General features: G+C 41.6%; 3 protein-coding genes, 1 non-coding gene and 1 pseudogene across 16 annotated transcripts in view; 4 read left to right on the top strand and 1 right to left on the bottom strand.

Moving 5' to 3' along the window:
* OSBPL9 (oxysterol binding protein like 9) overlaps window positions 1-38,690 on the bottom strand; it is a 128,417-nt gene extending 89,727 nt beyond the window's left edge. For 5 of the 9 annotated variants that reach the window (XM_053920568.2, XM_053920575.2, XM_053920571.2 and 2 more), the window contains exons 1-3: window positions 38,460-38,578; window positions 27,822-27,872; window positions 9,582-9,660 (exon numbers count right to left, since the gene is read on the bottom strand). In XM_053920568.2, the coding sequence (XP_053776543.1) occupies window positions 9,582-9,660; window positions 27,822-27,872; window positions 38,460-38,570 (241 nt within the window). In that variant the 5' untranslated portion in view covers window positions 38,571-38,578. Of the gene's footprint in view, window positions 1-9,581; window positions 9,661-27,821; window positions 27,873-38,459 lie in introns of all 9 variants that reach the window. The other 4 variants (XM_053920574.2, XM_053920572.2, XM_053920573.2 and 1 more) reach the window with 4 other exon arrangements.
* Window positions 38,691-52,444: 13,754 nt separating this feature from the next.
* On the top strand, window positions 52,445-77,805 carry LOC112314501 (calreticulin-like; annotated as a pseudogene).
* A 22,033-nt stretch (window positions 77,806-99,838) lies between these two features.
* On the top strand, window positions 99,839-223,640 carry EPS15 (epidermal growth factor receptor pathway substrate 15). 2 transcript variants are annotated; one of them, XM_024571212.4, is made up of 25 exons: window positions 99,839-99,990; window positions 133,476-133,517; window positions 137,606-137,695; window positions 138,831-138,878; window positions 142,132-142,227; window positions 143,880-143,945; window positions 145,099-145,224; window positions 147,251-147,310; window positions 153,090-153,179; window positions 154,096-154,241; window positions 155,769-155,925; window positions 159,243-159,328; window positions 171,176-171,248; window positions 186,221-186,382; window positions 186,771-186,968; window positions 192,009-192,212; window positions 193,164-193,280; window positions 193,510-193,600; window positions 195,792-195,827; window positions 196,853-196,989; window positions 201,696-201,765; window positions 214,559-214,635; window positions 216,272-216,434; window positions 218,629-218,816; window positions 221,326-223,640. In XM_024571212.4, exons 1-25 carry the CDS (start codon window positions 99,958-99,960, stop codon window positions 221,470-221,472), a joined length of 2,703 nt encoding a protein of 900 aa, XP_024426980.1. In that variant the 5' UTR covers window positions 99,839-99,957; the 3' UTR covers window positions 221,473-223,640. The 2 variants fall into 2 exon arrangements, with proteins under 2 accessions (XP_024426980.1, XP_045060070.1); XM_045204135.3 differs by lacking the exon at window positions 218,629-218,816 and having other exon boundaries at window positions 221,326-221,468.
* Window positions 223,641-234,576: 10,936 nt separating this feature from the next.
* TTC39A (tetratricopeptide repeat domain 39A) lies at window positions 234,577-288,022 on the top strand. 4 transcript variants are annotated; one of them, XM_024571188.3, is made up of 18 exons: window positions 234,577-234,680; window positions 256,505-256,609; window positions 264,152-264,283; window positions 265,156-265,232; window positions 266,487-266,554; window positions 268,247-268,311; window positions 270,303-270,402; window positions 271,833-271,898; window positions 273,776-273,884; window positions 274,358-274,425; window positions 274,506-274,565; window positions 275,414-275,575; window positions 279,999-280,090; window positions 282,043-282,163; window positions 283,685-283,796; window positions 284,195-284,309; window positions 285,421-285,537; window positions 286,061-288,022. In XM_024571188.3, the coding sequence occupies exons 1-18, from the start codon at window positions 234,628-234,630 to the stop codon at window positions 286,182-286,184; spliced, it is 1,746 nt and encodes a 581-aa protein (XP_024426956.2). In that variant the 5' UTR covers window positions 234,577-234,627; the 3' UTR covers window positions 286,185-288,022. The 4 variants fall into 4 exon arrangements, with proteins under 4 accessions (XP_024426956.2, XP_045060302.3, XP_053777770.1 ...); XM_053921795.2 differs by lacking the exon at window positions 234,577-234,680 and adding an exon at window positions 245,147-245,501; XM_045204366.3 differs by lacking the exon at window positions 234,577-234,680 and adding an exon at window positions 246,290-246,495.
* Window positions 250,707-250,868, top strand: LOC112314681 (U1 spliceosomal RNA). The gene has a single exon (XR_002975816.2). It is a non-coding gene; the product is annotated as a U1 spliceosomal RNA (small nuclear RNA).
* Window positions 288,023-288,358: the final 336 nt, after the last annotated feature.

Raw genomic sequence — 288,358 nt, 5'->3', positions numbered from 1 at the left:
AAGGAAAATAATAAAATGTATAAATATATCTTATGGACAAATATTATGTCTAAAAGGCACACAGTCTATTTCATGCGTATTTTCAGGTACATATTATATACTAAATTAAAGAAATACTTTTCTTTATATATCTTAATTTACTCTTCACACTAACACCTACTAAGCAATGTGTTTCCAAATTGGGTAAAAAGATTACTTAACAATATATACTAGCAATTTCTCAAATGATAGGGTAAATGAGTGAGTCTAAAACTATTCCCTACTCCTTTTCAAAAAGGACATATTTTTAAAGACATGAGCATACCAACAATAACAAAAATAGACAAAGAAATGCACATGCCATCAAACAAGAAATAAGCACATTAAATACACTGGGGGGGGGCATTGGGTCAGCATTCTTTTAAAATTATAATACTAAGTACCTAGGAGGAACGTGAAGCAGAGGGGATGATAAATCGATAATCTCTCTTGAAAGCAATTGGGAGGATTGTTTCAGGAATATTAAAAATAGGTCTTTTGTTCCAACAAATTTTTTTATTAATCTATCTACCCTAAGGTAAACAGAGATTTGGTTAATGATTTATATATAAGGATTTCAGCACAGTATTACTCAAAATAGGGGAAAAAAGCCTTTGTAACACAGATGAACAGTTAAGTATAATTATTTATCAAATGGAATGTTATATAACTATTCAAAATCTTAGAACTTAGAACATTTAGTGTTATGAGGAAATATTCATGACAATATTTGAAGTTGAAAATATGGAAACTTTACACAAAATGACTCAATTTTTAAAAATACACACACATCTAAAGCATCAGAAAGAAATCCAAAGCATGTTACTAATAATTATCTTCAGGTTGTAGATTTATGGGTGATTATTAGTATTATCTTTATACTGCTCCATATTTTCCCAAATTTCAACAGTGGGCAAACATTAATTTTACTACTTAGAAATTATGGAGAAGGGAATGGTAGGATAAAAACATAAATGATTAAAAACATAAAACTAAATATTCACTCTAATATTCACTCTAATATCTAATCCTAGATATTCATAGTCCACACTCGTTTAAACTTGGGAAAACTATAATTTTAAATATTCGGGGATGATTTTGAACAGAATGCAAATTAGGAAGAAGAAAGGTAAAGCAGTGAGATCCAACCTCCTACTGCAAATCCCCAATGTCTGAATTCAGAGGCATTTCCCCATTTAACACCTACTGAAATGATAACATCTAATTAGAGAATTAGTTATAGCTCCTTATACTTCCCTTACATGAAGTCCTAATGGTTACTTACTTTGCTTCTATTTGAAGAGAAGTTACCATATAAAAATAAAAAATAGAAAACTGCAGAGGGAAATTTTTTAAGTCAATAATCAACAGAAGATAATGGAATCTTTTTACTAATAATAATGCTGAAATGGTTGTGTTGTTTTTTTAATTCCTCACCAAAGGATATGTTTATTGATTTAGAGAGGGAAGAGAGAGAGAGAAACATCAACGTGAGAGAGAAACATCGATTGGTTGCCTCCTGCACACACCGTGACTGGGGATCAAACCTGTAATATCTAGATATGAGCCTGTCAGGGAACTGAACCGGCAACCTTTTGGTGTACGGGAGAACATTCCAACCAGCCAGGGCTGAAATGGTTGTTTCTAAAGCAGAAAACACAGGCCAGCAACCATGGGATAGTCTAATGATGTGCTTTCTATTCTGCTAAGTGATTAATGATGCAGATGTGCCATGCTGAGCTGACTGATGTTAATGCAGTAGGGGCAAAGCTGCCCTAAGATACTTGATCAATATAACTTTTCTGAATTAAACACTTTCCTTCACCACCAGGCTGATTTGTAGTAAGTCTACATTTTAATAAATGAGGGAGCTCTAATGGACTGAGTTGAAAGGGTCAGCTATCAGACCAATGAGAGAGGATTTCCACTAAGACACAATTCCAGAAGATTCTTTTAATTTAAACATTTTTAATGTTTAAAAATGTTGTATTTTATCTTATGCAACTTGCATTGCTTCAAAAGTATATCCAAATAAATCTGCAAACAAATTTCATACTGTAAATCATTTTGGAGAACATACTGCTTAAATGATGTGTTCAGTAAAATCCTTTGAAAGTGAAGGATTATTTTATGAAGAACTGATCACATACATATCCTTAATTTTCATCCTTAAAAATCTTTGATTTTCACACAACAGGTTTGTTGAAGGAAAGACACCCCTTCTCTGTAGGTTAGGACATAGTAAGAGACAATCTCAGATCAAGGCAGGGTCACTTGACTCTCTGCGCCTCATTCTCATATAAACTGGGAGTAATTCCATCTGATGTATTAGGCTGTTATGAAAGTGAACTACAGGAACATGCGCTGAGACCTCGGGGTGCAGACCAATGGTTCCCAAACGTTAGAGTGCATCAAAAACATTAAAGAGGGCCCATTCCTGGAGTTTCTGAATCATCAAGTCTGGGGCCAGGCTGGAGATTGTTTCCAGCAAACTCCCAGGTGATGCTGATCCTGCTGGGTTGGGCCCACACTTCAAGACTACTGATCTAGACAGACCTGGGCAATAACCCAGTAATCCTGGGTGCTTAGCTTCTCTGAAACTCAGTTTCTCTAACTCTAAAACTAGAAATAAAACCACCTCATCGTTGTGGAGTTTAGGAATTATGAAACTAATGTAAAGGGTCTGTTGAGCACAATGCCTGGTTCATAACGAATACTCAGTAGTAATAATAGTAGTAGTTGTTACCACCACCAGTACTGCTGCTGTTACTAGCAAGTAATAAAGCATGTATACCATTAACATGGCAAAAATTTTTAATTGCATTAAACTGCATTGTAATTTAACGTTCCTTATATTTTACAGTCTTTTTCTGATAAAACTATAAAAGTTAATTACAAACTTGTTGACAAATCTCTACAATAACTTTTTGAGGCAGTTAAGAAAATTGCCCAGAGCACAACTGTGTTCATAGTCCATGAGACCTATGTGACCGCGGCCCACAGTTTCTTTCCTATGAAATAAAAACAGAGTGCTTACTTCGTAAGGCTATGAGGATTGAATGAGTTAACAACTTAAGTAAAACTCTGAATGGAGCCTAGCATAAAAAAACATTCGATAAATATATCAATATTATTAAGCCAATATGCTATCAGTAACATTATAAATCATTATGTATATTAAATTATTAAACAGATTCAATTTTATTTGAAGGTAAAATTCAAATAACTGGATATTTTCTAATTATTAGTGTGAACTATAGACTAGTCTTCTATTAGGTTGAGCCATATGAACTGCTGATATGAAACTACTTTTGACCTATAAAAACAGTACTTGAATCTTTTAAATATTTTCATTCCACCCTTTCTGGTCCTTCCTTTCATCCTGTTGATGGGTGGTCTCACCCTAGTGTGCCCTGAGGTTTGGTCCTCCTCTCTCTTCTCACTGGAATCTCCCAGAAGGTTCATACCTGCTACTACCATGGTTTAACCAGCAACTGAAGATCCAGAGGGTTTACCTATCCCATAGATGCGTTTTGTTGGCCTACATATATTTTATGTTTTTTAATCTGGAGGTTTAACACACACATTCTCAAATTCCCACACACACAAAAATAGGGATTTTTGGCTTCATTTGAAAAACTTGACAATCTAGCAACTTTGAACAAGCATTACTCAAAGCCTGAACTGTCTGGAACTAAATAACAACTGCTTCTTCAAACAGGGCATTAGCTCTGCAAATTGCTGGAGTTTTCATTCAGCTTTAATCTCCACTCATTTACTAGCCCTTAGGCTTTGAAATTTTCAACTTCTGGTTCCACCTACCGACACTACCCTGACAACCACAAATCTCCATCCCCAGCCCAGTCTCAGATCCCACCACCACTGCCTTCTACAGATGCCACAAACAGAAGAGGTTCCTCACCACTTCTGTTCTCCTGGGTTTTCTATTTCAGATGCCAACGACATTCAAATGGTGCACCAAAACAAAAATGTCATCTTTACTACTCATTCTCTCACCTCCAATTTCCAAGCAATCACCAGCCCCTATAGACTACCTCCTAGAAATCTCAAGTCTCTGTCCTCTTCTGCCCCATTACCACTGCTTTCATCCATTCAGGGCCTTAGGAACAATCACAGCTATTTATCTAAAACCTATGTCTTACTGTCTCTTCTCTGCTTCAAGTCCTGCTTCTTGGGCTTCTAACTAACCTCAAGATAAAGCTTTTTATATTAGATACATCTGCCACTGTGTATGTCTACGGCCTCATTTCCCCCTCACTGTTCTAACAGTACCCAACATCCGTAGTTTGTGAACACACTGGCAGTGCCGTATTTCCATCCATTCGCTACGACGGCCCTCCACCTGACCAACTTCTGTCCAAACTTCAGAGCTGCATCAGATAGAAGAGGTAATGAGGGGAGAAGGGAGACAGCGCCTGGGGACGGGAACTTTTAATTTTTACCTTATATATTTTAGAACAACTTGAAATTTTAAGAGCTCGTGTGATTTTTAATTTTATCATAAAAAGAATTACTTGGAAACATGAAAAATTCTTTCTTTTGTGAAGCACTGACTGCCTCTCCATTGTGTTTCAGTGCCCTACATATAACTACTACAGTGTATCTCACATTACAATTACTTCCTTACACCATGGCCCATGTCTCACACCTGTACACCCCCAGTTGGGAGCACAAGGAGTCACACATAGGACACACACAATGAAGGTTTGAATTCAACAGCCCGTATAATACCAAAGCTGTCCACCCAATGTCTAGTCCAGAATCCCACATATGCAAACAACTTTGGCTGCTGATAGGAAAAGGATCTTTTTTGCCCTTGCTAAAAAAAATAATAATAATTTTTAAAAACACCAGTTCATTAACATAAATTGGCAAGTATTTCCTCTTTAATATTTCTAAAAAAGGATATAACAAAGTTGTAGTTTTCAAATCTTTTTAAACCTCTAACATACTAGAATTGTAATTTCAATTATTGCCTTTTCAAAACTGAAGTTTATTTAAATTAACATTGTTTTGAGAATTCCGTGGCATCTCTTTAAAATCGTAGATATTCTGAAATATCAAGTTACCAGAAAACTGGGAATCACTGTAATGACAAATTATCCATTGTTTCAGGGAAGTCTGTTATCTTCCTGGCATCAATCCTCTTTATTACAAATGATGTTTCAGGATACAGCTAGAGATTTGAATCATAATGGAAATGAAGTGGATGGGTAACAACCGACCTACACATGCTTCCACACACTCGACCTTCTTTCTCCTTACTAAGGATGAACTGTCCCTGCTCCTAGTCAAAGGCAATGCCCACCATGTATTACATCCCATCCTCTCTTGCCTCCTCAAGGACACTGATCCAACAATGCTCCCCTCTCTTGCATCAATTTTCTCTTTATTGAATCACTGTCAGTAGCATAAAAACATGCTATTATTTCTCTTATCTTAAAAAAAAACCTCCTTGTTCTCATACCTCCTCCAGCTACTACAGAGTTTCCCACCATGCCTTTACAGCAGAACCTGGAAGCACTGTCTACAGGGCCCGGCAGAAATAAGGCCCTCCCAGTGCAGTTGCTAGGGTAATAACAAGGGTGTAATAATTTAGTTTTAATTTGAACATTTCACCTAAAATGTCACATGGTGTGCTTGAGTGTGATATTGTTATGTCACGGAATTACATGCTTATGATCTTGTAAGAAAAGATTTTGTAATAAAAAAGGGACATTATTTGTACCTGACCCACCTTCAAACTGCTCTTCTCAATGTTACCAGTGGACTCTTAATTGTTAAATCCTGTGATCATTTTTCAGCCCTCCATTTACTTGATCTATTAGGAACACGCGGCACAGTTGCTGATGCTTCTTTCTTCCTTGGCTTTCTCTCTTGGCTTCTAGGGCACCACATCACCTGGTTTTCCTCCTCCATTTGGTTGCTTCTTTTCAATCTCTTTTGCTAGCTCTGCCCCATCTCTGTGCCCTCTAAACAAATGTTAGAGTGCTCCAGTGCTCATTACTTGGAACTTTTTTCTCTCTGCCCTAACCCTCAAATTCTCATGACTTTAAATACCATCTATATGCCAAGGACTTCCAAATTTATTTCTCCAGCATGAACTTCTCTCCTGAACCCTGCACTTCAAATGCCTACTTGACATCCCCATTTGGAAGTTTGATAGGCATCTAAATTTCTTTACAAGCATGTCCAAGGCTAAGATCTTGGTGCCCACATCCCCCATCAACATCTCCCCCCGCGCCCCCCCCCAACAAACTACTTCCTCTTGCAATCTTTCCCACCTCAGTCAATGACAACTCCATTCTTGTTGCTCTAGTAAAAATTTTGGTGTCATCCCACACTCTTGTCTTCCTCTCACATGCTACAGTTCAACCTTCATATTAAATATAACATGCAACAAACTATCACTTAGCAATATAAAAGGAACAAACTACCAATACGTACAACATAAAGGAATCTTAAAAGCATTATGCTGAGCTAAAATAAAGCCAGACAAGAGAGTACATACTGAGTGATTCTTTATACGTGAAACTCTCCAAAAGAAAATTCTAGTCTTCAGTTAAAGTAGATCAGTGGTTGCCTGGGGCCAGGGGCTGGGAACAGGGACTGACTGAAAGAAGGATAAAGGAATCTTCTGGGTAATAAAAATGTTCTGTATCTTGATTGTGCTGGCAGTTATAAGAGTATATAAATTTGTCAATACTCATTGAACTTTAGAATGTGTACATTGTATTGTATGTTAATACCTCAATAAAGTTGATTAAACACACATACATAATTTGACCTTTTCTCACTATCTCCTTTCCCACAGCTAGCATGGAGCCACTTCATCTCTCTTCTGGATTACAACAGCTTCCTATTTAGTTTCTCTGCTTCTGTCCATGCCTCCTGCATTTTATTCTCAACACAGTGGCCAGAGTGATTCTGTTAAAAAAAATCACATCCAGTCACTCCTCTGCTCAAAACCCTCTAATGGTGTCTTATCGAAACAAAATTCAACATCCTTACTGTGGCCTGTAAGGCCTCACATGACCAGGGTCCCTGTTGCCCCTTAAGCCTCATCTCCCACTACCCTCCCCCATGGTTACTCACACTTCAGCCAGAGTGGGCCCCCTTGCTGTTCTTCAATTACGGCAGGCACAATCTCTGGCACTTACTGTTCCCTCTGCCTGGAACGATGTATTCCCTGCCACCATCCCTAACAAAGCCATACAGTTCATTTCTCACTGCCTTTAGACCCTTCACTGAGAGGCACCACCCCAGTGAGTCACTTCCTGGCCACTCTAAAATTCCCACACTCCCCCCACAACGCATGCACACACATATACAACCTCACTGCTATTTCATTTCCTCCCTTTCTGCTTTATTTTTCTCTCCCCAGGACTCAGCACTCTGGTATTTGCTTGTTTATTGGCTTTCTCCTCTACCAGAATGGATGACCCAAGAGGGCATCTGTTTTGTTTATTACTGTATCCTCAGAACTTAGAAAAATATCTAAAACAGATGTTGAATAAATGAATGTATCTGAATCCTAGCTTTCCCTTTAATAGTTGACAGTAAGTAGAATTTGCTTTAAAAAATTCTGACATTAAATAAAAACTTCAACACATTTAAGCATATGCTAATGCACATCTGGTAAACTTGGTTTCAGTTCTAATCAAGAATATAAGATGCATTAGACAATAAAACCTTTTTTCAACTTTCAAAGAATTTCTTATGAGCAAGGACTTATAAATGTGAAATAATCATTATTGCCAAGAATACATACAGAGGGAGTCTTACCAAGTTTTTTAAAGAGCTAAAGAGTCTCATGTTGCCTAAGACTCCCATAACTGTCACACTAGAAAATAATCAATCTGACAGTCTCAGAACTAAGAATCCATTTAAAAAATACATATAACTCGTATTTATCCTTGTCATTTAAATAATTCATTAAAGGAATTGTCTTACAAACAAGCCACATAAATCTGGGAGTGTTAAAGGGAAGATCAGCTTAACATGAATAATTTAAAAGTAAATCAGATGATAGAGGTGACTTTGCTCTTAGAGGTCTGAGTCTCCTCTCCTTTAAACGGGCAAACAATACAGCTTCTGGATGTCCAAAGAAGGCGTCTCCTTAGCAACTGCAGAGGAGAGAACTCCATACTGCAGCCTTCACCTGCATCCAGCAGCTATTACTGGAAATGCATTAAAGTATTCAACTTCATTCAAGAAAAGAGTTCCAGTGTGTGGGCATTACCTGCTTTAGTTTATAAGCAGCATTATATATTTAACCTAAAAATAAAAGCCTTGCCCTTTTATAATAAGATTTTAAATGTGTTATAAATTTTATTAAAATTTCAGGAAAGCATCATTAATTAAGCAGCTCTGAATAAAGAATATTACCAAACACAGTAAATATTTTTAAGGATGCTTTTCCTAAAAGCATTAGAGATATCACTTTTGAATACAACGGTTTGTCTTTATTGTGTATAAGCAGCATCTTTCATTTCTAAATGTCAGTTTCCTAAACAAGACAATATAGAAAAATAATTGCAACTACTACCCTAACACAGAAGGACAATAGCTGTCTAAACATCTTGTAGAACATACCTGGTCACTGTGAGACTTCATAAGCAAAATATTTTTAAGCTATAAATTTCTTTAATATTTATCAGTCTTGGTATACCTAACATCTACTGCAGTGCATTGCCACTTGCAGTTCAGAGAAAGTGCTAAATCTTCTCGTTTCTAAAGTTTCTCAGACTGCTTTAAACATAAAATAGATTACTCTGGATAGGCAAAATAACAAAAATACTAGTAACAAAGCCAACAGACACTCCTATCCTATGAGAGGTACATTAGGGCAGGATCATTAAAATTGACTTTTATTTTGCTAGTTTAGTTTTTTCAATGCAAGATGAAATAAGAATGATCATACAGTACCTTACCCTTTCTACCGGTGAACCATAGCATGCAATGCCGAAACATAGCAGTAGCAGATGGCATTGGCGTTATTAACTACAAAAAGGATAATAGCAGAGAAATGACGGCTGGTAGACAAGACACAGAAATGCAGATGAAATGAATGCAAACTTGCAGTTCTTGAAGCAAAGCAAAACCTTCAAACCAAAGGTTGCCACTAGCTTCAATTTAATTTACATTTTGAGTTTTGCACGAACAAACACTGCAACCTTCACAGTCAGTCTTTTGACTCTTCATGCAGAAGCAGAAACATACTCCTCGATAAAGAATATCAGCAACCTTCTGTAAACACAAGCCAGCAGCAGCAGCAGCAGCCCATTATTCTCTCCCTTCACTGATTTTTATCCTTTAAAATCTTAATCTCCAATTGCAGCCAGATCCAGTCATTTCAAATAGATCTGTATCCACTGCAGATACAAATCCCGCCCTAACCTGCAGTACCACTTCATCCAGAACGTTCCTGTGCGCTCGTTCATTCAGGATCAGTTGCAAAACCTCATTCAGCAAACAACCCAAAAGAAAATGAAAGAAGCAGTTGGGACTAGGAAGAGAAAGAATCTCTTCTTTCAGCTCACCCTGGAAATGGAAGGTTTTCTGATCAACAGTTATTGTGAAGGTGCTGTCGTCCTCATCGTCTATACCAATCACAGCTCCCTGTGAAACAAAGAGCAAAATCCCAATAAGGCAAACAATGACATCAGCAATATTCACCACGGCTACAGCCCTGAACGCTCAATGCACCACCGACGACACTGGACGCAAACTAGACTCAGAAGCGGGGAATCTGCGGCCCTAGATTTGCTCAGGGAGGAAGAACTAACTAACGGGGAGGGTAGCAGGGTACTGCAGTAGTACTCTGCATGCATACTTTCTATCCTTGCTGTAAAGGGCATGGATGTGGTGGGAGCGAGCGGGGACAACCACAGAATCTGAGTCAGGATTTGTGTTTAAGAACCACTCGCTGAGCCTTTCTGAGCCTTAAATCACTCTCTAAAATGGGAGTCAAAAACCTCCTCCTCACCAGGCTGTTGTGAGGCTCACAGAGCGCAGATGGCTCTTCATCAGGCTACTTCGGTGTCATGCTTGTTAGTACAGAAACGCCAGGTGACACTTGCTTCAAAACACTGTCCCAATCACTTCTTCCAGGTGTGCTCCCATAACCACTCATACATGGCTGTGCTGCTCCACATTTCACATAATATAATGTGATTATCTGTTTATAAGGCATCTGTCCCTCCCACTGAACTGCTATGAGATCTTAGAAGTCAAAAACTATTTTACTTATTTTGATGCATAAAACTCAAATACACACTCAGCATATGTCTTCTAAATAAAAGCATGAATAACTCTCCAAAAGAGGGAGGAGGGGATTATATTTATAAACTGTTTCAGGAAGGGTGGGTTTTACGCTTTAATTTTTTTGTATTCAACTATATGCATCCTATTAAGAAAACAGAGATTAAGAGAAGTGACAGGAAGCTATGCAAAATAAAGAGTCTATTGGTTGGTGTCATAAAGAAATAGGTGTGTTAAGTACCCCAGAGAAAAAAAGCTAGAGAACATGGAATGGGTAAAAATGCTCCCAGGTGGTAACCAAAGAAACAATTTACCAGAGACAAAACCAGGACCTTAAAATGGGGATTGAAAAGACTCAAGGGGCCAAAATAACCTAATCCCTTGGAAAAAGGCTACTCCTCTCCCACAAGGATTAGGTAACAGAGAGAAACATTTATTCACCTTCTCGGAGGCTGTCTAGATGAACTCCAACTCTATCCAAATCCCATCAACTTGAATTATCTTAGTTACTCTTCAGTTTCAGATTGAGTAGGGATTTTCTTCCCCATTGTCAGATAAAGAAAGTGCCTCCAGTGAGCACAGTGACTACACAAGGTCACACAAAGTTCATGGCAGAACCGCACCCACTGGCATGGTCCCTATTCACTTACTCCAGGACAGAAAATACAGACACACCTCGGTGGGGAAGCGTGTGTGGGAGCAGCTCACTCTGGTCAACCTAATTTTGTGGTCAACCGAGTTAACCTTTGAATTTATGATGTATCAAATATTTTCTGAGTCACAACAAAATATGAAAATATGTGCTAGATACAGCTCTTGAATATGTAACAATACTCCCTGTCCCTCAAAATGCACTTATATGCCAGTGGAGGAGGTAAAACCTGCAAAGAGGTGACTATATTACATGGCAAAAAGGAATCTCTACATGAATGATCTTCGAAAGCATGCTAAGTGAAAGAAGCTAGTCACATGGCAGTGCATGTATGATTCCATTTACATGAAATATCCAGAACAGGCAAATTCATAGCAACCAAGAGTAGATTAGTGGTTGCCTAGTGCTGGGGGGATGAGAAAAGTTACGGTAAATTGGGAAGTGACAGCTAATGGGTATGGGCTTCTTTCCAGGGTGATGGAAAACATTCTAATATCTATTGTGGTATAGGTTAGATAACTCTGTGACTACACTAAAAACATTGATTGTATACTTTAAATGGGTCAGTTGTATGGTATATGAATTATATCTGAACAAAGCTGTTACAATTCACCCCAATCTAGGTCACTCAACATAAGCTCACTAGCTATCTAGTCAACTCAAGCAGAAACCTGTAGGTTCTATATTTGTTCTCCCTCATTCCAGTACCACAAATTATGCTCACCCCACCTCTGAGCTATAATCTCAGATTCACCAACTCTTCTCCAGACCATGAACTGCCATTGCCCTAATTCAGGCTCTCATCACTTCTGGCTTGATAAGGCAATGTCTGCCTTCAGTCTGGCCACATTGTAGCCCACAGCCTGGCTATTGCCAGAGTAATATTCCTAAAGCACAGACCGTTATAGGAGATCCAGAGGTTTAAAACCTTCCTTGACTCTCCATGATCTATTAAATAAAGACAACATTTCTTCATAATGCCACTTAGACTGTTCAAGGTTGGCCCAACTAAACTTGGTGCTGTCATACCGCGCCCGAAGCTTCCCGCTTCGTCACAGAGACCCCGTGTGTACTCAGCCTCAACATTTCCTCTGCATGCTAAAAAACAAACAAACAAAACAACCCACCAAGCAGTTTCATTTTTGTACGTCTTTCCTTAGCTCAATTCCCCACCACTTGCTAAACAAAAGCACAACCCTGAGCTACCACTTAATTTCTCACTGTTTTTCCAGAGGAGCTTTCAGAAAAGTGACCACGCCTTAACCTTGCATCCACTACTGCAATCCATTTCCTTCCCACTCGTGAACAAGCTGCCCTCGCGGGTCTCCAATGACCACTTGACTGCTCTAGCTTTGTCACACGGCACGGCCCTGAAGAGTGACTGCTGCTGCTAAACACTTCTTTCTTAAAACTCTTCTTCCATGGCTCTTAATACCTAAGCTGTGCTTCAAACATGTCTACTTAAGTACCTTTGACAGCCTATTTGGGAGAAAGCATCTTTTCTGGCCCATTGTGCTTTTCCCTTCCTATATCCAAATGCTTCTTTGAAGACGTTGGAACTGAGTTAACAATCCCGCACTCCAGTCAGGTCTTGCCATTACCCTGAGCTGTCTTCAATGTACAGATGCACAATTCATCCTACATTCTGGCCTCTCTACTTCTTGATTTGTTCAACTCAAATGAATTTCACTGTCATTCTCCTTCAGTCACCGATCCCTCACATCGCTTCCTAGACCTATAACAGCCATTAGTCACATGTGGGTATTTAAATTTTCATAATAATTTATTAAAATTAGTAAAATTTTAATAAGTTCCTCAGTCCTACTAGTCATACTTCAAATGCTCAATAGCCTGTGGCTATGGGACCAGACAGGGCAGATATAGAACATTTTGATAACTGCAGAAAGTTGTACTAAACAGCACTGCCCTGACCTTGTTGTCATCAGAGAGAACTAAATTCCAGTTAAGAGTTAATACTGCCGGTTACCAAACATTTTCAATGAACAGGCACCACCATATAGGGAACCTATCTGTGTGGCATGGCAAATGCAGCCCAGCCCCTGACTCGGAAAACCAGTGAGGAGCAAGTCAGCACACAGGACCTAAGCCCACAGATCGGTTTTCCCGTGGGGAATCAGGCTTGCATTGTACCTAGGCGGCTTTGAGGCTTGCTTTTTGCTAAAACTCCCTCACCCTGAATTGAGGCAGCAAATGTTTACTGCGTATCTTTAAAGTAACTTCCTAAAATCTGTGCTAAACCTCCCAAGTATGGAGTATAACCAGTTCAACCACCTTTACCCTTGCATTTGCAAATATCCTTTTTCTTTTAAGTAATTAGCAACATTCTTTCCTTTGTTATCTATAAAAGGTAACCACCTAAAGCAAAACTATGCATAGTAAATGAGGACCATCCTTGATGTAATATACCCAGAAAAGCAATAAAAGCCTGTTCAGGAGGGGTCAGGGCACTCTCTTACTTAGAGAGCGGCCAAGCTCTCTTTTTTCTCCATAGGACTTCTGTAGTCCTTGTGAGTTTGTTCGTCACAGCCACAACACACGGACCCCACTGGCCGGAGTCTGCATCACTACGATAAGCATCACTGCCAGTTACCAAAGATTTTCAATGAACAGGCACTAGAATAAGCATCTTATACACTATATCATTAGAAAACAACAACTTTATATTAAAAAGTATCATATACAAAAATCGTAACTGTACAAGCTCAATGAAGAGAAGCTACCCTAGTAACCTTTCCTAATCATTAGGCCTACCCTCCATCCCAAAGACAAATACTGTCCTTACTTCAACCATTACAAATTAGTTTTATCTGCCTTTGAACTTTATACAAATGGACTCATACTATGTATTTTCTTTTGTGCCTGGCTTCTTTCACTCAATATGATGTTTGTAAAATTAATCGAGGTGTTGCAAATAGCAGTAGTTTGTTCACTTTGTTGTTACAAATAGTATTCCTTTGTATGGACATTTGCAATTTATTTATCATCTCCATTGTAGATGGACATGTATGTTGTCTCTAGTTCTAAGTTATCAGAATCACACTGCTCTGACATTCTCCTCATATATTTTGTTACACATATGCTTGTATATCTATATATAAATCCAAGAGTGAATCTGGTAGGTCATAGGGTATTCACACGCCAATTTTATTAGATACTGTCAAACAGTTCTCAAAAGTGGTTGTGTCAATTATACTCCAACCAGTGGTGTACAAAAGCTTCAACTCCCTCACATCTTCGCTAACACTTACTTTTTTTAATATTTTATTTATTTATTTTTAGAGAGAGGGGAAGGGAAGGAGAAAGAGAGGGAGAGAAACATCGATGTGTGGTTGCCTCTCACACACCCCCTACTGCAGACCTGGCCCACAACCTAGGCAAGTGCCCTGACTGGGATTCAAACTGGCAACCCTTTGGTTCACAGGACAGCGCTCAATCCACCGAGCTACACCAGCCAGGTCTTCACTAACACTTTTTTACTTTAGTCATTCTAACAACTGAGTAGTGGTATCAAAATGGTTTTAATTTACATTTCCCTGATAACTAATGAGCTTAAGTGTCTTTAGTGTTTTTGGCCATTTGAAAAGCCTCTTGTGAAATAGTTGAAGTTTCTTTTTTAGTGATAAGACTGGACTATCATTTTCTAATTATTTGTAGTAGCTTTTTCTATATCCTGAATATGAGTCCTTCACTGGTTATGAATTGGGCAACTATCTTCTCCCACCTTGTTGCCAGCCTTTGTACTCTCGCAATGGTGTCTTTTCACGGAGAGTTCTTTAACACTGTACAGTGTATTGATTTTTGTACTTTATGGTTGTGCTTTCTGTGTCTTCTTTAAGAAGTCTTCCTAATTCTAAGACCATAAAAATATTTCCCCATGTTATCTTTTGGAAGTCTTTACATTTGGATATCAGGTACAGTAAGTCCTCCAACTCTTTCTTCTTGGCCTTTATAAATTACACATCAATATCACCAACATAGTCATCACTAGTTCTCCCTAGAACAGCGGGTGAAACTACGTCACCACTTCCACTGGGGTCAGTTGACTGAGAATGCAGAAATCGGAAGTGCGTATTCATGGTTCTTTATAAATGTTAGTCAGCTGAAAAGTTACACTCACACACACACACTATAATACTAACTGGGAACAAACTGGGATTACCACTTATTTAGGTAATTTTTCATTTTAATATTGTTTATAGTTTACTGAGTAGAGGTCTTGCTCACCTTTTGTTAATACTTATTCCTCAGTAATTAATGTTTGGGTGCTATGGTAAATGTACTCTATTTTTAAAAATTCATTTTCTAATTGCTAGCTGCTGGTATATGGAAATACAATTTATTTTTGTATATTGACCTTGTTTGTATTCAGTAATCTTGCTAAATTCACTTATCAATTCTAATAGTATATCTGTAGATTTTTTGGATTTTCTATATGCTCAATTATGATGCTGTGAATAATAATAGTTTTATTTCTTCTACTCCAATCCTTATAGCTTATATTTCTTTTTCTTGCTTTATTCACTGGCTGGGACTGCCTGGTTTAAAACTGCCACTAGAGTGGCAGACAACGTTGAATGTAAGTGGCGATAGGGGGCATCGTTGCCCTGTTGTTGGTCTCTCTCCCGTTGTCCACTGTAGCTATTTAAAAGCTTCTCTACTTTCCTTGGACCCCCGAGAGTCACCTGGTAAGAATCTAAACTTGCTATGCCCTCCCACCTAAAGACTCATCTGCATCTAGACCCATTCTTGCTTCCTTTCCATCTGTCATAATGGGAAAAGGCTCCACTTCCTATCACCTTTCCTCAGGTCTCTTACTTTAGCAATTTTCAACTTTCCTGTCTCTCCACTGCATTTACACAGGCTCGAGTTTTTATCCTCTTTCCAACAACAACCACTGTCACACCACCACCATGATGATCCTTTTCAATTACATATCTTCACCTAGCAACTGCCCCACCTCTCATTCCTTTCCAGTCAAGATTATTCAGACTTGTCCAAGCCTCCTACCTAAAATGTATTTTTACTTCCCATTCCTCACAGGGGTGTCCAACCTTTTGGCATCTCTGAGCCACACTGGAAGAAGAGTTGTCTTGGGTCACACATTAAATACATTGTGACATGTAATCACAAAAAAAATCTCATAATGTTTTAAGTAAATTTATGATTTTGTGTTGGTCTGCACTCATAGCCATCCTGGGCTGCATGCGGCCCATGGGCTGCAGGTTGGACACCCCTGGATATGTAACCAAATCAATGGCTCTTGTTCACCTTCAAATAAGGTGATCATATAACCTGGTTTGCCTGGGACAGTGCCAGACTATGCCTGTTGTCCTGCCATAATAATGAATAGAACCCCATTCTTGTCTAAAGAATGTTCTGGTTTAGGGGACATGGTCACTCCATTGCCTAACTTACAAAAGGCCCTCAGGATTTGCTCCATTCCTACCTCTCACCTCTAGAGCCCCAAGCCATCTTCCAAGCCCTCTTCCCCAAACAGCCTTCCTCTCCTTTTATGAGTTTATACTACTTATTTTCCACATCTGGAAAGCAAAACTCCCTTTGCTAATCCATATATGGAATAGTATTCAATTGTTAAACGAAGTTGTTTGTATGGTAACCCATCAAAATATCAAAGTTTTTATCTCAGCCCTGCTTTTATGATCCAGCGTGCTAACATACACTCTCTAGGCCCCAGACAGAAAGTAAGGCGCGGCAGCCTGGTGCAACCAGATCAGTGTCCTGACTCTCCCTCTTCTCCTCTCTAGTGTACCACAAACACACTACAGACCTGAAGCATGGTTCTGGTGCCAAATTCAGAAAAACCTTTGCCCTCATGAGTTGGGGAAGGGGGTGGTGAACAGAGAAGTCTGGTTTTTTCTTCTTGCAGGGCTCATCTCCTTCTGCAAGAAAAGTGGACTGCCAACCTAGCTCCAAAAATGATTTAAAAGGAATGATGATTCCTCTGGACGTAAGACTGCTGACTCAGCCCCGAATAGGAACAGTCAGAGGATATGAGGAGGAAGCTATGTCTCTGTCCTGGAAAAGCACAGAGTCTAGAGAGAAGGGATAGGAGTCCACAATACAGAAGGAAGCAGGAAAGCTCAAGGTCCAGCCTGCTCACCGAAGATGCTGCTGCGTGGAAGGCCTGCTTAAGAGTCAATCATTGATTCAACAAGTATTTACTGAATTATCTAGGCCAGCAATTTTCAATCTTTTTCATCTCGTGGCACACATAAAGTAATTACTAAAATTCTGCGGCACACCAAAATACATGTATTTTTTTGCCAATCTAACAAAAAAAGTAGGTATATTTTTGGTTCGTTCACACCACAGTACATCAGTTGACAATCACTGGTCTAGGCATTGTTTTAGGTGATATTAAGAGGGTGGTGAACAATCTGCTTTGTTTTGCTGATTTGCATGCAGTCACTTAGGTTTTCTTTTTATTTTTCAATTTATTTGTAGTTTTTATATATTCTGGATGTTAATCCTTTGTCAATTGTATGCATTGTAAATATTTTATCTCCTGGCCAAGGGTTGTCTTTCTCTTTGATTGTGGTACTTTTTTGTTGTTGTTCAAAGGATTTAAAATTTGAGTGTTGTCAAATCTATGAATCTTTTCTTTTTTTTTAAGATTTTATTTATTTTTAGAGAGAGGGGAAAGGAAGGAGAGCAACATCAATGTGTGGTTGCCTCTTGCTCACCCTGCACCCCAGGCATGTGCCCTGACTGGGAACCTAACTGGTGACCCGCTGGTTGGCAGGCCAGCACTCAATCCCCTGAGCCACACCAGCCAGGGCCAACCTTTTCTATCATGGTTTGTTCTTTAAGATATCCTTCTCTGTCCTGATATTATAAAGATATTCTCCTATATGTTCTTATAGGTGTAAATTTTCATTTTATTCCTTTAATACTTCTGGAAACTTTTTTATAGCTCGTTGAAGCAGTTGTTTTTGTTTTTTTTTTAAGGATTTTATTTATTTACTTTTTTAGAGTAAAGGGAAGGGAGGGAGAGAAACATTGATCAGTTGTCTCTCATGTACACCCCCAACTGGGGACCTGGCCCACAACCCAGGCACGTGCCTTGACTGGGAATCGAACCTACAACCTCTCGGTTTGCAGGCAGGTGCTCAATCCACTGAGCCACACCCACCAGGGCTGGAATTTATTTTTGTGTACACCATGAAATAAGGAATAATTTTATTTTTTCCATATGGGCAGCCAATTGATTCAGCTCCATTTACTGAGTGATACCCTCTTCCCTCTTTCTTTCTTCCTTTCCCTTCCTTTCCTTTTCCTTCCTTCCCCCATCTTTCAATGATGTTTTACAGTTTTCTCCACCAAAGGAATATATTTATCTTATAAAATATATTCCTAAGTAATTTAGAGATCCTGTTACTATTATAAATAGAATTCCTTTTTAAAATAGTTGTTTATTCTAATTGTTTGTGGGTCACATACAGGAGCACATATTGAGTTCATACCCAAAAATATTTTTCTGTAGACTCTTGTGGATTGTGGGTTGTTTTATGTAGACAATCATATCTGCAAATATCAACAATGCTTCTTCTTCCCTTCCAATCCTTTCTCTTTGAATTCTTTTGTTTCTAATTGTGATACATGTTTACCAGGACCTTTAGCACAGTCACAGAAACATCATCTGCAAATACTAATTTTGTTCTTCCTTCTAGTCCTTATATATTTTGTATCTTTTCTTGCCTTAATAGCATTCACTAGTACCTCTATGAGCACAATATTTAAAGAAGCAGCAAAAGCAGGCACCCCTGTCTTGCTGCTGATTTTAAAGAGAATACTTCTAGGATTTCACTCTTAAGCACATTATAGCATTTTAGTAAATATCCCTTATCAGGTTAAGAATATTCTCTTCTATTCCTAGTCTGCTTAATCTTGAATGCATGTTTCATTTTACTCACTGCTTCTTATGTATTTATTCAGATGATCATGTAGTTTTCCTCTTTTAATGTTAATATAGTAAATTAGTTAATTTAAAAGTTAGTATCCTAGTATTCACAAAACAAATTCTATTTGGTCCTAATACTTTTTACTTATACAGTACCGGGTATGGATCACTGTATTTTGTTCAGGGTTTTGATATCTACATTAATGAGTGACCCTGTCCTAAAATTTTCCTTTGTTATTTTCTTTGTACTTCATCAATACTTTTTTTTCCTAATTTTTTTGAATGAATTTTCATCTCTATTTTATAATACATTCACTCAAGATTACAAATCACAGACTGCTTTAGATGCAGTTTTAATATGTGGTCCCTTCATTATCATTCAAGTTTGAATATTTCATAATTTCCATTATGATTTCTATTTTCACCTATGAATTATTCAGAAGTATTCATGTGAAGCAGTGAGTGGGTACTGTTTTATGAAGGGATTTCTAATTTATTCCACTGTTGTTGAAGAATGTTATCTATGTAATACTAGGGTTTTGGTATTCTCTTTTTCCATAACAATTTTAATTTTTTTCCTTAAACTCCATTGTGTCTGATAGTAATACTGTTTCTTAGCTTTCATTTGGTTAACATTTTCATGAAATCTTTTATTTAACCTTTAATTTGTAATTATGAAATATTATAAACATTCAGAAAATGTAACCCTAATGACATCTCTGCACCAATCATAGGGACTGAACACATGATTACATCTTACCCAAGAGAGGACATTTTTAGTGTCAAATTGATATGGAAGAGATGACACTTGCATAAAAACTACTGAATTAACAAAAAGGGCAGAAATCAATAGAGTGATTTTTCATAATGAAATGAGAAGACAATTGGCAAAAGCAAATCTAAGGGGATGTGGAGGAAGGACAGTCTTAAGGCCATACATTAACCTAAAATAATACTTTGTTGCATCCATTCTAAGAAATAAATGATTGTAAGATACGTCCCAAAGCCAGAGATGGTAACATATGAAAACATGGAGAAGAACCAATGAAATAAAGCACCAGCATTAGAAGTCAGTACTAAAACCATTAATAACCCATCATGGTACACTGCTAGCTTCTCTTGTGATGAACTAAACGAAAAGAGAACAGATGACACATCCCTCATGCAATCAGTCAACTCTGATGATCAACACAGCTGGAAAATGGAGTACTCAGTTTCACAGGACCCGGTCAAAAAGTATTACTTTAGGTCACATATGGGTTAATAGTTTTTGAAAACTCACAATACATTTAGCATTAAAACTATGTTGAGTATAATTCACCTCGTTTGGGTGATTCCTAAGGCCCTGCAGAGTTCTTCAGAATCTGAGATTCATCTTATCAACAGTAATTATTAATTATAACAGTAACTCCCATAAATTAAGAACCAAGTCTCAGGCATTCTATTTGGATACTGTTTAATATATCAATTAATTTGCTATTCACAATTCCATGAGTGAATGACATGCTGCCTGTTCCAGAGAGAAGAAAACACAGAGCTGAACAGATGAGTTGCCTGAAGTCACAGAGCTAATAGTGGCAAAATCCAGATTGGAATTCCCTCTCATCTATGGCCCATTCTTGCCTCTACCCCACACTACTTCTTCAATGGTACTACATCTCATTTCTCAAATTGTATCTGGAAATGTGAATATTTTGCTTTTAGCTAGTATGCTGGGGAGGAGGAAAAATCAGACAGCAGAACTTAACCAACATTTTACTTTTCCAACAAGGGCAAGGACACCATCTAGTGGCACACACTTTGCCACCAATACAGTCAAAGAAAGTAGGTGGGAAGGAAACGGTTTTTCACTCTTCTGCTTTCCTCCACTGGTTTTACACTCCCCTGCAACCAGCTGGGTGTCTCTACATTAACTCTTCTAGCCAAGTGGTAACATTAAGGACTGAACAGGGTTTTGAATGAAACAGATCCAAGTACAATCCCAGATTCACCATTTCTTAACTGTGTAACTTTGGAAAGTTCCTAAAAGTAGCTTCAGTCTCAGCCTCCTCACATGTAAAATAAAGTAACACCATTTATGTGACAGGACTATCATGGGAATACATGTGAAAATCATCCAGCACAATGCCTAATCATAAGACCTTCCTCAATAACTATTGGTTCCTTTTTCTACCATCTTTTTATTTTTATGTAGCCTAAAACCACATGGGTGTTTGGCTTTTTTTTTTTTTTAGAAAACATATCATACAACTAGCTGATGTTGTGTTGAAGATAATTTTCATAGTTCCTTTGTATGTAAACTACAGTAAAGGCCAATTCTCCAACATTTATTCATTATTTTATAAATACGTAACATCAACAATAAGCTTATTTTTAAGTAACTACTTATTATATACTAGGCACTTGTGACGGTGGAAGGGAACTCACTAACAAGTAGGGAAACCAGACAAGTTCAAATGTAACAAGTATTTTCAAGGCTGTAAGTGCCAAAGGCTGTGATAAGGCAGAAGAGGGGGATGTGGGTCAGGAATGCGCCACAGAAGAAGCAAACTCGGAAAAGTCCCTTAGAAGATGAGCTCACCAGATGAGGGCACAGAAAATTCTTGACAGAGAAAAAAATGTCAACTAGAAATATGGACTGGAACACTATGTATGTGATTGTCTAACCATTATTCTGTACACCTGAAACTAATACAAATATTAAATGTGAACTGTGATTAAAAAATAAAAACATCTCAAGAGCAATGAGGAATGATGAAACACAATAAAGGAGCATGGAGGAGTTGGAATATAGGATGGGATGGATGGAGAGGCAGGAAGAGATCTGTGGTGGGGGGTCAATGACAGCTCTTTGGACTCTAGATGACAGATGCTTATCAATCACCACCCCTGTGATCATCACCACCCATGGCAGTCCTAGATTAGTTGTGTACTATGCACTAAACCCTATGCATACATAACTGCTAAGCCTTACAAAACCCTGTGCGGAGAACAGACTATTCCTGACGTGGACTCTCAAGTTAGATGCAGCTAGATCCCGGCCAGGAGAGATTGCTTCCCATAAATATCCCTGGAGACTGTCTGAGCAGCTCCTCCCCTATATTGCGTGGCATGCTAGCTCATGCTGGTTCCTGGAACAGGCCACTGCATCTAAGCATGTCCGCCTACCTGGGTGGATCACACCCCAGTACCTATATCCGTTTGCCCTATTCTATACAATTCTTTAGCACCTGCCATACAGAATGGAGGGTATCCATGCTGTCTTGTGGGGGGCCCAAGACACGCCTCCTATCTAAGTTCCTTTAATAAAATTTTGATGTAATGCTGGAGTTGTAAGCCTCTTTCTTTGGTCTCTCAGGAAATTTTTGCCAACACACTGCAAGTTATATAATGTTATCTTCATAAGGGTTAAGAAATTTGCCCATAGGCACAGAGTCAGCAATGGGTAGAGCTGAACGAGATTGAGCCCCAGGTCTTTTCTACCTGATGTGTTGGTCAAAACATTTCTTTAGTTTATTCCCTACAATGGCTCTAGTAGTGCTTAGCTGTCTTTACTTCAAAACAATTTTGTTAGATTGTATGGTGACAGCTGTCATATCAGTGTGTATTTTTAAAAAAAAATAAAAATTGGTGAATTTTTTCACCAATTTGAAGCCATTAGAATATTGAAGATGGAAGAAAATAACATTTTCAGCACATTATGCTTTATCATTTCAAGAAAGGTAAAAACACAACTGAAAGGCAAAAAAATTGTGCAGTGTATGGAGAAGGTGCTGTGACTGATCAAACGTGTCAAAAGCGGTTTGCAAAGTTTCTTGGTACTACTTACATTTTGACCAAATAATTCTTTGCTGTGGGGCTGTGTTATGCATTGGCAGATGTTTAGCAGCACCCCTGGCCTCTACCCACTAGAAGGCAATAGCAGGAGATAGCCAATATACTCAATATCCAAATCAATAAAGGTATTGGTGAAAATAAAATATGTGTCTTTTATTTTACAGAAAAAACTAAACAGACTTTTTGGCCAACCCCATACTATGCCAGTGGTCCCAAACTTGGCTGCACAATGTGAACTGGACAATCTGTTAAAAATAAAAGTTCCAGACCCTGTTCTAAAACAGTATGTCTAGCGGATGGTATTTGGAAACCTATATTATAAACAAATTCTCCAGATGTTTCTTAAGTAGAAAGCCAAATGGCAGTCCAGCTTTTTTGAAAATACAGTTGACCCTTGAATAACAAGGGTTTGAACTGCAGGGGTCCACTTACACACAAATTTTTTTCAATAAATACTACAAGTGTGTATTTTCTCTTATGATTTTCTCAATAACATTTTCTTTTCTCTAGCTTTCTTTAATATAAGAATGAAGTATATAATACATATGCAAAGTATGTGTTAATGGACTATTTATGTTATGGGTAAGGCTTCTGGTCAACAGTAGCTAAGTTTTGAGGAAGTCAAAAATAATATGCAGATTTTCAACAGCGTAGAATGCAGGGATCGGCACCCCTAACCCCTGCATTATTCCAAGGCCAACTGTACCTCAGAAGCTCTTCACACACACACACACACCCCACACACTACTGATTAATAGCTTCCATCTATGTACCAGGTGTCCAATCCTTAAAAAAAATTCTACGAGGGTATTATACTACTTGCTTTAAAGAAAACTCAAGCTCAGGAAGCGTACAGATTAACTTTCCTCTTCCAGTCAACAAAGCAAAAGCTAAAAATAAGATTCAAACACAAGTATGCCTGTTTCTTCTCTGACATGCTGCGTGGCAGGAAGAACTCTACCCCTTCTCCCATGACCGTTGCCCTGTATAATCTCCTCCCCTTTGTGTGTGGATAGATACTGTGAATGGTAAGATCTCACTGAAGTGATTATGTTACAGGATGAGTTATCAGTGGATTTATTATATGGCAAAAGGGAGATTGCCTGGTGGGTAAAATCTAATCTAATCACATGAGTCCTTTTATTTATTTCCTCTTTTTTTATCATGAATTTAAATTTTATTTTAAATTACAGTTTATATTCAATATTATTTATGTTAGCTTCAGGTATACAGCATAGTAGTTAGACAATCATATACTTTACAAGGTGTTCCTTCCCCTGATATTTCCAGTACCCAACTGGCACCATCCATAGTTATTACAATATTACTAACTATACTCCCTATACTGTACTTTACATCCCTCTATTTTGTAACTACCAATTTGTACTTCTTAATCTTTTCACCTTTTCACCCAGTCCCTCAAATCCCCTCCCCTCTGGCAGCCACCAGTCTGCTCTCTGTGTCTATGAGTCTGTTTCAAGTTAGTCTGTTCATTTATTTTGTTCTTTAGATTCCACATATAAGGGAAGTCATATGGTATTTGTACTTTTCTGACTGTTCATCCATACCATCACAAATGGCCAAGTAATATTCCACTGTATATGTACCACAGCTTTTTTTTATCCACTCGTCTATTAATGGGCACTTGGGCTGCTTCCATATCTTGGCTATTGTACATAATGCTGCAATGAACATAGGGGTGCACATATTCTTTCAAATTAGTGTTTTAGGTTTCTTCGATATATATCCAGAAGTGGAGTTGCTGGGTCATGAGGTAGTTCCATTATAAATTTTTTGAGGAACCTCTATACTGTTTTCCATAGTAGCTATGCCAATCTGCATTTCCACCAACAGTGCACATGGATTCCCTTTTCTCCACATCACATGCGGCCTTTTAAATAAAAGATGTTTTCTGCAGCTGGTAGTAGAATGGGAAGTCAGAGATTCAAAACACTAGAAGGACTCGATGTGGCATGCTGACTTGAAGATAGAGGGGCTGCATGACAAGGAGTATGCGCAGCCTCTAGAAGTGGAGAGCCGATCTCAGCTGACAGCCAGCAAGAAAACAAGGACCTCAGACCTCAACAAGGAACTGAACTGTACCAACAACCTGAACGACCTTGGAAGTGGATTCTCCCTTGGATTCTTCCTCAGAGCCTCCGGATGAGAGCCCAGGCTGGTTGATACTTTGATTTCAGCTTTGTGAGCCCTTAAATAGAAAACCCTTCATAGGTGGCTAATCTATAGAACTGTAAGATAATAAATGAGTGTGGGTTTTTAAATTGTGGTAAAATACACATAACATAAAATTTACTAAATAAATATGTTTAAGTGTTCAGTTTAGTAGCATTACGTACATTCACATTGTGTACGACCACCCTCTCCAGAACTTTTAATCTTCTCCAACTGAACCTCTGTAACCATTAAACAAGAACTCCCCAAATCCCCTGCCCTCAACCACTGGAAACCACCATTATACTTTCTGTCTCCATGATTTGACTACTCTAGGCACGTCATGTAAGTAGAATCATGCAGTATTTGTCTTTTAGTGATGGGCTTATTTTACTCCTATGTCAGCATTCTCTTCCTTTTTAAGAGTAAATAATATTCCATTATATGCATTACATATACTAGATTTTGTTTATCTATTCACCCATCAAATGGACACTAAGCGCTTCCACGTCTAGGCTATTGTGAGTAATGCTTCTATGAATGTGGATGTGCAAATACCTATTTGAGTCTCTACTTTCAATTCTTTTGGATATATACAGAATAGGGCAAAGTAGTTTACAGTTGTTTGTATGGAAAATAATACAATAATTAATAAATAATAACTGCCCTGGCTGGTGTGGCTCAGTGGATTCCCAGTTGGTCGCCAGTTGGATTCCCAGTTAGGGCACATGCCTGGGTTGTGGTCCAGGTACCCAGTAGGGGGTGCACGAGAGGCAACCACATATTGATACCACTCTCCCTCTCTTTCTCCCTCCCTTCCCCTCTGTCTAAAAATAAGTAAAATCTTAAAAATAAAAATAATAATAAACTCTATGTTTTGTGTACTCACATCTGTAAACCTATTTTTGTCCCACCCTGTATATATAAATGAATGTTAAGTCAATTCATTATCTTGAAAGTTGAGTAAATAAAAAGAAATAATCAAGCTTGCATTCTATCTGTCTGAACTATACCACTGGGCAACCAAATAATAGATGAAGTGTCTCCTTATATATTATCTCTGATATAAAATATCATAATTTTGCAACCCCCAAATAAGTTAATCTAGGTGCTGAGCACCAACAGCTGCTAATATCAACAAAGAGCAAAAACCAGACACTGTGTGCCTCCTGATAAAAGAACACACCACCACCTATATAGCCTTGCCAAAAGGATCAAATCTGAGTCAAATCCAGTATCTGGACCCGCTGCCAATTTGCAGAAAAAGCAGAGACAGAGGAACATGATAAATTATAATCAGTAAAATCTAAACTACAAAAAACTCCTACAGGTCAAAGGGCCTGGATTCTTCAATAGATAAATTACAAACAAAAGATAGGAAGTTTTTTTTAATGGGCAAGATAAAAACATAGAATTTAGGAATTCAAATCCAAGGCATCATTACTAGAATAGAAGAGTGGCGACTTTACGGAGGGTGCTATAATTAGAATGGGGCACCTACAGAGGCTTCCAGGGTAGGTGGCAAAACTGTAGTTCTTAACTAGTCACAGGGGTTAGTAATTAATTAAGCTAGATTTAAAGGGAAAAATATTGCATTAAATGTAACAATGAGAGGGTGGCCCAAATCTAGGTTTAAGTCAACTGAAGAACTGTCTCAATACAGCTTTGCCAAAATCTCACTATTGAGCTTACCTCAAGCCAAGAGAGCAGTTAATACCAGACTGAGTGGTGACTGAAGTCAATAGCAAGTGCTTAGAAAAGCAATTAAATCAAGAAACCAAAAGGAACAAAAAGAAAAAAACAGTAAACATTTTTTTTAATCTTTATGCTATCATATATACACCATCATCTGCTCAAAACAAGTCAGTCACTTTCCCACCTGCAACCCCCCAATACTTACTCCTATATCTCAGTGCCAAAATTTGTCTGTTAGAATTTGGTTTCTTTCTGAGTTATTCAGTATTGCTAATAAAGGCAATTATAGTCACATCTTCAAAAGGGTGCAGAGAAAGATGGCAGAAAGAAAGCAACAGGAGCCTAAAGAAGAAGAGGATACAAGAAGCTGATTTACCTAGTTATGACAGAGCTGGCCCTTCTTTAGATACAGTGGAGTACTAGACACTATATTCCCAACCCTGCACTCTTTCTTGCCTTTAGCTATTTGGACAGTGGTGGAAAGTGAACAAAACAATTAAAAGCAGCACTGTCCAATAAGGTAGCCACTAGCTACTAACTAACGCGCAGCTAGTCTGAACTGAGATATGCCATACGTGTAAAGACACACTGGATTTGGAAGACTTAGTATTTAAAAAAGAATGTAAACAGCTCATTAATAATTTTTTTTTCACTGATTACATGTTGAAATAATATTCTGGATATATTGGCTTAAATGAAATATTAAAATTAATTCCACCTATTTCTTTCTACTTTCTAAATGTGGCTACTGTAAAAATTTTTAAGCATTATACTTGGCTCACATTGTATTTCTACTGGACATCACAACTACATCGACCATTATTAAGTAGTGTTGAACAGAAAGAAAAAAGGTAGAACTGGGAATTTTTCAGAGCTTTTTTCCTACTGTTTGCTCTACCACCAACACTTCAACTCACTTTCCAGCCCCTATCTCTCATAAAACAGAGGTTATAAAAAAAAAAAAAAAATCAGTAGTTACGTTAAGTCATGGTACAACATTAAATCACGGGCCAAAAGAACTGAGTTCTAGCCCTGGTTCTGGTACTAACTAGTAGTTACCCTGAAGAAGTAATTATTTTCTCTATGAAAAAAAAGACCTAGTAGGCAGACCTAGTTGTCTGCCTAACAAAAGCTTAACTAAATTCACACTTCCATGATTCTGTCGAAATATTTTTTTCTTTCTGACAAAATTGGTTTTCATAAAAACGAGTAAATACTCACTCTGAGTCTAACACATCCTCGGCGAGAGCCTCTCATCATTTTGTCCTTGGACTAAAAGAAAAACAAAAACATTCAATAAATAAACGATTAACTGTTTTTAGAATCACTTGGGAATTAAGAGACAAAATTTACGCATATAGTAATAACCCTTATTTGTCCCCATCCCCCTTTCCCCTAAATCACTTACAGATAGGAATTAGCAGGTTTAAAATGAAAATGTTTTACAGTCTACACAAATAAACCTAATCATATAATGTTATGTATACCTCTAATGTAGCATATATTACACTGTAATTTTCATTCCTCCATCATGCCCCTTAACTCTAGACCAGTGTTCTCATATTTTAGTACATTTGAGAATCACCTGCAAGACTAAGAATCACCTGGGGGTTTAAGAATCACTGCCAGGTGATTCAGACCCAGGCAGACAGAGGACCACATTTTGAGAACCCTGCGTTAGCTTTACCTCTTTGCAATTCCCCAAATGGGTCACATTTTTTTGCCACTGAAATTTCTCACCCAATATTCCTCAGCTTGCAATACTTTTGACCCTGACTTTCGCCTTGCTGTCACTGATCATATTCGTGCCTTACCTCTGTCTAGTTTGGATTCTCATCCCCGAGCCCCCAGAGTCTTCTGTGGGTTCCCCTGCTGCGGCCTGCCCCACCCTGTGCTATAACGGCTAGTTAACCTGTCTCTCACACCCATTAAGATGGCACATTCCTTAGGGGGTAGAAATTGTATCTGACTTATGCTTCAGAACAGTGTCTGCAACACATTAGGGGCTCAAAAAATATTTACTGATGAAATGTTGCTTACCCTTTATGTCTCTGCTACTAGACAGAGTCAAGTGACAGCTGTGTTCTGCATAATAAGCCCTATGTTAATATTCAGTAAATATTCCTAAAAACAAATTAGTTCTGTGCAATAAAATCAAATGAAACCTTAAATAACCAAAGATTTCAAAATATTTAATACCTAATCAAGTGGTATTTTTCTGTACTCCCCTAGGTGAGAAAGAAGTAAAAGAAGTCAGTATCACGGAGTTATATTTTTGAAAAATTGTCCCATTTTACCATTTTAAACCATAGATGTCCTACGTGCAAAGTACTTAACCACAGGCAAACTTCCAGCTGTGAGATAACTAAGTTCTAGGGATTTAATGCACCGTGGTGACTATAGCTAACAACACTGTATTGTATACTTGGAAAGCTGCTGAGAGAGTAGATCTTAAAAGTTCTTACCACAAAAAAAAGAACTGTGAAGTGATGGATGTGTTAGCTAATATTTGGTAATCATTTCACAATATATGCACATGTACCGTATTTTGCTGTGTATATTGCACACTTTTTTGCCCACATTTTTGAGGGAAAAATAAGGACGTGCATTACACATGGGTATATTGTTTACATACCACGTGTACAGTAATCCTATGTGCAACGCACACAAAGCCGTGGGTGCACACTACACACAGGAGTGCATTATGCACGACAGAATACGGTATATGAAATCATTGTGTTGTATACCTTAAACTTACACAATGTTACATGTCAGTTATATCTCCATAAAGCTGGAAAGAATAAAACAGTATTTCTTGGGGATATTTGCAGGTCTGTACATAAAGTGTACCTGAACATCTGTCTCATCCGTCTTGTTGACTGCAGTACATTCTATGAACGCAGACAAGCGGTTTCATCTGCTGTGCCACAAGAATTTTTAAAACATGCCATACCTGACTATTTCGTCAGAGGCACTGACCTCTTTTCCCTAAAGAGTGTCAAATAAAAAAATGACGACAGCCAACACAACAATAGCCATCCAGTGTGCTAGAATAACTGAATATCCACATGTAAAAGAGTAAAAATAATAAAGAACATAAAATGTAAAAAAATAAATATGACCCTTACCTCACACCATATATCAAAATTAACTCAAAATGGATCAAAGACCTAAATGTAAGAGCTAAAACTATAAAACCCTTACAAGAAAACACAGGTATAAAACTTTGGGACCATAGATTAAGCAATGGTTTACCAGATATGTCACCAATAGCAGAAGCAATAAAGGAAAAAGGTAAATCAGACATAATCTGATTTGAAATTTTTGTGCTTCACGGGACACCATAAGAAAAAGACAACCCACAAAAAAGAGATAAAATATTTGCAAGTCATGTATCTAATAAAGGACTTGTATCTAGAATATATTAAAAAATTCTTCCAACTCAACAATAAAAAAACACAACACAATTTTAAAATGCACAACGGGTCTGAACAGATATTTCTCCAAAGAAGATATGAAAATGGCCAATAAGCACATAAAAATGTGCTTAACATCAACAGCCATGAGGGAAACACAAATCAAAATCAAGTTTTACTATTTCACATCTAGGATGCCTAAATCAAAAGAACAGACAATAGCAAATACCGGCAAGCAGGCAGAGAAATTGGAACCCTTATACCTCTAGTAGGAATGTAAAATAGTGCAGCTGCTTTGGAAAACAGTCTAGCAATTTCTCAAAAGGTTAAAGAGTTACCAAATGACTCAGCAATTCTACTCCTAGACATACATCCAAGAGTAATGAAAACATACGTCCACACCAAAACTTAGGTACATACATGTAAACAGGGGCATCAGTCACAAAAGCCAAAAAGTGGAAACAAGTCAAATGTCTAAGGATTGAATGCTTTTTACTGCTTAACCTAAATCACATGTGCATGTCTAGCTTTGACTGGGAATATGTAACGACTAGAAAATCTAGCCCTGGCTGGGTGTCTCAGTTGGTTAGAGCATACCTCAAGGTTGCAGATTCAACCCCTAGTCAGGGTGCAGATGAGAAACAACAAAGAACACATAAATAAAGTGGAACAACAAATCAGTATTTCTCTCTCCCTTCCTTTCTCTCTCTTTCTAACAAGAAGAAAGAAAATATAACCCTATGACAACTGCTATTTATAGTAGTGGCATATTTAAGAACTCTAGCCCTAGCTGGTGTGGCTCACTGGATTGAGCACCAGCCTGTGAACCAAAGGGTTGCCAGTTCAACTCCTAGTCAGGGCACATGACTGGGTTGCGGGCCAGGTCCCCATTAGGGGGAGCGCAAGAGACAACCACACAATGATGTTTTACTCCCTCTCTTTCTCCCTCCGTTCCCCTCTAAAAATAAATAAATAAAATCTTTGAAAAAAAGAACAACTCTACTTTCTGTCCTTTCACAAATTATTACCATCAACAAAACTGCTAGCAAGAGAAATAAGAACTAACTGCTTAACTGATTAACACACTAAGCAAAAGATTGCACACAAGGGATGTGTTCAACAGGCTCTGGATGATTAAACAAAAGCCACTGTTGCTAATATAAGCTCCAACAAGTTTTACATAAATCATGGAAATGTACGTATTTGCCATTAATTTATTCTGCAAAACTTACAAAGCTGTGTAAGCGACAATTCCAAAACAGCCTTCTACATCTCATCCCTAAGCCTTGTTTGAAGGACCTTGGACATTCTTCCATTCACTGAGAACAATGTGCCACATTGTAGGGCTTGAGGATTTTAATGCTCAGTACTGCCATCAAAGAGTTCACAAGCTTGCTGTACAGATGAAAAATGTACTAGAGATACGGCTAGTTAATCATAACAGAGGTAAAATTATCAAATGCCCAAAAGAGTTATATAAGCAAGCTCAAAAGTATTAGAACAGGGAAAAATCAAGTCTGAATAGAGTATTCAAGGAAAACAAAAGATATAAAATTCACACATTCTTCTTCCCACTGATACTAGTTACCATTTTAGGAGACTTTTGTTTTCAGGGCATTTAGATTAGTAATAAAGTAGCTCTTCTAAATGTAATAGAATAACTCTTCTAAAGCTACGCTATTACATTTAGACTATGAATATGTAGCATGTCAACTTAATAAGAATCACATTTGACATATTCATGAACAGTTTATTTAGAAAAGTATAAATTTACTTTTAATTGTTTTATGGGAGTAGTGCTGTTATCTTTCTAGTAGAATCAGAAACTACTTCTTTTACATCTTTGCAAGAGAAATACGTATACTTAAGCTCTTCAAAAACCTAAAGTGCAAAAATTAGATGGCAGATTTTTGGTCATCTTGTAGACATTGCTAAGGACTGCCAAATAACACTTAAATGTGTTTTGAATATTAGTGGTTTTAAAATGCAAAGTCATTATGAGCCTTCCAGTCAGCATGTAATTGCGAAGAACACATGACTTCTCTAATGATTCTTTTTATGAAGAGTACCTTGAGTAGTCCTGGTAACTTACTAATTCACTGTTTCTAACTTTCTCTTTAAAACGTTACAAAAACAATACAAATCAAGAAAGGGAGTTAAACACTAATGGGTAATGACTAAACAAACCATATTTTGTAATCTCAATTAGTTCTTCATGCAACGTGATTAACCTTTAAAACTTCCCTAGTTACATCTTTTCCCATTCCCAAGGCCACTGATATAACTCTTTCCTGCATTCCTTAAATCCTGACTCTACCCTCATTTTGAACTCAGGCCTTGCTTCCCATCCCTACATTTAAGCATACTCGTATTTTAAAAGCCCTTTCCTTCAATTCCATATCCCTCTTGAATCATCTACAAATGTCTAGAATTTCTCCATTTCTTACCTCCTATTTACTCTTCGAGCTACGCCAACCTGCCTTCCACACCCGCTGCTCCACAGAAACCACTCTTACTAAGGGCACCAAAGGTGTGCAAACTGACCAACCCAATGGATATTTTTAAGACTTTATCTAGTCAATCCTCTCAATGGTATTCAAGCCAACTCATTATTCCCACTTGATTGCCACATTCTTCTGTTTAAAAAAAAAATTTTTTTTTCTTATATCTCTGGTGTCCCCTTTCACTCTTCTGATCAGGCATTTTTCTCTGACAATCCCTTCGATGTGTTTGTGGTGATCTAAAATCTGTCCACGACGTCTTTCACACTCCTCTCAAAAAGCAGAGTCTGATTCCCCTCCCCATGAGCCTGAGCTGAACTTAATAATTCATTTCTAATGAACAGAATAAGGCGTAAGTGATGTTCTCAGACAAGGTCTTAAAAGGCACCCAGGTTTCCTCCTTGCTCTGACTTGGACTGCCCCACTCCCTCTGGGTGAGGCCCGTGCCCCGTCACCATGACGCTAGAGTAGCCCAAAGGAGCGGCTAGCCGGTGGCTTAGTAAAGGAACCAGGCCACCTTCCAACAGCCAGCAATGAACTGAGGCTCTCTGCCAGCAGCTGTGAGACTGAGTCATCTTGAAAGCAGAACCTCCAGCTCCAGTCAAGCCTTTCAGACCCTAGCAATGTCTTCCGACTGCAACTTCCTGAGAGACCCTGAGGCAGAGCCACTTAAGTCACTCCCAAGCTCTGAGCCACTGAACCTAAGAGACAGTAAATGTGTGCTGTTTTAAGTTGCTAGGTTTTCAGGTAGTGATTTGTTACAAAGCAACAGATAACTAATCCAATGATGTTTCTTAGGTCTCTATTATCCTCATGCTCAACTCTCTGTGTATGTAAAACTAGCATTACCTATAACCCAGATATTTTCCTAACTTCCAGACAAATGACATCTTTACATCAATTCCAACATGACCCAAAGCAATCACCTTTCTCCCCCAACCTGTTCTTCCTATCTTCCTATCAGCATTCATCCAGGTAAAACCCAAAACCTGGACTTCATCAGACTCTTCTTCCCCTTTCCCTCACATCCAATCAATCACTAAGTCCTATAAAAGTGATCTCCTGATTATTTCTCTGTAACAACAGCATTTAAAGAATATAAATTTTATCCTAACCTATTAATCGATTTTAGAATCAGAGAAACAACAATCAGACAGAATATGCCACTTGATGTGTTATAATGTATTCCACCTATGAAGTATCCTTTCCCAAAAGAACATGTTTACACATACCACAAAGATATTACCAGCAAAATTCAAAACATATCATCTGGTTTCTTCAGCAAATAAGTGGCAAAGAAAAAAAGAGGGAAGAAAACCTACACATTAAAAGAGACCAAATTTACGTGTGGCTCCTGTTTGGAAACCTGACTTAAATAAACCAACTGATGAGGGAGAGATGTTTGAAACAATCAATGAAATTGAACACTGACTGGATATTTGACAATATTAATTATTAGTAGTAGTATTTAGTTGTTAATAGTGGCATCATAATAACATTTTTAAGAGAGACCTTCACTTTTAGTAATACATACTGAAATATTCACAAAGGAAATGATATGGAGTCTGGGATCTGCTTTAAAATAATCCACTAGGGAATGAAGGAATTGACAGGAGTATTAATAAAACAAAGACTGGCCATATGTTGATAATTATATAAGCTAGATAACAGGAATTCACTTTAGTATCCTCTTTTATGTATGAGATTTTCTATAATAAGTTTTTCCTATTAAAAAGTGTTTACAGCATTTAAGTGACTATTCTGAAGGTAAAGTCCAAATTACTTAGCATGGTTTACCCAGAAAGCCTTTCATTATATGGCCCCCGTTTACCCCTCCAGCTCATTCCACAACTGCCTACACAGTCCAAGTTCCAGGATGGACAAGTCCTGACTCTTGCCTCCTCCAAAAACATTACCTCTACCCCAAGCAGTCTGAACGTCTCTCTCTGCTCATATGGCTAACCCCTGCTCATCATTAAGGCCACAGCAAACCTGCTTCTTTTAGAAAACCTTTCCTGACTCTTCAAGACGGAGTCGAGAAACCCATCTACACATTCCCCCAAACATACTGTGCTTCCCCTACCACTGCTCTTACTTACTGCATCCGCTCGTAGTATGTGTCATGAGGGCACAGACAATTTTAATCCCTATTCCTAGCACAGAACCTGGCACACAGTAGGTACTCAATAAACATTTGATAAATTTACAAAAGGCATGCCCCCACCACTTTCCAACTCCTCCATATCTAGACCTCCCTCCATTTTTCTTCTTGTCCCATCTTCCTTCGTGATCGTGACTCACATAAATGGTTGGCTGTTCACATAGCATTCCCAAATTTATACCTGCAACCCTCCTTGGGCATCTTATCTAATAAAAATTTAACTAACAAAATCGTGGTATAATCTAACAGACCTTTATCTCCAGGCCTGATCTACAGCTCCAAATGTCTTCTGGACTCAATCTCCTGTTATCTCCCAAACGCACTTTTACACTAGAGCTACTCAGAAATTCTCAATATCCTCTTAATAACCCTTATGTTTTCAAGCTTCCCGATTTGTGCACACTTCCCATTGCCTGCAATGCCCTTCTCCTCTACCTCTTATCCATTAAGTCTAGGCTCAAATGTCTCTCTGGCCTTTTCCAGGCAATGTTTCCATAGCAGTCTAGTCTTATTTCTATTATTGAATTTATCATATTATTTTGAAATTATGGGTAGGTGTCTGCTCTGCTGGATTGTAAGTTCCTAGACAAAAGGGACTCTCTCCTTCATGCCTGCACCTCCAGCACGTAAAGTGCAATGCCTATTACAAAGTTGCCCCAAATAAACATTTGCTGAATGAATTAAGTCATATTGTTTCCAGTAATTAAGAGGCTGAACTAGAGCTCAAAAAAAAAAAAAAAAATCTACTTCCCTAAAGGAGGTAATGAGTTTCTCTGTTCCTGTATTGGGCAGAGTAATAGTATATTAAGCTCTTTTTCAAAAACTGAAAATGCACATATTAAGGAAACAAAAGAAATATAAAGTAAAAAGGTCATCCGTTCCCAGAGGATAGGCTTGGGTTTGGATCTAGGCCCAGGTGCATAGAATAAGATCCAGACTGTGGTAAGCTTTAGGTGAATCTATTCTTATCTAATAAAAATTTAACTAACAAAATTTCAGTGATCCTAAGCCAACCCTGAGATTATCCCAATATCAATTTTCAGTACAGGTTGACGCTAAAGCAAGACCAATCTAGTTTAGTTGAAGGTTTTCATGGCCACCCTAGAACACACCTGCAACGACAGAGCCGGACCAGAGCCCAAGTGATTTTTGAAACTACAGTGACTTGCTATTTACTGCTCTGCTAAAAGGTTGTGCAACTAATTCTGATACTCTTCCTGGAAGATGTGGTTCCAAGTTGTCAGCCACAGGCAAATCATTAAGATGTACCTTCAAATCTTTCAGAATCTTAATGCACTGAAACAATGTCCAAGTGTACAGAACTCACTGCCAACATTCAATGTGTCTCCTACTTTTTTTTTTTTAAGATTTTATTTATTTATTTTTAGACAAAGGGGAAGGGAGGGAGAAAGAGAGGGAAACATCAATGTGTGGTTGCCTCTCGCACACCCCCTACTGGGGACCTAGCCCACAACCCAGGCATGTGCCCTGACCTGGAATCAAACTGGCGACCGTTTGGTTTGCAGGCTAGCACTCAATCCACTGAGCCACACCAACCAGGGCTCCTACTTTCTTTTTAAGTGAATATTTATCTTTATACTTGACCTCCTCTAATCAGAGATTGGGTATTATTTTATTTTTACAAGAATATTTTTATTTTACAATATTTCTCCGCTGTTTCTCTGGAAGCAAATACTTTAACATCAAAAAAAAAAAAACCAAACTAGAAAAGGAAAAAAAAACTTCTAAATAGCCGTTAGTGAGAAACATGATACCTCCTTCCGCTGGCAAGGATGATGTTTTATAGAATCCAAACTCAGAATGGAAACTAAATATTTGGGGCAGAACAGGGAGAGAGATCTATAAAAAACCTGTATGTAGCCAATAAGACAAGAAGAAATGTGTCAAGGTATTCAGAAACTATGGCAAAGAGGCAGAAAAAGACTACACTAATGGAAGAAAAAAAACAGGAAAAAAGAATATTCTGTTGGGGCTAAGAGCTCCCAAGAACCCCAGTTAGAGGCCTCTATAGCATGGCCCTATAAGCAGACCCACACGAATTTAGGATTTGTAGAGTAACTTAATTCCATAGTGACAGTCACTGAAATTACTCTACCTTGAATAGGCTGTAAAGGTTCCATAGGATTTTCTGAGTATCACATCTACTAAAACTCTTCACTTACCTGAGCCATGGGATTTTATAACCCCAAAGTTTTCAGAGTATAATGTTCAGTTGCCTCTCTTTCATGGCTACCTAAAGATAATCTTAAACAATATGTTTAAATCTTATTCAGGTTTGGTCTTTTTTCCCCTTTAAAAATTATGGAGAAAAGAAGTTGATAGCTGAAGGATGTTTAAAGTTACACTTTCTATTCCAGCAGGCTTGACTTTAATAACTCACAGCTTGTACTTTTCTCCTTCCTTAAGTGAAAGTGGAGGTTACTGGAAAAGGTCAGAAATCTAGGAATGTGGAATCCTGGTTACACCACTTATTGCTAGCTCTTGGACCTTAAGCAAATTACTTAAAAGCCTAGAGGTTCAGATTCCAAAACTGTAAATCGAGGAAATAAATTGGGGAAAAAATACCTACTTGTAGATTTATTGTTAGTAAAATGAAGGGAATCACTAGACTAGAATATAAACTCCAGAGAAGAGGAATGAAGGAATGGTATCTTGAACTCTGCTGATTCTTGCTCACATGCACAAGAGCATGCACACTCACTCACACACACCTATCCTAAAGCAGTATTGACAGGTCGTGGAAGGGAGCTCAATAAATACTTTTTAAATGAACGAATAAATAAATACAGTGTCCCCATTTATCTCATCAACATTTACCCTTCTTCCATAATCACATTTTTCCCCCTTGTTTTCCATTATTTTCTAAAGCCTTCAGGGCATTCTTTTTGTCTTAAGTGGTTTCCTCCCTCTCATTAGCTATTATTAACTGCACACCATTCAGAGAATACCTTTGGAATTTCTCACAACCACCCACCTTCCACTTCTACTGCGATGGGGGTGGAGGGGGTAGTCAGAACATCAGAGTCACAGTAATGGACTTGCACAAGGCCACAGATTCGTATCTAAGGGCAGTCAAGCCTGAACGCAGTCCTCCCCAGAACACAACTTTCAGAAGACCCCACCCCATCCATTCTCTTCGCTAACAAGAGACTGCTGTGTAAGGACACCCTCGGCTCTCAAAAGTTAAGGCGTCCGTTACACTCGCCTCCAGCTGAATAGAGGAGTGCGCCCTGTGAACGAAACACCCAACTTGGGCAGACACGAGGGATTTCAGACCCCTTCTCGCTGCTCGAGGGCCGGGCACCTATGCACCTGATCAAGCAACACTTCTCAATCCCTGGAGGGAAGTTGAGGGGTGCGGCCGTCTACAGGGAGTGGGGGGGAGGGGGGACGGTGTCAAGTTTATGACTACGTGGGGAAGCGGCACGCACCACGCCGCCAGACCCTATAAGCCACGACCACCGCCCAACCGCAACCCCGCTGGACCCGACCACCGCGTAATAACCCACCGAAAACCGAACGCGGCTCGCCCCTAACCCATAAATCACAGACAGCCAGTGCTTGTCCATTGGCTGCACCGGCATCTCCTCCACCCCCATTGGCTATCCCGGACGTAAAACCCTCCTCTCCGAGGGAACCCTCCTCTACGGCGGCACCCCCAGCCTAGCAACCTCAACCCCGCTACAAAAAAGCCCGGCCCCCCTCCACCCAGGGACGGCGATCCACGAGGAGCGAGGAGCTCCGCGCCTGAGGGACTCACCGTGTAGTAGGAGAGCAGCCCTGCATTGTAGTCCAGCACGAACCAACGGTACTGCCAGCCCTTCATCACGTTAGTCCATTTGCTCAGCGGCCCCTCCATGATGGACGCCATCTTGGGAGCCGCCAATGACAACAAACGGCCTGACGTCACTCGCCTATAAGGCATTCAGCTCGCGGGGGGCGGGGCCGCGGAGGGGAGGGGCCGGCCCGGCAGGGGCGCGGCTAGCAGCTGCTGCTTCAAGTGGATCGCCAGCGCACGCCCCCAGCTATCACCCTCGAACACGCTTGCTATGGGCGCCTATTGCGTGTAGAACTCAGTGCCTGGGTTTGACAAATACAAGCATGAGTACTGCTATTAAGATTATTTATTACAAAAATTAATTTTTCTAGCCATGACAATACCTTAAACTTCTGTTAGGTAGCCGAAGTGGCTAAGAAAGGACCGGGAGGCAAAAAAGTCCAATTAAGGGCTTTCATTCGAGACCGGACACTGCGATCCCTCTGGCTGAGTCTGAGCAGGCTACAGCAGCAAGGGAAAGAGTAGGAGCGTTTATAAGGGTGTGTAGCAGACCCCCGGGGAGGGTGGGTCACCTTGCTAATCTACCCCAGGTGTCCTGGTTATAGGTGTTTGCAAAACAATGTTCTCTGACCAGTGATGACTGATTCGGCCAAGGAAAGTCCCCGGGATTTATGGCCCTTGTTTCTGGGGAAAGCTCAACGGAGAGAGGAGAGGGGCAGTGAGAAGGATTCAACCAGCTTCCAGCAGGATGCCGGCCAATTTTTAATTCCCAAATAGGGAAGGCCTGAGTAAGAAGGTAACTTTTGAGCAAAGACCTGAAGAAAGTGAAGAAGGGAGCCTGGAGAAATCGTTTCCAAGAGGAAGGAAAAACAAGTGCAAAGACCGTGAGCCTGGCATTTTAAAGGAACAGCAAGGAGTTCAGTGTCTGGAGTGGCAGGGAGAAAGTAGTAGGAGGTAAGGTCTGAGAAATAAGGGCAGATCACTTAGAGTCTCTGAGGAGTATGGAAGTGTTGTCCTACTCCAACCAGGCACTGATAGACGTTCTGAGAATGAAGCAGTGAAGGAGTCAAACAGGTTCCTTGTTTTTTAAGAGCTTAAATTCTGTGATGGAAAGCAAACACTAAACAAATAAAACAAGAAAAATATACTGATAAAGGCCTTGCAGAGAACTTAAGTTGATGTAATAGGAAACCAATGGGGGGGCTACTTTATATTGGGTGGTCAGGGCAGGGCTCCTCAGGAAATGGCATTTAAATTGAGATGTGAAAGATAAGAAAGAGCCCATCATGCAAGTATCAAGGGAAAGAGTTAAAAAGGAAACTGAGAAGTTGGGCATTAGCTATAAGTGGCAGTGAGGTCAAGGGACAGGATTTCTTTGCATTTTACTTTGTATTCTATTTTATTTTGGACTTAAAAAGTATTTTGTTTATTTAGGTACTGTGTTGTGAATCCCTTCTCTTAGCTGATAAGAGAAATGCTGGAAAATATCACTGAGGGAGCTAATCAGGGAATGCTAGTTAATCCATTAGGTAAAGATCTAAAGTAAATTAAAATTTCTCATGCTCGATCTGTTGGATATATTTTCCCCCAGTTATTGAGTATAATTCCCATATTGCATTATATAAGTTTTAGGTGTACAACATAATGATTTGATATATGTATATATTGCAAAATGATTAACACATTAAGTTTAGTTAACATCCATCACCTCACCTCACAGTTTTTTTCTTGTAATGAGAACTTTTAAAGTCTACTCTCTTATCAACTTTCAAATACACTAAGCAGTATTGTTAACTATAGTCACCATACTTTATATTACATCCCCAAAACTTTTTTTTATCCTCACCTGAAGACGTGTTTATTGATTTTAGAAGGACCAGGGACTGAACCCACAACCTAGGCACGTGCCCCAACTGCACCCAACTGCAAATCAAACCCTTCAGTTTATGGGCTGACACTCCAACCAAGTGAGCCACACCAACTAGGGCTCCCCCTCAATTTTTTTATCTTATAACTGGCAGTTTTTTACTTTCTGACCACCTTTAACTTTGATGTAGTCACACATTTTTATTTTTGCTTTTATCATTGCTGAGACCAATATGAAGAGGTTTTTTCTTTGTTTTCATCTAGAATTTTTATGGCTTCAGGTCTTTCATTTGTCTTTAATCCACTTTTGAGTTACTTTGTGCTGAGTAGTGTAAGATAAGAGGTGTAGTTTCATTCTTTTGCATGTGAAGATCCAGTTTTTCCCAGTACCATTTATTGAAGAGATTGTCTTCTCCAGTGAGTATTTTTGACTCCTTTGTCAAATATTAGTTGATTGTGTATGTATGGAGTTTTTTTCCTAGGCCCTCAACTCTATTCTGTTGGTCTAGATGTCTGTTTTTATGCCAGTACCATACTGTTTTAATTACTGTAGCTTTGGAATTAGGACATGTGATGCCTCCACATTTCTTCTTCTCAGGATTGCTTTGGATGGATGTCCACATCTTTTGTGGTTCCAACAAGTTTAAGGATTGTTTCTTGTTTATTGTAAAAAAAAAAAAAAGCCATTGGAATCTTGATAGGGATTGCATTGAAACTATAGATGGCTTTGGGTCGTATGGACATTTTCACAACGATAATTATTCCAAACCATTAGCACAGGATATCTTTCTATTTATTTGCACAGGTACCTAATAGTATTAATTGGTGAGTATATGCGTCCGTATAAACACATCTATGTTTTCATTATGCTATATTAGCTTCTTAAGAGTTGAAACCAAGTCTTGCTCCTCTTTTTAGCCCTAGAAACTATCCCAGGGCCTGGCATACAGAAGGTGATCTGAATTATGTGTTCCCTTGAAACTGACGTACCAAGTTCCAAGGACTGTGCTAGGCACCATCACCTATACTTTCTCCTTTAATCCCCACAATAATCCTTCAAGATTTATGTTATTATACCCATTTTACAGATGAGGACAGTAGGACACAGAGTTGAGTGGCTTGCTCAAGGTCACACAACTAGTAAACAGCAGAAAGAGAATTAGAATCTAGACTTTTTCTCCCCGGATCCATTTCACCCCTGCTGTAAGCTATATTTACATTGTCTGTGTGTAAATAAATGTCTTGGACATGACACAGGCAGTGTCATCAATTTCTAAATCAGTTTTAACTTTTAGCAGGGTCACAGGCATGAGCAGGCTCTACTTAGCTTCAAATGTCATAACATAGGTCATCAGGGAGAGCTGAGGGCAAAGGCAGTTCTTGACTCCTAAGGCCACGTCCAGTTGCACAGTACTATGTCCCCATTCTACACTAAGTGTCAAACTACATGCTTTAGATCATCAGCTAAAATTAAACATGGAAAGGACATATCAGCTCTCATTCCCACACTCCTTAGTGACTGGCCTTTCGTGGAATGAGGTAGCAGCTGAAACAGAGCAGAAAATAAGGATTAGGATTCAGAATAAGAAAGAATAGATGAAGTTATCCGTTAAACAGTGTAAGTTCATCAAGGACAGGAACTGGGCTAATTCATCCTGCCACTTAGAATATCAATAAATGCTGCACAGGTAGGATTCTTAAAAGATTATTCTGGCAGCAAATTGAGAACGAATCAAACAGCGATGAGACTAGAGAAAAGAAGACAAACTAAGAGACTTTTAAAGCCAAGCAAACAGTAAAGAGAGTATAAACTTAGACAATGACAGCAGGGATGGAGAGTGGGAAAGATACTGTACGTATATTTATCGGGTAACATTTTAGAGTTAAGATTTTAAAACTCACTAAACAATGGAATTAAATAAGGAGGGAGTAAGCGGAGGCAGAGATGATACCAATAACTTATGTAACTGAATGATTATTTCAGTAGTCAAGTCTTTTTCTTTTTTTTTTTTAAAGGAAGAACAAAACCAGCTTGTATTTCTCAGTATTAAGTTTCCTTCCTTTACACAGGTGTTGAGAAATGTGATGTTATGTTTTTTAGTTTTGAGCAAAAATTATTTCCAATTTTTTCGCAGCTGAGATTTTAGGTGCAAATTGCTTCAAAATGCATTCTGCTGTCGCTGGCGTCCTGTCTGTTTTTGTTATTGCTATTATCGTGTCCATGTTTCTTAATTGGCAGTTGTTGGGCATCAAATAAAACAACATTTATACAGTACTGCCTTCTTAAGGGAAAACACAGACACATACAAAAAACGTGACTGTCCTTTACTGGCTGTAGAGAAAAGAGGAGATCAAGCTTAAATACGGGAAAAGTAAAATAAGACACAGCCTATTTTGTCCATAAACCCTTTCCTCTAGCTAGAGAACAAGAAAGTGAAACGTCAACTATAGGAAAATTCGGCTAGGATTTTGAGGCAGAAGGGAGCTGGGGAAGGAAGAGAAAATATTTCAGGAGATCTAGACTCAGTAGGGAAGTGTTGTAAGGAGGGAAAGGAGGAATGTACTTGTCTTTTGCTTCTTCTTTGGGCCCCTTGGAGACCCACTTCCCAGCTACCCTGGGCTTTATACATTCCACAAACATCCTCCCTTCAGGCGGGATGGACAGGTCATTCCTTCATGCCCCACCTGTACTCTGAGCAACTTCTAACAGAGTCTGGGATATCTATTGCATTTACTAGTTCAGAGAGTCAGAGCGGCCGCCCTTGACAGTGGGTTCTTTGAGGACTTGATCACGTATGCATCCTCAAACTTAGCACAGTGCCTGATAGGGACAGTATGAAACAGTGGGAACAGCATAGGCAATCTGGATAAAAGGGTGAGGGGAAGCTGCTTTGCTGAAACTACAGTTTTTACGTGTATTGTGTGTATATTTGAGTTGGCTTAGAGGAGCTAACAGACTATTATCAGAGATTGAAGAAAGTTTTTGGTTTCAGATGTAGAATAGTTCAGGTGATGGGAGGCTGAGGGTATAGGCACAGGAGAGGAGAGCTGAAGTGTGTGTGGGGGGGGTATAGATTACAGGAGGCCTGGAAGTCAAGAGATTGTGAGGCCACCATGCTAGATACTCATTTACATGGAATTGAAAACTTGTTTGATACAACTATAATTAAATAACAATAAAAAAAAGAAAACTTGTTTGAATAAATGAAAAAATTATGATGCAACATCTTTATATATAATAGGTATTAAATGGTTTTAAACTATATAGGTATGATTTTGATTTTATAAAATATGTGCATATCTTTCCAGAAGACTATAAAGATATACAGGAAAATATTTGTAATCAGTTTGTGGGGTTGTAGTTAATTTTATTTTTTTCTTTATACTCCTTTTCTATTATCCAAATTTTTAATAAGTCACAGACATTGTATTTATAATTAGGGAAAATACCACTTTATGAAGGAATAAAAAAGAATATAATAAAAAATACCACTAGATAATTATATCAGCTCTGAATTTGACAGGCATATGCCATTTATATAATCATAATGCACTGGCCTTCTTCCGGAGCTGGAATAAACAAGCAGCAGAGCTCAAACAGTGACATACTGTCAGACCCTCCTGTCTCCATCAGAAGCCCCGCTGAATGCGTATGCCCTCTTCCTCATTCTGTATCTGTCCAAGTCTCCATTGTGAGCTGACATTGCAAACTTAGAGATAAGCCACCCTTGCCATGAATTTACAACGAATTTATTCACCCCTTTCTTCAGGGAAGTTGCCTTTGCTGAGCCACAGTTGTGTGTCTAGCCCTCGATCAGGTGGTGAGGATAGAGGTCAGTCCCGCATGGTTCCCGTTTGCAAGCTGCTCAGACTGTCAGGAAACACAATGTGTTGCGACACAGAGTGGTTCATGCTAGACCAGAGGTGGGCAAGGTCCTGTGGGAGCACAGAGGAAGTACCTAAGCCAGCCTAGGGACAGGGTAGAGCGTTTCAGTCTGCACAGAAAACGTCTCCCCTTGCCACGTCCACTGTTACCAGCTTGGCTCAAGCCCACTCCACTTCATGCTTGGATTGCTACAGTAGTTCGGAGTTATCAACTCCAGTAATGATGCCCCCCCCCCCCCCCCCGTCAACCTGGCCTTCATACTCACTGTGAGAGCCATTCATATTTCCAAAGAAAAGATAAAATGTAACTCCTTACTTTCCAGTCTTTTTGTGTTGCTCCTCTCCCTACCTCCGAATATGACACTAGTTTCCTAAATTCATCTTATTGTTGATCTGTGTTACATCTTTGCTATTTTTTGCCCATTCTATGTTGAATGTCTTGCCTTCTCTGTGTTCGTCTAAAAAATACCTACCTACTCATCTTTCCAGATTCCCCTGAAGCATCTGTTATGTCTCCTATGAAAATTTTCTTGTTTTCTCGCCCAACTAGTTAGAAATCACCATTCCCTCATTTGAATGGCTACTTGTAACATTTTCTTGCATTTATTAGATTGCATTTCCGTCTTTTTCATTAGATTATAAACTCTTTAAGGACAAGAGAATGATTTTATTCATCTCAGTATCCTGAGTATTGACACCTAGCATAGGAGTTGGCAGACATTGTCTGTAAAGTGTAAATATTTTCGGCTTTTCAGTCCAGACACTCTTTATCACAACTATTTAACTCCGCCATTGTAGAGCAAAAGTATGGATGAATGGACATGACTGTGTTCCAATAAAACTTCATTTATAGAACAAGCAGCAGGCCAGATTTGCCTTCAAACTATAGTTTACTGAACCTGACCTGGGGTATAATGTACAATAAATACCTAATGAGTTTCTTTTGAATGTAGAATGAAGTGATAGAGGCAGGATTTGTATCCTATTACATTCTGTAGCAGATGCTAATGGTTTCTTGTCCATATCTTCTTGGCATTCACAGCTACACACAGAAGGCCACTTACAGGGAATACCTACAGTTCTTTTCCTGATGGGTTTTTTGCTTTTTTTTTTTTCTCCTTCTGGCCAGAGAACACACTTGGCCTATGTGCAGAGCGAGGTGGGAGTTTCAGAGATTTAATGTCACCAGAAGTAGCCCTGAACTCAATGATGGATGGTAAGTTGCTGCACAGTACCCCAGTTCCTCACCCTTCCATTGGGATATCCTGAATGTGTCCTCTACTGTCTCCCAGAGTTTCCCAGTATAAATGAGTTCCAGTTGGCTACCATGGTAACTAGCCTGATGATGTATACATTTTTGGCTTTCTTCACTCCCGTCTCACTACTGTACTCCCACCCAGGTTTCCTGATATGACATCCTAAATAAGTTACATTCCAACTCAAACCAAGATACATACTCATTCTACCACACCACAGTGTTTAGCCAGAAGGCCCCTGCTAAAATGTTATTATTGCTTGTAAAGAGCAAAATATAAATTATTAGTACCCCTAAAATACTGGCACAGAATAATCCAGCTATCATTTTAAAAAGAAGAGTGCTCTTAGAGACTGGAACAGAGAATTGGCTCTGCTGTAAACCAGCTGTGTACCCTTGGGCGAAACACTTAACCTCTCAAACAAAGAGACTTTGTTCCTTCTCTGAGACATAGAGGCAATATCACTCACTGGCTTTTTGTGAAGGTGAAATAAGGTGTTAAAAAAGGTCCTACCAAGTCCTCTAAATGGAGCTCTAAGATGATTTTCTCTTCAGGTCTAAAAATCTTTTTCTCAGTCCTCATTCTCATTGGCCTCATAATTTATTTCATTATATCTGTATATAATGTTGTTATTCCTACTACTATTTTGTTCACTATCTCTGTCACTGCATATAGCTCGTTTTTTCATGTATACTGCTAGCTTCCAAGGGTATGGACTTTGTTTCATGCTTACTTACAATTAAGTAAAAATCATGTATTTGAAAATGGCTTGAAGACTGCAAAGTGCTTGGTGTCATTCACCTCATTCCCTCAACATGTTCTGAGCTCGCAGTATAAACAGTCCCTGTGCCAGGCGTCAGAGACACACTGAGAAGTAAGATTTGGCCTCTGGTTTAAGAGTTTAGTGAAGGAGACAGGTTATGATGGTGTGTAAGTAAACTACCATTCGGGGAGACACGGGTCAGGGTAAGAGTATGGTGGAAAGACTTTGAGAGCTCCAACAGCGGGACTGATTTGGCCGAGAAAGACAGAGGTTTCAAAACTGGATCCCAGTTCCACCTCCTAGCAGGGTTTCCTAGCAGGGAACCCTGGCCAAGATAAACACTTATTAACGTTTTAGACCTCGAGTCCTTAACCTGGGCACTGAGAATACGGATACTTTCCACACAAAATCACCCCGAGGGCTAAATAAGATAATAAATACATGGTTCTGCTACATAATTGTTGTCCAACACAGGTGCATTCCTTTTCTTTCCTTCTTCCTAGGGAAAATAGGAAAGGCTTCCAAAGGGAATAGCATTTGAGCTGAAACGTGAAACCTTTGCTTTCTTCCTCAGGGAAGAGAAACTAACACTTGTAAAGTAGCTACTAGGAATAGATGCTCTTTCTGGGGTTTCCAGAATGAAGAAGGGTAGAATATTCCAAAGAAAACAGTGTAGTAAAGACACGGTGGCTTGAGGCTATGTGTCGTGCATTTGGGAAATGGCGTGTCCTTCAGATGCAGTGGGCAGAGAGGAACCAGAGACCCCCTGGTGGGAGGTGAGGCTAGGGAAGGCTGGATTAGATAGCTGTTTGCAAAATTCTCCTCCTTCTGATATCTACTGTTTGGATTTTAAATGTCCAGCTAGCCTACGGAACTGCAGATACACTGTCTTTAGGCAGAAAAAAATTCTCACAGATCCACAGGGTTTTAATCCTTAAGTGGGAGCATATCAATTACAAAGATCTAACTGCCTATCTAATTCCCAAGACTACACAGTGATTTCCAAAACATGGCCTGGTGCATAATTTATGGACTCACTTTGTAGCTTTGTAATTAAATCCGCAGAGGATTTGGAGACACATGGCAATGCTGGTACAACTCCTTGCATATGTATCTATATAAATACCCCATGCAGGAGTATAAAATTGATGGTTTTCAATCCTCCCTTGTCCTATCTATACAGCTAATGATAGATTGTGTTATGATACAGTTAAGTGGACCCAGGGGGTGGGTGCAATGACAAGTAAAAAATTAAGAAGCATGTGACCTTATTGACCCAAACAGTTCTTCCTGACCCGAATGCCTATCACGGTCAGGATCTGTACTATACACTTCGGCTTTCTGCATCTAATGTCCTCAACTGTTCCCTGGGAGATCTGGGGAAAGAAATCCAATAGTTACCAAGTGTTAACTGTGTCCTAGCACTGTGTGGATAATTTCACATTGATCTTCTCGAGTGCTTACTATATGTTAAGGGCTGTAAGTACATAGTAGATAACAAATCAGACTTGATTGACCCTCATGTAGCTTCTAAGCATTTCAAATAATCCTTTTAACAATGCTTCAAGACTGAAATTTTAAAGGGGAGCAAATGAGAATTAGGTGATGTTAGTAATTGGCCCAAGAGCCAACTTATCCATTAGGCACAGTAGGCATGGTGCTTAGTGCCCAAGAAAATGTTATGCATATAATAATGAACCCAGCTGTATTACATTTGTCTTTATGCCTATGCAGTCATAAATATGTCTTTAAATACATTTTATGGAGGGAGGGTTCCATGTAGGCAAAATTGCCTAGGGCCTATAAAAGTCATAATATGGCCCTGTTTGGCCAAAGATTACACTGCTGGTGAGGGACAGAACAAACAAGGTCAGGCAGGCCTTGGTAAGCCTGACATCGCTTTTGATTAGATGCATCTACAGGATGGAAACTCTGCCTTTTTCCTCTCCTAGTGCCTCGTTCATAGGGGTCGCTCAGTAAAGGCTGCATGAACATGCTTCATTCAGAGAATAATTGACAGTACATTGTTACAGATGGAAGAAACCCCTGCAGATGCTGCAAAAATCATGTGGGCCTTTCCCACCTGGAAAATAAACCTCTAAATGAAGTCTATGCATTTTATCAACTCATAGAATTTTTGGATCAAAAAGTTAAAACAGACATCTTTCTTTGCTTACAAAGATACACGTTTTATACTATAAATCAGACTTCTGACAAATTTCTGATATCAGCATGATATGAAAAAACAAATACAACTACATTTAAAAGAAAATTAAAAAATGCATCCATTTATTTACCTTTCACTCTGCTAGGAGATGAGAATATAAAAACAAAGAAGCCACAGTGGTCACTGCCCTTGAGGGACGCATGGCCAACTTAATCTACTTGATTCACGGAAAATGAACAGACAGTAGGAATGTTACCCCAGTGGCACGGTGATTCCGGCTTATCAGAATGAAGCATAGTAAAACCTCTCACACTATGAGCATGACAATGGAAGAGGTTATTAGAGCCACCAGAGCACTCCTACTGCTCAGCATGTCACACTCCTTTCAAAACCCTAAACCCCACCAGTGCCTAGAGCTGGGGTTCTCAACTGGGGAACAAATTTGCATACATAGATTTGAGTCACCCCATAGGTGCCCAGGGTGGGTATTTGGCAATGTCTGGAGACTTTTTTACTTGTCACAACTGGGGAGGGGAAGTGCCATTGGCATCTAATGAGTAAAAGCCAGGTGTGCTGCTAAACACCCTGCGATGCAGAGGACAGCACCGCCCCCGCCCCCAAACAAAGCATTATCTGTCCCAAAATGTCAATAGTGCTGAGGCTGAAGAACGCTGGCTGGAAGAACCAAATCCAGATTCCCTCCACTGGCAGGATATTTGCCAGCCTTATTCCCTACCGTATCTTCAGCACTTAGCCCAGTGCCTGGCACGACTGGGACCTCAATAACTGGATATTGAATAGATCAATGGTGGAATGAAGGCACTGTGAAGGCGGAAATGAGAAAGCCCGAGTTCTAGTCCTTATTCCATCTCTGTGTGACCTTTCAAGTCACGTTTTCTCTCAGAGCCTTGGTTTGTTCATCTGTAACGTGAGCATAATAGGACTGAACTCATAATATTGTTGTGAGGATTAAATGATATGAGGCATGTTAAGTGCCTGGTGCAGTGCTTAGCACACAGTATAATAATGAAAACGAATAGTTGGTGCCTTTTTTCCCTCTCAGAGCCTGTTTCCACACAATAGGAGAAATAATGCTGGTTGCATAGTTTTGGGTTGTTGTAGAAGTGATAGTCTTTTTCTCCTCTGGTCCTTTGCCCATAGTATTTCTTTTGCTCCTCTCCCATCTTGCCCATTTCTTCCCTGCTTGGCTAATCTCAGTGTCACCTCCTCCAGGAAGCCCTTCCCGAGATCCCATTCTGGAACAGTGCTTCTCCTGGGCCCCCTCAGGCCTTAGGTGTTTTTGTTAAAATAAACAGACATGAAACTGTTATTGTTCTGCATAGGCCCAGTGGATGGAAGGAAGGAAGGATAGAAGGTTACAGGGAAAGCAGGGATGAAGGGACAGAAAGATGGTGGAAGGGAGCATGTGAGAGTACTTTGAAACTGGCTACGCCAACACTGAGCAGGCTCACAGTGACCCCAGAGGCCAACCTCAGCTAGCCTGCCACTCCCCTACTCCCTGGGGACCCTACCCTGTAGCTCCCTCAACCCCTAGTGGGGCCCTCCCACCTCCATCCTCCAGCACTCTTAGCACATGGTTGCCAACCATTGGCTGGGTCCTTGTTAGGCCCAAGGCCTTAAATGAGAGGCAGTCAGGTGCAGAATACAGATGATCTCAGCCCCTACCCCAGGGTCCAGGCAGAGGTGTTTGCAGTAAGACGAAACACCTGGCCAGGCTTGTGGCTCTCTGAGGCTGTGCTTAGGGACACAGGGCTCCTCCACAGGATGAAGGGGCTGCTGTCGCTGCTGCTGGCCACCTGCACCCTGGGCATGCAGGTGCAGCGCCAGGTCTATTTGCACGAGGAGCTTGAAGATGGGGGTAAGAGGCCAGGCTAGGGGTAGGGAGTCCCTGGGTGGAGGGAGGGGGTTGTGGAGGGTCAAGGGAGTGGGTGAGGAAGGACCAGGTCCTACCTGCTCCTTGTCAATCACCTGCCTCAGTGGTCTGTAGTTCAAATTTCTGCCCCTTCCTAGCTGTGTTACCCTGTCTGCGTTTCACTTTCCTTTTCTATAAAATCAGAACAACAACAAGGACCTTGCAAACCTGTTCTGAGAATCAAATGAGATAAGGTGTGGAAAGCATTGTCCCTAGAGTATAGTAGACGGGCAATAAGTGCTCGTTCCCTTCATTCTAAAACAAGTGAACTGTAGAGGGAAAATGTGAGCACTAATTGTGATCATGAAATTTTTAGTGTTTCATAAAATATTAGAGCTCAGAGGATTTTGGAGGGCACCTTGACCAGCCCCCTCCCCGGAATGCCACAGGGAGCATCAGAGAACTGTGTCCTTACCTAAAGACAGACGTTCAATGGTGCCATTTCAGACTGCCAAATACTGTGTGTGTGAATTCTGGCTTTTCCCAAAACTAAAATCACCTTTGAAAGTGAAGAGATTTTAGACAATTGATGAGACTCAGGAAAATACAATAGGGCAGCTGATGGCAATTGGGAGAATTGTGTGAGGTCCCAAGCTGCCTACTTTGAAGGGGACATAGGTCATTGTCCTATGTACAATGCTTCTTGTATTTTGTATCTCCTTCAATAAATGTCTCTATTTTTCATATCACATGGTTGGATACCTCCTGGAAAGACCTCTTAGACCAAAATGAAAACGGTAAGTAGTGGAACTTCAGATAACTTTAATTTTTTCTTTATTTTTTCTTTTATTTGCTACAATGAGCTTATGTTACTTTTATTTTTTTTAACTGTTAATAATTAAGAAAACCATTCTGTCTTTTCATTTCTTCTTGGAACTGAATTTTCTCCTGTTGAACTCTAGTTTCTACACCTAAGCTGTATCTGATGCCTTACATAACCTTTTTAAAGCATAGTATTGCTCACTACGCATGATGCTTTACACACTTTAATCTTCACCCCAACTCTTCAAAGCAGTTACTATTTTTCCAGTCTGCAGACATAACTGAGCTCAGAGAAGATGAAAAATTTGCCTGAGGTCAAGCAACTATTAAATGGCAAAGCTAGGGCCTGAATTGGTATGGCTCAGTGGGTTGGGGGTTGTCCTGCAGACCAAAGAGTTACTGGTTCAATTCATGCCTGGGTTGTGGGCCAGATCCCTGTTTGGGGGCGTGTGGGAGGCAGCTGATTGATGTTTTTCTCTCACATCAATGTTTCCCTCTCTTTCTCTCTTCCCCCCTCTCCAAAAATAAATAAATATCTTTAAATTAAAAAAAAAAAGGCAAAGCTAGGGTTTGAACCCAGGACTGTGTGAGGTTATACTGATTTTTCTTGCATTTTTCTTGCTGCCCACCCCACTACCTCCCATGAGTCCAGTAAGTTGAAGGCCTCCAAGCTTACATTTTAAGTATTTAGTAACCTCCAGGAAGGTAAATCTTAATATTCTATGAATGTCAGAACTGAAAGGGCACTGAGAACTTAACTAGCCCTAAAGGGCCTCCTTCTCCCTATTTACGGGTGAGAAAACTGAGGTCCAGAGAGAGGATTTGATATGATAGAGTCATTTATTGGGGTTTGTGGCAGAATGTGATTCGGGTTCCTTTCTTTGTGCTGTTTTCCCAGTCTATTCTAGGCCACAGAGCAGCTCAGCAACCACAGGGTGTGCCAGGGCTGTAGAACCCAACCTTCTTGTATGGATGGGGAAACTGAGACCCAGAGAGGAAAGGTGGTTTCCCAAAATCACATAGTGAGTCAGTGGCAGAGAGGTTTGTTGAACCCAGGTCTCCAATCTCCATAAAGAATACACTGACCACTGCTGCAAGCTGTAGTCACGTGGCCACCAGGTACTACTACCAGTGGCCTCAGGGACAACATGAGCTTTTGGATTCCCAGGCCTTGCATAGGTTACTAATTTTCATTGAAAATGGTAGACAAAATGTTGGCACCTGAAAAGATAAGCTTGAGTTATCTTCAACCTACATTAAACTAAGCAGGAATGTTGGTTGATTGGAGAATCGTTGAATCAGTGATTTTAATTCAATTGGGGAGGGCTAAGGGTGATGGCAATGGCCATGGTAAACGTACAAAATCAGGCAGAAAGAAACTGGAATTCAGGCAAGGGCCTGAATGATACAGAAGTCACAAGGTATGTGTGTGAATTTTAATTCTGTCAGCTCTCAGACTTGACCATGAAAACTTGGCCACAGAGACCTTCTGAGACAAAGGGCCTCTATGCACAGTTGGCTCAGTCCGACTGAGGACAGCCCAGCAGGGCTGAAAAAACAGCCTGCTGTTCAGGCCTCAGACTGATAGCAGTTGGGACCATCTGTGGGTCGTGGATACTTGGACGTGCTGGCCCTAGAGAAGAATCACCCTGGACAGATGCCCACACCAGAGAGGCCTGATCCAGCTGGCCTTTCCACGTCTCAAGTACAAACTGATGGCAAGGAACTCTCCAGAGGCTGCAGGGATGTGGAGACAAGAGGGGCCATCGTTAACATACAGAAAAAAAGAAAAAATTAGGCTGGAGGGATATATAAGAACCTGTTGACAATGGTCATCTCTGGGAGGTAGATTATGGATGTTTTTATTGTGTATTTGCTTCCTTTGGGCTTTCTACATTTTCTATAATACATTATTTTACTTAAAAAATTAAGAAATACAAAACAAGAAATATAAAATAAGAAAAGCAGACACTGTATTCACCAGTCTCTCTCAGACTTGAATTCCTTGAGGGCGTGAGGGCTCAAGGAACTGTGTTTTGTGCCCTGTTCGTCCTCCGGCGTGCAGCACCCACACTAGCACAATATGGCTGCTCTGTAAACATTTGAGTAGATGGCTTCTATTCTCTTCCGCTTCTCGTGCGGTGGCTCTTATTAATGCCTACTTTGTAAGCAAACTTGGATGTCTGCCTGCTAGAGTGCAGTTGATTAGATGTGACGACCTACAAAATGAATGGAGGGTCATCCCCCACCCACTAGAGGTACCCCCTCAGTGGCAGCAAAAATAATTAATGTTATCATCTTAATTAATTTGGTTCTCACGATAATCTATCATTCAACAAACATGTATTGAGCACCTGTTATGTACAATGCACAGTGTTTATTTCTTTAAAGAGTGTAAAAATAATTCTCATTCACAGATTCAGAAAAGTAATTGGCTCAAGTCACTCGCGGAAATAGGCAGGAAGGCTCAGAGTCTTATCCAGTGCTGTGCATCACCTCACAATGCTTTTTAACTGGCTAATAAATATTTGAGTGACTGTGTTCTATGTGGCAGACATCAGATAGACTGACAAGCAGCAAAAAACCAGTACGTGTTCAGGTAAGCTGGGGGGCAGATAAGGAAGCAGGGGAACCGCCCCCTGGCCTCACGAGAGGTTGCTGGATGGCTAGAGAAGCACACGGACCTCAGGGGGACGTGAGTGCTCACAGCAGATCAGGGGCAGTGGAGACAGAAAACTTTCAAAGCAAACCCACACTCTGCTGTACATTGCAGACTGATACAGAGCTTGAGTCTTCAAGAAATTTAATTTTTGTTTAGGATACTCTATATAAGAGGTCAAGTGCTTTTATAATATCTACAAACATTTTCCATTGACTGGGTGTAAAAGGTGAAAGGATTAAAAAAAAAACACGTTTTTTCCATTGAAAATGGTAGAGAAAATATTGGCACCTGAAGAGATAAGCTTTAGTTTATCTGGCAAGTTCTCTTTTGTAGTATACAATCTGATGATGTCAAATAAATGCAACAAACGTGTTTTCATCTACACACGCATTTTCTGAAGGACCTATCCTGTTCCAGGCTCAGGACTAGGTTGAGGGGGAAGGCACAGCTTTTACCTTCAATGCTAAAAATATTTCTCTCCCTTTACCTTTGACGTTATATATCTTTGTATACATATCTACAGATTCAGCTTCAGGCAGTCTTGAGCACTTATAGTGTGCCTGACACTGTGTTGCACGCGATTTCATTTAATTCTCCCAGAAACTCTATAAGTTAGGAAACCCCTTTGTATAGATGAGGAGAGATTAAAGATACTACTGAAGCTAGTGGCAGAGGGCTGTCCCTAGCCCAGTCTTTTGATTTGAGCTATATTACAAGCCAGACACACTGGAAGGTAAGTTCTTTTGACAGAGGAATCTTGGTTATGTGGGCTCCGTGGTTCTACAGGGTGGGGCAAAGTAGATTTACAGCTGTTCGAATGGCAAATAATACAGTAGTTAATAAATAACAATACAAGAATAAACTCTGTTTCACATACAAATGTAAACCTACTGCATCTTTACAGACTTGGGTGTGATTATGTACATTTATGAGCTAAATAGGGCAGCTCCCAAATACCAGTTACTTTTTGGTGGATGGATCTCTGATTTCAGGGGCATACAGTATTTGGCCAATTTGAGGGAAAGATTTAGCAGAGGAAAACAGTAACATCCAACCTTGTTTGGCAGACTGCTCTCCTGCTCTCAATTAATAAGAGCTCTCCATGAGCTGGCCCCTGTCCCCTGTACTCTGCTCTTCCCTGTAAAACCATGTAGGACTGCTTACATTTCCCTTGAAACACCATGCGGTTTCATGCCTTTGCATGTTCAAGTCGTTCTGTTTGAAACACCCACTCCTCACCTGTTCTGCCTTTTTAATTCTTACTTCTTCAGGAATGCCCTCTCTGAACTCTACCTGACTGGGGCGGGGCAGGGGGCTGTCGGTGAGACTCTGAATTGCACTGCCCTGTGCTTCCTCCTACAGCTGCCCTTGCCTGTATTGTAATTGTTTACCCGCGTGAGTTTTCCACCAGACTCTGAGCTTCCTGAAGCTTATAAGTCCCTGAACTTTGTTAGATTCTTGTTTCTGTGCCTGGTGCCTGGCACAAAGTGAATGCTCAAGAAATGTTTGTTAAATGAAGGAATAATGAACCCAGAGCCTGGATGCAGAAGAACTGGGTTCTAGTCTTAGCTCTGCAACTGACAACTATGTGTCTGTGCGCAAGTCACTTCCTTCTCTGGGCTCCAGTTTCCATATCTGTTATATGAGGAGGTTGGATCAAATGAGCACTAAGGGTCATTCTGGCTTGAGCCTTTCATGATGTTAAGATGTTATGATATTAAGAGGAGAAGTATGAACCATTAAAGTGGGGCTTTATTGACCTGTGACATTATCCTAACAAGAAAAACTCCTTATTTTGAGACACCTTAAATTGTGTCAGGTTTGATTTGTGTCAATACTGTTCAACCAGAAAAATAATTAGCTATAAGAATTTCTAAGTTCTGTTCTAATCTTTCCTGTAAAGTGAATGGCCAACGTTGTACTACCTTTTCTTCATGCTTGTTCAGCTCAATTAACATTTGTTAGATGGATCAATAAATGAATCAATCCCTTTGTAAGCCTGAGAATCTTACAGTGCAGGCAAAAGGCAGGATCATGCAACCATTCAGTCACTTGACAAATACTTTGGTGATTGGCTCTGTGCTGGATCCCAGAACACGTGGCGGGATGAAGAAGACAAACGTCACTCAAATGACACACCAATAACTTTATCAATTACAAATTGAAGCACCATGACTTACATTTGTTGCACACTCTTTAGGTTATAAAGGGCTTTTCTACACGCATGGCCTTATGAGAAGCCATGTATGGATAGTATAGGAATTAAAAGTACAGATTTTGATCTTGCCTGGGCCTGGGTCTGGGTCTGGGTCTGAACCTGGCTTACCCACTTAGATACAAACTGGGCTCTGGGACAAGTTTCTGAGCTTCACTTTCCTCATCTTTGAATGGAGAAAAAAATGAGACATTCATTACAGAGCTATTACGAGAATGCAGTGAGATAATGCATGTCAGGAACTCAATGCCTGACCTACGGCTGCTAAGCAGTAGCTATTATTATGACTGTGCAACATTTTGTTCCTCATAGCACTTATTCCTGTGTCTTCCTCTTCTCCAGAGGAAAGACAGTGTTTGATATCAGACAGATTTGGGTTCACAGCTTAGGCCCACCACTTCCTAGATGCAAAATGGAACTAATAACCCCTATCATAGCACTGTCCTTGGGAGTAAATGAGGTGACATTTTTAGGGAGCCACACAAAAATCTAACACATATTAACAACTCTTTTGACTTTGGCATCAATCCTTATCCTTCATTGGGTCAACTGTGTTCAGGGAATTGGTATCCCCTTCATGCGAACCTTAGCAACTCCAGGTAGGAAGAACCTCCTGGGGCCCTGCCGTCAGGAGTGGTGAGTGAAGTGGTCACTGAGACTGCCTGACTTGTCCAACATGGATCTTGGGAGAGACAGGGGAAGACCAGAGAAAGCAGGCCCACCCCCTGGGCCTCATGAGGAAAGGTAGTTGAGTCATCAGACTTGAGTAGGACGAAATGACAGAGCCAGCTCAGGGTAGTTTAATTAAATGTGCATTGATGTGGGGTTTTCATAGGTATAGTTAAGGTAATAGCCTTTGATATTGGGTAGTGGGATTTGAGAAATAGCTATTCAGCTGCAGGGAGGAGATGAAGTAAGGGCTACCCCAAGGCCTCTTGATCTCAAGCTGCCAAATTGCCCTGTAACTGCGGGACCATGGTGGGCCCAGGAAGTTGGAGTCAGCAACTCTGAAGCATAAAATCAGAAAGACTCTGAATGTTTGGATGGAGTGCCAGGTCCCAAAAAGAATGCCTCTTTGTCTACATGCCGTCTTTGCCAAAGCAAAACAAGTTTATCAGCATCTCCTTGAAACTGCAAGGGAGAGTCTAAAAAGTTTAAGCAAAATCGAGGATAAATGGACCTTGATTGCTCAATATTTTCATTACTAATTCAAGAAGTATAAAATGGTGTTGCTAAACTCTTGGTGAGCTGATTTTATTATTTTATTTTACTAAACATAAGTATGTAAAAGGGCTTAGTCCCCCTAACCATATTTTTCCATCTACTTTTAATGAGAATGCCCCATGACTTTCAACTGTACACACCCCTAGTGGTTTTCAGGACTTAACTCTCATAGAGGAGGGTAGGGTGCAGCATTAATGTATTAGTGGCTCAGCTATCAAATAGTTGAGCCACACCACTGGCAGTACACAAATGGCAGGAATTAGGCATCAGACGGAGGGGGGTGTTTCAGGAATATTGAAGTTATCCCTTGATATTCCCTTACTGTTCCCATAAGTCTTGCTCAGCCTTAGCTGCATCTTGTTGTCTCTAAACACACACACACACCCACACACAATTTTTATATGTTACGTTTTTTCTTCTTAACCCCTAGATGGGTGGAATCTTAACATAGGCCAGATTATGGCAAATTTCAGCTCACTGCAGGAAAAATTTATGGAGACAAAGAAAAGGATAAAAGTAAATACTGGAATTCAGGAATGTACTAACTGACTGGGAAAAGTCTGACTTCTATACAATTGTTTTTATCCATGATTACCAAGTCATCTCTCTTTCTTCAATTAAAAAAAAAGTAGTAAATGGAGAATGAACTCCACGAAAATAACAATGTTCATTTATTGACATAGGTATTTAAAACCAAGCATGAATCTTCCTAACGACTTCATGCGATGGTTACTATTATGTTCTCAGCTTTGCAGAGAGGTCTTAGAGAAGTGGGGTAATTTGCCTGAGGATAGATACACAGCTAGCACGAATCGGAGTTGAGATCTGAATCTAGGTCTAACTCCAGGACTGTGTTCATTACTGCTGGACAGTACTGCTTTCCTCAACCCTAGATTTTTTTAATATAACACTGCACTTGAAACACTAACAACCTCCAAATGTTGCCCTCCCCTAGGGCGGCTTGGTACAACAGAGAGTGGAGCAGACTCCCATGACTTAGTAGCTGCGCCATTCCGACAGGTCTTTTCACTTCTCTGAGCCTTAATGGAGATAATAATTATCACCTGCCATGCTCATTGGACCAGGCTGCTGTAAGAGCCAAATGATATTAAGGGGTGAGGAGGAGCCCTGGGGCAAGGTCTGCAGGCAAGGATTTTTTTGTCTGAGAAAGCTTTTGTCCTATAAATAGAATTATTTGATTGTCTCCTGGAGTGCTTTCCCATCTTCTCTCTCCTGGCTACTGTTATGAATCTCAATTTCATGTTTATTAAAAGGGAGAATTATGAACTAGCTTGAGCATTTCAAATCTCATTTAAATCCACTCTGGAAAATTGCTTCCAGAGGAGAGAGAATTGGAGCCTGAGTAACCCATGGGATGTCTGCTGCTTAAGTGATTCTGAAGGCAGTCTGCACAGCCGCCCATGCCCTCTCAGTTTGATTTCTTGGTGGTTGCTTCTCACATCTCATCCCGTTCAGGTTCATTAGGTCCCCCCTGGTTTTCTAGAAGGGCTCTTGGGAACAAATGCAGCTCAGAGAGAGTGGGGGTTGCATTGGACTACATGTCAAGGTTTGATAGAGAGGAGACTCAGAGCTTGGTCGTCTGCCTACAGTGGTCTCTCCCTTGTGCCCACTCCCTCCTACAGAGAAGTCTTCTGGCTACTTCAGCCTCATCAGAGGTCTTTGGAGGAAGTAAGTGTTCTCTTTGAAACACAGACAGCTCCTAACACAATATTAGACCCGAAAGTGCTAAGCCAGGGTCTGGTGTGCAATAAACGCTCAAGAGACATCTGAGTCAGGACGCGTGGTCCTTTTGTGCAATTCAACACATATTTATTGGGTATTTCTTCTAAGGCCTTGTCTTAGATGTTAGGAATGTAAAGATGCCTCTGCTCTTCAGGAACTTAAAACTTATTCAAAGAGTCTGAAATAAACCTACTTGCAGCCTAGTGTGATTCAGGGAATTACAGAGAGTTTCATGAAGGAAAGACCCTCACCAAGCATGAATAACGATAGCCCCTTGCATTTTATGTTGACAGTTACAAAGTACTTCTCACATATCTTGCCCATTTACTTTCACAGGAAACCTATGAGGTAGGAATAATTATCCACATTTTGCTGTTGAGGAAACTGAGGCTGAGAGTTAAAGTCACAGAGTTATAACCAGTTAGATGGACAACAGCAGGGAACAATGGAAAGACCATTGGCCTGGAAATCAGGTGACTTGGCTTATATGTCCGTCATTTGTGATTGTATGATCTTGGCTAAGTAACTTCCCTTCTCTGGGGCTTGGTTTCCTCGCCTTTAAAGTAATGTAGTTAGTCTAGAAAGGCCCTGAGATCCCTTACAGCTCTGATATGCTCTGGAAGAAGAGGTAAAGCCTTAGTGTGGGGGCTCTGGGATTGGATAGACTGGTTGTGCGATCCTGGGCAAGAGAAATTGCCTCAGTGACTTCATGATTAAGTGCAGATATTAGTAGAGCCCACCTCATGGGGTTATCGTGAGGATTAAGAACAGTAATGCATGTGAATGAAAAGAGAAAGTGTTGAATAAATGTGAGCAATGGTTATTATTTGTCCTAAGAGGCAGTGCTGGGCCTCTTTCCACCGCAGCAGTTGCACATGGCAGAGCCTGATTCTGGCCACCCAGGGCGCCTCAGAAGAGACAGGGCCTTGCTTTGCGAAGCTGCAAAACCATAGTCAACTATCTCTTGAAGATCAGAGGCAGTGTGGTATAGGAGAAAGAAAAATCAAACAGGGCTTAAAATCCCATTTTAGTTCGTTGTTAGCCATGTGGCCCCAGGCAGGTCACTTCACCTCCGCATGACTCAGACTCCTAATTTGTAAAGTGGAGATAATACCCAGTTTGTAGGGTTGCTCTGAGGCTTGAAAAAGATAATGTGTGCAAACTATCCAGCACAGCCCCTGGCACACAGTAGGTGTATAAAAAAAGTGCCAGAGATTGGTGAGGCCAAGTGCTGGGTCTCTCTGGCTGCTCTTTGTGTATATAAGCTGCAGGATTCTGTGCTCTCTGCCACCAGGTCTCCAGACCAGTGAAGATGCCAAATTGTATGCCCTCTCAACCAGGTGGAAGCCGTTCAGCAACGAGAACGAGACCTTGGTGGTTCAGTTTTCGGTGAAACACGAGCAAGGCATTGACTGTGGTGGCGGGTATGTGAAACTGTTTCCCAACACTCTGAACCAGGAAGACATGCATTCAGAATCTGAGTATTACATCACGTTTGGTAAGCCCTCTGCTAGCAGTCCCTGGCAGCCTGGGAGGCTTAAAGAGAGCAGCTGCAGATGTCAAAAAGGCTCAAGATGACCTGAAACAGGAAATTTCTAATGTGATAGCTCTACCCCTCTATGTTGGAGAACTCTTCAAAGGCCGGAAAAAAAGCGACTCTAAATTTAAATGTTAATATAAATAGACCAAAGAGGTGGAGAGGCACAGGATATAAAGAAGGCTCCAGTTTTCAGAAAAGGAGAAAGGGGTCATTAACTGTAGACACTTTCCAATGTAACTATTACAACCCTTTGTGCTCTGAAGGAGGTTCCTGCCCTCAGAGAGAGAAAAGCACAGGAGGTCAGGGATCACCTTTATCAAGCATCTGGAAAATGTCCAGTGTTGCATATGTAACCTCGATGTGTCTCTAGGCTTCCTTGAGGCAATCCAGCTCTGACTGAGCTCCAAACTTGAATCCAGTCTTAATGTGGTTGCTATTAAATACGAACAAACAACAACTAATCCAACTCCCAAAGCACAAATGAAGAATGTTGATTTTACTGAACATTTTTGAACAGGGTCAGAGGGAAGGGTTATACTACATGTCATACAGCAACATTTTCTTAAAATTCTCTCTAAACATTTCTTTCTTTGCTCATGGAGCTTCCGATCTATCTCTTCCAGGCCTTGTCCAGATCCTTCTCTTCAGCCCCTTTGCTCTTTTTCTGCCTGCATCTCCTTTCCCCCCAACTCCCTCCCTCCCTTCCTTCCTCCCTCCCCTCCTCCCTTCCTTCCTTCCTTCCTCTCTCTCTCTCTCTCTCTCTCTTTCAACTTTCTATTTCTTTGATATTCAGAGCAATTGAGCACTCTGGCATCTAAAATGTGTGGCTTTGCCCATCTCTCTTTTCTTCCAAATCCACTGGTCTCACAAGGCATTTATAAGTATGTGCATGGTAGTTGTAGTAGAAAAATTAGAAATAATTTTTTAAATGTGATTTTTTTTTCATGTGAATGCTATGTATTCAATGCTAAACAACCCAACAAGTTTGGGCTGTTATCATTTCCATTTTACAGATGATGAAACGAAGGCAAGAGATTTGACCAAGGTGAGTCAGTGGGAAGCCAGGATTTGAACCCGGTCTGTCTGGCTTTAAAGCCTGTGATTTTTCTGTTCCACCCTTTCACTGTCTTTTTGGTGGGGATACAGGCATGTGAGTAATTTTTTAAAAGGCAAAAAGAAAGACATACTTTGAAAAAAGGTGTTGCTGAGTTGCTTTGAGATCACAAGAGATGGCATGACTCAGTTCATCTGGGGCTTCCGGGAGGAGGAATTAATTGTTCTTTGAAGAATGAGTTAGATTTTAATAAGTAGGAGATGAAGGAAATGTAATGAGGGCAAAGGAAACGATGTGCAAAAAGGCTCAGAAGCGTGAAATTCAAAGGCAAGCTGAAGAACAGTACTGACTAGTGTGGCTAGAGCACATCTGTGTGTGAGTCTTTAAGTTAGAGAGAGCAATAACATCAGAGGCGGGGTTGAAAAACTAGGTTAAAACCTATTCTTGGACCTTTGTCAAGTTAAGCTCTGTAGGCTGAGAGCCACTGATCAACATCTCTCTCTAAAGTTTTCACAAAGCAAAAAGAATCTCAGGCTCTTCCTAGGTAAGCTTGAATTTTAATCTCGGCAATGATTCTTTTTTTTAATTTTTATTGTTATTCAATTACAGTTGTAAGCCTTTTCTCCCTATCCCTCCATCGACAGTGGTTCTTATTAGTTGTTTGAATTTGGGCAAGGTGCTTAACTTTTCTGAGCCGCAATTTTCCCAGCTAAACACGGAGATAGTAGTGCCTACTTGTGGGAATTAAAATATCTGCCCCAGGAGGGGCTTCCAGCTGGGTGTGGTCCGCGGGAACCCTGGTAGATCAGAGGGAGGGAAGAGAGATGTGTCCCTCAACTGTTTCTCTTCTGCTGCCCTCTCCACAGGGCTCTTTTTCTTCCGGGCTCTGGTAACTACTCCTCCTCACCTGCTCAGGCTTCGAGGAAGCCCTACTGTTGCTAGCCCAGAGCACAGACCCATTCCTTAAGTTTTCTCATGCCCTGCCCCCACCTTTGTAAATAGATCTTTTATTAAATTCTCCTCAAATAATCCTAAATTTGAGCATGCTATTTCCTATTGGAACCCTGATTAATACACAGGCTGTCTGTTTTGGCCTCAGACCAGGCAAACTGCCTAAAAGTGATGTAAAATCATGCATTGGGATTTAATTTCCAGGCCCTGACATCTGTGGCTTTGGCAACAACAGAGTACAGGCCATCCTTCGTTACCAAGGGAAATACCATGAGAACAACAAGACCATCAAGTGCAGGGTGAGTATGTGGCCTGGTTCTCAGCTTGGGGGAAGAAGGAGCATTTTAATATACGTTATTTAAACCTTACAAAACCCCTATAAATGAAATACTATTATCTCCATTTTACAGATTAGAAAATAGACCTAGAAAAGTGCTGTCAATTATAGAAGTTCGCATAGGAGCACTTGATCCAAAAGTCTAGGAAGACATACAAGGTTGTTTCTTGGAACAATGGTTGGCATGGCCTAGGTCCCACTGCTAGATTTTGGAAAGGAAGAGGCAAGTGGGAAATGCTAGGCTTAAAAATGGGGGTGAGAAATAATGAAGTCTTACCATTGGAGGCAGTATGGATGGACCTAGGCAGTATTATGCCAGGTAAAATAAGTCAGAGAAACACAAATGCCAGATGATTTCACTTATATGTGGAATCTAAAGAACAATACAAACAAACAGAATAGAAACAGACTCATAGACACAGAAAACAGACTCCAGGTTGCCAGAGGTGACTGTGTGAAAAAGGTGAAGGGTTGGGAAGTACAGATTTATAGTTGTAAACTAGCCATGATGTGAAGTACAGTATATGGAGTATGGCCAATAATATTGTAGTAACTATGTGTGGTGCCAGGTGGGTACTGGAAACATCAGGGGGAGCACTTTGTAAACTATATGATTGTCTAACCCCTATACTGCACACCTGAAACTAATAAAAAATAATATTGAATGTCAACTGTAATTGAAAAAGTTTTTAAAAATTTCTTAGGGGTGGGTTTACCTTAGTAACGTCAGGATAGAAAGACCTAAGCTGGCTGGAGGATAGTAGCTGGATTTCATCAATAACTCAATAAGCATTCACCGAATGCCAACCCCTTGGGCTGGGAATGGAGTGAGCGAGGCATGGCCCTAACTTCACAGAACTCACAGTCCAGTGAAGTGAAGAGTCAAGCAAAGGAGAGTGACAACCTAGTGTGATCAGGGTCCATGGAAACACATAGGAAGCCAATCTGGAGAATTAGGAAATGCGTCCCAGAGGATATTTCCCCTGTGCTGAAGTTTGGAAGAAGGACGTGAGCTGGTCTTGTAAAGGAGTGTGATGATTTTAGGGATGGTTGATTTCCTGGGAGAGGCAATCGCATGAGGAAGGTCACGAAGACCTAAGAAAGAGTGGCACTGCAAAAAGTTTGGTGCAGGCCGAGTGCGGGGCTGAGGAGGGAACTAAGTCTAGAGAAGCCCACAGGGCCTGGGTCATTGGAGATCTTGTGCCCTGGCTCGCGGCCTTCCGCAACAAGACTGTATGGGGGTTGTACATTCTTCCTCTTCTCTACTCTCTCCACAGAGGCTCCCTGAGGTCCTCCTCTAGGGTAGGGTAGGCCTTGTCCTAGAAGCTGCAGGCACGACAGATAAATCAGACATGGGCCCTACCACTGAGAAGCTCACAGTCTAGTGAGACAGAAAGAAAAGCAGACAAGATGAGAGAATGACCAGAGCCGTGATTTAGAGAAGGATGGGAGCTAGGGGAAGCCAGAGGAGTATGTACTCAGGAGAATGCTACTCAGAGTCTCTACTGGGTTAACCAGAGAAATGGGATAAGGGGTGTGGTGAAGCGTGTTTGTGTTTGTGAATGTGTGGGGGGTGCCTTTCAGGAACTGAGGGTCTATGTTAGGTGGTGCATTTAATGCTTGAGATCTAAAGATGTCCAACATGGAACTAAAATACTCCCTATTCCCTTTCCAGATCAATAAAGACACTCACCTATACACCCTGATCATCCGTCCCAATGCGACTTATGAGGACAAAATTGACAACAAGCAAGTAGCAGCTGGGGATCTGGAGGAAGACTGGAACTTCTTGCCTCCAAGGAAGATAAAAGACCCCTATGCCCGGAAACCAAGGAAATGGGATGAACTTCTGCAAATAGAGGATCCTGAAGATAAGAAACCTGAGGTCAGAGGGTATTTGACTGGGAAGCAGGTGGGGATTCAGATGTGGGGATGGGAACAATCGAGTGGAGACTGGAGGCACCATTCTCTCAAGGAGGTATCCGGGTAAATATTGTTACCCAACAAGGCATGGAGAGAAGAGGGAAGCAACTCACATTTGGTAAAGACCTATTTGACCTTCTGGTATCCTCTGTGAACAGTGTGCTATGTTCCCTATTTTATGGGTAAGGAAAGTGACACTTAGAAAATGAAGTGACTTGCCCAAGCACACATACAGTAGAACCAAGATTTAAACCAAGTAGAACCAAGACTCCAAAAGTATTGATAGGTTGTATGTGTGGAGTATATCACTGATTCATAATCATCCACTAGAAAGATGTACTGGATATGGATAGGAATAGGACAATCCAATGACTGAGAATGCTCCTGGGATTCAGAATCTATTAGGGAATGCAGGTAAGTACACAGAGGAAGTTCACACTGCATAATTAGTGCTGAGAGTCAGGGAAGCCAAATCCTGTGGGAGCCCCTAAAAAGGCTCTAACAACCTAAGTTGGGGTACAGGTGATGGTCTGGGAAGGAGGAGGCAATGCCTGAGTGTCTGGGTTAAGCTTGGATTTGAAAACAGACTCTGGGGTCAAATAGATATAGGTGTGAATCTGAACTCCACTATTTACTAATTGTGAGACTGCAACTTTAACAGTTAGACCTTGGGCAAGGAACACATTGCTGTGAAAGTCAATTTCACAAGCAGGGGTTATCATAACACTTGTGTGCAAAGGGTTCTGTGAAGATTAAATGAGTTATTCATATACATAGTATAGTGCCAGATATGTAGGAAGTCCTTAATATACAGCATTTAAATGTTAATTTACTGAATTTCAAATGTGAATTCACAAGAAGGAAGTGGGAAATTGGATTACAGGGAAGATATTCCACACCCAGGGAATAGCAAGAGCAAAGGCTCAACAGTTCGTGGAAAGTAACAGGACTTTGTGAAGAACTGAAACCAGCAGTTTAGTATTTCATGAGCATAAAGGTCAAGGTGGGGAGTGGTGGGAGATGAGGTTGTAATGGTCTGCTGGAGCCAGGCCATGAAGGGTCTCGCCTACAGCATTGCTACTTCACAGGTCAGAGCAGAAGCAGCCTCATGCAGAGTAGAAGTAGCCTCATGCTCAGGGTTCAGCAAGGGGTGGCATGGGGCCCTGAAGCTGAAATACAGTTCCTAAGGAGAGACCTGCAGAGAGGCGGGCAGTGGACCAACTACATATCAGGGATTCAGCAAAGGGCTCCAATTTCAGGGGGAAGGAATTGTGACTAGGTAATTAAGGCAGATGACCAAGTGAAGTGACTAGGGGTTGAGCACCATGGGAAAATTAAGGGCTAGGTTTCTTCCAGGCCCAGAAAGCAGGCTCAGGGCATCAAGACTAACCTACTGTCCTGGCTGGTGTGACTTAGTGGATTGAGTGTTGGCCTACAAACCGAAAGGTCGCTTGTTTGATTCCCAGTCAGTGCACATGCCTGGGTTACCAGCTGGGTCAGTTGGGGACATACAAGAAGCAACCAGTTGATGACACATCAATGTTTCTTTCTCTCTCTTTCTCCCTCCCTCCCCTCTCTCTAAAAATAAATAAACAAATAAATAAATAAAATCTTTAAAAAGAAAGACTAACGTCCTGGTGAGGACCATGCACCTGCTGTCAGGGTTGGCGGAAGGCCTAGGGGAGAGGAGAGATGTTGCAGGTCTCTATGCTCCCTGTTGACTGAACCTGGAGAGGATGGAAAATATTCAATAGTTAGATAGGCAGGGCTCTGTCAAGACAATAGCCTCCAGCATAGGTGCTGACTATTATGTCTCAAGAATCACCAAGGGATTGAGAGAGCCCAGCAACCAGGGAACTTTCCAAGTTGTAATGCTGCTGAATCTATTGGACTGGGCGTTGAAGCCTTCAGTCAATCTGGGCAAATGGTCAGCACCAAGGAGAACGTCCAGGTAGAACAAAACTTTGGAGGCTTCACAGTGGAAGAAATATGGAAGTTGGGGTAGGCTCTTTGTGACTGTCTTGGGAAATAGAAGGGACCTGGGGTACAAGGAAGGGCTGATACACGCCTGGGAGCAGGCTGCAGTGCAAGATAGATCACCGAGCGAGGCCTTCAGGAAGAGGGACCCTGGCTAGAAGACCTGTTCTGACAATAGGGCACATGATTGGGGGACAAGGAGGGTCAGAAACAAGGGAAATTCCCATCTTATCTGAGCTTAAAGCACTCAAGGTCAGTGTGATAGTGAACTTGAGAAAGGGCTGGAGTTGCTTAAAGGCTTTTCTCTCCTGTATTGGGTTTGTTTGCAGAATTCTGAACTGGGATTTCATAGAGGTGAGGACAGGAGGGTGGCAGGGGTGGGGGACAGGTCCAGCCTGACTATATTCTGAATCCCAGTTTCATCCCAGCTTACCCATCTGTCCTCATGGAGAAACATTTCACTTTAGGACTGGGAGTGATAGGGGACTTCAGAGTTGCAAAATTTTATTTTAAGTAACGGCTAATAAGCTTAGTAATCAATGCATGTAAAAGCTTTGTTCCAGGAACTGAAGGTGTGACCCACCCTGACTCCAGGAGACCATAAGCAGTTCCACCTTTGTTCCTCAGGAGGACTACAAGCAACTCAAGATGGTACCTGAGCCATTGTGCTCCAGGGTGAGATGACCACCACCCAAGACACAGCTAAAGACCACTGCCTGGGGCACAGCTTAAGACCACTGCTCAGGGTGAGAGTGCTGAAGTTGGGTTTTTTTAATCCAATTAACTTTTCCATGAATTCCAAACCCCTTACCTACCCTTTGTTCTGCTTATTAAAAGAGCCATTTTAAAATGGAATTTAAGATGGTCTGTTAGGGTATGAACCCACCATCTTCTCAGATCGCCGACCATCTGAGTAAAGCGCCATAAAGATTCAATCCCTGTCTCTGCTTAATGGGTTCAGTAGTGACAGGTAGCCTGAACTCCAGGGTCTTTTCTGGTTTCAGGAGGACTTTGAGTACATTCCAGTCCCAGACGCCAAGAAGCCAGATGCCTGGAATGAGGTGATGGATGGAGAGTGGGGAGGACCTTTGATACCAAACCTGCAGTATAAGGTGAGAGGGGTCTCTCTCTCCAATAGGTATGAGAAATAAAACAGAAGAGATGGAAATTTTGACTTATAAAACAGAAACTCTGATCCTGTGGTTGTGCCCCCCACCGCCCCAGCTCAAGGCTGGGCCTACTTGGGAGAGGGTTGGCTGCTGAAGGTCAACACTGGGAGGCAGAGGTTCAGGCAGCCCTAGGCTGTCGTCCAGGGTGGCAAAAAGCTGCCAAAGGAACACGGTCAAAAAAGGAAATGGCCTGGGGTCAGAAATCAGAAGTCTCAGAAATGGCCCAGAAAGGAAAAGCACAGCACATGCGTGAGCCTAAGGTGTTGGGGCATGAGGGTGCTTATTTTTAAGTTCTAACTCCTGAACTCATGTCAGACAGAAGTGAGGAGGAACTAAAGGAATCACCTATCAAGTGGTCCAGAGGTAAAACTGACGGAAGCAGCGTGATTTTTTCTGGCCACAGTTTCCTGTGCTGCACACCAGGAAGAGACTGGCCCCAAGTGCCGGAGTCCTTAGATGGTATTCCCTGTGAAGCTGCGTTTTCTTAACTTCATGGACAAACTTACGCAGAGAAGTGGGCCTGGGCTCAGAGTGGGCCTCTGCCACCTTGTTGGTTCCCTCTGGATAGACAGGGTAACTTGGAAAAGTCTTGCGCATTAGCTCGAAGAAAGGGAAGGAAGTTCCAGGAATCCTGCTCTGAATCCTTGTTTCTAATACACAATTGTCCTTATAAATTAATTGGTCTTTTTGATTGCCTGAGAAGGACAAAAAAAAATCACTAATGCCATGTTCGTTCTTGTTTCTTTGCTTAGGGACAATGGAAATCTCGAATCATTGACAATCCGTTACCAGGGGGAGTGAATTCATCCAGAAATGGACAACCCTGAATATAAGCCTGACCTACCATTTGTCACTATTATAACATCAGTGTTCTTGGCCTGGACCTTTGGCAGGTAAAGCTCTCTGGGCTCAAACTCACTGATCAACAGTCCCTCTAAAGTTTCCATAAAGTGGAAAGAGCTCCAGTCTGGAAATCATAAGCCTTGAATGAGTTCTTGATTTTTCTAAGCCTCAAACCACTTATCTTTAAGATGGGGTTAATTACCGTATTTTTTGGACTATAAGAGTCACCGGACCATAAGACGCACCTAGGTTTTAGAAGAGGAAAATAGGAAAAAAATCCCCATTCCACCTCAGCCCCCCACCCCAGAGAGCCAGGTAAGCTACATTCGGACTATAAGATGCACCCCCATTTCCCCCCAAATTTGGGGGAAAGTGTGTCTTATAGTCCAAAAAGTATGGTATATTCATCCTAATAATTATAATAGTTAAAATGCATTGAGTCTCTATCATGTACCAAGTATTATATTAGAGAATTTGCAAATGCCATTTAATTCTCACTATGAGATCTCTTATTTTCTAAATTTGAAAACTGAATTTCAGAAAAGTTCAGTCACTTGCCCGAAGACATATTTGGTAAGCAGAAAAGCTGGGATCTGAATGCAGGCCTTTCCAAGGCCAGTTTCAGGGGTCCAATACTTTACACTGCTCTGCTGATCCCATATGATTCTTGGGGGTGTGTCTGGAGGTAGAATAGAACCAGAGATGTCATAAAACTTTGAAATATTAAAGATCCACAGACAGATATTGGGGGAGATTGTCCCAGCCATGATGACAAATCCTGACCTAGCCTCCCTCTCTTTGCCATTGCTCTTTCCTAGCTCTGATTGGAAGGGAAAGGGGAAGGCTCATATGCTCAAGATTTCTAGAGTTCTCTCTATCCCTCTCTTTCCTGAGATCTGTTATTGAAGACGCGGAGGATTCTTCCCTAACTCAGGAGAAAAGAGAACACCTCAAACACAGGCCCCAGCATGAAGGCCTTAGCTCAGGAGGCCTCTTAGAAACTGCAATCTACCTAGTCTTAGAATTGCCTTGGAGAGGCAGGGAACTCACTTTTGTTAAATACTGGCCTGGGGTCAGTGCTTGACCTCTATTACATCCTTTAATTCTCACAATTCTGTAAAGTAAGTATTGCTGTTCCTTATTGTTATTCCATTTTACATTTGAGAGAATTGAGACTCAGCAATGCCAAGTGACATTCCCAAGAGCATGTTCTCTAGAAACTGCAGCCACTTGTCCTTGGGTGTGTCCTGGATGGTTCTGTGGCCAGGGAAGTCTCCGTCCCTGACCAGTGCTTTCTACAGTTCAGGGTCACCGAGGGTGTCTTAGACAGACACCTCCTATTTGAAGCTTTCTTGGTTTATCCACTTCTACCTTATTTATTTCTACTTTCTTAGTTTCCTGGCTCAGTGAGACCAGCATGGGAGTGCAAGGAGACGGTGTACATAAATTGCCACATGCACAGGAAGGTTCATGAGAGAAGGAAGGAAAGGGAGAAAGGAAGGAAGGAAAACACTGTACTTTACATATATTATTTCTAACTTACATGACAATACTGCTACAGGGTGATTATTTCCAATACTTTTCTTATGACAACATAGGCTCAGAGATGTTGAGTCACTTGCCCAAAGTCACACAGCTAGTATGTGGTTGAGCTGGTCTGTATGACTCCATGACTTGTGCTCTTTCTATTCTCTTCCTTTATCATTAAATCATCTCTTTTGTTATCTGAAGAATGTGGATAGAGTTTGCACAAGTTTCCATTGTTATCTCTTTTCAGTTATCTCTTCTTAAATAATAGGGACTTTCTACATCTTGTAAAAATATGTGGTCATGTTAATATGCCTAATCTGATTGTTTCCTTACGATGCACTGGGGTTTTCTTTTTCACTGAAATCATCAAGGTACACATTTTAAACTGTTTCTTTATTTATCTACAAAAGTTTAAAATCATTTGGTGCTAATTGCTCTGAGTTCTATCGATCTCTCTAAGCAGGCATACCTTCCTATTTGAGAATTTACATCATGCAGAAGGAATGTTTCTCAAAGTACATACCATTCACTCAGAGATTTTATTAAAATGTAAATTCTGACCCAGCAAGTCTGGGTTGAAGCCTGAGAGACCGCATTTCTGAAACTCCAGCATTATCTCTTTACCATTTTTTTCTCTGATGACATAGTTCTGCACAATGGGGTCATCACCCTTGCAAGCATCTTTTTCGTCTGAGTTCTAATTGGATCTGGCACTCACAGGTCCTACCCAACCCCACACACTCAGCCAACCAGGCACATCCAGTTTACCACAGGATCTCGATACCTTGTTGGAAAAGCCTAGTGACTCTCAGTGTGGAAATGGGCAGGAATTCCCTTAGCTGCCCTGTCCCAACCCAGGTTTCCAGCCTTCAGATGCTCTGTAAGCACAGTTGCCCACATGGTCTGTCTTAGCCTATTAATCTGGTTAACTTTCTGGCCTAGTCCCTGACCCTTCCTGCTCTGTTTTGACCTTCCTTCCTTCCTTCCTTCCTTCCTTCCTTCCTTCCTTCCTTCCTTCCTTCCTTCCTTCCTTCCTTCCTTCCTTTTGCTCAGAAGTAATTGCATTCTTTCATCAAGACAGAGACTGGGAGGAGATGGCAACAAACAAAGAAAATTCTTTCTCTTACCTTTGGGGCTCCATAATGCAGTGAGCATAGCCTAGCCACAGTGCAAAGCATGTTGACATCCCTTACGTCATATGGTCTGTGTCAAGCCCTGTGAGGCTGGGAGAGTTCGAAAAGGGGACTTGATTTGCCAAGATCCCAGAGGTGATAAGCACCCAGACCTATACACTTTTCATTTTATGGTCCTAGCGGGGTAGCACAGGACACCAGATAACTTTCAGTGAATGAACAGTTTAGGTTTTACAGTCTAAAAAAGCTCTTTCCCACATGTCCTTTTCTGAGAACTGTATAAGAAAGCAAGGAAGCTGTATTTTCTTCCATTTTCCGGATGAAAACATGGAGGCACAGAGAGGATGTGAGAACACCAAGGTCCCTCCTCTATAAGTTTTAGGAAGTTTCAGGACGGACCCTCAGGTCCTGATTCTTAGTTGGGGGCAGAGCCATGAGTTTCGTGTAACAGGCACGGAGCTAAGGGGGCACTGCAGAGAGCAGGGGCAATTAGGAGCATTTCTTATAAGAGCACGGAAAGGCGAAGAGGCAACAAATAAGCTCAAAAGAGAAAAAAATCAGAAAGATTTACAAAAAATCTTGAAGTTACACAAAGAATTATTGAACCCTTCTTTAAAATGGCTCAGAGCAAAATAAGAATTTGTATTCAAAATGGCTATTTTGTTATTTATTTTTATGTTCGAGGCAGGGTTGGTAGGATGATGTAAGCCAAATAAAGTCTTTCTTATTTAAAAACAAAACAAAAACATCTTTTCAAATCCTGGAGGAGGGACATACGATAACTCATGCTGCAAACTATCTCTTGGCCACACAACTGCTCCCATACAATTCACTTGCTGATTTGCTTGACATACTGCTAATACAAAACACGCACACACAGAATGACGCCCCACTTGCTCCTTCTGAAACACCCAGATACTGAAAGTACATGATAGTAACTATTACCATTTATTGACTATTATTGTCAGACACTATGCTTTACATTTATTATTTCTAACTTACATGACAATACTGTTACAGGGTGATTATTTTCAATACTTTTCTTATGACAAAAATAGGCTCAGAGGAGTTGAGTGACTTGCCCAAAATCACACAGCTGGTATGTGGTTGAGCTAGTCTGTATGACTCCGTGACGTTGTGCTCTTTTGATTCTGTTCCTTTATATCCTTAAATCAGACTGAAATGATTATATACCACATATATGAATGCATCTTTTCCTTTAATTGTAAATACTAAATATGTTATTTTATGAAAATAGAGAAATATGGTAGAGAATCTAAATTCTGCTAGCACTCCTTTTCTGTTCCTTGTGTTCTTTTAGTTTTTCTGATTACATTAGGAGAGAACCTTAAAAAAGGGCATTTGTCAGTGGCATCAGCAGTCAGCACTACCAATCTGAGCTGAGACAAGAGCCTCTGGGTTGCAATTTGGGGCCCAGTAGAGTGTTGAAAAGTTCTTCCCAACCCTCTAAAAAGAGGTCAGAAGCTTGAGGAGCACAGACCCTCAGGAAACAGTAAGTTAACTTCCTTCTAGAGTGGATCAGCCAAGGTGGTACAGCATCCTGAACCCTCTGTATTATTAATCACTGTTGTACTTCCTCATCCACCTTAACTATTGAGTAAAAGCTCCCGTGGCCTGGGAATCTACATTTAGCAAGGCCCCAGGTGATTTTTTAAACCCTATGACCTGGTTCTAATAATCCCATTGCTTTCATTTCAACAGGTGAAGTCAGGCAGCATCTTTGACAATTTCCTTCTTACGAACGATGAAAAAGTTGCTGAAGAGGTTGGAAATAAGACCTGGGGAATAAGAAAAGTAAGACATTTCCCCGCCCTGAATTCCAGGTGTCTGACTCCTCATTGGTACAACGTGCTTTGCATTTGAAAAATCAGCCTCACAGTCATTGTCTTATTTGCTGACCACATGGCCGTGAGGTGGGGAAAGGAACTCACATTCATTGGACAGCCACAGCTTTGTACTTAACTCTGTGAGCACTTTCCAAAAGTTATCCCACTTAGCCCTTAAAACAACCCAGCAAGACAGATATTATTCCCATTTTTCACATGTAGGCACTGAGATTCAGAGAGTATATGTAAACTGTCCGAGGTCACACACAGCTTTTACCTTGTTGCTTTTGAACTCACTCTCCTTCTGCGTCACTGTCCCTGCTCAGTGTGGTGAGTTGGAAGGGAGCCACTGAACCCATGTCTGATGGATGACTTGGAGGAAGAAGGGAGGTGCTCGTGGTGTCTACCAGGTTCCTGCCCTCCTGGGACTATTTTATGGGTGGAGTGATATTTGGGACAATGGCTCCATGATGGTGACACCCTCCATCCTGACTTCCTGGTTCTGCAGGAAGGTCCATCCAAACAGGTTTTGACCAGCGCTGGATTACCCAACAGGCAGCCTAAGCTCATGCTTAGGGTGCCAGGAAAGCACAGGCATACACACACAAAACTTTTAGAGAACTTTGATACTTAACACTTAGAAAGAAGCATTGAAGTACTCACCATGGGAAAAAATTATTAGACTTTTGTGTACTTTTTAGTCTGGTTTTGTTTTGCTTTTACTTTGGGCTATCATTTGATATTGTTTTGTTGAGGCAATATTACATATTGGTTAAGAGAATGAATTTTAGAGCTAGATTTGCTTAGGGTCAAATCTAGGCCTTATCACTTATTAGCTGTATGATATTGGAAAGGTTATTTAACCTCTCTGGTCTTTGGTTTCCTCATCTTTAAATTGGGAATGATGGTAACAACTATCTTATAAGTTCCTCTCATATAGTAAGTGCTCAACATGGGTACCTATTATTATTAAGCCATACATTCCCTTGACAAATACTTGTTGAGTGCTTGTTCACAGCACTGTTATAATTACTGGGGATGTATCAGTGAAATAAAACAGAAGTTTCTGCCTTCAGGGGGCTTACCTTCAGTTAAGGGAGACCAACAAGAAACATACGAAGAAGTAAATATATATTAGTGAGATGGTGAGGTAAATGATGCAGAACAATAAAGCAATAATAGAGTGGACTGTGATCATGAAGACTTCGTTCTTTTAATAGAGGTGGTCAAGGCAGACTTCAATGAGTAAGTGAGATTTAAGAGACTTGGAGGAAGTAAGGAGCAAGCCATGCAGATATCTGGAGAAGAAAAGCCTTCTAGGTAGTGAGAACAGCAAATGCAAAGTTCCTGAAGTAGGAGCATAACTTGCTTATTCAAGAGGCAGTAAGGCCAGTGTGACTAGAACTGAGTGAGAGAGAACAAGAGTAGTTGGGACCATATGCCTGAGTAAAATGCCCATGGAGCCATGTTTAATAGAGGAGTGATATGCTCACAGTTTAAGATATTACACTGGCTGCAGTGTTGCAAAAGACTATGGGAATAAAAAAAAGACCATAGTGGAACACAGCAGAAGCAGGTGGTAGTGGTCGAGGTAAAGGGAAGTGCTCAAGTTCTAGATTCACTCTGAAAGCAAAACTCACAGGAATGACTAGGTAAGAAATATGGGATTATAGCAAAAATGGGTTCAAGGAAGAATGGAAGAACAAGAAATGGGAGGTATAGACCAGTCTTTTGAGATCGTTTGCTGTAAAAAAGGTAGAGAGAAGGGGGTGGTACGTAAAGGGAAATGTATGTTGGTCAAATTTTTTTATATAGAGAGCTTCCTGCCTACTCGTATGCTAATGGGAATGCTCCAATAAAGAGTGAAATAATATAGGAAAGAAAGAGAAGAATTTCTGGAGCAATGTTCTTGAGAATGTGAGAGTGGTTGAGATTTGTTGCCCAAGAAGATAGGTTAGCTTTCCACAGGAGTGCAGACATTTCATTCGCTATCACAGGTGTAAAGGATGACTACATGAGAATAGATACAAGCAGGTGGTAGCTGTGGTGGTAGGAGCATGTGTCCGTTGGAGTCTCTGGAAGCAGACATCAAGATGGAGCTAGAAATGTAGATTTATTGGGGATAATGCCTGGGCAAGAAGAAGGGTAGAGAGTACAGGAATAGGCAGAAGAGTCTAACATCTGTGAAAGATGGAGGACTGTGTAGGAATTGCTGCCAAGTGCAGTGCAGCTCTGAGAAAGTCTCGCCAGCTCAGCAGGGCTCCAGTGGGAAGACTGAGTGTGGGGGAGTTCCATTTTGGAAATGGCCAGATGGCCACACTCAGCCACTGGCAGGGGGCTGCTTTGGAACAGCATGTCCTGGGTTCAAATGCTTCAATGGATCCCCAGGTGCTGCAGCTGCAAGCTATCAACTCACTGCATTCCTCACAACTGACCGACAAGTTCTTCTTCAAGAACAATCCAAGTGGCATATCTCCATGGCTGCCGCAGAGTAAATGGAAAATTTCTAATGATTATGAAGTAGGAAGTAAGGCCAACAACTTAGCATGAGATTGGGAAAGATGTGTTGAAAGTTTGAGGAGAAGAAGCAGGTGAGAAATAGTTATCTAAGCTGGAGAGTGAGGCAACCACAGAAAAATAGTGGGCTCACCGACTAGGACTTAAGGGCTCTCACTTCAGTTTAGTCATAATGAGTTTAAAATGAGAACAATCATCTCGGTTTTATTGTTTTCTCTAGCTACTTTCTCTGCTTCGGTGCAGGAATGGGGATTGGATTTAACCAGAGTTGAGGGTTTTCCCAATCAAGGGAGGGAAGGGCAAGGAATGGAGGATGTCTGCAAAAGATTGATCACACAAAAATAAGGAAAGGAGAAAAGTGAGGACATGAGTTGGTGGAGGTGTAATGAAGAGGAGATAGGTTCAGTGGATTGTTGTAGGTCCAGGTGGAGTTGAGGAGTTGGTGGAGTTGGTTAGAGCAGTTTTGGCAAACACTGGAGGGTGGAAACAGATACGTGAATAGAGCAGTGAGAGGGAAGTAAAGAAATAGAGACATTACTGGTGATGAGTGCTTTCCAGGCAGAAGAAAATGAAAGAGAGATCTTTTCCCCCTAATAATGTGGGGAACACAACAAGATGTCAAGCACTTGCCCCCAGAAGGATTGTAACTGGCCCCAGCCTTCATGGTTCTCAGTCTAGCTTTGTCCTCCAAGACGGGGTAAAAGACCTCTTGTCCCAGATGCTCTAGGTGAGGATTAGAGACCTGAAGGAGTTTCTACTGTGTGTCCTTTCTTTAAGGCCCCTCTGAATAGGAACATCTATGAAGAAGGTCCTAGGGATCAAATTCTTGGGCCTGGATGAACACATCAGAGAACTCAGAAGGGGTCCCATTTCTGACTTAATGCAAGGTTTTACTGGTCACAGCTGAAAAGCAAATTCAAAGAGTTCCTTGTGTTACTGTGATGTAACAGAAAGAGGGCCAGACTAAGAGCCAGAAAAGCTGGTTTCTAATTCTAGTTCTGCCACTCACAAGCTATACAGCTTGGGCAAATTATTTAATCAGTCTGGACCTCATATTCCTTCTAGAAAGTGAGACTAGTAACACCTCACACATTGCTGTTTGTCCCACACCAAGTTTAGCAAAGCAGTAGGCATTCAGTAAATGTTTGTTGAATCTGAACCAATTTTATTTATGAACAAATGACATACACACTTCACTCCACACATAATTTGTATGAATAATTTGTACAAATTTGAAAATTTGTATGTAAATAAACATTGTCCCAGAAATCATTAAGAGTGTGGGAAGATGCTAGACATTTCTAAAGTGGGTTAGCTTTGTTTATAGCATCTGTAAATTATTTTGAAATTGCACATTCTAAACAGGATGTAGAGGAGCAATGGAGAGAGCTGTTTGAAGAGATGGAAAAAAGAACACAGGAAGAAGAAGCCAAGAAGAAAAGGGGAAAGGAGGAGGAGAGGGAGGATGACCTCTGGGAAATTGAAGAAGAGGGAAATGAAGAGGATTTTTCTGAGGAACTAGGAAATGACAGGCAGATGAAGGAAGTTGATGCTGAAAGAGCATTTCTGGGTAGAAAGAAAAAAGTTTATGTTGACCGGAAGGATGAACTGTAACTGGGTCAAATGCTTACATTCAGAGGCACATGACGTTGCTTAGAAGAAGAAATGTTCGCAAGGTTGGCGAAATCTGGGGAGCAAAATTACTTGCCCTTTTTGAGTAAACTTTGGGTTTGTACTTCACGTCCTTTGCTGTGTATGCCCTTGGGAAAGCCTCTTGCTTTTATTTCCTTGTTGATGGAAAAGGTGTGATGATTCCTGTTTCATAAGGCTGTTGTAGGGATTAAATGAGATATGTGTGTAAAGTGCTTGATATAAATGTACAGTCAACAAATAGTAGCTATGACTACTGTCATTGTCATGGTGTTTATGAGATTAATTGTTGGTAAATAAGCTCCTGTATAAAACCGATCCCCGCTTTCAATTTATCTGGTATAGCCGGGAATTTTGTTTACATATCTGTATTTCTCAGTATTTACCATGCAGTTCTGATGGCTGTACTTGTGGTTTATGATGTTTTCTTCTTGAAGATGTATCAAACACTTAAAAACAAAATCAGATTTCTTAACATAAAGATACTCGATGAAAGTTCTTTCGCTTCTTTGCTGTTGTGTGCCCTAACGTTTAATTATTACTTGTTTGCAGGTTTTGCTGGTTTTACTTTTATCTTTTCTGTACCACCTGCTCACAACGTCTTTATCATATGCATTCCTGTAGCTCTTTACAGATTGCAAAGCAACCTAAATTTGAGGAGCTTCTGCTCATTTAGCCCTCATAGCTGCCATTGTACAGGACACCATTATTATCTTCCTTCTACAGATGCAGAAACTGCTCAGAGCAAGCAAGTCATTTGCTTGGGGTCAAACAGCTGGTAAGGGGCAGGGCCAGTGTCTAAACTCAAGTTTGTCTGGTTCCAAAGCTTATCCTTTCCTTGCATTAGCCTGTTGAATGAGTGAATGTATATCTATTACTATTGAATACAGATAGTAGGCAATGTTCCATGTGGAAGAACTACCTTTTACAGGAAAATAAGCACAAAGAGATTTTCCTCTTGTAAACATTTCTCAAAAACAAAACAAAACAAAACAAACCCCAACCGTACAAACAACCAATTAAGTGTGGCAGCGTTTACATACAAAGAAGTGATACAGCTAGTGTAGTTGTGAGCTGTTCAAGGCCACCCTGGTTGGTTCCTGGCTCTACCTTGTTACCCGCTCTATTATCTTGGACAAATAACCTAGCTTTCCTGTGCCTCATTTTTTACATTTGTGAAAGTGGGTTAATACAGGGACCTACTGCAAACTTAGCTGTAAGGAAATGCTGTCTCCATCCTTCCTTTGTTTTACCAGCAGTACGCCAAAGACTAACCCAAGTCTAGCTGGTGAGTCAGGTCAAGACATAGCTGTCATTCGATAGCACAGGGCTAAAAATATGGCTCTGGAACTTAAAAGGTGCTCAACAACTATTAGTTGAAAGAGTGAACAAAACTCTGGCTAACAGCTTCAGGGACGATTTTATGAAGGAAGTGACTTTTGAGCCAGATCTTGTAGAACAGCTAAGAACCTGTCTGATGAAGAAGAGGATGTGTGGACTGAATTTCAGAGTCGAAATGGGGACAGGTGGACAGCAAGTGGGTGGTGAGGTCAGAGAGGAGCAGTGAGAACTCTTTCTTCCTTCTTTCTAGTAGGTTGATGCCTGGCCTAGTTTCTGGGCCTTACAATCTTTAGAGTATTCTGGTTTGGGAAGTTCGCCTTTGTAGGAGAGGCAAGATTTTACCCTCTTAGTGTCTTTGGTTGGGCCTGAAAATTTAATTAACATCAGACAGATTAACAGGAGAAAAGCATACAAATTTATTTAATAGAAGTTTTATGTGACACAGGAGCCCTCATAAGGAAATAAAGACCCAAAGAAGTGGCAAAACCTAAATGCTTTAATACCAGGTTGAACAAGGAGAAGCATTTGTGGAAAATAACAAAAATATACAGGGAGGCTAAAGGAAGATAAGAATTATATTAAGAAGGCCTGTTTGTGCAGAATTCTGTCTCAGCTTTCCGTCCTTGGCGATAAGAATGTTTCTTTCCTGATATGTGGAAGGCAGCTCTCATGTGGGAGTTTTCTGTTTTCAGCAGAAAAGGGGAGATCAGAGTGTCCCTTTTGTATCTGCTATTCTTCAAGTTAGCTGAAAATAATCCTTATGCCAAGGTGGCATTTTGGGGGGGTGGCACATTTTGGCACCCTTCACCTTTATGCTTGTTTCTATAACACGAGTCTTCCCATTGTGAAAAGGAGCAAGGCTACCTTCAGGTGCTGAGTTTGAACATTGTAATGGAGCTGGAGGGCTGGTGTGAGGGGTAATCTACACTTTAGGGATGCCAGTCTGTTAGGAGCTCAGGGATGGAGAAAGAGGGGGAGAGAAACATCAATGTGTGGTGTTAGGAGCAGTGTTTACTACCAATGTCTGCTCTGTTTGGTCAGGCTTATATACTAATTGTTACATATTTTCAAATATCACCAGATAAAATATGAATTTTCATGCAGAGTAAGGATACATTTTAATTTTTTTAATTGTTGCTTTTGCCTTGGTTAAATTGATGGTACCACTTTATTTCAGAAATTAAGGTATTTTAACAAGAAAAAAATTCATACCTAGCTCCACCCATTCTGCACTTTGAAATTTTGTGTGTTTCTTTCCAGGACTTGTCTTTGGGACACCACATTCTGCCACTGAAACATACTCCTCCAAATGAGGTGGTTTTTTTAAAAAAAAATTCTGATTATATGTTTAATTTTCAAAAGTAACAGGTGTTCTATGTAAAAAATTTAGAGTCTACTAACATATCGAGAAGAATGTAAACATTTCTCATTATCTCCAAATCCAGAGGTAACTGTGCAATATTTTTGTTGTCTTTCCTTCCAGTTTTGTGTTCATTGATTCACTGGTTGGTTTGACTTCAAGTTGAGAGGGTTTAGTTAATAATACTCCACAGTACATGGCACTTTACTATCTGTGGTGGGTGATCATCACTTTAAAATTTTGTTGTTTTTTTCCCTTTTCTTTTCTTTTCCTTCCTTACACAGGCAACTAAGTTCTATTTGATATATATCTTTTTGTTTGTGTATGTTCTTACAAAATGTGAATTTTTGTTTATTGATTTTTTTTAGAGAGAGAGGAAGGGAGAGAAAGAGATAGTGATATGAGAATCACCTATTGGCTGCCTCCTACATGCACTCCAACCAGGGATTGAACAGGCAACCTAGGTATGTGCCATAACCAGGAATCGAACCCCCAACCTTTCAGTGTATAGGACGATGCTCCAACCAATTGAGATGGCCAGGGCTGCATGGATATATATTTTTTAAATATTTTTTAAATTTATTTTTAGAGAGAGGGGAAGGGATGGGGAAAGAAAGGGAGAGAAACATCAACGTGTGGTTGCCTCTCACATGCCCCCTCCTGGGGACCTGGCCCTCAACCCAGGCATGTGCCCTGACTGGGAACTGAACCAGCGTCCCTTTAGTTCGCAGGCTGGCCCTCAATTTACTGAGCCACACCAGCCAGAGCGGTTGTATTTTTATGTAAATGGTGTAGTGTTTAAATCTCATTTTGTTTCTTCATATTTTTCACTGACTACTGTTTTTAAAATGAATTCATTTTGCTGTGTATACATATAATCTATTGCTTCTGATTGCTGGACAATATTTCATGATATAACATTTATCATATTTTAGCTATCAACTCTCTCAGTGATAGACAGCCAGGTTGTCTTCAAGTTCCCATCATCATAAATAATACAGCAATGGGTGTTTTAATGCATAACCCTTTCTGCATAAGACTTTCTTTGTAATATATCCCAGGAGTAGAATTGCGGGCTCATAGAATATGAGTTCTCAACTTGCACAACTTATGTCAGATAGCTTTCCACAATGGCTCTACCAGTCCATACGCCCATCACCACCCATAAGGGTTCCCGCCTCCCCACAACTAACCACATCGTGCATTATCAATTTTTTATAGTTTAATAGATATATGAGGATAGCCCATTGCTAATATTTTTGAACATCTCTTTACACGCCTTTTGAATTTTGGCTTTCCTCTTTCATATTTTTTTCCCAGAGGTTGCTGCCCTCTTGTTTATTTGCAAGAGTTTCATGTGTTAAGTATTTAAAATATCCTCTCTCATCTACTTACTTTGTCCACATTGTCTTTTGTTGAATAGAGTCCTTATTATTCATCAATATTATTGTCTTATAGTTTGTGTGTTTTAAGTTTTGCCTTTCCTTTTCCTTAGTCACAAACCATAATAGTCTCCTATGTATTTTTCTCTTGTATTTTTATTTTTCACATTTATTATGTCTTTACTACTCCTAGAGTTCAACCTTGTATAAGGTGTGGAATTGTTAAAATATGGTAATTAGACTTCAAACCTTGATATACAAGTTTCTGAAAGCGAGGTATTAAAAGCTCCAGCTACAAGCATGCATCTGTCTATGTCTCCCTACAGTTCTGTATGTTTTAATACTGTGTAATTAGGTGCATCTGTGTGTTTTGCTGATGCATTTATGTGCTGGCCTAATGTTTCTTTTATGAATATATACTGCCTTTTCATCACAGGGTTGCTGGAGGTACAAATGCAGTGAATGCAAACACTCTTTACAGTTTTAGAAATGCTGTGTAAATCTGAGGCTTTTGAATTCGTGTTTACTATTCTCTTCAGAGGGAAAGTAAACAGGACTCAAGATAACCTGAGACCTGCCTCCCAGACAGCAAGTGTTGGGGAAACCCATCCGTTAGTGAGGCCTGATTGACTGTTTGCTGCTGCTGCAGGTGCAGCTTGTACTCAGATATCAGTTATGGCGCCTGCTGAATCCTGTGGGAAGGCAGCACTGTGCAGACAGGCCATCCCTGCCCACACTCTGCCCCGCGCAGCTGTTTGGACCAGGATCGAGAAGCTGACCCAAGGCAAGAAACCCATGAGCTTGCCAATGACCTACAAACACGGTGTGACTCCTAAAAAATCATCTGGACAAATCAATACTTCTCTCAGGAATTCCAGTTAGGAAACATAAATGAGGTAATTGAGGCGATTAGTAGCTATAAAAACTAAGACTGAAAGGATGTAAAGAAAAAGGCCATGAGGTTGAGTAGGGGTATTTGTGGAGGGAAATGGAGTGATGAGGAAGCAGAAATTATGAGTAAACAGAAGCTATGAAGTAGAAAAAGATAATATACATTTATTCAACAAATATTTTTAGAGTTCTTTCTATGTACTAGGCTCATGTTAGGCTCTGAATATGCAAAGTGACTAAGAGACAGCCTCTGCCTTCACAGTACTTAATCTTAGCGGGGATGACGGATAAAACAAGTAAACAAACAAATAAATAATTATAAATTGTTTTAAAGGCTAAAAAGGAAATAAATATGGGGCTGAGATAGTACATACCAGGAAGGGAGCTACTTAAGAAATAGCAAGATGAGGGCATTTCTCTCAAAACAGATAATTAAGTGAGACCCAAAGAATGAGAAGGAGCCAGTGAGAAGTGTAATTAGGGAAAGGCTGTGTAATGCCTGATGACAGGAAAGGCAGTTGGAAAACAAGAACAAAACAAACCAGGTGGCTGGAGGAGAGGAAAGCAGCAGGAAATGAGAAAGGAGGGTAAGCAGGAGGCAGTTACAGGTCTCAGCAGGCTTTGGTATGGAGTTGGGAATTTATTCCCAGTAGAGTGAGAAGCTGTGGAGGTATCTGAGGCTGGGTAGTAACATGATCCAGTGTAATGTGGTAGGTAAACTCGAAGGTGAAGGGAGAGTCTGGGTCCAAACCTAAATGCTACCATTTGCCAGCTGTGTGACCTTGGGCAAATTGCTTAATCTTTCTGTGCCGCAGTTTTCTTTTCTATAAAATTGAGGTGAAATTGGGTTTCACCTCATGGAGTCGTTGTGACGGTTAAATATGTATGAAGTGCTTATAGCAGTTCCTCACACATAAGAAACATCCAGTGTATGTAAGTTTGCATTCTTCGTTAGGTTTTTAAAAGGTCGTTATAGCTACTGCATGGAGAGTGAATGCGTGTGGGATAAAAGGGAGGCCAGCTATGTGGCTGATGAATAGTCTAGGTGAGAGATGATGAGTGAGGTCATGGTAGTGGAAACAGAGAGAAATGGACTAATTTGACCTATTTTTTGGAGGTAAAATTTTCCTATTTTGCAGATGGATTGAACATTGTGGTGGAGGAAAATAGAGGAATCTAGAATGATTCCTGGGTTTCTAGCTAGAGCTGCTAGGTGGATAGAGGTGACATTTCCTGAGAGGCAGGAGCCTGGAGAAAGCAGATTTGACAGACATGCTAAATGTAAGATGTCAGTGAGATAGCCAAGCTGATAGATGTCAATCAGGCAGTTGGTTATAATTTTGGGTCCAGAAGAGAGGTCTGGGATGAACATAGCATTTGGAGACACAGAAATACTTAAGATCATGCAGGGAGAGAGTATACAAAGAGAGGAGAAAGGAGCCAAAAAGAGTCCTGAGGAGCAACATATTTGATGACAGTTGAATAGACAAGGAGAATGCGGGTAGAGGCCTGTGAAGAGAGAGCAAAACCAGAAGAGGAAAGTGTTTCAAGAAAATTGAAGAGGTCAGCTGAGTGTAGAAGGGTCAAATAAGATAAGGATATAAAAATTTTGGGCCACTGGTGATATGACAAGAGTAGTTTGAGTGAAATAGGGGCTGATTACAGCCTGATTAGTTTAACAGCTGATCAGTTTAATGATTGATTAGTTTAGCTACTAGAGTGGAAAATACAAAGAAGCAGCCAAAGTGAGAAAACAAAGAAACGGACACCAAATGAAAGAACATGAGAATTTTCCAGAAGGAGAACTTGATGAAATGGAGGCAAGCAATTTATCAATAGAGAATTTAGAGTAATGATTATGAGGATACTCAAAAACATGAAAAAAGACATAGAAACCATAAAAAAGGACCAGTGAGAAAAAGAAGAATGCAATATCTGAAATAAATAATACACTGGAAGGAATAAACAGTAGGTTAGATGAAGCAGAGGATCACATCAGTGATTTGGAAGACAAGATAGAAAAAAACACTGAAACAGAGTAGCATAAAAAAAAATTTTTTTAAATGAGGAGAGCTTCAGAAACATTTTGGACAACATGAAGCAGAATAACATCCACATCATGGGAATATCAGAAGAAGAAGAGAGAGAGCAAGTGATCGAGGACAATTTGAAGAAATAATGGTTGAAAACTTCCTTAATCTGGTGAAGGAAAAAGACACACATGTCCAGGAAGCTCAGAGAATGACAAACGAGTTGGATCCAAAGACACCTACACTGAGACATATCATGATTAAAATGACAAGGCTTAAAGACAAGGAGAGAATCCTAAAAGTCGCAAGAGAAAAGCAAGGGAATACCAATTAGACTAGCATCTGATTGCTCAACTTAAACAATTCAGGCCAGAAGGGAATGGCAGGGAATATTCAAGGTGATGAAAAGCAGGGACCTACAACCAAGGCTATTTTACCCAGCAGGGCTATCATTTAAAACTGAAGGAGAAATAAGGAGCTTCCCAGACAAGAAAAAGCTAAAGGAGTTTGTTAACATCAAACCAGTACTGCAACAAAAGTTAAAGTGTTTGCTTTGAGAAGAACAAAAAGAGAAAGGAAAACAACAGAGGAAAACAGTCTAACAATAAAATGGCACTAAATACATATCCATCAATAATCACCTTATATGTAAATGGTTTAAATACTCCAACCAAAAGACACAGGGTAGCTGAATGTATAAGAAAACAAGACCCACATGTACACTGCTTCCTAAAGACCCATCTCAGATTGAAAGATACACACAGACTAAAAATAAAGGATGGAAAAAGATATTTCATGCAAATGGAAAGGGAAAAATAGCTGGGGTGGCAGTACTTCTATCCGACAAAATAGACTTTAAAACCAAGGTTAATAAGAGATAAAGGAGGACACAACATGATGATAAAGGGTACAATCCAACAAGAGGATATAATCCTGGTAAACATTTATACACCCCACAAAGGAGCACCTAAATATGTGAAGCAAATCCTGATGGACATAAAGGGAGAGATTGACAGAAATACAGTCATAGTCAGGGATTTTAACACCCCATTGACTTCAGTGGACAGATCTTCCGGGCAGAAAATTAACAAGGAGACAGTGGCCTTAAATCACACACTAGATCAAATGGATTTAATTGATGTCTTCAGAGCATTTCACCCCAAAAAGCTGAATATACATGCTTTTCAAGTGCACATGTAACATTTTCTAGGACAGACCACATGTTAGTACACAAAACAATTCTCAATACATTTAAGAAGATTAGAATCATATCAAGCATCTTCTCTGACCACAATGCTATAAAACTAGAAACTTCTAGAAACTAGAAATTTCCAGAAACTTCTAGAAACCAGAAATTTCTAGAAGCTAGAAATGCTATGACTTCTAGAAACTAGAATTCAGTGTTCTTTGTTCAAGAAGGACACTGAAAAACATGCAAAGACATGGAAGCTAAATGACATAATATTAAACAAGGAATGGGTCAACAACAAGATCAAGGAAGAAATCAAGATACCCTGAAACAAATGAAAATGAGGACAACAATCCAAAATCTGCGGAACACTGAGAAAGCAATCCTAAGAGGGAAATTCATAACATTACAGGCTTATCTCAAAAAACAAGAAAAAGCTCAAATAAACACTCTAACTTCACACGTAAAGGAACTTGAAAAAGAAAAACAAACAAAGCCCAAAGTAAGTAGAAGAAAGGAAATAATAAAGATCAGAGCAGAAATATAAGAAATAGAGTCTTAAAAAAATAGAAAAGATCAATGAATCCAAGAGCTGGTTCTTTGAAAAGATAAACAAAATTGAGAAACCTTTAACCAGACTCACCAAGAAAAAAAGAGAAAGGACCCAAATAAATAAAATCAGAAACGAAAGAGGAGAAATAACAACTGATATAATTAACAACTATAATAACAGCCATTCATAGCCACATGCGGCCTGTGGGTTGCATGTTGGACACCCCTGAATTAGAGGAATCAGTAGTGAATTTGTGACTGAAGATAGTTGAACTAGATAAAGTTGTCATCCCCCCCCCACCCCCACAGGCTCTGTTTACTTAAAGGGCCTACAAGCAATTGTACCTCAGTGGCAATGAGCAATCTGGTGCCTAGATCTTGGTTTCCAACTAAAAAGGGAGCTCTCTAGAGAAATGGGTGATTTCCAAGGGAGGCAGGGAAGGTATCATGATAAACCTGGAACATTATATTATAGCACAAAGCAAGAAAGTGCTCAAAATAAATATGTGCTTAAAAAAAGTGCTAAATAAAATAAATAATGGAATGTTCAAAAGGAATCCAGTCCAGCTTGACAGGACTCTCACTGGCCAAATCTGGGACAAACTGAACATTAAAATGAATAATGATAGTGATGGATTATAAACTATTAAATAAAATAATCCATGAGTCTATACTGATAATAATAAATATATAAATAAATAAGAAAGAAGGGAAAGTCTTGCTTATGGTAGTGTGCCAATTAAAAAATGTAGACAAAGTAATAGAGTTATAAAATCACCATTTTGCAACCATCATAGTAATTGATTCAGGTAAGAATTATCAGTAAATATTGAAAGCTTTGGCAAAAGTTTTGAAGAGGACCAGGGTATTTACATAGTTTCAAAGTAGCTCTCCCCAGATTACTCATTATTTACAGAGGAAAAAAAATGCTAACTTTACAGTGAAGAAACCTGGCAGATGCCGCCTTAACCAACCACTCAAAGTGAACACCATCAATAAGGGGACCAAGTGACACCACGTTTCTCTTCATCTGATGAATCCTCTAGTGTTCCTGCCCCCTGCCCCCCAAATCTAATTATAAGGAAAAATGAGACAAAACCAAATAGAGGGAAATTTTGCAAAACACTGGCCTGTACTTTACAAAACTGTCGATATCACCATAACAATAAAAGACTAGGGAACTGTTCTAGATGGAAGGAGGCTGAAGAGTCGTGATAGTTAAATGTAGAGCGTGATTAGGGACCAGGCGCTGGATCAGACGCTGCACTGGAGGGAAACTGCTATACAGGACATTATCAGGCCAGTCAATGGACTTTGAATATGAGCTCTGTAAATGTTTCATCAGTGTTAAATATCCTGAATTTGATCATCATACTGGGCCAGGGGTGTGTATATAGTTATAGAAAAGAATGTCCTTGCTCTTATAAAATACACACTGAAGTATTTTGAATATCAGGGGGAAATACAATTCAAATGGTTCAGGAAAAAACACCCATATACATACATATACCCATATGTGTACATAACGTAGCACACACAGAAATAGAGATTGGAGCAAAATGTTAACTTCTGGTACATCTGGGTGAAGAGTATATAGAAATTCTTTGTAATAGTCTTGCAAATCTTCTGGAGAAGTAATTTAAAAGTAAAACATTTAAAAAAATAAATTGGAGCCCTGGCTGGTGTGGCTCAGTGAACTGAGCACCAGCCTATGAACCAAAAGGTCTCCAGTTTGATTCCCAGTCAGGGCACATGCAGGGGTTGCAGGCCAGGTCCCCAGTTGAGGGCATGCAAGAGGCAACTGATCGATATATCTCTGTACACCAATGTTTCTCTCCCTCTCTTTCTCCTTCCCTTCCCCCGTCTCTAAATGTAAATAAATAACATCCTAATATTTTTTTTAAATTAAAAATAAAGTGGAGTTGGAGAAGTAAAAACAGTATGTAGATGACTTTGGAGCAATTTGACCATGAAGAAGAGCAGAGAAATAGGACTGGAGAGAGTCATGGTTATAAAATAGCAGCTCTTTAAAGAGAAACAAGAGGAAGTTTGTACCATAGAGATTCAAACAATGATGGGCTTCAGCCCTTCCTTTTCAGGAAGAGAGATTCGATCAGATGCCCATTCCTCAGGCCCTGTAAGACTCTCCTACTTTTAGACACCGTGAACTGTTCTGAAAACACATTTTATTTCCTAAACTGCAACTAGGAGAAGACACGTGGGCCGCCACTTGAGGGCAGTACCAAGTGCTGCGTGTCGTTCTGGTGGTTTTATTGTTTCAGCTGCTGGAACAAAACAAAGCCCTTTCCATGATTTTCTTTCAAATGAATGGGGTGAAATCAACCTTCTAACACTTTTTCAAATGTTTAAACAAGAAAAGCCCAACGTAATTTATAACAGGAGTTTGGAGAAAGGAAAGAGGGGTGAGAGAGAGGGTCTTCTGCTTGGAAAAATGCCTGGCACATGTTATGAGCTTAATGAAGAATAAATGATAACAGAAGAAGTAGAGCAGGCACCCCAAAGAAGGGTGAATCCAGCCCTCTCATTTTGTAGACAAGGCCTTGGGGCCAGAGGAGGGAAGGGGCTCGGCCAAAGCCACAGACTTGGTAGAGAAGGGAATGGTTTCAGCATTTACCTGGTTAGTCGTGAAGACAGAGGTTATGATATTTTCAAATGACATCATAAATACAGCTTGCAAAGAGATTGACCCCTTCATTGGTACTGATACTGAGTTCCTAGAAAAACTGTGACACCTCCGTTGTGAGACTGTGCCCTTTGTGTCTTCCTCTACCCCGGGAGGATGTAACTATTCACCTTCAACTCTTACACACTTCAGTTGGTCCTAATGCTCTGGACAGCACAGTTATGATCACATTCAACCTATTCCCCACCCCCTTCTGGCAGGACCCTAAGGGGTCACATATTAGACTTTCCTACCAACACTGGGGAGTGGATTTGAAGGCCACTGGAAGGAAAGTGAATGGGCATGTTTAACTACATTGCTTGGAGAAGGTTAACAGTGCCAGTGCAGGAGAGTGCAGATGATCTTAAAAGGACACACAGAAAATCCTAGTGAAATGTAAAAACTCTAAATATGACCTAAGCACATAATAAAGAAGAAAGTAACTTTAGACTGGTCAGAATACAGAAATCAGTATGACTTCATATTGTGCTAACGAATGGACTCACTTCCGTAGAAGGGCCCCTGACCTCGTTGTTACCCACAGAAAAGTGCTCAGGCATTAGCTTGGTATCTCAAACATCTCCTAACCGGGCCCCAGCCCACTCTCTAGTTTCAGGTCCTGCCGTAGCTCCCATTTCATGCTCCAGTTGATGCTTTCTGAACTCTGGCTGCCATGGTTTAACTGCTATGTTGGGCCAGGCTCTACACTTGTTCCATTTTGAGATTCACTTAAAATGCCATGTTCTTTGGATGCTTTCCTTGACCCGAGCCCCGTGTTTACTTGAGGATTTCTTTTGGCTTCCTCAGGTGTTGTCTGTATTAGTCTTTTACATTCATTTCTTCCTTGGCTTCCCCACTACATAGTGAACACTTCGAGGGCGTGAGCTGGTCTTAATGCTACTATTATTATTTTTAAAATTTATTGATGAGAGGCAGAGAGAAAGGAAATGTTGATTTGTTGTTCCACTTATTTGTGTATTTATTGGTTCCTTCTTGTCTGTGCCCTGACCAGAGATCAAACCTGTAATCTTTGTGTATGGGGATGATGCTCTAACCAACTGAGCTACCTGGCCAGGGTCTGCTACTATTATTTTAGGAATTGTTTTTATTTATTAACAATCTACCAATAATCTGTCTTATCTTCCCACCTCTCCTTTCTTCCCAGCTCACTCCTTCCAACAGCTCAACTCCAACAGTTCTCTAATACCCCCCTGGTCCTGCAAGCCAGTGATCCCAACACCCCTTCACCATCCCCATCCCTCTCATGTCCTCACGTCTCTCCACCCACTTAAATTCCAAGGTTCCATTTTATAATAATTCCATTAGCATGTCCCTTCTCTCTTCCCTGCTCTTGTTTTGTTATTTTGTCTCACAAAACCCCTACCCTGGACAATCTAACTCTCCTCCGTTGGCAAAGTGGATGAGGGAAAATCCCACAGCTGTGTCAGCTGGACTCTTCAAATCCATCACCACTGACCTCAAGTGGGTCTTTAGTGCTATCTACTAACCATTTTATTTTAAAAGTCTGTAAACTTTCTCTAAATGATTATTTCATCCCTTTTCTTTTCTTAAGCTTCGAATGCCTTCTCTTTCTTTTCCATCTCATCGGATACCCCACCCACCTGCGTGCATGCCTGCACACTCAGCCCTCTCTTTGGTACTCCAAACGCCAGTCCTTTCCCCTATGCTCCAACAAGTCTCTCTCTTGCCTACATCATCAGTATTTCTCTTTCTGAATGATCATGCTATTAACTTAAAAAAATGCTATCGTATTTCTCATCTTAAAAAAAAGAAACCCTTCGAATCCATATTCCCTCCTGCCCACCACACTAGTTCTCTGCTCTTCATTTCAGCTAAACAAATTTAAAGAATTACCTATGTTCCTTGACTCCAAATCCTTTCCTTTAAATGTCTCTTGAGCCCACTTTAATCAGGTTTTACCCCCTTCCTTAACTGAAACTGTTCTTACCAAGGTCACCAATGACCTCCATATTGATAAAGCTGGAGTTCGACTCTTAGTCCTCATCTAACTAGCCCTATGATCGTATTTGACATATTTGCTCACTCCTTCCTTCCTGAAACAATTTCCTTCTTTGGCTTCAAGAGAGACACCATACTCTCCTGATTTCACTCTAAACTCACGGTTGGTCCTTCTCAGTCTCCTTTGCTAGTTCTTCATTTTCCACATCTCTCATGTTGGAGTGGCCCAGAGCTCAGGGGTTCAACTTCTTGGACCTTTTGACATTCACCGTACAGATGTTCTCACCCAGTCATCAATAACAGACATTTGGGTTTTCATTTTTCGTTATTATGAATAATGCTGCTATGCATTTTATATATAAAATTATATGTGGACATATGTTTTCAATTCTTTTGGCCATATACCTAGGAAGACAATTGTTAGGGCACATGGTAACTCTATGTTTTTCTCTGAGGAACTGCCAAATTGTTTCCCAAGTAGCTGTTCCATTTTACACTTTCACCAGCAATGTGTGAGGGGTCCAGCTTCTCCACATCCTTGCTAACACTGGATATTGCAACAATTCCAACAATTTCATTGTTTAACATGTGGATATGCAGTTGCTATTGTCCATTTAAAAAAATTACAACCATTTTAGTGGCTGTGGAAAGTGTTTTCCTATGATTTTGATGTGCATTTCTCTAATGATTAATGATGTTGGGCATCTTCTTGTGAACTTTTTGGCCATTTGTATATATTCTTTGAAAAAATATCAATTCAAATCATTTATTCATTTTTAATTGGGTTTAATTGCCTTTTATTGTTGAGTTATAAAATTTCTTTACATACTCTGGAAAATTTGCTCATCAAATGTGAGATCTGCAAATATTTTTCTCCCATTCACTGGATTGCCTTCATTGTCTTGATGGTGTCCTTCGAAGCACAACCATTTTTAACTTTGACAAAGTTCAATTTATCTACTTTTCCTTTTGTTACTCATGCTTTGGGTGTTATGTCTAAGACATCATTGCCTAATCCAAGGTCATGAAGATTTATATCTTAGACTTTTATAGTTTCATGATTAAGAACTTATTTCTTCTAAGAGTTTTATTTATTTATTTCTTAAGATTTTATTTATTTATTTTTAGAGAGAGGGGAAGGGAGGGAAAGAGGGAGAGAAACATCAATGTGTGGTTGCCTCTAGCGCACCCCATACTGGGGACATGGCCTGCAATCCAGGAATGTGCCCTGACTGGGAATTGAACCAGCAACACTTTGGTTTGCAGGTCTGCACTCAATCCACTGAGCTACACCAGCCAGGGCCTTAAGAGTTTTATATCAATGATCTATTCTGAGTTGTTTTTTGTATAAGGAATGAGGTAGGAGCTCAACTTCATTCTTTAGCATGTGGAAATCCGCTTGTCCCAATGCCATTTGTTGAAAAGACTATTCTTTCCCCCAGTGAACTGTCTTGGCACTCCTGTTGAAAGTCAATTGACCGTAAATATATGGGCTTATTTTTGAAGTCTCAATTCTATTCCGTTGATTTATATGTCTCTCCTTATGCCAGTGCCACACTGTCTTGGGTACTGTGCCTTGGTGATGAGTTGAAGTTAGGAAGTGTGAGTGTTTCATTTCTGCTTTTCATTTTTAAGATTGGCTATTCTGAGCCTCTTGCAATTCCATATGAATTGTAGAATCAGCTTGTGAATTTCTGCAGAGAAGTTAGCTGGGCTTCTGACAGGGATTGAGCTGAGTCTGTAGATCAAATTGGGGAGTGTAGCCATCTTAACAACTTCAAGCCTTCTAATCTATGAACATGAGAAATCTTTCCATTTATTTACATGTTCTCTAATTTCTTTCAATGATGCTTTGGAGTTTTTAGTTACAAGATATATTTCTTTTGTTAAATTTATTCTTAGTATTTTTTCTTTTTGATGTGGTTGTGAATAAAATTATTTCCCTAATTTCATTTTCATATTATTCATTGCTAGTATATAGAAATACAACTGATCATATCAGATCTTGCATCTTGCCGAACTTATTAATTTAATAGGTTTTTGTTGTTGTTTCTTTAGGATTTTCTACATACAATCTATCATCTCACTTGTGGATAAAAAAAGTTTTACATCTTCCTTTCCTACTTTGATGCCTTTTATTTCTTTTATTTGCTATTTTCCCCACTCACAAAAGTTTTAGTAACTTTTCTAAAACATAATTCTGGATTTTTATTTTTCACCTTTGGAACACTTCAATTATTCAATATTGCCCTTAGAATAAAGACTTCATTTCTTTTTTGCTCACAAGGCATCTCACCTTAACCTTGCACCCTAACAAAATCCAGCCCAACTGAATTACAATACTTTTCCCAGTTCCTTGTTCTTTTTACTTTCTGAGCCTTCAGGCACATTATTCCCTCTGCCTGTTAGACTTCCTTTTTCATCCTTACCTTGCTACACCAAGGTAATACTTGCTCTTTTGTGCTTTGCCAGCATATACTTCACCTGGAAAGATCTGGCCCCTTTTCAGGCAGTTGTCAGGAGTTGATGGGAAGGCCCAGAGGGTTTTAAACAGGGAAATGACAAGATCTGACATGTTTTAAGACAATCACTCTATGATAAGGAGAACTGACATAGGTGGAAACACGGAATTGGGGAGATTAGTTCAAAAGCTTTAGCCAGAGTCTGGGAGAGAGGCAATGGTGGCAGTGAAGATAATGAGAAATGGCCAGATTTAGAATATATTTTGAAAATAGAATTGGAATTTCAGATTATATAGGAGGTTGAGCCAACAAACTTGCTAATAGGTTGGATTTGGACTATGAAAGAAAACACAGCACTGACCAGTGTGCTCAGTTGGTTGGGCATCATCCCACAAAGCAAAAGGTCGCCTGCTCAATTCCTGGTGAGGGCACATACCTAGGTCATGGGTTCAGCCCTTGGTTGGGGTGCATTTGAGAGTCAACCAATCCATGTTTCTCTCCCTGTTTCTCCCTCCTTTCCCCTCTCTCTGGAAATAAATAAATAAATAAAATCTTTTTTTTTTTTTTTTTTTAAAGCACAGTATCAAGGAAGAAAAGCACTGAAGGCCAGAACAAGGCATCCTCTATTTGTGTTATGAGATGTTTGAGACACAGCCATCGTTTTAGACTGAGACACAACTGTGATTATGGCTTCGAAAATATTTGACTGAAAGAATTGTTTGTCTTTATATCTATATGTGGATTGTCTTAGTTTTTTCCAACTATGTGAACCTGCTAAGTTCAGGACACTGTGCTAGGCTCTCTCACAAAACTTGCGTCATTTAACTTTCCCCGAACTTGGAGAAGTAAGAATTTCCGCATTTTACAGAATAGGAAACTAAGCTGTAATTTGTAATTTGACTGAGGTTATGCAACCAGAAGTGCCTGAGCTGAGATTTGAAGTCAAATTGGACTCCAAAGCCCATGCTCCTATCATACGATGATTCAAAGGTTCAGAATCAGAATTCCCCAAACTTTTCTCCACATTATTTGAAGACTGTTGACTCTCATGTGTCCTACTTTAGAGCCCAAGGCTGGCAAACAGGACAGCTTTGTTCTGTCTGTAGCCCATCCGCTGACTTGCCTTGTGATTTAGGGCAAGCTTCTTAATTTGATGGTGCCTTAGCACTCCCACATGTTAAGCAGGGCTAGTAATTAGTGATGGAGACAATGCTTTGAAATCTGCAGATGAAAGGACCTGCAGCCTCCAGTGCAAATATTTTTTCCCATGGTGTTTCTTTTCTTTCTTTTTTTTTTTTTAAATTTGGCTTCTTAGAGCTTCCAGGGCCCTTCATAAGAAAAGCAAAAGAAAAGAGAAAGGAAGTAAATAGGGCAAGGATAAAACTGCATTTGCTTGTTCACAGAAGCCAGAGGAACTTTGGGGACGTAAACGTAAATAATCTCCCTTACTGTATATACTTAAAAATGTTTACTAATGGATGAATAAATTTTATTTAAAAACTCATTGAGGTAGGCTTTGCAAAAAACCACTGAAGCTCTTTAAAAAGGATTTCTATTTTGTTTCTAGTTTCTTAAACCCTAATTATTCTCCAGGAGGAAGAAAAGGAGCTAACAGTTATCTAGTGACTGCTGTATGCCAGGTATCTGGCTAACTGCTTTCACATGAAACCTCATTTAGTCATCATAATAGCACTATCAGGCAGGCGCTATTACTACCTTCAGCTTAGAGGAGGAAGATATGGCTCGGTATCGTTCATTGACTCGTCCAAGACCACGAAACTAGAAAGTTGCAGAGTAGACACTAGATCGAGTTGGGCCTTCCCAGTGCTAAATTTAGGCTTTTCCCAGGACACCTGATGCCCTGAAAAATTTGCAGTGATGACAGTTTTGAACTCTCCTGTCATCCCTGGGTCTGTGTGGCATTTAAAAATCTCTTACTGCTTGTTCTTCTCAGTACTTGGCACGGGTACAGTTATTTGTGTAGCACAATAACTGTTATTGTGCAGCCTCACATCTTCTCTCTGCCCTGGGCAAACACGAACAATAACGGGCTATCTTTATGAAACCAGCGTCTTGGAAGCGTGAGCTCCAGATTACCATTACAATTGTAGTATAATTTTTTTTTTTTGTAGCTTAGCACCATTTATATGGAAGTCCTTTTTCAGCCTCATGCAAGTAAATTGGTTCTTTGTATATTCAGAGAGCTCCTTCCTCGTAGTTGTTTTTTTTCACAGTGTCAATCAATCTTTCTGCATTTTTAAATGGTGACATCACAGATGTGCTGTGTTTATGAAGAGCTGATATCATAGTCACCTCCAAAAGTTGGACAATAAAGAAATAAAAAAAGTAGCTGTGGTTTCCTTTAAGGGTGAGTGGGGGAGGGGGAAGGGGAGGAGGAGAGGGAAGGGGGAAGGGGAGAGGGAGGGGGAAGGGGAAGGGGAAGGGGAGGGGGAGGGGGAAGGGGAGTATAGAGTAGGATGGAAAGATGGAATGACAGGCTAACGAAAAAACTGTTCATTATCTAAGTCTTCTCTTTAGATCATCTTGGATTTAGGGTTATTATAAATCCAGAGTCTCATCTCCAGCTTTTAATGGTCAGAAGCATCATTTTATCCATTCTTCTTGGGGATGATCAATGTCTGCAGGAAATCAGCAACGTGCCCTAGTAAAAAGCACATTTAAGTCAGAAGACCTGTATATAATTCCTAGTCTTGTCACTGTGAATTTGGACAAATACCTCTTATGGAAAATAAAATTAATAATAATCCCTATAGGGTCGTTGTGAGGATTAAATAAAAATAATGTGTATAAAAGCAGTAATTGTTGGTTATCAGTATCCAGATTTAAGTCATCAGACACAACTTTGTTTACCTAGAGAACATCCTTCCCTATGAGAGAGATATGTATGTCAGCTGTTCAAGGCACTCCTTTCTCATGGCCAACGTATCTGCAAAACTGACTTAGCAATTGGAGGGTTGTCTGAGGGATAGAGAGTTAAATGATGAAGTGACATTGGAGAATGGTATCCTTATAGCTACCACTTACTGAGTATCTATTCCAGGTCAGGCTCTTTGATAGGACATTTATGCATGATTTCTAATCCTTACACCATTCCTACAAGGTAGATATTATCATCTCCCATGTACACATGAGAAATTTAAGGTGTAGAGACCCAGAGACATTTAAGTCCTTCTTGTCTGCTCCAAAAAGCTCATTCTTGTTACAATGAATTAAATCATAACATATCTTCCATCATCTGCATTTTACTCTCCTAAAATAGATTTGAGATATGACCCAGTGCTTTGATGAGATCTGGGACATGCATTCACAAACTGTCATTAGTGTGTCATTTACAAAAATCCAGTCCCAGAAATTCTAGGCATTTTGGGGAGTTTGGACTATCATTCCCATCCCCTACTACATGTCAGGATTTTAAACCAGAACCAATGAACAGGAGAGGAAGCTAGTACAAATTACTGGTGGTCTGAAAGGGGGCCTCGGGCAATTCCCATTTAATGATTTTTACCTATAGTCTTCCCTGGCTGAGGAGTCTAATTATCATTTTTATTATTTTAACCAAGGCCCAAACATGCTCCAAGTGACACTTACTTTAACTAGTCATTTATAAAATATTTGTTCCTCGATTCTCTTAACTTTGAAATGGGGATAAAATAAGCATCCAAATAATAACTACACAGGAGATTATGCATTCAGTTCAGTTCAACAAACTTTTATTATGTATCCATTTGACTTCAGGAGTTGTGCTAGATGCTATATGTAAAAACATTTATAAACTGTGAAAAGCAATGCTGGATAAATATGTGTTGTTTTTGACTTAACACCAGTCACAAAATAAGTAGAGCAATAACTCATTGTATTTCCTCAACATTTTTTCACATTGTTTTGCTTATTATTATTTTTTTTTGTTTTGCTTATTTTTATACGTGAGAAACCGAGGCTCAAAACAGGTTAGATGGTTTTCCTGAGGTCACATAGTGAGTGACTCCAATATTCTCCTTACTACCCCACATTGCTTTTCTAGGAGACTCTATGCCCCTGCGACTCCAATCTATTCATTCAAGAGTAATACCTTGTATTTCATTTGATTTGGAGGAGTCTTCTTGACTAGCAAGTGAATTTGTACTCCTGATATCAATTTATTCCATAACTTTCAGATTTCTTAACTAAATTTGTGTATTTACATCTTTATATGTTATTTTATTCATCTTGACAACCACCCTAAGGTTGTACAGCTAGAAAGTGGTAGAGCTAACACTGGAACCTGGGTGCTTCTGATGTCCCAGCCCTGTTTATTCTGCTATGCTCTACTGTTGTGGTTGTGAGCTGTGTAACCTTGGGCAAATGACTTAACCTCTAGGACAGGGGTGTCCAACTCATTTTCACCGAGGGCCACATGAGCCTCGCGGTTGCCCTCAAAGGGCCGAAATAATTTTAGGACTGTATAAATGTAACTACTCCCTAACTGTTAAGGAGTTGAAATTACATTGGACACCCCTGCTCTAGGACTTTCAGTTACCTCATATATAAAGTAGATATGGGGGTTACTATCCTGCAGAGCTCTTGCAAAGCTCAAATGTGATAATGGAAAATAGAAAATTCAAGTAGAAACATCAGCTGTGGTAATAGCTGATAGAGGTATGAGGGTGGAGTAATTTAAAACAGTATCTCCCCTTCTCTCTTGAGTTAAAAAGAATAACAGCAAAAAGAGGTTAAGGGAGACCTTTTAGTAAGTGGTTGGTCAACATACCTGCAGACTCACTCTTCATGGCTGGACCTTGTGAAAAGTCTGAATCAAGTCAGGAGTCTCTGAGGGCATGTCTGGGGTGGTTTGTCTGTGGTGGCAAACATCTACAAATTTCAGTGGGGCTAAGTCAGTCCTGGGTCTTCTCATTCAGCTGGCCTTCCTGGTGGGCCTAAAGAAACTGCTATGATAATGGTAACAGGGGTGTGGGCCTGACAGAGTTGTGGTTTATTGTTGTGGGAAGCCTCCATGACTGAGAAAGGTTGACCAATTCTGGGTAAAAACATTTATTGATTTTATTAAGTTTAGTCTAGCTTACTCTGTGCTAGACTAAACTGTGAGGGGGATGTAGTCATGAATTAGCACGCTGTCCTCAAGGATTTTACAGGCTAGTGGGGGTGCAAAAAAGCCCTCAACTAACTAAAAGGACAAGGCAGAGTATAATAAGGAATATATCAGAGCAACTAAGAGGTAGGGTAGGAGTTCCTAAAAGGCTCCTTCAAATAAGTAGCATATAAGCCAAGCCTTTAAATATGAGGGCTTCAAGTAACTGGTTGGTTATTCTAATTGAAGATGGCATCAGGAGAAAATGTTGGTTGTGTTATATTTAATACAATAGGAACTAAGATCTTTATTGAGTATATACTATGTGCTAGGGTATAGGGTCTGAGGGCATAGAATTATATCAGAAACAGTCCTTGTCATTGAGGAGCTCTGTCTAGAGGGGCAGACATGTAAACAGTCACTAGGGTGACTTCATAAGGTAAAGGAAAAAAACGTTGAAAAGAAGAGGAGAGTGTGTAATTCTGACTTGGTGAAGCCAGCTTTGCAAAGGAGGTGATACTGGTGTCTTGAGAAAGTAGGAGGAGTTTGCCAGGTGGACTATGGGAGGAGTTAGAAGGCAACTGAAGTGGTTTCAGGGCTCTTTTTAAATTTTTATTTATATTTATTTTTAACTTTTTAAAATTGATGAGAGAGGGAAAAAAAAGAAAAAGTGGTGAGAAACATGGAGTAGTTGTCCCATTTATTTATTTATGCATTCACCGGTGGGATGGAATCCACAGCCTTGGTGTATCCAGACGAAGCTCTAACCAGCTGAGCTACATGGCCAGGGCCCAGTGCTCTTTTATGGAACAATCTACAGTGGCAGCAGCGAGCAGGCAAGGAAACTCCTCCTTCCTACGTGTTGGCTCCTAGAGGGTCTGACTTAAGTCTTCTTTTCAATATCACGCCCTAAAGGAGATGGTTAGATGAAAGGTTTTAGAGTCAGATCTGGATCCTATTTAAGCTATTTAATTAGCTGTATGACCTTAGCTATGGCATTTTTTTTTAAATGTTTTGGTTTCCTCATTTATACAGCTCATGTCTGTTCCTTTGTTTATACAATTAAAAAATAAAGCATCTAGCACAGATTTTGATTTGTATATAAAGTACTGTTATTATTTTATATCATTATACGAGTATCATGTAGTCCTCACAAGAAGCTGGATTTGGGGTATAATTTCCCCCATTAAATTTTTAAAAATATATTTATTTTATTTTATAGAGGCAGAAGAGCTGACTAAAGTTCACAGGAAAATCTGCAGTTGTCAGTGCCTTCAAGGCCCATTATCCTTAATTTCATATATGCTCTGGTTTTTCCCAAGTGGCCCCTCCCTCGGTGACAGGCTCCAGTCCGGCGGCGCAAACTCCGGCGCCAGGATTTGGGTGCCGCCCCGGCCTGCGAGGGGCGGGCGGGGCCCGGCGGGGCGGGGCGGGCGAGAGGAGGGAAGTTGTCGAAGTTAGGGGAGACGCCCGCTTGCCCGCCCCGGCCTTGCCTCTGGCCGCTCCCTCCGCCTTCTCCCCGCCCCAGCCCCCGTCCGCCAGTCCTTCCTTCCCCTCCCGTGCATGATGGAAACACCATGGCTGCGGCGGCCCAGCTCTCCCTGACACAGGTAACGCCGCCAGCCCATCCGCTGGGCTCGGTCGGCCGGTATTCCCGACCGGCCCCCTCCCCCACCGCCCTCTGTGGTTCACCGACCCGTGCCGTTTCTCCCGGCCCCGGGCGGGGCGGCGGAGAGCAAGAGCGTGCGCGTGTGTGCTGGAGGGAGGGCGCCATCCCGAACCGGCAGCTCCGCTGCGAGTGCCCGGACCCCACCTGGGATCGGTGGGAGCCCCCGGCCCCGCCCCACGCGGCGCCCCCTCCTCTCTACCCCTCCCCACCCCAGCAGAGTTGACCGTGCTCCCAGCCCCGCTCAGCCGGTGCCCAGCCCCTCTCCCTCCACTCAGCTTTCACTCTCGCAAGAAGTTTCCTCCTTCCTAGCCAGTCTGTCCCAGGTGAGCGCCTGTTGAGCTCCTGCTGATCAGCCTCACACCCGGGTCAGCCCTCGGCCAGGCAAAGCGCTTACCCTAGGTGGAGTCACCTTCCCGAGCCGGACGTTCACGGCATCTTTCCTCCCTAAACCGGCCTGTTTCCACTGGAGTCCAAGGAAAGGCCACCCTTCCCCAACAGTTTCCTCCAGGTTTCTCTATTCCAAATAAGTCTCATTCTCCCCAAGTACTTACCCAGCTAGCCCTCCCTGAATTCAGCCTCCTCCCCTCCTGATCAGGTTTCCTTCGGGGGCAGCTCTCGATTAGTCTTTACCTGCTCACGTTTGTTTCTATTCCTTCCCGGTGGGATTGCATTTAATCGCTGTCCAAGCGGATAACAGGAAACCATCCTTCAACAGATGTGGTGGTTCCATCAATCTTGGGGCTGGGAACCGACCCTGAGATTACTCATTCTGGGGGAATCTTCACCCAAAGCGGTTCTCGGGGTCTTTTTCCGTTTCTGTTTCCTTCAGAACCCTGTCTTTGTGCTTCCCAGAAAACCTCTCAACATCACTCACTCTAGGATCCTTGTTCCTCCCTCTTTGTGAAAGGAAAGCCAGTTACAATCCTCCTGTGATGTCCAGGATGATGAGGTTATGTGCACCTGTCAATCCCTTCCCACTCCTCTGACCAAAACTTACCCAGTTTCAACTTCTCACCCTGTTCTCTCCAGAGCTGGTGGCCAGGTACTTTCCCCTCGGGGCCCACCCCAGCCTTCCTGTTTGCCTTGTAGTGTCTTCCGGCCACCTTGTAGTCTCCTTGACCTGATTTTGTCAGTGCTCCCAAGATCTTAACATTGAGATAGGGTATACATTTGGGGCCAGAGAGTTTTGGGGTGTTCCGCCTAGCACTCTAGGATAGACTGAGTGAAAAATGTCCTCGCCAGAAACCAGGAATCACATACAAACATGCATTTTAGGTAAAATAGCTTCAGCTTGCAGGAATTACCAGTCTTTTAAGAAGTCTTTATTTCCCAATTTCTTTGGTGTTGCTTACCCTATTTTGACAAGCAGGTAATGGGGAAGAATCTTTGGACTGTGGTGATTTAGTCTTGGCGGTGAATCTCTTTGAAGGGTCCTCCTGAAACTCAAATTTGAGGGATGGCAACATTGACTTTGGGTGTTCACTTCTTATGAGTCTAGTTAGTGAGTTGCATTAATAAACAAGGTCCTGTTGGCAGGCTGTTACTCTCTGGCTCTTTTGGCCAATTCTGAGCAGGAGTTTTTCCCCTCCTGAAGATTCTGGTGTCCTGAAGACTTCTATAGATTTACTTCTTAGCTGTGTGCCTAGTTTATTCTCTCCCTGGATAATACTTTGTTTTTAGTTTCTATTTACTATCATTTCTGGAGGTTTTCTTCAGGCCTGTCAGTTTTATAGACAGTTAAATAATTAATAATTGTTCTTGTGTTTTTTTATATATTTAAATATTAACACATACACAGAGTGAATACTGAATTAGGAGTATTATCCTTCAGAGTCTCACGTATGAGAGGACATAGATGGTTCATTTGTATGGACAATTCAGATAAGTCAATTTAGAGTGTTTTGATTTTAAGACGTTAAGAGGCAATAAGATATTTTGTAAAGGCACAAGAAAAAATATTCTCAAGTGTTCAAGTGTTAATATACGCTAATGTGCCTCCTTGTTAATCTAAAACTTCACTAATATGTGCTTTTTTAATTTAATTTAACTGCTTGAGGCAATAAACTGAGATAACAGTGCAACCTGGTTGCATATTCATTATTGATGTTTTGTCAACCCCTTCCCCCAACACACACACACACACACACACACACGCACACACGCGCACACAGGCAGAGTCAGAGACGGACAGATGCAGACAGACTTAGGTAACCTCAAGAGAAAGAGATCCTCCAGGGCAGGGATGTCCTTGAATTCATCTCTTCTCCCTCAGTGCCCATCTGGATGAAAGTGATTAATAACTTTGTCTTCCCTATGGCTGAAAATTCTAAAGGGCTCTATGACTGTTACAAAGATTAAACAGATGCTAGAGTTAGTTTCCACCTCTGGTCATGAGAAAATAATGGTTTTGGAGTAGGTTTATTCATTCAACAAATATTTGTTAAGTACTTATGTAGTAGGCACTGTGTTGGGATTGTCTTGTTTATAATTTCTTTTTGCCTTTATCAATTAAGCAAAACTGACAGAGGAAAATGTGAAAAAATGTTTTAATTTGCTCCTTCCTTCCTCTTCCCCTGCCTGCCAACCAACCCTTCAACTCCCCAACCACCAAATAAATTATCTAAATTATCATACCCCAGCTACTTAGAGAAGATGGACTATTAGAGTAATGAAAAGTTAGCTCCAGCCCCAGCTCTGCCACGCTTAGTTCAGTGTATGGCATTGGGTTAAGTCTCCAGGCCTCAGTTTTCTTAATTTTACTATTTATTCAGTGAATATTTGTTGAGCATTCATTGTGCTAGTAATTATTCTAGGTACTGAGGATATACTAATGAACAAAATAGATAACAATCTTGGAGCTTGGAGACAAAACTTGGAGCTTACATTTTAGTAGGAGAGTTTGAATTAGCTGATCTAAGGACCTTTCCAACTAACATTCTTTTTTATAGGTCATATTCTACGGTTTGGAGATTTAGTGGTGAATTCTCCAGGGTACTTAGTGCTGTGTACATTAATGTTTTCTAATTGTAGTAGTTTTCATTAGATGTTTAGTTTTTTTCTTGTCAATGCGAAGTAGAACTTGAGAAAGATCTTGTGATTTTTGCTTATGGTGATAGATTACAAAAAAGATATTAATACTTCTCTTCAAACATTTTTCCAGTTGCCTATTTCTTCCTCAAGACTGTATCCCTAATAATAACAGTACTATTAGCTTCCCTGTGGGTGTTACTATATGACAGGAATTTTACATCACTTAATTTAACATTTTACAAATGAGGGAAGTAATTTATGTAAATAGTAAATGGAAGGGCTAAGATTCGAACCAACGTCTGTAGGACTCCAACAAAAGCTGTTTATTTCACTACCCCTCTCTGTGTACTAGATGCTTCTCATCTCCCCTTGTATTTTTGATTCTCTTTTTCAGTATATGCCCTGTTGTCCTAATTAGGTAGTAAACTTGAAAATGGAAGTCATGTCTTGTGCCTCTGAATCTCCAGTGTCTTTCACACTATCTTGACAATACAATTATGGGTGTGTAGTAGTGCTCTTGATGATGATAAAGGTTTTATTTTATTGAAATAGGCATGATATGAGTATTTGAAGTAATCTTCCAGCAGTAGCTTTATGCTGAAGTTTTCTTGTTTTAATTTAGCAAGGATTTTTTTTTAAAGAGTTGATCCTGAATCTAAGTCTTTTTAAGCAAATATTTATTTATTTATTTTAGAGAAAGGGGAAGGGAGGGAGGGAAATATTAATTGGTTGTCTCTCACATGCACCCTGACCTGGGACCTGGCCTCAACCCAGGCAATTGCTCTGACCAGGAATCAAGCCTGTGAGCCTTCACTGTGCAGGCTGATGCCCAACCAACTGAGCCACGCTGGCCAGGGCAAGGATTTTTTTTTAAATAATAAAAGGTACTTAGAATGGGACTTAGAATAATCTTAGTATGTGGTTTAAAACAATAAATTCTATAAGAATAATTTTCCTTTCAATGCTTTTTTTTTTATTTGCAAGAGTGATATAACAGCATTATAGAAAATTTGAAAATTGGAGGGAAAAATCTCCCATAATTTTCAGTTTCTGGTATTTATTTTCAATTTATAAAAATCATGCAGTCGTGTTAATAAATGTATCACCTTAATTGGCTGGTTTAACAATTATGACAATAAATACAGGACAGAATATGTGACAATCCAGTATTCTCAGGAAGTCCTTTCTTTCTTGAACCATACTAACTATTCTCAAAAATGGCTTGGAATGTTCAGCATTTGGGAGGAGTTGTCATAGTTAAAATTAATTAGGAACAGTTGGGTTTGTCCAATAGGAGTCTCCTCGGAATAACCTAAGAGTGTATTTCTTTGTTTTCACTCTCTTTGCAGACAGAATGATAACAGACTAACACATAGTAGAAAAAGATTAAGCATCTTTATTTAACAACAAATCATAGTTGTAATTTCCTTTCTCACTAATAGTCTGATTTAGAGCTCAGTATAAGGTGTTGTACTTGCTTTTCAAGGAATTATAAATGCACATTATATGTGAGTTTTGGACGTAATAAAATTGGAACTCTGGGAAACCAGAAACTGAAAAATGGCTTTGTGAGGGTCCTAGGTAGGGGGTTGGACAGAAAGAAAAAGATACATATGTAATCTGGTTACTTGCAGAAATAAGTGAAAAATTAATCCAGGCAGAGTTCACATCCTGGAATTTTATTTTAAAGTGGTTGAACTCTGATCAAGAAGATAAAAGATTGTGCCTTCATTAAAAGTTATGTTTATTAGAAGCTTCTAATAATCTGAGAATGTAATTTGAATGCTGTATTACAGTAAAGTGGAAACATTAAAAATATTTAGATAAATGATCTAATCTAGTTAAACATTCATAGAAAAAAAAAACTAGAAGGGAAAAGCCCAAGATTTTTTAATAGTATGGGTATAGTCTTTATTTACCTTCTTTTCAGTGGTGAGCATGTATTCCTTCTGTAATCAGCTGATTTAGCATTTCTGTGATAACTTTTTGAAAATTTACTTTTTTAAATTGAAGTCAGTAACTACAGATAAAGTAAAAAGTGTGTGTTCTAACATTGCATCTGCACTCACATTTCATCTTAAACATCTTCAGGTTTAGAGAAATTGGTCAGAAGGTTGATAAAAATAATTATAATTGGTTTGGAGAATTCATTCAGAGGACTAATTTGTAATTTTGTGTTCTGCTTTATAATTTATAAAGCATTTTATGCTTTTTCATTTGATCTTATAATAACCAATGAGCTAGGCTATTATCATCATTTCAAATTGGAGAATACTAAGGCTCAGAATTTGAATTATTTAAATTTTACAGTCAGTAAGTAAAAGCTAGTATAAACCCATGTTAAAAAAAATTCAAACAATGCCAGAGAAAGTCTCCTTCCTGTTCTGGGCCCTCAGTCTCCTTAGAGGCAGTCATTTTTGCCATTTTCTTGTGTGTATTTCCAGCAACAGTCTGTGATGTATATGCAAATACATATATTTATATATACATATATATATGGTGTATGTATTTTTATTTTTCCTTTGAGTGAGCTGCATATTGTTTTGTGGCTCATTAATGTTACTGCTTTTTCTTAAGCTTAATTGATCTCGATTGTTCTATACCAACACAATAGCTGTCCCTCAGTATTTTCAGAACTTCAGCACTTTCCCTCATCTGAATATAATTTATTTTATTATAATTTATTTAACTAGCCGTCTAATGGTAGACATTTATGTTGTTTCCATTCTTCTGTTACTACCAACAATGAGCATTACTTTTAACATCTGTGCACATGTGTGAGTATGCATATTAGTTTTAAATGGGTTATAATTTGGGGGCCAAAACATATTTTTAATTTGAATAGATACTGCTAATTTTAACTCAGCAACAGTGTTTGTGCCTTTTTCTCCAGTTTCATCAACATAGTGTATTATCAGACTTGATCATTATGAACCTGATATATAAAAATAATATTAGTTAAAAGTTGGTCTCATGTTGTGCTTTGCTATTAATAAATGTGAACTTTTTAATATTTTGTATAAAAGTAAGGTAGAAGTAAAGTATAAGAAACTTATCTTGGTGATATAAGTAATGTTTTCATGAATTGGAGGTGCAATTAAAAAATAAAGGTTGGAGCTCTTTTAAAACTTGTTTTTAGCCCTGGCTGGTGTGGCTCAGTGGATTGAGCACGGGCCTGCGAACCAAAGGGTCGCTGGTTTGATTCCCAGTCAGGATGCATGCCTGGGTTTCAGGCCAGGTCCCCAGCAGGGAGCATGTGAGAGGCAACCACACATTGATGTTTCTCTCCGACTCTTTCTCCCTCCCTTTCTCTAACCATAAATAAGTAAAACCTTAAAAAAAAATACCTTGTTTTTATGTGGTACAAGTACACAGAGAAAAATCAGCCTCACTTCCTCCCCCTTTGGATTGGGGATTTTGTAATGGGAATTTAATAGTACCAGGAGTTTCCCATCTGAAATAAACAAGCCGCTTATTTCTTGTTATGTTTTCAATAAATATAACTGAGACAAGAACATACTTTTTAGGGAAAACTTCTATATTATAATAGGAAATTTTTAGATCGTGGTTTCTCAACCTTGGCACACTGACATTTTGGGCTAGATAATTATTTGGTGTGGGGGGCTGTCTTGTGCATTGTGGGATGTACTGCACTGTCCTTACCCACGAGATGCGAGTAGCACTGTCCTCAGTCGGGGCAATCAGAAATATCTCCATACACTGCCAGAAGTTTCCTGAGAGACAAAATGGGCCCTAGTTGAGAATCACTGATTTAAACTTCGTGATCCATTAAGGCTAATACGGGATACAGGGGTATATGCTTTCTTGGGATAGGGATGGGGGAATAGTTTGTTTTCATATTTTTACTCCTAAACCTGCCATGAGCCATGAATGACTGTGTGTAGATATTGATGTTAAAACGCTTAAATGGTGAGACAACTGGAAATTGTGAACTTAATTTTATGTGTGATTTGTCTGCCTTTCTTAGTGGTCTTATTTTAGTTGTGGAACAACTCTATCCAGTGGGCTAAATATTTATTTTTATTTTTTATCGATTATGCTATTACAGTTGTCCTGATTTTTTCCCCTTTGCCCCCCTCCAGCCAGCGCCCCCATCTCTCTCAAGGCCGTCCCCCACCATTTTTCATGTTCATGGGCCATGCATATAAGTTCTTTAGCTACTCTATTTCCTGCACTGTGCTTTACATCCACATGGCTTATTCTGTAACTGCCTATTTGTACTTAATCCTCCGTCATCTTCACCCATTCTCCCCCTCCCGCCTCCCATCTGGCAGCATTCCAGTAACTTCTTTTCTCTTGCTTTTAAGAGGCTCTCTTTATCTTTAACCTTTGGTCTTTTAATAAGGATGTGTCTTGGTGTGGGTCTCTTTGCTTCCATCATAATTGGGATTCTATGCTCTTCCTGGACTTGTATGTCTACTTCCTTCACCAAATTAGGGAAGTTTTCTTTCACTATTGTTTCAGATAGATTTCCAATTTCTTGCTCTTTTTTCTTCTTCTGGAACCCCTATGATGTGAATGTTGGACCTCTTGAGGTTGTCCCAGAGGCTGCTTATACTGTCTTCATTTATTTTATTTTATTTTATTTTTTAAAAATATATTTTACTGATTATGCTGATTATTACAATTGTCCCATTTTTTTCTCCCCTTTATTCCCATCCACCCTGCACCCTTCCTCCCACCTATATTCCCCCACCTTAGTTCATGTCCATGGGTCATACATGTAAGTTCTTTGGCTTCTACATTTCCCATACTATTTTTAACCTCCTCTTATCTACTTTGTACCTACCATTTTTGCTTCTTATTCCCTGTACCTTGTCCCGCATTCTCCCGCTCTACCTCCCCGCTGATAACCCTCCATGTGATCTATGTGATTTTGTTCCTGTTCTAATTGTTTGCTTAGTTTGTTTTTGTTTTTTAGGTTCAGTTGTTGATAGTTGTGAGTTTGTTGTCATTTTACCATTCATAGTTTTGATCATCTTCTTTTTCTTAGATAAGTCCCTATAACATTTCATTTAACAAGGGCTTGGTGATGACGAACTCCTTTAACTTGACCTTATCTGGGAAGCACTTTATCTGCCCTCCAATTCTAAATGATAGCTTTGCTGGATAGAGTAATCTTGCTTGTAGGTCTTTGCTTTTCATGACTTGGAATACTTCTTGCCAGTCCCTTCTTGCCTGTAAGGTTTCTTTTGAGAAATCTGATAGTCTCATGAGAACTCCTTTGTGGGTAACCATCTCCTTTTCTCCTGCTGCTTTTAAGAATCTCTCCTTATCTTTAATCTTGGGTAATGTAATTATGATGTGCCTTGGTGTGTGCTCCCTTGGGTCCAGCTTCTTTGGGACTCTGAGCTTCCTGGACTTTCTGGAAGTCTATTTCCTTTGCCAGATTAGGGAAGTTCTCCTTCACTATATTTTCAGATAAGTTTTCAATTTCTTGCTCTTTCTCTTCTCCTTCTGGCGCTGAGTTCCCTGAGCATCCTTATAAATAGTGCTTTGAACTCTGTTGTTTAGCTCTTTTTCTGGAGTTTTGATCTGTTCTTTCATTTGGGCCATGTTTCTTTGTGTCGTCGTTTTGGCAGCCTCCCTGTGTGTTTTTTTGTTTTTTTTAAATAGGTAGAGCTGGTTTGACTCCCTTTCTTGGAGGCATGGCCTAATGTAGTCGGTGTCCTGTAGGGTCCACTGATACAGCCTCCCCTATCACCCAAGCTGGATATTCAAGGTGCGCCCTTAAAGTGGGCTGAGTACACCCTCCTCTTGTAGCTGAGCCTTGGTTGCCGTTGGCAGGTGAATGGGAGGGATTTACCCAGGCCAGTCAGCTGCAAGGACTGGCAGTGACTACTTACCACCAATCTCCATCCTCCGTGGAGGATCAGCTGTGCAGAGGCAGCGTGGTGGCGCTCGGAAGTGGTCTGTAGCTGTCCACCAGGTGCTCTGGCCCTGGGGTTTCCTGGATGGTGCAGGCCAAGGTCAGCCCCTATCTGTGTTTTGCCTGGACACCCTTCCTGAGCTATAAAGCAATCTGAGAAGGCTGCTACTTGTGCTGGGCTTAGAGATCCCCAGGTGAAGACTAGCTGTGACTCTAATCTGGCTGCCACTAGGACTCACTGAAGCCAGCTGTTGTTTGTTTGATGGGGTTTAGAAGCCTAGAGGAGCCATTCTTATGGAAAAGCAGCTTGGGTGGTCCAGTAAGGAGGGTCACACAGTGATAGCCAGGTTGATAGTGTCTCAGATAGAACACCAGTCTGTAGGCTCTGTGTGGGGGAAGGCTCAGCAAAGGGACTGCTCGCCCTGATAGCAGACACTTCATTCTCTCCCTGTGTACCACTGATGCCCTTCAAGCTGCCACCCCAATGCTGGAGATTGGAGGCAGCAATTCTGAGTAGGTGATCCATTTGTGGGTTCCACAAGAGGAACTGCTTAGGGCTTCAGCAGCCTCTTCCACCCACTCAATCCCCACTGGTTTTTGCACCTGGAAGTTGTGGGACTTATCTTCCTGGCACTGGAATCCTGGGCTAGGGGGTCTGATGTGGGTCTGGGACTCCTCACTCTTGAGATAGCCCTTCTGAAGTTTTATCCGTGTGGGTGTGGGGCCAGCCTGTTCCGCATCTGTGCCCCACCTACCAGTCTGGATGGATGTGGTTTCTTCAATTCTGTAGTTGTCAGATTTCCATTCAACTCGATTTCTGACATTCTTGAGTGTTCTGTTCTATATTTTAGTTGTAATTTCGATGTGGTTGTGCAAAGAGGCGACCATGTCTGCCTACGTCACCAACTTGTAGTGGGCTAGATATGAATGCAAAGGTCCTGGAAGGATAATACTCTTATGCCACTGTTGAGAAGGAAAGAGACTGATATTAAATTCCTGATAAGCAATAGATACCTTTAGATGATTTACATATATTTTAATCTTCACAGTTTTTCTACAAGTAGGAGTTAATCTTCTTTATTACTTACTCAGGGTTGTTTTAAGTGGTAGATTTGAGATTTGAACCCATTTACATCTATTCTCAAGCTCATTTGCTTATGCCACTTCCTATGAACATTCATTGAAGATATTTCAGACAAATACAGGGATGAAAATGAACATTCGCATAGTACACTTCTCTATTGTTATGTAAAAGTAACATTACTCACAGTGGGGTTTGCATGTATGTACACCTGTGTGAGTGTCTGTGTGAGTGTGTGAAAGGGGAGAGAGACAGAAGTGGTCAATATTGGGATAAAGTAACAATAGTTATTACTATTCATTGAGCGTTTATGATGTGTCAGTCACTGCTTTCAGTAATGCTTACAACCTGATGAACTTTTCAACAATCCTTACAACTTGATAACTGGATCATCCTTATTTTTGTTTTACCAAAAGAGAAGACTTAGGCACAGAGGTGAAGTAATTTGTTCAAGGTCGAGCTGCTGCTAAGTAGTAGAGGCAGGATTATAACTCAGGTAGTATAAATGACTCATAAATTGAATGTCTCTATTTAAGGGCAAAATAGTTCTGATAGAACCAATTACGGTGCCGTCCTTGGTTATAACTGAACATATGTTCTAGGCTGCAACTTATTATTATGTGAAAATCAATCTATTGCATAGACCATATCCCTAGTAAGTGATTGTTGTACCGAATTATAGTGGAGGGTTTTGTAAACATGATAGGAAGGTAGACTTTTGTAAACAGAAGGTAGATTACATTTTGCAATCTCTAGGAATTTCTAACTCATGAAAACCTAAGCCTGTTTAAGTTAGTGCTCATCATGCCAGGATTTACTTTCAAACTGATACTCTCTTGGATATGGTGACTTGGACTTGGAGTTCCTTCAATATTCTGTTGCTAAAGATGGTACCATGTATCAGAGAAAAATTCCCTGAGGAACAAGCTATTTTGTTAAATAGAACCTGGAACCACTAGGTCTGAGGATTTCCGATGCTCTGGATATGAACATTGTGGAGAGGATGAAACGGTGGGAGATCTTGGGCTTTGCAGTCAGAATCTTAGGTATAATTCCTTTATTTGATTGTAATATAACAAATTTCTTAACCTCTTTTTTTTTTAAATCTGTAAAATGGGGAATAAACCCGTATTTGAGGTGAAGACTATATGCAGTAATGACTATAAATGTTTGGGATCAGTTTAAGTGGTAGCAGCTATTAATAGTAATAATAATAACTACCACCAGTAGACAAATATTTGTAATTTATGGATATTAGCTATTTATAGGGCTGTTTTCCTTGATATGTTGCACTTTTTTCATAGATCACTAATACTAAGGGTTACTGGCAACCTCATTCAATCTTGTATAGGTACAACGCAGGTACAACGCAGGCATGTCATTATGCATGTACTTAAAGATATGAAACTTATATGTATTAAAGGTGCTTCCATTGTTGCTTGTTGACCCTCTTATTTCAGAAAGTATTTACAGAATGCCTCCTGTGTGTTACCATGTGTGTTAGGCCTTGGACATACAGAGAGAATAAGACCTAAACTCATGTGCCTTTTAGTCTTTTAGGGAGGTAAACACTGACTCTAGAGCGATAAGTGCTATGATAAAGGATGATAGAAGTCAGACACTATAAATGGTGGGTAGAAAATAGACAGGGGGAAGGTAAGAATAGTCTAGGAAATGTAGAAGCCGAAGAACTTATATGTATGACCCATGGACATGAACTATAGGGGGGGAATGTGGGAGGGAGGGGTGTGCAGGGTGGAGTGGAGTGAAGGGGGGGAAATGGGACAACTGTAATAGCATGATCAATAAAATATATTAAAAAAAGCAGTCAGGCACTGGAGTGCCGTGGAATATCCTGTGATTATGTTGGAACTTTGTAATAAAGCAAGAATTTTAACCTAGAGCATAGGACATTAGGAAGGGGTTTCAAGGATAGGCTTTAACTGTGACTCTTAAATAGTATGTAAAATATTCATAGTATCAAGATTTCTATCCCAGGGACACTGAGAGGAGTTTTACTTAGTGGGGAGAGCACTAGACTTAGTACAGAACAAAGCTAGACTTGAATTCTCCCTCGGCCACTTGCACTCTCTCTGGTTGACTATGGCAAGTTACTTAGACTCTCAGCTTCCTTTTCCTTACATATGAAGTATATACATTGGCGGAATGTAGGAGACATTTAGTAAATACAAGGGCTGTTGTTATTGATACTTATAGGTAGAACTTGTAAGTGTTATTTAAAATTTCTTTTCATTTAGAAAATTCTTCACTCATTCAAAGAAAAGTTGATGTGCAGTAAAATAGCAAGAAAAAGCATGGATCATCATTCAACACATTTTTTAAATTTTAGGTTTTTTACTTTAAAAAATGTTATTTATTTTTTAAATTTTGATTTATTGGTTGATTTTAGAGAGAGAGAGACAGATGGAGAGAGAAACAGTGATTTGTTGTTCCACGTATTCATGCATTAATTGGTTGACTCTTACATGTGCCTTTCCCTGAGATCAAACCCGCACCTTGGCGCATTGGGAGGATGCTCTAACCAACTGAGCTATCTGGCCAGTGTTGCTTTTATTATTTTTTTTTAATGTGGTTGTAACCTCTCTCTCCCGCTCTCTGTCTCTTTCTTTTCCCCTCCCTCTTACACACACGTGCATAAATTTGTACTGTTTTCTTTAACTTAATAGTATAGGTATTTTCCAATGTGGTCTTAATAGCATTTTTAAGTGTCTTTAGGATATATTTATTGAAAGGATACTTTATAGTTTACTTAAGCCCTTATGTATACAGATAATTTATGTATCAATTAATGCTGTTGTAAATAACCTTTGATATACTGTTCACTGAATTCCTTTTTGTAGAGTTACATGTGGTAGTACATGAATGAGTTGCCTTTGTATGTCTTTGAGTTTTGAAATTAAACTTGAATTGATTTTTGTATAGTTTGAGATTTCGAATGACAAAGCAGACAGTAGTAATTTTCCCAGGAGCAATAATGTCTAAAACACTATTGTGAAGGAACTAAGTTGAGCATATTTAGTTTGACTGCAAAGGCCATTTATAATTTGTAAAGTTCACTTAATATATTAAGTTGGCATTAAAGTTGTAAGCTTCGAGAAGATTGGGTAGTTTCAGTTTGCCTACAGTTTTCATCCTTTGGCCGGAATGCTTTCATTCTTAGTCTGTTCCTACATTCTGCTCTGTGTATTTTTTCCTGGCACACTTTCACGCAGGGCTTTGTAAGATTTGGAGGGTGGATTCTGCACCATCTGGCTCTCTAGCACAGTTCAGAACCTCCACTCTGTTGACTGCTTGGAGCCAGACTTGCCTGAAATGTCCTGATTTGTCTCTGTGCTTGGCAGATTTTTTTCTTTTATACTAATTTCCTCCTTATTTTAGTACAGACATTTTTACCAGTATCAGTGTTCTTAGATTAAGGTGGGCGAGACTTCTTTTTCCTATAACCTCACCAGAAAAACCCTTATAATGAAAACTTCACAAAGCATTTTATTTTTAAAAATAGTGTATAAGTGACATGACTTGTATATTTACACATGTTTAATAAATATTTAAAATATTTTAAAATTGAATATTTTAGGTACTTATTATAGTTTTCATCTTGAGGCTAGGAAAGGAAAAGCATATTCTGAAAATTGCAACTTTAATGATTTAATTTCTAGTACTAGTTTAAAAATACTCCATGTGTCAACATTAGTGATAATTTTTGAACTATGTCTACATTTAGAAATATGAGCCATCCAGTAATTTTAAGAACTGCTAGAGGTACTGAATTTATAAAATGTTTTAAAATTGTTTCGATGTTGAGAGACTTACTTTGAACTTCCTGCCCTGTTGTTCCTCTAGCAAATTAAAAAGTAATAATTAAAAAAAAATTTTGAGAGTATGTTTATTAAAGCTGGGGATGGTGAAACAAGGAGGGCTTAGGATAGAAGAAGCAGTAGGACAGAGCCTAGGCGGGGCTGCTTTGGCTCTCTAGAAACATTATAGGAAAGAAATGAGCCTTGATGGGGTTGCTTTAGCTCACTGTGAAGTCAGAGAAAAGGGGGCCTTGGAGACAGGGTCAGGGGGTTCGCCCAGGAGGAGCTGCTGTTACCCATTGCTCCCTGGCTGCAAGCCTTCTGGGGTCCCTTAGGGTTTAGGTCCACACCTTGGGGGTAAGAAAGGGGAGAAAGGAAAGTCCTGTGAGGGACAGCACACACAATTACACTTTTTAAACAGCCTTATGACATATAATCCACATATAATACAGTTTATCCATTTAAAATGTACAGGTCTGTGATCTCTTCATAGATGTGTGCAATCATCAGCACATTCAATTTTAGAGCATTTATCACCTCAGAAAGGAATCTTTTCCCCCCATTTATATATATATATGCATATCTATAATTTTGCTCAACAGTGTCTTGTAATGTATAGAGTATATGTTTTATACTTTTGTTAAATTTATTAAGGTTTTAAAATTTTACTCTTAAGCTTTTCAAATGGAATTTAGTTTCATTTTCATATTCATTGCAAGTGTATAACAATACAATTAATTTTTGTATATTGACCTTGTATCCTGCAACTTTGCTGAACTCATTTATTCTAATAGTTTTTTTTTTAGTGGATTTCTGGAATTTTCTGTATATGAGATCATGTCATCTGAGATAGTTTTACATCCTTCTTTCCCATCTGGATGCCTTTTGTTTCTTGTTCTTGTTTAATTTTCTTGGCTAGAACCTCTGGTACAGTGTGGAATAGCAGAGTCCAGAGTGGACACTTGTTCCTAATCTTTGGGGGAAAACATGTATATATTTTCAGTACTCAGAGGGTATCTAGTTCAGCCATGGATGTTTGGGAAACCTAGTATTATTTGAAAGAGGTTTAATTCACATTTTGGTTATGTAGCCCAAGGATTCTTGAGCATGGTTTTGTACCATCAGCATCACCTGACAACTTTTTAGAAATGTAAATTCTTTTTTTTTTAAGATTTTATTTATTTTTTAGAGAGGAGAAGGGAGGGAGGAAGAGGGAGAGAAACATCAAATGTGTGGTTGCTTCTCACAGGCCCCCATTGGGGACCTGGCCTGCAACCCAGGTGTGTGCCCTAGACTGGGAATTGAACTGGTGACCTTTTGGTTCGCAGGCCTGCTCTCAGTCCACTGAGCCACACCAGCCAGGGCTAGAAATGTAAATTCTTAGACCTCATTGCAGTCCTACTCTAAATCATAATTGGAAAGTTGGGGGTGGGGGATTTACTTAGCCATTTGCTTGGTAAATGTTCATATTTTTAAGAAACTAATGCTACTAATGAGTAACACATATAGGGTTTTAAGTGTATGAAGAATGTAATATTCACAAAGACTGGTTTAGTGGGTATTTCCTTCCTTCCAACATATGTTGAAACAACTCAGAGAGGTTGTTAACTTTCAGTGCTTTGGTGTAGTGGTTAAAAGAGTGAACCCTGGCATTTTACTGTATGGCTTGGAATCTAGTTCTACCATTTATTTGCTAGCTATGTGAATTTGGGCATTTTTTAAATATGTGTTTCAGCTTCTTCATATGTAAAATGTCAGAGTATCTACTTTATAGAGTTGTGACACTTAGATGACATAATGTAAGTGCTGAGAATAGTGCCTGGCCCATAAGTATGCCCTTTAATAAATATAAATATTTTGCTATTATAGTTATTGACCAAGAACACCCAGCATGGCCCATTTCTCATTATCTTTCTCTTGAATGTGTTTCTTGTTCTGCCTGAATTTCTCTTCCTCCCCTTTGATTCATTCATTTGACAAATATTGAGTACCTACTATCTGCAAAGCATTGGTGTCTGTACTGTTAATACATAGTGAGCAAGACAAAGTCGCTGGCCTCCTGGGTTAATATTGTGAGCGAGGGGGACCAACAGAAACAAACAGAACAAATGATATAAATTGTCAGATAGTGACAAAAGCTAGGAAGAACAATAAAGTAAGATAAGGGAAGAGAATGCCATAATTCAGACATGACTTTTCCTCTTCTGTCTCCCTTAGGTATCTCTGATACCACAGCAACTGTGTTTGTTCCCTCTTGTTGCGTTTATCACAGTGGTTTGTCATTGTCTGTTTTTCCCACTGCACTCAGTTCTCAATGTCAGAGACCGTAGTTCCTTACTTTAGTGTGCTCAGTATCTCAGCATACAGGTGTATGGCACTAGTCCCCTTTATCCACAGGGGATACGTTCCAGTACACCCACTGGGTGCCTGAAGTCATGGATTGTGCTGAGCCTTACATAGAGCAATTACAATATTATAGTATAATAAGGGTTATGTGAATGCGGTCTCTCTCCCTAAATATTTTATTGCACATACAGTGTGGATATGTTGGACTAAGGGATGATTCACATTCTGGGCAGGCTGGAGCAGGATGGCGTGAGAGAGTTCATTACTCTTCTTGGAATGGCACACAATTTGAACTTAAATTTTTTTTTTATTTCTGGAATTTTCTATATAATATTTTTGAGTGATGTTTGACTTTTGGTAACTAAAACTAGAAAATTAAACCATGGATAATCGGGGACTACTATACAATAAATGTCTAAATGAATGAATAACAAATGAACAAGCAGGGTTTTTTTTGAATATTTAAGAAATATTTATTTTCATATCTTCATTTCCCATTGTAATACATTTGAATTGCCATTCAACATTTGAAAAGCAAGTTTTTCAGCTTTATATTTCCTCATTGTATTGCTCTCTGTACTTTGTTTCTCCCTGGTGATAATGATAATAAGTACAATTTATTTGAATACTTTATTTGCCTGTCGATCAGCTTAGTGCAACAAGTAAATTTTTATATTTAATATTTTGTATAATTTTTTTTCTTTTCTTTTTTCTTCCTTAAGACTGAGTTCCAGGAGGGCAAAGAAGTTATCTTATTTGTTTATCTCCGTATCAGGAGTGCCTAGCACAGTAATACATAGTGGATCAGCAATTGTTTGAATAAATGAGTAATATATTTGTATGCTAATATATTGAGTCTTCTATGGAATCACATAGACTATAAAGTATAATGCATATTTGCATAATATTCTAATAGACCCTGATCTAGGAGCATTAAGCAAAATAGGTTATTTTAAGTATTATTAGCCCTACTAGCTGTTTTCCCTTACCAACCCATTATCAAGTTTAATGTTCATGTAAGTACTCTAGCCTGAGTTGTTGTATTTTCTAAACTATAAATCAAAACATTGTGGTCCAATAATTATACAGGATACTGAAATTCACACTGGTTGAGTCTTACCTCTGTACCCGTGCACCAAAATTATACCCTTTTCCAATTTCATAGTAGAAATTCTTGTTTCTAGTACCTTCTAGGTAGATGTTAAGCAATTACAGTTTCTGGTCTAAGTAATTATCTGCAGGGTCTGTATGAGTGATCAGTGGACAATCCCCAGAGCAACTTTTGCATTTTAAAAAAAGAGTAGGCCAAGTGACAAATGGGTGGAGTGTGTATGGCTAAAAGTGACACACTGCTAGCATTTTACTAAACTGAGGATTAAAAAGCAACAGATCTTTTCACGTTGAAGTATAGCTAAACTGGCAGTATTTTTCCAGTCATAGTTTCTGTCATTTGGCTGAAAAAGGATACTTTTTGTTTCCTGGCTTTTGGATTATTACCAGGAAAAGGCACACTTGAAAGAACGGTTCTTAGGAAAATCAGTCAATTTAATACATTAATAGGATGAAGGGGAAAGCCACATGATCATCTCAATTGATGCAGAAAAGGCATTTGACAAAATTCAGCACACTTTTATGATGAAAATACTCCAGCGAGAAAGGCAACTCCCTCAACTTGCTAAAAGCCATGCATGTATGAAAAACCGCTAGCTAGCATCATGCTCAGTGATGAAAGGCTGAAAACTTTTACCCTATGTTTAGGAGCAAGACAAGGATGCCCACTTTCATCCCTTCTGTTCGACGTGGTACTGGAAGTTCTAGCATGAGCATTTAGGCAAGGAAAAGAAATAAAAGGTATCCAAGTTGGAAAGGAAGAAGTAAAATTATTTGTAGGTGGTATTTCAAAAAATTTATTGTGGTGAAAAACACAGAACATGGGATCAGTCCCCTTAACAAACTTGTGAGTGTGTAGTACAGATTTGTTAACTCTGAGCACACTGTTGTACAGCAGATCTCTGGAACTTTTTCATCTTCTGCTACTGAAACTATCTCCAGTGAACAGCAACTCTGCATTTCCGCCCTCCCTGGTTCCTGACAACCACCATTCTTCTTTTTGCTTCTGTGAGTTTGACAACTTTAGGAATCTCATATAATTGGAATCATGGAATATTTGTCCTTCTGTGACTGGCCTATTTCACTTGCATAATGTCTTCAAGATTCATTCAAGTTGCAGCATATGACAGGATTTCCTTCTTTTTCATAACTAAACAGTATTCCCTTGATGTATGTACCACACTTTTTTTCCATTTATCGCTGAGAGACAATTAGATTGTCTCCACTTCTTGACCATCGTGAATAATGCTTCAGTGAACACGGGAGTACAAATCTCTCTCTGAGAGCCAGATTGCAATTCTTTTGTGTAAGCACAGAAGTGGGTTGATGGCTCATATAGTAGTTCTATTTTTAACTTTTTGAGGATTCACGGTACTTTTATGACATGTTGTTTTATATGTAGAAAATCCTAAAGATTCCACAAAACTACCAATAGAGCTAATAAACAAGTTTAGCCAAGGTGCAAAATATAAAATCAGCACACAAAAATCAGCTGCATTTTTATACACTAGCAATGAACAATTCACAGAAGAATTTTCCACGTATAGTAGTGTCAAAAATAATAAAATGAGGAGTAAATTTACCCAAGGAAGGCAAAGTACAATGAACTGCAAAACATTGCCTTTACTTAAAGTTTGATTGTGAAACTAGAAAACAAAAGGTGGATTAGTGTATACAATTGTGGGTTAATAACAATGTTATTTAAAATTCTCTTTATTTTGGCCCTGGCTGGTGTGGCTCTGGTTGAGTGCTGGCCTATGAAGCAAAAGGTCGCCAGTTTGATTCCCAGTGAGGACACATGCCTGGATTGTGGGACAGGTCTCCAGTAGGGAGTGTGTGAGAGGCAACCACACACTGATGTTTCTCCCTCCCTTCCCCTCTCTAAAAAGAAATATATAAAATCTTTAAAAAATAACAAAATTCTCTTTATTTTGATACTGTGTTAAATAGAAGCACAACTAAAAGTGTCTTAAATTGGAAAATATGTCTCTGTTAATAAAAGTTCAAATGATACAGTGTGTATGAAAGTAGTAAGAAAATGGTGATGATAATAACGTTGATAGGAGGGGTTACAAACCTAATGATTAAGAGCGAAAGTCTTGCAATCAGACTTCAGTGATTTGAATACTGGTACCGACACTTAAATAGGTGTGTGACTTTGAGTCAGCTACTCAATTTATTAATGTCTCATCTTCCTCATCTGTGACATGGATATAAATGTACCTTGTCAGATTAAATGAGCTTAATGCAGGGGTGTCTAACTCATTTTCACTCAGGGCCACATCAGCCTTGCGGTTGCCTTCAAAGGGCTGAATGTAATTTCAACTCATTAACAGTTAAGGAGTAGTTACATTTATACAGTCCTAAAATTATTTCGGCCCTTTGAAGGCAACCTCGAGGCTGGTGTGGCCCCTGGTGAAAATGAGTGTGATACTCTGGCTTAATGTGTAAAGTGCCGAGGACTAGTACTTGGAGGATAGGAAATGTCAATAAGGACTTAATATGTTGATTGTTATGAAGCTGTAAAACACTATGTGTATGTATGATTTTAAAATGTAGTTTATTTAAGTTCATACGTTATAATTTAACTTGTTTTTATTTTTTCTTTTTCTAATTTTTTATTTTTTAAAGTATATTTTATTGATTATACTATTATACTTGTCCCAATTTTTTTTTCCCCCTCCTCCCTGCACCACCCACCCTCACCCTCCAGCATTGGCCCCCCTCCTCCAGCAGTTCATGTCCATGGGTTGTACATAAGTTCTTTGGCTTACTCCATTTCCTGTGCTATTCTTAGCCTCCCCCTGTCTATTTTGTGCCTGTCTATTCTGCTTCTTGTTCCCTGTAACTTTTTCTCCCATTGCCCACCTCTCCCTCCCCACTGATAACCCTCCATGTGATCTCCATTTCTGTGATTCTCTTCCTGTTCTAGTTGTTTGCTTAGTTTTTGTTTCTGTTTTTTAGGTTCAGTTGTTGATAGTTGGGAGTTCGTTGTCATTTTACTGTTCATAGATTTTGATCTTCTATTTTTTAGCTAAGTCCTTTTAACATTTCATATAATAAGGGCTTGGTGTTGATGAACTCCTTTAACTTGACCTTATCTGGGAAGCACTTTATCTGCCCTTCCATTCTAAATGAAAGCTTTGCTGGATAGAGTAATCTTGGATGCAGATCCTTCCCTTTCATGACTTCTGAACACTTCTTTCCAGCCCCTTATTGCCTGTAAGGTTTTTTTTGAGAAATCAGCTGACAGCCTTATGGGAATTCCTTTATAGGTAACTCTCTCCGTTCTTTTGCTGCTTTTAAGATTCTCTCCTTTAATCTTGCGTAACTTAATTATGATGTGCCTTGGTGTGCTCCTCCTTGGTTCCAATTTCTTTGGGACTCACTGGACTTTCTGGACTTGCTGGATTTCCTTTGCCAGATTGGGGAAGTTTTCCTTCATTATTTGTTCAAATAAGTTTTCAATATCTTGCTGCTGTTCTCCTTCTGGCACCCCTATAATTCAGATGTTGGAATGTTTAAAGTAGTCTCAGAGGCTCCTAAGTGTCTCCTCATTTTTTTTTGCATTCTTGTTTCTTCATTTTGTTCCAGTTGGATGCGTATTTTTTCCAGATCGTTGATTTGAGTCCCGGTTTCCTTCCCTTCACTGTTGATTCCCTGTATATTTTCCTTTATTTCACTTTGAGTAGCCTTCATTTCTTTCTTCATTTTGTGACCGAGCTCAATCAATTTTGTGAGCGTCCTGATTACCAGTGTTTTGGACTCTGCATCAGATAGGTTGTCTATCTCCTCGTCATTTAGCTCTTTTTTTGGAGTTTTGATCTGTTCTTTCATTTGGGCCACATTTCTTTGTCTCAGTGCACTAGTCTGGTTGAATGTTTCTTAACTCCTTGGTTGTTGTACTTCTATGCAAATGTTTTTCTGGCAGTTCTGGTTGTTTGTTTTAAATTGATTGTTATTCTTCTTTTGGTTGTGTGAGGAAGTGAAGTGTTTCTGCCTATGCCTCCATCTTGGCCCCACAAGCCTGTCTTTTTATTTTTTAATAGTTGGTTTTTTATTGGAAAAGGGTTTAAGGGGTATAAATGGTAATTAACTTGCCTCTTTAAAAAGCTGCATTTCATTGCTGATCTTTGGGTCTCTTGGTGCCCCATTACCTGTGGAATTTTTTTTTGTCTCGTTTGTGCAAACCTTGTATTTTATCTCCTGAATGAGCTACTCTGTATTTGTTTGTACTCAATTTCAGCATGTTTGTTTACCCTCAATGAGCACAGGTCAACTTCTAATCAATTCTGTTAGCTTTAGGCTATTAATCGTCCCACACAATTGGGTGTCAGTGGTAAACTCAAGGATTTGCCCTTGCTCCTACCTTTTAAGTTACTACATTGATGAACATTCTTTTTTTTAAAGTACATTTTACTGATTATGCTGTTACAGTTCCAATTTTTTCCCCTTTCCCCCCCTCCTTCTGGTACCCCCTTCCACCCAGCAATCCACGCCCTGCCTTAGTTCATGTCCATGGGTCGTGCATATAAGTTCTTTGGCTTCTCCCTTTCCTGTTCCATTCTTTACGCCCCCCTGTCAATTTTATTTCTCCCAGTTACGCTTCTTGATCCCTGCACCATTTCTCTGTTTCTCCCCTGCCACCCTCCCAGCTGATAACCCTCCAAGTGATCCCCATACCTATGATTCTGTTCCTGTTCTGGTGGTTTGCTTAGTTTGATTTTGTTTTTATTTTTTAGATTCAGTTGTTGGTAGTTTTGAGTTTGTTGTCATTTTAATGTTCATAGTTTAGATCTTCTTTTTCTTAAATAAGTCCCTTTAACTTTTCGTGTAATAATAGCTTGGTGATGATGAATTCCTTTAGCTTTACCTTGTCTGGGAAGCACTTTATCTGCCCATCCATTCTAAATGATAGACTTCCTGGGTGGGGTAATCTTGGTTGTGGGCCCTTGCTTTTCATCACTTTGAATACTCACCAGTCCCTTGTAGCCTGCAAAGTTTCTTTTGAGAAATCAGCTGACAGTCTTATGGGCACTCCTTTGTAGGTAACATTATGCTTTTCTCTTGCTGCTTTTAAGATTCTCTCTTTATCTTTTACCTTTGGCATTTTAATTATGATGTGTCTTAGTGAGGTTCTCTTTGTATCCAACTTCTTTGAGACTCTCTGTGCTTCCTGGATTGCATGTCTATTTCCTTCACCAAACTAGGGACGTTTTTTCATTATTTTTCATATAGATTTCCAATTTCTTGCTCTTTCTCTTCTTCTGGCACTCCTATGATACAAACGTTGGACCTTTTGAGGTTGTCTGAGGGGCTGCTTTTACTGTCCTCATTTTTTTGGATTCTTTTTTCTTCTTTTTGTTCTGATTGGTTGTTCTTTGCTTCCTTATGTTCCAAATTGCTGATTTTGTTCTCAGCTTCATCCACTCTACTGTTGTTTCCCTGTAAATTGTTCTTTATTTCAATTAGTGAATCCTTTGTTTCTGACTGGCTCTTTTTTATGCCTCTGAGGTCCTGAGTTCCTTGAGCATCCTTATAAACAGTGCTTTGAACTCTGCATCTGATAGATTTCTTATCTCCATGTTGTTTAGCTCTTTTTCTGGAGTTTTGATCTGTTCTTTCATTTGGGCCATGTTTGTCTCCTCGTTTTGGCAGCCTCCCTGTGTGTGTATGTGTGTGTGTGTGTGTGTGTGTGTATGTAATGTATTAGGTAGAGCTGCTTTGACTCCGTATCTTGGCAGTGAGCCCTAATATAATAGGTGTCCTGTAGGGTCCAGTGGCATAGCCTCCCCTGTCACCCAAGCTGGATATTTGAGGTGCGCCCTTCAAGTCGGCTGAGTACACCTTCCTCTTAGAGTTGAGCCTTGTTGCTGGTGGCAGGTCAATGGGAGGGATTTACCCAGGCCAGTCAGCTGCAAGGACTGGTGGTGACTACTTACCACCATCTTCCACCTTCCCTGGAGGATCAACTGTGCAGAGGCAGGGTGGTGGTGCTTGGAAGTGGTCTGTAGCTGTCCACTGGGTGCGCTGGCCCTGGGGTTTCCTGGATGGTGCAGGCCAAGGTCAGCCCCCACCTGTGTTTTGCCTGGGCACCCTTCCTGAGCTATAAAGCAATCTGAGAAGGCTGCTACTTGTGCTGGGCTTGGAGATCCCCAGGTGAAGTCAAGCTGTGAAGCTAATCTGGCTGCTGCTAGTGCCTGCCCTGGAGCTTACTACAGCCAGCTGTTGCTTGTTTGATAGGATTTAGGAAGTTGTGAAGTGTTAGCCAAGACCAGCCATGCATGTGGAAAAGCAGCTTGGGTGGTCCCATATGTTGGGTAGGGGTTGAGTTTTGGAGATCTCCAAGGCAAGTTAAACACTGTTAGCCAGGATGATGGAATCTCAAATATGGCACCAGCCATATATGGGAGGGTTTAGAAAAGGGACAGTGGCTGCTGATCACCTTGATGTAAAACACTTCAGTGTCTCCCTGTAAACTACGGTGTCTTTCAAGCTGCTACCCTGGTGCTGGAGCTCAGAGGGAGTGAGTCTGAGTAGGTGAATGTGTGTGTGGGTTCTTTAAGGGGAATTGCCTGGAGTTCCAGCAGTTTCTTCCACCAACTCAATCTCTGCTGGTTTTTGCAGCCAGAATTTGTGGGGACTTATATTCCTGGCACTGGAACCCTGGGCTGGGGGGCCTGGTGTGGGGCTGGGACTCCTTGCTCCTGAGATATCCCCTCCTGAGTATTTATCCACCACAGGTAGGTGAGGGACCAGCCCATTCCATGTGTGTGCTCCTTCTACCAGTCTGGATGGATGTGGTTTCTTTAATTCCATAGTTGTCAGACTTCCATTCAACTCGATTTCTGATGGTTGTGAGTGACAGTTGTTCTATATTTTAGTTGTGAGTTTGATGTGGTTGTGCAGAGAGGTAAGCCATGGCCGCTATCTTAATGAGAAACTCTGATGAACATTCTTTTTTACCGTATTCTTTGCTATTTTGAAAATGAGAAATAGAAAACTAATAAACATGCACATATGTATGCTTTCTCAGTTCACTTTAAGAAATTAATTTATTCTGGAAATAGTGTTTATTTTAAATTATACTTGAGATAAAAAGTAAGGCTGTGTGGATATATTTTTTTAACTGTCAGGTCTATAGTGAGAAAAGAATTGAAATAGCAAAGATTTCTATTGGTTTAAATTATTTATTTAGGTCTTTATATTTTGAATACCAGTCAAGGGTATGAAGTCCTAACCTCCAGTACCTCAGAGTGTGTCTTTACTTGGACATAGAGCCATTGCAGATGCAGCTGGTTAAGATGAGAGCCTGCTTTCTGATGATCCAAATAAATCTGTGGGTAGGTAGCATTTAAGCTGAGTCCTAAAGAAAATGACACCAACTATGCTTTTCAGGAAGAGAGAATGTCACGTGTAAAGGCTGTGATTTGGGACAGGGTTTGCTGTTTTAGTTGCCCTAGGTGACACTGGAAAGGCACGCAGGGACTCGGAGCCACAGCAAGGAATTTGGATTTTATTTTTTTGTCAGATTAGAAGCCATTGAGGGGTTTAAATGGAATGTTATATCCTGATATATGTGTTTAAATGACTATTATGCAATCTGTGTGGAGAGAAAAATAGGCAAGAATAAAAGCAGAGAGGATGCATAGTTTGTTGTAATAGTCAAGACAACACGTGGATGAAGATAGGGAGAGAGGATGAGTTCAACAAAGGTTTTAGAATTAGAATTGATAGGACTTGCTGATGGATTGAAAGTTGAAAGTGAGGGACAAGCTGGCTTAGGTATTTGCCTTCTGCATCTAAGTGGTTGGTGGTGGGAGAGGAATAGGTTTTTGGAGGAAAAAAATACAGGTTCCTTTACATGTTTGGGAGACGTCCAAGGGGAGGTACAATGTAGATGGTCAATATATAATTTTGGAGTTCAGAGAAGAGGTCTGAACCAAAGATATCAATTTGCTATTCATCAGCATTAAGTGTGGTATTAAAACCATGGAAATTGATGTGAACATCTGGATTAATGAAGAAAAGGACATGAGAGATGAACTTGTGAATGTTCTCTGTAAAAGGTAAAGTGCTATACAGATAAATTCACCTTAGTTATTTATGCTTAAAGATAATGCTTCTCCTAGTGATTTCTCTTTATTTTGGACTGGCTAGAATGGCATATGTAAGACTCACTGTCTTCTGATGAAAGACCAAAGTTACTGTTTGAATTCATTCTTTGTTTTTGTTTTTTTTTTTAAGATTTTATTTATTTATTTTTAGAGAGAGGGGAAGGGAGGGAGAAAGAGAGAGAGAGAAATATCAATGTGTGGTTGCCTCTCATGTGGCCCCCACTGGGGACCTGGCCTGCAACCCAGGCATGTGCCCTGACTGGGAATCGAACCGGCAACCCTTTGGTTTGCAGCCTGCGCTCAATCCACTGAGCTACACCAGCCAGGGTTGAATTCATTCTTTGTTACTCTGCCACTTAGATTTTTGATCAGGTTGAATTGGGTTTCACAAAAGCTAGTCCATTATTAGTTTGAGTTATTGGTATGGTCTGTTTACACAGAGTTTATCAGTAGTGTACAACTATACTGTACTTTGAAACTCTTTTGCCTACTTAAGTCCCTTTAATCTTTCATTTCTGATAATCTCCAAAGCACATGTATTCTTAGATCCAGATTTTGAAAGTTTTCCATAAAACTGTACTTGGAGTATTCCTAGGTCTTTGCCTGCTAACTATGCTATCAATTCATAATGGTTTGTTATGGAACAAATAGATGTTAGCATGTTTGCAGAATGAAGCATTGCAACTTTTACTAGAATATATGTTTTGAGGGCAGAAGCCCTATGTGATTTTTGCAGCCCACAGACACCTTAACCTTTTGTTGTGTCCCTAGAAGGGATTTAGTACGGGTTTATTAAATTATTAAATGAGTTATGAATAACAGAGCTAAGGGTTAATACTGTGCATTCTCTAAGGGAACTGCCCTGATGGATGCTTATGTTTTCTTGAGATCTCCTCCCCACCAGCTCTAAAGGTGAGGACTTGCTTTCATCCACCCTCTCTATCCAGCTTCAGAGTTGTTTTCCTTTCTAAAGATTCTTTTTTAAAAAAAATTTTTATTTTTATTCAATTACAGTTGTATGCCTTTTCTCCCCATCCCTCCACCCCACCCCAGTTGAACCCCCCTCCCTCCCCCACCTCCACCCTCCCCCTTGATTTTGTCCATGTGTCCTTTTTAGTAGTTCCTGTAATCCCCTTTCCCCACTGTCCCCTCCCCACTCCCCTCTGGCTATTTTGTTAGATTGTTCTTAACTTCAATGTCTCTGGTTATATTTTGTTTGCTTTTTTCTTCTGTTGATTATGTTCCAGTTAAAGGTGAGATCATACGGTATTTGTTCCTCACCATCTGGCTTATTTCACTTAGCGTAATGCTTTCCAGTTCCATTCATGCTGTTGCAAAGGGTATTCTTTATTACTGACTTTCTCTGACTTTCTCTTTATTACGGACTCTCAGCTTCTGTTTGCTCTTTTCTTTGTCAGTTTGGATTGCCATTGGTTACTTATTGTTCCTTTTTTTTTCATTCTGTTTTCTTCTGTTTACTATTTGTTTTCACCATATTTTCGTTGGATCGTGAAATACTCAAGTCTTTTCTAGGCATCTCAAACCTACCAGAAGGTGTTAGTCTCCTACCGTGCAAGCCTTTCACATCGTGTAAACATGTGTGTATAAACGCATAGGTTCTTCTGGTTGTATTTGTTTGGTACTTTAGCCTTAGGAATTGCTGTTCCACCACCAAAGGGGTAGTGGTCATGGCTGTAATGCAAGAATTCAAAGAATATAGGGGCTAGTTTGCCTGGTGGTTCTTCGGCTGTCTTAAAAATGGAGTATTAGAAGGCTGAATTCTAAATAGCTGACTTTTTGTGTGTTAATATGTCAAAAAATATTTGTAAGGCAAATTACGCAGGAAATTACGTGCATTATCACACTGATTTTTTTTTTTATGCTCACTAGTACTGAATTGTTATCCATTTTCACAAATTTTTAGAGAGAGCAAAACTAGAAAGATTTTGAGTGGTTTATTGGAAGAATGAAGTCTCTTCATTCCATTGTCTCCTTTTCACTACCTAGACGTCTATATTTGCTTGCTTTTGTACACAGCCTTCTTTCTGTTTGGATTGCCACCTTCTATCTACATCACAATGGTTTTGAACCTTACCTTTTCATGGGAAGTTGCAAAAAGTTGTCCAAAAAAGTCCTATATACCCTTCACCCAATTGTACTTAATCGTAACATCTCCTGTAGCCATAGTACAATAGAAGAACCAGGAAATGGCCATTGGCACCATTCACAGACCTTATCCAAATACTTATTTATGGTTCTGTATGTATGCTATGCCTGTGTGGTTTTATCATGTGTGGATTCATGTAATTATAACCGAAGTTAAGATAAACTTTTACCACAAAGATCCCCCATGCTACTTTATATTTATACCCACTCCCCTTGCCATTTTAATTTATTCACTGGTTATTCTTTAAATCATATGATTTTTTAGTTAATGGAAAAAAATTGACATTATTTAGAGATGTCTTTTTATTTTTACCTTTTCCACATTGTACTGTAACCATTTAATAAGCCTAATACTAAAGTTTTAGTTCGTCTTGTGCACTATAGAATCATAGGCTCTTGACGTCATATAATCCAGCACATCCCCCTCCACAAAACTCCCAAAAATGACATCAAAAATTTTATATGAAGCAACTCAACATTCATTTACTAACCTATGAATTTCAAATAACCAGGACCTCTTTTTTTATTTTTATACTACCTGGTACACTTCGGTGTTAGATTACTTATGTGTTAGCTTTTGCTAGATTATACTGCACTAAGAAACAATCCCAAACATCAGTGCTTACAATAACAAAGGTCTATTGATTGCTCACACTGTAGGTTCTGTAGTAATCTGTATGGTTCTACGCCACAATTCTCTTTCATTTCAGGATCTAGGATGAAGGAGGACACCCTATTTATTCTTGGCAGAGAATACTGTTCCCTTGGCAGAGAGAGAGGAGCACGAGCTGGTTGAAACACACAATAGCTCTTAAAGCTTCTACTTGGAACTGGAACTTGCTTATATTTCCTTGGCCAAATTAAGGCTTATGGCCAACCCAACAATAGGGAACCCACAGAGAGGCAGTAACTACTAAGTGACTCTGCAACAGGCAGGATGTTAATGCTCTTATAAAAGGAGAATAAATGATTTAGAATTATAATACAACCTACCAGACCATAGGATAGTATACACTGTGCTATACTTTTGAAATAACTTGTTTCTTAGTAATGTTATTGTACTTTACATGATTTTTTTCTTAATAAAATTAGCAGCCCCATTTCTACTTTGTGGCAACTGATAAGAGTTTATGATATCGCTAATGAATAAATAATTACTTAAAAATTATAAAAGGTCACATTTTGATTTTGACAACTTTAGAGTTGTCAAAAGTCTGTTCCTTTAGAAATTTATTAGCTAAAAAATTCATACATAATTTTGCATAATGATTTCAAATTTTTGGAGTTCTGTATTTTTCCCCAAATTGAAAATAGCTTTGTTGTTTAATTTTACTTACATAAAAACATAGGGCGTGCTTATTATAAAAAAGTTTTGGAGAATATGGAGTAATAGTGCAAGGAGTGTACAAATCATTATAATCCCATTATCCAGACGTAATCACTGTTACCGTTTGAGCCGTACCATTCAAATTTTTTTCTATGCGTCATTGTGTGTGTTGTGTATGTGTGATTTTTTAAAAACTCTAAAATTGTTATATTTCAGCAAAAAAAACAAGCCAGTTTTACTGAGATACACCAAAAACACTCTTTGGTCATCTTGCCTGATGAGTGAATTGGCAGTTTGAATGGCTTTTTCCATTCTCACTTAGCTGTATCGTTTAAGTGTAGTAATCAGCACAGGGTGTACCTTAGAACACTCAAGTAAGCTCATGCCTTCTCAAATGTGTTTATGTAGTAACCCAATGAGTTTGTAACGTGATGATTAATAAGGTGCAGTTTGGAGCTCAGGATTTCTTACCGCGTGTGAGGTTTTTGTTTTTTTTTTTCTGGGCACTAAAAATTCAACTGAATTGTCTTTAAAAATTAACTTTTCATTATTGAGGGAATATATTACATTTACTTTCTCTAGCAAAGTATTTACACCCCAGTGTAAGAAGCAGGGTAAATATATAATTTTCATTCAAACTGGGTCATTTTTGAGAATGAAAGGTACATACTAGACTTTCAATTCTATAAGTTTTTTAAAATACTTATTTTTTGGCCATCAAAATGATTTTATACATTGGTTGATCAGTAAAACAGTTCTATTCAAAGTCTGTTCTCAAAAATAAAAAATTTTTAAACATTTGTTCTGTATTTTAACAAAATAAAGTCTTTACATTGATTATCAGAATGTTAAAACACATAAACAGAGTAGTTATTCTTGGTAATAATCAGATTTGATTTTTAAATCCGTTTCTTAGCCATAGCTGTCTTTAATACCTCTTGAACAAAGTTTTTATTTTCCAATATAGTTTAACTAGTTTTAATTTTTCATAAAACTGCCTGCAGTATTTTTCAGTTCCCGTTTATGTTTTGTGGCTATTAACTCTTACAGTTGACCCTTCTCTGTAAGCAGTAATATTTTTAATTGCTAATATACTTTCTATGCAGATAGTGATGTACCTGGTTAGTTCAGTAAAATGTTTGCTAAATAGAGAATATTCTTAATTCTATTCTTTTTCTTATTGAAAACTATAAATTTATCAGCCCCCATATTTTCAAAGGCAGTGTCTTTTTGCCTCTACGAAAGGTACTCCCTTAGACAAATGTTTTTATAAGACAAATCTTGTCATATGTAAATTGTCTCTTTATGATTATATTACATGTTCCATTAAGTTTAGATGCTATAAAATTGTAGCAGCTTTCTGTAATTCCATTTAATTCCAGCACAGAGTATAAATTTTTTCAGTTAAAAATAGGAATACTCTTTTGGTGGAACTCATACAATTCAATGCAAAGTATAATTATAGAATTTCAAATTTAAATCTTGTGTACTATTTGAGCTCTCATCAGTCCTTCCCTTGCTTTTGAGGGATGTATTTCAATGTCTTGGCAAATGCTGTCTACAATAATTGTATTTGTCAAAAGCTTCAAAGCTGAAGTTTTTTTGGAGCTTTAGTCAAGGAACTTTAATCTTTGATGAAAGATTTCCAACTAATTTTGAACAAAATGCTACTTGTTTTCAAGAAGATTCAATATGGAGACACTTAGGTTGAATTTATAAAGTCAGTTTTCAAAGATTCCATCCAGTCTTTAAAATCTGGTGGCAGGTTGCAAGTAGAGCACATGTATTGCTGTGTTGAAGTTTTGGGGTTTCTTTTTTATTCAGTACAGTTTTTCTCCTTAAAATTATAACTGTGGATATATGAAAACATTTGTTAATTTTGACAATTGCAACTAACTCGTAACAATTATGTACTAGAGCTCCATTTTAAATAGAAGTAGCCTCAAAAGGTCTATGCAAATTGTCTGTTTATTAATTTTCTACAGAAATGGAAATTCAGTTCTTAACTTTGTATCAAATATACAGTTTCTTCATTTTAGTTCATTGCTACTGAAAGGGCTTATTGGATAATAAAATGACTGACAAACAACAAAATAATAAACAATTGCAGATTTATACTCTGCAATAAATGACAAAACCACCTCACAAGTTATCAGACTTGACTCCTCTCCCCAACCTAGAATTCCCACTGACTTAGCCAGCTGGTTGCCTGGTGCGTCTTGTAGGGTACGTGTCACTGTACTGACTGGCACACCGAATAGCCAGCAGCAGCACCAGTGTCAAATGCTTTCTCCACTGTCTTGAAAGGCTGTGAGGAGTTAGATGTCCACGGTTGCTTGTGCCTGAGGATACTTCTCACTGAGTATTCTGCATGCTGTAACTAACACCTAAAAGAAAGTGTTAGTTATGTTGTATCTAAAGAACCAGGAAAAGAAAGATGAAATTATCACTTGTTCCCATTCAGATTTCATCACTTGTTCAAATGATAAAGCACTTACACAGTATTAGCTGATACCTTGGCCAGAAGCTAGGTGTGTGCAGTTAGAGGTATACTGAATCCATCCTGGTTGATTTTAACATAGTGATTAATAATAATAGTTCATTTAAGAAAATGAGAAATCTGAGGCAAGTGGTAACCTGGATGGGATGCTGGGACAGCAGGCTGTAAGCCAGCCCTGTCCTGAGCAAACCAGGGCACAGGGGAAGCAGCATGGTGTTGTGAAAGAGCATGGAGCTGCGAGTGGGACTGCATTTAGGTCCAGTCTCTGCCATTTAAAAGCTTGGGCAAGTAACCTCTCTGAGACTAGGTATATTAGGGTTCTCCAGAGAAACAGAACCAACAGGGGGCACACACGCATGCACACACACGCTGATTAATTTTAAGGAATTGACTCGTGTATGGAGGCTGGCAAGTCCTAAATCTGAAGGGCAGGCCAGCAAGCTGGGGACCCAGGGAAGAGTTCACGTTGCAGCTAGGTCTGAAGGCATTCTGGAGACAGATTTCCTGCTTCCTTGGGAGGCCTTCAACTGATTGGTCGATGCCCACCCACATTATGGAGAGTAATTTGTTTTACTCAGAGTCTTCTAATCTAAATATTAATCACATCTTTAAAAAAAAAAAAAACTTTACAGTAACATCTACACTGGTGTTTGACCAAACAACTGGCTACCATAGCCTAGGCAGACTGACAAATGTAAGTGCACTTCACACTAGGTTTCCTCATTTGCAGAGTGGGATGATAATATGTGGCTCACAAAAATAAAGTATGGAAGTATTTATAAAGCACTGGGCATAATGTGTTCTCCCAGTAGGCACTCAGTGAATGTTGGTTTCTTAATCCAGTCTTGTACCCATTAAGACGATAGGCCCAACCTTGTTGCTTGATTTTTTTCCCATTTTATCTTTGTATTTCTAACTAAGCTGCTCCTACCTCATCTATTTAATAAGCCCTGTCAAGTCTATCTTACAAACTTTTCTTCAAGGCATGTTTTTCTTTTCTGCTATTGCCAGTGTTCAGGTTCTTTACTGGGCCATTACATTTATTTCCTAAGTAGCACTCTACATTCCATTCTACTTTTCTTCTTCACATATAAATAATCATATAGAACTAAGATTGAGTTAGTAGCTCTTGAATTTGTCTCCTTTTTTTCATCCACATATTCTTTACTTTTACCACGTAGATGAAGACCTTCATAAGTTGTCTTATACAAAACTTCACTATCTTATCTTCACCTCGTATCACCATTCCGGACTCCTGGATTCTTTTCCCCATAATTGAGCTTTGCGTTGTATGCTCGTCTTTGTGCTTGCTGTTACCTGGGTATAGAATCACCCTCTCCCCCCCTCATACTTCAGATTCCTGCACTGATACCACTTCCTGAACTCCCTTCCTGGTGCCAGAGCACTCTTACACATTCATGTACAGGTGAACCTGAGCCTTCAAACATTGATACTCCCAAACCGCCTTTCAGATGGGATGATCAGTCTAGTCATCCGCTGACCAAATCTCTCTTGCCCTTGGAACTGTGGTGTGAATTGAATGGCACTCCCTGCCTACAGGCATTTCAGATCTGATGATAGTATCATCTTTTCGTACATCCTCTTGTGTATTCATTTTATTATTGTATTGAAATGGTTTTTCAATAAAATAGTGTGTTGTATTCATAGGTACTTTGGGCACTTGGGTAGAGGTTGGCTGCGTAAGGCTTTCAGTCTTTCAACTGTCTTTTAACCAGCATTTCACCCCTAATCTGTTATATGTTGGGTTTTGAATAAAATTTTGCATGAAGAAGAGAGTTCTGATATCAAGAGTAATTTTAAAGTTTTAGTTTTATTTCTTATACCTGGTTTTTAGTAATCTATGGGGCTGCCTTTATTCACTCCCATTTTCCCTCCCAAAAGAAACAAAACCAGGTTTTTTGAAATCAAGGATATTTTATTCTTACTTGTCTTTATTTTTCAAATAGCTATTGATTGAATGCAAATATATTAATAGAAGTTATTGAATAGCATTTAATTTCTAATTATTTATTTATTTTAGTTATCAAGTGGGAATCCTGTATATGAAAAATACTATAGACAGGTAAGATTTTTGTTTGTCTTCCTAGATTGAACGTAAAATATATTTTCAACCTTGATTGTATATATGCAGATTACCAGTCAGCTGGATAAATTTGACATGTCTTGTTTTCAATTTTTTGTGCTTTAGCCTCCTGCTTTGAGTATTTAATACTTTTGACAAGCTCTCAGAAAATGAAGGAAAGATAATTACGCCTAAACACTTAATTGTCTCAAATATTTATATATCTTAAAAATCCATATAACATTAGATATATTCATCCAGAAATAAACACCCAAGTTAATTTATAAGCCAAATGGAAATGACTTTGTTGTGTTAAAGACTTATTATCATATGGTATTTGTCCCTCACCGCCTGGCTTATTTCACTTAGCATAATGCTCTCCAGTTCCATCCATGCTGTTGCAAAGGTTATAAGCTCCTTCCTTCTCTCTGCTGCATAGAATTCCATTGTGTAAATGTACCATAGTTTTTTGATTCACTCATTTGCTGATGGGCACTTAGGTTGCCCATATGATCTCACCTTTAACTGGAACATAATCAACAAAAGAATAAAGCAAACAAAATATAACCAGAGACATTGAAGTTAAGAACAATCTAACAACAGCCAGAGGGGAGTGGGGAGGGAACAGTGGGGAGAGGGGATTACAGGAACTGCTTGCTATAAAGGACACATGGACAAAATCAAGGGGAGGGTGGAGGCGGGGGAGGGAGGTGGGTTCGGCTGGGTCGGGGTGGAGGGATGGGAAGAAAATGCAGACAACTGTAATTGAATAACAATAAAAATTTAAAAAAATAAAAATATGTGTAGGAATTAAAAAAAGACTTATTAAATTTTAATATTTATAAAGTTAAAACTATGGCTCTCATACACATGTAAAGTGGACACGTGTCAAGGATTTTATTAAACTCATTAATTACTGGGAGAGCCAGTAAGATGTAAAAATGAGAATATGAGTTATAGAGATTTATATTCTACAGACACAGTTCTCATTTCATTGGTATGAATTTGCCTACTATCCCTACAGAGTGTAAAATCGCCTAGTTGATCGGAAGTCAGTCGAGAGTGCGCACCATAGATTAGATAAGCTCCCGAGGGTGTAGACTTTGCCCATTTCCAGATATTGGGTAGTTTTTCCTACTAGTCTCACCTTGTGATCCTGATCACAGAAAAGGCTGGTCTCATTATATCCGACCTGGCTATCTACATGGTGTGACTTACAGATCTAGAGCCGTATGTTCACTATTTAACAAATTCTACGGCCAGAGAATTAACTTCTGCCTAAAATGTTTAAAGCATCTCAAACTGAACTTTATTTGTTCCTGTATTTTGAGGCTAGGATCCAAACCTTAGAAATTCTCCCTGCATATTTCTGTATATTTCACCCGCAGCACATGTAAGAGTGAGAGAATAGATCTCATCTTGAGGTTTCCCAGATCTGCTAAGGTTGCTAGTCTGCTGAGTGACCTTGCTTTAACTGTCTGAGAGACTGGGACCTTGTAAACCAGGTTGCAGGACAGTTTTCTCCGGTGGGCTAGTTCTTGTTCCTTAATTGTGACTTATTCTATCTGAAAAAAAGAGAATAATTCTCAAGTATTACCTTGCTTTGCACAAACGATTTTCCCAATTGTATCCTGATAAAAAAGGAGACCAAATTTTTATTTAATCGATGTAATAATTACTATATTGCCATAAAAAGTTAAGGACATTCAGTTAGAGGATTTGATTTTGGATTCTGATGAGTCAGGGAGAATCAGATACCATTGAAAACTATTTTGTTCACTTTACTAGCACAGCCTACTAAATTGAGGGTTAGAGATAGTGTAAGAAAAACAAAGGGCTTTTTCACATATCCATTACAAAGTAGAATATTAAAAATAATACCAACAATATCCCAAGTAAATAACCATAATTACATTTTCCTCAATAGTTTATTCAGTCCTGTATAATTATTGTTTTGCATCTTGGGTCAGGAGTCTGCTTCATAAAATACGAGGTATGTCCAGAAGGTATCCAACCAGGTAATATGAAGAAGATACAAGATACGGGAAACATTGTACATGGGACAATTATGCCTCAATCTCCTTCAAACTAGGCACCTTGGGACCTCACACAGTTCTCCCAATTGCCATCAGCTGCCCCATCTTATTTTCCTGAATCTCGTCAGTTGTCTGAAATCTCTCCCCTTTCAATGGTGATTTTAGTTTTAGGAAAAGCCAGAAGTCTTAGGGCACCGAGTCTGGGCTGTAGAGGGGCTGAGATACCTGGGTGATTTGTTGTTTCACCAAAAACCTCTGCACTAGACATGATGCATGAATGGTTTTGTGGTGTTGAAGCTTCCAATCACCAGTTGCCCATAGCTGCGACCTTCTGAATCATCTGAATAGTTTCCACGGAGGAATATTCAAGGTTAACACAAAATTGGATACAGATTCGTTGCTTTACTCGCTCAGGCATTTTGAATGGCACGGCCACACGGTACACATCACATGTTCACTCAATGGCTCTACTGCCCCCACTGACTAATAAAGTAATTTGTTCAGGCATGTGCATTCCATTCCACTCTCCTTGGCTGCCAGGTTACACTGATGTTGCACAAATGTTCTTGTTAATATTAACAATGGCTGGACTTTTTCTGGATAGACCTCATACATCTACTTCTGGACTGCTAGAGTCCTGGAAATTCTGACAGCTCACCACAGAGTCTGAAAATTGTTTAAGTGATGTCAGCTCGAAAGTCTTAACCAAAAGTCTATATTTTGAAGTGTTAACAATTCAGAGTACAGGGTATAGTCATTTAGATGCGGCTCCGAGACTTTGTTGAAGACATAGTTGTAGTTGGTAGCTTATAGCAGAGACTTTAGACGAGCATCGGAGTACCACAGAAACTGCCTATAGATGACAATGACTAAGTGGCTGTGTTTAATTTATTTTAGTAACTCAAAGAATGGAAGATAGTAAAATTCTTAATTGGAATACAGTACATAAATATTTAATAAGAGTTTGATCGACATTTCCCCTGAGTGCCTCTATAATTAGACTGTGCTGGGTAGGTATTCTTCTTTTCCCCCCAACCTGGTCAGGAAGTGGGGAAAGAAAAGGAGTTCTGGAAAATTCTAGAAGCAGGTTTCCCAACCCTTTGTGTAGTTCTTTGTTACCCCAAATTTGGATTGGGCAATTATTCCATTTTTGCTGAGTGCCAGATTTATCCTATGTTCTACCACTTGAAAGGAAGGTTTTCTCTTTTGCTTCTTGGATGGGATTGGCCTGTCTGGAATGTTTTGTATGTGTTTACAACAAACTTAGTCTTTTAACTAAACTGGAAAAATAGCTAGCTCACAAATGTCCTAGTATCATGTTATCTTTCTCATAACTGTAAACAATTTTCATTTTTACACATAGAACTTTAGGAAATCTACAGAAGTGAGCGGCACTTTTTTTTCCTTTTGAACAGTTTTTCTGTTCTTGGTGACCTCATTCTGTCTTAAAGGGAAGTCCCTCTCAGTTAAAATGATGTGTTACCCTTGATGTGCTTTAGGAGCTTAACAGTTTTTAAACAGTTTAATAAACAGTTTAAGTTTATTATGGAATCACTGCTGGTTTTAGAGATGCTCTGATTTTTTAAAGTAAAGTGTTGCAGTTTCTAACAGTAAGTATAAAAGCAGAAGTTAATGATTTAAAGGTGTTAAAAAAACAGATAACATACGTAGCTATTCCCATTTGTCAAAAGACCTCTCCAGGAAGTGCTGCCCTTTTCCTCCTATTGCTATGAAGTTTATTGGAATTTAAAAGGCAACTATAGAAGACTTGGAGTCAGGAGATACTGTGTTAATGTTATGACTCCACTCATTTGCTCTACTTCCTCTGAGATTCAAGTCTTTCATTTGTATATTGGACACAATGAAAAACACTTTGTAAATTGCCAGTGGTGTCTAGATGGTACTCAACTTATATGGCTATCCATATATTCCTTGGCCTTGGTTTAGTCAAAGGATTCCCACTCCCGTTTTGAAAAAGCCCCTTCCCAAATCACAGCAAGGAAGGCAAATCATTTTGTGTTTGTTGTCAGCTTACCATTTGTATTTTTTCAGGTTGATACGGGCAATACCGGAAGGGTATTGGCTTCTGATGCTGCTGTTTTCCTGAAAAAATCAGGGCTTCCAGACTTGATACTTGGAAAGGTAGTATTTGTTCATTATAACTAGATTATAATGAATATTTAGTACTGTAGATAAATTGGATGCGAATTCAGGAAGATACCATCAAGAAACGAAGTTAGAACTGAGTTATAGAGGCAGTTACAGTGATGTGATGGAGAGAATTTGAAAAATGAGGTGTTTTTCACATGTTCAGAAAACAAAATACATTTTAGTAGGATGAAATGAGGAAGTAATAGTACATTTGGTGTTGTGGGGAGAAACGGTGCAGACTGGGAACCTTGCCACCCACTCAGAGTTGGCTCTGTCCCTACTTCCTCTATTACAACTGTCTCTAACTGTGTTTTATGTGTGGTGAATAGAGTGGGGATGAGAGGCTAAATAAAAAGCACAAAAAAGTGGAAAGTCCCTCTGCTGGCTTGATCTCCTGGCAAGTCCTTATATATTATATTTATTAAAAGTTTTCACCAATTAATTATCCACAAGTAAGCATTAACTATTTCAACTTGCTCATAAGAAAGAGTATCATCTTAGTAAAAATCTAAAATCAAGGTAGTATGTTTTAGTAAAAAGAGCATTAGACTGGAGTTAGAACCTGGGGTAAAGAAAAAGGCATTGGAGTGAAAGTTAGAACCTGGGTATCAGTTCTTTCCCTGATGCCCTAAATGTCCTTAAGTAAGTCACTTAACTTTACCCGGCCTTCGTGGCCTTAGTATCTTTGTGTAGTGTTGCACTAGATGATCTCTAAGGTTTTTTTCCACTTCTAATTCTACAATTCTTTTTTAAAAAATAATTTTTATTTTGCTTTTAAAATTTTTTCATTGCTTTTAGAGAGAGAGAAAGGGAGGGAAGGAGGGAGGAAGGCGGGAGTGGGGGGTTGGGAGACAGAGAGAAACATTGATTGGTTTGCCTTCTGTACGCGCCCCAACTAGGGGTCGAACCTGCAACCTAGGTATATGCCCTGACTGAAAATCAAACCCGCAGCCTCTGGGTGTGTAGGACGACACTCCAGCCTTCTTAGCCACCCTGGCCAGGGCTTAATTCTACGATTCTTAAATCTGAATACCAAACATCATGAAGTTATACATTTCAGGGATTTAATTTATCTTTAAGATGATTGTTGTTTAAAATATAGGCTGATACTTCTTTTTTTCCCTAGATTTGGGATTTAGCTGACACAGATGGCAAAGGTATCCTAAACAAACAGGTAAGATTTAGAGATTCATATGAAAAATGTTTTAAGTGATTCAGAATTTAAAAAGCCAGCAGTTTTTTGTGTTTATTTTTTTATCCTTACCCAAGGACATTTTTTCATGGCTTAGAGAGAGAGAGGGAGAAGGAGAGAGGGAGAGAGAGAGACATCAATGTAACCGAGAAGTATCAATTAGTTGTCTGTCTGGCACCCTGACCAGGGATTAAACCCACAACCTAGGCATGTGCCCTGACTGGGAATCGAACCCACAGCCTTTTGGTGTACAGGATGATGTTTCAACCCACTGAGCCACACCGGCCAGTGGATTGTACTTTTAAACTAAGAATTGCTTTTTACCAACATTAGAGTTTTGCAAGGGCAAGTGCCAGAACAATGAAAGTATTTCTAATCAGTAGGCATTAAACTAATTCCCAGTGGTTAGAGTTAATTTGGTGACATTGTACTACTGGAGGGTCTTAGTCTTTTTGGGCTGCTATAACAAAATACCACACATTGCATGGCTTATAAACAGAAATTTATTGCTCATAGATTTAAAGACTGGAATTCTGAGATCAGGGTACCAGCATGGTCAGGCGAGGTCTCTCTGATTGCAGACTTATTGTTGTATCTGCACATGCCAGAAGGTGCTAGGGATTTCTCTAGATCCTCTTTTATAAGCACTAATCCCATTAATGAGGGCTCCCCTGATGGCTTAAGCACTTCCCAAAAGCCCTGCCTCCTAATACCATCATCTTTGGGGATTAGGATTTGAACGTAAGAATTTGGGGGACACATCAAATAATATCATAGATTTTTTTCAATTATTCAAAGAGATTTTGCCCTTTGTAGCTTACTAATTAAATTTCTTACATGTACAGGGTTTATAAATGAACATGGATTTTATTAGCTGTTAAGACAGTATTACCTCACACATTTGAAAGGATATTCTTGGCTAATCAAACCCGAGTATTCTTGTTAGGTCTTACCACTGACATATAAACCAAAAGAAAACAAAGGCTTATAAGCTAGATGTAAACCCTAGACCAGAAATACATGAACATAGTTCTGGGTATGTTGGACACTGTCCGTGTTCCTTGAAGTTCTACTTGTTGGGGATGGATTTCAGAGTTCTACAGGATTGGATTCAAAGCTTGCTCCATGCGGATACATTGGTTAAGTACTGCTACTCAAAGCTGATTCTCCCTAACATGGGGACTGCTGAAGTAGTATGAAACTCAGAAGGGGATGGGAAAATTTTGGTGAGAAGGTTAGAATGCCCAGTCTCTTAAGATTCCAGGGCTGGATCGTAGTCCCCATTGGAGCTCCTGGGCAGAAGGGCCACTTTGGTACATTGGAGACATAGGAACACCACATTCATATGAGCACGCAGAGTCTGCAGATATTTGTTGGGTACCTGTTTTGAGCCAGGCTTTGAAAATACAGAGGTGAATGTGACCGATGTGGTTACTATATTCATGAGTTGACCACTTACTAATTCTTCACTGATACTTCTGGACTTTGGACGTTGAGTTTAAGTTGTCTTTGTTACATCTAGGTGGCTGGATTTATGAGTCTGCAGTTAAACTTTGATGTTTGCATTGGGGGGGGTAGATTTTTGAATTAAAAGAAAAGAAACCTATACTTACTGAGTTTCTATATGCCAAAAGTAACAGTAGATGCTTTCTTCCTATAGTATGGTTTTTATTTTGTTCCTATAATATATTGCAAGGTAGCTATTAGTTTCCCTCCCCTTTTATGGAAGAATTTTATTTATATTTAACTTGCCTATGGCCTCACAACTTTAAGTAGCAGAACTAGAATTTTTTGCAGGATTATTTTACTTTAGAACCCACCTTTACTTTGGGAGTGTACCAGATTACCTAAGTAATTGAATCTCATATGGAATGAGATGAGAAAGAGGATTAATATTGGAATACTTAGAGTACTAGCATTTACAGGTTGGAGGATTTCAAGGTTGACTTCAACCAAAGAGACTTGAAAGGTCAGAGGAACACAAGCTTTACGAAGCCATGTCGGTGGAGGGTAGATCGTGCTTTCCAGGCTGTCAGAAAGAACAAGTAGGAGGAGGCTTTTTTTTTTTTTTTAAGATTTTTATTTATTTATTTTTAGAGATGGGAGAAGGGAGGGAGAAAGAGAGAGATGGAAATATCAGTTGCCTCTCACATACCCCCTACTGGGGACCTGGCCCATAACCCAGGCATGTGCCCTGACTGCGAATGCCATACCAGCCTCGGTTTGTTTTTTTTTTTAAAGAACATTTGGTGGCTAGGATGTTATTTGTGACGGTCAGTAGTTTCTCTAGCTAATGGTGGGAGTTGGAGTTAGATTGCATAGAAGCTTGTGGAATGAATACAAAGAAAAGGGGAGATCTTGAAATAGCATTTTTTTCAAGAAATTTATGAGTTAAGGCAAGGTATCATATACAGCAGGCAGCCTGCAAGTTTCTAAGAATAGGTTAAGAGTTGGGTGAGAAGGGTGTTGGTGAGAACAGGAGGCTTGAGAAAAGTAGTGAAGGATTGATTGTATCAATAACTGTACTAGAGAGTATCAACAAGTTGTAAGTTATACAACTGGAGTAAAGTTTTTTTGGTCTATTCCCAGACCTGACTCTAACTGAAAACAGCTGAAAACTAGTTGCTTCAGCATTTGCATTTATTTATTGCATTCTGGACTGAGACTCCAAATGACAAAAATCCAAGGAACTTTGGGAGAGATTTCCAAGTGTTTTGAAGTCAAGCAGTTATATAATTGTTTTTAGACGCTGCACAGTTATTTTCTGTAGCTTCTCTGGAATAGCAGTGATAGACTTTCAAAATTTATAATCTTAAATCCAGAGGTGATTTTTGATAACATTTATGTATTATTTTCTTCTGGGCTTTTTTTTTTCATGTTCTTTTTCCTCATTTAAATGATAAAAAGCATTTCTTAACACCATTCAATATTCTTTGAAGCATGATTATTAATTTTAATTTCCACTATGTGTATCACCATTTAAATATTTCCCCATTTATATTAACACTTTTTTTTTTCTTGTTTATAATGTTGGGACCATCTTTATACATAATCTTTTCTCAATTTTAAAGCAAGTGTTATTCAGGCAAGTGTGCTGCATATATTTGTTGCTGCATAAAAACCTTGGAGTAATTGCGAATTGTTGTATTTTCAGATTTTAAGTATGTCTGTAGATGGATGGATGGGTGGATGGATAGGGGGATAATGCTCTCACAGTCACACTTTTCTGCCTCAGGAATTCTTTGTTGCCTTGCGTCTTGTGGCGTGTGCCCAGAATGGATTGGAGGTTTCACTGAGTAGCTTGAACCTGGCTGTTCCTCCACCAAGATTTGTAAGAAGTGCTTTTAAATTTAAATTGTATTTTTAAGATTGTATTAAAAAATTTCTCCCAACTTCTATTACCCAGCTACTTTTCTTTTGTAATGGCTACTACTGTTACTAGTTTCTTGTGTGTCCTTCCAGAGTTGTTATATGTGTATGTAAAGAAATAGTAGTACCTATGACCTTATTTTATATTAATTGTAGCATAGTGTACACACGATTGTATACCTTATTTTAATAACGATATATTTTGAAGATCTTTCTGTATTATTGCATAAAAGCTTGCTCATTCATTTTTATGGCTGCATTCTATTAATATTTCCTTGCTTCTGTTGACCATAATTTATTTAACTTCCTATTGATAGGCTTTTAGCTTGTTTCTAATCTTAAAAAAAAATTTTTTTTAATCCTCATCCAAGGATATATACATTGATTCCAGAGAGAGAGGAAGGGGGTGGGGAGAGAGAAAAAGGGAAAGGGAAAGAAAGAAAACAACATTGATTATTTGTTTCATGGGTTTATGTTTCATGGGTTTTGATCTTTTTCTTATTGAATCCTAGAAGCTCTTTATATATTAGGAAAACAGCTCTTTGTCTCTATGAGTTGTAAATATTTTTTCCAAGTTTGTCATTTGTCTATGTTTATGGTCACTTTTTTATAGAGAAGTCATTGTTTTTTATGTATATGAATTATTAAGACTTCAATCTTTTTATGATTTCTTTTTTCACATTTATGTTAGTCCTGATGTAAGGTATGAGTACAGATTCAAATCTATGTTTTTTAAACATGACTGTTGGACAGATCTATTGCAGTTTATTGGTAATCGTCTTTTCCTTACTGATTTGAAATGCTGTTTCACTCATTTGCTAAATTCTCATATGTAGTTTGTTTTTCTTTCTGGATTTTTCTGTTCATTGATTTTTCTGTTTATCCATATGCTGATCTCACATGGTTTTAATGACCATATTTGGTAATTTGTTTTTATATCTGATAGGGCTAGGCCTCTCTACCCCCTACTCCCTTTTTTCAGAAGTTTTATGGCTCTTCTTGCTTGTTTTTAAATTCAGTATTTTAAAAGGATTTGGTCTGAATCTTATACATTTTACTTCAGTTTTGAGAATTTCTGTACTTCTAAGTTTAGGCTTAGAGTCGTGGAGTCAGAGGGCTAATTTAGGGATTTGTTGCCTAAATATATTATAAAATTTGTTCAAGTATATTCATGTCTCTACAAGCAGATAAGCATAATTACTTGGACATGCCGTTGATAGATTTATGTACTTGTAACTTATAAATCTTAAGTTAAGTTCTTGTCCCTGTCAGCTTTCCTTAAAGAGTGTTGGGAAGAAGTCATCAGTTAACAGGGCAGTAAGTATTTTTGCTACATTCAGGTATCTTTATCTTGGTCTCGGTTGTAATAGGTTTCTTCTGTAACACTGAAGTTTTATTTAGTGCTCCACTGTCGTTTATGCAGCTAACTCAGTTTTTGTTTCATTTGTACTTAGATGATTTAATAGAATGAATATAAAATAGTTAATGTAAAATAGAGTGTTCATTGAGATCCAGCATTTTGTATGAATGTGTTTAAATACAAAGACCTCTTTTTCTTTGTTGTTTACTGATACGAGTATTTTAGCCCTTCTTGTGCTGTGTTTTCCTTTTCAGCATGATACCGATAGTCCCTCGCTAATCAGTGGAACCTCTGCAACTGAGCTCCCATGGGCTGTAAAAGTAAGTTAACTTTGTGACTATTCTTCCTTACCCCTGCTTTTCTTCCACATAATCCTCTCTCGTTACTTCCAAAATGTACTGAAATCTGCATTAGACTTTCATTTTTTTAACTTTTTGGGCAATACTGTTACTAGAAGTTTTTGGAGGGATTTTACTGTTGGTCATTTTGTGACAATTAATGTTGGCTTAACCTCATTTCTGTTACTAAACTAAACTAAAGTTATTAGTGTAAACTAAAAATAGTGATGTCATAATCCTGTATTTACTACAATATTGATGAATATTTTTCCCCACTTGTATTATATCTTGCTTAAAAATTCTGGTTAAATGAGTACTCTTTTTAGAGCTACAAAAACAATTCTTCACGAAATCTTTTTCTAAAATGGGTCTTTTGCTTTATAGATATTTGGAGACATCACACTGGTTATAGCTATCATCAGATTTTTAAAAGTGTAATTTAAAAATACTTTTAGAATAAAGCAGATCAATTGACCTTCAGTAAATGTGTACAGTTTTGGTTTGTATGTCTATGAATGCTTGTGTGCTCTTAACTAATTTTAAAAAGTGTAGGGATTTGGATTTAACTGGACAAATCACGAACAGTAGTTTTTTATGTTATACAAGTAACTTTCCAGGATTTTAGAAATTCTTGTTATGGGGAAGAAATTTGCTTTGGGAGAAATGGAAGAAGCTTGATGTTTATTCCTATGGTAGTGATACTCTTTTTCAAAGTTGTTTGAGTTCGAAATGTTAGTCTCACCATGTTTAGAAAGTCATGGAATGTCACTAACTAGCTGTATGTTTTGTAAAAGTTACTTCCTTGCTGTGGATCTATTTCAGTGAGAGGGTTGGACTCTCTCCCTTTGAAAGGGCTCTTCTTGAAGCCCTTCTTTCTACCTTTGGATTCTTTTGATTCTAAACTAACAGAAGAAAAGCAAAGGTAGTGTTCCAGCTACGAAAGGAATGGAGGGGATACTGAATTCTTGGGTGGAGGAACTTAAATTATCATTTACTATAATATATTTTGATAAAAGGGGAAATTTTTTAAATGATAAGTTAAAAATATGTTATCTGTTCTTTGAGGGCTTGATTTTTATAATTATAATTGAACCCTTTTCACTATTTTAATTTGCAATCTTTTTTTTTATTATAGTCTGAAGATAAGGCCAAATATGATGCAATTTTTGATAGTTTAAGCCCAGTAAATGGATTTCTGTCTGGTGATAAAGTGAAACCAGTATTGCTCAACTCTAAGTTACCTGTGGATATCCTTGGAAGAGTAAGATATTATTAAATTCTAAATGTAATTTTTATGTATTTTAACTCTGTATGGATCAGGAGAACTTACAGCTCATTAATAAAAAATGCACAGACCTTATTTTGAAGTTGTTAGAGAGTTTTTTGTGCTCTGACTTAATATATAAAATCATATAAAAAAATTACCTATTTATTTCTTCGTTTGATTATTCTCTCTAAAATACGAGCGTTTGAAATTAGCTATATCTATAAGCCCCTTAAGTAGGTTCTTTTTTCTTTGTGTTGTGAGCTCTGACCCCTCAAATCCAGTGCCTTGACTTAATTTCCAGAGACCATCAGGAATTCACATCTGCTACCACCTATTCCATGGCTGTATTATGGAGCCTTGTCGTAAGGAATAGCTTCATCCCTGAAATCATAAATTCTGCTCTCTAAATAGAACTTCTGTCTTTCTGGGTCTCTTTCTTAGATACTTGGAAGACTACCCCTCTGATTTCATCAAGATCTTTACATCTCAGACTCCTTTGCTTTCCCCATCTTTTGAATTTACTTTTTTCCTCATCCAACTTTGATTTTTATGGTCCACAGTTTCATGTCAGCATCTTTAGCTCCCTCTTTCATGTTTTCTAACTTCTTGCTTGCTCAGTGAAAATCAAGCTTTGCAAGAAGCTAATTATTTACCTTCTCTGTGGTCGCATATGGAGTACTGAGAAAGTCTAATAAAGATTGATATCACCATAATTTCATGATCAACATCTTCAGCTGAGCTTTCCTTACCGCCAGCCACTTTTGCGCTGTTTCCATAGTGATTTTTCTTTACCACTCTTCATTTTCAAACCTTATCTACTCTCATTAAACCTCCAGTCCTTTTAATCACTTGCTTAATCAGACTCTGAAGGGCCAAATCCTGGCAGCACCACTTCTCAGCTATTTGACCTTGGATGACAAAACATTAGAAAAGCATGTCTCGGTTTTCTAATTTTTAAATGAGTATAATTCCCGGTTTACGGGGTTGTAAGGATTAGATGTGATAACGTTTGTAAAGTACGTAGCACAGTGCTTGGTACGTACTCTTTGAACAATAACTGCTGTGCTGACAACGATGATGGTAACAACTACCACCTCACCACCCACAGCATTACCGCTGGATCAGGGAGTGTTGTACAGGTTAGGTGCTCAATAAATATTAATTTAAAAGCCATTTTCTAGTATTGTTTCTTACCAATTATTTTTCCATTGTGTGGATTTCCATTGTATGTGAGATTTACAAACTGTAAATATAATCCTGTTATCTTTTTTTAAAATGTAAAACTGACCCTCTTAGTAGCTTCCCATTGTGTTTAGGAGAAAGTCTAAACTCCTTTCAAGGCATTGTATGACCAAGCACTTGCTTATCCCCTCTCCTGTCTCTCATTAGCTCACCACCTCTTCCTGCCCCAAGTGAGATTTTGTTGAATGTTTAAATATCTTCTTCCCAAGGATTTAACGTAGTTTTATGGCTGGTCTAAAGCTATGGAATTTATTCTTCTTTTAGACCAAATCTACCAGTGCCTTTTAGATTTTATTTTTCCTTGGTAAGCCCTGGCCTGGACATTAGTAGCTAGTTAATGATCCATAACACAGTATTTGCTGCATATTTCTTTTAGTGGGTTAGCGATTCTGTAGCGCAGGGAAAACAGGGTGGATAAGCACCACATGGAGCTGCTGCATGAATTAATTTAGATGATGTTTGTGAAAAAGCATTGTACGATAGTTGTCTAAAGTACTGTATACACAATTGTTTTATGACTTGAGAGGAAAAAGATAGTTTTAAAAAATTTTGTAAAGGAATTTCTATTTAAAATGTACGTGAATTATTTCTTTTTACAGTAATGTTAATATAGCATTTAATATAATAGCAATATAATAATAATCAGCATAATTGAAATTTCTCAGAAAAAATACACATTTGTGTGAAACTTTTACCCCAGTTTTTGTATTTGGTGTTTACATGTAACACATGAAATGAAAGAACATTATCTTTCTCAATTATTATTATTTTTTTTAAGGTTTGGGAGTTGAGTGACATTGACCATGATGGAATGCTTGACAGAGATGAGTTTGCAGTGGTAAGGAACCTAATACTCTTACAATGGTTTTCTCAAGTGAAAATTTCCCTTTTTAGTTCATCCTTATAGGAAAACTTATTTCCCTGAGATTGTTGGTATGATTATTTTTGCCTAGAATTTATAGGTAATCAGTAAATATTTTTAAGCAAATGGATAACAGAAAATGTGTTTGCTATCTTCATTTTATTTAACTTTAAGGCACATGCAAATATATGCTTTGGATAATGTCCTGTGAAGATGCTGAAGAGTACTATCATTTGTATCTCAACTTGACCAAGCATCTGTGTATCTGCTTCTGCTATAGGATAAGTTTACTTCACATATACCCCTAAATTTTCAGTTTTTTTTTCATTAAAGGAAAACATGAATAACATTTTAGTTTCGTTTCATTTATGCATGCTGAGAAAGTTTTGACGTCTTATCTGAAGACATGTACTTAGTAATTGGAGAGTTTATTTCAAATAGAGTTGTATTCATTTCTTTCATTAAGGTTAGATAAAATTCTGCTGTGAACTCATGAATGGTAATTTTCTAACTCCCGTTTTAATCTCTTATTTTAAAATTAGTCTGTTCAAATTTTCCTCCTTTATTTTGCTAAGGAATTATCCATTTCTTTGACTTTCAAACTTGTTGCCACAGATTTATTTGCATTATTCTTTTAAATCTCTTCCAGGTTTATGATCGTACTCCTTTTTCATTCCAAATCTTAGGTGTTTTTTTTCTCCCTCTCAGTTTTTGTTTAATTGGAGTTTATCTACTTTATTGATCTTTTAATAGAGATATCTTTTGGATTTATTTATTCTTTCTCTTATGTCTTGACTTTTATTCTTTTCAACTTTTATCTTAATTTCATCTTCCTAGTTTCTTTTGGTTTACTTTTTAAAAAAAAAATCTGAAAATGAGTACTAAGTCCCTTTGTTTTTTATCTTTAATATTCAAAGCAATTTAAAGGACATTTTTTTCCCCCTGAATACAGGTTTGGCTGGATTCACAGATATTGATACAAAGTACTCTTATTTTCACTACTTTTTAGATAATTTTTAGGGGTTTTTTTGGTCATCTATTTAGGAATGTTTCCTACTTCTAAAGTATTTAAGTATGTTTGTTTGTTTTTGTTCCCTTTGATATATTTTAGCTGATTAGATTATTACTTAAGAATGTGGTTGTTAAAACCTGTATGTAACCCTGGCCAGGTGACTTGGTTGGAGCCTCGTCCTGTAAACCAAAAGGTTGTGGTTCTATTGCCAATAAGGGCACATAACTGCATGCCAATAGGTTGCATGTCCAGTCCCTAGTCAGGGTGCGTATGGGAGGCAGCCAGTCGATGTTTCTCTCTCATATTGATGTTTCTCTGTCTCTCTGTCTCTCTGTCTCTCTCTCCCTCTTTCAAATCAGTGAACATATCCTCAGGTGAGGATTTAAAAAAAATCTCTCCTTAAAAATATTTGTTAAGATTTTCTTTGTACTTTAATACCCCTTCCCCCCAGCAATCACCACACTGTTGTCCATGTCCATGAGTCTTTTTTCCTTTTTGCTTAATCCCTCCACCTCTAACTTCCTCTCCCCTCCTTAGCTGTCATCTTGCTGTCTACAAGTCTGTCTTGTTTTCCTTTTTAGTTCAGTTTGTTCACTAGATTTCACATATGAGTGAAATCATTGGTATTTGTCTTTCTCTGACTGGCTTATTTCATTTTGTATGTTCTCCAGGTCCATCCATACTGTCACAAAGGATAAGTTTTCTTCTTTTCTTACAGCCGAGTAAATGTCCTATAGTTGTTTTATCCACTCATCTAGTGATGGACATTTGGGCTGGAGCTATCATTGACTCACAGCTTGTGGCTTCCTCTGCTCGGCCTGGGTGTGTGCAGAAAGAACAAGGCTGCACACCAAAGCGGGTCCCGCCCAGGGAAAGGTCAGCTGAGGTCTCAGAGCTCCCTGAAATCTGCCTTAGTTGTTAACTAATCAGTGATACAGCCTCAAGCTGTACTTAGCAGCCTGGCTTAAGCTCCAGGGGGTGGAACTATTGCTTCCCCTCAGGTTGGTGCCACTTGGAGGGGAGTGCTCTGCCTGAGAAAGATGACTTCTGCTGTATGGGGGATGACTTAGCACAGGGATCCTGGTGATTGTTCCTCCAGTTCTCTCCCCAGAGCCACCAACCCCAGACTTTCCTCAAGCATCTCTAGTCCACTCAGCCCTCCCTCTGCTGGGACCCCTGGTAAGTGGCTGCAAACGAAATATTGTGCGTTGGCCCTGTCAGAGGCTCTCTGCATCTCGAGCTGTCTCTCCTGGCAGACAGAACCCCGTTGCTTTTCATAGCCCTGTGTTATTTGGGTTCCTTCCCGGCTCTCGTGCTGTAGGCTGGAGAGCCCAGCTTTGGGTTTAGACCCCACATTTCTCAGGGGAAATGCCACCACCCTCCTGCCCCAGCCACTGAAATATCCCTCTGAAATTTCAGCTGCTGCCCTGGGGAGCCCAGCCAGCCCTCTCTCATCTCCACACTCCCTACCAGTCATGTTGTGGTGATGGGCTTCTTCCGTCTCTCTGTGGTTGTAAGTGTTCCCGCTACTGTTCAGTTGGTTGTTCAGGATGATTTCTCTACAGTGTAGTTCCAGATTGGTCCTGGGAAAAGGTTAGTGTAGCTTCCACTTACTCCTCCACCATCTTGGGTCTCAAGATTTTCTTTGTTGCCAAGTTCATGACCTGTTTTGACATACGCTCTCTGGATATGCTAACATTTCTGTGCAGGATATTGTAGACCTCTATACATCCATGATGCCAATTTTATTATGTTTCAGTTTCTCTTTGTCTTTTTCTCTCATATCCTGGAGTAAGCTTAGGTTTATTTTTGGTATTTTTACATTAATATCTTCAGAAAGATACTCTAAATGCTTCTTGGTTAAGTGTCAATCTCAGGCTGTGTTTCAGCTTAGAAACTAGTTGCCAGCCAGACATTTTGTGTGTGTGCTGAGTATGGTCATCAGTTGATCTAGTTGCTGTGTTTGTTTTGATGGCATACTTTGGTTAGGATAAAGCACAGTATTACAAGAAAACAAACAAAGTCACTTTCCCGTTTTTTGGTAGAAAAATTGACTACACTTTTGTTAAGGTAGCTATTTTCAAGGCAACATGAAATTAGTAATGTAGTATATTTTTAACTTTCAAAAAATGTGTTGTCTCTTTGCAGCTGATGGCTGACATAGCTCTTTTTGCTTCTCGTGTCCACTTTTCCAGGAAATGACTCCCATCTGCAGCAGGAGGAATGCTGACCTTCAGTGTTCATGTTGATCACTTCTTTTAGCTCAGTGTCAATCTGATAGCATTACGTATATTGCATATTTGGTTGAAAGTGTGTGCTAGCCAGATTGTTTTTCATGAGTCTTAAGCTTTTGGAGATAGAAAGTTTGTGTTTCTAAAACTGAAATTGGAAAAAAAAGAAAGAAAACTGAAATCGAATTCTTCAAGTTGACCAGTAAATGGGGAAAGGAGAACTGTTGGTTTGGTTCAAATGGTTAAATGTGGTCTCAGGATAAACAGCATCAGCATCACCTGGGAACTTCCTAGAAATTCTCCACCCAACTGCAGCCTTACTGATTCTAGAATTCTGGGAGGAGAGCCCAGAAATTTGTGCTTTATCAGGCTGCTCAGGTAGTTCCGATGCCTGATACAATTTGGATACCAATGGGTTAAAGGTTAGTTGTTTTTTTTTAAAAAATCCTATATGTTTATTGATTTAAGAGAGAAAGGGAGGGAGGGGAGGAGAGAAAGAGATGGAGAGAGAGAGAGAAAAAACATTAATGTGACAGAGAAACACTGATAGTTGGCTCCCGTATGCACCCTGACCAGGGATTGAACCTGCAAACTAGGTATGTGCCCTGATGTGGAATTGAACCTGCAACCTTTTGGTTTAGGGGACGACATTCCAACCAACTGACCCACCCAGCCGGGACAAAGGTTGGTTTTATTTCTTGTAGAAGAGAGCATGGTATTGTGAAATGACATGTGCTCCTAATACAGCTGATCAAATCTGGAAAAAAGAGCTTTGTAGCCAGAAGATCTTGGTTTAAACCTTACTCTATCACCTCTTAAGAATATATTGGACAAGTTACTTAACATCACCTAGCCTCAGTTTCTTCATTTGTAAAATGATACTAGTAATCACAGATATCACGGAATGTATTACGTGTTCAGTAAGTATCGATTTGAAAGTCCCACAAAACTTAGAATTAGAAGCAAACTTATTTTGGGGAAGAATTGTCATTTTCAATGGAAGAAAAAGATTAAGAAGAAATATTAAATCTTCCTTCCAGTTGTTATTGTAACCTTTCGGGGGGCTCCAAGTTGCTTTGACTAGTTTCGTATGCTTGAAGATAGTTACAGAAAATTTTCATCTTCCGAAAGTGTGGAAGGTGCCTCGAATTCAAAGTGGAAGCGATATCCTGATACTGTCTATATGTAGGTTGTTTGTTTGTGCAAGTGCTTTATATATTTAATAATAAAAACGTTTTAATAGGTAATACAGTCTCATGATTCAGAAGTCAGTGCAACATCAGAGAATATTTGGTGGGAAAATCTCAGTCCCATCATTGCCCTCAGCTGCTCCATTTACACCTCCTCCATAACGAACCACTTTCCTTAGCTTCTTGCTGTCCTTGCAGAATTTCTTAATCACATATAAACAAGTCTGAGTAGTTATTTCCCCCTTACCATAGAAGGTAGCACAGTATGCAGTTACATGTACTGCCCAACACTGTACTTTTCTCATGTTTAACAGTGTATCTCGAATATCTTTCATACAGAGAGCTCCCTGATTTCTTTTTTTCCGGTCAGTTTTGTTAAGGACTACTTAATATACAATGAACTGCATTTAGTTTAAGTATATAATTTGATGAGTTTTGATAATTGTATATCCATGTGAAGGTGCCACCACAGCTAAGATACAGAATGTTCCCCTGCATTTTTTTGTTTCATAGTATTTCACTGTATGGATACACCATAATTTTTTTTTAACCATTCTTCTATTGATGAGCGCTTGGGTGCTGATACAGGACATTCTGTAATTAATCTTTTTCATACAGTGTTTCCTATGTAGCAGTTAAGTCAGCATGGATTTCCAAATGTGATTGCTGAGCCAAAGCGGAAATAAGTTTGGTAAATGTTGCCAATTTGCCCTTCATAGACTTTGTACCAGTTTGAGCTCCCACTAGCAGTGTATCTGTTTGCCTGATCAAGCTAACGAAGTGTTATGAAACTCTGGATTTTTACCAGTTAGGTAAAAATTGTATTTCAATATAATTTTAACATGCATTTTTTATATGAGTGAAAGTGAGCATGTTTTTGTATATTAAAGGATAAGGCCATTTGTAGTATTTCCTGTAAAATATCTGTTCATACTCTGCCTATTTTCCTATTGGGTTTTTTTTTTTTCCTGTTAATTCCTAGGAATTCTTTATACTTTAGGGAGATTAGCTCTTTTCTTTGCAAATATTTTTCCCCAGGTCATTTGCCTTTGGCATTGCAAGAACTTGTTGAAGGGTGTGTGTCTAAGATTTTGCTACTCAGGGTATCTTCTTAAAAGTTGCTTAGCTTTAATTTATTTTTCTTTCTTCCTCCTTTTTTTCATCTCTCTCACTGTTCCACTTTCTTTCCTTCCCAGTCAATTTCTTAAAAAAGAGCTTTGAGACATATTGAAGATACTTTGTTATTGAACAATATTTAATTCAGTGGGTGGATGATGTTAAATGATTTTAATATGTATGACCCTGATTCATCTATTTTGAAGGCCATGTTTTTGGTATACTGTGCACTGGAGAAAGAACCTGTGCCAATGGCCTTGCCTCCTGCCTTGGTGCCACCTTCTAAGAGGAAAACGGTCAGTATATCAGGCCCTGTGCGGCTGATCCCCACTTCAACATCAGCCAAGGAATCTTCCCACTCCTTACCACCTGTAGGCATTTTACCTACCAAAGCACCATTAAGACAGGTATAGATTTATCAGTGTTAACTTAAAACAAAAAAACAAAATGCATGGCATTTAACAGTTGATTGCTTGATGAAGATAGAAGGAGCAAAGGGATCAAGATTTAGAGCTCCCTCTGGTTGAATCTGCATAACTGTGATGTCCCAGAGAAAGTAGATAATCCTTCTCCTGCATTTGGCCTTGCTTAGGTCATATGGATGGTTTATTGGCTTTGCCTTGATCTACCTGGAATTAAAGTTGGAGGTAGCAGATACTCCATGCTAATCTGGCATGCTTGCCCTAACTGGTTAACAGGTGTTTTGTTTGTTTAATTTCCAGTTAACTCTTGATTCTTTGGGTTCAAATTATCCAATTTCGGGCTATCCAAGGCCTTTTTCCCCCTCCGGCTTGCTTTTTGTGAGGTTGAATAAAGGGAAATAATGACAGACTATGCAAATCAGCCAATTTGGCCATAGTTAACAGTGCTGAATGAAACTATAAAAATCGGAGAGTGAGAATTATCTGAATATTTTGTTTAAACAGACTCTCCCAACCCATGTTCATGCGGTCATTCATAAGTCAAGAGTTAACTGTGTTCAGATTTACTCGTTACTTAAAAAGGAAAAAAGTAAAATGGGCATCTTTATAGTCCCACTGACCTATATTTTTCTTCTGTAATTTTCTCTTTACCACAGCATTTCGGTTGGGGGTGTGTGGGGGGTAGAATTGCTCAGAAGTTGTTACAGATACTGTCATGGGTTGAAAGGTATCACTTCAAAGTGTGTTTCATGTGGGCAGAAATAATATATACGCACATTTTCCCCTGCAGTGGGTTGTGTCACCTGCAGAAAAAGCTAAATACGATGAAATCTTCCTGAAAACTGATAAAGATAATGATGGATTCGTGTCTGGATTGGAAGTCCGTGAAATCTTTCTGAAGACAGGTTTACCTTCTACTTTACTAGCCCATATTTGGTAAGACTTCATTTAAATCGATTTAAAAAACAAATATGGTTTTGAATCAGATCTGGCTTTGTGCATTCTTATTTGTAGGCATTTGTAAATAGGAAACTTTTTGTTTTAGCATTCTTTATTGAAAAATTTAAAACTGAAGATTTTATCTGGGTAATGGACAGAAGCTTGGGAATGGGTTAGCTAAAGTTTTATAAGATTGACAGTGTCATTTCACTGTTACTAGAGTGTTAAAGTGCAGCATCTATTTATATCAATTCATTAACTTTAAATTTTTAAGGGAGAATCCAAAATCTGAAATTTGAACTATCTTCAAGGCATATCTGTATAATTCTGTAGAGTATGTGTATACTTTTATACCTTCACATATGAATTACATTTTTGGTCCTTAAAAAAGACAAGCCTTAATGTCTCTCATGAACTTCACATTCGGTGAGGTAGTGTACATGAACAAGCTTTCGAGTGTGCCAGCTGCCCACCCATGTGACTGTGGCAGAGGCCAACTTGAGGTTTTCAAGGGGAAGCAACCATTAGAAGTGGAACCACATAGCTGCAAAGAGAAACTTAGAAAAGAACAAAGGACAAGAACCCAAGACTGGGAAGGTTATATGCGTAACTAACAATAGCTGCCACTTTTGAGTGCCTGGGGTAGGCACTGTGCTCAGTATAATGGCAGCTGTTAGGGGTGTGGCATTATGCCCACACTTTTCACGTACTTTGTCTTTAATTCTCACAGTAATCTTGCAAGGTGGATGTTATCTCCACTTTATAGATGAAGAAACTAAGGCTTGGAGAGGTTAGAAAATTTAGCCAAGATCACAAGAATAAATAAGTAGAAAAGCTGAAATTCAGTGTTTCTTTGGCACTGTAAGCTGTAGTCTCTTTTTTGGACCATACTGGTTTTCAGTGAATGAAAGATCGGGACTTCAGAAAGCTAACCTTAAAAACAAAGAAGAAGAAAATAGAATAAAACATTTGCTGTTTTTCTTCAAGTGACTTTGTAAAGCTTTCCAAATTGTTGCTCTTTCTTCACACATGATCTCCATTTGCAGCTGTTGTTTCTGCTTTGACTTGTTGAGCCTCATATCCTCCTCCTCCAAGAGTTGCCGGAAGCAAGCCGACATGGAAATTTTTGCTTGTTTCAGAATTTTGCTAATGCCACTAATGAACCAAATTTGTTGAAACTTAGGTTTCATTTCTTTACATCTTTTAATGTTGAAATATTGGGAATAGACATTCTTGGGATTCTTTGGTCCACTATAACTCTTACTCAGTAGTGGCTGTGAAAATTGGTAAGAAACAGTACAAAACAAATCCAGATTAAAGGCCCCTGCTCAGCACCAGGGTGAATATCCAGTCAGCCTTTATCTTTTTTGGTCTCTTGCTTCTAACATTGGAGTGAGTTCTGGGCAAGCCACAAATTAGGATGGCTTTCTTCTTTAATTCAAGTGATCATTTTTAAAAAGCTACATAGTCAGATTTTTAGAGTGGTGGTTATGGCATTTCTACACTCTGTGTTTATTTGTACAGGGCATTGTGTGACACAAAGGACTGTGGGAAGCTTTCAAAGGATCAGTTTGCCTTAGCTTTTCACCTAATCAATCAGAAGTTAATAAAGGGTATTGATCCTCCTCACATTCTTACACCTGAGATGATTCCACCATCAGACAGGGCCAGCTTACAAAAGGTAAGACAACTTAAAAGAAAACCTTATTGCATTAACAGAAAGGAACAAGTACTGTGTTAGATGACAGACTCGATCTGGACGGAACAGTGGAGACAGTGTATCTGGCTAGGAGCAGAGCAGTATGCTGTTTGTGGTTTGGTTTGTGACTGTAAATATGCTGAATGCGTGTATGACATCTTTGCGCTGTCCCTTGTTTACCCCATCATTCATTACACATGGCAACCACATTTCCAGTATCAAAATTGGGAAAATGTGGTCTTTTTTTTTTCCCCCTCTCCTGGATTTGTGGATTAATTTTTATGAATAGGGTATAAAATTTAAATGAAAACCCTAAGAATTAAGTATTGTGTTTCATTTGATGATTCACTCTTACAAAAAAGAATACAAATTTGAAAACAAAATCAAGGAGATTATAATTGCTTGGTATCAGTTTTAAATTAAAAAAAAAAACAAGAAAAACTGTATGTTGAAACTGTGGTTTTTGCCATGTCGATGACCCTCTCTGTTCCCAAGCACACAGCTGAATTTCATACCTGCACAGCTAGAAAGAAGTTTTGCTGCTTTTGGTTTCGGGCCTTCGGTACGAGTTTTCAAAACTTTTCTCTCCTCCTCTAGAAACCCTTCCAAGTATAGTGCATTGGATTTGCATCCTCTAGCGGCTCTTTGCTGTTAAAAATACATACTCTGAATCTTTAAATGTCTTGACCTATAAAGTAATCATTGCTGCGGTGACTCTTCAGCGTTACAGGAGTTGTCAAATGTGTGATATGAGGAAAGCACTCTTTAAAATGTCAATAGAATAATCCCATTTAAACAAGTATATAAAAGTCAAAATTGGATTTGTTTCCAAGTTGTCTAAATGGAAATTTACAGCCACCAGGTACAGAAGTTACTTATTTTTAAATAAGTATTTGATTATTGGCTTTGTGAGTTTTTTGGGGGGAACATTTTATGCGTTTTCTGAGATTTCTTGTGATGTGGTATGTGGGTTCCCTAAATTGTGGAGAAGGCTAAAAGTGATGCCACCAGAAAGGTAAAGGTCACAAATCCGCATTTGTGTCCTCTGCTGTGACTCTTGCAGTTACAGGGCGCTGTGTCGTATCCCCTTTCTTTTACTTACGTGGCTGGTGTTTCCCCCCTTGCTGCCTTCATTTTATGCCCACTTAGTGTCCCACCAACATGAGTTACAGATATGACAACTTGCTGAAGCAAGTTATGTTTGCTCATTGACGTCTGTATGACATTAGTAGACACTTCAAGTTGTATCTGCTCTACAGAGTTTTCAATGTAATAGACATGTTTAAAGTTTGTTCATTAGAGAGAGCATAGACATCCCTGTCTGTTTATGTCAGATATCAGTGCTATTCATTAAAATGGGATTTTTATCACTGTATCATATCTGTTATGATATGAAAAATTTTTAACCTGAAAAATTAAAATTAGCATTTTAACAGCAATTTATTTTGTCTTTACAATAATCTCTTTTTATAAGCTGATTTTTTTTAGAACTGCATTTTTTTTTGTAACTTTGACTAATCCTTTTTTGAATGTTGCTTTCCTTTCTGTGTTTTTTCTAGTTTGGACTATTTTTTCCCTTCTGCAGCACTCTGCTTCTCGCCTTTCTTGTACTGTCAGTTTCTTTACTCTCTCCAGGTTAGAGCTTTACTTTTTGCCATTTTAGCATTACAGTTTTGGGTTTACACGATACATTTTGAAGTTAGAGATTTTCTATGCAGCAAAGTTGATGCAGAGAAAATATAAACAGCATGCTTCTGTCACATGTCTGGTACTTGGTCCTTGTGTGTCTTCTAACTTGCCTTCCCTGGCTCTCTGATCCACTTAAAATCACCAAAGTGGACTTTTCGAGTAATGTACACAACAGGGTGAGAACATATTTTGAAAGAAGGGAACATACTACATTTTTCTTTATATGCTCTTTTTATCCCAGATGTGCTGTTTGTTTCCTGGTTGCATGTTGTTTTATTGCTTCGTTATGGGAGTTTGCTTTTGTGTCCACATTCAAGTGGCACAGCTGTGCCCCAACTACAGCACACTGATCTTCCTTCGGAGTCGCCTGTGGTGTCACCTTATAACTTGTTTGAAGTTACACTTGTTTGTTTCACTCTTCTTATAAATGATATTTGTAATAGTGAATGACTGTCAAATGGGAGTCTCTCTTTTTCAGTTAGAGTGATAGGAGAGCTGTGGAAGTCATTTCACAAAGGAGATTGAGCCAAGGTGGAAGCAGCTCATTGAGAGGCTATCCATCTTTTAAAAATTTTTTTTAAAAATTTATTTATTTTTAGACAGAGGGGAAGGGAGGGAGAAAGAGAAGGAGAGAAACATCAATGTGTGGTTGCCTCTTGCATACCCCTACTGGGGACCTGGCTCATAACCCAGGCATGTGCCCTGACTGGGAATTGAACCAGTGACCCTTTGGCACTCAGTCCACTGAGCTACACCAGCCAGGGCTGGGGCCATCCATCTTTTAACAGCATCTTCTGTTGAAGAAGTTAATTACAAGAATAACTTACATGTATAAAATATGAAGTTAGTAGAGTGACTCCACATGTATTACTTATTTAATTTTTAAAGTGGGCAGGGCAGAAATTATTTCTCCATTTTACAGTGAAGATCATGGAGCTAGTAAAATAGTAGAGTCCCAAATAAATCCAGCTACATTTTCTAACTGCAAGTAACATTCAGAGACCAACTTTGCCTTCTTCATTATTGAAGGAGAAACATATGTAAAGGATGTGATATAGGAAGATAGTTTCATATATGGTGATAATAATATTTACTATGGAACATGCTTGAACAGTTGATTTTACTTTAAATAGACACAAAAAGTATTTAACAAAAGTAAATATTTGTTGAATAAAATCAACCACCATTATAATTCTAAGACACAACAAAAATTTGTGTACTTTGTGACCATGATACAAATACAAATAAGTCACCATCATCTCCACAAGAAATATATTCTTCAGTGGAGGAATTACTTTATAAATCTGATACTGGCTGTACTACAAGTTCTGGACGGGCTAGAATCAAGTGACAAAGACATTGGGATCTGGAGTGATGGTACATAATATAGAACAATAGCTTTTAGAGAATTTAAGGGAAAATGTCTTAGTACGTAACTGTGTGTGTTTAAAATTGTACTAGATAGGGTGTTCTTAAATAAATTAAAATTGTTGGTAATACCATAAAAAATGTAATACCCTATATCCATGTAGTGCTTTTAAACATTTAAAAATCTTTGTCATATATAATTTTATAGTAATAACGTATAATTGTGAACTTCTTGTTTTTAGAACATCATAGGATCAAGTCCTGTTGCAGATTTCTCTGCTATTAAGGAGCTAGATACCCTTAACAATGAGCTAGTTGACCTACAGAGGTATGTAAAGTAAAATTATTGCAGCTGACTGTATAAATACTTCTCTCTCTCTCTTTCTCCTGTTTCTTAGTAGATACTACTTTACTTGGTTAAGTACCATGGTTCTTCAATTGGGAATTGGTATACCTTATTTCATTAAATCTCAGCCAACCTTTAATTGCAGAATGTACTGTTTTCTTCTGTACCACTAAAAAAAAGAAAATTCACTAAAAAAAAGCTAAATAAACAATGGCTTGCCATAACTGTTAGATACTATTTGATTTCAGATAGTGAAAAATTTGTATCTTAGAATGAATGAAATATAGTGTTCCGCTAACTTTAGATATTTGAATAACATACTAGAAAAACATTGTTTAAGAGCACGGTCTATTAAGGAAGTGAATTATAACACCAGCTTGCGTTCCATTTTGTGGAAGGAATATTAAATGCAGAGACCATGCCAAGAGCTTTCATAGCTGCTATCCCATTTGATCCTCTCAAAAGCCTTATGACTTGAGATAGATATTTATTGCTTCTGTTTCATAGGTTAGGAGTTTAGATGCTTTAGAGAGGTTATTTTGGTGAAAGTCATTCAAATCTGTCAACTGTAGAACCAATACCTAATCTCAGGACTACTTGATTTGGAGTAAAATCTCTTTTCTTTATATAGGTACCTTGTAGAACAGACTTGAATACAATTAGATTTGATTGTAATTACAGCAGGTACTATTGATATTTCCTTAATTTCCTTGTTCCTTGGAAACTTTATGGTAATACTTATTATAAAAATAACCTCCTAAAATTACTTTTGTTTAAATCCTCACCCAAGGACATGCTTATTAATTTTTTAGAGAGAGAGGAAGGGCATTGGGGAGAGAGAAAGAGAGAAACATCCATGTGAGAGAGAAACATCAATTGGTTGCTTCCCGTACACACCCCAGCCCAGGAACAAACCTGCAACCTAGGCTGTGCCCTGACTGGGAATCAAAAGTGCCACCATTTGATTTCAGGGACAATTCTCCAAGCGGTGGATCCACACCAGCCAAGGCTAAAATTACTTTTTTAAAAGTGAGACTTTTTCCATCTACAAGGCATTGTATTTAAATATCACTGCACTTACTCAAACCCCCTTCTTCTTTACCTTAACAACACGTTGATGTAGATAATGACTGATACTTTATTTTATTGATGGCATTTAGACATAAGGGAATTAAATCATTTATCTGGACTGTATGGCAAGAACTTGGCAATGATCTTTCCTCATCCTTGAGACTGTATTGAGATGGCTGCAGAGAAACTTGGTTGTGGTGTTTTGTTTTGTTTTCTGTTGCAAGAGGGAACTCAACCCAGGCAAACTTAAGTGAGAGTGAATTTGTTGACTTGTGAAACTAAGACCTTTTAGAGGTAGTGGAGGCTTAAGGCATAGCTTTATACTGGGGCTCAAATCATGTAATCAGTTTCCTTGCTCTCTCCATTTCTGGTTTCCACTTCTACTGGGTTGCTCCATTCTCAGATGGATTTTTTGATGATGTTGTCAAGGGGGCTATAGCACTGCTATCCTCATGTACTTGTAATTTCCAGTCTAGTGCAGTGCCTCTCTTCTGGCAGTTCCTGCACAAGTCCTAAGATTCAATCTGATTGGGCTGGCTTAGCGTCCTGCCTACCCTGAAACAATCAGTGGCCGGGCGTGTGTGTAGTTTGATTTTGCATGAACTCTGTCCTGAGAGTGGCGGGTGGTAGTTTGCCACCGACACCACGAGAGATGGAGAGGGAATCCCCACGTGCAAGAGAGAGAAGTGAATTCTGGAGACGTAACTGTCTGCTGAAGACAGTATGGCCTTAAGTCACCAGTCATTTCAGTGATCAGCATCTTTGAATAATATGACTTGACGTTCTGTAAGCTTACTCTGGGTACCTTTTTAAATGTCATTGCTTAGTTTTAAGCATACCTACCAAATTCTTATTTTCTGTTCAAAAATTGGCCTTTGCCTGTTACATAAAGTCTTAATACTGGAATCCTAGAAAGTAAAAACAAAACAAAACAAAAACCCCTTGGATATCATATAGTCCCACTTTCTTTCTTACTCATGGAAAAAAAAAATCAAACCCAAAGTCACACATCAAGTCAGCATCCATGCTGGCTGGCACTCAAACCAGGTTGTGTAAGTTCTACATCTATATTCTTTCTATTATATATCATATAAGTGTGACTCTAAGATTTAAAAACATTTACTTTGGTTCAGAACAGGAGAAGTAAACGTTTGTTTACTGAGTCTGTAATGGTGTGTAGACTTTTCATTTTCAGATGGTCCAGAAACGGTCCGTTAACATTTTTTGCCTTTTATGTAACGTACACGAAATAGTTGTTAGATTTGAAAATACTCGTCTTCTATGCCTCTCAGGCCTATGAAAATGGACACATACCCCAATGTTCTAGGACTTGCTTGAGTTTATCAGTTGTTATTTAACATATGAAGTGTTCTGTTGTTTTAATAGGAAGTAGAGCATCATACATAAAATGTTCTTGCCAGTGCAGACATTTGCAATTCTTAGTTATTTTGGCCAATTGAGGTTTCATTAACTTCTAGAAGCCCTAATGTTAAGTTGTACTAGAGGCTGTCTTGTGTAGTGAATCACAGCTAACATAAAAAGAAAGCATCTAACATTTTGTGACTGTTATAGTTAAGAAAATGATAGACTTCCAAAGCCTTGTTAGGTTTTAGGTTGTAGTCATATTTTATAAATGTGCAATACATTTATATATGATTTGACATTTGTGAAAATACTTCCCCTAGGCTTTTATTTGTGTGAGATCTACAATGCAGGCGAACTCCATCGTCTGTCAACTCCATTAGCGTCATAATGAGACACATCTACCCATGCTAAAGTTGATTGTTAAAATTCACTTTTATAAATGTTTGTATTAGATCACTAATTCCTTTAACTTTTGCTACATAGGGATTTAAATATATCAGTCAGACTAAATTAGTATATTTTTAACTTAAAGAAGGAAAAGCAATGATTGTAATATAATAATCTTAGTAAATAAGATTATTTTCACCTCTCACCTGAGCTCAAGACCTATATTTTTTATGGCCTAGCAGTGTTTTCATCTGAATCTCCGGCAGGACGCGGCTTTCTGATCTTTCCTGCCCACCGTCTGTGTATCTTATTTCCCTTTCTCAGTGATACACTATTCATCTCATCACTCAGGCTACAAACCTGAGATTGTTTCTTCCTTTCATCATCATTCTCCTATCTCTGAAATATTTCTTGAAATCATTCCTACCTTCTCATATTCTTTGCCTAATTAACTCCTCATCCTTCAAATTTACCCTTAGACATCATTTCCTCCAGGAGGGGAAGCCTTCTCTGACTACTTTATGTCCCAACCCTGTACCTGTCAAAGCTTATGTAATAGCTTATTGTACATTGTTTTTATATTTACACTTGCCATAACATTTACTGTACTTTATTCTAATTGTCTATTTTGTTTGGCAGCATAAAACTAGACTATGTACTATTTTAAGCATAGGAACTATTTGCTTGTTCTCTATTGTAACCCTAATGCTTTGCTGATGTAATAGATGAGAAAATAATTGGCTCATTGTTGAAATCTGTCCCCTTTTTCTTCTGCTTCTGTGTTAGTTTTAGCATTTATCTCTTATCTGCTTCACTGTTATAACCTAATTAACTCTGCTTTGAGCTGCTTGACCATCCTACCTCTACTTGATGTATGAAGAACAACTCAGATCCCTTAGTGATTCCCCGTTCCCAGCTAGATCCAGTTCACTTTTCTGAGTATGCTATAAAGGCTCTTCCCTTGTAGTGTTCCCTTGGCATCCTGACCAGTCTTCTATCTTAGCCACCTCCCACAATAAAGTAGAATCGCCTCCCGATAGCACTGTAAAGTTTCTTGAGAGCAGACGCAGTAAGTTTGTTTGCTCCTGTACTCTGAGGGTTCAGATAGTGCTCCAATCTATTTCAGTTTCATCCCTTTTCTCCAGCTGCATGGTGAGTGGGCTTATTACCTCTCACCTCAATATGCCACTGCTTTTTAATTCTTCTTTGCCTCTGATCCTACTGTTTCCCTTTGCCTGAGACACCTTTTGCCTTACAAACTTTCACTCATGCTTCAAGGTTCAGCTTAAATACCATCTCCTTTGCCAAACCTCTGAAAGGTTGATTGCTCATTGCTCTTCCCTTTCTACTTCTAGAGACTTTAGTGTTTTATAATACTACTCGCCACATTTTATTGTGGTCTTTTTAAAAATATGCATTAAAAAAGTCTGAACTCCTTCAGGTCAAGAGCTGTGTTCTATGCATTTGGATAGGTTAACAAATTGATACACACATTGCCTGAAACCATCAAATCTCAGTATAGGTTGGTTAGCTGGTTGAATGAAGAAGTCAGAGTATGTTATAAATATTAGAATATTTCCCATATTTAAGTCCTACAGTTTATGGCACTCTAGAGGCCATATGTTAAATGATGAAGTGAAGCAAAAGAACTCAACAATAGCTTATTTTTGAAGACTGTCGTAGAGGATTTTGTTGACAAAAGAATTTTTAATCCTCACAGAGAATGGGGTTAGGGGGCTGATTTTTCATATTTTGACTAACTGTTTTGATGTCAAGGAGCTCCTTTGAAAATCTGATGAAGACTATTAGACTGCGCCCAGGAAAAAAATGTGTATCTATGTACACTAGTTTGAATTTATTTCAGGAGTTCTCAGGCCCTTAAAAACTATCCATGAAACCAGTTTCAAGAACCCTTGCTCTGAAAGTTAAGAGGCTCACTTGACAGTGACAAGATGAAATGTGCTGAGAAATTGCTTCATTCACTTAGTGTGATGGTGGTGAATTATGCTGAGCAGCAGTTAATATTTGTTTGTCTTTTACCAGCTTCTTCTTCCTTCCTGTCTCTGTCCTTTCAGCAAGAACATCAGGAAGTAAAAGCTACATCCTGTCAGGCCAGTTGTTCTCCTGGTCTGGGGCCAGTAAATGGGATAGATAATTACAATAATGATTGTTAGGCATTGTGCTCTGCCTGCTTTATATAAATTCTCTTACTCAGTTCTTGCAGTGTTGCTAAAGGGTAAGTAGTTTTATCTCAGTTTTTCAGATGAGGAATGGACAAGTCTTCTTTTCTAAGAAGCCTTCCGTGATGATATCTGTCTCAGCTCAGAGAGCACTCAATTTCCTTCTGTCAGAACACTTAACAATACTGGGTTATATTTCTTGCCACAGTAGACTCTGAGCTCTGTGTGATATAACACAGAGTGTCTCTAATTTGTAATAAAGAAAATATAGTGTAATATTTCAGAGCCTGGGCTTTCTAACCAGATTGCCCAGTTTGACCCCTGACACGACTTAAGACAAGTGACTTAGTTAATTATTTGCACTTGAGTTTCTTCATTGTGAAGTACAGATATGAATAATACCATATGTAATACCAGGTCAGTTCTTGAAACATGGTACATTCTCAATACATGTTAGTAATCATCATCACCTTCGTCATCATCATCCCTGGTACCAGCTCGGCACTGAGAGCACAGCATTGACTGGGTGAGTGCTTGGCAAACATTGGCTGGAGTAGCTGAGTGAGCACTCTTTCAGGAACTATGTATCCAGGATCTGTATTCCTAAATATATAGATCTCTATCTACCTTAATCATATTTGAGAGCTGATTTAAAAATATAAATACACACACACACCTATATATGTATATATATTTAAGGCATTGTTAGCATATGGTTTGAACTTGTTTTAATTATGTTTTTGGTTTAGTTTAGTTCAGATACCTTTAGACGGTATTAGCTCTGGGGAAAGCATTGCTTGTATTATTGAGTCTGGAGCTCTTTTATTTATATAATCCAACCTAATCTGTTTCTGGCCCTGTAGAGATCTGTGGTACTGATATAGAAGGTCTCAATCATGACTGGCTCAAGAACGGTGTTACTGATTGGGTTATTGAAGCATAAGGTTGTAGTGTGCATTTGGTAATAAGGAAGCAATTTAATTCAGTTTCACGTAAAGTGGCGCAACATTTAAAACCTCTGAGATCTCTATATCTTCATGTGGCTTTGAGTTACTCTCTAGCAGCATCCTTTTATTTCAACCTGAAAGACTTCCTTTAGCATTTCTGGTAGCACAGGTTTAATGGTAATGAAGTCACCCATTTTTATCTGGGAATATCTTAATTTCTTCATTTAAATTTTTTTTATTTTTCAATTACAGTTTACATTCACTATTGTTTTGTGTTAGTTTCAGGTATATAGCATAGTGGTTAGATGATCATATGCTTTACAAAGTGTTCCCCCCAATATTTCTAGCACTCACCCAGCACCATACATAGTTATTACAGTACTATTGACTATATTCCCTACGCTGTACTTTACATCCCCATGGCTATTTTGTAACTGCCAATTTGTACTTTTTAATCTAAGCTTCAACTTTTTCATTCACTCTCCTCTGGGAACCATCAGTCTGTTCTCTGTCTCTGAATTGTTTCAATTTTGTTTGTTTATTCTGTTCTTTAGATTCCTAGTATAAGTGAAATCATATGGTATTTGTCTTTGACTGACTTATTTCACTTTGCGTAATATCCTCTAGGTCTATCCATGCTGTCACAGATGGTAAAATTTCATTCTTTTTTATGGCTGAGTAATATGTTCGTATATACGTACTACAATTCTTCTATCCACCTGATGGGTACTTGGACTGCTTCCATATCTTGGCTATTATAAATAATGCTGCAGTGAACATAGGGGTGCACATATTCTTTCAAATTACTGCTTTGGGTTTATTTGGGTATATACCCAGAAGTGGAATTGCTGGGTCATAAGACAGTTCCATTTTTAATTTTTTGAGGACCATCCATACTGTTTTCCATAGTGGCTGCACCAGTCTGCATTCTCACCAATTCTGCATGAGGGTTCTCTTTTCTTCGTATCCTCGCCATCACGTTTGTGGATTTATTGATGATAGCCATTCTGACAGGTGTGAAGTGATAATCTTTTTGCAGTTTTAATTTGCATTTCTCTGATGATAGTGGCTTTGAGCATCTCTTCATATGTCTGTTGGTTTCTGTATGTCCTCTTTGGAGAACTGTCTATTTAGGTTCTCTGCCCACTTTTTAATTGGATTGGGTTTTTTGGTGACTCCTCCACAAGGCATGAGCTAGGCAGGACTGGTGACAGGGAATTAGGAGGATAGGGCTGTTGTATTTCTCCAAGCTGATGCAGTTTGGAGAGGAGTGCTTGATCCAGGGAAGATAGCATCTGTTGGTGGTATGGGAGAGGGACTCGCCAGAGGGACCCTGGTGGCTGTCCCTTCAGCTCTCTGCCTGGAGCTGTGCAACCCAGTCTGTCCTTGCAGGACTTCAGTTGGTTGTGATCTGCCCTCCCTGCACTGGAGTCCAGGGTGCGCTTGCCGTTTAAGAGGACACTTGGGTGTCTAGTGGACTCCCGTCTTTCCTGGGTGGACAGAATCCCTGATGGTTTTTACAGTGAGATGTTATGTCCTATAATGGAGCCAGCATTTGAATTCTGGACTATTTTACTCCAAGTCTTATGCTTTGAAAACCATATAATAAAAAAAAAATTATAAAAGAAAAGGAAAAGAAAACCATAAAATGAACTTCTAATAGTAGAGAGATGGATTATTTTTAATACGTAGACAAGATTTTGGGGGTAGAGATTTCAGGGATTACATAGCCCCTGTGTATTAGATCATTTTTAAAACTTTTTGTAACTCATAATTCCTTTTAACAAGTTTAAAAATTATTCCACCAATGTTATTTAAAATGATCAGTAATGTTAGTATAAGTAAAAAGCAACCAAATCATAGGCTGGAAGACTACCTTTTTCCCCAATTACACGCCATCTTATACATTTTGCCTTGCATATCTTAAGATGGTAGAGATATTAGCATCTGTATAATGAAAAATAGGAAAATGGAAGTTTATGTGACTTGATTTGAGTCAACAGACCTATTTCACAGCAGAGCCAGACTAAGTTTCTAATTCTCCAGTTTTAATCCCATTTTTCTTGCTTTCCATAGAACCCACATGCCTTACTGAAGACAGCATAATGAGAATAGCATGCTTTCTTGAGTGTTTGCTTGTTAGATTTATTGGCAGTTAAGCTACTTAATAATAAGAGCATTGTTAGTGTTATATAATAAGTCTTAGGATGGAAAAATATAACTTCATGTTTTTCACAACTTTCTACCTTTCAATTGGTTTCTAGTTTTTACTGTTTTCCAGTTGGAAAATAATAGATGCTTCTGTTTAGGAAAAAAGACATGAAACTGTATCTGAAAGGACTTTAAAGGTGATTTGATCCTGTTTTTCTGAAAATGTTGGTATTATGTAAAAATTAAGGCAGATGGCTCACTCCCTCCTCCCCATAAACAGAGCTGGGATACATGCAAGTGAATTGCAAGAACTCAAGGTCCTCAGCCTGACTGTCTTTGTGAATAGCTTTTAGCTGCTTGATGGTAGGTTTATGTAGTTACCAACTTCGGACTTCGAAAGCCTAGCTTGGGCTTTGCTTTCCTTGCTGGTTCAGACACTGGTTTCCACAGAATCAGAACAGTCAGCCTTTGGGACACCAGGGAGCTCTATCCTTGGCCTTTCTGTGTGGCTTTGGTGTTCTTGGGTCCCTCAGGTTGTACCAGCGCCTTGGAGTACATAGTCTAAGATAGAGGGTGTGTAGGATCATTTCATTTCCCTTTTCTGGGATTTACTAAGGTGAAGGCAATAGCTTTTCCTGTCATGACATCCAAGGTGAGTACTACGGGGAAAAACGCTCACATAGCTATATTTGAAATACATCTTATGTCTGTCTTATCCACACATATTGGTAGACTTCTTAGGAAACTGCACATAAATATTATTTTTTACTGTGGTGTAGAATCTTGAAAATAATTAAAAATTTAAATCACTAATATTAAACAATGCTTTGCATTAGTTATGCATCCATCACCTTTAGGAAAATGTGTGCTAATTTGAGCCCTGGAAGGTGTGGCTCAGTGGATTGAGCACCAGCCTGTGAACCAAAATGTCACTGGTTTGATTTCTGGTCAGGGCTCATGCCTGGGTTGTGGGTCATGTTCCCATCTGGGGGCGTGCAAGAGGCAACTAGTCGATGTATCTATCTCTCACACATCAATGTTCCTCTCCCTCCCTTCCTCTCTCTCTAAAAATAAATAAATAAAGTCTCTTTTAAAAGAAAAGAAAAATATGTGTTAATTTGAAAGAGAGGAAAATGGAAGACATATGGCCAAGCATCTTTAGTGCACCTAAATGTGTTTAGATATTTTTACTTGCCCAGAATGAGAAGGGTAGCTGGCAGGGGTATCCAGCCCGTGGCCAGTGGTCCGCATGCAGCATGGGATGGCTGTGAATGCAGCCCAACACAAATGTAAATTTACTTAAAACGTTATGAGATTGTTTTGTGATTATGTGTGGCAGTGTATTTAATATGTGGCCCAAGACAACTGTTTTTCTTCTGGTGTGGAATAATACAGAATAACAATTTAGCATCTCTGTAACTATAATCTAAGTCGATGAAGAAATTATTTGATTGTCAGTCTGATTTTCAGAACAGAATTTCAGTTATTTTTTTATAGAAAGCAATATAACTGGCAGGTTTTTTTAAGTTTTCTTAGGAATATATGTTATACTTCTTGGGTTAAATAATAAAAGGAATTGTGAAACCAGAATTTTATTAGATAAAAGCAGATCAAAAGTTAAATTTGATTTCAGTACTAAGAGAAATTAATGCGTCAAGATTCCTGTATTTTATTTAGTTGGGTGTGGTTTTCAAGATATGTTTGTAGACATTACCACTGTTCCCCACTCCTCCCACACCCAAAATTTGTAAAGAGAAATTTGTGCTTTCTAAGCATCCTTCATTTTACCCAAACATAGACTGTGTTTGCTTGTTAGAGCTGAGAGTCATTTGTAATGTTTTCCTTTTTCACCAAGTGAGCTTCTTTCTTTTGCTCTCCCATCCGGGTGTCAGCGTACTGCCTTCCTGCAGTCCTGTTTTTCTGCACGTACACTTGATCTCAGCAGACACAGCCAGTAAAACAGTTAACAGCGGAGCAGAAGGGGTTGAATACAAACATACATTAGTGTTTGTAATGCTGATCTATGATAACATCTAATGTTTTCTGCTTTTGTTATGTACTGTCAGAAACCAGGAACTGAATTGATATTGACCTTGTGTGGATTGCCTCTGAGGATCTGGGTTGGGGGAGGGGCTAGTTTCTCATGTGACTTATCTCTGACACGCTGCAGCCAGACTGAGAACACTCTTCTGCTCCTATGTGGGGGAAAGAAAAATTTCTAAGATTGAGCTGGCAGAATTTGTAGAGTATATTTAGATTTTTCTTCCTGTGCTTTTCTATTTTGCAACTTTACATAATTTTATAAGGAGTGGTGGTGAGGTTGACCTTTGCATAATAAGTAGATTGAGGTATGGGAGGAACAGGCTGCCACAATGATTCATGTGGTAAGAAACTGTTGAAAATCTCAGCAACATCGTGACCCACATTGCGACCCATCTGAGAAATGGTTAGTGAGCTCCTTGGCCGTCTCCAGTGTTTAAAAGTAACAGTGTACCTATAGCTTTATTCTTGCGCTTTTTTTCTCCCATGCAGATCTTAAAAACATTGTCCCCTCATGTCCAAAAACAGTTGTTTTGTCTACATTTAAAATCTCACCTCAAAAAGGTGAGAAGTGTAAATGTAGAATGTAGTTGCCCCTTAAGTGTCTCCTTTGGTGTGATTTTCTCACTGTCCTGTACGCTCCAGTTTAATGGAGCCTGACCTTATGTCTGAGATGAAACTGAAATGTGGTCGTGAAGCTCCGTGGGCAGCTCTGCAGTTCCCGTCTGGAGGACTTCTTGAATGCCTTCCTCTCTTCTTCATGTTGCCTTTTTTAACCTTTCCCCCCACCCCAAAATGTATTACTGCAGAATTCTATGGCTTTTTCTCTCATTTTGTAGAAAAGAAAGTGAAGGGAGCAATGTGTGTGTGATTTTAGTACAAACAGCAGTTAAATTTCTTATATCAAAAGAAACAGCTTCATTTTGTAATTCTGAATCTAAAATTACTTAGGATTCATGTATTAGGAATCCTGCTCTGATGGATAATGTTAGAATTTAAATAATGATGTTTCAAAGTAAAAGGTGATGCTAGCATGTTTCATCTGAAGAGTGGAAAGATAAATGCTAATGCTATGTTGTTTTTTATATTTGATCAGTTGGGATTGATCAGTGATTTAAAATAGCCTTTTTTAGCAGATGTACTTGCTAGAGCAAATGGCCTGTGTATTGGCAGTCCTTTCCATTTTCTCTATATTTCATTCTCAAATTGGTACACAACAGTGATTTAAGGGGACATTAACACTTCAGTAAATGTTAATATTTGACTGTTTCTATTAGCCATTTTCATTTAATTTAACAGTGGTACTTAAGGGTTAAGGTTACAGAGCTGATGCAACCCCTCCTTTTTTTCACCAGCAGTTTTCATTGGACAGCATTTCCATAGCAACAGTGAGATCAGTGAAACCTGAGTGTCTCATTGATTATTTTTCTCCTCTTCCTTTTTTAATCTATTCTCTTTTCACCACATTTTAGTGAGAAAGAGATTTGATATTTTTTTTAACAATCAGAGCTTTATATTGATTTCTGTCCCATAAATAATTAAAAGAGGGTAGAAAAATCTGCCCTTCATTTAAAAATTGAATGTTTCACTATGTATTTAAAAAGCGATTCAGGATTAGGAGGATGGATAACCATACCGGCTGTAGCTGATGTTCTCAAATATTCTTGCATTGTTTGCTGGTCTTCTAGGGAAAAGAATAATGTGGAACAGGACCTTAAGGAGAAAGAAGATATTCTTAAACAGAGAACAAGCGAGGTTCAGGTACGTGAGCTGTGAAATTCAGTATTCCATTTCTGACTTAGGAGAATTTACTTTAAAGGTATAGGGTCATTTACTATGTAATGATTGTGGTGTTGGTGAATAGATCTAGGAATACCTATTACATATGTGATATAAATAGTTGTCTTTTGTAAAATGACTGGTTTTCTCTGAATTCTGGCCTGCAGAGATCACACTGCAATGAGAAAGCAGTATTTTTCATCATAAATTTCTAGTTTTGGAAGTATTTTAAAGATAACATTTACCTGCATGTTGTACCATTAAAAGTAAGTTTGAATGACTTGCGATATAAATAGTGTTACACAAGTAAAATTAAATGAGTGAACTTGTCATCATCTTCTTCATCATCCACATCATGAAAACGCAGATTGCTTTTTCACAGGCGTGAGGTTCTTGTTAGCTGGGAGACCTAGTACTTTAAGGGACTATTTCTCATGATACTGGTAGGGGGAAATGATATGGAATAATATAAAATAGTATTTTATAAGTTGCTTAGTAGCCAGGATGTCTTAAACTTTGGCATAAAGAGATTTGATTCATTTTTCACTAGGTGCTGTGTTAAGTAGCTTCATTTTACAAACAAAATAGAAAAGACAATAAAACCTCAGTTTCTGATTGGGAAATGACACAAAAAGGGTTCTTTCAAACATTAAAAATACAGAGGATCAGGCAGTGTTGCAGTTAGAACCATAAGCATTGCATGTGACTGTGTTCCTGGGGCTTGTTTCCTGAATGCTGCACCAGTGCCTAAGGAGGTTGGGTGTGAAAGCACTGGGAGCAGCTGCCAGCAAGAGCTCACGGATGGGCATTTCTTAACATGTTACCTGTATGTTTGACTTGCCTGCTTTCCGCAGTTTTAATTGGGTGAAAGCTCTAAATTGTTAGGTGCATTGTTTTGTTCTGATGTTTCGAGTTCACCAGATTGTCTGTCAGGTGGACTGTGCCAGGGTGGGGAGAACGATTTACTGAGGGATTGAGGAAGAAGGCAGAGAGACTTCTTGATGGAAGTTGGTGCTCAGATTGGAAGATTGCATTCATTACATGCACTGGAATTTTCTAAAAGTGGTGCAGAAGTCAAGAGTTCATCACTAATGTTTTTCTCTTTGTGGTAGTGAGATGGAGGGGTTACTTCAGTTACATTATTTTTGTGCAATTTTTGAGGTTCTTAAATGCTGAAAATAGTTTAAGAATGGAAGATAAAATAATCTATAAAGTCTTATCAATTTGAAGAAATAGATATAGTTACTGATATAATCTTGGACAGCTTCTAAATTTAACCAGATAATGTTTCAAAGTATGAATTTTTTTATGATGGATGATGTTTTATTTGTGTACATCTGTCTATTGGTTTTCCCTACTGCATCTTTTGAGGATGTGAATTTAAATAGCTTCAAATAATAAACTTTACTTTGTTCCTTTTAGGCTAAATGGGCAATCCTTGAATATTTGATTTCTTTTAATTATAGTTTTGTTGTGAGTCAAAATTTCTTCTTGATTTGCTTATCTTTCTTTTTCTTTAAAAAAAGATTTTATTTACTTATTTTAGAGAGAGGGGAATGGAGGGAGAAAGAGAGGGAGAGAAACATGATGTGCAAGAGAAACAGCGATCAGTTGCCCCTCTCATGCCTCCCAACTGGGGACCTGGCCTGCAACCCAGGCATGTGCCTTCACCGGGAATTGAACTGGCAACCTTTTGGTCCATAGGCCAGTGCTCAGTCCACTGAGCTACACTGGCCAAGGCTATCTTTCTTTACTTAGTGGTGACAGTAAGGTATATGTTAAACCTAAGCTTTGCTAAGTCCAAATGTGTGATTGGCATAGGAAGTCTAAATTGTTGCTTTTTTGCATTGGGTGCTGTAAATAAAAGGCATCTTGGAGCATGGTTGGCACAAACCAAGTTGTAGCGGTCAAACAGAAGTTCATTGAAAAGAATGTTGGATTAAAACTTTGTATTAGTGTAGTCATTATTCATTCCATTCCAATGCAGGTGTCTCTGTATTATCCATGGTAATGAGACACTACACTAGGATGATATGGATAATTGACATCTACAAATAATTAAAATTTTTCATTTTAGTGATCATTTTCAATTTTCTGAAGCACAAGACAACTTATCAGAAGTGGAAATATGTAGACTTCATTCCCTATTGAATTAACTCTGAGTTACCCATTGGTAATAACATGGATAATCTGTCAAGTAATTGCAACTCCTAGTACTTAACTTTCCAATTTCTCTGTCAAAAGGCAGTTTATTGGAGCTGTTGATAAAGAGCAGAAAGGAAGAATGTGTACTTCACTGCTTCTTTCTGACCCCGCTTTCCTAACGTAGATGCTAATGAGAAATGCCAACATGAAGGCATCAGGGGTTAAGGGAATTTTGACCCAACAGTGAGTGTCTGCCTGATCCAAAGTTGGCTTTTCTGAGTGCTCTTGCTTTTCTCTGCATTTATAAAGCCACAGAAAGTTATTGTATGAGCTCATACTTCAAGCCAGTAACCAAACTTTCAAAGCCTCTTCATGTGTGAACCGAAGTGCCAAAAGACTAGTTATTTTTTGTTTGTTTTTGCATTTATATAGTGTTCCTAATTCAGTAAAATTAGAAAATCCACTACATAATTAAGTTCTGAATGTTTGTTTCCTGTCAGTAGTCCCATGAACTACATATTGAAAATTTCAGTTCAAGATTTTTTTCTTGAAAGCCAAACCAGTGATTAAGTTCAAATTTAATTTTATGAGATGACCGCTCTTAACCCACACGAGGGACACTAGCAGTATGGAGGGATTAGGCCCAAAGCCATCCGAGGGAACCAGGCTCTCCAGCGTCATTCTGTCGCAGATGTTTTTGATTCGGGCTTTGTTGTTGTCATTGTTCAAAGAAGAGGGACCTGCCTTTTTTCCTACTTTAAACTGCCTATGTACAATTTCATTAAAATTTTTCTTCTGAGTAGTTAACAAATATTTAGAAATTCATCTTCACATGTCTGCTTTCTTCAGCTTTACCTAGAAGTTTATAGGAACAAGTTGGTATCAGACAAACTTGAATTTAGTTCCTGGTTCTGGCTCTTCTAGGTTTTTGATCCTAAGTAAGTGACTTAACAACTCTACACACTAGTTTTATCTTCTGTAACTGGGATAGTAAAAATCCCAAGCAGTAGAGTTGCTGTAAGACGAAGACGAGATAATGCAGGTAGAGTGGCTCACAGAGTGACCGCTACCGAGTCAAAGCTCGGTAGATGCACTATTAGTAGTGGTGTTCTGCGCCCTACTCTCTTCTCCTCCTTACCTCCCTTCATTATTGAGCTCCACGTTGGGCTGTCTATATACAGGACTCACCAACTGGAAAATACCTGTATGTATGTATGTATGTATTTCACTATTGCTGTCACTTTAGCTACCAGCCTGTTTTTCTCTGTTTTTGTTGCTTTGCATGGCCATTTTTTCCCTTCCTATCTTTTCATTAACCTTATTTAGTTTACTGTACTTCAATTACCACTATGCTTTAATTTTTCTCCTTAGGACCAACAATAATCTTAAGGCTGGATCCGCTGGTTACTGCTTTCTGGGATTGCCTCCTGGATGTTCTTCTGCCTCTCTGACCCTTTGCTCCTGTTTCCTTTGCCAGGGACAGACTGACACACTCTCTCCCTCCCCACTTCCTTTTTCTACATACCCCTGTCATCCAGATGCTGATGACTCCAGAGTATTTATCCAGCCCTCTCTTCTCCTGAATACCAGCCTCCTCTCTCCACTTAGGCATTTTGGTGTTTATCATTTCAAAATTGATATGTCTAAAATGAGTCTCATTGTATTGGGGAAAAAGGCTTCAATTTTGGACTTCCCTATTTTTACCAGTGTTTTTCTTTCTCACTGGTTGTCACCCCTATCACCTAACATCTGCAAATGTAAAGGCAGAGCATGAGTGTTCACCGCATCCTCTTCTTGCCTCTCTTCCTAAACTAATTTCAGTATCACCACTGTCATAGGTGAAAATACTTACTGCCGCCCACCGCCACTGTAATGATGGGGGGTGTCGTAACTCATAGTTATGTTGGGGGTAGAAAAAAGATGAGATACATCTCCTTTTGTTTTACTGCTTATTATTTTATTTTCTGCCTCTGAACTGTGTGCCAGCCAGTCTCCTCCTTATTCCCCACTCTGACACCTTTTGTTGTTGAAATCTAAAATTCCCTACCTCCCTGCTTATTTGAATTCCGCTCATGCCTGAAAGCCCAACTCAAATCCCACCACTTCTATTAAACTTGCTCTTCCTGTCCCTTCAGTCTACACCCGTTTTTTCTGTTGGAACTCCTACTGGACTGTGTATCCACTTACATGGCGTGTCCAGTACGTTACCATATTGTGCTAGTTGAGTGCGTATGTATGTGTGTAGATTTCAATATCTTTCAATACTATGAGCTCCTTAAGCATAGAATTTGTACCTTGGATCATATCTTTTTCTATATTTAAGATATTTTTAAATGGAGGTAAATTTAAAGTAGTTGACAACAGAAATGAATAAACTTCAGTTTTCTGCATGAAATTAAAAATAGGACAAGACACACCCAGAAACCACAGACAGAACAGATTGGGAGCACAGTGAAGGGTCAGACTTGTTCATATTGTTTGTACTGTCCTCATGCAAAAGCAGCTCCAAATTGTTTATACTTTATTGGTAAAGGTTCAGTTATTCACAGTAATTGTCCCTGTGTTTTTAAAATTTTAATTCAATTAGGGTTTTTTTTTTTTCCCTTAGATGAAGAGGCATGGCTTATTTTGGGTGGAAATAAAATTAGCTACATGAGCTCAACATTCTTTTCCTGGTGATAATGCTCTTAGAACATGCTGGGAAGCATATGATTGGAAAATAAAGGCAGGCTGTTTGTGAGGTTTTCTAACGCCCGCCCTACTTTAGTAAATTCCCTTTTTGTACTTTGACTTAAACATCTTGCTGTACAATTGGTACTTTGTTTTATATTAAGAATACTTCTTGGGGAGAGGGGTTTTCAGGAACTACTATAAAGGACACATGGACAAGACCAAGGGGGAAGCGGGGGAGGGAGGTGTGGGTTTGGCTGGGGTGGACTGGAGGGGTGGGGAGAAAATGCAGACAGCTGTAATTGAAACAACAATAAAAAAAATGTTGACAAAAAGAATACTTCTGTATCTTCTATTTTGAGAAGTAGGCCAACATAATGGATGTATCTAATTATTTCTAGTTTTGGTATACTATGCAGAGTTTTTGTAAATCAATTAAATGTAAGTAAGTGTTTTATTCATAAATTAGTGTATTTTATATTTTTACTATATATGAAACAAATGCAAACATTTGTGTTTCTAATATTTCATAGGTTTAGTATTTAAGTTACTTTTTCAGTTATACAACTAACTTGGGTTGCTAAAATGAATTATTTTACTCTTTAATAGGTAAGAGTTTTTATGTGTTTGTTTAAATTTTATTTTTACTATCCCTGTAGTATTTCATGGAGTGTGGAGGTTTGGGGATGAGTTTATCATTTTCAGCACTTGTGTGATTTCTAGAAATCAGGACATTTTCCTTGAAATTTCTTTCTTTAATTGTATTTTTTCCGTTACCATTTAGCCCCCTTTTACTTCTCTCCCCTCTGTAATCACCACTCTGTTGTCCATGTCCATGAATCCTTTTACCTTTTTGTTTGATCCCTCCACCCCCTAACCTCCCTGCCCCTCCCCACACTAGCCATCATCTGCTCTCCATTTATGAGTGTGCCTGTGTTTTCCTTGTTAGTTCAGTCTGTTCATTAGATTCCATATATGAGTGAAACCATATGGTATTTGTTTTTCTCTGGCTGGCTTATTTCACTTAGTAGCATAATGTTCTTCAGGTCCATCCATACTGTCACAAAGGGTAAAGTTTTTTTCTTTTTTTCCAGCCAAGTAGTCTTCCATTGTGTAAATGTTCCATAGTTACTTTATCCACTCATCTACTGATGGACACTTGGGCTGCCTCCATATCTTGGCAATTGTAAATAATGCTGCAGAGAACACAGGGGTGCTTATGTTCTTTTGAGTTTCTTCAGATATATTCCCTGAAGTGGGATTGCTGGGTCAAAAGGCAGATCCATTTTAAATTTTTTGTGTTATCTCCATACTGCTTTCACCAATCTGCATTCCCACCAACAGTGCAAAAGTGTTCCCCTTTCTCCACATCCTAGCCAGCACTTGTTTGTTGATTTATTGATGATGGCCATTCTGGCTGGTGTGAGGTGATATCTCATTGTGGTTTTAATTTGCATTTCTCTGATGATTAGTGACTGAGCATCTTTTCATATGTCTATTTGGCCATCTGTATGTCCTCTTTGGAGAACTGTCTATTCAGGTTTTTTGTCGATTTTTTAATTGGATTTTTTTGGGTGTTGAGTTTTGTAAGTTCTTTATAAATTTTGGATGTTAACCCCTTATCAGATATGTCATTGGTGAATATGTTCTCCCATTCAGTGGGTTGTCCTTTTACTTTGTTGATGATTTCCTTTGCTGTGCAAAAACTTTTTAGTTTGATGTATCCAATTTATTTATTTTTTCTTTTGTTTCCCTTGCCTGGGGAGATATATCAGATAAAAAAAATTGCTATGAGCAATGTCCAAGATTTTACTGCCTCTGCTTTCTTCTATGACTTTTATGGTTTTGGGTCTAACATTTAAGTCTTTATTTTTAATTTATCTTGTGTGTGGTGTAAGAAGGTGGTCTAGTTTCATTTTTGTGCACATATCTATCCAATTTTCCCTACACCATTTATTGAATAAACTGTCTTTAGCCCATTTTATGTGCTTGCTTCGTCTCTCAAATATTAATTGACTATAAAAGTGTGAGGAAATTTCTTTTTAAATAAAGCCGACATCGCTCTCAAGCATCCCTTCATTCCTAGATGAGGACCCTCGGGTATGGCTAGCTTTGGTATTTTTCTGAAGCAAACCTGGCACTGCATTTCAATAGTCCTGTTCACTGCATGCTCGCCGTTCTATGATTCCTGTTGTCCTCCTTTCTGCTGCTGGTGCTGGCACGGGTAGGCAAGTAGAGCACGATCGTGGAAAATAGAGCGTGACTGCTGGCCAGGGTGTTACTTTTAGGAAAGGGAATAGGATAGGAGGAATGATCACGGGAACATTCAGTAGACTGTACTGTTAAATGTTTTTGTATAGCAAGAGAGTATTTAATAAAATCTGTGTAATAGAAAAAAGAAAAGTTATCTATGGGAATGATCACTTTAGATTATATAGAATTCTTCTCTCATAGACAAAATTTGTGGGAACCATTAATTTAACTTATAAAATAATTTTTGCTGAGGCAAGTTTTTATTGACGAAGTTAACTTTTCATTTACAACCCAGGGGTGGGGGTGGGGGTGGGGAGTAAGATATTAGATGAATTTCATTAATGTCTTTAGTTACATCATTTCACTTTTCAAAATTATCAGAAAAGCAAAACAGCTCAAATAGAAAGGGCAGGAAACTTAAATGAAGCCCATTTTTACAAACCCTATTTAATGTTTAAGAATTGCAATCATATTGTCTGAAAAATAAATCTTCAAAACTCTTAGATTTGTCAGTGTCAGCATATTCTAAACCTCTGTGTCTTGGATTCACCTTAAACACAAGGGTCTCTTGTTTTTAATCCTCACCTGAGGACATGCTTACTGATTTTGGAGAGAGGAGGAGGGAGGGAGGGAGGGAGGAAGGGAAACATTGCTGTGAAAGAGAAACATAGACCTATTGGAGAGGGTGCCTGCAACCCAGGTATGTGCCTTTTGGTTTACTGGACGACGCTCCAACCGACAGAGCCACATCGGCCAGGGCAACACAAGGGTCTGTTTCAAAAGAAAAATTCATCAATTTCATTAATGGTGCAAGACAGGAACCAAAATATAAACTACAAAAGAATGAAATAAATGTTACATGAAGAAAGTACAAAGTAAAAAATGTGTAGCTTCTGTCTCTCAGATACACTGTTAATAAAGAAATGCTTTGGGGGAAAAAAAGAAGAAATAAAATAGAGTAGAGCCTAACTACAAAGGCATCCGCAACGTCTTCAGTCCCCCACTTCAAGGAATGACGTTTGGTAGTGCTGAGATCGTGCGCTGATTCAGGAGAGGATTTTACCAAAGGGCTATCAAAACGTAAAGAGAAAACTGTCCTAGTTTAGTTGAAGGTACTGTTTGCTAGGAATACCTGCCACTGCCCTAGTTAAGGGGAGATGGGGAGGTGGAAGGGAGATAGGCATTTGTTGCCTTCACTTAGTCTCAGGATTAGTAAGTCTGTAGCAAAATAAAATAGCCAAGTCTCAGGATTAGTAAATCTGTAGCAAAATAAAATAGCCAACTATATCTGGATACTGATACTGATGTGGAAATTGTTGTTTTCTGACATTTCCTGATAATAAAAGTAATATAGGTCCATAGTAATCTTGTAAAATATAGAAAACTATAAGGAGAAAAAAACTCCACAATTTCACATTCTAGAGAGAATGATTTAACATTTTTGCTGTATTTCCTATGAATTTACATAGATGGCTTTATATTTGTGACTCAGTCTTTGTAGTCATCTTTGAAATTTAGCATTATGTCCTAGACACTTTTTATATTATGTGACCCTTTTAAGACAAATTTTTTTCTTCATTAGATTTATACCAAAAAAAGTAACATCAAATTACATCTAATTATAAAGACTACATATTATTAGAGATGTAAAGTCCAATGTTTTTCTTTGGGGTTTGGGAGAGGGTGGAAAATTAGAATATTTGAGGGTGCGGATAGGTAACAGATATTCTTCCTATTCCCACCTCTGAACATTTTTAATTAAAGGAAAAGAAAAAAATCCACCCCCCCAATATTCTTAAAAACTTCATTTTGGATCAGCATATCATTACATATAAACTATATAATAATTTTATATACTTTACTATATATCTATTATATATATAATATAGTAAGGTGTTCACAATGAATTATATTCCCAAAATAATAAAATTATTTTAGATCTGCAGGTGCATTTACAAAATATTTTGTAGTTACAGGAATTTTTCAAACCACTGTATTTACTCAAGCCACAGTGTTAAAGTGGAGCGGTTATTCTGCCTTCCCGAAGAGTAAGAATAGCTCGTAATATAATGTATAGAACAAAAAAAATAAGCTTAAAAACACACAAAAAGTATATGCCATAGTGACATACTAAAGCAGTAAAGATTATTTTCATAAAATGCAAATTTTAAATGTCAGGTCAGCCTTGGTCTACACACTACAAAAACCATGAATAGAAATTTAGGTATTTCAATTTAACAAATGGCATTTTATCATAGATCAGTTTGAGGCTAGTATTAATATTTAGCTGTAAGTTGAATAGAGAGTGAAACTCTTCACACCGTGATAAAAGAACATCGGGTCCTTCCTTTCTGTCAACCCAGGCACATTTGCCGATAGTTTCTCCCAGATACTAGAATCCTTGCGATAGTATTAGTCATTGCCTAATTATTGTTTGGAATGAGTTAGGCTTTTTGTACTAGGTCGTGGAACCTCAAAGAAAGATGAGGGATTGGCTGTGTCCTTTAGCAGTTTATAATATAGTGTACTAAGTGTGATAATAGATGTTAGGTACAAACTGCTATAAGAGCATAGGTAAAAGAAACTCAAGATGAGTCAGAAGAGATTAAATTTGGCTGGGTCTTTAAGAATGATTAGTGCATTTCCAGATAGAAGTGGTGGGGAAGGGCCTTTAAGGCAGAGGATATGGCTTAGAAAAGGAAGAGGGTCTTTTGAGGGTGGGGCACAGGTGAATGTGAGGAAATAAAGGTAGTAGAAGGGTAACTTGGAGCCCAGGTTTAAAGGTTCTGATATGTCTTGTAGCCAGTTTTACTTTATTCTGCAGATGAGAGGGAACCATCCTATATTTTTGAAATAGCAGAGTGATTAAAGAACACTCCTATCTAATGAGTTATTTTAGAAGAAAGTTAGGCCCTGACTGGTGTGGCTCAGTGGATTGAGCACTGGCCTGAGAACCAAAGGGTGGCCTGTTCGATTCCCAGTCAGGGCACATGCCTGGGTTGTGGGCCAGGTCCCCAGTAGGGGGCGCTCAAGAAACAACCACACATTATCTTTTCCTTTCTTACTCCCTCCCTTCCCCCCTCTCTTAAAAATAAATAAATAATTAATTAAAAAAAAAAAGAAAGGTAGGCATGTGGAATAGAAAGAAACAATGGCAGAATTATGAATCAAGGGAAGGACAGTGAAAGCTGCCATGTATTTATTTAGAGCCAATGCCGGGGGCCTATCTAAAGCACTATCTCTATTTCACAATGGATCAGTTAACAGTGTAGGTAAGTTTAAAAATTTACGCATGAAAAAACATGTAGGTGGTGCTGGCAAATTATTGACAAAGTACAAGTGGAGCTCACCATTATGCATCTGTAATCACATAGACTCATGAAAGGTTAGCACTAGGTAAGTCTTTCATGATGATCGTGCTGGCCCTTTTAAAGAAAGCAGCACGTAGTTATATTTTTAGATTTAGTCAGTTCATTGAGAAAATATAAGGTGAAAAGCAGTTATAAAAAGCATTGTTCAATGTTTTAATCTACATATACATATGTAGTATCTACATATACAGGCGTACCTCCTGATATTGTTTCACAGGTAATGCATTGTTTTACAATTTGAAAGTTTGTAGCAACCCTGCTTGAGCAAGTCTGTTGGCACCATTTTTCCAACAGGCTTAGATGATGGTTAGCATTTTTTAGCAAAAAAGTATTTTTTTAAATTCTCACCAGAGGATATTTTTATTGATTTGTTTTTTTATTGTTGAGACTATTACAGATGTCCCCTATTTCCCCCCTTTGCCACCTCCACCCCAACTAACCTTCACCACATCATTGTGTCCTTAGGCTATCCATATATGCACATATGTTCTTTGGCTAATCTCTCTCAGTCCCACCACCCCCTCCCATCTGGGATCTGTCAGTGTGTTCTATGAATTCATGTCTCTAGTCCTATTTTGTTCCTCAGTTTCTATTGTTTATTAGATTCCACATATAAGTAAGATCACATGATATTTGTCTTTATTTGACTGGCTTATTTCACTTAGGATATTATTCTTCAGGTCATTCCACACTGTTGCAAAGCATAATAGTTCCTTCTTTTTCACAGCTGCATAATATTCCATTGTGTAAATGTACCACAACTTCTTATTTATTCCTCACCCAAGGAGAAGTGTATTGATTTTAGAGATAGAGGAAGAGAAAGAGAGAGAGAAACATGGATGTGAGAGAGAAATATCTATTGGTTGCCTCCTGTACTCACCCCGATAGGGCATTGAACACCCAACCTCGGTATGTGCCTTGACCAGGAATCGAACTCACAATCTTTCAGTGTGTGGGAGGATGCTCCAACCAATTGAGCCACCTGGCCAGGGCACAAATAATTTTTTAGTCTAAGTATGTCCCGTGAAAGAGGCACCTGTATTTTGTTTGATTAATTGTTTGTTTATTTATTGTTGTTGTTCTATTACAGTTGTCCCAGTTTTTCTCCCTTTGCCCCCCTCCATCCAGCACCACCTACTCCCTCAGGCAGTTCATATATCAATGTTCATGTCCATGGGTCATGCCTATAAATTCTTTGGCTATTCCATTTCCTATACTGTATTTTATATCCCCATGGCTATTCTGTAACTACCTATTTGTACTTCTCAATCACCTAACCTCTTCATCCACTCTCCCCTACACAGCCCTCCCATCTGGCAACCATCAAAACTCTCTGTATCCATGATTCTGTCTCTATTCTTCTTTGCTTAGTTTGTCTTTTAGATTCAGTTGTTGATAGATATGTATTTATTGCCATTTTATTGTTCATAGTTTTGGTCTTCTTTTTCTTCAGTAAGTCCTTTTACATTTCGTATAATGGTTTGGTGATGATAAACTCCTGTAATTTTTTTCTTGTCGGGGAAGCTCTTTATTTACCCTTCAATTCTAAATGATATCTTTCTGGGTAGAGCAATCTTGGCTGTAGGTTCCTGCTTTTCATGACTTTGAATATTTCTTGCCAATCCCTTCTGGCCTACAAAGTTTGTTTTGAGAAATCAGCTGATAATCTTATGGTATCAGCTGATTAGCCCCTGTAGGTAACTAACTGCTTTTCTCTTGCTGCTTTTAAGATTCTCTCTTTATCTTTAACCTGTGGCATTTTAAGTATGATGTGTTTTGGAGTGGGCATCTTTGCATCCATCTTGTTTGGGACTCTGTGCTTCCTGGATTTGGCATGTCTATTTCCTTCATCAAATTAGGGAAGTTTTCTTTCATTATTTTTTCAAATAGATTTCCAATTTTGTGCTCTTCCTGTACTCTTTCCAGCACCCCTATGATGTGAATGTTGGAATGCTTGAAGGTGTCCCACAGGCTGCTTACACTGTACTCAGTTGTTTTGTATTCTTTTTTCTTCTTGTTATTCAGTTGGTTGGTTTTTGCTTCCTTATGTTCCAGATCATTGATTTGATTCTTGGCTTTATCCACCATACTGTTGTTTCCCTGTAAGTTGTTCTTATTTCAATTAGTGTATCCTTCATTTCTGACTGGATCTTTTTATGCTGTTGATGTCCTCACTAAGTTCCTTGAGCATCCTTATAACCAATGTTTTGAACTCTGCATCTGATAGATTGCTTATCTCCATTTCGTTTAGTTCTTTTTCTGGAGGTTTTGTCTGTTCTTTCATTTGGGCCATGTTTCTTTGTCTCCTCTTTTTGGCAGCCTCCCTGTGTTTGTTTTTATGTATTAGATAGAGTTGCTTTGACTTCATGTCTTGGTAGCATGGCCTACTGTAGTAGGTGTCCTGTAGGGTCCAGTGGCGCAGCCTCCCCTATTGCCCAAGCTGGGTACTCCAGGTACGCCCTTCAAGTGGGCTGAGTACACCCTCCACTTGTAGTTGAGTCTTGATTGCTGTTGGCAGATCAATGGGAGGGATTTACCCAGGCCAGTCAGCTACAAGGACTGGCTGCGACCATTGACCACCAACCTCCACCATCTGTGGAGGATTAGCTATGCAGGAGCAGGGTAGTGGTGCTTCAGTGTTGTCTGTACCTGTTCAACTATTCCAGGGGCCCTGTGGTTTCAGATGGTGCAAGCCAGGGACAGCCCCCATCTGTGTTTTGCCTTGGGGTCACCCTGCCTGAGCTATAAAGCAATCTGAGATGTCTACTACTTGTGTTGGGCTTGGAGATTCCCAAGCAAAGCCAAGCTTTGAATCTAGGCTGGCTGCTACTAGGGAGCTGGGCGGGGGTGGTGGGGGAGGTGGGCACTGAGGCCAGCTGTTGCTTGTTTGATAGGATTTAGGAAGTTGTGAAGCATGAGCCAAGACCAGCCATTCATATGGAAAAGCCACTGTTAGCAGCTTGGGTGGGCCCATAAGTTGGGTGGGACAGAGCCTCAGGGGGTCTCCAAGGCAGGGCAAACAGTGTTAGCCAGGTGATGGAGTCTCAGATATGGCACCAGCCTGCTGGCTCTGTGTTGGAAGGGTTCAGAAAAGGGATAACTTCCTCTGCTCACCTTTGTGTCTGGCAGAAAGCTGTTTTCACCTCTTGCCTTGATGCTAGACACTTCAGCTCCTCCCTGTGTGCCACTGTTGCCTTTTAGGCTGCTACCATGGTGCTGGAGTTCATAGGAAGTGAGTCTGAGTAAGTTTGTGTGTGGGTTCTTCAATAGGAGCTGCTTGGGACTCCAGTCGTTTCTTCCACTGACTCAATACCGGCTGGTTTTTGCAGCCAGAAGTGATGGGGACTTATCTTCCGGGGACTTACCTTCCTGGCAGTGGAACCCTGGGCTGGGAGTCCTGGTGTGGGGCTGGGACTCCTTGCTCCCCAGATATTTCTCTTGAATATTTATCCACTACACGTAAATGTGGGACCAGCCTACTCCACATCTCTGTCCCTCCTACCAGTCTGGATGGATGTGGTTTCTTTAAGTTCGTAGTTGTCAAACTTCAATCAACTCAATTTCTGACAGTTCTTAGTGATGGTTGTTCTATACTGTAGTTGTAATTTTGATGTGGTCGTGAGAGGAGAGGAGCTGTTTTTATCTATGCCACCATCTTGACCAGAAGTCCTCTTGTATTTCTAATAGACTTTATTTTTAGAAAAATTTTAGGTGTACAGCAAATGAAGTAGAAGGCATGGAAATTTATTTTATTTTTAATATGTTTTATTGATTATGCTATTACAGTTGTCCCATTTCCCCCCATTTATTCTCCTCTGTCCTGTGTACCTCCTCCCACCTGCATTCCCTCCCTTTAGTTCATGTCCATGGGTCATACAGATAAGTTCTTTGGCTTCTCCATTTCCTATACTATTCTTAACCTCCCCCTGTCTGTCTTCTACCTACCATTTATGCTACTTATTCTCTGTACCTTTCCCCTCTCTCTCCCCATCCCACTCCCCCACTGATAACCCTGTGCGATCTCCATTTCTGTGATTCTGTTCCTATTCTAGTTGTTTGCTTAGTTTGTTTTTGTTTTGTTTTAGGTTCAATTGTTAATAACTGTGAGTTTATTGTCATTTTACTGTTCATATTTTTGATCTTCTTCTTCTTAGATAAATCCCTTTAACATTTCATATAATAAGGGCTTGCTGATGATGAACTCCTTTAACTTGACCTTATCTGGGAAGCACTTTATCTGCCCTTCCATTCCAAATGATAGCTTTGCTGGATAGAGTAATCTTGGATGTAGTTCCTTGCCTTTCATGACTTTGAGTACTTCTTTCCAGCCCTTTCTTGCTTGCAAGATTTCTTTTAAGAAATCAGCTTATATTTAAAGCTATGAGTCTTCAACCCACCAACACAATATACTTAATAAGATAAGACTCTATTTTCCCTTCAGATAGGCTCTTAAAAGTTGTTGACTTCACCTTCCCCTGCCTCCAAAGAGCATATGTTCATTTTCTTGTATTTCAGGATCTTCAAGATGAAGTTCAAAGGGAGAATACTAATCTGCAGAAACTACAGGCCCAGAAACAGCAAGTCCAGGAGCTCCTTGATGGCCTGGATGAGCAGAAAGCCCAGCTGGAGGAGCAGCTCAAGGAAGTCAGAAAGAAGTGCGCTGAAGAGGCCCAGCTGGTAAAGACTGGCTGGTTACTGCTGCGTATCTATGCCTCAGCTGCTTTTCCTGGCCTGAAATGGAAACGTTCTCCATTTCTGGTTGTTGTGGTTAGGTGGCAATCTAATCAGCACTCTGGGCACATGAAGGAAATGAATCATGGTTCATCTAGAAATTACAGGCCCTCTTTAGGGAAAGTAGGGTACTTAATGAGCTATTTTCTGAATTTTATTTGGAAGTATGATACCTGTGCCTTTATTGCTCCTCTATTTGTTCTCTAATTGTTCTTTTCTACCAAAAGTTTACATAAAAAATAGCAAAATAGTAAAGTAAACATATTACCTTGTGGAACCTTTTAATGGCATCTTTTTATCGCCCCTTTCCCTCTCATTCACCTCCATGTTATAGATCTCATCCCTGAAAGCTGAATTAACTAGTCAAGAATCTCAGATCTCCACTTACGAAGAAGAGCTGGCCAAAGCTAGAGAAGAGCTCAGTCGCTTACAGCAAGAAACAGCAGAACTAGAGGAGAGTGTGGAGTCAGGGAAGGCCCAGCTGGGACCTCTTCAGCAGCACCTGCAAGATTCACAGCAGGAAGTCAATTCAGTAAGTCTTTGTAGCAGCAAGAAATATGCTCAAATGAGCCCCCACATATCCTTTCAGTAAACAATAATTTGTCAACTTCTCCTCTCTCTGCCTAGTTTATTACCAATTTTTCAGTCATCTCATGCAAACAGGTTTCTTGTCACCGGTCATAAGTTACACTATCGTTCATTTTGTACGTGTGATAATAATCATTGGAGTTGTAGTGAAGATTTTGGGGTAAGTGCTGGCTCTGCCACTTATTGCCTGAATCACTTTAGCATCAGATTCTCGTCTTTAAAACTGGAGAATTAATAATACCCCGTCCTCCTAGGGCTGCTGTGAGGATTAAATGAGGCAAAACTTGTGAGAAACTAGCACAGTGTTGATCCGTAAATGCTAAGTGTTATTTATTTTTATAAATAATAACCCAATATCTTTTTTTTTGTGAGTCTAATTTTGAAATTAGTTTTGCTTATTGGCAACCTTTAATTTTTTAATTAGAATATTGTTTTTATGTAGATAAACGTGTAGTGTTGTGGTGCGTCCATTCAGGGATGTCCAGCCTTTTGGTGTCCCTGTGCCACACTGGAAGAAGAAGAATTGTGTTGGGCCACACATTAAATACATTGCGACACATAATCACAAAATTATGTCATAATGTTTTAAGTAAATTTACAAATTTGTGTTGGGCCGCACTCACAGCCATCCTGGGCCGCATGCAGCCTGTGGGCCGCAGGTTGGACACTCCTGATAAATCCTTTGCTCTGGTATTTCTAGGCCTTCCTAAATGAAAAATATTTTACAGAATGGTAGATAGCAAGATGGTTAGATAGGAGCATAGAGATCATATAACGGTTAACTTAAAAATAAAAGGGCCTTTCAAAGTGAGAGGCAAAAAAAGTGTTTATTTGAGATCAATAGAATAGCTGTTTGGGACACACCAATTTAGGTAGAAGCCCATAGAGTGTTCTTAGTAGGAGACAAATGCGTACTTCTGAGAGGGGGAAGGAGAACAATTACATCAATGGAAGGAAGGTATTTCTATTGGTGCAGATAACAACACTGTGAAGTTAATTCTAAACATTGTTTGATATTTTCAGCCCAGTAGTCACAGTATCTGCTTTGTTATCTTTGCAACAGTTCTGTGGGACACAGTGTTGTCTTAGGCCCAGTCCAAAGGTTATTTTGCCCAGAGGTTCGAGACACAAGATGGGCAAAGCAGTACTTCTGGCACAGCAGCTCCGGCTCCGTTTAAAGTAGCTCCATTTGTAGTAGCTCCATTTGTGGGGGTTTTTGGCCATAGTCCATTCCTTTTATTTTGAATTTGAACAAACTGGAGCTATAGTCTTTTTGAGATTCATCCATGGTGTAGCATGCATCAACATTCTGTTCCATGGAAAGTGTGTAGGTATTTTGTTTATTCATTCCATTGGACATTTGGAGTCTTTCTGTTTTGGGGCCATTATTAATAATGCTATGGACATTTGCATATAATTCTTTGTGTGGACATATGTCTTCATTTCTCCAGGGTATGGAATAATTATATTGTAATGTTATGCTCACCCCTTTTCTTTAACCTTAAATTGTTAAACTGGTTTCCACAGTGGCTATACCGTTTTACATTCCCACCAGCAGTATCTGAGGGTTCTAGTTTCTCCATTGTCTTACCAACACTTATATTGTCTGATTTTTTAATTATAATTTTTCTAGTAGGTATAATGTGTTATCTCATGGTGTTTTCTTAATTGGAATTTATTAATGACTAGCGATGTTGAGTATCTTTTCATGTGCTTATTAGCCATTCATACATCTCCTTGGATGAAATGTCCATTTAAGTCTTTTGCCTATTTTTAAAATTGGATTTTATTCTTATTAAAATACATGGTTTTTTATTTTTATTTATTTCATTTTATTTTTTTATTACTTTTTAAGATTTTACTTATTTTTAGACAGAGGAGAAGGGAGGGAGAAAGAAAGGGTGAGAAACATCAGTGTGTGGTTGCCTCTCACATGCCCCCAACTCGGGACCTGGCTGGCAACCCAGGCATGTGCCCTGACTGGGAATCAAACCAGTGACCCTTTGGTTCATAGGCTGGCGCTCAATCCACTGAGCCACACCAGTCAGGGTCACATGTTTTTAAAAAATATATTCTAGATATAAGTCCTTTATCAGATACTTGGTTTGCAAATAATTTCTCTCAATCTCTGGCTTGTCTTTTTGTTTTCTTTGACTTTTTGAAACGAGACTTCTTTCAAAGGAAGGAGCATAAATAAGAAAAGAAGAAAGGACTCAGTATTATGAATTATCATCCAGAAAATAAAGCAGTGTTTGTGAGCAAGGAAAATAGCCTCAGTAAAGTGTACTTCCAAGTGTGCCAGAATATGTTTGGTATCTGTGGAAGAAATTATATCATTGTATCTGATCTCCAAATCTTAAGGATAAACACGTCTATTTCTTACATCTTACTCAATAGCTTCTGTGCCTTCCCCAAAGAGGGCAGTACACTCCCGTGGGTCTGTAAAAATGAAGATCTGGTTGTAAACTAGCCTGAGACTTCACTGCTCTCTGAAGCTGAAATTATAACTCTTCTGGAAAAAAGGGATAACTGAAGAACATTTTTCTGACTTGCTGAATTTTAATCTTTACTTCTTACCTAATATTTGCAGCAAGAATAAACCAAAGAACCTCTGACCTTAAATCTATGTATTGTACTTAAATGATATATACTATTTTTATCCAGGTATTTTGAAGGTGGTCAAATAGTTAATTGTGCTTTTCTTACACAATTTATAAAGAGTTTATGTTGTATGACTTACTTTTTTATCCCAATTAGGTTTATTTAGAGACTCAGGAAGAACATAGGCTGAGAGCCAGGCACAAGAGTGCCTAGTTCTGTTCAAGATTCTACTTATTGTCTCAGAAATAATGATGAGAAACAAACTATCCTTTTTTTAAAAAAAGATTTTTTAAATTTATTTCTAGAGAGGGGGGAAGGGAGGGAGAAAAGGAGAGAAACGTTAATGTGTGGTTGCTCCTCACACGTGCCCCCAACTGGGGACCCAGCCAGCAACCCAGAAATGTGCCCTGACTGGGAATTGAACCAGCAACCCTTTTGAGTGTAGCCGGCCAACACTCTATCCACTGAGCCACACCAGCCAGGGCAGGAATAAACTGACATAAATAGAGTTGTTTAATAGACTAGTGTATCCACTTACTACTTCATCGATATGATGTGTATTATTTTAGTGTTAATGTTATACATTTTTAATGGCAAGGTTGTAATGGGTATTAAAATTTTTATCAGTAGTCATGATAAAAAAATGTTTTCATGAAATAGAAGAGAATAGAAAACATCAGACTGCACTACATGTAGTAAGGATAAGTATTACTTTGTGAAACTCATTTCACCACTGTATGTACAATATACATGTGTGCATACACCTGTACATATCATGCATAAACTAGATATGATTAAGTGTCTATATTATGTATGTGTTTATATTTATGTATACATATACACATAGAGACATCCAGATATATACATATATATTTACTGAGTTAGGATGTAAAATCTATTTCTTTCTATGGAGTAAAGCAAAAAACAACAGTTTATAAGCCACTGCTGTACAGCACGAGGACTATACAAGGTACACACATGCTGTGTGTTACAAATGTGTAGTTTCCAATTTGATAGACACAAATGTTTCCTGATGCCCACTGTTTAAATTTATCAGTACAACACTTGTGTTCATTCAGTGAACATATATTAAGCACTCAGAGTATGCATCATTGTGCTAGATGTTGGAGATACAGAGTGGATACCAGAAATTGTGATCTCAACCCTCGAAGAGCTGACTTTTTAAGGGTGTGTGATTAGTAGAAAGTGAATAGAGGGAGGAAAGTTGCTGTAGGAGTGGGAAATGCAGTGTGCCGTGTTGTCCATCATTTACATAGTCCTTTACATTTTACAGAGATCTCTCAGATACGTCTTTGCTTCATGTAATAGATGGTTATTACTCCCTTTTGGATTAAAACATAGACCTGGAGAGGTTTCTCTACGATCATTTAACTCAGAGGTGACAGAGCTAGATTTACATTTGTCTTCCAGTCCAAAATGGTGTTCTTTCCCCAGGTTATGACTCTGAATGATCTGTGATAAATTACAGATTGCAAATTGAGCAACTTAAAAACCTTATGGGAGAAATTAAGGCTGAGTGAATGGAGCCTTGATTTATGAAATATCAATTGTTCATTTTTACATTTGCTAGGAACAAGCATAGCATGGGAATAAATAAATGGAATTCTAATTTAAAATTTAAAATACATATTTTTATGCAAAATTAGATTATTTCTTTTGACTAAGAAATATTTTTTGATTCTGCCTTCTCAGTTTTTTAAAGATATTTGTAAATTTACTTTTCTTTACAGATGTTAGTATAAATAAGCATTTTTTTCTTGCCACTGGACCCCAACATGTGTATGTATGAAAATTTATTGACTTCTGCCCTCTGTCCCAGGAGTCACTTGGATATTGGGATCAATAAAACTTTGAGTGCCTTTTATTTCGCACTCAATGGCTTAGATTTAGAGACTACTTCCTAGAACTGTAGCCCATTGATAAGAAATCCCAGAGCTCGTTTTATCTTTGTCTTCACTCCTCGCTTTCACAATAGGAGTGTGGATGGCTCCAAAGCCTTGTGTACTCTCCCTCACTTTATCTCTTCCAAAGTTTTCACCACAAAATGTTTCTCGCTCTGTCACTTTGCTCTCTTTTTCCCAATACCCTGACCCTTCTTTTTTAAATTATACCGTATAAAGGACTGCTAATATGCAGATATTGGAATCAAAGTTCTTAGGGCTTTCAAAAGGCATACAAAAGCAAATCACATGTACTGGAATTTCAAGAGGAGAACTTACTGGGATGAATGAGTGAAATCTCTGAGTCATGCTTCCTTCCCAGTGTATTCTTGTGGAAGCAGATTTACCCTTGACCAAGTCTAGGGTATACCCAATTTTACATTGCATGTCTTTTGGTAATAAGTTCTGTTTTGTATTGACAGATGCAAATGAAACTGCTGGAAATGAAAGAGCTGGAAAACCATAATAATCAACTAAACTGGTGCAGTAGCCCACACAGCATTCTTGTAAATGGCGCTACAGATTATTGCAGCCTCAGCACCAGCAGCAGTGAAACAGCCAACCTGAATGAGCATGCGGATGGCCAGAGCACCCTGGAGTCGGAGCCTATACACCAGGAGTCTCCCGTGAGTCCCATAGTTCTATAACCTTCATAGTGAACTTCAGGAAAAAAGTCGGTGCAGATCAAAGTTTCGTTGACATCATGCCTGATGTAAATATGTGACCTTGCCTCATCTGAGGAAAATGGAAATTTTTTCCTTTTGAGAGTGGGTACTGATCTAACAGTTCTAAGAGTTTTAACAATTTAAAAATATTATTTTAACTGGTCTATTTGTTATGTAGCATTGTTTCAAAACAGTAGTTCTATAGATAATAACATTTTAAAAGTTTTTCAATACTCTCACCCAAAGCTGAAAGTAATTCTTTATTTCCCGTTGTTGAGGACACTCATTTACCAGTTACTTAGACACTCATTTACTAGTTATCCTAGCACTAACCAAGTGCAGGAGTGCTGCCGAGTTCTGTGTGGAGCTACAGAGACACGAGACAAGAGAACTCTGCCTTCAGCAGCACGCAGTCGGGTAGTGTGACACGTATGAAAGGGCTTCGACAGCGGAAACATGGGGTGTTCAGCTTGGAGGGGCTCAGGGAAGATATTGCAGGGAAAACCGTACAAGTGGCCTTCGAAGTGAGAAGGGGGTTACTAAGCAAAGTGGAAGGCGGCATCTTCCTGGCAGAGAAAACAGCATTAGCATCTGTATGAGATGGGAGAAAACACGAAATGGATGACAATGGTAGTGAGCATGGAAAAGAAGGGAAGAATTTAAGAAAGAGGCAGGAGGTAGATTCAAAGACAGAGAGTGTAGCTGAGGAATGACTAAAGGGAAGTGGTTAAGACCTGAGTGACTTTGATGATGGGTGATACCATTTTCCAAAGAAATGTTATAGGAGAAATATTACAGCAGACAAGTTCTGCTTGTCTTTCTGTTTTCTAGTAATTTGTGGTTATTCTTTGTCAGATTCCTCTGCCAAGTAGAAAATATATTGTTAGTCCATGTGGCATTGATATTTTGTAGACAAGAAGTAGTCCTGAAATACTGCCTTCTGGTGTGACTGATGAAAATGAAGCGGTGACTGCAGCTGTGAATGAAAAAGTCTGCTCTGAATTCAACAGTGACAGTCATTCAAAAGAGGTAGAAATAATTTTACGTATAAATGTTCTTATTGCTGGTTTCCCAAGAAGGGTTATACACTATTTTAGAGTAAGAGAAAAGAAAATGTGTTAAGTGAACTTTATGCCATAGAAATATTTGTTATATTACCATCAGCTGATTTTTCAAAGCATGTTATTTTATTTTAAAATGTTACCTTCTAAAATTTTGGTTCCTAAAAAATTTTTTTCTTATTGAAAATTATTTTTAGGAAGACCCATTTACTGTAGAATCAAGTTCACTGACAGATCCAGTTGCAGAGACAAACTTGGATTTTTTCCAGTCTGATCCTTTTGTTGGCAGTAAGTACTCTTATTTTCACAATACAGATTTATTTTTTAAAAAAGGCTTTTAAATATATGAACTGTATAAGAATTAGGGCTTCAATTTTGAGAGACTACTTGATATAACAAAAGTAGAGTGGAGAATAAGGTTTTATATGCTCAGGTTTTAGTATTTATCCTCTTTAGGCAACTAAATCCTAGGACTAAGCCTTTGATTATGTCTCAGGAACCCGTGAATAAGAGTAGGTTTCTTCAGAATAGGGATCAAAAGGAAAGGAGATTGAGCACTTTTTAGTCAGCCAGCAATTATTTACTGAGAGTGCCAACACCCAGCTTTTAAAACAATGGCAGCTACAGTGGGTAGTAGCCTGATCCCTGCCCTTAGGTGCCTAGAGTCTTATAGAAGAAACATAAGTTTAACAAATTCAAATATCTGATTGCTAGGGGGAGGGGGGTTTAAGGAGGCTAAAAAATAATGTAAAAAAATACAATAAAATACAACTAGAGACATTGAAATAAAGAACAAACTGACAGTAAGGCGGGGTGGGGGGGAGAGGGATAATGGGGGATAATAGGGTAAGGGCCGTCAAGGAACAGGTATAAAGGTCACATAGACAAAGCCAAAGGGGGTAGGTTTAAGGGTGGGAGGTGGGGATGGGTGGGGGGGGGTGGGGGGGTGAAAATGAAGACAACAGAACTTGAACAACAATAAAAAAATATAAACTTAAAAAAAAAATTTTAACAAAAAATATCTGATGTTACTGTAAATTATGTTAAATACTACTTGTGCTAATGCTCTTTTTGTGTTTTATTTGTTTCTAAATCACCTTGTGAAAATGATAGATCAGTTTATATCAACTTTAAAGATGGGAAACTGAGGCACATATAACTTACTTAAGAATTATGACAGTAATGAGCCTAGATATTAGAATACTTTAAAAAAAAATCTTACTGAGATATCTAAAAGTGTTAAAAGATACATAAATTGAACCTTTAAAATATACAATTAAATCAATTAAATGGCTTTACTATATTTACAGAGTTGTATGATCATCACCAAAATTTAATTTTGTGATGATCATTTTAATTTTGTGTGAAATTTAACATTTTTTATCGCCCCATAAAGCAGTTCTATACCACTAGAAGTCACTTTCTATCCCCCTAGCCCCTAGCTCTAGGGAACAACTAATGTGCTTTCTGTCTGTAGAATTGTATATTTATGTGATTATATGTGTTCTGTGTCCGGCTCCTTTCCCTTAGCACAGCATTTTTAAGGTCCACTCATCTTGTATTGTGCAGTATCTCGTTGTGGATTTGATTTGTATTTCCCCAACGACTAGTGTTTTTGAGCATCTTTCTGTGAACTTACTGGCTATTTTTATATCTTGTTATTATTTTATTGACTTGTAAGAGTTCTTTACAGTTCTTTACTTGTTCTGAATACAAGTCCTGAATCATATATTGTATATGATTTGCAAATATTTTCTTGTATTCTTTGTTGTCTTAACTTTGATGAAGTCTAATTTATTCATTTTTTTGTCACTTATGCTTTTGATGTCATATCTAAGATCCAAAGTCTTAAAGATTGCTCTTGTTTTCTTATAAGAATTTTATAGTTGTTACATTTAGGTCTTTGATCAATTTTCAATTAATTTTGGTGTATGGTGTGAGACAGGGGTCCAACCTCATTCTTTTGCATGTGGATCTCCAGTTGTCCCAGCATCATTTGTTGAAAAGACTGTCCTTTCCCCATTTAATGTCTTGGTGCTCTTGTCAAGAATCAAATGATCATAAATGTAAGGGTTTATTTCTGGGCTTAATTCTACAAGAGAAATTTTTTTTTTACCTCAGTGAAGCTCCGTGTCTATTTTTGAAGTAGTGGTGATAATCCCCCTTCCATACTGTTGTGAAGGGTAGAGATTTTGTTAGTGAAATTCTTGCTCTCATGCCTGTCTTATGAAGTAAGTATAGCTGGCTGTAATTCAGATTTGCCTCTTTTACGAGGTGTGTTGATGCTCTACCTTTACTCTTTATTATTTTAAAATTTCCTAAAGGTGGATGACACTTATTATTATCTACTTTGAGTCAGAGTTAATGAAACAAATTTTGCTTTAAGAACCTTTGCTTTTGTTTTAAAGTTACCTTTAAGTAATGGTGCCACAATAGTAAATATTATTATTTTGATTTTTGCTTATTTATTTTATCACAGGTGATCCTTTCAAGGATGATCCTTTTGGGAAAATTGGTCAGTATATTATTGAGGTCCATCTTAGCTTTAATATGATTCTATTTAATTATAAGTTTATGTTGTATTTAGGAATGAGAGATCACAGTTGGGTAGTTATAGTAAATGGATTTGTTATAGGAAATAGACTTCTTTTTATTTAGTTTTGAAACAGATCTGAGGTCCTTCTAAGATGTTGTGTGTGCCCGGCATTTTCAGAGAGAAAAGTGGTAGATTCTCGTGAATTTACTTAACTGTTAGCTTTACTTTTTAAAAAATGACATTAGTGTTTGTACTTTGATGCTTTTAGTAATATTTACACTGATTTCTCCTTACTAGTCAAGGATTAGGTGAGTATAAGAAGTTACACTACTATAGGGTTTAGAACTTTTGTTTTTCTAAGATTGCAGTCTATTCCAATGAATGGAGGAAAAGGAAACATCTTAAAGAATTACTAAAAGTCAGGCTTTCTAAGATTTTTGCATTGGAATAAAGCAAATATTTTGTTCCATTTAGTTATGCTCTGCAAAGCTGTCCCAAACTATTGCCTGTTACCTTTGAGTTCAGAGGAAGAAATACATTTAAAAGTTTTTGTTGTTTCTTTAGTTAAAATAGCATAAAATAAGGGTATTAAAATGAGACCCTTTGAAATTACATGCTAATGTTAAAAAATAAGTTTTTTAGATAAAAGCCTCTTTTCTTAAAACCATAACAGAATTTGTAGTGCCCCCTCCCCAGTTAGAGCCCGCTTAGAGGTATTATGAAACCTAGCACGCAGGAAACATTTGTGTAGTTAAGTGTCGGAATTTGGTGTCCTTTGGGTGAATGGCCGAACCAGTAGGAAAGAATGTTAATTAAAGCTGTTTAACTAGACGGAACTGTTTACACTTTTTTAAGACCAGTAGAAGTAATAGAAAGTACCTAATTTAGATTCTTCAGGAACTCATCTGTCTTCTTATCACCACTGCAGTTGTCGTGCCTTCAGGTGACAGGAAATCCAGTGTGACGGATCTTTAATCTCTCGTGTTTGTGCTGAATTTTCTTAGATCCATTTGGAGGTGATCCTTTCAAAGGTTCAGATCCATTTGCATCTGACTGTTTCTTCAAGCAGTCTTCTGCCGATCCTTTTGCCACCTCCAGCTCCGACCCTTTCGGTGCAGCCAGCAATAGCGGTAACACATCGGTAAGTGAGGGGGTTAAAACTGTGAAATGGGTGACAAGTGTTCTAAGTGAGTTTCTGGAAATTAACAGTGATGAAAGAATCCTATTTTAGGTTACTTCTGATGGGCCGTATAAAATTTTTAGTCTCTCTTAACCCATTTAGTTTTTGGTTCAGAGCAGTATTTCACAGCTCGGTCGCCTATGGGAATTAACTAGAATAACTTTATGTCATCCAGAAATCAAGTCTACTCTTCAAAGGACCAAATATTGTCCCATTGGGGATATTAAAATAAATGATTAGAAATACATATACCAATTTTACGTAAAGATTTTCAGAAATGTTTGATATGCATTATTGAAATAATGAAAATCAATTTAAAGGGAACAGCATTGATGTTTTAGAAAAATAAAATCATTTATGTTATTATATAGACACATCTGGAATGTTAATCTTGTAAAGAAGTACAAATTCCCACTAAATGTCAGACTCTGGAGAACATGCATAGTACAACTATCAGTATTTAATAACCACACACTATGGGATCAGCTACTTCTTGGGTGCTTTGCATTCATTGGTGCTAAACTTCACATCAACCTTACAAGCAGGTGTTGGTGTCCTATTTCAACAGTGAGAACACTGGGACCCCGAAAAATGAACATAACCAAATTCACACAGCCAAGGGCTTTATCATCTGCAGGCTTTAAAAGCAAAATCTTTATGTCATGGATATTTAAACAAATTCAAAAGAGTAATACAATGAAATATTCTAACACTTTCATGTATCTGTCACCCAATTTTAATAATTACAAGTAATTTTAGATTCTTTTAGAATTTTTGTTTGGAGGCTTATTTTTTGAGGCAGGATTTTCATGTTTATAAGTAAACCAGACACAGATCAGCTGAATGACAGGCATTTGAAGCACATATTTAGCCTTTAATACTCTTAGATTAAGAATACTTCCTTTGCCCTGGCTGGCGTGGCTCCATGGATTGAGTGCTGGCTTGTGAACCAAAAGCTTGCTGGTTTGATTCCCAGTCAGGGCACATGCCTGCGTTGCGGGCCTGGTCCCCAGTTGGGGGCATGCGAGAAGCAACCAGTTGATATTTCTCTCCCTCTCTTTCTCCCTCCCTCCCCCTCTCTCTAAAAATAAATAAATTAAATTTTAAAAGAAGAATACTTCCTTAAGGAAAAAAAGATCAACCTTACAGACATAGACTACAGTATGGTGATAACCAAAGGGAAGGCGAGGGGGCAGGTAGAATGGGGTAAAGGGGAGGCTTGACTTTGGGCGGTGAACACATAATACAGTATTCAGGTGGTGTATTATAGAATTGTGCACTTGAAAGCTTTATAATTTTATTAACCAATGTCTCCCCAATAAATTCAATAAGAATTTTTTTAAAAGAATACTTTTTTTAAAAGCTAATAGATTTTGGTATTCTTGAATTGCTTCCTTACTGTCTTTGGTAAGGAGCTATTTGGCCAGGAACTGGTATTTTCCATTGATGTAAAACTGAGCAAATGCTTCCGTAACTGAATATTTGTGGTTTCCACGGGCTACCAGATACTGTGTTTTCCTACAGTGCATAGTTTGCAGTGTAGACCCATTTGCCAAATTCTTCTTAAATTGGCTGTAACCTGAATTCTTTTCCCCTCACCTTATTCTACCCTCTCATTCTTCACTTGTATCATTTAAAGAGCAAGAATCCAAAGCAGCTCTTTCTAATTTAAAAATAAAGATGTCTCTCCTGTTCCTCTACACTGGTGAAATTTTTCTGCCATTTGTTCTACTTACTTTTTCTTTTTTCTCCCCAGTTTTCGAAAGCAACTTGCCCTTGCTGACAACTTTTAATTTCTCCATTAAAAGCAAAACAAAACAACACAAAACAACAAATTAGCAATATAAGAGTAGCTGTTTATCTAATCTTTTCTACGTGGCAGGCATGGTGCTAAGTAAGCTCTTTTCACGTTACCTCATTTAATCTTCACAATAGTCCTATGACGCTCATGTTATCTTCATGTTTAAGATAAAGTAAATGATCCCTGGCTGGTGTGGCTCGGTGGATTGAGTGCTGGCCTGCAAACCAAAGGGTGGCTGGTTCAATTCCCAGTCAGGGCACATGCCTGGATTGCGGGCCAGGTCCCCAGTAGGGGGGCCCATGAGAGGCAACCACACATTGATGTTTCTCACCCTCTCTTTCTTCCTCCCTTCCCCTCTCTCTAAAAATAAATAAATAAAATCTTTAAAAATAAAATAGGTAAAGTAAATGAGGCTTAGAGAGGTTAAGTGGTGATAACTTAGTAAATGATAGAACTGAATTCAAACCTTGATCAAAAATCTTTAAGGTCTTCTCCACTATAGTCTAAAATTGAACTTCATTTCTTTGTAGCTCCAAAACTCTTAATTTTGTAATCTTACTTTAAAAAAAACAAAAAACAGGCCTCTGATTATGCCTTCAGTCCTGAGTCTCTCCCCAAAAGTCTTTCCTATTCCTTCAAGGATGGTCTCTATTTTCAAAGGGACATAATTTTAAAACCAAACCAGAGCAAACAACTGCCATTTCCTACTGCCTGAGCTAGTGTGTGGCAGCGTCGTGTGGGTGCCGAGTCCTGCTGTCCAAGTGGGAAATGAATGGCTGGTGCAGGAGAGAGAATTTCAGTAAGTTAGGTGACCTTCTTTGAGGATTTTGGAACATGAATTTTAGTTATGAAAGTTTTTTGTACTAAATTGCCTAATTATCAAACTGAACATAACATAAAGAGTTTTGCGGCCACTTACTCCTTTACGGGCTACACATCCATTTTCTTCCCTTGCTCTCCCAGTGGCATTTTCAAGTGGTCGCACAGTGTGTGATGAAGGAATAGAACTTCAACCTGACATGCATGCAGGCGTGTTTTTTTCTATTTCTTTCTGTAATTGTACACAAAACCTGTAAGCTATTGTTAAAAACCAGACCTGCTTGTTTTTCCTTCCCTCAAAGTCAAGAGAAGAAACAATTAATAGTTGGCGACTCAGTGACTGTCTCTCACACCGATATTAGGAACCATGGAAAGTCACTTACTGTACAGACCAGCTTTTTTTCTTCGATTGCTATTTATTCATTCAGCAGATATAATCAGAGTATAAGCTAGTGTGCTAGTTTTATAAATAATATTGGCATCAGTTAAAATAAGAACTATCATTTTCAGTTCCAAAACTTCATTAGTATTCTTTCTGCTCAGAATTTTAATGGATCCTCTTTTATAAAGAGAGAATATATTTCTCAGCATTACTTTTCTCTTTTTAAATATATTTGTTTTACTTGGGAATTTATAAATTGAGCTCTGCCTTGTTCTTTGACATTCAATTATAATATCCAGTTTCTTTTTTTTTTTTAAGAGATTTTACTTATTTATTTTAGACAGAGGGGAAGGGAGGGGGGAAAAAGAGGGAGAGAAGCAGCAATGTGTGGTTGCCTCTCAAGCACCCCTCCTGGAGGCCTGGCCTGCAACCCAGGCATGTGCCCTGACTGGGAATCGAACCGGCAACCCTTTGGTTCACAGGCTGGTGCTCAATCCACTGAGCCACACCAGCCAGGGCTCCAATTTCTTGATGATTGGAAATAGATGAGTCAGAGTAGGAGATAAATATTGCAAAACTCTTTCAAGCCCCTCTCACTTGTCTGCCAAGGCTTTTGGATGGCCTCTTAAAAATATGCCAGAAAGAAAAAGTTCAGTTGTCTCCCTTAAGAGACAGTTTGTTTGACTGTGGTTGAAAACTAAAGGAAAACAACTAGCTTCTGGTAAAGTCCTCACTCTTTGCAGCTACTCACCCTTAAAACTTGATCCAGAGTTTTAAATACATGGCTTATTTGAAAGTCGCAGGATCTATTTTTAGCAGGAATCAGTCTCTCTTCTCTCTCTCTCTCTCTCTCTCTCTCTCTCTCTGTCTCTGTCTCTCCCCCCTCCTCCCTCCTTTCCTCCACCCAGTGTACAAATGCATGTTTTCTTTAAGGAGAAGAATGCTAAATTGTTTTCAGATAACAAATAGAAAACGGAAATCTAGCATTTTCTGGTATTAAGTACTAGGATATGTAAGAGTTAGAATAGTATGTTTCCTAAATGCGACATGTCATCCCGGAATAGGGAAAGCACATTAATGGAAAAACTGGTGAAATCCAAATTAAGTCTATAGTTTTGTACCCGTATTAATTCTGCAGTTTTAATAGCTGTGCCATGATTATATAGGATACTAATGTTAGAGAAAGCTGGGTGGAGGGTATATGGGAAATCTCTGTATTATCTTTACAGCTGTTCTGGAAATCTAAAATTATTTTCAAAATAAAAAGTTAAAATAGTGTACATCTATACAAGTAGCAAAATTATGAAGAAAAAAGAAATGAATACTACCAAAGTCAAGATGATAATTACCTCTGCATAGGAGGGACGGGGTGGTGATTGGAGAGAAGCACATGAGGACTTCTGAGGTGTTGGCAGTTTCTTGGGAGGTGATAACGAATGTGTTCACTTGATACTTATTTGTTAAACTGTACATAATCTTTCATACAGTTTTATGTATCATTTTTATTTAATAAAATTGCAAATTAGTAGGGGGAAACATTGTTTCTAATGCCTTGCACTCCTTAATGAATCAGAGTCTGTAAAGAATATTTTCTTTGTTATGGCAATGAGGTTTCAGCTATGAAATGTTGCCTCACTCAGTCATGGTTTTGTGTAATTTCTTTAGGTAGAAACATTGAAATACGATGATCCTTTTGCTCCTGGTGGAACAGTTGTTGTTGCAGCTCGTGATTCAGGTAAACCAATTTCTTTAAATGGTAAACATTACCCTTTTAAGTTTCTTTTCTTTGGTCTCCAAATGTATTTGTCCTATTTACATATGTGTGGCTTTAAAATTATTGCATAGTTACATCCAGTAATCTACTACTACTAATAATAATGGTGACGAGTGTTTAAGTGTCACTTTCTACTTTCCTTATTTATTATTTCATTTATTGTTCATGTTGAAGATCTTACTAGAGTATGTACTGTAGCCAATATCAATAAAAACCAATAATTATTTTTCATATAAAACCAGTGTTGCTTTGTAGCTTTAAAGTCAGCATTGACTCTTACAGATCTTGGCCTAAACTTAAAAATTAATGGTTTCCAATAAGTTATAGTAATAGCTTTCCAAATAGTGGATGGGTCCTGTAATAATATAGAAAAAAGCTAAATGTTATTTTAGCATCCAATTCTCATGCTTTCTTATGGTATCTAATTTTCCATTTATCCTTTTAATAACCTTTAAGTAATATTCCTGTTTAAAGATCAAGAAACTGAGGACCAGAAGATCAAGTAACTTAATCAAGGTTATACAGCTTACTAGAGTTGAGCCGAGTGAAGCCTAGATTTAAACCTAAGTCTGACAGAATCTAAAAGCTTTCTTAACTAACTCTGCTTCTTTCTCACTCTTCATTTAAAAATAAAACAGACCAGCTATTATGTAGGAGAGCTGGAAATTAGAGGGAAGTAAACTGAAACAAGTAAATATTTCAATATCATGCTGAAAATAGAATGCCTTAGTTTTCACATGGAAATAGGGTAACTTACTCAGTACACAAATTTGTCGATTGTGACAAATTGAGTATTATGAGCATAGAGAAAGACAGTAGAAATGCCTTCACAATTTGGATTTCTTATACTTTACAAATTGTAACAAGATGGGATTTATTAACACTGCGCTGTTTGTTTATAGGTTGAGATTTGACTTACAGCCTGAGTAGCAAGAAGAGGAATATAAAAAGCAGATGTGTAGAAAACAAGATTTAATGTAGTACAGAGTATTGATTTAAACCAAAATTTAGAATGACAGCCAATACGATTTCTAAAAGGCTTGTTGTAGTAACAGTGGTTAAATTATGTATTTTTAAAAATACATGTACTCTTTTAGACTCTCCTTATTGAACTGGTGAATTAATATAGTGCTAGGGACATTATATAATTAGAAAGGATAACATAAGAAAATAAAATGAAAGGTTAATACAATCTCAGTTGCCCACACTAAGGAATGGGAAGTGCCATGAGAGTTCATTAAAACTGCAAAAAATTTAAAGGGAAGAGAGTTTACCTCCATTTAGGCTAAATCATGAATGATTTTTAAAGCAGAAGGTAGCTTTTGTGGTATGCCTTGAAAGAATGGGCTAGGGTTTTGCATAAGTAGTTATGGAAAGAGACTGTAAAGCAAAGAGAGTAACCTGAGCAAGGAATGGAGGCAGGATACATGGGGCGTGTTCAAGGAAAAACAGACATTTTGATAAAGCTTATATAGAGAGGAATAGTCAGGTTAAGGCTGGAGTGGTGGATTGCAATCTTACTGTAGAAGGTTTCTATTGCCTTTGTTCATCTTCAGTTCCAGCTTCTGGCTCACTTCCAGTGAAGTGGTAGAATAAATACCACTGGGAGGGGCTAAGATTTATTCTCGTTGATCATGATGTCACTGTTTATTGAGCACCTGCATAAGTCCAGCACTCCATGTGCTGTTTTTCCGTACTTGGTCTCATTCGATTTTCACACATGGAGCTGTTTCACAGGGTTAAGAAGGAGTAATAGATGGACCCAGTGGGTCCATCTGAGGTCTCTGGTTTTCCACTGACCTCTTTGGTCATTCCTCGTGTCTCCTTTGCTGATTCTTTCCATCAATATGCTGATTCATAGCTCTAGCCACATCTTTTTTCCTGAACTCTGGACTCATATACCCAACTACCTGCTGCAAATGACCTGCTAGATATACCTAACACGACATGTCTAATAACACCGAACGCCTCATCTTCCTTCCCAGACCTGCTACTCATAAAGCTTTCTCCATCTTAATTCATGGTTATTTCATTTTTAATATTGCTAAGACCTGAAACCTCAAAGTCATCCGTGGTTCTTCTTTTTCTATCACTCCATCCCTGGCTGTGAGGAAATCTGGCTCTGTCTTCAAGTTATGTCCAGTGAAAGCCTTACAGCGGCCTATAACTTTCTAATGATACCTCTAATCAGCATGCCCTGTACTGATCTGCTCCAGCCACAGTGTCCTGCGCTGTTGCTCAAACAATGGGCTGGTGTTCCTTAGGCTCTTTGCCCTTACCCGTTCCCTGTTCCCTGTTCCCGGGCTGATCTTTCTTCATCTCTCCACATGATGTTTGTTCTCCATTACCTCTAACAGACCTTCACCCAACTGTCACTTCACTGAGCTTATTCACCCTCTTTAACATTTACAACTTCCACCACGCATCCCAGCATTCCTGCCTTACAATTATTCCGTACTCTTTCTTTGTTCATTACAGCTAATTACAGCATACAGTACAAATTACTTTGTTTTTCTTTTATCTATCTTCTTCTTCCACTAGATTTTAAGTTCCTTAGGAACCTGGATCTTTGTATGCACTGATGTAGTCCAAGAACATTAAACCATGTGTGGGCACATAATATTGCTTAATGAATGGATGAATAAATTACTCTCCTCACGGAGCATATGATAGTAGCCCACTGGATGAAAATCTTGGGGATGGGGCATATTGTTTATGTTGTTCTGATAAGTGGGTTTTTTAAATGTTGTGGTAAAATACATATAACATAACATTTACCATTTTAAACATTTTTAAGTGTACGGTCCAGTGGTGTTACGTACACTCACATTGTTGCACGGCCGTCACGCCCCCCATCTCCAGAACTGGTTTTATCGTCATAACCTGAAAGTCCGTACTCACGAAGGGAAAGCTCCCCACTGCCCCTCCTGCCAGGCTCTGGCAGCCACCATTTATTTACTTTCCGTTTGTACTTCACGTTTATTTATGAATTTGACTACTCTAGGTACCTCATATAAGTGGAGTCATACAGCATTTATCTTTTTGCGACTGGCTTATTTTCTTAAGTATGATGTCTTCAAGGTTCATCTATGTCGTAGCATGTATCAGAATTTCCTTTCTTTTTAAGACCGAATAATACTTTATTGTATGTCTGTACCACATTTTGTTTATCCGCCCATACATCCACGGACACTTGGGTTGCTGCCACATTTTGGCTATTATGAATAATGCTACCCTTCATATTAGTATACAAATATCTGTTTCAGCCCCTGGTTTCAATTCTTTTGGGTATATACCCAAAAGTGAAATTGCTGGATCATATGGTAATTCTATTTTTCATTTTTTGAGAGACTATCATACTGTTGTTCATAGTAGCTATACCATTTTAATTTTTTAAAATTAATTTTAGAGAGAAGGGAAGAGAGGGAGACAAACATCGATGTGAGGGAGAAATATCAGTCAGTTGCCTCTCATAAGCACCCTGACTGAGAATGAACCGGCGACCTTTTGCTTTGTGGGATGATGCCCATCCAGCTGAAGCCACACCAGTCAGGGCAGCAGCTGTACCATTTTACATTCCAAGGGTTCCAATTTTTCTACATCTTCACCAATACTTACTACTTTCTGGTTTTCTGGTAATAGCCATCCTAAAGGGTGTCAAGTATCATCTCACTGATTTCATTTACATTTCCCGAATGATTAGTGATGTTCAGAGCATCTTTTCACGTGCTTGCTTATTGGCCATTTAGATATCTTCTTTGAAGAAATATCTATTTGAGTACTTTGCCCATTTTTCATATTGGATGTTTGCTTTTTTATTGCTGAGTTGTAGGAATGAATTCTTTATATGCTCTGGATTTAACTCCTTATGAGACATATGATTTGCAGACATTTCCTCCATTCCATTGGTTGCCTTTTCATCATGTGATACTGTCCATTGGTACACAAAGCTTTTAAATTTTGATGTAGTTCACTGTATCTGCTCTTTGTTGCCTATGCTTTTAATGTCATATGCGAGAAAGTATAGCTACGTATATCATGTAGCTTTCCCCTATGTGTTCTTCCAACAGTTTTATAGTTTTAAATCTTACATTCAAGTCCTTGATCCATTTTTAATAGTTTATTTTTTATCGTACTTTTTTCTCTTACTCCTTATCCCCTGTATACCCTCTCCCACCTCTACCCATCCCCCCATCCCGATCCATTTTGAGTTAAATTTTGTATATGTTTTAAGGTAAGGGTCCAACTTCATTCCTTTTTCATGTGAATATCCAGTTTTCCCAACACCATCTATTGAAAGCACTTGCTCTTTCTGTACTGAGTGGTTTGGCATCCTAGCAGAACATAATTTGACCATATATGCAAGGGTTTGTTTCTGGGCTTTCTAGGCTGTTTTGGTGGTCTAAATGTCTAATGCCAGCACCACACTGTTTTGATTACTGTAACTTTGTAGTAGGTCTTGAAAAAAGGAAGTTTGAGGCCTGTATTCTTTTTTAAAATTGTTTTGGTTATTCAGGGTTCCTGGAGATTCCATATGAATTTTAGAATGAGTTTTCTGTTTCTGCAAAAAATGTCATTGGGATTTTCATAGAGAATGCATTCAGCCTCTAGATTGCTTTGGATAGTATTAAAAATCTTATCAATATTAAGTCTTCTAATCCACGAACGTGGGCTGTCTCTCCATTTATTTGTTCTTTACTTACAGAATGTTTTATAATTGTCAGTGTTTAGTATGCTTTGGTTAAGTTAATTCCTAAGTATTTTATTCTTTTTGATGCTATTTCAAATGAAATTATTTTCTTTCCTTTTTCTTTTTAATTCTCACCCAAGGATATGCTTCTTGATTTTAGAGCTGGGAAAGAGAAAGAGAAACATTGATGTATGAGAGAAACATCAAATCAGTTGCCTCCCCGTGGGAATCGAACCCACAACCTTGTGGTGTATTGTTCAATGCTCCAATGAACTGAGCCACCTGACCAGGGCTGAAATTATTTTCTTAATTTCCTTTTCAGATTGTTTATTATTAGTATATAGAAATCTTACTGGGTTTTGTGTATTGGTTTTTTTATCTTACTAGCTGAATTCATTTGTTCTAAATAGGTTTTTTTGTGGAACCTTTAGTTTTCTACATCTAAGATCATGTCTTCTGCAAACACAGATAATTTTACTTGTTCTTTTACAGTTGGGTGCTCTTTTTCACCTTGCCTAATTATTCTAGTTAGGACTTCTATGTTGACAGATAAGTCTAGGAAGCACAGAGAGTCCCAAACAAGATGACCTCAAAGAGGCCCACACCAAAACACATAATTAAAATGCAGAAGGTTAAGGACAAAGGTGTATCTTAAAAGCAACAAGAGAAAAGCAGTTAATAACCTACAAGGGAGCTGCCATAAGACCATCAGCTGATTTCTCAAAAGAAACTTTGCAGGCCAGAAAGGGTTGGCAAGAAATATTCAAAGTGATGAAAAGCAAGGACTTACAACTAAGATTACTTTATCCAACAAAGCTTCATTTAAAATCAAAGGACATAAAGAGCTTCCCAGAAAAGAAACAGTTAAAGTTCACCACCACCAAACAGTATTGCATGACACATGAAAAGGTCTTCTTTAAGAAGAAGGGGGAAAAAAAGATAGAAAATATGAACAATAAAATGGCAATAAATACATATCTTTCAACAATTGAGTCTAAAAAACAGATTAAAGAAGCAGAGCAGAAACAAACTCATAGATACAGAGAACATTTTGAGGGTTGCCAGATGGGAGACAGGTTAGGGGAATGGGTGAAAAAGGTGAAATGATTAAGAAGTACAGGTTGCTTGTTACAGAATAGCCATGGGGATCTGAAGTACATCATAGGAAATACGTAGTCAATAATATTCTAATAACTGTGCATGGTGTCAGATAGGTATGAGATTTAGTGGGATGTTCACTTAGTTATACAATATCTGATCACTGGGGTGTACATTTGAAATGAATACAATATTGTATGTCAGCTGTAATTGGAAAATAAAAAATGATTTAAATAAATTTTAAAAAAGAAAACTGTAAGCTTTCAAAATAAAAACATAAGCATAAACTTTTGTTCTTAAAAATTAAATGCTAGCCCTGGCTGGTGTGGCTCGGTGGATTGAGTGCCGGCCTGCAAACCAAAGGGTCTCTGGTTTGATTCCCAGTCAGGGCACATGCCTGGGTTGTGGGCCTGGTCCCCAGTGGGGGGCACACGAGAGGCAAACACACATTGATGTTTCTTTCCCTCTCTCTCTCCTTCTCTTCCCCTCTCTCTAAAAATAAAAAATTAATTAATTAATTAAATGATAAATTACTGCACGCATCTACCTCTAAAGTATAGTAGGCATGACACACAGAAGGACATTAAAATTTTTTAATATTTTGCCTCACATCGGGGTCTTTTTAGCGTTTCCTACTGATGGGTAGACATATTACAGAGCTAAGAAAGAAAACAGAAGCAAGAAAATTCAGGTTACTTAGTTTCTACATACACTTTATTTCAATTTGTAAAAGTTCTTTTGCCACTTCATTATAAATGAGATTAGTTCTGTTGCCAGAAAATTTTTTGCATGGGATATTTTACTAACTCCTGACGGAGAAAATGCAGAGTCTTTCTAACTCTTTTTTTAAAGATTTTACTTATTTATTTTAGCCAGAGGGCAAGGGAGGGAGAAAGAGAGAGAGAAGAACATCAATATGTGGTTGCCTGTCGCGTGCGCCCTACTGGGGACCTGACCTGGCCCGCTACCCAGGCATATGTACTGACTGGGAATCGAACTGTACCCTTCGGTTTGCAGGCTGATGCTCAATATACTGAGCCACACCAGCCAGGGCCCAACTCTTAATTAAAGCTTTACAACATCATGAAGAGTAGAAGGGAACTTGTGGCATCCCCAGAGCATCTTTGGCTCCAGCAGTAGTAAAATTCCAAGTAGGTAGGTCTTCGTTTTTACAGGCAATGACTCAGGCTAAGCACACAGGTGTTCATATATCTTATGATTCTTAGCTTCTGCTTTCTTTCATGTTCTTTAATTTTCTTCATTTCCACAAGCCACAGTCCATGACTTTCTCCTCCAAGGCCACTTAATTTTTGAATGGAAAAATGTGTGTGCATGCTCTGACTGGTGAGTCTCGGTTGGGCATTGTCCCACAAAATGAAACGTTGCTTGTTCGATTCCTGGTCAGGGCACATGCTTGGGTTGCAGGTTTGGTCCCACTTAGCAGTGTGTGTGGGAGGGAACCCTTCGGTGTTTCTCTCTCACATTGGATATTCACTCCCCTCTCTAAAAAAAAATAAATAAATCTAAAGAAAGAAAGAAAGAAAATCCCTGACTGATGTGGCTCAGTGGGTTGGGCATTTCCCTGCAGACTGAGAGGTCGCGGGTTTGATTCCCAATCGGGGCACATAGCTGGGTTGTGAGCTGGGTCCCTGGTTGGGGGCGTGCATAGGCGACCAAGGGATGTTTCTTTCTCCTTCTCCCTACCTTCCCTTCTCTCTAAAAATAAATAAATATTTAAAAAATTGTTTAAAAAAATCAAAAATCAAAAAAAGAAATGTGTGCACATGAGCAGGTGTGTAAGACAAAAAAAGAAAAATATGTTTGCATGAGCTGTGTGTGGTATGTGTATGTCTCCCTTCTCCCATCTCCTTTCTGTCCACCAGTAAAAGAAAGTGAAACTTTCTCGTGAAGTCGTCTTTGCCTCTTTCTCATAACGTAGTTGTTGCCTCTCTTTTTCTGTCTCTGAGTTTTAACACTTACTCTGTAGCAATTGTGTGTATGTGTATCACTTAGTTAAATCATGAGTTCCTTGAAGGTAGGTGTCATGCCTTTTTCCCCTCTGAATGCCTAGTACCAAGCCTTGAACACATAATAGATGCTTAGTAAACGTGAGTGGATGAGTGGGTCAGGGGGTGAGTGAATGAATCGGAGACCGGCTTGAGAAAGTGGATCCTTTATTAATGACCAGTATCTGTATCTCAGGTTATTCATGAGGACCTTTTGAAGGTTTTCAGTGAGCTTGAGCTTGATTATCTTGTGGGTCATAAATGGGTCATGGGGGGGAAAAAAGAGTGCTTGCTCCTCCCAAGATTCTCTGGTAGACAGCTGTTCTATGGGATTTATTTGTGAGCCTTAAAACTGGTTTCCCTTTTTCCTTGCTGGTCATCTGGACAAGTAGGTGGTTTCTGTCCTCCTTTTTTAATTTTTTAAAATATTTTCAACAATATGAGTTCCATCTTATTTGCCAGACCTTGTTCTCGGCCTTGAAGATCCAGAGGTCTACAAAACAGAATTCCTCTCTGTAATAGAGCTTGTATGGGATAAGTTGGGTCCTGGTGAATGCTATAAATTGAATCGGGGTAAAGGGATAAAATGTGGTATGCCTAAAGTGTGGCTTTATCCATCACACATGACAAAACATGTCAGCATAGTATGATCTCAGATATGTAAGGAAGAAATACCAGGATAAAAAGCTGTTACAGAAGTACGCTAAGATATTGGTACAGGTTATTTCTGGAAATGATATTATGGATGACATTTTTTCTTAGGCTTTTATGTATTTTTCCAGAGTGTTCATTACCTTTATTCCTGGGGAGAAGAGGGTGTTAGTGAGGCCACATTTGCATTTAAAGCCTGGTTCTGCTGGCCCACAGAGCCTGGGGGCATCAGTAGGTAGTAAGCCCCCTGCTGACTTCCTCCTGTGTTATTTTTGGGACTCCTCAGCAGGTGTCTCACACGTGCTCTAAACAAGTTCACACTCAGTGACTCCTTCCAGTTTCTGAGCAGGCCTCTGCTTCCTATCAGTCACGATCGATACCAGAGAAAGTAGCCAGAGTCTTACTGATTCCCCAATTTGGGCAAAATACATTGTCATTCTTTCAGGATACATTTCCCAGTGTGTTTGACCAATGCTAAATATTTGATTTGCTTCGATGAAGAAATTGTAGAAAAATTCTAGTTTGCTACAGTAGCATATGTTTCATACATAAATGCCATGTTTTTTATTCATTTATTTCACAGTGTGCACTTTTTGTCAGAATTTCAGTCAAACCTGACCTAACTAAGCACTGTTGCCACACATGTATTATTAGGACTTCTTGTAATAGCTCTGGGACAATGGCAGAGGAGAAGCAAGAAGCAGATTTCTCAGTCCCACCAGTGAAGTGAGCCCAACTTCTTTTCCCTCGTCACCCGTCTACCAGTCAGGAGAGCATCTGTACTCTGGCGGTACCTCAGCTGCCCTGGTATCAGGAGTAACAGGAAGAGGAGGAGAAAGAAGGGAAGGCCTGAACCAGCACCCATGACTAGGCTGGGCCCCAGGCTGTTGGACTCAGCAGATATATAATAATAATAAAGCATCTTTCATAGCTGAAGCTGCAGGATTTCCTGGAACTCTGGACTTTCCACATCCTCTTCAGGCTCTGAGTCGTTACGTATCCCTGGAGGACTAATTTTGTCTGTGCTTCTACCCACCTCTCTGTACTTCCTCCACCCCATGACTGTCTGGGTGACAAAGCAAACAAAAAATAATATACAGGGTGGGCAAAAGTAGGTTTAGAGTTGTAATACAAATAAATAGTATAATACACAAATATACTCTGTTTCATGTACTCCCACTGTAAACCTACTTTTGCCTACCCCTGTATATCTCCCTTGCCTCTCTTCTGTTTATGTCCATGGTATACTCAGTGTTAGGGTAAGGACACACTTCACACACGTAAATAGTGGGTGGGCACTGTTGTTCTAAAACTGATTTGACGTAGAGATGAAGAGTTGAGGAAGGACAGGGAGACTTTTTCCGCACCTCTTAGCTTGTTCTGTCTTACCCTCTCTTTCACAGGTCTCTTCCCCTGCACCGACCTTTCTTTCTTTGTACTTTCCTGTATTAAGCAGTAATGCCTATAAACATTCTTTGACTTTATTGGTAGAACTTATGCCTGAACAGGTGAAACCTATCTCCAAGCAGATGAGTTCATTCATACCGGAAACGTTAGTCTGTGTGATAGGTGCGCTGGGATGGAACAGGTGATTTCTCATGCCGGTGGAGCATGGGTGAAACCATTGCTTTTGCAGTTACTGTGCCTTCTGCCCGGAATGACTTTCTCTCTCCCACCTTCATCTATTTGGCAGATCCCATCCCTTATTTAAAAGGCCTACCTCAACTGTAGTGACTTCTTCAATACTTTTCCTAATTCTCCCAGATAGGTAGTGACTCCTACAACAGGTTTTCCATAACCTCAAATAGCTCATTTAAGATTGTTTTATTATGGTTTGCTTACATGTTTCTCACTAGACTGTGAACTTCCCAGACGTCGGGACTGTGTTTTCTTATTTTCCTGGACTTGCTATATGGTCAACAAATGTTTTGGGGCCATCATTTTTCATTGGCTAAGCCTTATTCCCTGTTTTTAAGGATCTTACAGTCCAGTAAGGGTGCCCTGGCCAGGTGCTCAGTTGGTTGGGGCATTGTCCTATAAACCAAAAGGTTGTGGGTTTGACCCCTGGTCAGGGTGCAAATGGAGGCAACCGATTGATGTTTCTCTCATCTCTCTCTCTCGCCCTCCCTCCCTTCCTCTCTCTCTCAAAACAATAAACATATCCTCAGGTGAGGATTTTTTTTTTTAAAAATCTAGGAAGGGTAATAGATCAATCATAGATAACTATAGTACGAACCTAGAATGCAGTCAGTGCCACAAAGAAGGAATTAGCTTCTTGCTCTGGGAATTAGAGGTGAAATTGCCTAGGTTATTTCAAGCCTGTGAATGAAGTAGCATTCAAAATGGACCTTGAAGGATTAGTATGAAAATGTGGAATTAATGGAGTCTAGCTTTTTTAAATTCTTGATGTCTTTATTAGAAATGTTTAAAGTACCTGGGAGCTATATTATTTGACATGTATTCTCTTTTTTTTTCCTCCCCTTTATTCCCCTACGCCCTGCACCTCCATCCCATTATCATTCCCTGCCCCCCTCCCACCTCAGTTCATGTCCATGGGTCATACATATAAGTTCTTTGGCTTCTCCATTTCCTATATTATTCTTAACCTACCCCTGTCTATTTTGTACCCACCATTTGTGCTTCTTATTCCCTATGCCTTGTCCCCATTCTCCCCTCTCTCCCTCCCCGCTGATAACCCTCCATGTGATCTCTATTTCTGTGATTCTGTTCCTATTCTAGTTGTTTGCTTTGTTTTTGTTTTAGGTTCAGTTGTTGATAGTTGTGAGTTTGTTGTCATTTTACTCTTCATAGTTTTGATCTTCTTTTTCTTAGATATGTCCCTTTAACATTTCATATAATAAGGGCTTACTGATGATGAACTTCTTTAACTTGACCTTATCTGGGAAGCACTTTATCTGCCCTCCACTCTAAATGATAGCTTTGCTGGATAGAGCAATCTTGGATGTAGGTCCTTGTCTTTCATGACTTGGAATACTTCTTTCCAGCCCCTTCTTGCCTGCAAGGTTTCTTTTGAGAAATCAGCTGCTAGTCTTATGGGAACTCCTTTGAAGGTAACTGTCTCCTTTTCTCTTGCTACTTTTAAAATTCTCTGCTTTAATTCTGGGTATTATAATTATGTTGTGCCTTGGGGTGTGCTTCCTTGGGTCCAACCTCTTTGGGACTCTCTGAGCTTCCTGGACTTCCTGGGAGTCTGTTTCCTTTGCCAGATTGGGGAAGTTCTCCATTATTTTTCAAATAAGTTTTCAGTTTCTTTCTTGCTGTTCCTATTCTCCTTCTGGTACCCCTATGATTTGGATGTTGGAACATTTAAAGTTGTCCTGGAGGTTCCTAAGCCTCTCCTCAGTTTTTTAAATTCTTATCTCTTCATTCTGTTTTGGTTGAATGTTTATTTCTTCCTTCTAGTCCAAATCGTTGATTTGAGTCCCGGTTTCCTTCCCTTCACTGTTGGTTCCCTGTATATTTTTCTTTATTTAACTTTTCATAGCCTTCACTTTTTCCTCTGTTTTGCGACCATGCTCAACCATTTCTGTGAGCATCCTGATTACCAGTGTTTTGAACTCTGCATCTGATAGGTTGGCTATGTCTTTGTTGCTTAGTTGTTTTTCTGGAGTTTTGATCTGTTCTTTCATTTGGGCCATATTTCTTTGTCTCTGTGCACCTGTTATGTTATAAGGGGAGGAGCCATTGGTATTTACCAGGGCAGGATAACCCATGTCTATGGGTTGTGGTGCTGTATGTGGGGGAGGGGTCTGAGTGGGAACAATACCACTTGCTCTGCTTTTGGCTGGCTTTCAGTCACTTCTCCCACTACCCACAAGCAAATTAGGCCCTTCTAGATTGGTACCCAGGTGGATAGACTTGTGTATGTTCTAGGACCCTGTGGGTCTCTCCAACAAATTCCTGTGATGCTGGGAGTTTCTCCTACTGCCACAACCCCCACAGATTTTTACAGCCAGACGTTTTGAGGTTTTCTTTTCCCGTACTGGAACCCTGGATTGGGCAGTCTGTCTTGCTCCCCAGTCGTTCCAGTGTTAAATGCTTTCCCTAGAGTTAGTTTACCTATTTTTATTTTATCCTACATCATTTATCAGTTGATTTATACAGAGGAATATATTTATCCTGTAGGGATATCAATGTGTACACTCTCTTTGTGGACTTAAGTCAGAAATTCAGGACTGATACTTGGAATTAGATATTTTTCATCTCTCTGAAATATTACCAAGCAAAAGAGGACATGAAATTTGATGTCTTCCTGTCCTAGTGTATTGATTTTCTTTATTCATTTCAGCCACAGACCCCTTTGCTTCTGTTTTTGGAAATGAATCATTTGAAGATGGATTTGCTGACTTCAGCACATTGTCAAAGGTAATCTAAATTGATTAGTGGGAAAGTAAAATACGCTATGTCTCCACCAAAAGAGCAGCCCTTCCTTTCTATTATTTAAGCCTCTCACAGACATTGCAACTTGGTTTCAGTAAATCGTAGCGAATGTTGATTTCAGATAGAAATGAAAGGTAAGATATAATTAAAGTAGATGTATTTCTATTAATAAAGACAGTGATGAGGGTACAGGCAATTATAGTGTTCTACTGACAAGTTTGCTCAACAACTTCATTTTTAAGAGTCTTCTGTCTTTTAAAACATGTTTCTTCCAGTTGAACTACATTTTTATCCCCTTGATTGTCTGGGTCAATAGTTGTATAATCTGGGCATTCCATTCCATCCTCGCTGCATTGGTTAATTGGTTTTGTTGTTGTTGTTGTTCTAAGGCTGTCAGGTTTATATTAAGACAATTAATAAAACACATAGTCCAGCACTTATATGTCTGCTACCTACTTTCTAGGGTAGCTGTAGGACTGATTAAAGCCCAAACGGTAAAATTAGAGTCAAATTGTCTATGCCATTGTTTCTCAGCTGAGTGTTACTTTCCCTGCTCTTCCCACCCCCAGTAAACATTTGTCAATGTCTAAAGATATTTTTGGGCGTCACAGCTGGAGAGGGGGACTACTCATATTTAGTGGATAGAGAGCAGGGATGCTGTTAAACACCCTGCAAACGCCCTGTCCAGTCTCCCCTCCCCCCCACCCAGCATAGAATTATGGCCAGCCCAGAATATCAGTAGTGCTCCTGTAGAGAAATACTGGCCTAAATAGATCTAAAATCATACCATCTGATTTATTACAGAAAGTGAATCTTTCATTACTGCATGTATTAGAAAGATGGGGTCTTCAGACTCACATAAAGACTCAAATTATGGTTCCATGGCTCACTTTGCTTTAAAACACTGATTTCAAGCTGTCTTTAATGTTTTCAAAATGCCATGTTTTTGGCATTTGCTAAATCTTGCCTATGTTTAAATATACATTGGAAAGCGTGAAATCTTTTTTTTTTTTTAAATCATTCAGATCAGATACTCATTTGAGGGAAGGTACGTAGTCCCTTTAAAATGGCCTCAGGTGGTTTTGTGTTGCCTGAAGCTTGACAAACTGTTGATCCAGAGTTGGCTTGTTTTGGTGTGACCTGTTGCTCTTAATAAATAGTGATGTTGCCCTGGCTGGTGTGGCTGAGTGGATTGAGTGCTGGCCTGCAAACTGAAGGGTTGCCAGTTTGATTCCAAGTCAGGGCACATGCCTGGGTTGCTGGCCAGGTCCCCAGTGAGGGGCGTGCAAGAGGCAGCCACACACTAATATTTTTCTCCCTCTCTTTCTCCTTCCCTTCCCCTCTCCAAAAATAAATAAATAAAATCTTGGAAGGAAGGGAGGGAGGGAGGGAGGGAGGGAGGGAGGGAGAAGACGATGTTATACTTTACTACTCATATAGAACAATTTAATAAAATTCTTCCTATGGCCCTGAATACAAAGGTTAAAATGTCAGTGCTTCAGAATTGAAATAAATAAAGCTGCATAATACTGGAGGCCATTCTTCAAATGCTACATGATCATATACAGTTTGGTTGGTATAATATATATAACCATGCATAAACATTTCTTTTCAAACAAAGGTCAACAATGAAGATCCTTTTAGTTCAGCCACATCGAGCTCTGCCAGCAATGTGGTTGTTACAAAAAATACGCTGGAGGAAGCACCAGTCAAAAGTGAAGATGTTCCCCCTGCACTGCCACCAAAGGTCGGAACTCCAACAAGACCCTGCCCACCGCCACCTGGTATGAGAGTTAGCACCTTCCCTAAATCAACAAGATCTTTTCCTTGTCTTAAAGTATTACGTGGGCCTTATTTATAGATTTGTCTAAAGGGCCTTAAAACAAGTCAGAAAACGTGGCAGGAGCCTGCTGCTGTCCTCTCTTCTGACCCCAACACAGAGTGACAGACGTCACCCAAGGGGCCAGCCAGTGTCACTGTCAGGAACTATGTTTCTGGCATAAGTGAATTTCTTTTTAAATCATTTTAGAGAGGCAGTAAATGGAAAAAAGAAAGTACTATTGAAGTCTCTTGCTTTTTTTGAAGCTCATCGATTACCATTGAACAATAGTTTCCTACACTTTGGTGTTTTGATTAATTTCTATAAGAGAAGATTAGTTGGAAGACTTTTCTTGACAAATGTGAAGTCTTAAATTCTTTAATGTGAGAATATACGGCTTTTTGCTATCCAGAATTTAGCAATATAGTGCTTTGAAAAGGAAGTGGTTTTTTTTTTTTTGAAAAAAGTATTTTACCTCATCTAATAATAGACTCCTTTGTTTTATAAAATGATTTTTTGGGGGTCCAGGAACAAATTCTTAAAGTTTTTTTTTAAATTTTTAGCACTATACAAAGAAAAGGGGTTGGGGGGCGGTTTTCTCTGACACATGGCGAGGGGGGGGGTTTCTTAATGAAGATGATCAAGTTCGTGAGAAGTGGCAGGAAAGGCCAGCCTGAGTGGCGGTGCTGCTGGGTCATCGTAGAAGAGGCATCTGGACATCGTTCTTCACATCATACATCATTCCTTGGGAGGTTTTCAGCCACAGTAGCTGTAGATTACTGTTCTTTCCTTTTCACAATAACCTTCCTGTGGTATTTCTGGGGAAGATTAATTTTTCTTCCTGGGCTTAAAGGAATTGCGTACATCATTGTTCATACTCAATTATCTGTTGAAAAATCAGGTAATCAAGTTAAGTGATTTCTATCTTTAAGGAAAGCAGCCTATATCATATATATCGCTAGAGGGTAAGGTTGTCAGACTGTATTAAACAAATAAGAGTCAATTTGCTCATTTAATTTTTTGGCCTTGTATGATGCCAAAAGTGAAGGTATTTTTTTTAAGTCCTAAGTAAAATAATATACTAGTGCTTTAACTCAATCTGCAGCACAGCGAGTGTCTGTCACTAGAGAGATCAAAGACAGGACGGGTTGTTGGAGAGAGTACTGGACTGGAAGCTCAAAGGTTTGGGCTCTAATTCCGGATGTGCTCTGACTGGCTCTGTGATCTTGAGGGTGTGGTTTCGGAGACCGCCCCCCCCCCCCCCCCAGATGTCAGGCGCGGCAGTGATTCTGGTTCTGCCCCCCTGCAAGGACTGTCGGGAGGATCCTCTGAGCTACGAAATATGAACATCTTCTGTGAGCTGTTGCAGCGATGGGAAGACTCTGTTGATAGGATTGCTATCACCAGTTTAACACATTTTAGGAAAATATGTATTTTTGGAGACACTTTAACACCTATTCTTACTTTTCTTCAAGAAGTACTAAGTTTAAGACTTTAGAATTTGAGAGCTTGTTTGAAAATGACCATGAATTAATGAGCAACAATATGCTGTTGTTTGGTCAGAGATTACCAGCAAACACAAAGATTTAGGCCCGTGCGTCATCCTACTCTCTCTTCTTCAGTAATACATTGTAGATGGCAAGAAGTAGGTGGGGTTTGCCAAAGTAAATTTTAATTTCATGTTCCTGGGTGTTGTATATAGATCCGGAGAAAAGATCAGAAGAATATTAGCATTTTTCAAAGGTCATTTTCCCTTCCTGCCGCCCGTGGATAACTGTCTCAGGCTGAGGTTTTAGTAGCAGAGGCATTGCTGTCTTCATTCTTTGACATTCTCCTGTTACATCCTTTGTTTTCTCTCTTTTCCTGGAGACATGCTATTTTGGGGGAGAAAAGGTGTATTCTCTTGGCAAAAGAAGGATTTCTGGCCCATCCCTTTCTCTTTTGCTATTTAATTTACCTACGTGGAGCTGGAACGTAGTTGTGTGAAAAACTGAGGTTAGACCGTTGGTGTGGCCACGTAAGACCATATTGGGAATGTGTTTTAAGCACTCACCCCTTTCCCCCACCCCCAGTTCTTTAATGCTCCCTGTGTTCGTGTTCTTGTGTGTTTGTGTTTGCCGTATTTGCTGGTTGAGTTAATTGTAATGATTTTGATCCAGGAAAAAGACCCATCAACAAATTGGATTCTTCCGATCCCTTTAAACTGAATGATCCATTTCAGCCTTTCCCAGTCAATGATAGCCCCAAAGAAAAAGATCCTGATATGTTTTGCGATCCATTTACTTCTACTACTACTACCACTACCAATAAAGAGGCTGACCCAAGCAATTTTGCTAACTTCAGTGCTGTAAGTACTGTGAATGGGCTGTTTGGGGGAGAATATTTCCATTTACAGTTTGAAGGGTTTTCAAAGATTACTTTGGAGTCTGCCAAATACACATCATTCCAACTAAATTTACCAACCTACTAAAAATGATCTTTATTCTTCCCCAACCAAAACCTCTGTTTGCTTCTGTTTTGATGGTTCTAAAATTATTCCATTACACAAATGATTTTAGTAGTCTTATTTCTTGTGATATATACCAGTTGTTTTGTAAACCTTTCTCTTCGTCTTGGTAAAGAACTTAAGTAAAACCCTTATGGTTACTGTGTTGCGAATTGTTGTGGATGATGGGCCATTACACAGTCATTTGCTGTCTGCCCACTGAACCAGTAATGCCAATAATGATGTTGTGTATTTGTTACTGTGTACGTGTGTTTGTGTATAAAGCTTTGTAGATTTCTGGAGACTAGTCAAAGACTATTGCATGACAGGATGGGGCCAGGAATTCTGAATAGAAAGTAAAACTCTGGCTTTACATAATAGCGTTTGTTAATGTCAGTTTTATGAAACACAATCATTAAAGCGTTAAACAAATCTTTCTTCATTTGGAGGGCTCTACTGCACTAGCCTTGCGTTTGTACTTTGACCTCTCCCAGAGCTGACTGAGCCGGCAGGCCAGTGAAAACACGCGGGGGTGCTGTGATGAGGACAGAGGCAGGGCCTGGGACACCACACAGATGAGAAAACCAGCCGTGGGGGTGTCCCTGTGGAGGGACATACAGCAGTGACACATGCCATCATTTTTGATAAAAAGCAAGGCTTTTTAAAAAATAAAATTCTTAGAGTAGCTTACAGTTTGATTTTCCAGATTTTTTTCAATGATAATGACTTTCATTATCCCTGTTTATTCTGTAACAAAGGAATTCTCCTTTACTTATCACCTAAAGCCCTTGATGATTTGAGAAATTGGGAGATCTAGTGGCCAGGTAACCTGGCCACACTCCACTTTGTGCCTCCTTCAGTGTGGCCTTGTGTCGCCCAGCCAGTCACTTTGTCCCAGCAGCCATTTCCAGTTAGAAAGGAGTAGGCCGGAATCTGCATACACCGAGTCAGCCGAATTAAACTGAGCTACCCAGATTTCGACTCTGTACTCTCAGCACCAGTGGCTTCTTCTGAAAGCGAAGAAGCAGAATAGGAATTAGTATCTTGATTGTTGGAAAATGGAATATCAGAATTATACTGACTTTACTTTTGTTAAATGGAATTTGAGTTTTTCAAACATAGAATCCAGCATTACTCCTTAAGAGATTTTAATCCTCTTAATATAAAGTAACCTTCTGGCAGTTCGTGGCATTTAATACATTAACTATTATTTCGGCAAGTTGAAACCTGTTTGGAATGAGTCTTGAACAAGGCATTAGCTGCGATTAGCTGAGGCATTTTGCGCATTTTATACTCCAGAATCTCAGCATAGTATAATACGAAGCAGCTCATAGTAAAAATGTCTTTCACCCTGGCTGGTGTGGCTGAGTGATTCAGTGCTGGCCTGTGATCCAAAGTGTTGTAAGTTCGATCCCAGTCAGGGCACATGCCTGGGTTGGGGGCCAGGTCCCCAGTAGGGGGCGCATGAGAGGCCACCACACATTGATGTTTCCCTCCCTTCCCCTCTCTAAAAATAAATAAATAAAATCTTAAAAATGTCTCTTTCTTTCATTATGAAAGATTTGTTAAGTATTAAAAATTTTAAAGTTCCTCTAATTCCTTAGGGAAAAGCTATCATTTTTTAAAAACCAGACAATTTCTTTCATTTCATCCTATTCTGATACTCATCCTATTACGGTATTCCTGAATACAACAGGACTTGAAAGCAAGTAGAATTTTTTTTATTTAGTATCTGCCAAGATTGCTGTTTTGGGATGAAAATATATCCCTGACCTAATTACCAATGTTAAGGTTTTATCTAGACTGGGTCAAAAAGTTCTCAGTGACTGCAAAAATCTTTATAATGCATTTAAAAAAAATTTTCATCCAAACCTTGTTTGCTATGCCTAGTACTCTTATCGTATGTACAGCAAAATCGTCATATTCTTTGCTCTATAGTTTTTCTGTACGGAAGGTTAGGGTGCGGTAGGGAATTGCCAGGGGGTTAAGTTGAAGATGATTTGTCATGTGAGGATGCTCACTGAAGCTGCAGTGGTAGGTGTTTTGTGTTAGATAAAAAGGCTAGCCCCCTCCTGTTTTTAAATCTGCTAACTCACCTTAAGCATATACTTTTTAAAATAATGTTTTAATGTTTAGTTTTATAAACTGGCTGTAAACTGCATTAATTTTTAAAATAAAACCATATTTAGTAACTGGTTAAACTAAAGGTGTTTTCAGAAAAAAAATTGAACACGTAAGAAGACTATTTCCAGTGTCCTTCAGGTGAAACTAGTTAATGCCCTTTGTAAAAACTATTTTTCCTTCTTTTCTTTTTACTTGTTTTACTCATTAATCTATTCATGTGTTTATTCATTTGCCTTTTACATGGCAGTATCCCTCTGAAGAAGATATGATTGAATGGGCCAAGAGGGAAAGTGAGAGAGAGGAAGAGCAGAGGCTTGCCCGCCTGACCCAGCAAGAGCAAGAAGACTTAGAACTGGCCATCGCACTCAGCAAGTCTGAGATTTCAGAAGCATGAAGAACTCCCGTCGCCTTTGTCAACCATATAACATTCTTCTTCCTGAATGCTGAAGCTACTTACAGTGTATATCAAAACTTCCATAGCATGGGGATATAAAAGGTTTGAGATTCCTGTAAATGTGACAAAAGTTTTTTTTTTTTTTTAATTCATTTCAGATTTGTCTCCCCCACTTCCCCGTAAAAGCCGTAACCCAGTTAGGCAACTTCACCTAGGTCCCTGTTCTGGTGTGCATTTACTGTGAGCTTTTGCCTGCCTCTGCTACTTCTGTGTGTTAAACTAGAGCATCCAAGCTTCTCTGCCTTCTGGAATGTAGAGAAATAACTTCACCCCTGTGCTACCCTTGTTCTGTAGTTACTCCGATGATAGCCAGTGGGGTTCTTAAAATTTGCAGTATTCCCCCCTGATTTGAATGGATGAGGGAGGAGAAGGGATAGGACATCCTATTTCTTTTATGGTAGTACAGATTGACTAGTTTCAAGTGCAGGTTTGTATTTCCATAGAATCAAAAAACTTTTTTTATAGACAAGGAAAATATTTTGCATAAATTGACTCCATTACTGAAAAAGGGATGTTTTAGATTGAACCATTACAGCTTCAGACTGAATTTAAAGAATTCTAGGTAAACAGATACCTCTCCATAATATTAAGTGCTAGACAATGGAGGAAAAATCACCTAAAACATACCCATCAGTATAAGGTGAGCAAACATGGCGTGGCAGCTGCTCTGCCGTTGCTACGGCACTGTCCTTGTTAGCTCGTGTAGGTTTATTTTTGTACTTTTGCAGAAGAAACTTTAGCAAGCTAGAACTGGAAGGTACTTTAATGTTTTGTATATATATTCTTTGTTTTCTTTAATGAAGGTTCAGTTACTTGAAATATAAAAACTTCCACTGAATACAAATGAAAAAGTAACATGTATTAATCACATTGCTTTTTGTCCATTTTTGTGGTTTAAAATGTTTATTCTTTTCATGGTTTTTGGCTATGAAATTGGCAGGCTGGCAAAAAATCTTTTTTTTTAATTGGGAGAGAAGAGGCCTGCCAAATTATTAGAACTCTTCATGTGTTAAAAGCCTATCTTTTGTAAAACTGACTTTGCAGACAAGCTGAATTTGAAATAGGCTGTAAGTTGTAATCTTAATTTTTTTTTTAACATCGGTTACTGACTTAGGCAATGTATTGAATACCTGTTTACCAAGATAAAGAAAAATGCACTTAAAACTAATTAAAAGTCTCTCTGGTCATCAAGTCAAAGTGGTATTGATCTGTGTTTATCAGTAATTTACTGCCCAGCCTATGAATAATTCCAAAACATCCCATTCATTTCATCTTGAAATGGTGCTTTGTTTCTCTCCACAAACAATTGGACTGCTTAGCTTAAAACAAACTTAAACCACTTTCTTGCACTGCTTTTTTCTACTTTTGTAAGTTGAAACAGTTCAGCATAAAAGTCATACATACAAAGTAAGGGCTGAATTGTAATCACAAGGCTTAAATTTTGATAAACTAATGCAGTGACTGAGGATACACGCAAAAGTTGACTGAGAAGGCCGCGATGGGAGTGGTGATAGGTAGTGGTTTTGGGTTTCCTCTTCCCCTTACACTTCAGGAAAAAGGTAAGTTGACTTGAACAACCTTCTTTTGCACTGGGAAAATGAACAGATGTTTGAAATGCTTTTAAAATATTTTTTTTAATTAAAAAACTCTGGAAAAGATTAAATATCTGTAACTTATAAACACCAACTTTTGATGTAATGTGTACCCTGATCTTATGTATGTTTAACTGGATTACATAGATTCTTATCTTTTGTTAAAATATGTATACTCAGTGGACCAATATAATATTAAAATATGTATATATTATATAAATATAAGTATAATATCTCTATCTCTGTGCTCACTTGTGTAGGATGAATGTCTCAGAGTTGTTTGTGATTATATTTTACATTGTTGACTCTGGCTCCAGAGCCTGTGCTTGAAAAGGACAGATAAGTATTCCTGAGAGCCAAGTGGCAGTATTTACAAAGTTAACCGTCTTCCACATCTTTGGGCAAGTTTCTCTCTTTAGAGAAAATTCTATATGTTTCAAACTTCTAAATTGTAGCCTGTAACTATGAGAACAGTAAACTTAAAGTAATAATAAAACATGCTATCCATACACCCTATTTGAAATGGAGTGTTGCATGGTTCTCTGTTATGTCCATGCTGTGTCCAGGGGTAGCTATACAGCAGGTGTAAGTGCAAAGTGCTTGCGACACTTAACTGGTGTAGAATACATAATAAATGTTAGCTACTATTTTTAGTTACCAAATTCTGGGGGTGGGGGAGGTTTCCATCCTCACCTGAGGACATTGTCTTTTCATTGCTTTCAGAGACAGAGGAAGGGAGGGAGAGAAGCATCCATTGGTTGCCTCCCGCGCACACACAGACCGGGGATTATAATGCTCCCGGCCTGGGGATCGAGGAGGGAGGATCGAACTCACAACCTAGGTGTGTGCCCTGACCAGGAATCGAACCTGTAACCTTTTGGTCATGGGATGACGCTCCAACCAGCTGAGCCACACCGGCCAGGGCAAATTCTGTTTTTTGAAGGATAGGAAATGTGTGCGCACAGAGACAGTGCCTCAAATGTGCGTGCGTAGGTGGCTTTGCATATATTTGTTGAATGAGGATTTATGACATGGATTCTAGAAGGGCATTGTGGTGTAAAAAGTTCATACAATCCTGGGGTTGAACCCCTGGTCTCTCATTATTGAGAAAGATAACAAAGTTGTTTAGCCTCCCTGAGCATTATCGTCCTCATCTGATGAACAACATAATATTGAACTCACAGAATTGTTCTGAAGGATTTGATTTTGACGACTTTTTAATAATACGAGTGGACACGTGCAGTTTGAGTCTTTGTGTTTAAGGGTCAACTGTGTTTTCGATCTGCAGTGAGGAGTCGCACATAAGGAAGGCTGATCCAAGTCGTACGTGGATTTTCGACTGTGTGTGGTGAGGGGGTTGGTGCCTCTAACCACCCCCATGTTGTTCAAGGGTCCTCTGTATTTTAATTTTAAAAATTAAGCCATGTTATCACTGACAATGATGAAAATAGCTATTGGTTATTGAATGCACATTATGTGTAAAGCATAATGTGTACTAATAAGCACTTTATCTGTGTTTTTGTTGTTGTTTAATCCTCACAAGAGCCCTAAACAGTACTTTAGTACTAAACAGAGTATTATTATCCTCTATTTTAGAAATAGGGAAGAAACAAGCTCTAAAAAGTTAAAATAATGTGATTTACATTATACAGCAAATAAGTTGATGAGCCAGGAATTGAACTCTGGTCTCTCTGATTCTAAAACATGATACTTTTTTCCACTTTACCATGCTTTGTCTCATTTTGTGTGAAAAAAAATTGCTTATAGGAAATTCTAGGAACAGAACATGGTAAATAATAACATGTGACATGTATGAAGTTCCAAACAGGACCCTTAATGCTTTGCGCATATTAGTTCCTTTAACCCTCACAGCGACAGTGACCGTGCAATCGTAGATACTGTTATTGTCCCCACTTTACAGAAGAGGTGCCCTGACTAGGCCAGTTATTCAGCTGGCAAGTGGCAGAGCTGGGATTTGAACCCAGGATACTGGCTCCAGAATTTTAATCACTACTTGTACTCCATTACCGCCACAGGAGAAATATAAATGGAATAATCCATGTAATCTCTGTTCTTGAGGATTCATGAAATAGACCTATTACACATAGCACCCTGGCATCTTACAAAACATTTTCCTGTTCATTCTTCTATTCAGTCCTTACCAGGATTTGGAATAGTTTCTGACATATGAAAGCACTTAACCATTGTTAGGTATTACTATTACCATAAATGATAAATAAGTGTATACTGGAGATAGCCAACCTTGCTTCTATTCAAGAAATAAATAAATATTTTAAAATCATGAGGCTAGCAAAAATGAAAATAATTTTCCAGTGCTGGCAAAGCTCCAGACAGAATACATTAAAAGGTAGGGGGAGGCTTTTGTTCTTCGTTCGTATGGTTTGCCTTCAGTCAAGATTCCAAATAACTTGATTTGGGGAGAGAAGAGGAGCTTCACCTTTTGGCAGTTGACAATGCTTTTGGGTCCATTAAAGCTGGTAAAGTGATGATGCCATTTCTTGGAAGATAGTAACTTCCCTTTAGAGTAAAAAAGGGAACAGGAGGACAGAAATGCAAATTCTCAGGCATAGCCCCAAATCTGTATTAAGAACTGGTAGAGTACTGGAATGTTCCACTGGCCAGGTGGCCCATTAAAAATTTATGAGGAATTACGGAAGACAGTGAGTATGGGCAGGTCTACTAAGACAGTATGGTTCTAAGCCCTGGCTGGTGTTGGTAAGTGGGTTGAGTGTGGACCCGCAAACCAAAGGGTTGCTGGTTTGATTCCCAGGCAGGGCACATGCCTGGGTTGCAGGCCAGGTCCCCAGTAGGGGGTGTGTGAGAGGCAACCACACATTGATGTTTCTTTCCCTCTTTCTCCCTCCCTTCCCCTCTCTCTAAAAATAAATAAATAAAATCTTAAAAAAAAAAAAGACACTATGATTCTTGGACCTGGGAGGCTCAGGAACCCTTTTAGAATACCCAAGATGAAAAATTGGAACTAAGGTGTTACTTGGCCTTTTTCATCCTCAAAGTTGGTTTTCTAACTATATAGCTAAATGAACAGAAGCAAAAGCCCATGAGAACCTAGATTCCTTTTATTAAAGTTCCATTTCTAATGTATTCATGAGTTACAGTAAAGATGACTGTACAAAAAAAAAATACATGAGAAGATAGGTACAGAGTAGATTTTGAAGAGTTTGCCTCACAGATGAAGAAGGGACAGGGCATTCTAGGCAGAGGGCGTGGTTGTGTGTAAAGACAAGTGGGAAGTACAGGGATTGTGTGCTAGCAAGCGGCAAAAATTTAAGTAGCCTGTGGGCAGAAGAGTATAGTTTTTGTGTTTGTGTGTAAGAGATTTCACTGGAAGTGATCTGGAGGATTGCTTTAGGAGGAAACCGGGTAAGGCAGGGAGAACAGATGAAGGCTGTTGCATTCATTCAGGCGAGACGGTGAGGACCTAAATGTGGCTGAGGCTGAGGCCTGGGAGAGTGGGGCTGATTTAGGAGAATTACCAGCCCTTAGAGTCTGGTTAGATGGAACACGCCGTAGGTGGTGTGAGGGGAAAGAGGTGGTTTGCAAAGATTAATGAACATCGGATCACCTGGAGGGCTTGTTGAACTACAGACTGAGTCCCAGCCCCTGGGTTTCTGATTTCAGTAGGTATAGGGTGGGACAGAAAGATGCGAATTTCTAACCAGTTCTCGGATGATTGATTCTGCAGTTGCTAGCTCAGGGGTCTCACTTTGAGAACCACTGGAATAAAAGCAAACTCCAAGTGTCTTTGTTCTCCTGTGAGTTTTATTAAACCTACTCCTATAGTTTGTGGGGCTGTTGAACCTGATCGTTCTGTACTTGACCTGTGGGTTCTGCCTCATAGTGTAAAGAACCTCTAATCTTTTCTGTGAATAGAGTTTCAAAAAATAATAATTGCAAGCTAAAACACAGCACTTACTCTGTGCCCGTACTCTTTGAAATACTCATATCCTGATTCATTTTAATCTCCACAACAATCCTTTAAGTTAGGTATTGTTATTTTCAGTTTACAAATGAGAAAGCTGAGGTACAAAAAGGTTAAATAATTCCCCCACGATCATAGAGCTAAAAAGCGCCAGAGGTAGGACTCAAACCCAGGCAGCTGGCTCCAGAGCTTATGCTCAGTCACTCTGCTTGGCTGGAGAAAAAAAAAAAACCTTACATTGAAACACTTCTGATGCATGCATCTTCAGTGCACCTGTGACTCTGAGACAGCTGTGTGTTCTGGGCACGGTGAGAACATCGCTGTTGTTTCCATTCGCCTTTGCTAAGGGTACTTACATGTTCTGGGTGCTGCGCTGGGCCAGGCCCTGGAGAAGACTGATTCAACGGCCCTGCCAACAGTGGTGTGGGAGGGGAGCTAGACTCTGCTTCCAGTTCATTACACGACACTGCTTACTGAGGATTATGATGGGGATGCTGGGACACCCAGAGGAAGGAGAGAATAGTTCTTGCCTAGAGGACTGGGGAAGGTTTCCCAGAGGGTGTTTCCAGGACCCATTATTGTGCCCCAGGCATTAGGAAAGGCACAGATCTGACTGTCGAAAGATAAAAAACCACAGCTCTCCCAGGCCACCCTTGGATGGCAGGGCTCTGTTACTGCAAAAGGCAGGCGGGCTCCCAGGAGGCCTCATTTAGGTGTTCAGTCCTTCAGTGAATCCAGCTGGGTCAAAGGTCTGACCCTCAAGTTTCAAAACCTGATTTTCATCAGTGAAGAAGAGGTCCCATTAAGCAAGTTCACAGGAACTGGTGTAGAGAACAGAAAGTCAGTTTCCAGTACAAGTTGTTGCCACAGGGCTTGGAGTGCCCACAGCTGACTGAGCAAGACAGACAGACACCTTAGGCCCTGCCAGTGCCTGGGAGCCTCCTGCCTGAGGCTCCTCGCTCCCTGCAGCCAGTGCTGCTGGGCCCCTCTGGTGCACACAGTTTTTAGATTAATATGTTTAATCAGGTTATAGTCTGGTTTGGCTGGTTGGGTAGCTGTAATGTCTCTTTGGAGTGATTTTGCTTATCTTTGCTTTTATCCATTGTCTGTGGACTCCACAGTTTAACTCCTTCTAAGGCAGACTTTCCCCAATCTCTGAGTTCTTGGTGAAGCATCTCAGCGGCTGGGCTCTGATTCCACCCTTTGATTGATTGTGTTGTTTGCTGAGTGTGTCTGTGCCAGGCCTTGTCCCTGACCCACCCTCCCCAGACCGTCAGTGTCCTAACAGTTCTGCCCTAAATCTTTCTCAGAGATTTAAGAAGACCGACCTCTTGGTCAGCGTCAGCGCCACCGCCCCGGTTCAGGTCTTCCTCGTATTTTTCTTTTTTTAGGCTTTTGCCAAAGCTTTCTAATCTCCTTGCCACAATCTGTTTCTCCTGTTTCCAAACCATCTTCCATGCTGCAGTCAGATTCTTCTAGAATCAAAATCTTTCCCTATCACTCCTGCAATAAAAGATGCCCCAATACCCATCACACTCAGGTTAAAACCCTAACTCCTTAGAAGGCTTTTCCTTCATAACCTTAATTTCTGATTGGTGTTTAATCAGCAATGGCTCGAACATGCAAGTTGGGGTTTTTTTTCCCTTTAAACAAATCTTGAGAGCCCTGGCTGGTGTGGCTCAGTGGATTGAGTGGCGGCCTGAGAACCAAAAGGTCACCAGTTTGATTCCCAGTCAGGGCACATGCCTCGGTTTCGGGCCAGGTCCCCGGTAGGGGGGGTGTGAGAGCCAGTTGATCAGTGTTTCTCTTGCACATTGATGTTGCTCTCCCTTCCCCTGTCTCTAAAAGTAAATAAATAAAATTCTTTTAAAAAATCTTGAGAAAGTGCTACTTGAAGGAAATAAAGGTAACCCTAATCTGGTTGTAGAGTATGAAATCCTTCTAAAATGTCCAAAACTTTACTCTCTAACTTGGTGTTTTTCAAACTCCAGGTTGTGACACATTAGTTGGGTCATGAAATCAGTTTAGAGGGTCAAGCAGCATGGAAAACATATAAACAGCAGTGCGGTAGAATGAACTCCTGTGTACCAGTAATCATCAGTAATTACCAACCTGTATTCAGTATTATATAATCTGAAGTCCTACTCACTTAGCTTTTTCAGTATTTTAATAAGTAGCATTTTCAAAATCATGAAATAGAATTTGTTATTGAGTATGTTTTGGGCTATAAGATAAAATGTTTGAAAGTCACTGATTTTTTAAATATCTCTTCAAGTAAGAAACAGCGCCTAATGTTATATACCGTATTTTGCCTTGTATAATGTACACCCACATTTTGGTATTACATACCTGTGGTATGTAATCATTATGCCCATGTATATGCCCATTATGCCCTTATTTTTTCCCTCAAAAATTTGGGCAAAGAAGTGCGCATTATACACAGCAAAATACAGTATCCAGGTTAATATCATGAAAAATTATGTCAGGGAGAGGAAGGTGTCTTTGCCGAAAGACCCCACCCATATTTCTTTCCCACCTCAGTGTATGGAATGTGTTCAGCTGCCCAAGACTTAAGGGCTTGGCTTCAGCCTCTCCTTTCTGGTTTCTCTGGAGTCAGAACTTGGGAGGACTGAGTTACAGTCCTGTGTCACTTAACGATGGGGATATATTCTAAGAAATACATCACTGGGTGATTGCGTTATTATACAGACATTGTAGAGTGCACTTACCCAAACCTGGATGGGACAGCCTACTACACAGCGAGGCTCTCTGGTATAGCGTATTGATCCTAAGCTGCAAACCTGAACTGTGTACTGTAGGCAGTCGTACCAAAATGGTAGTATTTACGTGTATTTAAACATAAAAATGATGCACTGTGTGGGGCACTTACCATGAATGGAGCTCGAAGGACCGGAAGTTGCTCTGGGTGAGTCAGTGAGTGCTGCTTGAGTGTGAAGGCCTAGGACGTCCCGTACACTGCTGTAGACTTTACGAACACTGCCCCACAGCCCTCCCCACCGCTCCCTTCCAACAGGGCCAGAAATAGAGCATCGAAGCTGTCAGTGCTGCCCCATGAATAGGGACGTGGGCAGGACTGATTGGAAATAATGAGGAGAAACTGGCTGGGTGAAGCATAGGTCACCACAGTAGTGACTGTCAGGAGGGAGTGAAAGAGGCCTGAGGACCAGGAGGAATAAGCAGTCAGGATGGAGGCCCTGGCCGGGTAGGGCAGTTGGTTAGAGCATCGTCCTGGCAGGCCAAGGTTGCAGGTTCCATCTCCAGGCTGGTCACATAAAAGAATCAACCAGTGAATGCATAAACTAGCGATATTTCTCTCCCCTTCCCTCCTTTCCCCTCCCCTCCCCTCTTCTCTCTCACTCCCCCCCTCTTCCTTCCTCTCTCTAGAATCAATAAACTTAAAAACAATTTTTTTAAGAAACCAGGATAGAGAGATAAAGGGAACAGAGGGGATTTTCAGGGCAGCGTGGTTTTGGCTAGTACATGTGGGCACAGTGGTCAAATTAAGGAACTTTTAAAAAGGGTGTTTAACGTGGAAAGGGTGTAGAACTAAAAACTCAGTATATTGACATTGGAAATTTGTTTTTGGTTCTACTGACCCTGTCTAGTACAAAAGGCGCTCTCTGACATTGAATCCGTGGAAGAAATAAAACTTACCTGTGCTTTACATCATTGCAATCTGAAAATATTTCCAAAGTACAGAGACAGGCTGGGGCCACAGGACCACAGACAGCTTTAAAGTGGCAGTGGCACCTACTACCTGTTAGGGTAGCTCCCGTGGACCTGTGTCCTTGTACAGGACCTTAGGTCCTCCACAGAGAACGTACGGCAAGGTACTCAGAAGGCCATCAGGCTAGATCTGCGAGGGCTGTCGCACCCTCTGCACATGTAGTGCTGGGGGACAGGCTGTCTGTGCTGAAACACGTCAGTGGCCAGCTGACTGGGACGTAATGTGCACACTCAAAATTGAGGTGCTGTGAGTGAGAGGGAATCTATTGCCACTCCCCACAGGTACGGCTCCCGTCAGAGAAAAAACCTCCTCCTGAACTACATATCCTTCCACTCCTTACAGGAGATTCAGCTTCCTTATGATCTTATGGGACCATTGTCATATATGCGTTGTTGACCAAAACATCGTTGAGTGGTGCATGACTGTATTTTGTGGGAAGGAAGAGACAAGGAAAAGGAGCTGACACTGAGGAGCTTCTCTGAGCCTGGCGCTGAGGCTGCCAATATATTGCCCCATTTACCCCTCACACCACTTAAAGCAGAAAACGTGCTGTATAAAGACATGGGAGGGGCTTGGCCAAGACCCCCTAACCTAGAGATCAAGCCCCGTTCCAGCCCAGGTGCCTCAGCTCTGAGACCTGCTTGTCCCCCCCGCACCAGGCTGCCTTTCACACAGCTTAAGAGACCAAGTAGCAACAGAGATCTAACGCAGCAACCCTGGGCCCTAAGCAAGAACTGATGTTCTCAAAGATCCCTGATTCATCGCAGCTCCCTGAGAGGGTTTCCTGGCCTTGTAGACAGAACCCAGACCGTGGACTCTGATAGACATGGGTCTAAATTCTCGCCTTCCCATTTCCTAGCTATGTGACTGGTTAAATCTCTTAACCCCTTTGGCCCTCAGTGGGGATAACATTACCTCACAGGATTGTGAAGATGGGAGATGATGGATATAAACTCTGTTCCTGTGGCAGATAGTCACAAAGAGCTGTCATGTCCACTTTTAAGACAAAAGCTAATAATGCATTTTAGGAAAATGCCTATGATTAAAGGGAGTAAACGTTAGTCATGTTGAAAGTTTGTTGACCCAGAACATTCCCCTCTGATTGTGAATAAAACTACCACGTAGCAGGAGGCACACATAACATACACTGTGTCCAGTACTGTTCTGTATTGTTTGCATTAAGTCATTTAGTCCTCACAACAACCCTTTTGAGAGGTGCTGATATTATTCCCATTGCAAAGATGAGAAAGCAGAGGTAACTTGCCTGAAGTCACACGCAGCTCTGAAGTGGTAAGGCCAAGATTCCAACCCCAGCAGTCTGGCTCCAGAGCGGGGGCAAGAACGAAACCTTGGTGTTGTTACGAGAGTCAAAATAAGCTTTGGGACAGTGGTTCAGAAATGCCGTACGCATTCTGAGAGCTTGTGTGGCAGACAGACTGGGCTGAGGTTAAGCTACAGACTCGAGTCTGGCTGCTTGGGTGGGGTCCTAGCTCTGCTACTTACCTGACCTCTGTGATCTGAGAAAATTACTTAATCCTCTGCCTCACTTCCTCAGCTATGGAAATTGGGATTTTAAAAGGAAACACCTGATAACAGTTGTTTTGTGGATGAAACACTTATAAAGGGTTCCCATAATGCCTAACATCATTTTAAACAAACGATGGTGATGATGAAGATACTGATGAAGAAGATGAAGGAGAAAAAGGGGGGAAGAAGAACAGGAAACACGCTTTGAAGTTTGAGAAACCTGGGACCAAATCCCAGCTCCTAACCTGATAGCAGGAACAATTCCGAACTTCTGACTCAAATATTCTCCAAACAGAGTGGTTGTCCGGGCTAGAGGCAGTGTGTATAGAGGCCCTGGGCGCAGCGCCTGCCACTGAGCAGAGACCATACATCTTAGTTCCCCCTTCACTTACCACCGAGCGCCTGCCTTCAGCAGGGGTGCTAGGGTCCGTGGAAGACACAGATGTGAGAGAGAAACCTGAAGAGTGAGACTAATATGGTCATTAATAACTAATATAAGGATTAAAAATGTAGAGAAAAATTCCAGGAGAAAGATAAAAATGTAACCTCCAATGGAAAAATATATATATAATAAAGATATATTTTTAAAAAGACTTAAAAATGTAACCTCCAAAGAGGAAGTGATTCCTCCATTGGGGAGATACGGGAGGGCTTCCTGGTGGAAGTGCTGTTGGCTGTGGGCTCACAGGCTGGGTGGGACTTCAATCCCACCTGGGGTAAGACTGGGCTCTGGGCCTTTAAAGAGACCAGGCTTCTGAGGCCCTGTGGTATTCGTGCCTGTGATCTGGCTGTCCACAATGCCCAATGCTGCCAAGCTGGACAGGGGTCTGTGGACTGAGGGGTTGGGGCCCATGGGTGCACTGTAACTGGAATTTCCAGATCCGGAAACTCGAGCTTTGTGGTCAGACAGGCAGCATTCTTGGGCCCTTGTCAACCCGAGACTATGACACCATGCTCAGAGAAAGGGGGAAAGGCCGCGTTTTCTTGGCTGCCTACCAGGGAAAAGTGGGAGATGCTGCTCAGATGAGCCTTGAGGCTTCTGCCCTCTGCCTTGCCCAGGCCTCCCACTTGGTGCTCAGCTCCCCTGTGGGCCACGGGCTGGGTCTGGGGAAGAACCAGATGGTGCAGACTGACCTGGGCGTACTACCTGCACAGCTCAGTCTCGGGAGTCAGTTGACCCCTCTGAACCTATTTCATCAACTGTAAAAATGGGGGGATTTCATAAGATGAAATGAAGTGAGAACTTGGGCAAAACACCTGGCTTCGGGCTTGGCACATTAGAGGGTGTCTCCTACTTGTCAGAATCAGCCACCATTTATTAGGTACATGATTTGTATCTAGGATGCAAACCCAAAAAGGAGACAGAAATGGTCCCTTAGCCACCCTGCTGCTGCCTGGTGCTCAACCCTCATTGGCTTTCACTGAGGGAAGTCTCCAGAGGTCCCTCAATCCATCCTTTATGCCAGACCAGAGTGATCCTTCTCACATCCCTCCTCCAGCCACTGTCCTGCCCCTCGTCCTTAACTGAGCCTCCTGCGGAAGCCTGCTGGATTGCGCTGCCAGGGGCTCCCCTTGCTCCACAGCTGATTCTTCTAGTTACCAGTTACTTAAAATTTTTAAATGCATATGACCTAAGACAAAATATGGGATTTCAAAGAAAGGTGGTACTGGAGATGGCTTGTGGCTCGCTCTCCTCTGACTGCCACCTCCCACGGGAGTCTGTGAACAGCGTCCTGACCCAGTGCCTGGGCTGCAGGCTCCACTCTGGGCCCAGCCTGCCCCTGCCGCTTCTGCCCTGTACCGTCCCTGCAGTAGCCCCGAGAGCCTGACTCCGTACAGGTGCAGCCCTGCCAAGGCAGGTTCCGCCCTTAGGCAGAAGGGAAAGGCATTGGTGACAGCCGCGCTCATCCGTATGGGGGACGAGCTCTAGCCTGGGAGCGGAGAGGCCCGGGATAGTCCTGGAGCTTTCACCACTGACCCTCCGTGACCTTGAGCAAATCCCTGGCCGGCCTGGACCTCAGTGTCTTCCTGTGACTAATGACGGGTCTTGATGGCTCTGGACAAAAGTGGCCTTGCCCCGGGACCCCAGGTCTGCTCGTGGGAGACGACACCTACTCCCTTGCCATCAGGAAGGCGCTGGCCAGGCCGGGGCGGAGCCTCGGGTCCGACCCCGCCCGCCCCGTCCAGGTGCTGCAGCCGGAGAGCCACTAGCGCCACCGCCGCCACGAGGGGCCGCCCGCGCCGCCTGCCGAGTCCAGCCTCCGTCCATGGCCTTTCTGACCGCCTGGAGAGGAGCGGCCCCTGGGAAAAGCGACCACAGGTACCAGGCAGGGCGGGGACTCGGCGAGAGGCGTGGAAGGGACCTCGGCTGGGGAACAACGGACGGGAGGGACAGCTGAGGGGGCACAGCTGGAGACAGCGGTGTGTGGGGCTCGGCCAACGGCCCGAGGGCCCCAGGAGGGGCCGTCTAGCCCCTCTCACACTTCCATGTGCCCCCTGCTTGCGGGTTACGTCCCCCATTCCCATCCCTCTCCAGCCTGGCTTCCCCTGCTGCAACCAGCGGGTCACCTGCAAGGGCAACTCCAGTGAGCTGGACCTCGGTCCGGCTGGGGGTCAGTGTCGGCCCCCGTGACTCCGCCTAGGGGCACTCCTCACGCACCTGGTCTTCCCCAGGGAAGCATGAGTGGAGGGGCGACAGGTGAGAGCAGGCACACTACGCCCTGCGGGGCTGTCCGCAGCTGGGGCAGCAGTGGGGTGGGGGGGAACCCTGGTCCCAGGCCTGGTCCAGGGTGGAATTACATGCACCACACGTCCTCCCAGGTCAAGCATCAGGCATGTGTTAACACCTCCTGTGTCACCTCCACCTCCCCAGTTGTCCCCACCTCCTGGATGAGTTGGTGTCTCTAGATGTGTTCCCAGGAAAGAGAGAGGAGGAGACAGCCCTGATCTCTCTTCTGAGCTGTCTTGACCCCCAACTCTTTTCCTGTTTAAAGTCTGCTTGGAGAAGGACCGTCTGCCTGCCCCCCACCAAGGCCTCCCTCTGACCATCCTATGAGCACCTCAGGCTTGGCAAGCCCTACATCAGACTTTGCATCTTCACCCCCAAACCTGTTCCTCCTCCTGTTCTTCCATCTCAGAAAATGGCACAGTCATCCACCCAGTTGCCCAAGCCCGGAACCTGGGAGTCATCCCTCCCCTCCCTCGCCACCACCCCAGTCTCCAAGTTCTGCTGGTTTTTCTCCTGGATGTCTCCCAAAGTGGTTCATTTCCCGTGGACTATTGCAACAGCCCCTGACTTTCCCAGTCCCCCCAGACTCCTCCTTTCCACGCATCCTTCCGACTGGTCTCTTCTAAAACACACACCAGACCATGTCATTTTTCTGCTTCAAAGCCCTTCCATGGTTCTCTGTCACCTGGGAGTTAAAGTTCAATGCTCTCAAGGCAGGAGGCTGTGGTCTGCCCAGGCCTGTTTCCCATCACTCCCTGACCCTCACGCTATCCACCACTGTCAGCTGGCCTTGTAGTGCTCTCACAGCTGCCGGGGCTGCCTCTGCCTGGAACGCCATCCTCCACTCCTGACCTTCACCCCACAAAACTCAGCTTAGGTAACCTGCCGTAGAGGGGCTCTCTGACTCGGCCCCTGAGTCAGGCTCAGGGGCTTTCAGGGCTCCAGCATCTTTGCTTCCCTCTCACGGCTCTTATTCAGTCTTTCAACAAACATTGTTGTGCATATACCATGTTCCAGGCGACTGTACTAGGCACTGCGGAAATGTTATCACTTCACACATACAAGTCCCTGCTCTCAGGAGACCATGTTCTAGTGGGAAAGACAGACTAAACTAGTAGGCAAATAAGTAAACACCAGATAGATGATGTGTAAGGCTTAAAATGGGGTGATGTGGTAAACAGTAAAATCGACCATGCCCAGAGCATTCCTGGCAGAGAGGATAGCTCTTGTCAAAGCCTGAGGCGCGCCTGAGCAGAAAAGGGGGGTGGCTTGTTGAGGATTAGTGTCAGTTGGATCTTGGAGGCAGGCTTCATAATGTGTTGGGAACCACCAGAGGGCGCTAGGGAGGAGGACTTACATATTTAAGAATGACCCTGCTGCACCATGAAGGAAGGAATTTGTGCACCGACCATTTCAACAGAGTCATAGTCACCCTTTTCTGTCTCTCCACTACACATGGAGAGTGGAGAGACGGCAGTGTTCCTCTGTCCTCCGTGTCCCCGGAACCCAGCACAGAATGGGGCTTAGGGTGTGCTTCAGCTTTGTGAAGCACATGGGGGAATGATTTTTGAGGAGGGTGGGTTCCCCTGGCTAGGGTGGTGAGGGGTGGCTTTGTCCCCAGGGGCTTCTTGCCTGGGGCCTGTCCTGCCTGTAAGAATCCAGTTGTGCTCGGTCCTGTAGGCACCAGGTTGCCTCGTGGGTTTCAACTATGTATATATTGCTGATGTCACTGTGTGGCTGGAGGCAAGGAGACTGGAGGGGAGGCTGGAGCGATGATCCAGGACCGATGCTGGGGTGTGGATTAGTAGGATACAGGGAATTGCGGGAAGGAAACTAAGAAGGAAGAACTGAGAAGTGGCGAATGGATAAGCTGGGAGGCGAGATCCAGAATCACTACTTACCAGAGGGAGGTGAGGAATGAGGAGGAGGGAGAGGGGGACTCTGGCCAAGCAGAGTCTGCAACAGCCCTCCAAGAGCCTGAACACAAGTGCCTTTATACCTCAGGGAACTTGCTGGACTCAAATATTTAGGAAACTAACTGCTCCCAGTTGCCCCCACCAGGACTCACATCTGAGGCAAAAACCCAAGTCTTCATTCTCCCAGCTTAGGACCTGGGACTTCTCCACCTCACTCCTCACCCACTGGGCTCCCTGGTCTCCCACAGCCTGGCCAAAGGGTGGAGAGCTTGAGAGAGTGTTCAGACCCTGCTCTGCCACTTACTTATTGGCTCTGTCACCTTGATTCAGTTACTTGGTCTGTGAGAACCTCAGTTTACTCAGCTGAAAAGTCATAGCTACTCTCTGAGTAGTGGGAAGACCTGGTGAAGTCACATTGGTAAAGGACCCGATAGACAGTCCCCGGGACATAGTCAGTCAGTGTTCTGTGCATGCGAGTTCCCTTCCTTCTTGCGCTGGTATGAGGTAACCTTCCTTCAGAGGTATTTGCATTGAGCAGGGGATTCTGAGCCAACCGTGGGATTCCTGGCAGCAGGATTAGGTAGTGTGAGCTGAAGGTTGTTGGTGTCAATTTGACACCAACAGGAATCCCCAAATAGGGGTGCAGTGAAAAAGGAAACTTTATTCAGTGCAAACAGCTCAGTTGTGATACAGCACCACCCTGAAAACAGCCTGATTCTTAGGCAGCCCTTTGACCAGGTAGGTCCGGGGCCAGGCCCCTCTCTGGCTAGACTGCTCTGCTGTGCCCTGCACCGGTCTGCCCCACTCTGCTCTGGTGAGACTCCAGCCATGGGAAAAGCGGTCTTCAACCTTTGGTGGAAAGGAAAAGTGTGATCTCAGAGCCAGGGGTGAGCTGGCTTATATAGACAGAAATCCCCACTCCCTGGACCATGATTGGTTCCTCCTCATGCACATGAGGGCTTCAAATTATTACAGTTTGATTGGTCCAAAAGGCACGGTCCAGCTTGGTCAGAATGGAGTCACTCTGGTTGGTTGGTGAAGAAGTTGATGGGGATAGAACTGTGATAGCTGCACAGATCTGATTGGATGGGAAAAGCCTCAGTCCTGCTGGTTGACACAGGATTCCAGGAAATCCTCTGTAAGGGCTGGCTCAGATGGCAGGACACAGTGCATCCTGGCAGTTCAGTGCAGGCTTCTCCCTGCAGTGCAGTTTGTGTGAGAGGCCCCTGTGTAGAAAGAGTAGCTAGGCTCTGTTTCTAAAATTTGAGCCCAGTTAGCCACAGGGAGCCATCCTAGGTAGGTATCTTCTTTCTCAGGGTCCACAGTAGCTGGGAACTGAAACAAGAAGGAAATGACAACCATGCATCTTACACAATGTGGACCACCACCTACGTGGCCTACAAATAGGGCCCCTTCCCAGCCATACCAGAACTGAGCCCCCACTCATGGCTGCTTCTGTAGGAGTCAGCACCGGGAACACAGGGGGAAGTGTGGGCAGGCAGAGTGCTTTCAAGAGAGTAATTAAGAGGCGGAGCTGCTCTGGGAGGGAGGGCCCTCTCTGAGAATGGCGGACTGCTGGGGCTGCTGTGGACAGAATTGCTGCCCTTGGTTTGAGCCTGAGCTCAAGGAGCTCTCCGATCCTGCCACGTAGGGAGTTTCTGTTGTAGTTTGGTGAGTGGAATCCTTGGGCAGCTTTGGTGTCTCTTCCTTGGGACTGGATCTGAGTCTCAGATTACTATTTTCATTCCAAGATTCTACAATGTTGAAGCTTCTGATCCCAGGATTCTAATAACCCCTGTTGCCTCTTAAAGAGTGTCTTAGGAAGCAGGGAAGAGTAACAGAAGATTTTTACGATTCTATGGCCCTTCTCCAAGCCCCTCAGCCACCCTGGAAGGAGCATCCTTCAAGAATTCCTCTTCTGGGAGGGCTGAATGTATGTCTTCCACCATCTTCCTTCCCAGATGAGAGGAGAAAATTTCTTATAACCCAAGACTCCTAAGCTTTGCTTTCCTTTTCTAAGATCAGCCCTTCTTAGGTGAACAGCAATGCAGAAATCTATTCCTTTTGGGTAAAATTATTCCTCCACCCTACAAATGGCTAGTTTTGCCCATGTCCCTCAACAGGACGATTATATGGGAATTTAGAACACTGGGTGGGCCATCAGGTGCCCTGGCTAGGTAGACTGTGCAGATACTTCACTCCTTCTGATTCCCATCTTTTCCCATGGGATAAAGTTTGTCCCTGCTTGTCCCTCCCACAGCCTCAGGCTTTCCTCTTACTTCCTGGAGTGGTTGGCTCTGGCAAGCACCCACCCACTGTAAGAATTCGTGAACACTCTCCCCCAGATAGCATCCAAGTCTCAGACTGAAGGTGACTCTGCTGTCTTTCCAAGAAAATGGTTGGGTGGGTACTTCCTTCACACCTAGCTGACTGAAGGGTGCACCCAAGCACCAGCCCTGGGCATGGGCCAGTCAAAGGGGAATGGCATGTCCACAGGCTCAGCACACAGCACTGTGCTCACACCGTAACCCTTCTCCTTGCTTACCACTGCTCGCTCAGCCCCAGCTTCTCTCCCAGAGACCCTCTGAGCTAGGCCCCTGCCTCTAGAAGCCCCCCACCCCCAGCCACCCCGCTGCCTCAGTGGCCTGTAATAACATGGAGGTCTGTCCTTGACAGTGTCCTGACTTGACCTGCATCGGCCCCTTCAATCCACTGCAGCTCAGCCTGGGGAGGTCGGGTTCCCACTCTAAAGGATGAGGAAATAGAGGCCTCCTCGTGCTTTCTCAAATGCACAGACAATGGGTGTTTTTTAAGTATTAATTTTGAATTCTGCTTTTAAAAAATATTTTCCCACCTTTTAGAAAACTCATTCATATAGCAAACACTTACTGAGCACCTATGTGCCAGGCACTGTTCTGGGCACTGGAAACAGAGAACAACAACAACAACAAAAAAATCCCTGCCCATGTGGAATGTAGAACTTAATGGGAAGAGACAGAGAATAAATGAATCAGCAAAATATACAGGATGTCAGATATCAAGTGCTATGGAAAAACTAATGCAGGATTTGAAGTAGGAGGGCAGGAATTCTATTTTAAATAGAATGGTCAGGGAAGGCCTCACAGAGGAGGCGGAATTTGAGCTGAGATCTGAAGTGGGTAAGGGGGTACTCAGTGAGTATTTGGGGGGAGAGCATTTTAGGCAGAGGGAACAGCACGTGCAAAGGGCCTGAGGAAGGAGCGGCCTGGCTACTTCTCTGGCTACTAGAGAAGAGTGAGGAGGCCAGGCTTGCTGAATACGAGAGAGAAAAGGGAGGTAATATCAGAGAGAGGTAGGGGGTGCCGGTCATGCAGCACCTTGTGGCCACGTGAGGACTTTAGCTTTTGCACTAGGAAACACAGGGGGTGGTGTTTTGAACAGGAGAGTGGCATGAGCTGATCGAATGGGTCTGGGCTGTGTGGAGAAGGGACAACAAGGGGACAGAGGCAGGAGCAGAGAAACTAGTTAGGAGACAGTGCAGGCATCCAGGCACATAAGTGATCTACAAACACAGTATAAGTATCTGCAAATAGTTCACCCTACAAATTCACGATAATCCATTGAACTAATCCTCGTTGATGGGCATTTCCGTTATTTCCAACTGAGTCTTTATTACAGATAACACTCTGATGAACACCTTTGTACTATAGATCTTCACGTCAGACATGGTTGCTGTGTAGGTGTTACTGGGTCATCTTTCTAGGGCTCTCTGTCCATGATTCCAGTCGCCCTGAGAAAGAGGGTGCCCCTTCCTACAGCCACCGGCAGTGTGCGACATACCACACCTTCCCTGAATGTATATAACGTGTGTCCATAGGGTGTGGCTCCACCCTTGTGGTCCTGGCCGGGCCTGGATGCACATATTAGGGGACACCCCTCTTGTTCAGACAGCCTTGCGTGGTCCCAAAGCTCTGTCGAGCCCATTTATTTATTTAATGCTCCCAACAGTCCTGTTGTCCCTGCTCTGTAGGTCAGGAAACTAAAGCTCAAAGAACAATGGTAAGGCCCTGTTCCAAGTGCTGTGTGAATATTACCTCGTATAATCCTTGCAATGACCCAGCGAGGTGGGTGCCATCAACATCCCCATTTCAGAGATGAAGTTGCTGGTGCAGGGTGTCAGCAGGGGTGTAAGCCCTGCCTTGCAAACCTGCGCTCCAAGCCACTCCCAGCCCTGCCTCAAGCTAGTAGAGTGACTTGCTTGGGGCTGCACAGGTGGACGTGGTGGGCCCGGAACCTCCTGGCTCTGGAGCCCACGTCCTAGCCTCTGACAAGATGCTACTTGATGCCAGAAACCCCTCAGTAGAGTGCTGCCTCTTTCTTCCAATCAAAACTGGTCTTGGTCCCTTGTGTCTGACTGGAGCTTCTTCCTTAAACCCACCCGTGGCAGCTTCTGGAGACCAGACTTTGGTAGAAGAGCTCAGATGCCAGCATGGAGGACATCAGAGCCAAGAGGGCCCCTGAGCTCCTGGTCCAGTCGTCTTTCCTATTTAAGTTGAACAGGATGAAGAAAACTAAGGGCCACACTGGCACAGTCACTTGCCCAAGGTCACACATCTAGCGGGGGTCAGAGCAGTGGGGAAGGAAGGAGGCTGGCCCAAGGAGCAGGCTAGGTCCCCCCCCAAAGGACCCTCTCCAGGGAAAGCTTAAGAGCTGTGACAGTCACAGCTGTCTTCAAGAGCCCTTTGTTGAGGAGCCTGCTTGCTTGTGAATTATTAGTGAGACCACGCCTGTAACCTGCTGGATGGGACTCACGAACTTGAAGACAACCCTGGTGTACAGTCGCCAGCTCCCTGGAGTGGGTGGCCCTGGAGTCTCAGGGCTCTGGGGCTTCTGGGCGGGCATAGCCAGCGGGGGTGGGGCAAGGAGGTGGGGATGAGGGCGCTTCATGCCAGGGAAAGCCCTGGAGGGAGGGACTGAGAAGGGGGAAGGGGATGAGAGGTCTCCGACATAATGCTCAGTAAGCCTTGTAGTATCCTTGAGAGGGTGGGACATTTGTCCCAGGTTGACAGATGGGAAGACTGAGGTGGAGAGGGAGAGGCAGGGCTGATGTCACAGCTTAAGCTCTTTCTACAACAATGGCACCCTTTTCACATGCTCACACCCCCTTTTCTGGGGCCCCTATTTCCACACTTTCCCCACAGGATAAATAGTCAAGTCCTGAGCTTATGCTAGGGCTAGACCTGAGTCCGAGACCCACTGGGTCTAAGCTTCCTGTTGGATGGGAGACAAAGTTACTGCATTCTGAGGAGGTTTCACTAAGCAAATGTTTACTGAGGGCCTTCTTAGTCTGAGAGATGGTGCAGGTGAAAGTGGTCCATGGAGGGCGTCCTGGCCATCAAAAAGTGCGGCGAGCCAGCCCAGCGGTGTGTGCTTGTAGCCTGGGGGGGGAAATGAGGGAGGAGAGCAGGCCTCGTGGTATGTCCCAGGCACAGAGCACCAGGAAACAGGTCCCCTGTCTGGGGGGGAAGGGCCTCAGGACTCAGGACGTTCTCCTGTCCCCAGGGCTTGGCTGCCAGCCTGAGTTGGGGATGGGCAGGTGGCTCGGGAGGTGGAAATCATGGTGCCTCACAGGCTCCTTCCTCAGGGCTGGGACTGGGCCAGGGTTCCTGGGGGCTGGGAACAGCCAGGGTGGGCCCTCCTGAGGGGTGGTGGGCCACTCCGACGCTCTGCCTCACCGGCAAGTGGCTCCAGTACCACTGTCACTGCGGTGGCCGGGAGAGTCACAGCTCCAAAGGCTGCTCCTCTGGCTGAGCCTCGGCTGTCATCTCTAAAAGGGGGAGAGCAATCGCATCTACCGTACCACCACTGCCACCGGCGTCAGGGTCCCTCCACAGCACCGTGCCAGACAGGACTCCGCACGTTTTACATACATGAGTCTCGATCCTCACAATGCCCCTTTGTAGTAAGCAGTGTTATTATTTCCGTTTTACTGAGGAGGTAACTGAGGCTCAGAGAGGTGGCTAAAGTGGGCGTTAAAAGAGATCATCTTTGTTATACACTTAACGCATGTGACACGTAGTAAGCCTTTGATGAATGTCCGTCCTTACTGTAATCATTACGTCAGAGGGACATGCTCGAGCGCGGGGCCCAGCAGCAGTGCTGAGTGATTCATCGGCACTGCCACAGGGTGTCTCACCGGGCTTGAGTCTCCAGAAGCTCCCAGCCTGATGGCAGAGGCAGTCACAGTCAACCTCACTCCACCACCACCGCACAGACAGTGTCAGCCCAGGGCGAGTAGCGTAGGTCAGAGGGGATTAGGGCAGGGTGTGCCCAGGAAGCCTCTGAGCCAGTCAGGGAGGGAGGGCCTCCTGGAAGAGGCAGCTTCTGAACTAACACCTACAGGGCAAGTAGGAGTTTTAGAATATGGCAGGTTCTTAATAAATGTTAATTAAGTACCATAAAGATTTACCTTGAAGTTAATGTAGTGTAAAGAACCTCTCATTCACCTGGTCCTTCCCAAGGCTCTGGAGGAAACCTTTCCATTGTAAACTTCTGGATTGGCCCGTAGTTAAATAAATGAATAGTAAGTAACACGGGAGGAAGGAGTGTTCCAGGCAGAGGGAATAGCATGTGCGAATGCCTAGAGATTTGAAAGTGCATGGCAGGTGACAGGGCCCCCGCCTCCCCCAGCCACATCACCCAGGCCCCTCTTTACATACGTTGCTGGTCTCCTCACCAGCTTGGGAAACTCCAGCTGTCACCAGTGTGCCTTTGCCCACCTCCTTGCTTTCATCCATGTGGTTCTCCCATCCAGTCCACCCTTCCCATGACTTCACTGTATATAAATAACCTAAACTTCAAGGGTCAACTCTGTGCCCACCTTCTCCAGGAATCCACCCAGACCCCGCCAGCCTATGTAGCACTTCCCCTTATCTGGATTTCTATAGCCAATGGTGACTGTCATCATAGCCTGCTCCTTGTAGTTAATTATCTTTTTGTGCCTGTGTCTGAGAATCCCAGAGGGACGTAGAGCCTTGCAAGTGAGCATGTAGCCTCTGGGCAAGAGCCTGTTCAGATTTATTTTATTTATTTATTTTTAAAAAGATTTTATTTATTTATTTTTAGAGAGAGGGGAAGGGAAGGAGAGGAGAGAAACATCAGTGTGTGGTTGCCTCTCACGTGCCCCCTACAGGGGACCAGGCCTGCAAACCAGGCATGTGCCCTGACTGGGAATGGAAATGGAAACCCTTTGGTTTGCAGGCCTGTACTCAATCCACTGAGCTATACCAGCCAGGGCACCTGTTTGCATTTAAACAGCACTCCCCTAAACCTGCCCCCTCTGCCACCAGGTCCTGTCAGCCTGGCTCTCCCTGGACCTAGTCCAAGCCCTCTTCCCACCACAGCTGCTTCTGCAAGCTCCTCCTTTTCCTCTTCTGACATTCTAGAGCTCAGGGCTGATCCACCGGTGCTAGAGTCCCTCCTCCTTCTGTCCCCTGCCTGTGTGAAGGGACAGCTCTAATGGCAGCCACGTGGCCTGATGAGTCATGGTTAAGAGCATCTGGGGCCTAGGGGTGATGGCTGGTTAACTCCTCATGGGCCAGTGGTTCTTTCTGCCAGGAGACCAGTGGGCTTCAGCCCTGTCCCTAGACATAAACGTTAGGGCTGGGCAGTCAGTGGGCATCTGAGGAGTGCTATAGATGACCCCACATAGGCACCGGGATTCAGGGGAGGAGCCAAGGGGGCAAGAGGCAAGAATGTGAACTTTGTAGTCAGGAGGGCTGGTTCCAATCACAACTCGCCCCCTGTTAGGTGAGTGGTCTTGAGCTAGTCGCATCAACGCTGTGCCTCAGTTTCCCCATCTGTAAAATGGCAGTGATGGGGATTATTTGAGAAGGCGAGTGTGACCTGCTGGCTAGCAGAAAGTGCTAAACCGCATTATTTTTCTCCTTCTTCTCTTCTCAAACACAGTCACCAGTGGGCAAGATTAAAATCCAACCCAGATTCCGGAGGCCCCCCACCAATGAATGCAATGGGATGATGAAGGGCTCGGGTCCAGGCGCTGCGAGGCTGCAGCTGTGGAGGAAGGGAGAGTGACAGGTCTAGGAGAACTTTCTGGCCCCAAATAGGCGGGGCTGTGCAAGGCAGGAGCGAGCTCTTGGGTCCCCGGGGACTGCGCAGAGAGGGTACCCGGACATGGGCCATGTAGGCCGTGGGCGCCCGGGGCTCTCACCTGTCGGAGCCGGGAGGTGCAGGGGTGGGGTGGGGGCGCACTCAGCAGGAGGGCCACGGCCGCGGCCCCACTGCGCGGGTGGGCAGCCGGAGGCCCGGCCCGGCCCCGCTGACTTCCCCGCCCCCGGCGCGCCCCTCCCCGGCCGCCGCGTCCGTGGCTCCGCGGCACAGCGCCCGGCTCGGGGTTCCGGCGGCTGCACCTGGGCCGCAGCTGGCGTCCGGCGGGGGCACGCTGCCTGCCCCCCTCCGCGATGACCACGGCCGGCGCCCCGGGCGCCCTGCCCGCTGGGTAAGTGCGCGGCGGGGATGGCTTGGGGGCGCGGGCCGGTCTGGGCCCGGGGCGTGGGGCGGGCGCCGGCTGGCCTCCCTCGCGCCACCTTCCCCGCGGCCCGCACTGCGGCTTGCAGCCCCTGCCCAGCGGCACCGTGCGCCCACCCCGTCCGCCTCTGGGTGCTGCGGCTGCGGGGAGGAGGGGGAGGAGAAGGCTGTGGAAACTCGCGCTAGGAGTCGGGAGGCGCGGGCGATCCTGGGTCCTCACTCCCCTCTGGGTCCTAACTTTCTCATCCGTGGTAACAGGCCATTACTACAGTCAAAGCTGCATTCCTCTCCTAGTGGCGTTTACACCTGTGGGCGGACTCATGATCACCTCCATTACAGAGGGGGAAACTGAGGCATAGCTCTTAAGTAACTTGTCTTAGGTCACCCAGGGGACCTAAGGGTCTGGGGTTTGAACCCAGCTCCATCTGATGCCAGAGCCCCTACCGGCAGGGCACACTACCTCGTCTTCAGGGATGTTTGGAGGAGTTAAAAGGCTAAGAAATGAGCCGGCCGAGCCCACTGGGTGCAGCAGGAAACAGGGCAGTGAAGGTGGGTGCTGTCACTTTCAATGTGGCTGTCCTGCCCACCCCACTGAGAAACCCTTTAGGACCCCTACTCTGCCCCTGGAGCAGTGACAGCATTAACTGCTGGGAGATAAGGATCAATTCTGCATTTCCTAGGCCCTAGTGGTTAGGGGGCCGCTGCTGGGAGCGGGGACTGCTGGGAGGTTGCTGGGTGGAGATCCGGCCCAGGTGAGCTGGGTGGGGTGCCGCCCTGCCTGGAGCCTCACCACCAGGGACAATATTTGCCAAGGACCTCAGGGCTAACACATGAACTGGGAGGTGACAAGGCCGGTGCCAGCCGTCAGCTGGAACCCTCCACAGGGCCCGTGTGAATGTGTTCCTCGCTGAGGGCTTGGAAGCCAGGTGGCTGGGGGACACTCGGGACTGCGGGAGGGTTGACTGGTGAGTTTTGACTTGACTTTTTGTTGTATGACTTTGGCCAAGTCCTTTATCCTCCTAGACTTGTTTCTCCTCTTTTTTCCTTCCTTCCTTCCTCCCTTTCTTTCTTTCTTGAAATTATTGGTGTGACATTGATTCAATAAAATTATACAGGTCTTAGGTGTACAATTCTGTAACACTTCATCTGCATATTGTATTGTCAAATCTCAAGTTCACCACCCGAGTCAAGTCTCCTTCCGCACCATTCATTCCCCCTTTACCCCTCCTATCCTCCCCTGCCCCACTTCCCTCTGGCAATCACCATACTGTTTTCTATGAGGTTTTTGGTCTTGTTTTTGTTTTTCCTCAATCTCTTCACCTTTTTCACCCAGCCCCCAAAACCCTCCCCTCTGACGGCTGTCAGTCTGTTTTCTGTACCTATAAGTGTGTTCCTATTTTGTTTGTTAGTTTATTTTGTTCAATATATTCCACATATAAGTGAAATCATATGGTATTTGTCTTTCCCTGACTAGCTTATTTCATTTAGCATAATACTTTCCAGGTCTATACTACCCAAAGCAATGTATAAATTAATGTAATTACAATGTAATTCCTATCAAGATACCAATGGTGTATTTCACAGAACTAGAACAAATACACCAAAATTTACATGGAACCACCAAAGACGTCAAACAGCCACAGCAATCTTGGAGGAATCATGCTGATACCAAACTACACTATAAGGCCATAGTAATCAAAACAGCATGATACTGGCATAAAAACAGCCATACAGATCAATGGAACAGAATACAGAGCCCAGAAATAAACTCACGCCTTTATAGTCAATTAATGCTTGACAAAGGAGGCAAGAACATACAATGTGGTAAAGATAGTCTATTCAATAACTGGTGTTAGGAAAATTGGACAGATATCTGTAAAAAAAAGAAAGAAAGAAAGAAAGAAGGAAAGAAAGAAAGAAAGAAACTAGACCATCTTCTTAAGCTGTACACAAGAATAAAATCAAAATGGATTAAAGACTTAAATGTTAGATTTGAAACCATAAAAATTCTAGAAAAAAACATAGCAGGTAAAATCTCAGACATTTCTTATAGCAATATTTTGTAATATATCTCTTTTGGCAAGAGAAACAAAGGAAAAAATAAACAAATGGGACTACATCAAATTAAAAAGTTTTTGCACAGCAAAGGAAACCATCAACTTAATGAAAAGACAACTCACTGAATGGGAGAACACATTTGCTGATGATATATTTGGTAAGAAGTTAATATCCAAAATTTATAAAAACTCATACAATTCAACACCAAAAAGATAAATAATCCAATTAAAAAATGGGTAAAGAACTTGAATAGACACTTCCCCAGAGAGGACATACAGATTTGCCAATAGACATATGAAAAGATGCTCAGTCATCAGAGAAATGCAAATTAAAACCACAATGAGATATCACCTCTTACCTGTCAGAATGGCCATCATCACTAAATCAAAAAACAACAAATGTTGGCAAGGATGTGGAGAAAAGGGAACCCTTTTGCACTGTTGGTGGGAATGCAGATTAGTGCAGCCACTATGGAAAGCAGTGAGGAGATACCTCAAAAGGTTAAAAATGCAAGTGCCTTATGACCCAGCAACTCCACTTCTGAAAATATATCCAAAGAAGTCTGAAACACTAATTCAAAAGAATATATACACTCTTATGCTCATTGCTGCCTAGACTTCTTGTCCCTCCTTTGGAAAATACAGGGAGGTGGCTCCCTTCCTGCTCTGGGCTGGTCTTTGTAAATCTGGAGCCTGCTTAGGTCTCTTCTGCCCAGCCTTGACTGAGTACAACCCCACTGGGTCCAGAAAAGTGGTTTCCAGATCAGAAGGCAGGCAGAACAGGGCACTTATCAAGGAATTCTGAACTCCCAGGCTAGAAGCCACATTCATCCCTCTTCCTCACACACTCACATCCTAGCCTGCACCCTCTCTTCAACTCCAGGCTCCTCTGGCCCCTTGCGGACCTCCAGGTCAGTGAGCTCACTTTTCTATCACTTTGGGTCTTCCTCCTACTGAACCATACTTGCCCGCCTGCATGCCCTCCAGGTCCCTGTTTTCTTTGAGGCCACACAGGTCCATCTGCCTCTGCCCCTTGCCCTGGTTAGTGCCATCCTGGTGGGGTCTGAGCAGAGACAAAGCAGTGCCACTTTCACTATAGATGCTCATTCAGTCACTCAACAAACACCTCTGAGGCCTTTCTGGGCCTGGACCTGTGTGTGAAGATCAGTGGAGAACAAACCAAGCTTTCAATCAGCACCACTTTAAAAATCATGAAATAATAACTTTGGGCCAATCTGGAGGCGTAGGTAGATATGCTTCACTTCCTCACACAACCAAAAGAATGATAACAACCAATTTAAAAACAAAAAACCAATCAGAACTGCCCTAACATCAAACTGTATGGAAATCTGACACCAAGGACTTGAAGAAGAAACATTCATCCAGACTGGTAGGAGGGGAGGAGACTGGTAGCCGGGGCAGAGAGGAAGCTCTGCGAGGGGGTCACTGGCTGACTGGGTGGTCCCACATTCGCGTGTGGATAAACCAGGAGGAATAACTGGGGAGTGAGACAGACTGCACAACCCAGGGTTCCAGCACCAGGAAAATAAAGCCTCAAGACCTCTTGCTGTAAAATCCTGTTAGGGTTGCAGCTGTAGGAGAAACTTCCAGTCTCACAGGAGAGTTTGTTAGAGGGGCCCACGGGGTCCTACAATGTGCACAAAACCACCCACCCAGGAATCAGCACCAGGGCAGCACCTAAAAGGGTGAAATTCACTTGTGGAAAGCAGGAGAAGTGACTGAAAGCAGGGCGAGAGCTGAGCAAGCAACGTTCCCTCTCGAACCCCTCCCCCACATACACTATCACAACGCAGCGAAGTGGGTTGCCTCGCCCTGGTGAATACCTAAGGCTCCACCCCTTACTACATAACAGGTGTGCTGAGACAAGGAAATATGCCCCAAATGAAAGAACAGATCAAAATTCCAGAAAAAGAACTAAGTGACAAGGAGATAGCCAACCTATCAGATGCACAATTCAAAACATTGGTAATCAGGATGCTCACAAAAATGACTGAGTATGGTTGAAAAATAAAGGAAGAAGTGAAGGCTATGCAAAGTGAAATAAAGAAAAATATACCAGGAACCAACAGTGAAGGGAAGGAAACCAGGACTCAAATCAATGATTTGGACCAGAAGGGAAAAATAAACATTCAACCAGAACAGAATGAAGAAACAAGAATTCATAAAAATGAGAAGAGGCTTAGGAACCTCTAGGACACCTTTAAATGTTCCCACATCCAAATCAGGGGTACCAGAAGGAGAAGAGGAAGAGCAAGAAATTGAAATTGTATTTGAAAAAATAATGAAAGAAAAATTCCTCAATCTGGTGAAGGAAATAGACATATAAGTCCAGGAAGCTCAAAGAATCACAAACAGGTTGGGCCCAAAGAGGAACTCACCAAGACACATGATAATTAAATAGCCAAATATTAAAGATAAGGAGAGAATCTTAAAAGCATCAAGAGAAAAGAAGAGAGTTACCCACAAAGAAGTTCCCATAAGACTGTCAGCTGATTTCTCAAAAGAAACCTTGCAGGCAAGAAGGGGCTGGAAAGAAGTATTCCAAGTCATGAAAAGCAAGGACCTACATCCAATATTACTCTATCCAAAAAGTTATGATTTGGAATGGAAGGGAAAATAAAGTGCTTCCCAGATAAGGTCAAGTTAAAGGAGTTCATCATCAGCAAGCCCTTATTATATGAAATGTTAAAAGGACTCATCTAAGAAAAAGAAGAAGATCAAAACTATGAACAGTAAAATGACAATAAACTCACAGCTATCAACAACTGAACCTAAAAAAACAAAAACAAAAACAAAGCAAACAACTAGAACAGGAACAGAATCACAGAAATGGAGATCACATGGAGGGTTATCAATAGGGGAGTGGGAGGGGGAGAGAGGGGGAAAGGTACAGAGAATAAATAGCATAAATGATAGGTGGAAAATAGACAGGGGGAGGGTAAGAATAGTGTAGGAAATGCAGAAGCCAAAGAACCAAGGGACATGAACTAAGGGCGAGGGAATGGGGGTACTGGGCAGAGGGCGATCAAGGGGAGAAAAAAATGGGACAATTGTATTATCATAATCAATAAAATATACTTAAAGAAACCAGGAAATATGTGCTTACCTGGCACGGGAGACACCATGATCACGAAGGTGGATTTCCCGGGGTGAGGCTTATCCAGTGCACTCTGGGTGTGCTGACCCTGTGATTTTCCCAAATGTGGGCAACTCGACTGCATAATTTGTGTAGTGGGGGACTGTGTTCACACTCTGCCCTGCCCCCCCCCTCCAAAAAAAATCATGAAATGTTTTAAGCCTTCAGGAAAATAGACTAAACAGTGAAGGGAACTCCAAGCCCTTGCCACCCAGCCGTTCCAGAAAACACTGTCACGCCCCGTTTGTTTCACAGTCTTCTTTTTGAGAAAGAGGCCCTGGCAGAGAACCTCTTCCCCCCTTACCTCTGCAGAGGTAATCACCATTCTGAATTTCGGTCTTACAGTTTTTTATCCGCTTTCATTCTTTTGCCGAGTGTGTAAGTCTAAAAAAAATATGTAGTTTGTGCTTACTTTAAAATTGTTATATAAATGGGGTCACACAGCATGAATCCTTCAGCGGCTTGCTTTTCCTCACTCGGTTTCAGGTTTCCGAGGTTTAGCCTTCTAGATCCTTGTGGTTCTGGCCCCCATATGCCCTGACGGTGATCCACCGCTTGATGTGACCCCCATTTGCTTGTTTATCCAGCCTCCTTGATAATTACTGAGGTGGTTCCCAGTGTCTTGCTGTTCAAACAATGAATATTCTCATATGATTGTCCTTTGCATGTATGTGAGTGTCCTTTTGGTTGTCCCGTAGGAGTAGAATCACAGGGTCTTAAGATCTGTATACTCCTTCTTTTAAAGTTATCTAGTCTCATTATAAAAGCAGAGCTGCTCAGTAAGAGAAAGGATGGAAATACATAATCTTAGAAGCGATAACAATCGCTTACATTTCCTGAGTACTTCTTACTGTGCTTTAACATTATCTCAGTTGTTCTTCACAGCAAATGGGAGGTTGTTCCCCATCTCCCATTTCATTGATGGGAAAACTGAGGCTCATGGAGGTTAAAGCACCTGGCCAGGTTTCTTCAGTGAGTACTTGCTGAGCTGTGGCTTGAGTCCAGGGTTGTCCGCTTTCAAAACACTCAAAGGCCACGCTGCACTAGGCCTGCCACCTCACTCCGTGCCACATGGTTCTTTATGCAGAGCTAAGGGGGATTCTTTGGAAGTAGAGTCACAATCATATTTGCAATTTAGAAAGGTCACTGTGGAAGTGCCAGATCCCTACAGACATAATGTCTTAACCCTCTGAGCCAAAGCCCCCCGTGAATGGTGAAGCAGGGAGTAAAAAGCCAGCTCAGATCCCAGTCTACCCCCTGAATAGCGTCCTTGCCCTTTCTCCACTGTCCCACAGCCCCCTCACCCAGACTGGGTCAGGGAAGGGGAGTTTCCTGCCCCCTGCGGAGACTGAGGGTCCTGGTCCCCCCAGCTCTACCCAGCCCTGCCCATCAGGCACTAAGGTAGCAGCTTCCAGGAAGATTAGTGCAGGGAGGTGGGAGGGAAGGAGAGAGTGGGGTGGCTCCAGGCTGTCTGATGCTCCCCCTCAGCTTCCAGCCCCCTTCTCACCTGGGCCTCAAGTCTCCCTCCCCCACTATGCGAAGCTCCTGGCCTTGGTCGCCATCCAGCTTCATGCTCCAACCCGCTTAGCCCCGCCTCCAGGCCTCTGCTTCCACAAAGCCCAGTGGAGGGGCCGCCATCACCACTTGGGAGCTCAAGTGGCCTGGTGGCTTGAAGACACAGGGAAAGCCTGTGGACAAGTGGGGGCCTCAGTCAGCCAGGAGAGGAGAAAGGTCTGGCGAAGCTGCTTTTGCAGAAAGCATTTCTGTCTTCTTTCAGGCTCCTGGGAGGAGCAGACTAGGTTCCTGTCCTCACTTTCTTATCTTTCAAATGTAGATAAGAGCCTGCTTGCCTCTCTTGCTGGTGGGAGGATTGAGAGAACTAATTAGTCATCAATTTAGATAACTTGAAGTGATAATTTTAGGGTGGTGATGGAGTGGTTTTTAATGCTGTTATTAAGTCAGTGGGCCCAGTGTCCCTAGCCTTCCTGAGCTCCCCTGCCCCTCCTTCCCCCAGCAGGCCTCCCAGAGCCTCTGTCTCCCTGCCCTGCCCTGTGGCTTGGGCTCGCTCCTCACTATGGTATCGAGCCTCCAGCCCTTTGCTCACACTCTTTCCCCTTCTTGAACTTCTTTTCTCCATCTTGTCCTCAAATCAGTGCCATCTTTTCCAGAAAGCTTCCTCGTGTGCCCCATCCTCCCTTCCGAGCCTCCTCAGTCCCCAGTGGTTCCCATGAGGGCTCTGGCTGTCACGGTCTCTGCCCGCATCTGTTGCATCTGTCATTCCCACGAGCTCCGAAAAGGCAGGTCCAGGTCTGGGTCTGCTCTGTGGCCCTAGGCCTGGCCTGGAGCCAGAGATGAGGGTGTTTGTGGGCGGGGAGGAGGGGGAGGTCACCTAGGACCCACCTCACTACAGTTAAGTAAAAAGGGTGCTGGGGCCACCAAGGGAGGGAATACATGCCTGTGTTGTGTATCCATCTGTCTGTGCCTCCTTCTCTCCAGGTTCTGCAAACAGAACCTCTTCCTTGGTGGGGGGTGAAGATGGTGGTGGTCGGGGTACGGGGTGTTGCACAGACATGGGAAGCAGGCTCTTGGCTCTGGAGCTGTGTAGAGATGGACATAAACCAGGACAATGGACTTGACTCCTTGGGGCTGAGCTGGCGGGCACTGGCTCAGGCAGAAACTTGAGTTAAAACCCATGTTTGGGCATGTGACCTTGGCCAAGTCACCTCTCCTCTGTGCCTCAGTATCCTCCCCGGCAGTGGGGGTAATAACCCATTTCACAGGGCTTAGTGAGGGCTCAAGGAGACAATGCCAATTAAACACCTGGGGCCGTAAGTGCTCACTGCCTCTTCGTTGTGCCTCTTCGTTGATTCATCCAACTGGGATGGGGGGACAGAACAGGCTCAGCCCTGGGCACAAAGGAAGACACTGACCCTGTCTCATGGAGAGAGGGACAGGGCTGCTTCCAGTGGGGCCTTTTTGGCCGTGGAAAGGAACTTGGTCTTTATCCTAAGTACCGAGAAGGCAGCAAAGGAGTGCAAGTCCCAAAATGTGACATGGTTATACTTGGATTAAAAAAAAACTTTGGCTATTATGAGAGGGACAGATTAGAGGGAATAACACTTCTAAACAGTCTCCTTTTTTTTTTTTACAGAAAGATTGTATTTATTTATTTTCAGAGAGAAGGGAAGGGAGAGAGAAAGAGAAGGAAAGAAACATCATTGATGTGAGAGAAACATCAATGAGTTGTGTCTTGCGCACCCCCAACTGGGGGCCTGGCCTGCAACCTGACATGCCTGGCCGGGCATGTGCCCTGACAGGGAATTGAACCAGCAACCTTTCAGTCTCAGGCTGGTACTCAATCCACTGAGCCACACCAGCCAGGGCTCTAAAATTCTCCTTAAAAATAAAACAAAACCAAAACCAAAAAAAAAAACCACAACCCCCTAAAACCCCCCAAAAAACCCTACCTAGAGGCTGAATGAGTTAAAACAAACATCCTTTGAAATACATTCCTGAGCTTCCACAGAAGCAACAGAAATCCTTTGAAGCCAACAATAAAGAGAGAGCTGAGATTAGGCTGGTGAATGAGATGTAGCCACAGCAACCTGGGGATATTTACCAGAAGCCCAGAACCTTGAGTTTTAACAGCCACTCAGGGGAAGGGAAGTAAGGTCCTGGGCTTGCAGCCACAGTGGGGAGGGGGACCTGCACCCCCACCACATGAATCTGGGACCTTCAAAAGTCTTCAGCAAAGAGGGACATTGATTGGAACAGAACATCCAGCCACCTGCCATGGGAGACAACAGTTCTGGTGGGGACAGAAAGGTTCCGTAGAAAATTATATTGCCCTCACACAAATTTTGGGTTTAAGTACAACACTATCTTTGTTGTCCTGAAAATGCTAAACAGAAAACTAACTGAAGTGGTCTCGGGGTGGTAGTACCCCAGGCACCTGGCGAAGTGAATGAACATCGTCCCTGGAGGAACGTGGCCTCATCCCAAGGGGACCCATCAGATAGGAGGTCATGGTGCAAGAACAAAACGCACAAGGAAGCGAGTTACTGTGAGCGATAGGCACTGGAAGCAGGAAATAGCAGGATTAGTTTCTCTGAGAGTCTAACATGCTAGAGCTATGATACCTGGAATATAGATAATTGTATTTTAATTGTGTAAAAAAAATCAAAGATGTACTTGAAACAATAAGCAGGGAAGAAAATACCACCCCAAATAGCCAAGCAGATTTGAAAAAGAACAAAGTGGAGTTTCTGAAGATGAAAAATGTAGCTATGGAAGTGAAGAGAATCAGTGAAATGGAAGATCTAAAGAAATCACTCAGACTCTAATAGAGAGAGTTGACGAGGTAGCAAAGAAGAGAGTGGAAAGACATGAAATACGGAATACAATGATCTAACACAGGGAGAGAAGGGGTGGGAGGGGCTGGGCATGGAAGGGGGAGTCTTCCATCAGACCTGGCACTGGGGAGGGCGGCAGCGGGGGGCACGGGCCATTGCGGGAGGTGGGCTAAGAGATGTTCAGGAGGGAGAGCTGATAGGGCTTAGGGATGGAGTCGACGGCAGAGGCCCAGCAGAGGACTGTGTTCAGGATGGCTGTGAAATTTTGGACTTGAGGAACTGGGTAGGGGGGTGTCATTTATGAAAGACTTGGGGGAGAACAGGTTTGGGAGAACAAAGAGCTCACTTTTGAACGGGACAAGTTTCAGTTGGCCCGGGAAGAGCTGCTGATGCATCACAGAGGAGGAGACATTAGAGCTGGGCCTTAAGGTGTGTATAGGAGTTTACCCGGTGGAGAAGGGACTTTGTCTTCATTTTGGGGGAAAAGGATCTCCTTCGGGAAGATCACCGAGGCCCATTTGGGAAGCTTCTCTCACTCTGAAGAGACCTCTTGAGAGGAGACATTCTCAAAATCATCAGATAGGACTTTGGGAGCTTCTAGTTTCATCTCCCATTTTCAAAAGGGGGAGCTGAGGCCCGGAAAGGTCAGAGATTTACTCTCTTAGCCTTAGACTCTCATTCATTCATTCATTTACTCACTGAACAGATATTTATAAAAAACTCATTTAGGGGCAGATACTAGATGCTGGGGATATGGCAGGGAACAAAACAAAGATTCTTGCCCTCAGGAAGCATATATTTCGGCAGAGAGAGATACACTATAAACACAAAATAAACACAAAAATAAGTAAAAACTATGTGTCAGAAGGTGATAAGAGCTACAGAGCACTGTTAGGACTGGAAAATGTTGGAAATGTGGTTGGCAAGGTGAGCCTTGAGTGCAAAAGGCCCGTGCCCACTGCAGCCCATTGTGACAGAGCCTCTGGGGTTCTAGAGTGTGGCCTGAGTGGGCCGGAGAAGGCCTAGGGAAGGAGCAAGAAAAGGACTGAAGTGGAATTTAGTGGGTGGGCTGTGCCCCCCAGGGGGGCGCAGAAAAGCCCAATGGGTCAGAAGGGCCACAAAGATTCCCTTTACCCTTGTGAGGGGTAAGATAAATCTGTCTTCCTTGCCGCTCTGTCCTCAGCCCCGCTCAATCCCCTCCACCATATCTGAGGTGTCACCCCATTCTGCCCTCCTCCCACTTTTAGGAACATTAGAAGTGGGTCCTTGTGTCCCAATGGGCAGCCTGGAGGAGCTCGTGACAGGCATCCAAGGCCCACCAGGGAGGTCAGGTGGGCCTTGAGAGTCTGTTCCAGCCAGGAGTGGGGTTGAAGTCACCCGGATCACATCCACACGTCTCTCTCCTCAGGACTGCTGTGAGCAGCCTCCATGAGGCCCTGGACCAGTGCATGATCGCCCTGGACCTCTTCCTCACCAACCAGTTCTCAGAAGCACTCAGCTACCTCAAGCCCAGGTGAGTCTCAAGCCCCGGTTGGAGGTAGGAGGTGCGCCTGTGTGTGTGCTTGTGGGAGCCCACGTGTGAGTGTAGGGATGGGGATTGTGGGGTCATGGAGAACCAGAGGTCTTCTGTGAGAGGGCCCCTAGTAACTGAATGCCTTCAGCCTTCTGGGTCACAGTGACCCCTGAGAGTCCCATAAACACGGCTCAGGCTCCCTGCTCCACAGCTGTGAGTAGCCAGGCCCTCCCCAAGGTCACTGTGACTTCCTTCCTCTTACCTTCTTCTGGCCTCTTCTACTTTGATTTCCTGTTCCCATGAACCCACTGGGGGCTTCTCCCCCATCAGTTAACACAGCCCCTTTCCTTTATTTTTTCCCAAAGTGCTAAAGACTAGGGCTGCCTTTTAGAGTAATAATCATAGTTATTTAGCTAATTCTTCTAGGGTTTACTGCCTTATGTCTAAATGATATGTTTATACTGCTCTTTTTCACTTTTCCAGAAACTGAAATTGACATAAAATTCAGATACCATAAAATTCACTCTGTTGTTACTTTCTACTTTTAGACATCATCTATTGGTAAACAAGAAGTTAGCTTTCCTGTACCTCTGCCCTTCTCCCTTCTCCCTTCCCTCACCTCCCTCTTATCCTTTATCACAATATTTGGCTAAATCAACAATGAATGTTTACATTATTATACCTACGAAGTTAATGCTCACCAGAGACAAGTTGTACATGGTAAGACTACATTTCCTTTCCAGAGTTAATAATTGTCTCATTTTATTCCCACTTGCCTAATTTACTATACATTTTCCCTGAATTCTTTATAATCTCTCCATCAGACCCTACTGTTGTGCACTCCTCCCTAAATGCTCGGATGTATCAGGTAGGCACTCAGCTCCTCCTTTTCCTGGAAACCTGCCCACGGAGGACAGACGTGTCCTCGGCCCTCTCCCAGCTGTCTCCCAGAACTCCCCCCGGCTTTCTTGTGTCCTCCCTCATTTTACCAGAGCATGTCCTCTAGAAATTTCCTAAGAAATTGTTGCATGAACATACTTCTTTCTCATCAGAATTTTGAAGGTATTGTGCCTTGTTTTCTAGTCTCTACTATAGCCGTGAGAACCCTAATCCTTCTCACTTTGCACATGACCTTTATTCCTCTCCAGGAAAGCTTAGGCTCTTCTCTTTTATTTCTGCAAGTGGTAAACTTCACAATGACATGCTGGAATGTAGTTTGGTTGGGTTTTGGTTTTTTTTAAACATTTTATTTATTTTTAGAGAGAAGGGAAAGGGGGGAGAAAAAGAGGGTGAGAAATGTCAATGCGTGAGATACATGATGGGTTACCTCTTGCAGGCCCCCAGCTGGGGACCTGGCCCCAGGCATGTGCCCTGACTGGGAGTCGAACCAGCGACCTTTTGGTTTGAAGGCCAGCTCTCAGTCCACTGAGCCACACCAGCCAGAGCTGTATGTCTTTTTATTTGGTACATTTTATTTGAGACTTTGTGTTTCAGGTCTAGGAAATTCTCTTGTATCATCCCTCCATGTTCTGTTTCCCCTTCCTGAGCTTCTTTTAAGTCAGATATTAGACTTCCTAGATCAGCCCTCTTCTAAGCCTCTTATCATCCCCTGCCCCCAATTGGAAATTTTTTATCTTTTTCTTTTCTTCCCTGATTTCCGGGAGAGCTCCTCAATCTTATCATTAAATCCTTCTAATGACTTTTCTTTGTTTTTGTAATTAGCATATATGATCCATTGGCTACTACTCCTCACTGTTCTCTGAATATTCTCAGTTCTTTGTATCTGTATTTGGAATATGAGAGTCCTTAGCACAGGGTCTGGCACAGAGCAAGCACTTGAATAAGTATTTATTGTTATTATCACTACAGAATATTATCTCTTTTAAAAATGTTTTTTTTCTTTTCCTGCATAATCTCAGCCCTCTCCAGATTCCCTATTCTGTTTAATAAGGGGAACCCTCTTCTTGTGGGTTTTCATAATGCCCGCTGTTCCCTGGCTGTTTACATGGTCGTATTTAGGAGCGAGTTTCTTAAAGGGCCAACTGGAAAGTCCAAGCAGCCTTGTAACTGGCGGCATCAACTTCAGGATGATCTGGCCCCAGATGTCAGCTTCTCCGGAGAAGAGTCCTCCATTCCTCAGCCTGGACAGAGAACCCCTGGCTGCCTGCATTCTGGGGTGGGAATAGGGGCGGGGGTGCAGGGTCTCATCGTGTCTGTGCCTGCTTACCCTTAATCCACCCTCTTCAGCTCTAGGTTGTCCTCTGCCACACCTGGTTCCCCAAGCTCCCAGGAAAAGCAAAGAGTGAGGCCGGGGGTCCTCCTTCCCCAAGTCCCCAAGCCTGACCTGTTCAATTTCTCTAGTCTTGACTGACCCATTCATTGTTCTGCTGGGGTCAGTGGCTCAGCTCCTGGGGGGCAGGGGTTCCAAGGTGTGATGGTCATCATGTGTCGTACAAGGGGGCTCCAGCCGCAGCCCCCACACCTCACCCCACCCTCTGAGGGGATCTGGACCTGAGGTGGGGCAGGGCCAGGCAAGCAGAGGTCTACAGCCAGTGTGTGACCATCATCTGAGGCAGGCCAAGCCTCTTCCTGCTCTGTTCCCAAACATCCAGTGTCCCCTTCCAGTGTTTTTGGAAGACTCCTGACTCTACTTCCATCCTGGTCATTACCTGTCCCTTACTCGTCCCTGACCCCAGACTGTGGCTGCCTTCCCTCACTGGCCAGGCTGCCCAGGGTACAGCCGCTCAGCCTGTCCTACCCACTTCAAGCGCAGACACTGGCCTGTCTCCTTACCTCCGAAAGCCCAGCTAAGACTGGGCCATACCTTGGTCTAACTCTAAACTGTCCTGCAGACATGGGGCTAACAGAAGGGAGGCGGAGCCCAGAGGAAACTGTTAAAACCAGATGCCAAGCTGCATCCAGTCCCTCAAGGTGTACCCACATCAGAGTCCCTAAGTGACCCCCCTGCAGCCCCTGCTCATTGAGGGGCTGCCTCACCTTCCCTCGTCCTAAAGGTGGCACCACAGAGAGATAGTCTTCCCATGAGGCCCCCTTTTCCCACACACAGAAGGCAGTGTGACTTTTATCTCCATTCCAGAAAAGGGTCTTCACTTTCTTTCTGAATTTGAGTTTCCCCCTAAGCAGTAGATGTCAGTAGCACAATCCCCATGACCCTTGTGACAACCAAAACGTGTTTCCAGATATCGTCAAATGTCTGGGGGCAGCAAAAATACTCTCCACCTCAGATGAGAGCCGTTGGTCTTCAGAAAACAATTCTAGTTCAAATGGCCTCCCCTCCGCAGTCATAGCATTGAAGCTTGGAAAGATGTTGGTGTTCAGTTCCATTCACTGTTCCTTGTTGTACACAAAGTGTCTCCTTTCATTGTCGTAATCCCAGGCAGTGGGGGACGTTACTGCTAGCTCCTTTGTCTTCAGAGAGCCCCTGCTTGCCCCGCTCCTTCAGTTTGTCGCTTGTTGAGTAGTGTTGTCTTTGTTTCAAGTTCCTTATGATTGACTCTGTGTCTGTCCCTGAACACTGTCTCTGGAACATGGTAGCTACTTCATTCTGGTCTTCTTGATGAAAAAATTATCACAGCTGACCAGATGCAGAGCCAGGATTCAAGTCCCGGTCCACCCAGCTCCACAACCCATGGCCTCTGGGGCTGTCTCAGATCTCAAGCAGGTGGAGGAGTTTACTTTGGGCAGAGGGCCCACACCTGCCTCCTCCACCACGAGGGAGGGAAGGAGGTTGAGCGGGTGTGTGCCAGGTGCAGGAAGTTCAGAGTGTGTTCATGCCATGCCCTGGGGTTCCGCTGAGGAAAGAGGCAAAGCCCCTTGCTGAGAGTGAGGGGGCAGGCTGGGGTTGGGGGTGAGGAGGAGAGGGGAAAAGTTTTAGTGTGACAGGCCTGGCTGGGGTTGGTCGCCTCTGCTTAGTGTGCCTGTTGTGGCTGGTGGCTTCCTTCAGGGTTGGTTGGGGGAAAGTGGGCAGTTGCATGGCCATGGTTCCTAAGTGGGTGCAGCAGGAGGTCAGAAGGCTCAGCAGTGAGTATTTCACAAGACAGCGGCTGGTATGAAGAAGTAAGTTGAGACATCAGGAAGAGAAGACAGGCTGGAGGTGGGGGGAGGGCAGGGGAAGTGCTGAGCCAAAGCGGGAAGGTAGGGAGGTGGCATCATTTCAGGCTCCAGAGGCAGAGTCCTTCTGTGGGATGATGATGAGTTCAAGGTGTGATCCATGGGAAGGGGTGATTGGGCACCTGTTCCTGGTTCACTCAGCAAAACCTCATGCGTGCTCCCATGGGACCAGCAGAGTGCTGGGTTGGGCTGTTCTCAGTGAAACAAGCAATGAAGGATGTCGGGAGTTATACCTGGACCCCAAACTCATGGGGAGGGGCTGGCCAGGAAGCCTTTAGGACTGGCCACATAATTTCTGGGGCTCGTTGCCAGATGAAAATATGGGGTCCTGTTCAAAAATTGTTAAGGATTTCAAGACAGCAATGGCAGGACAGTAAACCGAGCGAGCATGGGGCCTTTTTAGGCATGAGGCCCAGTGTCACTGCACAGACCCCACCATGAAGCCAGTCCTGGACGCCTTCCTGCAGGAAGAGACACTGAGGCTGAGATGGGCTGGATGAGAAGGAGTCAGCCAGGTGGAGGACATTCTAGGCAGAGCAAACATTGTGCAAAGGCCTTACAGTGATGGAGGGAGGGTCTAGTGTATTTGGGGAAGAGAGACGCTTGGCCAGGTTGGAGTGAGGAGAGCTGAAGCAGATCCCAGAAGGGAGAGGGCTGGGTGATGATGGAAGGGGGGCCGGGAGTACGAGGGCTCTAGAAGGTGCTTGGGCTGGAGAAGAGGGCAGTGAGGTGGGGTCTGAGAGGACTTGGAAGTGCAGTAGGAGGGCTTTAACTACGGTGAAGTAAATAAAAAGGCTTGGGAGGGGGGTGGGGTGCTTCCTCTGCCTTCCAGCCTAGCGCAGCCTGTCCAGAGAGGCCCTTGAAAGTGGGGCCTTAGGCTGGGACTGAGGGGGTGCCCCAGGAAAGACCAGTGGGGGTTGGGTCAGAGACAGGAGACTCAGATGATGGGGACAAGGATGGCAGACAAGTAGCTGACAAGGGCCTGAGCCTTGGCTACTGGTGGAGGAGGGGACAGGTGGCCATGGAGTCCCTGGTTGCAACACCAGCTCTTCTGAGGGCTCTTCCAGTGCCCTCCCCATCTTGATAGTTGGTCCGAGCCCAGAAGGTGAGACCCTAGTGGACATCATGTTCCATAGCTGGTCTAGCTCAGAGGTGAGGGGGCTGTTGATCCCAGGGGTCTGGATGCTGTATGTATAAACGAGAAGTCTGTGACGTGCAAACTGAACTTGGACTATTTGAGGTCAGGGAGGTTGTCATACCTCTGAATCCCAAATCCCAGTCCGTTCCATAGTTGGGGAGCTTCCAGGTGGTGGGCTGGGGACGGGCCAGGAGCATGCTGTGGCCTTGGGCCTCAGACTGGAAATTCCACTTTGCCTGCCAGCGTCCCTGGGATGGGGCGGGGGTGGGGGGGGTGGGGGGGGCGGGTGCTGTTCCTCCTTGTGGGCCCAGCACCAGACTGGGCCCAGCAGGTGGGGTTGAGTGGGTGGAGCTGGGGTGGGGGTTAGGGGAGAGAGGAAGAGAAAGGCAGGGGCTTGAGAATTAGAGAGGCCTGATGGGATGAGGTTGTGGGGGGGAGGGGTCATGGGTCTGTGTGCTGTGGGAGAGACCCCTCCCCACAGAGAAAGCTTTCATCCAGGGTAATGACTCTTGACCCTGGCTGGACACGGAGGGACTCACATTTATTGATCGTTGGCCATATGGCATCCTATTTAAGCCACGCAAAGTCCTGGGAGAGAAGGATTATTGCATCCCTTTTACAGAGGAGAAACGAGGCTCAGAGAGGCTGCAAGACTCACCAGAACCACACAGCTGGTAACTAGCAGGGCCAAGATTCCACCCTGTGTCTGAGGGACTCTGAAGCCTGAGCTCTGCCCCACAGCAGGCTGTGGCCTCCTTGCCACAAGCCACTGCCCTCGACTGAACAGTTCCAGCAGGGATCTGGGAGGTGTCCCGACAGGGCTGGTGAGGGGTGGACCAGCCATTTGTTTCCTTCCCAAACCTTTGACTTTCAAGGATTATATCATTTGAGGGCCACCCAGAAGTAAAAAAAAAAAAAATAATAATAATAAAAAGCAACTTAATTTATAAGAGGTGTTTTGTGAATGAGAAAAGCAGGAAAATGCATAAAGTCACATGATTATGATTGTACAATAGAACAGTCTATAAACGGTAGTCATCTTTTTGCTCTGAAGTTCCCAGTGTAAGCCCAGCACTTAGGAGGTTCATAAGTAAGTAAGGAGGGGAGGTAGGGAAGGGAGCGAAACCACTGCAGCACCTCCCATGTGCCAGGCCAGGGTACTCCCAGCCAGTGCCACAAGGAACCGGGCAGGCCAGCATCATTGCCCCCATTTTGCAGAAGCATAAATCAAGGCCCAGCCACATTCTGACTTCCCCAAGAACAGAGAGGGACTGGCTTTGTTCTCATCCCTCCCTGACTGCCGCTCTCTCCACGTTTTAGACTGAGTGTCCCTGCCCCCCACCCCCACCCAGCACACCCTTTCGTTGAGGCCTGGAGGGGAAGGCCTGCTGCCTGAGGTAGGCTCGTTTGGTCCCGTACATGGTGCTGAGGACAGAGATGTGTCCCACACAAGCTCTGTCCCTGCGGTGCCCACGCTCTGGGGAGAGAGCTGTGCTTCTGCTGATGTAGGTCACAGGCGCCTGCCCCTGAGGAGGGAGCCCTGGGCCCGCAGTGGCCTGGGAGGCATTTGAAGGCCTTGACAGTCAGGGGAGGTGAGGGTGGGGAAGGCGTTTCAAGCTGAGGGAGCAGCAAGCGCAAAGACCCAGGAGGAGGGAGAGCGTGAGATTTTCTTGGGGAGAGCATGTGTGGTTCAATCTTGAATGTGACCAGATCACAGGGCAGAAGCAGAAGCTACAAGGGGGCTGGGCTGGAGAGGTGGGCGGGGCCTGCACTGCAGGGAGCCTCGGACCCTGACCCAGTGTTGGCTCCCGGGATGTGGGAGCTACAGAGAGGGTTTAACCAGAGAGAGACACAGGCAGGTAGATGGAATGGGAAGAGGCAGGAGGTGGGAGGCCAGTGAGGAGGTCCAGGAAGCAGGCACTGGACAAGCCTGGTGGTGGGGCTTGAGGACGGAGAGACCCCACTGACAGGACCTGGGCTCTGCCTGTGGGGGACAGGACAGAAGGTGAAGGGCGAGCCTGGGTTGAGGGAAGGAAATTTTAACTGAGCCTTCACAGCAGCCATGTGGCTGAATGGAAGGGAAACTAAGGCTCAGATTTGGAAAGTCACTTAAAGCCCCTCTGCTGGGATCTGAGGTCTTTAGACCTTGGGCAAGTCTCTGCCCCTCCTTGGCCCCCATGCAGATGGGAGAGGGGATGGTGGTTGGTTGACACAGGGCTGGCTGTCTCTGGAGTTCTAGGAGCTGGGGCTCTCACGTCCTTTCTCTCTGGCAGGACCAAGGAGAGCATGTACCACTCGCTGACGTATGCCACCATCCTGGAGATGCAGGCCATGATGACCTTTGACCCTCAGGACATCCTGCTTGCTGGCAACATGATGAAGGAGGCACAGTTGCTGTGTCAGAGGTCAGGTCATGGGGCAGGCAGGGCTGAGGGGTCGTGAGCCCATCCTTCTGTCACTCTGGCCTGTCCCGGTGCCTAAAGTGCTATGATGAATGCTATTCCTTTCGGCTAAGAGGACGTGTCCCCAAGTGCTAACACCTGTCCTTGTCAGCACTGCCTCAGCACCCTTCTTGTCTGAGCCACTCACTGAGCAGCTCCCGGGGGCCAGGCATGATTGGGGCGAGACGAAACCCGGCTCTCCCTGAACAGCTCTTTGGCCCTGGGCAAGCCCCTCTGGGGACCTGGCTTTCCCTGCCTATAAAATGGGTGTGATGATAGGGTTGTTAAGGGGGCTGCAGGAAAGTGCCATTGCAGGACCTGATGTGTAACAGGCATTCAGTATATGCTAACTGCTTAAATTAATGAACCGGTAGGCCCGCATGTGGTGCGCCTGTGGCCCTCATTCAGTGGGCACACACTCATGCTTGCCCTAGGCTAGGCCCTGTACTGGGTGCTGGCCACCCCGGGCATCGTCAGACCTGGGCCGCTTGATGCTCCCACTGCCTGGTGGGAAGACAACCATAAACAGTGACACCCCAGCATGGTGCCCAAAGGGTTGTGAGTTCAGCTAGAGGAGCAGGAAAGGCTTTTTGGAGGAGGTGATGCCGGAGCTGGTTGGTGAAGGATGACTAGGAGTAGCGGGGGGGTGGGGGTGGGGCGCTCCAAGCAGAGGGAAGAGCAGGGACACCACTGTGGGAAAGCCCTAGATTTGGGGGAGTTGCCAGGAGTTTGGTGTGTGTGGGGGGGTCCTATGGGAGCGGCAGATGTGGTCAGAGCCCAGCTGGGACCCTCACTCACCTTCCCTGAATGATCAGAGGCCCCCTTTTCCTCTCTAGGCACCGGAAGAAGTCCTCTGTAACAGATTCTTTCAGCAGCCTCGTGCACCGCCCCACTATGGATCAGTTCACGGAAGGTGTGGTCTCGTCCAGGATGTCTTCTCAACCCCGCTGGCCCCAGGCAGCCCAGTTCCAGGCCTGGGAAGGGTGGGAATGGGCAGTTATCCTCCCAGTCTCACTGAGGGGGCGGGGCCCTGGCCTGATGCTGGGACACTTGTGGGCCAAACCTGGGGCCTTTTGAGGAGTGGCTCTCCGGTGATGGGAGAGCAAATAAGACTCACTTCCTTGATGGCATTACCTGCTAAGGGCCTGGAAATCCAGGAAAGAAAATGCTGTCATAAGGCCTGTGCACTTTGTTCCTCAGGCCAGGGGGGCCTCAGAATTGCTTGTGCAGTTAGGTTTACTGGCTTAATCGTAGTGGTGATTGATCCCTGTGCCCCAGAGGGGATGTGGTCTAGAAGCTGACACACAGTGGGAGGGAACCGAAAGCAGTGGAGGAGATGGTCCAGGCTGCCAGCGCCTGTGAGGCATCTTCAGTTCTGCAAGCAGCAGCAGCCACCCCTGAGCAATTTGGGGCTCTTCAGTATAGGGGCAAATGTCCTTCCCCACCTGGAGAGCCCTAGAAGATTCCAGCAAGAAACAATGCGTATGATGGTGCCATTCTCTCTATACCATCCATAGCTCCCTGCCGCCCACAGGACCAAATCTGTAGTCCTTCTCCAGGGTTCAGGGCCCTCTGCAGAGAGTCTTCAGCCCCTATCCTCTTTCTTTCCTCATCTCGCCCCCATTTCAACCATCTGTGCCTCAGCTGTGCCTCAGCTCTCCCTCAACATCTCAGTTGTTTGGCTCTCCTGGGCTTCTTCCTAGAAAGCTATTGCTTCCTCATTTTTCATTTCTTTTTCAACTCAAATGCCCTTTCTTCTGGAAGTCTTCCCTGACTCCTGGGCTGTGTTAGGGTGCCTTCCCTTACTCTCACAGCTTTGTTCATCCGTTCAACCCAGCGCCTTCTCCTCGCCCGACCCGACACCATCGGGGTCTTGGAGCCCAGTTACAGCGGGGCTTGGGGAACAGACAGCAGGCTGAGGGCCCTGTGCTGACACTCTGGGTGGTGGGATGGGGGGACCAGGGGCAGACAAGGGGACAGGAAATGTAAGCCAGTTCAGAGCAGCGGTGAGTACTGCACGAGCTGACCTGGGTGTTGGGGTGGAGGGTGGGGCGGTGCTGACTCAGGCTCCCTTTGCTTTTCTGGGAAGTAGAGGTGGGGAGGATTTGGTCCAAGCCTCCTGCCAAGAGTCGCAGGAGGCCACAGGGCTTTGGTTTTCTCCCCGCAGAGGAAATCCACGCTGAGGTCTGCTACGCAGAGTGCCTGCTGCAGAGAGCAGCCCTGACTTTCCTACAGGTAGGAACCCTCTGCTTGTACAAGCAGCCTGGGGATTTCAGAAGATGGATCACCATGTCAAAGACAGAAGGGCCTATAGCCGCCATGATCAGCCCCTTCGTGGTTCAAGCGACACGCCCAGCCCTGGCCAGGCTCAGGGGCAGAGGTCATGGGCTCTACCCGCTCCACGTTGAGCACACGTGTCCCATCCGCTACCAGGATGTGACTGCGGCTTTCCTGCTAAGGGTCACGTGGGATACAGGCATTGTCATAAAGCCTGCTTGGTACTGACTTATTCTACCGACAAGTTGACTTGAAGCGTCTACGAAGTACCGGGCTTTGTGCATGCATTATGGGCGTGTAGTTTTTACATACCTTGCACATGCTGCATGCTTGTTTTTATGTACATTTGCATATTTTATTTAATTTCATCTCACAGGCCTGCAAAGGGGAGGGTCTGAGGAGAGGAGCCACTTTCCCCAAGGTCACGTGGTTAGCAAATGGCAGAGCTGGGATTTGGACCCAGGTCTGACCACGAGGAGCCTACGCTCCTTCCCACACAGCGGTAACCACGAGAACCATCACCTCATGATTTTACCAAAAAGTTGGGTTAGAATGATCACGTATAATCATCATGTAAATACGTACATTAGGGTGGAAAAGCACATATAAAATTTATTGTTGGGTGCTGTTTATCTTTGTTTGCTATTTTTCTATCTTTTCGGACCTCTGGTGATTAGCATTGGATTAATCCTAATCCTTCATTAGGATCACTGTAATTGCATCATGAATGGCCTTTTATTTTCTTTGCTTATTCTAGTATTATACGTAGTAAATAAACAAACGCTCATGAGCTGCCCTCCCCCTCCACACCCAATCAGAGAACAGAACATTGCTAGCAAGTCTCCTCGCCCTCCGGGCTCCTCTCCACGCTGCTCCCTTCCTCCTTCCACAGAGGGAAACCACTGGCTAGAGTTTACGTTTATTATCCCCCACCCTATTTTTTAAAAATAGCTTTTTCATCTTCCGATTCATGTGTGAACAGCATATTATGTTTTAGTTGGCTTCAATCTGTGCGGGACTTGCTTTCTTCACCCAACCCTATGTGGCTGTGTAATGAGCCTTCTGTGAATATACCAGCTTGTTTATTCATTCTCTTGCCGAAGGATATTTGGGTTGTCGCTGGTTCTTGGCTGCGGTGAACAGCGGTGCTGTAAACATTCTTGAAGGTGACTTCTGCAGCCCGTGTTCGTCATTTCTCTTGGGTGTAAACTCAGGAGAGGAACTGCTGAGTGGGCTCTAGGTGTTAGTGCTTTAAATTACAAATGGGATACATAGCAGCTTGTGAAAAACACAAACAATCCAAACTGGGCATCCCTCTTCCTTTCCCACATCCTGTCCTGTACCTACAGGAGGCACTGTGAACCTCGGGTGAATCTCGAGGCCTTTCTCCAAGTACATAGTACACATGCAAAGCTGGTGAAGAGGGTTGTAGTCAAATCCCGGGCATTTTGGAGGTCTCGTTTAGTAAATAAGACCCTCATCTCAGGTCCCAAGGAGCCTGGTTTGGCTGACCTCTGACCCCATGCCCCCAAAGCCCCTCAAAGAGTTGGATCCAGGAAGGGGAAGGCAGAGCCCAGAGCCTTGTGTGATCTTTCTTAAGCCGCTGGCTACCCATCCAGGCCCAGCTCTTAGCATCTCTCCCTCCTGCAGGATGAAAACATGGTGAGCTTCATCAAGGGCGGCATCAAAGTTCGAAACAGCTATCAGACCTACAAGTGAGTGGGGCTGGCCTGGGGGGCCTGGGGCACAGCATCTGCTACCCTGTGCCTCCGGCTGCTTTGTGGGAGCTAGCGAACACTGTCTGGAGGCGGGAAGCCTAGAATGCTGGGTGACCTCAGGCAGCTTTCTGCACCCTCAGGACCTCAGTTTTCTGGAATATTATTCCCCTGGTGTTCCTGGATGTGTCTCTTGGTTCTCCTGAGTGCTTACTCTGTGCCTGACCATGAACTCACGGAACATAAGACACAGATTCTGCACAAACAGCTTGGGCTGTTGAGGGGGTGGGTAGGGGGAAGGACACAGTAATTTTGAGAACGCAGAAGAACTCCTACACACCCGTTAAGGCCCGGTCCCAGTGCCACTTTCCCCATAAAGCCTACCTTGACATCTCCAGGACACAGGGGTGGTGTCCACACACCCCCCAAGATTCCCCCTAAGATGGGAGCTACCTCAGGGACAGATCATTTCTGTGCCACCCCAGTTCTGGGCAAGACATCGGCCATGTTTATGGATGAAAGAATGAAGCCTCAACACAGAGCACTTTTACCCAACAAGGCACCATAAACGCCTACCATTCCAAAGTCAAAAAAGCTCAGAAAGCACATCTCCCCTCGCCCCCACTGCCCATTTGGCATTAAAAAAATCATTTTCCATTAAAAGTTGACTTGAATTGACTTGAGGCTATTTATCATCTCAATTTCTCCCACTTAACGTGACCATTTCCCTGCAGAGCTATTTTGAGTTTGATTGCAAGGTATCGCTGGTATAATAACCCGTGCAGTCTGTGGGCACCGCATGCCCTGTGGGCCTGTGCCGGGAATGTGTGAGGGAAACCAGACCAGCGTTCTGCCTCCTCCGGCCTCCCCACCAGCTGCCAGCATGATGTTTGCAAAGCGCAAACCTTGTCAGGTCACCCTCTGCCAAGTCCCGAGGCTCTTCTTGCCAAGTCATTCCCCAGAGCCCCCCGCCCTCCTCCCCACAGCTCCCACTGCACTGCGCCTCAGGCATCCAGGCACTCCTTCAGCTCTTCAGACGTTCCAAGTTCATTCCTACCTCACGGACTTTGGACACGTTGTCCTCCCTGCCAGGAACATTCTTTCTGTGCCAGGCTCATCCCTCCTCATCCCTTAGTTTTCAGCTCAAATGTCAGCTCCACCGGGAGCCTTCCCTGAACCCGGACTAGGTCAGGCTCCAGTGTTTTTCTTCGAGGCCTTTCTTACCTTCACAGTTGACTCGATGGAGGTCTGTCCTCTAGAGAGAGAGACTTGTGAGGGCAGCCGGTTGGTGGCTTTGCTCCCTGCTGCCCTTCAGTGTCTGGCACAGAAAGGCCACAGTCAGTGTTTGCTGATTAAAGGCCCTCGAGGTGTTCAAGGTCGGGGAAGAAGACGGGCACATAATTAAAGCCTCTGTCCTGTCCCAGGCAGGCTGGGACATGGGCTTGGTACAGTTGGTGGCCAGGGGAAAGAGGGCTGGATTCTAACCAAGAAGCTCCAGGAGACTTCCTGAAAGAGGGGGTGTTGGAGTTAGCCCAGTGGTTCTCAACTGGGGGTGATTTTGCACCCCTCCCCCACGAGACATTTGGCAATGTCTGGAGACATTTTGGTTGTCACAGCTGGCATGTAGTGGGCGGGGGCCGGGCACGCTGCTGAACATCCTGTGATGCACCATCCCCCAAAAAGGATCACGCAGCCTAGAATGCCAGTGGTGCTGAGGTCGAGAAAGTATTTTAGATAAAATTCAGAGCACAGGCAAATGCCTAGATGTTGGACAAGGCAGGGACTCTATGGCTGAAATGGCTGAAATTGAGGGCAAGGAGTGTGCGTTATAGTGGGAGATGTGGCTGGACACTCCTTGAATATCAGCCTTCTGGATTGCCAGGACTGGTATAAATCTGCGTGAGTTCTGAGATCGGCTGGGAATGGGGGCAACATTAGGCCCAGCTGGAGCGAGACCCAGCCTCCACTATGTGACTTTGCTTCCCTTTCAGGGAGCTGGACAGCCTGGTGCAGTCCTCACAATACTGCAAGGGAGAGAGCCACAGGCACTTCGTAGGAGGCGTGAAGCTCGGCATGGGCGCCTTCAACCTGGTGAGTGGGAGGGCCCCTCCCCATGTCCGAGTGTCTGGGCTCAAGATGAGCCTCTCCTGCGCATCCCAGCCACACACGTTCTTTGCTGGGCTCCTGTGCTGGGCCCTGTGCCAATCCCGGGACCCAGCAATAAGCAGATATGTTGCAGCCTTGGGGGCTCATAGCTGGGGTACGGGTGGGCATGGGTGCTGGTGCTGGCTCCAGAGTCCCTTCTGCACATTCCTTCCCAGGTCAAGTTGAAAGTTTGAAATCTACCACAGTGGCAGTATTTAGAGCACTAAAAACTGGCAGACAATAAAGCAGGGCCTTTTTAGCCGTGGGGAGCTGGTGGCCTGACGTTGACTAGTGGTGGGGAAGGAGAGAGGCCCGGAAACAGCTGGTGACCCACAGGGACTGGAGAGCCAGACTCCTTTCTGGGGGAGTCGGGGAAGCTTTCCTTCCTGGAGGGGCTGGTATTTGAGCTGAATCTTGGATGACCCGTAGGTGGGGGAAGTTTTCCAGGCAGAGAAGGGCACACTAGGCAGAAGGAACACTGTGAGTAGAGCAGGGAGGCTCAGAAGAGTCGTGCCTGCTCCTGGGAGGAACTGCCCATGCAAAATTTAGGCTCCTGGCCTGGGGAACTTTCCAAAATGTGTGTGTGTGTGTGTGTGTGTGTGTGTCTGTGTGTGTGTGTGTCTGTGTGAGGGGGTAGGGAATACAGGGCGGGGCGGCTCTCTCCACTTCAGGCAAAGCCTCTTCCAAGAGCAGGCCTTGGGGCAGGGATCCCTGCCCGGGTCTGAGTTCATTTCCTTATATGTAAAATGGGAGCAGTGATTCTAGGCCAGTGCTGAGGAATACAAGCTGCAGAGTGTGTTGGATGCAGGTTATAGCCAAACTCTCCTGGGTTCATGGATTGGCTCAACCTCTGATGAGCTTTGGGGCCTTGGACATGTCCTGTCACTTACCTGTGCCTCTGTTTCCCCATCTGTCAAAAGGGGCAGTAATCCCTTCTGTGCAGGACTGTTCTAAGTATCGATTGCCATGACAGAGCCCCTGGTGCCAAGTAGGGGTTCAGTGTACTAACAACTACAGTAGCTGATTATTACATGCGGGACCCCTTCTATGTGCTTTACACATATTAATTTGACCCATCTGCACAGTACCCTTACGAGGTAGGGGCTCTTATTATTCCCACTTTACAGATGAGGAAACTGAGGCATAGAGAGGATGTGTAACTTGCCCAAGGGGACAAGCTGGGAGTGGTGAGACTAGGATTTGGACGCAGTCTGCTCTTGTTATGCTGTAACACTTCTCTGTCTGGAGAAGCTCTTTCCCGGGAACCCGGGGGCGTTGCAGACACAAGGCCTGTACCCCAGGATTAGACACAGGGCCTGGGCCCCACTGGGCACACCTGGGCCCCTCCGTGTGCCCACCTGCCTTTGTCCCTGCAGACGCTGTCCATGCTCCCTACTAGGATCCTGCGGCTGCTGGAGTTTGTGGGATTTTCAGGAAACAAGGTAACTACCTGTTTTTTGGGACCCCCGACCCACTCAGCCCCAGGACTGGAGCTCAGCCAGATGAGGTGGGGCTGAGGGGCCACAGGGCCCAGGTGCCAGTTCTGGCTCAGCCCCCCTCAGGGTGTGGCCCTGGACAGGGCCCAAACCTCTCTGAGCCTCAGTCTACCCTCAGTCAAGTGGGGCCAGTGATCCCTGCCTGATCCCTCACAGGGTGGAGGCTCTGGGGCTGGGGTGGCTGTGGAGGGCAGCTCTGTGCAGGGGCCTGGGGGCATATTCTCTGGGCCTCACAGGCGTCAGGAACTTGGTTCTTCTCCCCTCAGAAGACCTGGAGCAAGTCCCTTCCCATGGGACCATCTTCTGGTCTGGGGCAGGCCCAAGGGAAGCCCTACTATGCATCAGGCCTTGAGGGCAGAAACCAGACTCACTATACTGAGGCTTTACTGGGGCCGGAACCTGAGTACCAGGTAGCAGATCAAGGAGGGCTCCCTGGTGGAGGAGGCCTGATGTGATGGAAGGAGCATTGGCCTAGAAGGCATCCCCTTCCCTCTGTGACTCTGGGCCTCTTTTCAGTAAAACAAGGGGCTTTTCCCCCACTTTTTAAAATCACGTCAGTGTTTCTCAAACCTCAACTTTTTCTGGCCCTTGCTGATTTTTGACATGTCCGTGGACCTCTGTTATTATTACTTATATATTATTTTTCTCAAAAGTGGCTCAAAATTTTTACTTAAATTTATTTAAAGTAAATATACTACACAGACACCTATATGGTTTGGCATGATAAGAGCATAACCATAACAATAAATCCTGTGAGGCCCAAACAATCTTAGGAAAGCCCAGCTGGGTTGCTGGTCTGCCAAGGCTGGCTGAGAAAGGGAATTCAGGGCGAGCGCGACGTGGAGCACACACCAGCACAGGGCCTGGGTTCTCCTGGCTGCTGTCAGATGGACAGACAGAGAACTGAGAAGGGAAGACCCTCGCGTGGGACTCTGTGCTTCCTCGCCTGCCGGCGGACCTCTGACACCTTGGTTGCCACCTGTGGTCCATGGCCCAGGTGCGGAAACACTCACGGGAGGCTCTGAGGGTCCCTTTGCACTTTGTTTTCTTAATAAGGCCCTTGGGTCACGAGTAGGCTTTCAGGATGATGATGGGAAAGAAGAGCATGAGACAGGCCAGGAGTTGGGACAGGCCAAGAGTGTGGCTGTCTGGCCAGGAAGAGAGGGTGACCAGGCCAGAATGGAGAGACCCCCAGCACAGCGCTGGCCCCGTCTTCATCCTGAAAGCAAGGGAGCCACGGGGGATTTGCTGCAGGAGTGCGGCAGGTCAGATGTGTGTGTTACAAAGAACAAGAACACCCTGGAGGGTAGATGGAGGGGCAGAGACTGCAGACAGGGATACAAGTGGGGTCTGGCCTCTTGCTCCTCCCCAGTCAGGCTCTGGAGCCTTCTCCTCCAGGAAGCCTTCCCAGACCATAGTCCTTGTGGTCCCATCTGTGCCCTGAGCTTGTGGTTAGGATTATCTGCCTCTTTGTCATTCTTTTTCCCCTTATCAGACCTGGGGCTGCTCAAGGCCTCAGCACCCACCGCAGGCCAAGTAGGTGAATGAAGGGAGGAATGGGTGAGGGGCTGTCAAGGAGGTGGCCTGGGCAGCAGTTTACGCTGCTAAAATTCGGCGAGGGGCAGCCCCTTGCCCAGGGTTGCACAGTCCAGGAGCAGCTGACCTGGCCTCCTGGGTCTAGCGCTCTCCCACCCTCCCCCAGCTCCAGCAGCAGCCTTCACAGCTGTCCAGGGCCCTCCAGGCTGCTGTTCCTCCTTGGGTCCTAGGCTGGGCCCTGGGGAGCCTGGGTCTTGCTGGCCTCAGCCTGTCCCCTTGTCCCCCAGGACTACGGGCTGCTGCAGCTGAAGGAGGGCGCCTCAGGGCACAGCTTCCGGGCCGTGCTCTGTGTCATGCTGCTGCTGTGCTACCACACCTTCCTCACCTTTGTGCTCGGTAGGAGGGCCCTTGGGGCCCATGGCGGGGGGCAGGAGGCCCTCTGGGGAATGGTTGGCCCTAAGGGCACAGGTTGAGAGGGTGAAGGGCTACATACCCTGATTGGACCCCTGAGACCACAAAGAACAGCTACATCAACTGGCCTGGGGCCTGGTCCCTGACCACTCCCTTCCCCACAGTTTGACTGGGGTCCAGCCTCTGTGTGCTCATCTGTGAAATGGGGATGCTCACACGCACCTTGGAGAGGGTGTGAGGACACTGGAGGCAGCTCCTCGGGGTTCTGGACACGGCCTTGGTGGGCACTGACTTGGTTATTGAGACCTGTGACGTGACATCTGCACTGTCTTATTTAATCCTCACATCACTGCAGAGATAGAATGTTATCCCCATTTCACAGAGGGGAAAACAGAGGCTGGGGGCCACACAGGGGCCAGCGGTGGTGGTGACATGCGTTGTACCCCTACCTCCTTCAGGCACCGGGAACGTCAACATCGAGGAGGCAGAGAGGCTCTTGAAGCCCTACCTGAAGCGATACCCTAAGGTGAGCTCTACCTCCTGCCAGACACCCCAGTCCACGTGTGCCCCACGGGCGCTCCCAGGCCCACATGTGTGTGTTTGCAGGGCGCCATCTTCCTGTTCTTCGCGGGAAGGATTGAAGCCATTAAAGGCAATGTTGATGCAGTGAGTAATGGGCTGGTATCAAAGACCCCTGGGGGGCTTGCAGTCCAGCAGGAAGTCAGACATACAGAGATAATATACTCAGTGCCAGGGCCCACTGGGAGGAGGGCCCCAAGGGAGAACCGACTAGCGAGCAGGAGTGGGAGAGGCACTTCCATGGCAGCCTGGGAAGCCGAGAGAGGCGGTGGCATTTGTGGGGTAGGATTTTGACAGGGAGGTTAGGACCTCGGCATTCCTGGTCGGGGAGGTGCTGGAGTAAGGCAGGGACATGAGAAGATGCACTTATTCAGGGCACAGTGATAGGCTGGAACCTGGTGAGTGCAGGGGAGCCTGGTGGGGTGGGGGGAGGGCTCCCCAGGGGGCAGGGAGCCACTGAAGGGGCTACAGAGGGGAGATTGCAGTCCTGCCAGAGACCCCAGCCCTAAGCCAAGGCTCAGGATGGACTCTGCAGTGTGGCGTTCTAGGGTCTCCCGCTGGCTCTGGCTGTGATTCCTCAGGCATCAAGACAAATGGGCCCCTGGTCCAGGTCACTTCACAGGAGCTACAGAAACCTTTGGAGTTTGCTCTGAGGCACAAGCATTATTATATCACTTTCATTTGAACGCCATCCACTGCCTGTTATCCCTCCAAGATAGCCCTATCCTGTCCTTTCACTTTGTGACCTGAAGACTAGAGCCCCAGCAAGGGTCTAAGGTCACGTGAGACTGAGGCGGATGATCAGGACTGAAGCAGTCTGCTGCACGGGGCTGGGCCACCGTTGCTGGAGGAGGCTGGGCCTGCAGTGGAGTCGGGCGGGTGCAGGGGGTGTGGGCCAGGGGCGCTCGCCGGGACTGACCAGCGGGGGCCCACAGGCCATCCGGCGGTTCGAGGAGTGCTGCGAGGCCCAGCAGCACTGGAAGCAGTTCCACCACATGTGCTACTGGGAGCTGATGTGGTGCTTCACCTACAAGGGCCAGTGGAAGATGGCCTACTTCTACGCCGACCTGCTCAGCAAGGAGAACTCCTGGTCCAAGGTGGGCTCACACCCAGTGCTGGGGGACCCTGGGCGGCCAGACCAACCCAGATTAGCCATGTGCCCCCAGACCAAGGTCCAAACCCCTGACTGGACACGGGTGTCTCCTCTGGAACTTAGAACCATAACTTCTAATAGGACTTAGGGTTGGAAGGAACTAAAGACCATGAGGAACAGAGAAACTTCAGAACTGTAATGTGTCAGTCAAGATTTTTAGTCATGAGGGACAGAAACATGGCTCACACTGCAGGTGAGTGCTGGCCAACAGCACCTTCGGTTGTGGTGGAAATGTTCTATTCCTGAGCCACCCACTGGGGGAGCCACCAGCCGCATGCACACACTGAGCACTTGAAATATTCCTAGGGAAACTGGATGTTTTTCATTTTATTTTTAATTCAAGTTTGAATTTAAAAGTCACATGGGCTAGTGGCCACTGTATTGGACTATGTGGGTCTAAAACACACAAGGCTCATTAGTTCATGCAACAGAGAATTCTAGGCAAACTGACTTCAGGTAGGGTTGGATCCAGGAATTCAAATTATGTCATCTGGGCTTGGTTTTTCCATGTGTGGCTGTGCTCTGCTCTATGACATCTTTGCTGTGTAGGCCAGTCCTCTCCACATGACAGGCAGGGTGGCCATGGGCTGCCCGCCCCAAAGTCGCATCTTCCCTTCGGTTTCAGCTGCAGTCCCACACCTTGAGCTTTCTTGGTCTGGCATGGACTGCATGTCAGTGCCTGCAAACAGAGGGGTGGGAAGACTGATGGACAGGGAGGAGAAGAGGGGTGATTCCCCAGAAGAAAAGTGAGGTGATGTCCCCAAAAGAAGCAGCATTGGTGGGGGCATTAAAGAGATGCCATGTAGGCAAAACAAAGCAAAGCAGATGCCTACTATAGGTGAAAACTTACAACATCAAGATAAGTGGTGAAATAAGTATTAGCCATTATCATCGTGGTAACGATAGCACAAAATTCCGAACAAAGAGTTTAAGAATCATTTAGATCACCAGAGGGCACCCAATCTGGTATTGGCAAATACACATCACTGTGTCTCAGTGGGTTTAAGTCCCCATTTCTCATCCCTCCCCACCTCTGTGTGGAAGTCCTTTTCCAGGACCCCGCCGGGGGACCAGGCTGAAAGAGAATTCTCCAGGTCTGGGCAGGTGGGGCTGGGGGAAGGGCAGGCTGCCACTGAGCTCTTACCATGGGCCCAGCACTTGCCATTTCCTCCACACCACATCCGATGGGGCAGAGGGTATCTCCACTGGGCACACAAGGGCCACTGAGGCTAAGAGAAGGTATGTGACTTTCCTCGCCCACATGGCTGTTGGTGCCGACTCTGGATTAGCAGACAGCCCTGTGTGACTCACAAAGGCCTCTGCTTTTCCCAGCTTGCCCTGAGGCCACCCTGCTGTTAAAGGTGCTCCCTGTGGGCCTGGCATGTATTCTTCATCACTTCCCACTCCCAGGAAGAGCACAGGCTTGGGGAACCTTTTTGAACCAGTGACCCAGAAGCCTCCCCGTGGAGTAGGCCGGGCACCTTACACGAGTGGGCAGGCTGGGTCCACTTACACAGGGAAGAAGAAGTGTGGGAGTGCACGCAGCTGCTGTGAGGAGCAGAGGCAGGCAGTCTGGCTGTGAGTCAGCTCAGTCTCCAGCTCTCTGTGTGACTCTGGGGTGGTCAACACCCCTCTCTCCAGCCCTTTCCTCAGAAGGGTATCCTGTGAAAGTGGGGGTTGTAGCACCCTGAGTTCTGGTGCCCCATTTATTCCTAATGTCGTCCTTGGCCACTACAGAATCTACCAACTTTCAGCTCTAGGGACTTGGCCTGTGCCTATGGCATCTCCCTCTGCCTGGACCTCACATCCCTGTGGAGCTCCGTGTTTCCCTCTGTTTGAGCTGGCTAGAATCTGGGTGGTGACACCTGTGTGTTCAACACTGTAAAGAGGGAAACAGAGTGAGCTCAGGCAGCACTGGGCAGCACAGCCGAGAAGAAGAGAGAGGCTTCTGGAAGAGGAGACATCTGAGCTGAGTTGTGGAGGAGGAATTGGGGTAGAGAGTGGAGGAAGTGAAAGGACACCCCATGCCAAGAGAACAGCAAGGATAAAGGCTTGAAAGCCAAGGTGCTGCTAAGAAGCCGTGTCGCCAGGTGAAGGGCTGTGGGTAGGAGTGCAGGGGGGCCTATGGGGAAACCATCCCTGTTAGGTCACTTGCTATAGGTTCTTGAGGACAAGGACTATCTGACTGCCCAGAGCCTGGTAGAGTAATCGAGAAAACTGTTGAATCAATGGGCAAACAGATAACTGGGGAGACAGGGATCCCACAGAGAAGGAGGCTGCTGTTTTCCAGCAATGTGGCTCCAGATTATCCCTTGATAACTTGATGTCCATGGGTGTCACAACTCTAGGTCACTGCATCCACCCTTCCTCCTGGTGACTCAAGGGGGCAAGCTGTCCAGGGGGGAGCAGGAGAAAGCTCTTAGAGGAAGCCATTGGTAAGCCTGGCAGAGAAGGAATGATGACATCCTAGGCAGAGGAAAGGCATAGGCAAAGGCCGGGGGCGAGTTTAAGGAGTGATGGCGAATAATTGGAAGAAGAGGAGCCAGAAAAGCAGGTCACAGAGCCCCGAGTGGCTGTTTGGGCTTTAGTCTGACAGGGAATGAGCCCTTGATGCATGTGGCTTAGATTTGGGTTTTAAGAAATCTCCCCTGCAGTTGCTGGGCACCCCTGCCTGAAGCCAAGTGCCTCTGATGTATTCTTGGAAGGGCCCAGGGGCCAGTGTGGTTAGAATGATGTGACGGGGGCGGAAACAGTGGAGATGAAATTGGAGGGGCAACCGGGGGAGACTGGATGGGGTCCTTGAGAGGGTGTTTGGGTTTTATCCTAACTGTGGTAGGATATCGTGAGAACATTTCAAGGACAAATTGATGTAATTTGACTTAAAAAGATCTATGGTGTGGGAAATGGCTTGCAGGGGACAGGAATGGAAGCAGGAAGACCGATTAGGAGACCATGTAATCTAGGGCAGTAGGAAGACCCCTGGTGGCCTGGAGCAGGGAGCTGGTGTGTAGGCTGGTGCGATAACCGAGGTGAGCCACAGAGTCAGTGGGACTCAAGAACTAGAGGGGAGGTAAAGTCATGAGGACTTAGTGACTCAGTACCAGCATGGGGAAGAGGGAGAAGGCAAGGGTGACACCAGGAAGTTAAAGATGGGATGGGGAACAGGTTTTAGCAAGGGGAGACATTTTTCCCACCACACCCAACAAAAACCAGCTTTTCCTCATTTTGTGAAGGGCAGACAGGTGCTTAGGGAAGAGAACTGGGAGTAGCCATGAGCTTCAGCATGGGTGGGGCTGCCAGGTGGAGGCTGCTTTCCACCTTCTCCAGAGACTAGATTCCAGGATGTCCTGCTTCCTTTCCTCCTCCACCCGCACTACACTTCTTTCTGGGCTAATAATGGCAGGTAGGTAGGTCGCTGGCAGCAGCCCCAGGTGGCAGGAGCTGCGGTGCAAGGCTCGGCCACTGGAGGGCAGCACAGAGCCAGGCTCCTCTGGCCCTGGATTTTTAAGGGGAAGGGGCACAGCTTTTCTGGATGGATCTTTGGGAGGAGGAAGGGGAGTCTGCACAGCCACACCTTCCCTCCCTGTGGACAAGGCCCTTAAAGCCACACAAATATGGTGCCATTCCCAGCTCTGCCCCCAGCAGCGCTGAGGTCCTCTTAGGAAGCAGAAAGTGGGTACAGATTCCTTTCTGGCATTGTCTTTGGGATCAGGTGAGGTGATGTATGTAAAGTGCCTAGCACAGAGTAAGGCAGTTCCCCCAAGGGATCCTGAAATGAGTCGTGACGAGGGCCATGCTCACTCTTCTGGCCTCACCCCTCTTCTTTTATGCTACTCATTTCTATCTTTGCTATACACAGGCTCTGCTCGGGCTGTTCCCCTTGCCTGGAAGGTCCATTCTCAGGGTTTCTGTGAATCTCCCTGTTGGCCTTCAAGGGCCCAGTCTGAAGTAACTGCTTCCCAGAAGCCCTTGCCGCTCTGCCCTCGTGTCTCCAACCTAGCCTCAGCCCTGCCCGTGCATCCGCTGGTTGCTGGAGTTGTTCTCTCCATTGCTTCACAGTGGAGAGGGTGGCAGCTGCTTTGACGTGGGCTCGTCCTGGATTTAACTCCCAGCTCAAGTCCTCAAGTTGCTTCAGCTCCCTCAGTTTCTCCCCTGGGGCTTGGGGATAATGTTACTGCTAAATGAGGTATTTGCTCCAAATGAGTTCCAAATGAGTTGCCACGGGAGTTGTGGCCGCCTCAGCTGTTTCCAAGGGCAGCGGAAAATGTGGCATGCAGCTGGGCCAGCATCCGCCGCTGGGCCTCACCCGTGCTGCCTGAGCTCGTGATCAGGTTCCTCACACCTGACTCTTGCTCTGCCTCTCGCAGGCTACCTACATCTACATGAAGGCTGCCTACCTCAGCATGTTTGGGAAGGATGACTACAAGCCGTTTGGGGATGATGAAGTGGAGTTGTTCAGGTGAGCCCTGCCACTGCACCCCCATTGCAGGCCTCAGCCAGGCTCTGTCCAGGGCACCAGGCAGGAGATGCTGGGGTGGTCATCACCCCTGGCCCTCCCCAACGACTGCCCCACAGACTGCCCTGCCATCACATCACCACATTCTCCTCCTGCTGCTTTTGGAACCCTCTGAATCTGTTCAGAGGCTTGCTTTCACCAAAGTGGTTCTGTCAACACCTTTTCCATTGAGCCTCTTTCATCAGGTTAGGAGGACAGATGTGGACACCAAGGTCCAGAGAGGTCCCTTCTGCCGGGTTAACCTGATACACTCAGAGCAGCACAGTAGAGAGCCAGTCAGATCAAATAAACGTATTAAATCCGGTCTTTGCCATTCCTTAGCTGTGTCACCTTGAACACTTTCAGCATCTATAAAATGGGAATAACCTCTGCCTTGCATCATTGTTTTGCGAATCAGAGGATATATTTATAGAGCCCGGAGTCACTAAACTGAAGCTGTTTTTACTCTTATCTGTAAGGCTGGCCTGCCGTGTGCCTTTGCTAAGGCTCTAGAGCAGGGCTGAGCCTTGGCAGGTTGAGAGTTGTGGACCTTCCTCCAGTTGTGGCGAGGGCTGGCCTTGAGGTGGGGGTAACCTGAGCTTCCCAGACTACCAAGGGCTTAGTCACAGGGCGTCCATCATTTACTGAGTGCTTCTGTTTCTCCGTCTCCCTCAACTGTCCCACAAAACCTCGAAGGGTATCTGTGGGGGAGGAAGATCATTTTCCCTCTACTACATTTTAAGCTGAGCTCCCCTCCCCATAATAAAGGACAGATTAACAGGAGAAAAACAAAGAGAAGTTTAATAACGTGTATGCCTCCTTTACACATGGGAGATACCCAGGAAAACAGAGTAATTCTCTGAAATGGCCCAAGCCATCACCTTAAATACCACCTGCAACTAAAGACAAAAGATGACTTGGCTGGAGAGCCAGTTACAGGAGGTTTTCAAAGCACAGTAGAGGAGCGTATGATTGTTATGCAGATTGTCTCTACTTTCTCTATTGGTAAATTTCTGGAGATTTAGTCACCCCTGTTAGAGAGAGGGAGATACACCCATACAGGTGGTATTTCCCTTACAAATGTCTCTCACAAAAGGTAACTTCTAGGCTTTCCGGAGTTTCTCCTGTGTCTGCTATTTCTTAAAAATAACCTGCCTAAAATAATCTTTATGCCAAGGGGTCACGTTGTGGGGTGACAAATTTTTCTCCCCTTCACATCATTATCTCCATTTTAGAAATGAGAAAACAGGCCCTGAGAGGTTCCACAGTGAATAAGCAGGGGAGGTGTCTGGGAGGGAGACCTCACAACTAGGTCCAGCTGTTTCCTGGGCTTGGGCGGCTCGGGCTTGAGGGTCACAGCCACACCCTGTGAATGTGGCAGAAATGAGAGAGAGTGGGATGCAGCTGGGTGGGTGAGGCCTTAGCGGTGGAGGCTCGCCTAGCTGCATATCGCATTTTATTCTGCCCCTGGAAACAGCAGAGGAGGCCCCAACTCCCGCAGCAAGAGTTAATTAAAGGTTCAAGCTGTGAGGTCTTTTTGGGCAGGCCCCTCCCTTTCTCTGGGCGCTCATCTCCCCTGTGAAATGGGGTCAGACTTCCACTGGGCCCTCCAGAAATAGGGCCTGAGAGTGAGGAGACAACTAGAAGGCAGAGCAGGTGGGGCGTTGGTGTGTATTCTCACTTCTGCCAGCTGGTGAGGAGGAACCCCTTGCCTACCCACAGGAAGTGGTCAGGTCTTGGGACAGGGCCTGTGAAATAAGGCCATCATGAATCCAATACTGTTTCGTCATACAGATGAGGAAACTGAAGCCCAGAGAGCTGCCAACTGGACACTGGGCAGTCTGGGGACTCTCAGTTCTCTCCTGCTTTTTCTCACTGTGCCTGCCTTGCTCCCCACCCCACCCCATCTCTTGCAGAGCCGTGCCAGGCCTGAAACTCAAGATTGCTGGGAAATCTCTACCCACGGAGAAGTTTGCCATCCGGAAGTCCAGGCGATACCTCTCCCCCAAACCTGTCTCTTTGCCAATCCCTGCTCTGGTGGGTCAGAGGGTTGTGACTGGCTCTGCACTCGTTTGGAATTGTAGGGATCAGCTGAGAGCTGGGGATACAACCACGGACCCAGGGGAAGTGGATGAGGGAGAAAGACCTTTATGCCTCCTGGGCCTGAAGAGGATTTCACAATTCACCTGGGATTGGGGGGAGGGCAGATGAGTCTGAGCCAGCCCTTGCCTCTGAGAGAGCTGGTCTACTGGGGGTGGGGCTGGGAGTAAGGAGACAAGAGTGGACTTCAGACACCTGATGGCAGAAAGAGCAGCCCCCCTCCTAGACAGCTCCACATGCCTGTCCCCAGGCAGAGGCACCACTCAGCTGTTTGTGTTCCTACCCTGATTGTTTCAGTCTTGTCACATGATTGTAATTGTTGTTTACACTGTTCCCTTCCCTGGACCTTGCTTTTCTGAGGCCTGGGACCCTGTAATATTCCACTCTGAAATAACAGGAATAGCTGACATTGTTACTGGGCACCTGCTGTGATCAAGGTTCCTTATACTCATTGCCTATGGCCTCACTTGATCCTCACAATAACCCTGAGTAGGTGCTGGTGGTATCCCCATTTTACAGATAGGGATACAAAGCCCTAATAGGTTTAAGTGATAAAAGTAGAAAGATATCTAAGAAGTGGATAAAATATAAGTAGAAAGATAAAATAATTTGCCCAGGTTGCACAACTAGTGAGTTAGAGTCAGAATTTGAACCCAGATAATCTGGTTCCAGAGACCATATTCTGAACCACTGTTGATACCCATGCCAAGCATGATTTTAGCAGGCATCAGAGAAGGTTCCAGTTTGTTAGGAGTCTTTGTTATTCAAATGGTAAGACAGCCAGGAAAGTAGAAAGGGTCTTCAGAGGCCTTTCATTGGTTCTGCTTCTACCATTCACTAATTGTGACCTTAATGGAAAATGGGTAATATATAACTTGCCCATTTCATAGTACAGTTATGAGAATCAGCTGTTAAAATGCATTAGATGCTTCATAAATCAAAAAGTTCGATATTTAAAAAAAAATTTATTTGAGAGAGATTGATTTGTTGTTCCACTTATTTATGCATTCCTTGGTTGCTTCTGGTGTGTGCCCTGACTGGGGATTGAACCTACAACCTTTGTGCACTGAGATGAGCAACCTGGCCAAAGCTAAAACGTTCGATATTTATAGAATTTATTTAGAACTTGTATTCTGAATCCCTATAAACAAATTTTTAAATACTTTATAAACTATTATAAAATTGGGGGTGGTGCTGTAAGGAAGGGCAGGGCAAGTACCCACACAAAAAATTTAGGGAAGAATTTCCTAACCTATAATCTGAAAAATGTCATTTATGCATGAAATGATTTCTGCGATTAAATATATTAGGTAAGACTGTTCTAAATAAATTATTTCCCGCAAATTTAGGAGTTTAGAAGGGCCTTTAGTGATCCTCTGATCTGAGATGCCCATCTTACAGACAGGGAAACTGAGGCCCCACTGAGGACACCTGACTGACTTGCTCCCCTGCCCTCAGGAAATGATGTACATTTGGAATGGCTACGCTGTGATTGGGAAGCAGCCAGAACTCACAGACGGGATACTTGACATTATCACCAAGGCTGAAGAGATGCTGGAAAAGGGGCCAGGTGACTACCCCAGGCCCTTGAACCTGCCAGGCTGGGTCAGATCACAGGACTTTCAGTTGAAGCTTCCTCTACTAAAAATGTCCTTCCTTCCTTCTTCTCTACCCTGGTAACTGACCTTTGCCTTTCTAGAGTGAGCTTCAAGGACAGCTCCTCCAAGAAGCTATCCCTTGTCCCCTTGGCAGTCAAGGCCTCCCATGGGCTCCCACGGCCCCTGGGCTTCCTTTAGTCAGCCTTGATTTCACTCTGTTGTCATTGTCTCAGTCTGTCTTTCCTTCCCAGTGTGAGTTCCCTGAGGATAGGGACCACGTGTGAGTCACCTGTGTCCCCAGGGCCCAGCACAGAGTAGGGGCCCCAGGAATGAACAAGCCTGTTTTCTTCTCTCACTGCCCTGTTCTCAGAGAATGAGTACTTGGTGGATGATGAGTGTTTAGTGAAGTTGCTGAAAGGCCTGTGTCTGAAGTACCTGGGCCGTGTCCAGGAGGCTGAGGAGAATTTCAGGAGCATCACTGCCAAGTAAGTGCCTCTGGCTGCTTCCGATCCACAGGGCCTCCTGCTGGGCGCGTTTCTCTTGGAGAGAAATTTCAGGCATATTTTTCCCTCACGCGCACTCATTCCAGCCCGTGGCCCTACCTCTATGCACCAAGCAGGTACTAGTGTCTACTCTGTGCCAGGACACGTGCTGGGCGCTGATCATTAAGACTTCATCCCCCAGGGCCACCAGATTGCTTAACTACAGGAGCCCATCCACACTGAGTTCCATGTGAATGGTGCCCCCTAAAGTTTGTAATTCACCAACTCTGCCCTTGCCCTTGGGGGTCACAAATGTTACAGATAGATAGCTACAGGCAACTCAATCTGGTGTGATCAGGGCTGTGCTAGAAGGAAGCAGAGAAGACAGCAGGTGTCCTGAGGAGGGAGGACCCTAAACCTAATGCAGGATACCAGAAAAAGCTTTCCAAGTATGCTGTTTAAATTGTGAAGTTTATCAGGCAGAGATAGCAATGGAGGAGGAGTTTTAAGTAGAGTAGGTTACAGCACGTGCAAATGCTCGGGCACCTGAGGCTGGAGGGACAGTGATTAGGCTCTCCCCACCTGTGTGAAATTATAGAGGGAAAGGGCTGCAGACAAAAGGGGGGTGGGAGTGGGGAGGGTTACACTGCCAAGGGCCTGGCTGTCTTGCTAGAAGACTGAACTTTATCCTGCAGAGAGAAGAGAGCCAGGAAAGATACCAGACAGGGCAGGTCTGGGTCCTAAAAGGGTGTCTCTGGGGCAGCATGGTGGGTAGGTTAAAGGGGCCAAATTGGAGACAGGACACTCCCAATATAATCATTCAAACTGTGGAAAGGGGGTTGGGGACTGAAGTGGGAGTAGGCTAAGGATATGACAAGAACCACAGGTGGTTAAGAAGTTGGGTCCCAGGTGCAGAGGCCTAGAAGGCTCTGCTGTGGATCCCAAGCCTTTCTAGGGCTAGGTAGTGGGAACCTTCCTAAATGGTGATTCAGAGCTGCAAACTCCACTTGAGGGTGTGGGTTGGATCCTTTCACTTGGAGAAGGCTCTGGAGGAGGAGCCTGAAGGACGTGTTAAGGGCAGGGCCTGTAAACCACGTCCTCCTCTGTCTCACAGTGAAAAGAAGATTAAATATGACCACTACTTGATCCCAAATGCCCTGCTGGAGCTGGCCCTGCTGTTCATGGAGCAAGGGAGAAATGAAGAGGCTGTCAAACTCTTGGAAACTGCCAAGTAAGGCTCGATTAGCCTTTAGGAGTCCTTTGCTCCCCATGAGCTCCAGAGCTTCACCTGGCTGGGGGCAGAGGAGCCCAGGCATCAGTGAGGGAGGGTGTGGGCAATGCAGGATGGCAGTCTAGAGGCTGGACCTGTGTCCCTGGGAACCCAGCTCTCACCTAGCATGCAAAGGCTTCCTCAACTTACCAGTGAGGAACTGGAATCCCAGAAGCAGGGAATGAGGTACCCAAAGTCACACACAAGTCAGCCCTAGGGCTGTGTGAAGCTTCAGATTCCCTGCCTTCTAGCCCATTGAGCTACCTCTTGAAACCTCAAGCTTGGGGACCCATCAGGACCAAGAGCAGCTCCAGAGGGCATGATATCTGGGTGAGGAGCTACACCGCCTTGCTGCTATCCCTACTGGGCAGGCCCAACTTTTTTTAGACAGGGATTTAAACCTCTGCAGCTCTTCCTTGGCTGGTGGGCTCCCACAGCTCAGACTAGAGCAGCCTCATGTGTCTGATTCTCTGGTCTCTTCCAGGCAAAACTACAAGAATTATTCCATGGAGTCAAGGACACATTTTCGAATCCAGGCAGCTACACTCCAAGCCAAGTCTTCTCTAGAGAATGGCAACAGAACCATGGTCTCCTCAGTGTCCTTGTAGCTTTGTGCAGCACTCCCAAGCTGGAAGAGAGACAGCTGAACAGAGCTCCTGGAAACATTTCAAAACTGATCCCTTCCCCCTGCCCTGCCTTCGGGGTCCACCGGTGCTCCAGTGAGATGGCACGACCTGAGTATCCGTGAAGGAGCCAAGCTGGCATTTTCACCAGTGTGGCCAAGGTCCTTTGCCAAGGACAGAGCAGGTGGAGCCCTCTGCCTGCCCTATCACATATACGGGTACTTGTTTTTCACTGTGATGTTTAAGAGAATGTACGAACAGTTTACATTTTCCTTAGAAATACAATGATGGGATCATAGTTGGCTTTTTTAAAAACCACCAACCAACCACCTGCATATCTTTGCTTTAATCCATACTGATCTGGAGGTAAATCTGTATGATGCCAAAGTCGAAACTGCTTTTCAAACTTCAGCAAGGTCGACCCTCAGGAGGGTCTGCACCTCAGGCTTCAAAACTTCTGGGGGCTGCACAAAGACACCCCCTATCTTACTCCTTACACTTCATTTTAACTCCCTTTGTATCCTTCCAATTTAAAAAAAATCAAACATATTTTAGTGAGGTAATTTTCATTTGAGTTGATCTATGGGGAAAAAATCAATCTCCACCGGTCAGGAGTGGGGATGTTCAGGCCTGACGGGGAGCTGTGTGGCTCTTCTGTGCTAAGAAGTTTGGGGGGAGGGGTGGTTCTCAAACTGAAACCACTGGGAATAATTTATGAAGTCTTCTGTACTTCACTCCAGGATACATTTATTTACTGACAGCATTGTTCTGGTTACTCTTGGCCTACTGTGTATGTTTTAAACTTTTCAGTTAAGAGAAAATAGATATTTAAGTAATAAAACTGGCATACTGAAAAGACATCATGCAACATCTATTCCAGTAAAATGTGTTGCTTGAATTCTTAGGCAGGGCAGACTGGATCAGAAACCTGTTTTATTTAGATAATATGATATTTAAAATTTTTAGAATAAGTCACCAACATTTAAAAATGGGGAGATTTCACAAATCTTGTTTCCAGCCTCTTATTTAAAAAAAAAAAAAAAAGAACTGGCAACATTGGGCCTTATTACCATAAGCAACAAGGCAACAATCAGTTGGAGCTGAGTAGAGGTGTCTTCAAACACTTATATTCCCCTTCTGGTCCCTAAAATCACCTGCACTAGCAACTTCTGGGACTGTGAAAATGAGAGCTCAAGTTCAGTGACTGAGTTTTACCATTCAGAATCTCATGACAGCCTACTTCAATTTAACCATTTCCATAGAAAACTCATGTACACACTAAAAATTTTCACCTGTGAACAGGCACGCAAATACATGAATGCAATTTCTGTAAGGGAAGAACCACAGACAACTTTCCAATCTTCCAGCATTGCTGTATTTATCAAACATTCCTGAGCATCTGCCAGTGGCCGGGTGGGTTAATCTACTAACATACAGTCAACCAGCTTCCTCTGACCGATACTGAATAGGTTTTAGGTAAGGCATATTATCATTAGGGAAAGAAAGCAAACTGTCAGCAGAGAGGCTGTGAAATTTTTTTTCTCACTGTTACAACTAGACAAAAGACTAATCTCTGTAGAGCAGCCCCCTGCAAGCTCTATCTCCTCCGAAGCATGGATGCTGGGAGACCAGCCTGTTTCTAGGTTGTTGGGCAGGGCAGGGGTGAGAGGGTGACTACAGGCAGGCTGCTGAGAGGACAGCTTTCTGTGGCTCCCCCACACGTTAGAACCCTGCCTATTGCTGTATAAAAGCAGCACTGGACATAGGATGCCAAACAATTTACAAAATAGTTTATTAAAAAAAAACTTTTATTTCAACATTTATTTTAGGGGCTTTTGCTTGTTATTTTAAAGATTTATGCCAGATGGTTTCCTTGTCAGTATTTGTTGCTTCTTTCTTGCTGGGCTTCATTAATTAGCCCACATCACCTTTACCTCTGTCTGCCGCCCTGGCTGCAGTCTGGCTGATAAGAGAAATCAGTGGGCTCGTCTCCTTTATCCCATCTGCAGCCTGAGATAGTCTATGAAAAACATGTGCGTGAGGGAGCGGAGAGGGTGAACACACTGGGTGTCTGACACCACTTATCCTTGTGCAGAGGCCTTTGAAGGTGAAAATTCTGTTATGAGCTTCTAACTGTGTCTGCTTTGAGCCATTTCTGG

The sequence above is a fragment of the Desmodus rotundus genome, chromosome 3 (assembly GCF_022682495.2).
Source record: "Desmodus rotundus isolate HL8 chromosome 3, HLdesRot8A.1, whole genome shotgun sequence".
NCBI lineage: Eukaryota > Metazoa > Chordata > Mammalia > Chiroptera > Phyllostomidae > Desmodus > Desmodus rotundus.
Note: the sequence above shows the minus strand (reverse complement) of the source record. Positions and strands in the feature narration are given on the sequence as shown.

Excerpts from the sequence above, each read along its gene's own strand:
- EPS15 (XM_024571212.4), top strand. The coding sequence starts at position 99,958 with ATGGCTGCGGCGGCCCAGCTCTCCCTGACACAG. Across the intron at positions 153,180-154,095 it reads CACCTTCTAAGAGGAAAACG|TGGGTTGTGTCACCTGCAGA; the intron begins GTCAGTATATCA and ends TTTCCCCTGCAG. Across the intron at positions 218,817-221,325 it reads ATTTTGCTAACTTCAGTGCT|TATCCCTCTGAAGAAGATAT; the intron begins GTAAGTACTGTG and ends TTTACATGGCAG.
- TTC39A (XM_024571188.3), top strand. The coding sequence starts at position 234,628 with ATGGCCTTTCTGACCGCCTGGAGAGGAGCGGCCCCTGGGAAAAGCGAC. Across the intron at positions 265,233-266,486 it reads TATGGATCAGTTCACGGAAG|AGGAAATCCACGCTGAGGTC; the intron begins GTGTGGTCTCGT and ends TTCTCCCCGCAG. Across the intron at positions 282,164-283,684 it reads CTTTGCCAATCCCTGCTCTG|GAAATGATGTACATTTGGAA; the intron begins GTGGGTCAGAGG and ends CCCTGCCCTCAG.